Here is a 288,358-nt window from a genome sequence, read left to right as displayed (position 1 = left end):
TTTGTCACCTTTTCAGATTTTTTATTTATGTTTGCAAAATATTGTTGCTCCTTTGAACATTTAAAAATTAAATCACTTGTACACATATTGTAGTGATAAGGGGCTTGGAAGAAAGGCCCATTGTTCTTGACACAAATAAATTAAATGTATTTCTGGGCACTGCACTTCAGGAAGGACATGGGTAGCATTGAGAGGGTCCAAAGGAGGGCCACTCGCATGGTCAAGGGGCAGCATGGCAGGTGTGGTAATAAATTTAATTGGGCTTCTAACTACTTGACTAAGAAAACAGACAGAGACCTGAAGTGCTGATACTGCTTATTTCAGTTGCATGTTCTGAGATAAGGAATCCTGCATGCCTTGTTTTGTCTTGATATATTACCCTGTGTTTCCCTTTTCTTTAGGTAAACTGTCTGTGTGTCTGCATGTGATTTACTTTTGTTTCATTTCTCCAAGGTCGTATTTTTTCCTCTTTCTCTGTCTTAAGTATAAATACGCTTGTAAACTTACAGAGTTCAAGAAATCCTTTGAAACAGACAAGTGGATGATTCCCCTTGCTGTATGGAATTCTCCCTGTGATCACAGTATATCCCTAAATAAAGAAAAGCTGGCTCTGTCAGTTCTGATTTAACCACAATGCAAAATTTGATTTCTTCCACAATTTGGTGCCATGACTCGGATAGAGATGCCCAGAGTGATCAGTTGGGACACAGACATCTCTTCACTGAAGCCCTGGTGCCAAACCAAGGTAAGAGACCTTTTGAAATCTCTACTGGGGCTTTTCAGTGAGATGCTGTCTCTGTGTCTTCCTGATTCACTGCTTCAGGCTCACCCTATCTGAACTTTTTTCTGCCAGAACTGTCAGATCCACTGTGTAAGTAGTAACTGTGAGTAGAAAGAGTTAAGGTTAAAGACTGTGTTGCTGTTGTCAGTGAAAGTATTTCCCTGTGTGAATTGAGTTAAGTTCTGTAAAGACCTATGAGGTCTCTCTGAGGTCAGGAGTGGAAACTCTGTGCAGCCACCCTGAAGACAACAGATTTGTTCTGTGTGCTCTTCGAAAGCAAGGGTGCAAGGTGGAAACTCTTAGCGTGTGAATGTTTTCCACGATAAGTGTTGACCAAGGCTGAGACTAAAGAGATGCTCTTGAACCTCATGCCTCAATGCAGAAATTCCCTTTTGTGAATTGAGAGTATGAATTGAGAAATATGAGCCACTGACCAGGTCTGAGACTAAGGTTGGGTTCAGCTGCCCCAAGGCAGTCTGGAAGGGCAGTTTTGAATGCAAAGAGGCCCAACTGGAACCTTGTGACCCAGTGGACAGGTTTACCCTTTCCCCACCCTCATAAATGAGCTGTGTCTAACCATAACTGCATTGTGTGCCATTATTGCCGTGGAGTTTTGTCTTTGGACGTTAGCCACAGCATCTCTGTGCTGCTAGCTAATCTCACAATCTGACCGGACACCCTGAATAAGCCATTCCTGTATGAAAGACCTGTGTGAATTGAGTTTAAAGATATGGGGAGCAGAGAGTCTAAAGACATACCATCTTCGCCAAAAGGGGCTCAAGCATTGTACATGTACACACACTATGGCCATAAAAGTTGTAAGTTTCTAGACAAATGGAATTGGTATACCAGAGATGATTTTAGCCGGGAGTTTCCCCTGGAAAGAACATTTAATTTAAGTAAAATCATTTATCTCCACAGAGCCCTTGAGTTAAGAGGTAGTAATATATCACAGACTTAGTGGGACACATTTTTTGATTGGTATGAAGAGCTTTCAAAAGATGTCAAGAATCTCAAGTTTGGAGTCTTAAGGACTCCCAAGAGAAACTGAAATCTCAGATAAAGGAATTAAAACAGAAAAGTGTGCCAAAAGGGCCCCCCCATCAACAGTACCATCAGTGCCAAAACAACTTTATCCACAATCCAGAATAAATCTGCAGAAGATATAATTGATTTTCTTAATGTGCCACCCCCATATCAGTCCCAGGCACAATCTGAACCTGAAGAAGTCCAAAGTAACCAAATAGACTTCCAGCAGGATTAGCCCACCTCACCAGAAAACTATCACTCAACAACTGTCACCTGCCCCTGGGGCATGCCCACATCCAACAGATGGCATCTGCCTCCTGAAATCTCAACCCCCTCCTCTTGTTTAAGGTCTGGTACCCAGTATGGTCCAGCCCCTTCTTTAAAATCTAAAAAGGTTCAGCTTATGCCTTTACACCAGCTTCCAGGGCAAGGTACAAATGGGGAAACTACAATCACAGTCCATGCCCCCTGGACCCCAGGAGATCTTCCAAACCTTATTAAACAATTTCCCAACATCAGGGAGGAACCCCAGAAATTTAGAAATGAATTGAAAACTGTAATCCATTGTTATGATCCAACATGAGCAAATTTGAACCAATTAATAAGAAGTGTCCTGCCCTCTGAGGTCCGCAACCACCTCATCGCACAGGCTACTTGGCCTCTTCAAGACCCTGGAATTGAAAATCCCTTAGAAGATGCCCAAAAATGCCTCCTTGAGGCTGTGCTTAAAATTTGCCCCAAGAAAACTGACTGGGCCAAAATACATAACTGTAAACAAAATAAAGGAGAAACCCCAGCAGACTATATGGACTGCTTAAAACTAGTATTTGAAAGACATTCTGGTATTGAAAATGCAGCTGAAACTGCCCCAGAAGCAGTTGCTTCCACTTTTGTCCACAGACTTCTTTCTAAAGTCCAGAAACAGTTGTGCACAATTGCTGTAGGTTGGCAGACTAAGCCACTTGCAGAACTAGTCACCATTGCAAATCATTGTACAACCTACCAGGAAAAGAAAAAGGAATCCATGGAAACTAAGCTAATGTCATTACAATTACAGACTTTAGGCATGGCGGAAGCCAAGATTTCCATCGAGGACAGTTCACAGGCAGGGAACATGGTCATGGAATGGGACGAGGAGGATTTCAGTCCCAAAATAATGACAGTTGTCATTATTAGGGCCAACCAGGACACTGGAAGGCTCAATGACCTCACCGGCCAGGCCAGCTGGGGATGACTTTTGACCCACCACTGCCTCCTGTCACTCAATCCTCTGTCCTGAAACAGGGAGCCTCCTGTTAAGCCAGCCTGAGGAATAGTAACATCATCACAGCCCTGCTTCTCCCATTTAATCAAGATGATCCCTTTGTTTCCTGCGTGATAAATGGCATCTCTACAAAATGTTTCATAAACACCAGTGCAAGCCACTCTACTCTTCAAGCTGAAGAATTTTCCACAACTCCCCTCTCCTCTGCTGTTGTAAATGCTGTAGGAATTTCAAATCAAATAGTTCCTCATCCTGTCTCCCAACTATTACATGTTTCTCTTGGTCCTGTTTCTGATCAACATGCCTTTTTCCTTAGTCCTTGTTCTCCTGTTAATTTGTTAGGCAGATTTGCATAAAAGCTGTCCCTCCATTTCTCTGATCCCAACATGCTAATGATGTAGGACAAATCCATACTTCCCAGCCTGTAAAAATTAGATTAAACCCAGCTAAGCCTTTACCCAAAGTTGCTCAATACCCTTTATGTCCAGAAGCCAAAGAAGGGATATGTCCTGTTATAACTGCCCTTTTAAAGCAAGGCTTCATTGTCCCAGCTAAGAGTCCTTGTAATATGCCTATTCTTCCTGTAAAAAAACCTCGAAAGAATACCTATCGCTTTGTACAAGACCACTGTGCGGTAAATTCTTCAGTGTTACCTACTTTCCCTGTTGTACCGAATCCATCTACTATCTTTTCCTGTATTCCTCCTAATGCTTGCTATTTTACTGTAGTTGACTTGTGTTCTGCATTTTTCTCTATTCCTATACACCCTAATAGCCAGTTTTTCTTTGCATTTACCTATCAAGGACTTTAGCATACCTGGACACAATTGCCCCAGGTCTGTACTGAATCCCCTTCTCTTTTATCTCAAATTCTTAAGAAAGATCTAGATGACATAATATTTAAAGAAAATTCTGTGTTTGTGCAATATTATTTGCTCCTGGCATCTACCTCCCTTGAGGCCTGTAAAAACAAAGAAGGCAGCACATCCCCCACCTTAGAGACCATTTGTCAATTTACCATTAGATTTTATTCAACTACAGAAATGTTGTTCTTATGAATATGTTCTTGTTATTGTATGTACGTTTTCTGGGTGGGTAGAAGCCTACCCATGTGCAAAAGCTGGCATTATCACTGTAAGCAAAAAGTTGCTCAGAGACTTTATTCCAAGGTTTAGTATTCCTTTATCCCTAAACTCTGATAAAGAAATTCATTTTACTGGACAGATAATGAAAGAAGTCTTCTAAGTCCTGCAGATCCAACAGAACTTTCATTGCCCATACCATCCACAGGCCTTGGGCCAAGTGGAATGCCAAAATGGCATTCTGAAAAATAACTGGCCAACATATGTGCTGAGACTCACCTAAAATGGCCAGCTGCACTTCCCATAGCTCTTATGAATATGAGATCCACTGCCAACTGAAAGAGTGAGCTTAGCCCACATGAAATTCTAATAGGAAGACCCATGAGGCTCCCTGCCTCGCCACCTGTTGCCTCCCACTTTTGTGATATACATTCACTTGACGATACCATTCTGGACAATTGTAAGGTACTAATGAAGTGTATTAAGGCTTTTCATTCACAGGTACAGGCAGCTCTCCCCAAAATGCCATTCTATCCTGCCTGGTTACTGGGTCCATACAAAAGTCCATTAACAAAGTCATTGCTGGAACCTTGCTGGAAAGACCCATTCCAGGTACTCCTGACCACCAACACTGCAATAAAGTGTCAAGGACTGCAGACATGGATTCACACTTCACACAGTAACAAAACATCAGCCCCATTAGACCCAGAGTCTCCTCCATATCAATTTTGTAATCAGCCTCCACAAACTGGTAGTGAGCCTAGCCCCTGCCAGCAGGACAGTTCAAGACCAGTAGTGAGCCAAGCATCTACTGGCAAAGAGGATTTGCCACTACAGAGCAAAGAGTGCCCCAACAACACCACTATGCCCTTCGGGAAAGGAAAAAAGCTTCTATCTAGTTCCTGTTTCCCGAGGTGGAGTTCATTAGTCGTGATTTGGGTAGTTCTCAGTATTTCTTTTTTGATCATCTTATATGAATTTGACTAATCAATTATGAAAAACTCTGTAAACCAAACTACACTTCTGCACTGACAAAGAAGATCATTTCATGAAAATGTGTTCTTGTCTTTGGTTAATCAAATTAGGAAAGATTTAAATGTCTCTTATTGTTGGAGATGTAGTCATGTCCCTATCTATTCTACTGGAGTGATACCCATGATACCAGTACCCTTGAATGCAACTCAGATGTTAGCTCCTTACTATTCAGATTTTCATGGAAATGAAACCTGGCAGAATGTAAGTTGCAACCAGTCTGACTATGCACGATTAACACATTCCACACCTGGAAAGTTCTGTTGGACCTGTAATGGATCTCCTGTTGCAGTAGGAATCAGTAAGTGCAAGGTAGAATTTAAGATAAATGGTGCTTGGTTTTCTAATGGCTCTTGAATACCTAACTACTCCTCTGCAGGTCAATTTTCAGGCTATTATTCACAATGGATGATGTCCCCATGCTGTAATACAGGTAGATTTACTGCATTAGCTGGTCACTATTTTGTGTGTGAAGATAAGGCCTATAAAAATCTTCCCTCTGGTTGGAAAGGAACGTGCTATGTCCTGCCTTTACTATTAGATCTCACTTACCTAAAGGAAGAATTCACAATGTTCGCGAAATTACAGAAAATCAAAGGTTTTGGGGTATAATGTTCCCCAGCTATGATGCAGGCTTAGCTATGTCTGAAATAAAGAAAGTTGCAGAATCTCTAGAAAAGATTGCTAATGCCACTGCATTTTATTGGTAAAATAAATACAGACATGAAAAAAATAAGGCAAATGACATTGCAAAACTGACTTGCATTAGATTATATACTAGCCAGCAAAGGAGGAGTCTGTGCTTTAATAGGTAAAGAATGTTGTACTTATATTCCTGATAATTCAGAAGAAATTCAGGATTTAAGTAAACATATTCAAAAAGAAGCAGCTAAATTGCATGAGTCAGATAGTTGGAATTTGAGTTTTTGGTTTAGCTCTATTTTCAGTTCCTTAGGCTCTACCACCATTTATAGTTTGTTGATATTGTTTCTTGTTTTTATTGGAGTTTGCCTAGTGTTTATAATAATACAATGTTGCTTAAGTTGTGCTGTCAAACAAATGCGGACTAGCCCATCAACCAGAAATGAAGTATATAATTTGTATGTTGAAATAGCAGCAAGTAAAGAGAAAGAAAAACTAGAAGTTGAAAAGCTAATGGCTATAAATATCTAACTTGTTAGAAAAAAAAAAGAGGAGGGAATGTGGTAATAAATTTAATCGGGCTCCTAACTACTTGACTAAGAAAACAGACAGAAACCAGAAGTGCTGATACTGGTTATTTCAGTTACATGTTCTGAGGTAAGGAATCCTGCATGCCTTGTTTTGTCTTGATATATTACCCTGTGTTTCCCTTTTCTTTAGGTAAACTGTCTGTGTATGATTTACTTTTGTTTTGTTTCTCCAAGGTCGCATTTTTTTCTCTTTCTCTGTCTTAAGTATAACTATGCTTGTGAACTTATAGAGTTCGAGAAATCCTTTGAAACAGACAAGTGGATGATTCCCCTTGCTGTATGGAATTCTCCCTGTGATCACAGTATATCCCTAAATAAAGAAAAGCTGGCTCTGTCAGTTCTGATTCAACCACAATGCAAAATTTGATTTCTTCCACACAAGCCATATGATTATATATTTGAATATTGGATAGTACAACATGTCAGTAAGTAAACATAATGCTAGACAATTGGGTAGAATCCATAAACTCTGTTTAAACCATGCTTCATAGTATCATAGTGCTTAAGAGAGGCTAAAGGGCCTGAACCTGTTCAGTCTCCACAAGAGAAGGCTGAGAGGGGATCTGGTGTCCATTTACAAACTCACCAGAGGGGACCAACAGCAATTGGCTCTGTTTCCTCGGGCACCACCCAGTGTTACTAGGAATAATGGCCACAAATTGTTAGAGAGGAGGTTCAGGCTGGACATCAGGAGGCATTACTTTACAGTTAGGGCTGCTAGGCTCTGGAATGGACTCCCAAGGGAGGTGGTACTCTCTCCTACCTTGGGGGTCTTCAAGAGGAGGCTGGACAGATATTTGGCTGGGTTGATATGACCCTGGAACCTATTCCTGCCCACGGCAGCAGGTTGGACCTGATGATCTGTTTAGGTCCCTTCTGACCCTAAGCACTATGATACTATGAAGCATGGTTTAAACAGAGTTTATGGATTCTAACCCAATTGTCTAGCATTATGTTTGCTTACTGACATGTTGTACTATCCAATATTCAAATACATAAAAATTAAAAAATTATATGCTGACCTAAGTTTGCCTGTGGCGTTTTTAAGGTGATAAGCAACTACCATCCTCTCACAAACAGTTAATCAGTTTATGTTGCAGTGTGAAGTATTATGCCATGGAAAGTGATGAGAAACACAAGTAGCAGACAGAATGAAAAAACTCCTTGTCTTTAAATGGAACATCTAGTCAGTTAGTGAGGGAGTGTGAAAGAGTGAAATGTTCTCTGTGATAAGTTGGGCTTACCAATGGAGAGAACGGGTCATTCTCTGACAAGGAACAGGCTATTATCTGGGCCCACCAGCAGAGCAGAAAAGATTATTGTTGGAGCGTTTCCAGATGAGACACATGCCTCTTGCATCATCTCAAAGCAGATGTATCCAGGTATCCAAAAAAAAAAATCCCGCAGAAAAAAAGCAAGGCAAGGCAAAGTGCAGACAACCCAGAAGTGGGTACTCCAGAGAGAGACTCTGGTATCTGGCCAGAGCATCTCTGTGGTGCTTCTGCTCCTTCAGCACGTGGGGCACTCTCCCTTAGTGTGCTGGGGCAAGGTTGCGGAATGACTGGGACCCAGGAGCTGTCCCAGGTAAGTTAGAAGGGCATGGGGGTGGAGGGGCTTATGGGTATGAGGAGTAGCAGGAGGAAGTGGGGGGGATGTAAGGTTTGTGGGGGGCCTACCACATACCTGCCCCACCACCTGCCCCCTCTCATACTGGTGGCAACAGCCAGTGGGGCCATGGCCTGGCTGACATAGGCTTTGGACATGTTGAATGGACCCAATCCCGCCTGTCCCACTAGTGCACAGCTTTGGACAGGACAAAGGAAGCCATGCACCAGTGGGCCAGGCTGGGTCCATTCAGCACAGAGCCCACGTCAGGCAGTGATGTGTTGCCACAGGCTGTGCTTGCAGCCAGGACATGGACCCATTGGCTGCTGTCACCAGTGCCGCAGGGTGCAGGTAAGGGGGCAGGCATGTGGCGGCCCCTGCTCAAGCTCCCCCACAAACCCCACATCTCCCCACACACCTGGTGCTGGCAGCAGCAGCCAGCCAGGCCATGCCCATTGCAGCACTGCCTCACCCGTAATCTGTGCATGGAGAATGGGCCCGACCCAGCCCAGCCCAGCCTACCCCACTAGCCCTCCTTTGGATAGGACCAGGATGGCTCCTGCTACCACCCACAGCTCCTGTCTAAAGGTGCATGCTAGCGGGTGGGCCAGGCCAAGCCAGGTCATTTCGGGCCAGGCCTATTTTCCATGAGGGTCAGGCAGTGATGCATGGTTGCAGAGCTGTACCTGCAAGCAGGCCATGGCCCTCCTAGCCGGCTGGCTGCTGCTGCCAGTGCTGGGGGCTGTGAGCTGCTGGGGGCGGGGGGGAGGGGACAGGTGTGTGGTGGTTCCCCTTAAACCTCACATCTCCCCTACACCCTCCAACAACCCATATCCCCTCAACCCTTCCTGCAAACCTCACATCCCCCCACACCTACCCATATACCCCACGCCCATGCACATCCATCTACACATTGCACATCCCCCACACACCCCACATCCCCATCACACATCCAGTGTACCCAGCTGCCAAACAGGGTAGGAGCTGTGGCTGCAGGGGCCACTATCCCCAAATCCTGGTTAATGAAGAGGTTAGGGGGAGGTCTAATTTTTCTATGATAAGAAAGCCAAAAGCAAACAAAGCATATATATATTTAGAATGTATTTTATTATGATGATAGAGACCCTGGTAGGCTTTCAAATTGGTTTACAATTGTAAATATATCAATAATACATTGCCCAGCTAATCTCTCTCTCTCAGGGTTTTTTGTTTTAATTGTGGAAGAACATGGATTTGGGGGTAAATTAAAGAGTGAATTTGCGATATTTTTATCAGAGAATTTGCAGTTTTTAAATAGGGAACATCAGTATTCCTGCTAGTGAGGCAAGTGTCAGGACCCAGTCAGAGAATCAGGCTCAGGGCTAGAACCCAGAACCCAAATGGAGGGCAAATGGGGTGGCTGACCTCCTGGCCATTTGGGGCAGGAGGACATGCTTTGACAGTTCAAAGCAGGCCACTACACTGAGAACAAGTTCTTTTGCAATGCACCAGCTGCCCAGGTGTGCGGGGGCACACATGGCAGCAGTGCTGCACAAAGACCAATGGTGAAGCCATGGCCCACTGGCAGCTGGTGCAATTGTCTCTGCTACAGTGCCCATGCCACAGCCCAGGTGGCTCTGCAGTCCCTGTCCAGGTCTGGTAGGTGTTCAGACATGGGGCTACAGGTCCAAGAGGGCAGATGCTATTGCAGGTGGCAGCAGGTCACAGCCAGGCAGCAGCCCCAACTGCCAGACTGCTGCAGTGGGTAGAGGGTACAGGGTCGACTGTAGGTCAAGGCTACTGCAGCAGTCCAGCTGGCACAGATGGCTAGTGTCCCCATATGTCAACTGGATGGGCCTCTGAAGCTCCTGAGAGCAAGTAGCCCTGAGCTGCCCACCAGGGCAGGTTCTTATACTGCTGGGGCACAGCACACTTATCCTCCTGAAGATTCAGGAGGAGCTGGGCAAGGTCAGTTTGTCCCAAATGGCACAACTTGCCCCACACCAAAGTGCAAGTTCAGGCATGTGTGCTGAGGCAAAAATCTCTGGCACAGATTTGTGCCACTCCTATTTCCACTGCTGCAAGCCCACATGCCTGTATGTATGAATGTGCCTTTGGAGCTTACTGGCTGAAAAGGACTGATCTGTGGTAGAGTGATAATAGAGATGACTCCTCTGAAAAAGATGTGGCCTGAAAATAGAGAGAACAGGAATGTCTCCATTGAGAGTCACAAAGCCTGGGTAGACAGAAACTAGAGTTGGAAAGTCTGGCAGCTGAAAAGGGAAAAACATTTAGGAGTATCCAAAGAGAAAAAGTCCCAACAATAGAAGCCTAACAATAATCCTCAGATTGCATGAGGGATATACCATAGAAAGCTGAGACTGAGAAATGGAAAATGAAGCAAGGACATGGGACCCATGAGTGACAAGAGAGAGAGAAAGTTTGAGAGCCGAGAAGTAACTAGGAACAAAGATCTAAAAATGAAACATCATCCAAGAGCACTGCCAAACTTTTCAGCTAAGAAACCAGTTGTTGTTAAAACATCTTTGTATGTTTTGAAGGTACAGGATGTAATCTATTTTGTGCAAAGCATCTTTCTTTAATGTTATTTGTGTCCATTACATCTTGCAAAGTGCTCAGCACTGTCTCTTGCATGGAAAAAAACATTTCCTTTGAGACCTTTCCATATGATGATTTGCTGTGACATCTTTTCATGTAAGTGGGTTCACATCAGTTGCCTATACGGAAACTATTTTGAGCAGCATTTTGAATGAAGACAAAGTAATTGCTTTCTATATTGGGGATAAAGCCAGTTGAAGTTAATGGAAAGTTTCCCACTGACTGCCATGGTCTTTGAATATCATACCACTGGTGTCAGAGAGAGACTGCACAGAAGACAGGAAGAAGGTGAAACACTGAGACAGGAAGTTTGCACTAAACAACCTGAGCAAGAATGGAACAGTAATGAATTATTCTCCCCAGATCATTAGCTCTCAACTGTTTTGAATTTTAAACTGAAAACAGGCTGTTTTTACTTGTCAGCTTCTCTGTCCCAAATTTCTTTTCCTGTTGCCATTATTTATATCAACAATTCTGTTAAGAAGATTTCCAAGTACAGTCTGTAGGGAAGACCCAAGTACAAGTTCTATTTTTCTCATCTATTCTGAGTGTATTCCACTTGGCAACATTAATTTTATGCATTCATATTTTTATATGATGGGCAATATTTCAAAGTTGCTTCTATTTAACTTCTCATCGTATACAACTGAGCTCTTTTCATGTGAAGTGGGATTTATACCAAAACAAAAAAGGTATTAATAATTTTTTCTGTAACCTGTTTCTGTGCAATCTAATTGTATTTAGGTTGGGTTTACTGATCAGGAAAATGCTTATGCTCATACTTAATACCATTGCTTGCAATGGGAATACTGAGGTGTCTAAAGTTGAGAGCATGTGTTTGCAAAAAATTTGGGCATACTAAAAATCTGACTGAAACAGGCAGCTTTATACTCTTCTACCAGAAGCACCTTAGGCAAACTTTTCTGGAGAGTAGGGGGATAGTAGGCAGAGGAAGGAGCAGTACCAAGAGTGGGAAGAGGAAGTGGAAGAGAAAGGGGAAAGGGAAGGGCCACTGAGTACTAGAGAGGAGAAGGTGGCAAGAGCAGAGGGGAAAGTAGGGGTGGAAGTCTGACCTGCTCTGAGGATCCATAAAAGTCCCTGGCTGCTGCAGTATGGTCTGCCTACCTCAATTGTTGCTACTAGAGCAGCAGTTTGGTATCCCTACACTCATGTACTACTGCAACAGCTGGTACTGTTGCTCAAATGTATATGCCCCAGTGGTTCTGCTATTCTGGAGCTTTTACTAAGTTGATGCCTGGGGTCGGTGCTTTGCATGTCAACCCCACATTACACTACTGTCCTTTATAAAATATATTAAATGTCATCAAACCAGAAGAATCCCTTACTGAGTTTCACTAAACCAAAAACTTCTCTTCATTCATATTTGTCTCTCATAAATAGCAGAGCCAAATATGTCAAGGCAATTTTCAAGTCATCCTGTGCTGCCTTACAGTATCATCAATATGTATATACCTATTAGACTTTTAAGTTCTCCAGGTTTTTCCTTGGGGAAATTCATATCCTTTAATTTGGAATGACTGGAACTACCAGCATTTAGATTTGTGTGTCATGCTTATAAAATGCAGGTTAAATCATCACTTACAGAATATAATTACCACACATACGTATATTTAAATCCATCATTTATTTTACTGGCAATTTGCATAAAAATACTTATTTATATAGAAATGTATATTAAAAGATTTTTCTTTGCCCTTCTCCTTTACTGAACATCATAACTACAATTACCGTATACTAATGGGAATTGTATACTGATGAAGTTGCCCTAAATTTAATGATTTGACTCTCAAGCATCACATTATTTTGTTTAACTGCACTTGATCACAAGGCATATTTCACTTTTCCCATGCCATAAATGGGCTTAGTCCTGCCAAGTACTGAGTATTTTCATATGCCATTAAAGACAAAGTTTCCCCAGGGGCATTAAGTATACTTTACAAAAGCGCATCCTACGGTTTCAAGAGTGTATACAAAATAGCGCTATGAATTCTTTTATCTGAAAAACATTTGGTACTCTTGACCAAAACTATATATTTGAGAGCTCAGGAGTGATATTTTGGGCCACTAATTCTACAGTTTAGAGCTAGATCCACAAAACAGCTTAGATATGGTGACACTGAGCATCACTAAAACCAGATTTTAGATACTTGGTTCCCAGAATATTGTTCATACCAATGTTGTTAAGTTCCCTATTGATGCATAGGGTCAGGTCAGTGCCTAAGACTAGGATTCGCAACAGTCTTAGGCACCCACTGAGGAGGAGAATGCCTACGATAAAGATGAGAGGATTGTATTTGATATCCTGCCTCTTTCCCATATACACATCACTAAGAGACACCAGGATTCAAAGTGACAAATCCATCATGGACTTAATTCATTTGGGCATAAACAACTAGCTGACTTGTTTCTTTTAAAACACAGATGTGTTTTAGGTACCAGTCAAGATGATAGAGCGTTGTAAGAGACCGTGGCTTTCATCCTCAGAGGGCAGAGGTCAAGCCCACTTCTTCCATTTATATTACCTCATTATAGGCAATAGGCAGGTCTAGGAGAGGTGTACCCCTATAATCCTGCTGAAATTGACACTGTGGAAAAATATTTCAAAGTTCACGGAAGCAGAGAGAGATGAGAGTAAGACTATTATAGCTTGGAGATTAGGACAGTCTCCATAGTTGAGGCTCCTTGCATTGCTTCTGCATTTTGTATTAAATGATCATTGGATAAAATATATAAATAGTGCTGGGCAAGTATGCCCTAGGCAGCAACTCACTACCTCTCATTTTTTTGAATGAATATATCCATGCTTGCTGTATTTTGTGCTGAACTCAATGCAGTAAGTATGTAAAGGTCCATTCAGAGCAAACCTCCCAGTTCAGGCCAGTAAGGGGACTTCAGTATAGGGATGCCTAGCCTGTGAATTCCAAATAGATGAAAGAGAGGTGCCAGAATATCCAGCTCAGCCAATATGATGGATCATCTGGGCATGTACTACATTAACTTTATGGAGTGAAAATTTTAGCATTTATGACCTTTCAGATACATGAAGGTTAGGAAAGGGTTTCATAGATTACAGTCTGGGAATTTGGCACAGTCCACCAACTTGACACTAGGTGCTTGAAAGTTTTACAGGAGGTGGAATTCAGTGCATCAAACCTGCCCTGGACTTAGGCAGGCATAGACATTAATTGCATGCTATAGTAGAAACTAATTGATCCAATAAGGGGTAAAGGGAATTTACTACAAGGTGCTGTACTAAGGTATTAAAAAGAGAGTCCCTGCTCAAAGAATTTACACTTAATTAATGACAGATGGCAACAGATAGATAAAATAAATAGCAAAGAGATATGGGAAAGGGAGAATGCTAAAAAGTAGCAGAAAGTATGCTTTTGCATAAACTAGTTGTGTACACAACGCAGTACTGTATACTTGTACATCAATGTACAAACCTGATTTATAAAGTAATTAAAAGTGGGGCTGGAGGCACTTCCTACTGTCATGGTTACTTGGCACTACCCATTTCTAATACCCATTTTTCTTTTGCTAAAATTGTTGCTGAACTTTAACCATTTAGGCTGAAATTTCCCTGATGTTCATAGCCTTGAACTAATTACATTTTTTGTTTTGTTTCAGTTTCTAATTTCAGCTGAAACCATTCAATCATTTCTAGGTTAGAGGAAAATATGTCATTTGTCAATATTAAAAAGTTTTGGTGACCTTTTAAAAAAAATACTCAACAAGAAGAGCAACTTAATATTTGACAGGGTTGTGACCTTTGTGTCAGAAGATGCTTTTTGACTTGCTTGTGAAAATTTTCCTAGATCTGACCAAACTTTTGAAAAACTTCAGTTTGCACATGTCCAGTAGAGATTTTTTATAACTGAGCTCCAAAATTCATAAAAGATTCACTCTACACTGGGCATGCTCCAGGCCAGGGCCTGGGGAAGGAGGGGAACTTTCCCTGTTCATGCAGTTGAGTTCAATCATGGGAAGTGAGAGCAGGGTGTCTGCACATTCATTAATGTGCCATAGTTACTGCACACTAAGTTTAGTACTTGTATAATCAAGTACTAAATCAATGCTAAGTACCTGGTGCTATTGCATATTAGTACCAGTACATACCTTTTTAGTGATACTACCATGCAGTAGCTTTATTGTATTAGCACTATTTTTGATGTGACACGCCACTGCACATTTAGCATCTTATGTAGATACACCCACTGACTCCCTGTGAGGTTCAAGTAGCATGGATAAACAATCTGCCCTAGTTGGTTATAGCTAGATCTTTGATGAACTTACGAAGAGAGAGGAATGAAACTGGGGATGAGCAAACAACTGGAGAATACCAGTGCCTATGGAAAAACTAGAACAGTAGTCATCAATCGGTGGATCTCAATCCACTGGTAGCTCTCAAAGCCTCTTGTGGTAGATCTCAGGGCCTCTTGGAGTCAATCTGAGGCTGGGGAAGGGGGCTGAGTGCTTGCATGCATGCATGTACCCCAGCCCAGTAAGTCAGTCCATGGGGGAGGGAAGGGGTGGGAGCTAGATCAAGGCCCCTGTGGGAAGGGATAGTGCTGCAGAGGTAAGTTGAGTGGGGCCCTGGCCAGGTAGGACTTACCTGCTGGGGAGGTGTGCTCCCAAATAATTTTTTCTACCTGCTGGGTGGGGGAGTGGAGGGTGGTGGCAGAGCATGGGTTGCTTTTAAATGTCAAAGGTGATCTCCTACTTAAAGAGATTGGAGACCACTGAACTAGAACTAGGGGTTGGCTGGAACAGATTGATCTCAGAGACTGAATTTTGAGCATAAGGAGGGCCCCAGCTCCAACAGACCCCTCAGCGGAAAAAGAATCTTGCCTGATCCCAAGCAGTGCCACACACAGGTATGAGCCGCATTGCTGCCCTGTCATCTCTGCCTGCCTGGTGCATCATACTGCCTTCCCATCTCTCCACCTGCCTCCTTCCCTCTGTCCCATTTACCAATCACATTTAGCATAGCCCTTAGAAGCCTATGGAAGGTCTTGAACCCATGGCTTTGAGGAGCCAGTGCCACTGCCCTGTGCTGCAAGGAGAATGGGGCTGGTTTCCCCCCATTTTGGGAAGACCCCAGGTGAGGCAGCATCAACCAGCATCACCCCCACTTGCCCGCCCAGCTGCATACAGCCAGAATATTTTAGTGCAGTCAGAGCCATCCCTAAGGGTGTGTGAGGCCAGGGCATGGGGGTGGTGACTGCCTGCAGAAGTCAGCAGCAGTGTCAGTGACAGGGGCCATCCTTGGAGGTTTTTAAGACCCAGCTTGACAAAGCCCTGGCTGGAATGATCTAGTTTGGGATAGTCCTGGTTTGATCAGGAGATTGGATGAGATGACATCCTGAGGTCCTTTCCAACACTTATTATCTATGATTCTATAATTCTGTGATTCTTAGATGTTGTTGGCAGGGTTTCACACCACCACCTGAGCCAGGCTGAGTGCTCCAAGCTCCTCAGGGCCCTGCTGCAGCCTCCTGAAGGTATTGCCAGGCAGTGCTTATCATGTAGTTCAGTCGTGTCTCTGCCTACTTGGCCTCGGTCCCTTTAATCTGGTGAGGCCTTCTAGCATAGACCTGGCTCCAAGACACTAGCTCAGCTCAGTCTGTTCTGACCACCAGGCCCTGGCCCCTGTCTGCTGCCCCTCACTGGTACTGGGCTCTTTAGACTTTGTGTAGCTGTGTCCCTCTGGCACTGGGCCCCCTGTCCCTTGTGTCTGCTGCACCCCCCCTGGTGCTATGTGGTTGTGCCCCTCAGGTGCCAGACTCCCTGGCCCTATGTGGCTGTGCCCCTCAGGCATGGAGCTCTCAGGACATGGTCCAGTTGCACCCCTCTGGGCACTAATAAGGGCTCCACCTACCCTAATAGCCTCCTTCCATACCACTGTTTTTAAAACTACAACAAACATGCTAAGCCCCATGGCTAATAAAAAGGAGAAACACAATAATAGAGGCAGCATGCCTGAATACCCTGTGTCTCTTCCTCACACAGTCACTTTTTTCTTGTGCTCCAGCCTGCAGGGCTGGTTTCCAGTTTCCTGGGGGATTCAGGGGCCCACACTCTGCCACAGCCTGGGCTGGCTGTCTTCTGGATAGCTCAGCCCAGGGCTTACATAGCTCTGGCCCAAGCTCTAACACAATCATGTGACAGTCCCCACACAGTCAGCTGACCAGCCTACAGGGCTACCATTTAATCCCTGCTCTGCTGGCAGCCTGCACTCTGAAGACTCTGGCCTTAAAGGGGCTGCCTTGCTTTCTAGTAACAGGGCTAGGGTTCCCTGTTAAACCTGACCATTGAAGAAAATTGAAGAAATAGTCCTGGATTGGCAGGAACCTGCCACCATATACCTGGTTCCTGACCAACTCCATTGCACAGGTGATTTCTGGCTCAAACCTCACCAAAGTCAGGAACAGAGAGCATTAGCCACTGCCCAGAGGCCAGGGCTTAAGGAGAGAGTGGTCAGGGGAGGCTTTCACATAAGGAGAGATGGGGACTTTCTGAGCAAGGAAACAGGGACAGAGAACACTGGGAAGGAAACGGGAGGGGGCTAAGGAGATAGACATGAGGGGGAATACACATAGGAAATTTTTTTTTACCTTTTCAGTCAAATATTGTGCTAAAAAATTTTTAGAAATAAGCAACCAGTTGATTTTAATAACTTACTAGGAATCAGTAGATCTAGGGGGGAGAGTAGTTTATCAGACATCTATCTGATGCAAATTTTCCTTCTTCTAAAACAGGGCTGTCCAACTGACATCCTGTGGGCCACATACAGCCTGTGAGGGATTAATATGACATCCCCTGGGCTCCCATTCAGCTGCCACTGCCCCATCACTCTGCCTGTAGCAGCAGCTGGAGTTCTTGGGGTGCCTGCTCCCTTCTCCAGATTCTGTTGCAAGCCCCACCAAAGGGGTAAGGGCAGGGAAGCATGGCTTGCATATCAAATGCTGGGGGAGCTGGTGGCCTGGGGCACCCATATGGTATGGTCCAGTGGGAGAGCCTGCAGGCAGGAGCTGAAGGTGAGCTGGGGCACCTGCAAATGTGGCAGGCACTCTAGGGGCCTGTGACCCTGTGACAGGTGTAACTTGCGGGAGACTTTCTGTTGGTGGCTCTGCCTTCCTGTCTTGGGCTAACTTCCTACTTACTTTCCTGCCATGCCTTGATCTTAATTGGTTGAGTGATGTAATTAGCGGGAGGCTGTCCACTTGATGTGCCCGGTGTCTGTGGCTCCTTTTCCTCCCTTACACCACAGCCCAAGCCTCACAGATGGTACTTGACATGGTTTGCCCTATGCCTTGGCCCTCTTCTTTACTCTTGGGGCTTCTCACCGCCCTCCTTCTCACTCCAGGGCTCCTCACTGCCCCCTCTCACTCCGGGGCTCCTCACTGCCCCCTCTTGATCCAGGGCTGGGGCCAATGCGCCCCAAGCAACACTGCGCCTTCTCCGGTGCCAGGAACACCACACTACCGTGGAGCCCCTATGAGGTCTCCTCCAACCCCTAATAGCCTCACCCGGTCCTCTGGTCAAAACCGTAAACACAAAAACACGAAGCCCCTAGGCTATAGCATAAAAATAAACCACCCGGTCAAAACCAATGTTGACTAGCTCCACAGTAAAGCATCACTCTCTACACATGTGGCACTATTAGACCAAAGTAAACTAATTAACTTTGCTGTAGGACGGTACTGCCTGACACAAATACCATCGTATGGTGGAGTTATTTACTCTGCCACAGTGCACATGCAGATGGTGAAAAGGGCTGGTTGGGTCAGGAGGGTGCCACAATGCAGGGGCTGCCTGTTGGCTAGACTTGCACTATAGCATCCTCATGTCCCAGCCATCAGCTCCACAGCATGGTGAGCCAGGTCAGAGCAGTTTGGGCTTGCAGGCTGACCCCTGGGCATTCTGCCAGCCAGAGATGCACCATCCTACCTCAACGTGCTGTGGTCCCAGATGCACGTGTAAACATTACACCTGGAAGCAATAAACTGTGGTGTGAATTGTGCCATAGTTTATTCAGCCACTCTAATTTAACATGTAGATACACCCACAGACATGCCTTTTGACAACTAACCATTTTTCCCCAGACCTGTTTACATTTCAGTGGTTACCTCAATAGAAATTGTTCTGGTAAGGAGTTATACAAATACTTAAAAAAGAAATCAAGCCCCACAAGTAATCTTAGACATTTTTGAAGAAATGTACTTGGATGTACCTCATCTGTATTTGTTTTCAAGGACTAGGCTAGGAAATGAGTTTACAGGCATAAATATTTAGAGCATATAAAATTTTAAATACTACTTTAAGAATATCTATGGAATGTAAATTCCCAATTCATAATTCACATTGGAAATCTAAGACCTATGCTCATCCAAGCAGAAAATAATAATAATAATAATGATGAAATATTATGTAGCATGTATTACCAATTCAAATAGCACAAATTTTGAAAAATGAATATTTGCAATAATCTTCTTACAGACAATCTTCACAGCAAAAATTAATCAAAGAAATAATTTAGTGAATAATTAATACACAGATAAAATATCAGTCCATATACAATCCATGTGGACAACTCATAAACAGAAAGAGAAAAAAAATTTCACAAATAAATGTTTTGTTATGAATTATTCACCTACCTCCATTTCTGCATAATAAAAAGGACATATTTTTCTCTCAGTTACACTGATGTAAATTTTAAATAACTCCACTGACTATCTATTCCAACCTACAAATATTTCTAGATAAATATTTCTGGGGTACCTGGGATCGAACCTTGTCAATACTTATTTGGACTGACAGGGTCTAGAGTCATATTCTGACTTCACTTTCCAACTAAGACTCTGAAACTGTTTTACACATATAAATAAAATAGGAAATTATTCATATATTCATATGTCCTAAGGCTAAATGAGACCATTAGATCACCTAGTTTGACCTCTTATATTACATAGACCAAGAATTCTCCAATTATTCCTGTATTAAGCCCAATGATTTGAGCTTGAGTAGTGTATTTTATCTCATTAAAAATATGAGGAAAAATGGAAAAAGAAGAGAGAGCAAGAGCCAGACTGAAATTGATCTTGTAGTTACCTCTGCTTAGCTGTTGCACAGTCTAAAATTTAGGCAACCAGAAGTATGGAATCAACAGTGGTAGGCACCTTGGGTCCCCAGATAGGAAGATGTAGGTGCCTCCAAAAGGCAATACAGATTGACTAGTCTCTGAAAAAGGAGGGGCAACCATAGCCAATAGGAACCTTGGTCAAGGAGGATGATCCAAATTGACAGTGTTAGGCCTCCTTTTTTGGCAATGGAGACAGCTGCTGTCCTACAGCAATCCTGAGCACCAAGATGCTAAGTAGAAGCATGTGCAGATCCAGGATTTACAGAAAAGGGGTGTGGCACACTGTGCCTCAAACCATGGAAGATTGGGGTGAGGTGTGGCTGGAGCCCCAGGGCTCAGCAGGGGACAATGGGAAGCCAGGAAGGGAGTAGGTTCACAAAGGACAGGGGAACCCATCTTTTGCCTCCCATCCTGCAATTGACACCACTATCACTAGATGATTTGGGTGGGAGAAGGGGGCAGTAGAACTGCACTTGCCCTGCTCTGGCAGGGGGCTGTGAAGAGGGCTATGTGGGATCCAAAGCTTGGCAGGGGACAGCTACAGCAGCACATAGTTTCATCCTTCCAATGCCTGCTTCCTGCCCACTCCCCTCCCCCCCCACCATTCCCTGCTGGCTAGGAGCAGATGCTGGAAGGAAGAACCTGAATGCTGCTGCCACTGTCCCCATTTGAGCTATGTTCACTACACAGCTGCAATGCAAGGCTATGCAATGCAAGGCCGAAGTGGGTTAGGAGCAGCTCTGGGGCTCCCTCCATGCCAGCATCAGCCAGGGACAGTTATCTAGGTGAACTGTTTTGGACATAGTTTGGTGATGTTTGCCAGACAAGGCTGGTGAAGAAACAGGAATCATTGGAAAGGGGTAAAGAAAGACAAAGCAGAGCTCTGGGAGTGAAGAGGAAGTTGAAATGTATTCAATGTAGTAGCTCACCATGACTTTAAAAAGAGATTCTGGGCTGAGGGAGACTGAGCACAATGGGTACTACCATATATCTTACTCAGATGGGCTGTACTAACTTATCCTTGTGATAGTTTCACATCAGTATGTTTGCTGTATATGGATCACGTGTTTTACAGTTATGCTGTGTTGGCTGCATTTCACCTTCATAGCTGGTTACCATTACTGAACATATGCAGCTTTTGCCAGCAGTTTAATGACAGATAACGTATTTAATTAGGTTTCCTTGTATGTGTTTATAAGATGAGAGGCTTATTTCCCCTATCTTGAGGTGTGGGGAGTGTGGAGGGAAATGTCATTGTGTATTTCAGTAAATACTATAACTATTTGTGTGTGTAAATACATACACTGATCGAAAAATACAACCTCAGTGGCCATATTTAGTTTCAAATCATCACAGTCACCCCTATAATAAATTCATTCATGGTACAATCACCAGAAAATGTTCTAGGAATTCTTTTTATTGCCTCACAAAAAAGGAAAAGCAGAGCAGATGTTGTGATGGTAATGTAGTACTCCATAAGCCTATGCATTTTATGTAAATTCCTGCACACTCCATTGCTTGACTCAGACAAGTTCACAACTTGTGAATGATGTAATGCAATAATGTACTAACCTTGAATGGATATGAATATTTAGAGAATACTCATATTGTAAGTGAAGGGTATTTAAAGACACAACATGCAGTGCTAAAAAGGTTTATGTTGTGAAAGCATTCATACATTAACAACATTTCAGTTACAGTACAGCTACCATATGAATAGCAAGGTTATAACAGGATAGATTTTCTAGAATACTGGCAAAAGAGAAATTCAAGTCTTACCTAGGGGACAGATGAAACAAACAAGTTCAATATCTGTGACTTTCTAATAATCTCCATTTTTGCATCTGAAAAGATGGCCATGAATCTTTCCTGCACTGAATTAAATGAGCAAAATTGAAATCATGTTTGCACACTTTCAGCTCTGAAAGAAGTTCAAAACTGGGTTGTCCCATATAAATCCTCTCCTTGTTTTTGCTCATTGCTGGAACTAAATTAAATATATTTTCTGTTTTCAGAAGTCTAAAATATGTTATTTATCAGTTTGACATTTAAATATATTTTGAATGGAATTCAGACAGAAAAATCATTTGTCTGTTTCTATCAGATTTATGATTTCTATATAACCAGTCTGAAATGCACACCCCATCTGTACTGCTTTTACATAAATTACCCTTCTGTGTCATTTGTCAAGTATTTTCTCTATGTGGGAATGATTAGCTCATTTACACATCATGGGGGTGGGACTCTAACAGCTAGCAAATCAATCTGATACCAAATGATGTCCAATGTCCTGTGATGTTAAGAAGATAGCTTACTATCTATCTACATAATCACTTAAAAAAAGAACCATTTCTGAAGCAGAAGACATTGGGGCACTATTAGGACAGGGATTACTTGATATTTTAAAGAATCTATGTCTGATAGCCCCAGTGCACTAAGTTGCTAAATACTTATTAATAAGCTTTTGAAATATTGGCTACTTTTAGAAATTCCTGTTATCATCACAATGAAAAGCTACACATTTTGCATGTCAACACATTCATTAATGCACCATGCTTACTACACATTCAGTTTAGTTCCTGTAATAGCAGGTACTACCTAAATATGGAGTAACTGGTGCTACTGCGCAGTAGCACCAAGGCATAGTTTTGTTGTGATTGTAATGAGCGGTAGACTAATTCTACTGCTTATTAGTGTGTTAGCATGGCTTTTTGCCATGATGCATGGTAGAATTAGTCTACTGCACATTTAGCACCCCATATTTACTCTGGCATAGGATAGTACTTGTTTCTGATAGGACTATCCTACACTGGAGTAATTAGTCTACTGTGCCTCAACTGTGGTGCACATGTAAATGGTGACACTTTACTGTGAAGCCAATTAGTCTGGTGACACTTTACTCTCCAGTAAAGTGCACGTGTAGATGTGTTCACTGAGCAGTGATAGATTTTGAAGAAGCTAAGTGTTTAGTATTAATATTTTACAGTAAAATTTCATCCTCCTGAGGTAGACAAGATTCTTTGGGTAGATCGGATTTACCCAAAGAACGTTGTCTGCCTATGTCGTTAAACCAACATGGCTACAACTGATCCTCCTGAAGCAGCAATAATTCAGCCAGTATTCTCCTGCTTTCTTTATATTCAGAGACAACTTTGAAAATGACCTTAGAAAAAAAAAATCAGTGAGACTACTGCAGGAGGATGACCTTATAGTAACCTATTCTATGAGCCAAGAAGGCCAACAGCATACTGGAATGCATTGGTAGGAGTGTTGCCAAAAGATCAAGGGAAGTGATTGTTCCCCTCTATTCAGCAATAGTGAGGCCACATCTGGAGTGCTACCTCCAGTTTTGAGCCCCAACTACAGAAAGGATGTGGCCAGTTTAGAGATAGTCCAGTTGAGGGCAACAGAAATGGTTATGGGGCTTGGGTACATGACTTCCGAGGAAAGGCTTAGGAAACCGGGCTTTATTTAGTCTGCAGGAGAGAAGACTGAAGGGGGATCTTTTACTTTAACTTTAACTACCTGAAGGGAAGTTCCAAAGAGGATGGAACTAGACTGTTCTCAGTGGTGGCAGATGACAGAACAAGGAGCAGTGGTCTCATGTTGCAGCAAGGGAATTTTAGGTTGGATATTAGAAAAAACTGCCTCACTAGGAAGGTAGTAAAACAGTAGAAAGGGTTACCCAGACAAGTTGTGGAATCTCTATCTTTGGAGGTTTTTAAGACCCAGCTAGATAAAGCTTTTGGCTGGGATGATCTAGTTGGGGATGGTCCTGCTTGAGCAGGGGGTTGGACTAAATGACCTCCTGAGGTCCTTTCCAACTCTCTATGACTATGATTCTTGAATCCCTTAGCTTAGACATTTTCCTTCAAATAATCTTGTGTATTCCACACCAACACATTAACTTTGATTGTTTTAGAATTTTGACTTCAAGTTCAGTATTCTCTCTCTCTAGTTTGACATGACTTGTGTTGATAATACTGGTGATGATAATAGCTGAGTTTCAAAGAGATATAGGTAAAGTAGCAGTTCATTTAAACTAACATTATATTAGAAAACATTTAGTGTTATCTGAACTGACTGATTCCTATTGGTTTTAATAGAATAAATTATTTTCCACAAAGTTATAGTGGTTGAGTTTTCCATTGATTTCCTTATCAATCTTTAATTCCAACCTTCATGATATCTAGTTTGTGAAAATGGGATAAAAACTTAAAACATGCCAGCAAACCAGTTCTGATAGTCTGATAGCAGACCGAGATGTTTGTGCTAATTCTTATTTGGGGGCAAACAGTCTTTAAGAAGTTCAGATAAATCCTGCACCTCTAGCTCCAGAATGCCCCTGAGCTTTCTCCAAAAATATAGGAAGTGATGGGAATAGCTTTGCTTAGAAACAAATATCTCCAGTACAGTACAATATGGATCTCTTCAATATTGTGAACAAACAGTTTTCTTACAGGCAGACCAGAACATCTAAATATGTTCTTCCATGTGTTATGCGGGTCATCTCCCCGTTATCTATTTCCAAATCTCTGTCTATTACAGTATTGTTACACATTACACTTAGCATATGTTAACTGCATTTACACTGCTAATGTCTGAGGATTCAAGCAGTGAAGTTCATGCTACGTGCCATTCTAGTCTAGTAAAGTTAGGACTTTTCTGGACAGATTGTATTACCTGACTTCAGTCTCAGCCCTGGTTTCAGCCCAGTGGATCACACTGCAGCCAGTTTAAGAGGTACAACACCCTACATTTTGATCATAGCCAGCATTAATGTGTGACCATATTGAAAATATTCTAAAGTATTTTAATACTTATTGGGTATGTATGCATACACATGCATTGATGTGCTTTCACTATGTCACGGGGCGGGACCCCAGAGCGGCCGTGATCTCCCTTGGCACCCCTACCATGCCAAGTTGCCTGTTTAGCACCCTCTTTCTCACCCACCACGACTTTGCTGTTTCTATAAGATTAATGGGAAGCTGCCTTACTTGGCCCCTTGGACCCAGTGCTCTTACTCTTCCGGTCCCAGCTCTGTACTAGATGAATTTTGGTGCCGCAACCCTATCGGCGTCGCATGCCTCCAACCTCCCCTGTAGCACACCCCAAGCCTCGCAGATGTGCCGGACGTTCTCGTGTCTATACTTGTCTCGGTGACCCCTCCCGGGTCATCTCACTCTTATGTTCACCCCCACTTCGGGGCCTCTCAATGTGTACGCGCCCTCTCCAGGGCTCCTCATGTACAGGCAGCACCCCACTGGGGCCTGTCTCCCCGCACTCACGCACTCTTACCCACACTGGGGTTTTGTCGCCCATGCTTCCCGCTGTCTCTTGTGCCCACACACTCTCGCCCATACTGGGGCCTCATCTCCCGCTCCTCCTGCAGTCAGGCTGCCCGCACTGGGGCTTCGTCTCCCATGCTACCCGCAGTCATTTACCCGCACTGGGTTTTTCGTCTCCCACGCTTCCCGCGGTCTCTTGTGCTACCACACTAGTGCCCATACTGGGGCCTCGTCTCCCGCGCTTACTGCGGTTGGGGCTCAGGTGGCCTGTGGCTGTGCCTGGCCCCCTAACCCTTCTTCTGGGTCTTATGCCCTGCATGGGCTATACTCCTGATGTCACCCCTCTGGGCTGGGGTCGGGACACCCCACCAGCTCTGCCCGATGTTCCCCCACTGGGCTGGGGTCAGGACACCCCACCAGCTCCGCCCAATGTCACCCCTCTGGGCTGGGGTCAGGACACCCCACAACGCAGCACCACCCTACAGCGCACAACCTGCTGTGCCCTTCTTGGCACCAGATTGCTGTGCCCTCCCACCAGGAACCCCCACACTACTGGGGCGCTCCCGTGAGGCCTCCTCCTTCCCCTACAGCCTCACCCGGTCCTTCGGTGTTACACGAATAATGAAACAACCAACCTAAAATGACCAACCCACTGGCTATAACACAAAATAAGCCGCCCGGCTATAACACAAACTGCATGCCACCCTGGCTACTCTCCACACCTCCCAGTCAGGGTTCTCTCTCCCCCATGCCTTCATACAGATGCTCAGATGGTAAGGCTGCTCAGCTCTGCTCTGCTCAGCTCAGCTCGGCCTGGCTCTGCTCTGTAGCCGAGCTCCTACTTCTCCGGCTGCCAGAAGGGAACTGGCTCTGGCCTCAGCCTGGTCGCTTATAAAGGCCAGGCCCTGCCCCCTTCTAGCTAGCTGACCAACATTAGTTGCCCCGGCAACCCTCACCTGCTCTGCCCTGTTGATTGGCAGCTGTCCTTGTTACTATTACTAGTAGTGAGCACCCTAGTGCTCTGCTACACAACTTCCCCGTGAAGTTCTTAACCTTCATCAGGAGTGGGGCATGCAAGTGCCCTGTGACACTCCTCCCCCCTCCAGTTACAACTCACCAGGGCCGGTCTTCCCTTTTTCTAGGTGTGGTATCCATTGGGGTACTTTTCTTGTCCTTGGGTGTTCGCCAGCTCGCGTACTGGAGGCGGAGGTTTTTAGGCGCCTCCAACTCGCCTTTTTCCCCCAAGGCGCATCACGTGGGATTTTTTGGGATATACTCGCCACAGGTAGTCCCCCCACGTTAGCCAAACTTGGTACCCTGCCTTCTTTGCTGGCTAGGCTTCTGTCCTCCCTCCGATGTTTCCATTCTTTCTCCACCCTCCTGGGTCCTTCCTTCCCGGTATCTTGTCGGGTTCTCGCTCTTCCCTTTTTTCCCTGGAGGTCTTGGAGCTTGCCCCAGATCTCCCATTGGCAATTCAGCCCCTTCCGGGCATCCTCTTCACTCCAAAACTCTACTCTCCCTTGACCAGTGGATCTCCTTCCAGGCCCTTCATAAATTTCCACATAGGCCACCCTTCCTATTCTGGCCTCGAGGATCCTCCATCTGATGTTTCTGGCCAGGCCATTCATATACAGCTGAGGTCTTTTCTTAGCCTCCGTTCTTTCCTTAACTACCTGCTGTTTCCTCCTTCTCTCTGGACCTTCAGCTTTATCTTTTTTCTTAGGCTGAAATATGCCCCTATTCACGGAGCCTACTTCGGCCTTTTGCTGTCTTGGCTTAGGGACTTTCACTGCCTTCCCTTCCTCCATCAAGTCAGGTTCCCTCTGAGGGGAAATGCGTATGTCTGTCCCAGTTGTTTCTAACGGCTCTGGCCTATGTATGACTCCTTCTACCTTACTCTGCCGTAAGGATAGCTCCCTTAATTGACATCTTAACTGGTCCATCTCTTGTGACCAGTGGCGAGATCACCATGCCCATCTCAGGTCCCAGTATTTCTGAGCCTCCAACAGAGCTTCCCTCTTTAAGGCCGCCCATTTCTCCTTTATAGAGCTCTCTTCGTTCGGACTTTTCCCTAGCTTTTTTGGGCCCACTCCCTCTTTAGGGCTTTCGGGGTTCCCCGCAATGGGGAGTACCTCCCTCCTTAGGCTTTGTATTAATTTGGGCCCGGTATCCTCAATGAGTGCCTCTGCCCATTTTAACAGCTCTATGAGTACCTCTCTCTCGTTGAACTCGGTCGCACCAGCTTTCACCTCTCTGGCTAATCGCTGTTCAAGATCTTCCAGCTTTCCTTTTAGCGAGACCATGATCTCCTGGGCCTGCAACTCATGCTCCATTACGGCTGTCTCTTTCAGTGCCTCAGCTTCCCTGAACTCCTGCACTTCTAAGTTCAGCTGGGTATTTAACTCCTGCAGCCCCTGTATCTTTTTCTCTAGAGCCTGCCTCTCCCACTGTATCTGTTCTTTTTCTGTGGCCAAGTCTGCTTCTCTTGCCTGGCCATCCTTTACTATAACCTCACCCGACTGAACCTGCTTACCGAGTTGATCTCTTTCTATCTCCAGGTCCTGCACCCAAGATCTTAGCCTCTCATTCTCCCTCTTCTCTTTCTCTAATTCTCCTTCTCACTCCTGGTATTGATAGCGCAACTTTTCATAATTCTTTATACAATTCTTTACTGTTTCCCTGTCGCGCACGATAATTTTACTATTTTTTTCAGCTAAGACGTGGCCCTCGCTCAACTCTTCCTGTAATTGATTGACCCTCTGTTCCATTTCCAAACACCTCTCCTGCCATCCCTCTCGGTCCTTCTGCAGACTGTCTATTTGGTCCCCCTGGCTGTGGATTTCTTCTTGTAAGACACCTATTAGGTTTTTGGCTACCTCTAGTTTTTGTTGCACCTCCCGCTGTTCTCTTGCCTGAGTAACATCACCCTCAGGCGCCCGTGCCATCTAAGCCGTCGCTTCCACCTGCATTTTCTGTAGCCTTTTTCCCTCTCCTTACTTTTCTGAGCTTCCTGAGCCAGTAGCCTTTCTATTTCTCGCGTCTTTTCTGCTTCTGCCGCCATGAGGCACTTAATTTCTTTGGTTGCCCCTTCTTTCTTACTTAACAATGTCTGCCACTCTAACATCGCTACCTTAGCCTCGGCCCTCTCTTTCTGGGCCTCTGCTAGAGCCAGGTCGCATTCTAAATCGAGCAACCTTTTCTTTCATCTCCTCAATTTCTAACTGTCTGGCAAAATTTTCTGGCCCCTGGCCATCCGTCATTACTCTTTGTGCCATACCTGTCCTGACTTTATCTTCCCTACGTCAGACCTCAGTCTTACATTCAGTCTTCCCAACAATGGGTATCTTCTAGCAGCCTCCCCCTAGTGAGCTGTAAAAAATCTTTTCTAATAATGCCCGTCTTTCTCCTCACCCTGGGTTCATTCTTCCCTTCTAAGGGACACGGGTTCTTCCCCGCACACGGCCAGCGTTCCCAGCCAATGCATCACTTTGTCACGGGGTGGGACCCCGGACTGGCCGTGATCTCCCTTGGCATTCCTATTGTGCCAAGTTGCCTGTTTAGCACCCTTTTCTCTCCCACCATGACTTTGCTGTTTCTATAAGATTAATGGGAAGCTGCCTTACTTGGCCCCTTGGACTCAGTGCTCTTACTCTTCCAGTCCCAGCACTGTACCAGATGAATTTTGGTGCCCCAAACCTATGGGCGTCATGTGCCTCCAACCTCCCCTGTAGCACACCCCAAGCCTCGCAGATGTGCTGGACGTTCTCGTGTCTATACTTGTCTCAGCGACCCCTCCTGGGTCGTCTCACTCTTATGCTCACCTCCACTTTGGGACCTCTCAATGTGTACGTGTCCTCTCCGGAGCCTCTCAATAAACTTGCCCCCTTCCGGGGCTCCTCAATAAGCTCGCCCCCTTCCAGGGCTTCTCTTGTACAGGCAGCACCCCACTGGGGCCTGTCTCCCCGCACTCACGCGCTCTTACCCACACCCGGGTTTCGTCGACCACGCTTCCTGCTGTCTCTTGAGGCCCCAGTATGGGCGAGATTGTGTGGGCACATCACCCGCTCCTCCTGCGGTCGGGCTGCCCGCACTGGGGCTTCGTCTCCCACGCTTCGCGCAGTCGGGCTGCCCGCACTGGGGCTTCGTCTCCCACGCTTCGTGCAGTCGGGCTGCCCGCACTGGGGCTTCGTCTCCCACGCTTCGCGCAGTCGGGCTGCCCGCACTGGGGCTTCGTCTCCCACGCTTCGCGCAGTCGGGCTGCCCGCACTGGGGCTTCGTCTCCCACGCTTCGCGCAGTCGGGCTGCCCGCACTGGGGCTTCGTCTCCCACGCTTCGCGCAGTCGGGCTGCCCGCACTGGGGCTTCGTCTCCCACGCTTCCCACGGTCTCTTGTGTTCCCACACTAGCGCCCATACTGGGGCCTCGTCTCCCGCGCTTACTGCGGTCGGGGCTCAGGTGGTCTGTGGCTGTGTCTGGCCCCCTGACCCTTCTTCTGGGTCCTATGCCCTGTGTGGGCTCTACTCCCAATGTCGCCCCACTGGGCTGGGGTCGGGACACCCCACCAGCTCTGCCCGACGTCACCCCACTGGGCTGGGGTCGGGACACCCCACCAGCTCCGCCCGATGTCGCCCCACTGGGCTGGGGTCGGGACACCCCACAACGCAGTGCCACCCTACAGTGCACAACCTGCTGTGCCCTTCTTGGCACCAGATTGCTGTGCCCTCCCAGGGCACCAGGAACCCCCATACTACTGGGGCGCTCCCCTGAGGCCTCCTCCTTCCCCTACAGCCTCACCCGGTCCTCTGGTGTTACACGAATAATGAAACAACCAACATAAAGCCATGACCCCACCGGCTATAACGCAAAATAAGCTGCCCGGCTATAACATAAACTGCGCACCACCCTGGCTATTCTCCACACCTCCCAGTCAGGGTTCTCTCTCCCCCATGCCTTCATACAGATGCTCAGATGGTAAGGTTGCTCTGCTCTGCTCTGCTCTGCTCTGCTCTGCTCTGCTCTGCTCTGCTCTGCTCTGCTCTGCTCTGCTCTAGAGCTCCTACTCCTCCAGCTGCCAGAGGGGAACTGTCTCTTGCCTCAGCCTGGTCGCTTATAAAGGCCAGGCCCTGCCCCCTTCTAGCCAGCTGACCAACATTAGTTGCCCTGGCAACCCTCACCTGTGCTGCCCTGTTGATTGGCAGCTGTCCTTATTACTATTACTAGTAGCGAGCACCCTAGTGCTCTGCTACACACTACTACACATGAAGTTTAGTACCTCTGGGCATCTATACATATACATTTTCCTGCTGCGGTGCAGTGGAGATCCAACGTATCAGAGCAGACTCTGTGTCACTAGCAGTTGTATAAGCAGCAAAATGCATGTCAGTGCACAGAAAATGGTGTTGGTCTGCTTTTCAACTAAAATATGTAGAAGGTGTTTTAGTTCAAAAGCGCACCACCACTGTTTTCTCCACGCTGACGCACATTTTGCCACTTATATAACTGCAAGTGATGCAGTGCCAGGCACTTTCATGTGTAAAAATGCCCCTTAATATAAGGTACTACAGAAATTTACATTAGGCTGCCCTAATGCACAAAAGCGCATGCCTTTTTAGTGATTGTAATGCACAGTAAACTGTTTCTACTGTGCATTAGCATACTAGCACTGTTTTTAATGTGACACTTTAATGAGCAGTAAAGTAGGCCACTGTGCATTAAAGTGGACATGTGGAAGAGCCCACTACTATCTAAATATAGCATATGTTAAATGCAATGTGTAACAATACTCTTACTTTCATAACTGATATTGAAGTAGTTGTAGAAACTTGACAATTGTCACTGCATGGCACATTTACAGTTAAGGATAATTAAATATTTCCCTGGAAAGCCATTATATTATAATGGAGACTCCTTCCCCTCTGCTAAGCCTACTAAGATATGACAGCTCTTTTGAACAACTTCAAATGCTTAACAATATTTTTCTTGTATCCTTTCCACTCCACTTACAAAATCTGGATGAAAACAATGCATTTTTAGTCTTGCTAAAATTATACCAACAAATACGTAGCATTTTCCATTGCTTTGTTAGCATATGTGGTTTCTCCTAATAGAAGACAACATGATTTTTCTGTTTATTACAGCTCTGGTCCCATTTTTATTTTCTAAGTGTCTGAAAAAAATACATCAAATTTTCAAATATATCAAAATTTGATTAAACTTTTAAATTATGTCCAATTTTGCACTTCCAAGTTCAAGATCAGAGTTGGAAGTAGAAGTGGCAGAATTCCATAAAAAGAAGCTTCTCTCAGACTATTTGCAGTCTACTTAGAAGCAAAAATGAAACAGATCCAAAGAATTCTAGTCTCATGAACCAAATTTTTGTATCAATCTGATAAATTTCAATCTTTAGGGTGTCTTGCAGATATATCCACAAAAATTTGATAGATGTTTAGGGTAAGGAAAATGTTCTCATGAATAATCCAGCTCTCTACATTATTTAGAATATCTTTCAATATTATTCCCTTTAGCGTTTCACCTCATCAATTCTTAATTATTTCTAGTCAAAGTACCTCCCTTGGAAATCTGTCCCAATGCTTAAAGGCTCTAAATATTATTTTTTCTTAGTGTTTAGTCCCTCTCCCATTTTTTTCATTTTTCCTTTCAGCCATTACTTCTTTTTTTAAACATTTTTTGATAACAAAAATAATCTTCTCTGTTGATTTTTGTCCTAGAGGCATTTGTCTAATATCATGTTCACCCTCCACCCTTTTAATCTAATTTTTCTAGGCTATATAAATTAATCTCCTTCACATTTTCAGCTAAATTCAGTACTTGAATCATTTGGCAGATCCTTTTTGAGTGGGTTGGGCAAGACAACTATAAAAGCTAATCTGTAAAGTATGTTTTTCATTATTATTGTTGTTGTACCTGAGAATCAGATCATTATTTGCTAGGAAATGGGCAAACAAGTTTAGAGACCTTAAATTTAGAGACCAGTGCTCATTCTTGCCCCTGGAAGGGGGACAGACTCAGTGATCTGTCTAGGTCCCTTCTGACTCATTGCTTCTATGAATTTATTTACAAATCATTTTAATTGTTGTCTTTTTAATTAGTACTCTCTAGTTTTTATATAGAGAGATGTTAGTGCTAATGGCCAAATTACATTCTTCAGTTCCAACTAAAATGACTAGCAGCTGTCACTAAGCTTCTGAAGATAGACTTAACTAAAACTGAGATGACAGACTTTCCATTTTATATTATGTTCCACGTTCAAGATTCTGGATATGCTGAAGTGCTGAGGTCCTGGGGGGGGGGGGGGGGAGGGGGGAGCCAGGTGTCCAAGGAAAGTGGTCGCTCCTTAAGGAGACAATCCTCCAAGCCCAAAGGAAGGTAATTCCAACCAGGATCAAAGGGAGCAGGAGAGCACACAAGGCTCCATGGCTCACCAAAAGCATCTGGGAATGTCTCCTTGCTAAAAAGGAGACTTACACCCAATGGAAAGAAGGGGTCATCACCAGGGAGGACTCTTCTGCAGTTGCTCGGGGATGTAGGGGGGTAGTTAGGAAGGCCAAGGCAGAGTTGGAACTGAGACTAGCTTCCCAGATAAAGGACAATAAGAAGGCCTTTTTTTAAATACATAGCGGGTAAAAAAGAAGGTCCCGGGTAATGTGGGGCCCTTGCAGGATGCGTTGGGAAATTTGGTCGTCACACCTGACGGCAAAGCTAACATGTTTAACAATTTCTTTGCCTCCGTCTTCCTAAGTAGGGACCAGAACAGCCACCTCCCTGCTGGGCCTCCCTCGGGCCCCAGGGGAAGCACACCTGGGCCAAGGGTTAGTGAGGAACTAGTTAGGGAGCTTCTGGGGGGACTGGACATATTCAAGTCAACCGGTCCGGATGATCTCCACCCTAGAGTTCTAAAGGAATTGGCTGAGGTTATTGCAGGACCCCTGGCATGGCTTTATGAGCACTCGTGGTGCTCTGGTGAGGTACCGGAGGACTGGAAGAGGGCCAATGTGGTTCCCATCTTCAAAAAAGGGAGGAAGGAGGACCCAGGAAACTATAGGCCAGTTAGTCTTACCTTGATCCTAGGCAAGTTGTTCGAGAAAATTATTCTGGCACACATCCATGAGGGGCCAGCAGGGGACTGCATGCTTAGGGGCAACCAATACGGGTTCATCAGTGGCAGGTCCTGTCAGATCAACCTGGTGGCCTTTTATGATCAGATCACCAGATCATTAGATGCAGGGCTAGCAGTGGATATAGTCTTCTTCAACTTCCGGAAGGCTTTTGACACTGTCTCTCACCCCATTCTCATTAAGAAACTGGGGGGCTGTGGTGTAGACACCCACACAGTCAAATGGGTCGTCAACTGGCTGGAGGGCCGCACCCAGAGGGTGGTAGTGGATGGGTCCTTCTCAGCCTGGAAGGATGTGGGCAGTGGGGTTCCACAGGGCTTGGTCCTCAGGCCCGCACTGTTCAACATCTTCATCAGCAACTTGGATGAGGGGGTAAAAAGCACCTTGTTCAAATTTGCTGATGACACTAAGATATGGGGGGATGTGGGCACACTAGAAGGAAGCAAAAGGCTGCAATCAGACCTAGACAGGTTACAAGGGTGGGCGGATGAGAATAGGATGGGTTTCAACACAGACAAGTGCAAAGTGATGCACCTGGGGAGGCACAACCGGCACCATACCTACAATTTGGGGATCTCCCCTCCTGTCAGCACAGAGGCAGAAAAGGATCTTGGAGTCATAATTGACTCCAAGATGAACATGGGACAGCAGTGTGGGGAGGCAGTTAGGAAGGCCAACCAACTGCACCTTGTCATGCATCCACAGATGCATCTCAAGCAGGTCCAAGGAGGTGATCCTCCCCCTCTATGCGGCACTGGTCAGGCCGCAGCTGGAGTACTGTGTCCAGTTCTGGGCACCACACTTCAAGAAGGATGTGGACAGCATGGAGAGGTCCAAAGGAGGGCCACTCGCACGATCAGGGGACAGCAGGGCAGGCCCTATGAGGAGAGGCTACAGGACCTGAACGTGTTCAGCCTCCAAAAGAGAAGGCTGAGGGGGGATCTCGTGGCCTGTTATAAACTAGTCAGGGGAGATCAGCAGGCACTGGGGGAGTTACTGTTCCCCCAAGCACCGCCAGGAGTGACCAGGAATAACAGTCACAAGCTGGCAGAGGGTAGGTTTAGGTTAGATATCAGGAGGCGCTACTTCACAGTCAGGGCGGCTAGGGTCTGGAACCAGCTTCCAAGAGAAGTGGTGCAGGCTCCTACCCTGGGGGTGTTTAAGAGGAGGTTAGATGAACATCTTGCTAGGGTCGTTTGACCCCAGTACTCTTTCCTGCCATGGCAGGGGGTCAGACTAGATGATCTGCTCAGGTCCCTTCCAACCCTAGAAACTATGAAACTAAGATGCATGAAGCTACACTTTTCTGAATCAGGGATTCTTGATTGTAGGGCAGTTTACAGTGCTAATTACTGTTTGTTGAAGATATAATGTAGGAAAGGGGTGTGTGTGTGTGTGTAAAAAGAGAAACAGAGAGAGAAGAATGAAGTTGAAAATATGTGGAAAAAGAAGTAGTCATCCTGAAGTTTCTGTTCTTCATTAAATATGAAAGATAAGGTACTTTTAAAATCTTTTGCATTTTCTGGTATTAGTTTGCTGAATGGATTATGGTTTTGTGTTTCTTTCATTTTCAGCTTTAGCCTGGGCAGGCCTACATGAGACACTACATCACCTTAGTGATGAGCTACCATGATGTAACTTGTCACTACAGTGTCAGTGGGAATGAACCATGACACCAATGCTACTGTACAGCAGGGTTGGAAAGGACCACTGCACCGCTACTATGCAGTACATTTAGTACTAAATGACTGCACAGTAACAACTGAGTAGTCAGGACACATGTAGGTGCTCCCACCCACTGTTTTCTTTTGAACTAGGAATTTTTCTTTAAAGTCTCAACTCAGCCTGAAACTAGTGATACCCTGAGTGACAGTGCCATGAGTAGTTTAAAAGTCATTTTAGCTTGACTTATAAAGAATAAAAACTATTTAGGTTAACTACAGTAAGATGAACTGTCTTTTAAAATAAAGTGGGATACATAGGTCTAATAACAATTATTTAACAAGATACATGTGAAATGTTTTGTGCCATCATACCTTGATGTAGTAGAGATTTTACTTATGGCATCTTGGTTTTTTTCTACCCATGCATAAGCAGTAGCATTGTTGGCTAGTAGACAGGAAGATCACCTAGAGACTGATGGTTTCATAATCATAGGAAAAAACTCATGCAATTGAAAGAGGAATGAGCAAAATGGGAAGTATTAGATTCAAAGGATAGTCTATCCAAACTATACATATGATATTAGTGAGCACTGTCATTTCGGATGCTGTATGAATTACATAAATACCAAGGAATTTCAATTTGTTCTTTAATTGACATCTTAGCATATTCATTTTCCTTATTTAACTACATAACCAACAATTTAAAATCTCCCAGACCATCTCCCCCCACACTTTCTAACTATAGCAATTGCTCAGAAGAAACTGAAGCACTGCAAAAGTATTGAATGTATATGAGTTGTTCCATAGAAATCATAGAAAAAAATAGTGCTGTAAGGTATCTCAGGTATTCATCAAGTCTAATCCCTTGCTCAAGGCTGGGATCATCCTTGTCAAAACCATTTAATCTAAATGTTTGAAAAACTTGGTTTTAAAAACTTACAGGGAGACTCCATAATCTAAGTGATACGTTTAAATGTTTAACACCTTCATTGTTAGAAAGTTCTTCCAAATAGTTCTTCCTAAATTTCTCTTATTGCAATTTAAAACGATTATTGCTTGTACTATCTGTTGCAGCCAGAGATAATATACTACCACCATTGCCTTTGTAATTCACCATTCAGGTTTTTCCAAGACTGTTATCAAATCCCTCTCCTCTACTTTCTTCCTCCTTCCAGTCTTATCTTCTCTAGACAAATACAAAGTCTTACAACATTTTATTGTAAATCAAGTTTCTAGACTTCTGATATTTTTTGTTGCTTTCTGCTGGACTCTTTCTGGTTTGCCCACTTCAGTTGCTCTCAACCTTTTTTTAGACTCAAGGCACTCCTCAGTAGATTCAAGGCACCTCTCAGAAAATGCTGTCTCTTAGTTTTTTGGCTACAGAAGAATAGTAAAGAAATTCTTCTGTTGCAAAGAGCTCTCAGAAAGACCACAACAGGTCAGAATGTTTTTAACAATATGGATTGCCATTTGAATTTTCTGTTTTGATCTTGTGAATCATGTTTGCACATCTAACAGGGATAACATTTCATGGCACCCCATGGCATCCTTGCAAGGACCTCCAGGCATCCCAGGATGCCATGGCACACTGGTTGAGAATCATGAGTCTATATCTTTCTGGAAGTTCAATGCCTAAAACTCAACAGAGTACTTCAGGTGAAGCCTTACCAGCACTGAATGGAGTGAACAAATCACTCTCCTTACCACAACTCAATATGCTATTGGCAACAAGACCATATTGCTGATTTTTTTTTTCAACAAGAAAATGCTGTTGACTCATATTCAGCTTGTGGTCCTCTGTAACCCCCAGGTCTTTTTCTGCAGTGGTATAGCCTAGAGAGCCATTTTCCAATCTGTACTTGTACATGTGATTATGCCATCCTAAATGCAGGACTTTGCACTTGTCCTTTTTGAATTTCATTTTTATTTTTGGACAATTTTACCAATCAGTTATGGTCATTCTCATCCTGCGCTCCAGTGGCAGACACTCCATATAGCTTGGTGTCATTATTTGACAACAATATATTCAAGCCTATTTTCTAAATCATTAATGAAGACAGTAAATAGTACTGGATCAAGACAGACCACTCAATACACCCCCCCCATTAGGCATCAAACCATTAATGACTACTCTGAGTGCATGGTAATCACATCTGTTGTATGTCTACCTTATAGTTATTTCATAGAGCTTATATGTCCTTAGTTTACAAATGAGAATGTCTTGGGACACAGTTTGAAAGCTTTGCTAAAGTCACATCTATAAAGTATTCCAGTCATGGGAATAATCTCATCAGGTCTCAGTTCTCCCAATTATATCATATTTCTGGCTGCAACTATACATGCACTTTACTGCAGAGTAGACTAATTAACTGTGGAGTAAAGTTTCATTATCTACATGTGCAATGGTATTATGCCTTGGTAAACTAATGTGTACCACCATAAGATGGTACTGTTGGAGACTGTACTGTCTTATGGCAGTATGATTAACTGCAACTAAATGCAGGTGTAGACACTGACAATTGGCGTAAATTGCACCTGGTCAGCTCAACCAGCAGGTGGCCAGACTCCTACCTGCTACCTAGCCACATGGCTTCATGTTTTCAGCACCCTTATGCCCCAGTCAGACCCTCCTTTTCCCAATGCCACACCTGGAGCCCAGGGAAGAGCAGAGCAATAGTGGCCCTGGTGTAGAGTGCTTTGCCCCAGCTCAAATTGCTGCTGTCCCAGGATTATGTCTAGATGCTGTGCCCAGGAATAGTTTACTCTGCATCAAACTGCTCTGGAGTTTATTGCTTCAAATTCATTGCACATGTAGCTGCACCCTCTGTGACGGTACAATGGTAAAAGGATTTTCAAATTTCCTGCTTATTCCCCATGCTTCTTGCATTAACATATAGAATCTTTAGTTTAATAACCAATTTCTCCTCTGAGAGTACAGTTATAGAACACAGTTTTGGAAGTACTAAAGCATGGTGCAGTATGGGTGGTGTGGCCGTGCACCTTTGTGTGCCTGCCACTTCAAGGGCTGGAGGCAGATAGCCAGCAGGTGCTTGATTAAGGCAACCATTTTCAAACATTGGCAAGACAGGCAGAGGCAGCAGTGGGCAGCCTGTCATCATGGCAGTAACATCATCTGGCAGAGCTACTACTCCTGGAACATCTTGGCGGTAAGGGCAGGAGCTATAGGGAGGTTTGGAGGCCCCTGGTCCTGGGCATGACCTGAAACAGCACCCTGCAGAGAAAGGGGGATCTGGCAGGACTTTCTTTTATGGGACAGCCCCCAGGAAATACCACACCAATTACCTAACCCTGTCCCCCACTATCTGGTGGGCGATTGTGGACAGTGAATTGTAAGAGTAGTGTAGGCCAAGCACACTAACAAGAGACACCTGAGCCCAGCAGGGACAAAGGGTGCCAGAGGCCCCAAAGGGTGTAGAGTTGTTTTAAAGAGTTATCATGAGGGTCCACGCAAAGTAGGGTGCAAAAAGGGGCACTTGAAGGACTCTGTGTGCTGGGTGCAGAGTAGGGCCACTGAGAGAGGCTTGAAGGGCTGCACCAGGGGGAGTACTGAATAGGGCAGCAAGGGCAGCCTAAAGGACAGTACATGGGCCAGCCCCCACAAGCAAAGATAGAATTAAATTGCCAGTGAGGGGCTTGGGACAGAGTCAGCCCTGCATTTGGCATAAGATCAGGCCATATAGAGTAGATGAACTCAAAGGATCTGAAGGGCTGCATGTGTCCTGCCAGAATGCAAGTAGCAAAGCCTGATGACCCCAAGGAGGTCACTCAGTGGAGCAAGACAGTAGAGAGTGTCCCAGTGATAGGTGGTATGCTAGAGGCCCCTGCAAGAGGGGGGCAGATTGAGTCTGAGCATGCAAGAGGTCCAGTGGCAAATTGAGTTTGCCCTGGGCTGAAGCTGGGGAGCAATAATAATCTGGATGCCATTTTTGAGGCCTGGGCCACAGTGTAGGGAGGTTTGGAGCCATGGAAAAGAGCCCCCTGGAATTGGCATAGCAAATGGGAAGCCTCCCACTTAATAGATTATGAAAACATTCAAGTTGTGGCAGGCGAGTCAGGGCAGACTGCCCTATGCAGGTGGGTGGGCTAACTTTTGATTGAGCCCCAGGAAGGCCCCTTATCACAGGGGGCTATTGTACTATGTGCACAGCATACAGTTAGTTTTTGCTGCTACTGCAATGTAGCTTCATGCTATAACCATACAGTGTGCCACTATGGCAATTTGGCTGGTGATCATGTATAGATCCACATGATCACTGCAGTGCTGTAGTGTACCGTGCAGCAACATATCACTTTGCTACATTGCTGTAGGGCAACATGTAGATACACCCATTGAATCCAATTTAAAGATCTCTTCACTAGATTAGCAAACATGTGAAGATGTTCTTCCTCTGTTTTGTCAGGTATGCTTTATTTCTGCTTAATTGTCCTTCTGCTTGGACCACACCCCATGGTTCGTGAAGCCACTGCCCTGGAAGTGATAGCATTTGGACAGCCATATGTTGATCACGAGGATGCATTTGTTTCTAGTTGGGCTGGAAGGATCAATAAGAACACAAGCTGAGGCTCTGTCCCCTTCACCCTACTGCCCAGAGCCTTTTAGTAATTTTTGCACTACTTTGAATCTGACAGAATCATTCATACCCACAAGGTGAGCAACATAAGTTTGTATTCAGAGGGCTAGATAAGTCTTACTGACCTTTCTGAAGCATCTCAAATGCAGGATCCTGGCAGGCAGAAGTCCCCTTGGGGTGGCGGGGGAGGGGGAAGACTTAGCTGGCAGATGGAATGTGGGTATTCCTTGCTGAAAGGAGCTATCAACCATTGTCACCTTTCACTTTCTCTTAGTGACAGAAGTCTCAATCCTCCCAGTCAGCGGGGTGAATGGCTTGGCTTTTTTCACCAAAGGAGTAAGTTTCTTCTACAGCTTCCCCCTCTCAAACTTTCAGGTCTTCCTTGCTCTCCAATGCTTTCTCTGCCTGTTCCACAATTCTTCATAGATCATGTCAATGAAATCCCTGTATTTACAGATGTTTCTAAGTCTAACCACCTTCTCCTATGGCTTCCTTAGGTAGTTCCTGAGGGAATTCATCAAGAGGCATTTCCCACACTTGAAGCACTACCCATCTGTCTGTTTGACAAGGACATACTAGTGATATTATGCACAAAGCCAGACCAGGATGAAGTCGGTGCCCCCTCCTCTCTAGCCTCCCCACCCCCTCCGCCAATTTCCCTTAGTCAAAGCCTGCAAAGGAATAGGCAAAGGAAGAGCTGCAAGGAATGGTGGCTTCTGTTTTCTGATGATATCTTCCAGCCATTTCACTAATTTTTCTTCTGGTATTCCTATAAAATTCTTGTCCTACTGGGGCTTAGCAACAGAGTAAAGTGTTATAAGTGTTAAAACACAGATGGGGAAAACTCCTTCTGTAAACTCCTACCTCCTCATCTTGTTCACATTTGCTACCAGCTGTTAGGCTCAGCAAATGAGAGCAGCTTACTGTTCACTGCCCCAAACAACCCTACAAAATGTCAATTGAACTAAATCCAGAAATGAACACAAAGCCCAAACCAAATTGGGCCCACTACTCATCAGCATTTACAAACCCTTTTCCAAAGAAACAAAGGATTCCTCTTCTTTTCTCAAGCAGGAACCCCTCCAGTCACAATCCTGTTAGCTGGCCTGTTGCATGGCTCTTGGTGCTACTACTTTGTATTCTTTAGCATTTGGAATATTGAAAGCCTGCAAAACAGGGAGAATAATCTAGTTGCCCAAAACTTTTGCTGTCTTGCCAATTTAGATGGTAAATTCTTTGACACGGAGATATTCTCTTACTAATATATTTAGCAAGATTAGCTTAAATGGCCAATTATCAAAGTTAGAGCTATAGCAATACAAATCATAATAATATACAATTTAAAATTGACCTCTAATTTCTTTCATTTTAGTGGTTGTCATTCATTTTAGTTACAGAGATGCCCATGTTCCACACTAGTTTGGAACCCCTTCATTTTTATTGCTGAAAGATTTTTCCATTAGTAATAAATATTGCAGAGGTTATGAAACTGAAGTAATTGTTATTTATACTAAGTTAATGAATGTCACTATACTGTAAATGTCCTGAATTAATAATTTATTTATATCCTACATTTTGTATCTTTATCACACAAGACAGTTTGTGAGTTATAATATGGAATGGAGGTGTTTTCAATGACAGCAAGGACTATTATCTTTATTTCCAACTGAAAAGGAAAAATACAATCTCATTGTGATGTTAGATACAGTGTTTCAGTATTTCCATGTGTAAAACAAATATAGTAAAAAAGGAAACACATTTTTAATTCTAGAATTTTAATTTCATTATTTATCAAGGTTTTGAACATCACCTTTTCCTAGATTTACAAATCTATCTAAACAGTACATTATAATGAAGTTCTGCTCTTGACAACCTGTAAGGGTATCTTTTGTACATATACCCATGCAGATGTCTCAGAAAACACTGTGGTCCCAGGGTGAAACCATTAGAGATTAATAGAATACTGTGCAAGAACTTGCTGTGCCACAAAAGCAAATTTTCAGTCTCTCTCTCTGTACCAGATAGTCCCCTTAAAATTCTCCTGCCACGACTTAGATGGAAAGGAAGGAACCACACAGGTACAGTCCTGGGAGATAAAGCTGATGTTAATTTCTGCAATTTAGCAGTCTGGCTCTTCGCAAAGTTCCACTGTCCTCAGAACCTGTCCTTATTACATTAGATGTTTCAGCACTGATCTCATTAGCTCTTCTCTAGGGAGTTGTAATCTCTATGCTGCCTTGCTTAATGTCCCAGCAGCCGGTCTCTTGCCACTGACCTCTTGCCCCATTCTTCACCGCACAGGTCTCAAATATACAGTCACACAATCTCCCCACCCTTCTCCTTCAGGAAGGGACTCTCTCCGGCCAGTGCCACAAACTCACGTCTTTCAATCAATCTTTCTTATTTGGGTGTCAGGAATGAAAACCTGCCCTCATCAGACTTGAACCCACCAGTTCAGATGTGGCAACTCCCTCTTTGTCCCCACACTTCAGGTAGGTCCATCTGCAGAATGCTCTTCTGCCAATCCCTAGTCAGTCACATGCCACAGCCACACTTCTGTGCTCCCATGACCTTGCCCTCCCATCCCAGAGGACAGCCAACTGTTCCATCGGCTCATAACTTCCCACTGATCAGAGATTCTGGTTTTCCACGATTTAAAAAAAAACAAAACAAAAACAAAAAACCTCCAAATTCTCTGTTAACGCCCCCCCCGCAAATCCATGATTAAAAATTAAAGCCTCCCCCAGGCTCCACAGCCCCCCACACAGGCACACACATCAGAAGGTAAGTGTGTGGGGGGGGAAGGGAAGGGGCTGGGTTGGGACCAGATCAAAAAGGGTGGTGTGGTTCTCTGTGCCCACTCTGGCTAGGGGGGTGAGAGCAGTGGTTCCCCTCTGTAGGCCGAACATGGGCGGCTGAATGGGGGGCACTGGGGAAGATAGGGCTCACACACGATGGCTGCCACTGCACCGCTGCTGTTGCACCCTGCACTGCCTTCCTACAGCTGGGCACACAGCTCCATGGGCAAGCTCTGTGACCATGGTTCCTCAGCCATGGTGTGGGTTGTTGTTAGCTGTGTGCAAGCTGGCTGGTGGGAAGTGGGGAGGGCTCACATGTGGTAGCTGCCACCACACCACCACTGTCACTACCGTGCCCCATCCCACTTCTCTGTGGAGCGATGCCCATGGAAGGCAGCACAGGGCGCAGCAGTGGCCACTATGTGCAAGCCCCCCATCCACAGGCAAGCAGCACAGCAGTGACAGCAGCTAATGTTTATCAGGGGTGACCACCAGTACCTGGGGGAACGTTTGTTCACCAGAGAGTCCCAAGGGATGACGAGGTTGAATGGTTATAAACTACTGCAAGACCGTTTCAGGCTGGACATAAGGAAGAATTTTCTACTGTCTGAGCCCCCATGGTCTGCAATAGCCTGTCATCAGAGGTGGTTCAAGCACCTACATTGAACACCTTCAAGAGTAAATTGGATGCTTATCTTGCTGGGATCCTATGACCCCAGCTGACTTCCTGCCCTTTGGGTGGGGGACTGTAATCAATGATTTTCCAAGGTCCCTTCCAGCCCTTATGTCTATGAAATGGAAACATATTACTACTGCCATTGGTGCTATGTGTGCTGACTCAGCCATGCTTGCGGGGAAGTCTAGAGTCAAGGTATATATAGGAATAGGATGGGGGAGGTCCTACTGACTCCTATACAATCCTGGATATAGATAATTACCAATTGCTTAACGAAACATTTGTCATACAATGCTTATTCAACACCAAGAATTATCACCAAAAAATAATTTCTTTTACAAGAAAACTGTCCAGAAAAAAAATGCGTAGTTAAGTTTAGAAAGCCAGGACTAGACAATGCACTGGTAGTTACAGCATTTCCTTGACCTGACCTGCTTTACCCCTTAAAGGTTCTCTCTTCTGCCATGACTTGATGTTACAGGAAAGCTGCCACACAAGGCAGGTACAGGTTTTGGGGTAGGTCCTTGTCTGAACCTCAGGCCATTCCAGGCCTCAGCTCACTACTAATCTGGCTGGGTCCTGCAATCCAGGGTCTCCTGAACCAGGACCCTAGGTTCTCAGACCTCAAGTCCAGCTCAGCCCTCTGGGGGCTCTGAGCCACTCACTCCTTAGGTACAACCCCTTTGCAGGCACAGGCTTTACACTCCTCCCCAGTCTTAGCTGCCAGCTACCCAGTCCTCTGACACAACGTAGTCCTACTTTTTAAAACATATTCAGGCTACTGCATGCATGCAACACTCCAGGACTCCAACCCCTAGAAGTGCTGTTAACTTGATGCCTCTGCTGCACCCCAGTGGCCTCCAAACCACCCCTTACAGCTATCTCAGGTCCTTTGGTCCAAATGTTAAACAAAACTATCAGTATCCACTCCCAAACATAAGGCTTGCCAAAAATAAGCTCCCCTGTTGGGGTTAATCCTTAACCCAGGGCAGCACAAATGAAAGGTTCAAAGTACTTCTCTTGCATCACAGGATCTCTTCTGCCCTTCTGGAGCAAACAGTCCTTTCCTCCAAACAGTCTGGCTCCTCCATAGATCTCTGCCTCCAGCAGATCCTAAGGCTAGACTGCCTCTTCTAGGCTAAGCCCTGGGCTTTTGAGCCTCTCCCTGGGTCACCTGACTTTCTACTTCCATCCCAGGCCTGCCAATCACTACCTACATCTGTGGCAAGCAGCCATCCTACTTAGGTTCCTTTTTACAATCAAGTTTGTTCAACAGGGCTGGGATCACCAGCAGGCCCTAAGCTCCCTCCCTTTTTTCAGTAAGGGGGCAGGGGCCCCGTTATACTAACCACCCAGCTACCAAATAGCCAGAAGTTAGATCTGTCAATATCTCCTGGATTCAGCTGGAGATACTGGGTTGAACTCACAGCTCCAATGAAGATTTTACAGAGTTCCAGCAGGAGTGACTAAGACACATACCTGAGAATAGAAAATAGACTGATCGCTAGAGTGCTCAAAAATGAGAGCAAGACCTTCATCTTCCAGTTTTTATGTCAGGCTTTATCTTCCATTTTTTTATGACAGAAGCCTGACTACCAGGCTGTTGGATGTTTTTAGTCTATGTCTTTTTTGTTTTTTCCTGGGTAAATTTTGTAGATACTCCTGCAAAAGTTGTCCTGTAAACTACACATCTGAATGTGCAAACATCTTACAAGTCTCTGAGAAATTCCAAGGAAGGAAGGAATCAAACTCACTGGAGTTGTATGTTACCTGCTGTGGTCAAAGTTTCCACTGACCTGAGGTTCTAGCAACGGGAAACTTCTAGAACAATGGAGGCTGTGACAGATGTGAGCCAATCTGTTGTTTCCAATTGCAATGTGCATTTCCTACATGTGATTCTGAGTAAGCAATAATGACTTCCCCAGACACATACAACACCAACTGTTAATTATGAGAGTGTTCTAACACACTGCAGAGTTACCATCTGTCCTGGGTCTATTGTCTGCACTCATCTTCCACAAAATGCACCCAAGGCAATGAAGTAGCTATCAAAAACAGGACTAAGTACTATACTATCATCAAGTAAATTGTCTCTGATATAATTCTATAATCACAGACCTACTTGCATGGATCCTACATTCCCTGGTGTCATATAGCCTACATTCTCAGGAAACCCAGTCTATCTGAGGACTTTGAGAACAAATATTAGGGTGGGAGTTACTGCTCAACAAATCCAGATTAGGCTGCATGGTTTCTTTCTGGATATGCTCATGCTGTGATTTTTTTCATCTCCCAGTGGACAGAGCCTATCCCTTGAAGCATGTATATCTACTTATGTTGAAAATCTCTCAAATGCCTAAGGACAATATCAGAATACTGTGTAGTATACCACAAAATCTACAGAACCATAAAGTCAGATACCTGGAAAGACTGGAAGTTTCAATATTTGGTAACTCACAGGCTTATATTGTAATATTTGACTTTTTTGGCTAAAGAAAGGGAGAAAATGATTGGAAAGGAAAGCTACACATATCTGTATCTTTGAACACATGCAGTAGGTGGGGGTGGGGAGCAATTCTGCTCTACTTACGTAGGAATGGAGAAACAAATACCATGATACAAAACGGGCTCAGTGTTATTGATGGAATTTGATAGGAAGTTTTTATTGTGGGAAAGTCTCCTGGCAGATCAGATCTGCCCACCTTCTAAAAGCGCAGCCAGTCAGAACATGGAGTGAGGGGACAATTTATAAGTACATTGATAAAGTCAGCCTTATGAATGGCTTATCAGCTCAATATCTGTTGTGAGGCTTGGGGCCAAAAACCATACCCAAGTAGATATATATGAATACTTTGCATTCAGATACCCTGGTGGACCAAGCATTATCTTGAGGTAGAGCTGAAAGGGATCATAGGAAAGCAAAGTTGGAAGGGAAACCATTAAGTTATCTAGTCCAGCCTGGTGCTCAAGGCAGGATCAGCCCTGACTAAACCATCCCAGAAAAGTATCTGTCTAACCTGCTCTTGAAAACTTCTAAGGATGGTGATTCTACAATTTTTCTAGGTAGCCCATTCCAATGCTTAACCACTCTCCTACTCAGAAAGTTTCTCCTAATCTTCAACCTAAATTTGGCAGTTTGAGGCCATTGCGTCTAGTCCTGTTCCCTAAAGCCTCAGAGAAAAGCCCTTCTTCATCTTCTCTGTAATCACCCTTCAGGTATTTGAAGACTTAGCAAATCCTCCCTTTACTCTTCTCCAGACTAAATAACCCTAGTTCTTTCACCCTTTCCTCATCAGTCTTCCCTCCTAGGCCTCTAATTATTTTTGTATTTTCTAACTATCTAAATACTTCTTTAAGTGCAGGGCCTAAAACTAGACACAGTACTAGGCCTCACCCATTCTAAGTAATGCAGAAGAATCACTTATCTTGATTTGCAAGTGACACTCCTGATACAACCCAGGATGCTGTTGGCTTTTTTTTTTTGTAATAAGAGTACACTGTAGACTCATATTCAGCTTATGTAACCTCAGATCCTTCTCTGCAGTACTAGCCAGTCATTCCCCAGCCTGTATTTATGCATGCAAGTATTCCATCCCAAGAGCAGAACTTTGCATTTATCTTTATTACCTCTCATCTGATTGATTGTGGACCATTTCTCCAGCTTATTCAGATTGTTCTGGATCCTAGTCCTACTCTCCAGACTATCTACAACATCACCCGACTTGGTGTCATCCTCCAATTTGCTAAGTGTGCACTGGATCCCATTGTCTAAATCATTAATATAGATATTAAGCGATACTAGATCCAGGACACACTCCTGGGGAATCCCACTTGATATCTTCTCCTAACCGGGCACTGAGCCACTGATCGCTTCACGGTGACAGGATGCTACAACCAGTTATGTATCCACTTTATAGTACTTTCATCTAGTCTGTATTTCCTTAGCTTGTTAATGAGAATGTTGTGAGAGACATTGTCAAGTCTTCTTAAAGTCAAGGTATATCACATCTACTGCTTTCCCCACAATCCAGTGAATCTCTCATCTTATCACAGAAGGAAATCATGTTGGTCAGGCATGACTTGCTCTTGGTGAATTAATGATCACCTTGTTCTTTTCTAAGCAGGTCCAGGCCCCAGGGATGAGCTTGACATGCCCTGGTGGCCAAATGATCCTACCTCATTCTGGTTCCTTGGGGTGCCTTCCCTTTTCTACCTTACCTGGCACATGTTGATGTATCTTATAGTACTTAGGGAGGCTGCCTCAGTCCCTCCACTGGCTGTTGTTTCATGTGCCTGACTGGCACCAGTCTCACTGCTCTAGCTCCAAATCATTGACCCTCTGCCTTAAGGGTGACAATCACGGCCTCCATTCTCTCCTGTAGCTGAACCCATGCCTTGCCAGTGTTATTTGGTATCACCTCAGAGGGCCTTCCCTGTCTCTGCCTCACTCTGGAGCTGTGTCTCTGCCCCCCTCTGGGGCTCTGCTGGGGCTTCCACTACCCTTTAGTCCTGACCCAAACCACTAGCACAAAACTCTAACACAGGAATAAGCCTTCAGGGCATAACTCAAACTCCTAACTGGGTCTATCACAACCACTAGCTCCTTGGCTGTATCACAAAGCACCCGACTGCCTTGGGTCACACTCCCCTGCAAGTCAGAAATATTCTACTTGCATTACTCTTAAGGTAGACTGTGTGCCAGCAGGAGCTCCTCTGCATCTGTCCTGCCCAGCCTCCAGGGTCAGACTGCCCTGATCTGGCTCAGGCCCAAGGCTTATATGTTCCTTAAGCCCTGCCCCTCTTCGTGTCAGTTGACTGTCCAGTCTAGGCTGTCTGGTCTCCTGTTGCATTTCTTTCACATTGGGATAGCTTGGTCCTGGACAACTTTTAAAGTGGCCTGGTTAAAGTACTGACAGCTCTCCTGCACAACTTTTCTTGTGCAGTTCTCTGAGTTTCTTAAGGTCTGCTTTTCTGAAGTCCAGTGTCCTTGATCTACTGGTCTCCTTCCTTCTTCTCTTTAAGATCTCAAATACTTATTATTCATGGTCTCTAACACTTGCTATTTCATGGTTACTGTTACCCAAGTTACCTTGCATCTTCAGGTTCTCAAGAAAATCTTCATTGTTAGTGAGCAGTGGGCACGTCTAAATGAGAGGATACTGAGCAGTGGTTACTGTGCAGTAACACTAGTGAATGCCTTTTAAGTGATGCCACTGCCCAGTAGCCTAATAATATCATGCAGCAGCATAGTGCTATTGGTGGTGTGCCATGCCACTGCACATTATTATTCAAGTACTGTGCAGTCAGTGTCTCATGTAGACATCCCCCCTAAGTCAAAAATATGGGATGAATTAAAACTTTTACCATTTCCACAGCCTATGGAATTTGTAGGCAGTTCCTAACTAACTGTTTTTATAAAGATTCTGTTTTTGTAAAGCAAGAAAGGGGCAGAGCTGAATGAAATGATGACATCTGTCCCGATACAGCTATAGATATATACACATAAATATATCCCTGACTTCTTTAGGCTTATAGAAATAAGCTAATATCCTTTAATAAGATCCTTATAGACAGTATGATAGGCAGCCTATAGATTAAAAAGCCAAAAAGAAATATTTATTATCTTTCTTCATCCTAATATTAACACTTGGATATGGGCTTTAGATTTCAGTTTCACAGCACCTGAACTAAATTATCTCTTAACCCAATGACTGAAATGTTCTTCACTGCTCCTCAGAGACCCTAGATTCTTTGCTTATATCTGAAGAATATGGACAGGTCTTAGAGGCTGCCACACTTCTCAGACTCTGAAGAAAAGAAGTGACACACACTACGTATTGTCAGTGACAGGTTTACCTTTTGGGGTGGCCCAGTCTTTACTAGACAACTTTACCATGAGCAGTCACCAGCTGCTAATGCAACAAGGCCCTGTCTCCATGGTAATGTATGGTTTGTACTGTCCCAACACCTCCTCTGGATACCACCCCCGTTGTATTTGCTAAAGTATGTGGATGTAAACATTATTCTTAAACCTTATATTTGAACATATCTGAAAGAAAGGGGGAAAATCTGCATACAGAATTGTCACCCCTTTTAGGAGTTATTCATAGTATTCTTTTTATTATGATTCACTATTAAGTTTAATATCCTTTACAATATTTTTGGTGCACTTTAAATTATTGTTTTTACTAATGAACCATATGATTCTTCTCTCTGAAACTGGAACCATTATCAGGATGTTTACATACAACAGCACCCAAGGTATAATTCTGTGTAATTATAGATTTCATAGATTTCATAGACATTAGGGCTGGAAGGGACCTCGGAAGATCGAGTCCAGCCCCCCCGCCCAGGGCAGGAAGTCAGCTGGAGTCATAGGATCCCAGAAGGATAAGCATCCAATTTGCTCTTGAAGGTGTTCAATGTAGGTGCTTGAACCACCTCTGTTGGCAGACGGTTCCAGACCTTGGGGGCTCAGACAGTAAAAACATTTTTCCTTATGTCCAGCCTGAAACGGTCTTGTAGTAATTTATGACCGTTCGACCTCGTCATCCCTTGGGACGCTATGGTGAACAAACGTTCCCCAAGATCCTGTTGGTCACCCCGATAAACTTATAGGTGACCATCAGATCACCCCTGAGCCTGCGCTTTTCCAGACTAAAGAGCCCCATGGCTCTCAGCCTGTCGTTGTAAGATGTGTTTTCCTGACCTCTGATCATGCGCCTGGCTCTTCTCTGGACTCTCTCAAGATTCTCCACATCCTTTTTGAATTGTGGAGCCCAAAACTGGACACAGTACTCCAGCTGCGGCCTCACCAAGGCCGAGTACAAGGGGAGAATGACGTCCTGGGATTTGCTTGAGAAGTATCTATGGATGCAAGCCAGTGTTTTGATTACTTTAGTAGCTGCAGCATCGCATTGCAGGCTCATGTTCATCTTGTGGTCAATGATGACCCCCAAGTCTCTTTCTTCTGTAGTGCTAGCCAGCATAGTACTGCCAGGCCTATAAGGATGCTGCAGGTTTTTCTTCCCACGCTGGAGAACCTTGCATTTTTCGGTGTTCAACACCATCAGGTTATCATCTGCCCATTTGCTGAGCTTGTCCAGTCTGGATCACCCGCCTATCTTCTGGCGTGGATGCTTTGCCCCAAAGTTTCGTGTCATTGGCAAACTAGGCCAGTCCACTCCTGACTCCAATGTCCACATCATTAATGAAGATGTTGAACAATATGGGTCCAAGGACAGAGCCTTGGGGGACCCCACTGGTCACAGACACCATGATGAGTGACTTCCATCTATTCTTACCCTCCGGGTTTGACCGCAGAGCCAATTTTCCCACCAGTGGATCGTGGTGGACCAAAGGCCACAATTGGCCAGTTTCACCAAGAGGTGAATATGAGATACCAGATTGAAGGATTTTCTGAAGTCAAGATATATGACATCAATCTCTTTTCCCTTGACCAGTTGGTCAGCTGGTCGTAGAAGGAAATGAGATTGGTCAAGCAAGACCTACCCGCCACAAACCTGTGCTGGCTATCCCTCAGGATGTTGGCATCGCCCAGTCCATTAAGGATGGCCTCTTTAATAAACTTTTCTAAGAACTTCCCCAGGATAGAAGTCAGGCTGATAGGCCTATAGTTAGCCGGATCCACTTTCCTCCCTTTCTTGAAGATCGGCACCGCATTGGCCTTCTTCCAGTCTTCAGGCACTACACCAGACCACCAGGAGTTTTCAAGGATCCGTGCCAGAGGCTGGGCTATGATGCTCGCCAGCTCCTTGGGGTGTAAATTGTCAGGGCCGGTTGACTTGAAGGTATCCAACTTCTAAGATGTTCCTTCATGAGGTCAGCATTTATGGAGGGCAGGGGATCTCCCTCACCCAGACCTCCCTGTACTGTAGCGGGCATGGGCATCCCATGGGACTGATGAAAGACTGATGCAAAGTACCCATTTAATAGGTTGGCATTTTCCTGGGCATCAGTTGTCACTTCCCCCATCTGGTTCAGCAGGGGTCCAATGTTGCCCTTGCTTTTCCTCCGGCTCCCCACATATCTGAAAATGGACTTTTTATTGTCCTTGATGCTCAAAGTTAGTTGGAGTTCACTTGCAGCTTTGGCTTTCCTGGTTTGCTCCCTGCAGGACTAGACCAGTGAAGAATAATCCTCCTTGGAGGTGAATCCCATCCTCCATCCTGTGTAGGTCTTTCTTGGTAGCCTCAGGAGGTCTGCTAGGTCCCTGGAGAGCCAGGGGGGCTGTTGTGTTCTCTTGCTGCCTTTCCTCCGAGATGGAATAGACTTAGCTTGTGCATTGAGGATCTCTCCCTTGAGGAGCAACCACTCTTCTTGAACTCCCCTCTCCCTGTGGTCATGGTCCCTTAGGGCCTCACCGACCAACCTCCTGAGCTTGTTAAAGTCATCTTTTCTGAAGTGTAGGACTTCTGTGTTGCTGACTGACTTGCCAGCTTTACAGTGGATGGTGAAGTTGATCAGCTCATGGTCGCTGTCACCCAGCTTCTCATTGATCACTAGGTCACCAATTAGGTGATCCCCAGTAGCCAGTACCAGGTCGAGCAGCTCTTTGCCTCTCGTTGGCCCATAGACTTTTTGAGTCAGGTAGAGGTCATCCACACACGAGAGGAAGCTTTGCGACGGCTCAGTTTTTACTGAGTGATCCTCCCATGAGAAGTCTGCGTAATTGACTGGGACCTTCTCTGCAATGTCCCAGATGCGGGCCTCTGGGAAGCAGCAGACTTCCCAGACTAAGGGGTCAGGGCAGCAGATTTCCCCCTCAGTCCCCCTCAGGATGGAGTCTCCCACAACAAACACCTTATGTTTTCTCTTGGGGAGACCAGGGGCAGTAGCTGCAGTTGAACCTGTGTGCCTGAGGAAGTTGGCAACTCAGCAGGCTCTGCTGGAACAGCAAGAGGTGCGTACCTGTTGCTAAGCTTTGGGTGGGCAGGGGCCTTGATGCAGCGGGCCTTAGGGCCCTTGACAACCTTGGTCCATGCCCCTGACTGGACAGAGCAGGAGGTCCCGGAGTCCTCCTCTGTCTTGGAGGGAGACTGTGGTCTACCCTCCAGCTCCCGGGCAGTTGGAGTCGATCTCCTGCTCACAGTCCCTGATGGCACACAGTCTCTGGACTGTGGCCTGGAGCTCCTCCAGCTGGCATGCCAGAGACCCTAAAAGGGAGCAGACCCCACAAGGGGAGGTGGCCATGTTCCTGGGCTCCAGAGCCTGAAAAAGCGACAGGCAACCCCCGCAGCCAGGAGCCAGGGGCTCTGTCTGCGTGGATCCCGGAACCATGGGCTCCATCTGGGTGGCCGTCTCTGAGGTGCTGGGGGGGCACAGAGCCCAAGGGGACCCTCAGGGTGCATTGTGTGCCCCTCCGTGTCATGCCTCTGGTAGGCTGGCTACAGCTAGGAATATCTACCCTGGGAGGTTCGCAGGCAGGGTCTCAGGCCCTCCCATGCACCCTCCTGCACGAACTCCATGCTAACCCATGTGCCTGCAGACAAGCGCGCCTGTTTGCACAGCCTGTTCACACAGCTCTGGTTGCATGGCTCCCTGGGGGGCTGGGTGAAGTAGGGGTCTGGGTGGGGCTTGACCCGGCCCAGCTCCACTCAGCCACCTCCTCCCATTCACTCATAGTTTCATAGTTTCTAGGGTCAGAAGGGACCTGAGTAGATCATCTAGTCCGACCCACTGCCATGGCAGGAAAGAGTACTGGGGTCAAACGACCCCAGCAAGGTGTTCGTCTAACCTCCTCTTGAAAACCCCCAGGGTAGGAGCCTCCACCACTTCTCTTGGAAGTTGGTTCCGGATCCTAGCTGCCCTGACTGTGAAGTAGTGCCTCCTGATATCAAGCTTAAATCTACCCTTCGCCAGCTTGTGACCATTATTCCTGGTCACTCCTGGTAGTGCTCGGGGGAACAGGGACTCCCCCAATGCCTGCTGATCCCTCCTGACTAGTTTATAACAGGCCACTAAATCCCCCCTCAGCCTTCTCTTTTAGAGGCTGAACAGGTTCAGGTACCGCAGCCTCTCTTCACAGGGCCTGCCCTGCTGCCCCCTGATCATGTGAGTGGCCCTCTTCTGGACCCTCTCCATGCTGTCCACCTCCCTCTTGAAGTGCGGCACCCAGAACTGGATGCAGTACTCCAACTGCAGCCTGACCAGTGCCACATAGAGGGGGAGGATCACCTCTTTGGACCTGCTCAAGATGCATCTCTGGCTGCATGATAAGGTACGGTTGGCCTTCCTGACTGCCTCCCCACACTGCCGGCCCATGTTCATCTTGGAGTCAGTGATGACTCCAAGATCCTTTTCCACCTCTGTGCTGACAAGAGGGGAGTTCCCCAACCTGTAGGTATGGTGCCAGTTCTTCCTCCCCAGGTGCATCGCTTTGCACTTTTCGGTGTTGAATCCCATCCTATTCTCATCCGCCCACCCTTGTAACCTGTCTAGGTCCGACTGTAGCCTGTTGCTTCCTTCTAGTGTGCCCACATCCCCCCACACCTTAGTGTCATCAGCAAATTTGAACAGGGTGCTTTTTACCCCCTCGTCCAAATCACTGATGTAGATGTTGAACAGTGCGGGCCCGAGGACAGAGCCCTGCAGAACCCCACTGCCTGCGTCCTTCCAGGTTGAGTAGGACCCATCCACTACCACCCTCTGGGTGCAGCCCTCCACCCAGTTGGTGACCCATTTGACTGTGTGGGGGTGAACACCACAGTCCCCCAGTTTCTTCATTAGAAAGGGGTGAGAGACCATGTTGAAAGCTTTCCAAAAGTCCAGGAAGACTATGTCCACTGCTACACCTGCATCTAATGATCTGGTGATCTGATCGTAAAAGGCCACCAGGTTGGTCTGACAGGACCTGCCACTGATGAACCCATGTTGGTTGCCCCTAAGCATGCAGTCTTCTGCAGGCCTCTTGTGGATGTGTGCCAGAATAGTTTTCTCAAACAGCTTGCCTAGGATCAAGGTAAGACTAACTGGCCTATAGTTTCCCAGGTCCTCCTTTTTCCCCTTTTTGAAGATGGGAACCATGTTGGCCCTCTTCCAGTCCTCCGGCACCACACCAGAGCACCATGAGTGCTTGTAAAGCCATGCCAGGGGTCCTGCAATGACCTTGGCCAATTCCTTTAGAACTCTAGGGTGGAGATCGTCCGGACCGGCTGACTTGAATACGTCCCGTCCCTCCAGAAGTTTCTTAACTAGTTCCTCACTAACCCTTTGCCCAGGTATGCCTCCCCTGGGGCCCGAGGGGGACCCAGCAGGCAGGTGACTGTTCGGGTCCCTACTTAGGAAGACGGAGGCAAAGAAATCGTTAAACATGTTATCTTTGCCGTATGGTGTGACAACCAAATTCCCCACAATACCTGGAACCTTCTTTTTACCCCCTATGTATTTGAAGAAGGACTTCTTATTATCCTTAATCCAGGAAGCTAGCCCTAATTCCATCTCTGCCTTGGCCTTCCTGGCTGCCCTCCTACATCTCCGAGCAACTGCAGTATAATTATCCCTGGTGATGTTCTCTTCTTTCCAATGGGTGTACGCCTCCCTTTGAGCAAAGAGACATTCCCAGATGGTTTTGGTGAGCCATGGAAGCTTGTGTGCCCTCCTGCTCCCTTTGATCCTCATTGGGATTACCCTCCTTTGGGCTTGGAGGATCATCTTCTTAGGGAGTGACCACTCTCCCTGGAGACCTGGCTCCCCTCCCCTCTGGGACCTCAGCGCTTCCCCAACTATCCTTCTTAACTCATTGAAGTTTGCTAACCCCCTCCCACAATGGGCCCCACTTGCCTCCAGCTGTGCTGAGGGTCGGCAGGGGGCTCCACAGCTGCTGGGGGGTCTTCGGGGGGCTTTGGGGGAGTGGAAGCACAGCAGGCTTTCACCCGCACATCTTTCACTGCTCCGGAGCCTAACTGGGGCTTTTTTTCTTTCTGTTGGTGGGCCCTTTTAAACTGCATGCATGCGCAGTGGGCCCACCATCAAGGAAACTGCTCTCGGGCAAGGGGGGGCCCTGCCTGGGATTTGGGAGACCCTGCCCTACTGGAGAGGGACTGGTGAGTACCCTCCCTACCTCTCTCCCTCCCTGGGGGCTGGGTCAAGTAGGGGCCTGGGTGGGGCTTGACCCAGCCCCGGCTCCACTCAGCTGCCTCCTCCCAATCAGGGGTTAACCCCCTCCCACCACAGGCCCTGCTTGCCTCCGGCTGTGCTAGGGCTCAGGGGGGGTGCTCCGCAGCTGCTGGTGGGTCTTTGGAGGGCTTTGGGGGAGTGGGGGTGCAGCAGGCTTTCACCTACATGTCTCTCGCTGCTCCGGAGCCTAACTGGGGCTTTTTTTCTTTTGGTTGGCAGGCCCTTTTAAACTGCGCATGTACACAGTGGGCCCGCCATTGGGGAAGCTGCTCTGGGGCAAGGGGGCGCCCTGCCTGGGATTTGGGGGGCCCTCCCCTACTGGAGGGGTACTGTGAGTACCCCCCCCCCACTTCTCTCCCTCCCTGGGGGGCTGGGCCAAGTAAGAGCCTGGGTGGGGATTGGCCCAGCTCAGCTCCATTCAGCCACCTTCTCCCACTCACTCAGGGGTTAACCCCCTCCCACCACGGGGCCCGCTTGCCTTCGGCTATGCTGGAGGTTGGCAGGGGGTCCTCGGCTGCTTATTTCTCATAAGCCCTGAAAAGGCACAAAAGTTGATCTGAAACAGAGAAAGGATGAAAGTTTAATAATTATATATCATATTCCCTCATTATATTATACAAGTGTGGTGGCAAAGACCACACATGTATACCCAAAACCCCAAGAGCACCATTGGGCCCTGAGAGGAAGGGTCAGGGAACCACACAGGATCTGCAGGAATTACTGGTGAGGGAGAAAGAGCCCAGATTGGCATAGAGTGTGCCACTGCAGCACCACTTTTTGAGCATGCTGTTGGTCCAGCTGGGTGGCATATGGCTGATGACATCAGCCCCATGTGCCACTGCAGGAGATTTAAAAGGCACAGGTGGTGTCAAAGAGGAGGGGGAAGCAACCCAGAAGTGGACAAAGAAAGCCTGAGTGCAGAGGAATGCAGAGGGGTGTCACAGCCATGGGGCACCCAAGTAGGGATAAGCAGGGCCTCTAGCTTAAATCCTCCCCCTCCCCCTGCCCCTTTTAGCTTCCTCTTGAAGGGGAACTCAGGAAAGGAGCTAGCTTGCTGTGGGGCTAGCTCCAGTTTGTTTCTAGGGGGAGAATCCTTTTGTCATTGTTTTTTCTCTTCTTTTCTTAATGGATCTTGATTTTGTTGAGGCTCATTAGGTCAAGTTGGAAGGGGCCCTCTCCAGGAGGGGAGGGCCCAGAGCCTTTAACTCAGACATAACGACTGAGAGCAAGCAGCAGAAGACCATGCCATGCACACCCATGCCACAACCTGAGATGGCCCCCATAGGATTATACGTCAGAGCTACAGTCAGTGGAAGGTGAATAGAGCCAGAGAGTTGGAGCAGTAGCTGTGGACCACAAAACATCATCATCAATGGTTGGTGAGTGGACAGGATATAGGGGAGGAAGAACCTCAATTCAGCCACAGCCATACCATGAGTACCCATACAGGGGCCCATCACACACAACACTAAACCCCTTCTTTTCAAGGTATCACTGAGACGTGGCAAGAAAGTTGGGGAAGGGCCCTGCACAGGGCACTCACAATATTATTTACCAGTGAAGTCAAGGCATGACAAGCAAAAAAAGGTATACAACATTGTGCCTGATGTATGGCTCCATGAAGTACATACATGGTTAACCTCCCAAGCATCTAATGAAGTGGATGTAGATCTGTCAGACACAAGAGCTGTTGGGATCTTATATGTTCAGTTGCTTTGAATGATTTTAGTTTTGTGATGGATCTTAAAAGAATCTCATTGTACTCAATCTTTTCATATTTGCAGCAGCAATATATTTTAAATGTCATTCTTTTCCCCATTAAATATGGTTGGTGAACCTCCTTCGGCGGGCTTTAAACTAGGCTCGTCGGGGGAGGGGGAAGATGAGGGCGGAGGAGACGATGAACTACCAGGCCCAGCAACAGCCAGCGAGCCCAGACCAATGGTCAAAAGGGAGAAACAGGTAAGCGATGGGGGACGGGGCATTGCTGAGACTAGGTGGTCAGTGGGCACAACCGTTGGAGGCCTCAAATGCCTCTACACGAATGCTCGAAGTATGGGGAAGAAGCAGGAGGAACTCGCCCTCCTCCTAGCTGTCACCAGCCCTGACATAGTAGGGATCACAGAAACGTGGTGGGACTCATCGCATGACTGGGCGGTGAGTGTCAAGGGCTATAGGCTATACAGGAGGGACAGGATAGGAAGGAAAGGTGGAGGAGTAGCACTCTACATCAAGGAGGAATATACTTCCTTGTTAATTAGCAAGGGGGCAGAGGGGGGGCACTCTGAGGTGCTCTGGGTTAGAGTAAAAGGCAGTCCAGGGGAGAGAGACTTAACGGTGGGAGTCTACTATAGACCTCCCAACCAGGGAGAAGAACTCGACCAGGAATTCTTAGGTCAGCTCACAGAGGCAGTGAGGGCTAAGGATGTGGTCATCATGGGGGACCTGAACTTCCCAGACATCTGCTGGGAGGAGCAGTCAGCCAAGTCTGATCGCTCACGTCGGTTCTTAGCCAGAGTGCAGGACCTCCATCTAACCCAGGAGGTGCACAGTCCCACCAGGGGAGACGCCTTGTTGGACCTGGTGCTGGCCACGGGTGATGACCTGGTGAGGGGGCTGCGGGTGATGGGCCACCTGGGAGACAGTGATCATCGCTTGCTGGAATTCACCATCCAGCGTAAGGTGGCAAAGGGCTGCAGCAAGGCAACAGCCCTAGACTTTAGGGGGGCTGACTTCAACAAGCTAAGGAGGATCGTTGGGGAAGCGCTGAGGACCCAGAGGGGAAGGGAATCAGATGTCGAAGGTGAGTGGTTGCTCCTTAAGGAGACGATCCTCCATGCCCAAAGGGAGGTAATCCCAACAAGGGTCAAAGGGAGCAGGAGGGCACATAAACCCCCATGGCTCACTAAGAGCATCCGGGAATGCCTCCTTGCTAAAAGGGAGGCATATACCCAATGGAGAGATGGGGTCATCACCAAGAAGGACTATGTTACAGTCGCCCGAGGATGTAGGGGGGCAGTCAGGAGGGCCAAGGCAGAGTTGGAGATAGGATTAGCTTCCCGGATTAAGGACAATAAGAAGTCCTTCTTCAAATACATAGGGGGTAAAAAGAGGGTCCCGGGTAATGTGGGGCCCCTGCAGGACACGATGGGCAACTTAGTCATCACGCCAGATGACAAAGCTAACATATTTAACGATTTCTTTGCCTCTGTCTTCCTAAGTAGGGACCAGTTCAGCCACCTCCCTGCTGGGCCCCCCTCGGGCCCCGAGAGAGACACGCCTGGGCCAGGGGTTAGCAAGGAGTTAGTTAGGGTACTTCTGGAGAGGCTGGACGTGTTCAAGTCCGCTGGTCCGGACGATCTTCACCCTAGGGTTCTACAGGAACTGGCCGAGGTCATTGCGGGACCCCTGGCGCGGCTCTATGAGCACTCGTGGTGCTCTGGTGAGGTGCCGGAGGACTGGAAGAGGGCCAATGTGGTCCCTATCTTCAAAAAGGGAAAAAAAGAGGACCCGGGAAATTACAGGCCAGTTAGTCTTACCTCAATCCTGGGTAAGCTCTTTGAAAAAATTATCCTGGCACACATCCAGGAGGGCCTTGCGGGGGAATGCATGCTCAGGGGCAACCAACATGGGTTCATCAGTGGCAGGTCTTGTCAGACCAACCTGGTGGCCTTTTACGATCAGGTCACCAAATCATTAGACGCAGGGGTTGCCGTGGATGTAGTCTTTTTGGACTTCCGGAAGGCTTTCGACACTGTCTCTCACCCTGTCCTCATCAAAAAGCTGGGAGACTGTGGTGTCGATGCCCACACGGTCAAATGGGTCGCCAACTGGTTGGAGGGCCGCACCCAGAGGGTGGTAGTGGATGGGTTCTTCTCGACCTGGAAGGACGTGGGCAGTGGGGTTCCGCAGGGCTCGGTCCTCGGGCCCGCACTGTTCAACACCTTCATCAGTGACTTGGATGAGGGGGTAGAAAGCACCCTGTTCAAGTTTGCTGATGACACTAAGATGTGGGGGGATGTGGGTGCACTAGAAGGGTGCAATAGGCTACAAACTGACCTGGACAGGTTGCAACGGTGGGCGGATAAGAATAGGATGGGGTTTAACACTGATAAGTGCAAGGTGCTGCACATGGGGAGGAAGAACCGGCACCACACTTACAGGTTGGGGAACTCCCCTCTTGCCAGCACGGAGACGGAAAAGGATCTTGGAGTCGTCATTGACTCCACGATGAACATGGGCCGGCAGTGTGGGGAGGCAGTCAAGAAGGCCAACCGTACCCTGTCATGCATCCACAGATGCATCTCGAGCAGGTCCAGGGAGGTGATCCTCCCCCTCTATGCGGCACTGGTCAGGCCGCAGCTGGAGTACTGCGTCCAGTTCTGGGCGCCACACTTCAAGAGGGACGTGGACAATATGGAAAGAGTTCAGAGGAGGGCCACTCGTATGATCAGGGGTCAGCAGGGCAGGCCTTATGAGGAGAGGCTACGGGACCTGAACCTGTTTAGCCTCCACAAGAGAAGGTTAAGGGGGGACCTTGTGGCCTGCTACAAACTGGTCAGGGGGGATCAGCAGGTATTGGGGGAGTCCCTGTTCCCCCGTGCGCTGCCAGGAGTGACCAGGAATAATGGTCACAAACTGGTGGAGGGTAAGTTTAGATTAGATATTAGGAGACGCTACTTCACAGTCAGGGCGGCTAGGGCCTGGAACCAGCTTCCAGGGGAAGTGGTGCAGGCTCCTAGCCTGGGGATTTTTAAAAGGAAGTTAGATGAGCACCTTGCCGGGGTCATCTGACCCCGGTGCTCTTTCCTGCTAAGGCAGGGGGTCGGACTAGATGATCTACCTAGGTCCCTTCCGACTCTAGCTACTATGAAACTATGAAACTATGAACTTTTAAAATTATTTAAAATCACACTAGTATATTATTTGCCATTCAAATTATTTAAAATTATGTAAAACTGTTATTTAAAATTATTAATTAGTATTTAACTATTCATTTTATTATTTAATTATTAATTATTATTTAATTATTTAAAATTATTATTTAACTTTTTAAAAATTATTTAAAAATTCAAATTATGAATACAATTCAAATTATGAATACAAATTCAAATTCAAATTATGAATACAAGTACTGAAAACAAAGATCAAAAAGAAAATCTGGGTTGTTTCTGTTTCTTCCCCCTACTAACTTCCCCCAAGACCATTTTTGCAGACAAATTAACCTTGAAAAACATTACTTCCAAGTTTATTTTCTGGCTCATATAAATATAGCAAATTGTCAATTTGAATGGCTATTGATGACTTCAGGCTTTACCTTAAACTAAGAAGAAGGTATAAGAGACTCCATTGCTCTCATAGACCAAAGAAAAAGACTACAGGCATTTGGATTTCCTCTTATACATCACTTGTCATTGCACATTATCTCCCAGTAACAGCTGGTGACAGAGACATTGAGCCTCTAGGAAAGTTCTCTTTTCTCTCTTCCATCTGTTTCAGTCCATTTACCTCACAGATAAAACACTGTTTTGGTTGGTCTGTTCACAACATCTTATCCAGATCATAATTTAAATCCCTTCTGTTGGGGAAACAGATCGTGGTTTGGGGGGTTTTGTTGTTTTTGTTATTGCTATTATTTCCTTAAAAACAGCTGAAAATAATGGTTCCTGCAGTACTGCTGTTCCTTGTTACAGAGATATTTGGCCTACCATTCTTGTAGAAAACAAAATTTGGGAAACACACTGTTCTTCCTTTTTATCATGCTTTGTGCTAAATAAAGAGGTTTGTCTAGCTGCACAATTTCTTTGTTATTCTTATTGTTAAATTACTGCTTTCCATACAAGCATTCTTTTTAATTGCATTCCAAGCCAAACTTTTTACACAGCATCAGCAAAATGAAGCATCTGGGGTTTTTAATCTTCTAATGGTAGCCTCAGATAATATTATAGGGAAATATCCCTAAAATTTTTATGGTAAATAAATATTTCACACTACCTTTTTCCTTTGATCTTTCCTGAACCTTTTAAAATCAGTAACTTAGCTGTTGGCACCTATAACCTAGAATTTTCTTACGTCAGTACTGGTTAGGCCTCCTCCTTCTGTTTAGTTTCCACAATTTTGAACACTTCTAAAGAACTTAAATATCTCTTTCTTTTTTAGGACAGTTTCTGGAAGGACTGTGCTGCTTCTCTGTAAACTTATTACTGGAAACAGTAGGCTTACTTTGTTAATGTTAGCATAAAAATCAATACTATTATTGATGTTGTTGAGCTCCTGAGAGTTTTTAAGAAAGTACATTTATTTGGTGAATTGTATACTGTATTCCCTGGTGAACTCTTGTGAACTGCTGAGTTGAGTTTATCTAAAGTTAGTGCTGTGATTTGGGGATTGCTTCTCTTCTGTTTTTCATTTCTCATCTTTTTCCATTTCATAGCTCACTTCTATGCACTGAATAACCTTTTGACTGGCAAACTTTTACTGAAATAAAGGGAAATTCCTAGGGTAAGTACAGACAGTCAAAAAAAACAAAGGCTGAATTGATTCAGTCTTTGCAGATTAGCCTAAGCTTCAAAGATTGAACAAATAAGCAAATAATCAGACATTCACTTTTGATTCAGGAAATGCAGCTACGTGCCTGCAGTGGCTCAAGCCAAAAGCTAAGAGGCACTACAGAATGGCTGTCTGGTATGTAGCCAGCATGGGCTGCGTGTTCGCACCCTCTTCCTGCTGCTCCTGAGGCCTTTGTAATCCACAGTCACAGTATCAAGACTCTGCAGGGTTGCTCATCACTTCCTCTTCCTGCTTCCAGGTGCCTCTGGAATTTGTAGTCCACAGTCACAGCCAGCAGTAAGTTTAGCAGGGTAGGGCAGCTGTGGGCTCAGGGGAAGGTGAGTTTAACCTCCTTCCCAGGCCTTAGACCCCCAGCTAGGTTTTGCTGGCAGGTGGGGGTAGTGAATCAGTTAGTAAGGCAGCCCCCATGGCTACAGCTAAGAAGCAGAGAGGTGGGGCCAGCCCTGGTCTGGGACAGAAATTTCATAAACCAGTTTGGCCTAAATCAGTTGTCTGATAGCACATTCAACCCAGTTTATCTTAAAGCAGTTTCAGCCATTTTGAAACTGGTTTACGTGCACTGAAGTTCTGTTTTGTTACAGGTTTAAACCAGTTTCTGATCACTTACACTGGTTTATGTGTAACTTCTGTCCTTAGCCCAACTGTTACTTACACTTAATAGGTAAGTTTATTACATGTAATATTAATGTAACATGGATAAAATTGAAGAGTATTTATAAGCCAGGTTTCTAGGTTCAGTTACTTTTGTTCTAGCCTAGAAAAAATGTGGATTTCTTGTAAGTGGAAAATATTTCTCCCAAACCTTCTCAGTTTACAAATCACTGAATTATTTTAGACTGGTCAAAAAGCCCATAGATCAATGGTTAGTAGTTGCTCCTGCTGCTGTTAAAAAGTGAAATATATCCTTTAGATTTCATTAGGATGAGGGCTGGAACTGGTATAGGAAATATTCAGGCCCAATGGTCAATTGTCCCAGAAACTTGGAACAAAAATTTATGTGTTAAAACCATTTTGCCAAGAAAGGTAACTGCTAGTTGCTATTACAATATCAACAGTAAGCTTTACATTTCACAATTCAAATAATGAACATCATATATAAATATCCTTGAATAAAAATAAGTCATTATTTGTATCATCAGGAATGAACAGATTATAGATGTCAGAAATACAAAGGTTTTGCCTCAAACTGCATTTATTTAAAATGTTGTTTTCTGGGGATGCCTCATGAGATGCATCACATTTTTGTTAGCATTCTAGTGGAATCATAGTCACACAGTACTTCTCGCATATTTCAATGCAATACAAAACTTGTAATGCAGGATGCTCAATTTAAGATACTAGACAGCAACATTTGCAGGCACATTTTTCAATTCGTTGTAATCTGACAAGGACTTCTAAGCTAATGGATGAAACATTGCTTAAAACTAAACAATTTGGGTGTTTGATACCATGGTTCAGGCTGCTTATTTCACCTGATGGAGTGTATAATGTGAATATGTACAGTAGACCCCGACAAAAAACACCACTAAAGTTGATGGAAAGCTTTCTGTTTACGTCACCGGGTTTTGGATCAGGCCCTTAGTCATTCTCTAGTCTCTTTACATTTAATGAGCAAAAGGAATATTTTAAATTGCCATCGGAAGTTTTTAACAGCCTGAAGAATATAGTTTTAATTTTGTGTTATACATGGCAAACAGGCACTGCAAACAGAGAAGTTTTGGAGGACGGAATTGTGGATCATGTGCATGGAGATGAAGGGACTCAATGAGCTGCGTATTTGGCCCATATGTGTGTCTCAATATAACTATGGTATTGGGCTCCCTACCAGGCAAGGTCTGTCTGTCTTAGTCTTCAAGGAGTGGATAACGCAAATTCTTGTGTCTTTGATCAGGCTCAGTGTTTGATGTCTGAGGAATTAATTTTGCGGTGTATGTTAAGAGCTAAGTAACAGGGCTTAGTATATATGTCAGTTGCCAGGTGAATTCCTGAGCAGATGAACTGGGGAGTTTTGGAAAGAGCTTGAAAGATAGAAAGTGGTTCCTTGTGTTCGGGGATAGCTCTATACCTGAAGCGAATAGATGTTATGAACTAGCTTGGATGTTCTGTGTTTTTTGTTTTTGCCAAAAAACATAACAGTGTAAGCTGGTGGACATTTTAGAGAAGGAGATACAAAGTTTAGAAGGCAAAATTCAACACTTGGCAACATCCAAGGCCTATTGCAACAAGATTCTGAAACTGTTGCCAGAGGTGTCATAAATAAAGGATTGACAATAATGGAATTAGAGAGAATAGACAATGAAAAAAACGCAATTCCTGACAGAGAAGGATAAGAGAAGCAGAAGACATTAAAAGCAGCTAAAAGTATTGCATCATAACAGATACTTAATCAGTTCATTACTGTGGATCCAGTCTCTGAACGATTTGCATGACTGGTATGAAAATAAACGTTTTACCCTTTGAAGCACCGGGCCACATTCCAAGAGATATGGTATGTACAAACAAGTTGGCTTATATATTGCAGGTGTATATGTGTGTGGCACAAGGCAAATCTTCTTTACTGGACACTTCCTCAAGCAGCCAGGTATCAAATTGGCAGTGCAAGGGAAGCAGACTAAGGCAGCAAATGTGTCTAAGAAGGCAAAACTGAAAACCACCTTATGCTGGAGAAACTGAATACACATGGCAAAGAATGCAAAAAAAAAAAAAATCAGTTGCTTACTGAAATGCTAGGAGTCTAGGTAATAAGCAAGAGGAGTTGAAAATATTCATTGATGAGAGACAGTCAGTATTGCAGGATGATTCACATTTGTAGAATGTTAAAACCTCTCTTTGCATCCTTGTTGGGAAGTATAAAATATATAAAAGTATACAGAAGAAATTTTAAAAGGCCATTACTTTTTTTTTTTAAACCAGATATGGGAAAAATACAGCCTTTGGGGTTCATAGATTCATAGATGCTAGGGTCAGAAGGGACCCAACAGATCATCGAGTCTGACCCCCTGCCTAGGCAGGAAAAAGTGCTGGGGTCAGATGATCCCAGCCAGATGCCTATCCAGCCTTGTCTTAAAGACCCCCAAGGTAAGGGAGAGTACCACCTCCCTTGGAAGCCCATTCCAAATTTTGGCCACCCTTACTGTCAAGAAGTTTTTTTCTGATATCTAGCCTAAATCTGCTCTCTGTCAGTTTGTAACCATTGTTCCTTGTTACCACAAGAGGCACCCTGGTGAACAGAGCATCCTTTGCTGCGTTCCCCTAATGAATTTGTAGGCAACCACAAGATCATCTCTCAGCCTTCTCTTGTGGAGGCTCAAGAGGTCCAGATCCCTCAGTCTCTCCTCATAGGGCTTGTCCTGTAAGCCCCAAACCATACAAGTGGCTCTGGACTCTCTCAAGTCTAACAACATCCTTCTTGATGTACAGTGCCCAAAACTGGAAGCAGTACTCCAACTGCAGTCTGACCAATGCTGCATAAAGGGGAAGTATCACCTCTTTGGTTGTATTTGTCATGCATCTTCTGATGCATGATAAAGTGTGGTTAGCTTTGTCATCACCCTGATGACTCATATTCATCTTGGAGTCCACTATGACTCTGAGATCCCTTTCCGCTTCTGTGCTGCTGAGAGGGCCACTTACCAGCCAGTACGTGTGCTGGATATTTTTGTGCCCTAGGTTCAGCACTCTGCATTTGTCCTTGTACTGTATCCTATTGTGTACTGCCCACTTTTCTAACCTGTCTGGGTCTGTCTGCAATTGTTCCCTACCCTCCAGAGTGTGCACTTCATCCCACAATTTAGTATCATCTACAAACTTGAACTGAGTACACTTCACACCCACATTCAAGTCACTGATGAAGATACTGAAGAGTACAGGTCCAAGGAGCAAACCTTGAGGGATCCCACTACCCACATCCTTACAGGCTGGTAGTAGACTGTTTGGTATCACTCTCTGGCTGCGACCACTAAGCCAATTTGCCACCCACCGGACTGTGTAAACATCTGTGTCACAGCCTCTTTATTTATGAGAATGGGATGAGATACTGTATTGAAGGCCTTGCTAAAACCCAAGAAAATGACATCCACCTCTACTCCTGCATTTAATCATTTTGTGACCCTGTCATAAAACAAAACCAGATTGGTCAGGCATGATCTGCCGGCTACAAATCCATGCTGGTTGCCCTGTTCCATTATTTTTCCTGATGGACTCCCACAGATATGATCCTTCATAATTTTTTCAAAGACCTTTCAAAGGATGGAGGTGAGACTGACTGGCCTATAATTACTCACATCCTCCTCCCCCCCTTCTTGCAAATAGGGACCACGTTGGCCCTTTTCCAGTCCTCTGGGACCTGACTAGAGCACCACGGGCGCTCAAACAGCCATACCAGTGGTTCTGCTATGACACCAGCTAATTCCTTCAGTACTCTGGGATGAAGCTCATCTGGGTCTGCTGACTTAAACACATCCAGTCCATCCAGGTGACTCTGCACCAAGTCAGCATCGACAGTTGGTGGGCTGGTGTCCATCTGATGCCCATCTAAGAACCCATTAGGAGACTTATCTTGATCTCTGTTCAAGAGCACTGTGAGAGAGAGGAGGAGCCACCAGGCTCCAAAGCTCCCAAGCTAAGCAAAGGCTCAGCAGCCCCAGGTCCACAGCCAGCCCGGGACAGGAAAGCTGGAGGAGCGCAGAACTGAAAAGAGGAAGAGGAGGAGCCAGCCGGCACACACTGCAGGGAACGCTGAAAGCGATGTGGAGTAAGAGACTCTGGCAGAGAGTAAAAACCCCAGCAGGGGTTTAGAGCCAAGTCTACCGGCCCCTGGGGGGGGGGGGAACTGTTTGTTTACGTGCAGGGAGCTGGCAGAGCGGGCAGTGAGAATGGTACCATAATAACCCTAATAGAGGGGCACAATTGACTTTTGTGGTACCGTAATGCATGTAATAGTGGCACAAGCCAATAAGATGGACTCAAGGTGCTAAAAGAAATAGTGGCGATCGCCACAAGAGGCTCTCAGAAAGAGAGAGAGCCAACAAAGAGGGAATGACCACACAAAGGTCAATTTTGGTTGCGATCGTGTCTGCAAACAGCAGGAGTAGTGACACAGGCCAGGAGAGCCTTCTCTGTTTTCTTGTTGGTCTTTTGTTGGTTGTTTGATTGGAACAGAGGACACCTGGCAGGACCAACTGGCTGGCCAGAACCTGGTGGAATGGGAGAGGGTGTAGGGGTGGTGCCCTCAGGAACGCGGGACCCTGCGGGACGTCGGTGAGGCTACTAATTGGACTACACGTGCAGGTACATGAACCAACTCTGTTAACATCTAGTCATGCCAGGAAAAACATGGGCATGTAAATCATTAATTAGAACCTATAACACCCTAGTCGGGTGGCAGACAGCACCCTACAGGTCTATGAGGGACGGCAATACCTAACAAACACCAAGGCAAAAAACTCATTGAATAGCTCAGCCTTGTCCTCCTGTCTGTCACTAATTGCTCCTTCTTGTTCAGTAGTGGTCCTGTTCTGCTCTGTGCCTTCCTTTTACTCCCTACCTACCTAGGGAGTTAGATCCAGCCTGCCAAGAGATTCTGTCTGACCTGCAGCAGGTCCCTAAGCTCTGCCCAACCCAGGTATGGGGCCTGGGCTGTGGTGCTTTTGGCCTATCCCACCACCCCCAGGTGCATGGTGGGGCACATGTGGTATGGCAGCCAGACTCTGCTTCCTGGCAGCCACCACAGTGGAGGTTCCTTCTGGCTGCTGCTGCTAATGTCTCTGCTTCCACCAGACCCAGCTCCATTCCCCAGGTACCCAGCATGTCTGCCCCACACCCACCACTAGGATGGAATGGGTGGGCAGGGTTTGCATGGCAGGCAGGGCCTCCTCAGGCTGGTTGATGGGATGGAGCCACGGGCAAGCAGGTTGCTGGATGGGTGGGCAGGGGCCAGGTCCAGGGCCAGAATCACAGCACAGGGCTGAGGCCTGAGGCAGAATTGAGATCCACTTCCTGCACATTCCTGCTGTGTGGGGAACAGATTGTGGCTCTGCCCCAGGCCATGGCCCTGTGCTATCACTTCTCCATGATCCTAGTCCCAGCCTCAGTCTGCCCATCCCACTCCTGGACATTGCTCCCCACTTGCCTGTGGCCCTATCCCATCTGTCCCTGCCCCTAGAGGTCCCAGACAGACTGTCTGGTGTCCACCCACCCACTCAGTCTGGTATCCCTGGCAGACGAGCCTGGGCCAGATAGGATCAATTTCCTCCCCACCCTTACTGCACCAGGTCAAGTCAGCCCTCCCCTCCCACCATGTTGGACCAGGTCACCCTCACCCCCTCCCAGCCTGCAACAGCTCATTAAAATTCCTAAAGTGGCCCTCCAGCCAAAATAATTGCCTACCCCTGTTTTAAATCTATTGATATCCCAGAATCTGAGGTTCAAGTTAACCATAGAAGTATTACATACTTGCCTAATGGGCAGTTGGATTTAGGTCCAAGTCACTGCCTTTAATGACACCTTGAAATAACTACGGTGTTGAAATGGCCCCTTCCTTTCCCAACTGCCCATTTGTCACAGCAAAACTTGAATGCCAGGGTGTACTCAGGGAGACTTATATTTTGTTGGGAAAATGCAGGGGAATCAACATTTTGTATACATAGACGCAATGCACAGATGCGTACACTGATCCAGCTAGTTTATGTTCCTATCTGCTTGCTCAAGCACAGAAGAGTATTTGAAAGGAAGGAACTGCAATGCTGAAATAAATTTTAGCAACACATCCAAAGCAGCATTCAGAGAAAAAAGAGATGTATTTCCCAATACGTTTGTGCGTGCATGTGCTCGCGCGTGCATGTGTGCACAAACTGCTTCATATGACACTTTTTATGCTTCCAAAACTGCCAGAAGGTGATTTTAAATGGCTAAGGAAAAATATTTATGCTTCTAAAAAAGATTAGCAATGGCTTTACTATACTTAAAATAAGCTGGCATTAAGAAACATTATAGTCTCTTAACAGAAAGGCTAAGAACGGAAAACAACTTAAAAAAAAACAATGTACATGTAAATCAAAACAAGGAAATGTGTTCTCAATCCTAAATTTCTATAAACAGACTACACACAATTGGGTGTCCTTTTGTTTGTGCCACCAGTGAGACTAAAAGTTGAATGGTTGTTATAATAGTAATACATAGATTTGTTCTGTCACTCCCAATCCAACTACCACAGGGCACTTTTAGCGGTTGGGAAGGGAGAAGGGGGGAGCTTTAATTAGAGCAGCTCCTAGAGGTCATTCAACAAACTTTAGTTAAAGCACCCCTGCTGCCATTTTAAATGTAGGGATCCTAATACATGAGACACGGAAGCTGGTTGGATCATGGCTATTACTACACTCCAGCAGACTTGATTAATCTTGATTAAACTTAAGTCTGCTCCAATGTGCTGTAATTACACTGCGTCGGAGCAGCCACACAGCATGTCTACAGGTACCACAAAGAGTATGTCCAGGCTTGTTTGTCATATCTACAACTCCCTTGACTGTGTGGCATGCTTTTCAGAAAAGTGGTGTCCTATATGCAGGTGCAATTATGCTTATACCATTTGCTTTGAAATTAAACTGAAAAAAGGAAATCTGAATACTTGAGGTACTAATTACATGATTGCAAGCACAAATTAGATTCTTAGAGGCACAAGTACTGAAATTTTTGCCCAGGGTTCATTCTGTAAGAAAGCAAAGTAAGTGTAAATGTTGCAAGCAATTTGCACTTATAAAACTGTAGGCTGGAATCCAGCTATTTATAAACTTATTTCTAAAGACATAACGTAAATGTATTCTGCTTGCCTTTAAATACTTGGACGAGAAGTACAGGGAGTTCTGTGTAGCATAGAATCTGCAAAGTCTGGAGCAATCTAGAGTGGCACTCTGAGAACATGTCTATACTTCAGTTGCAAACATATCTGACAGATTTAAACTAGGTGGAGATAAGCTGCTGAGAGTATCTGACCAGGCTAGACAGGTGGTTCTCTCTAAAAACTCCCCTGGTACTTACCCTTAGAAATATCTTTGTAAATATTTAAATCTTCAATCAAAATGCTAGAAAAAGACTGTTTAGAGCACTCAGGGTTTGTAAAACCTTTTACAAGATAAGTATTATGTAAGTAAATATTATGCTAATAATTGATTGAACATGTGGCCAGTTCACAATTGAAGACATTGATTAATTGGTCACTCACGTGTTAAGCGTAACATGTGACAGAGACCTAAGGGTGCCTGTACACATGCAGGATGCCTGCTGTGATGTGTTCTAATTAGAACATGTCAGAGCAGATTTGATTGAGTTTGCTATAGTTTGCTAATTAGAACATGCCAGCAGTCTTGCTGCCATGTATATTCAGCATCCCCACATTTCAAAATGGCAGCAGGGGAGCTTTAACTAAAACTCATCAAATGAGCTTTAGTTAAATCACCCCCATCGCTATTTTGAAGCATGGGAGGCTGTATATGCGATACCTGCAGTTGCTTTAATTAGAGTGGCTCTCGAGAGCTACCCTAATTAAAATGTTCCCTTCCCCCTCCCCAACCCTAAAGTACATGTATAGAGCCGGTATGGTGCTAAAATCAATCCAAAATACCTCAACTCAAGTATCCATAAAACTCATCAGTCATCAGAATCAGGATATCCCCCTCCAGTGAATAGCTCCTTCCTCTTTCAGTGTTAGTACAGGCTATAGTAGCAGGTCCCCTCTTGCTTGATTTCTGCTATGACTCTTGCATTACTGGCTGCACAATGGTCCTGTTTCAATAGGAAGGATGAGTGTGTTTCTGCCCAAAATGGTTCTACAGGTTTGGTAGTTAAGCCACTCTCCCAGGAAGTAGAAGAGGTAATCTTGACTGCCTTCATACAGAGGAAGACCTGTAGCCCAGATCTCCCAGTTTTGGGGAGAATGCACTAACCACTAGATCATTAAACAAAAAGGTAGGAACCACCATCATCTTCTCTTCCAATTGTGTTTTTGAGTGACTGTCAATATGCTGTGCTTTGTACTGAACTCAGTGGTTTCACTGAGGACATAAAGTGAATTGGGGCCTCCATGGGGACCCAAGGTACTCATCTGCATAAAATCTGAATTGCAACAGAGCTTAGGCAAGAATTCACAAATAGGAGAGTATCAAATGAAAATGGAAATTAAGGCAATGGTTAGCTGTGCATCTTGGAGTTGGACAAAGCATTCATAAGAGGTAAAATCAGTGAGATAGGTAGAGAGGAGCGCTCTGAAGATAAAGAATGAAAAGTTGGATTTGATGTAGTAAGTGGCTGGGAAGCCAGTTAAAAGATTTGATGTGGATGGTGTGAAACTCAGTGAGGACAAAGAGATGACTTTAGTAGTAAAAGCATGAGGAATGAGGGACCTTACCACTACTTTGGCAGTGCTGTAACAAGGTGGGGGGGGGTGTTGACCACCCCAGGTGCTGAAGCAAAGGGGTGCCAACAACAAGTGCTGCCCAGCTGGGCCGGAGCATGGGATGGAGCCGTGAGTGGCTAGTTTTGGGGGGGCACGGGGCAGAGGGAAGCTTTCTCCGCTGCCTGCACTCCTGGGCAAGCATGGGGGGCATATGCCCCTGGATGTATGTGCAGGGCAAGGGTGGGCTGCCACTGCAGCCTTTGTCCCAGGCACCAAACTTCATGGGTACAGCACTGCTTGATGGTGTGGCTAGAACTAACTAAAACACAGATTAAAGGAAAATCCAGGAGGAAGCAAACATTACACCAAGTGTACAAGCCTGTTGGGATATTGAAAAAGTTTTGCTCCTCAGATGGCCTGCATCTTCTGCTATGGCTAATGCACAAAGGCTTTTTTTTTTTTTCCTTTTTTACTGCCAGTGGTTATGACAGATGCTCAGTATTCCAGAGCACTTCCTTTTTATGACATGCTTGCAACCTCAAAGGTGCAATATTTCAGCTTGATGGTTCCCTAAGTAGAGATATAAGGAACAGAAAGAAAAACATACTTCTCCTCTGTTAAAATAATCAAAACAACATTTTACTAATATCTTACACATATTACAAAAATGAAACCCCAATTGTTTAATAAAAAACTGTTATAGCAAATCTGCATTTCATGAAATATAGAAGCCTCATAGTCTAAAATGAGTATCATTAATATTGTTATAGATTTTCTTTCCATTAATTATATACTAGTAAAATATCTCTTTAGAAAAAGGAATATTTGCAAAGCAAAAACCATTAAATCATTGAAAAAAAATATTTAAATAGGGTTTTTATCATTATGTGAAATATTTTTATTGCCTGTAAGAAACAACTTTGTGTTTTGGTCATTTACAAAGGAAATGAACATGTTCACTTTATTCAACCAAAGAAAACTTATAATTGAATTGACCTACAGTACCAGAAATGCATATAGCATTACAATTTAAATTGTATCAAAAGATTAGCCGAATAGCAAAACAATGAATAGCTATTCTTAGACACTTAAATTCAAGATTTCTTTAGAAGAGTTTCCTTGGACAAGATAAAAATACCTACTTTCCTACTTTTAAAATAAAATGTCTTTATGTTCTTTTGAAATCCACATATTACTGGATACCATTGACTTCCTTCCAGAACGGGTTTCATCCAGCCTCTAAAATGATTTCATGACTTGCTGTTTGTATGAAATTAAATTTATCCATGTCAGAAACCTCATACCAAGGAAGATTGGGTCTCAAGCCTCTCTCACCCTATGTACTCCTGGGTCTACCTGAGTAAAATTCTAAATGTATGAGGAAATTCGAAGTGAGCAGCAATGTTATCAGATTTAATGGGTATTGAAGACCATAAAATATGGTGAATAAAAATAACTAAGATAAACAGTGAAGACCCAAAATAAGTTAATTGAAAAAGGGAGGAATGTAATTTGGGATGGACTGAGTTGGAACATGAACTGGCATCTTGGCAGAAAATCACAGAGAAGTTTTTATTGAGAGTTTACAAGGGAAAGCATTGATGGGAATTGAATGGAGTAAACAGAACTGAGCTGGGATTCAGTCAGGTAGGATACTGAAGACTACAGATTAGGAATTGGGTCACTGCAGAGAATTTGGGGAAAATTTTTGAGGTTTCAAATATTATTTCCGGTCTTTTTGTGAAGAAACTAAGAACTGTCCATGTATTCCCTAAAAAATGTGAGAGATAATTGCTCTAGAATTGCAATGAGCTATTGATTAGCATATTCATCAAGTCTCTGATGTAAGGGAATTGAACCTGGGTCTTCTCTCTTACAAGTGATTGTTTTAACCATCACACTCAATTTTGACCAGAAATTCAGTCCTACACCTAAGATACCCTCCCACTGAAATTGATGTTTTTTGCCAACAGTTTTTTAATACTAATGAATCAGTATTTTCGGGGGGGAGGGCGGGGGGTGGATAAGGGGGAAGGGAATATATAAAATTTCCAGCTCTACTGAGATCATAGGCAGAGTAATTGATTAGTCGGATGCTGGGATGACCAGGAATTTCAATCCTCCAGTGGAAATATGCCTTGATAAGGCCAGGATTGTAAAGATAACTAGACTGAAAAGAATGAAATGGGGGTAGGAAAGAAGATGGCAGTAATTTATCCCAACTGACTGAAATCAGAAATAATAGCAGGATTCAATATACAAGTCAGTTGTCATTTTATTATGCAGAAAATAGCTTATTTTACTCATACTTAAAAAATATTCCAGTATCATTAAAGGATTAAGGGGAGGGAAACATAGCTTGAATGCACAGTTTACAATTGACACTTCATTTCAGAATCAATGTCACAGAAACTGAAAACTGTACCATACAACTCTGGGTAACTGGAAAGAGAAATGCCTAAGGAGCTTAGGAGTTCATTAACACAGATCTCATTTATTCTTTGTATATATCTGTTGAGAAAGACAATAAGCTTTGGTTACCAAGAAGCAAAGGGGAGGACAAAAGATGCATACAAAGAGTAGAATATTCATTGAACAGTCACAGACATTAGGATTATGATATACCTAATAATTTTATCTATGAGACAATAACACCAAGAACAAATAATCAACAGATCACTATGCAAGGTTCAGAGGAGCTAGTGTATGGGTAGCAGAGAAAGCATTTTGTGTCAGCAAGAAATTCCTCTTTTCAACAAAAAAATGGACTTCTGGATCACAGCTACACTATCACTATGAAGCAAGTTGTGACCTGAATACCTTAGAAATGTGTTATACTCTGGCTAAGGACAGGTATTCAGTTCCAGTACTACAGATTTCTGGGGAATTTGCAGTGATGGAAAACTGGTAAGTGGAGGGAGCACAGAGTATTCCAGCCCCCTGGATGGAGTGCTGTAGAAATTTACTAACAAGATCAACTACAAAGCAGACTCAGTATTTCACGAACACAGCCTGATAAGACTCTGGAATGACTAAACCTTAGTCGCCTTAAAGTCTGAAGCAATCAAGGATTAGTTAGAGTTTCAAAAACAAGCACGTAGCCAAAAACCAGTTTAAACCAATTAAAGGTCTCTCAAACTGACCTGATATCTTGTTTTCTTTCACAGTGGAAAATTCCCACCTGCGCACGCATCTTGTCTGTAAACTATAAAATGCCTCTAACAGTTTTATTCGGGGCCTCTGAGTTCACTCAGGGTGCCCAGCATGCTGAATAAATTTTGAGACAGACAGCGACTCTGTGTCTTTGGGAATAGCTCCGCAGGGGGTCACGAGCTCCTCAACAGTGCAACATGGTTCCCTTATGAGCAAGCTTTCCAGCCAAGGTGAAATAGGGAGCTGTCAGCTCTACCCAGCTGATGCCATGTGATGCAGAGGAGAGGCAGCCCAGGCTGCTTGCCAGAGAGCATGCTCCCTGCCCCTGTTCCTACCCCTACCCAATCTGAGGACAAACTGGAGCTGAGCTTGCAGCCCTGGATGCTGCCCTGGGATCAGGACTGGGGGCATGCTCTCCACCCCTAGCCCCTACAAGACAACCAACTATTCTTAAGCAGGTGTAGAAATGAGAAGAGTGGCCACAACCCTTGCAGAAATACCAGCTTTTCTCAATATTTCTGCAGGGTAGATGACAGCTTTTGTTACTGCCCCTTGGCTGGCAGGAACCACAAGAGCAACTTCAGCTCCTACAGTACTGTTCCTGGGGACCCCATGGTCTCAACAAAGTAGCCCTTCCCCATGTTCTAGCAGTATCAGTTGGGGTTCTCACCAGCGTTGTGAGACATAGGCAAAGGTTCATACTTTACCAGTTTCTGCAGCATGGGGGATACCTCAGCTATGCAGCCAGAGCACTGGGCAGGGGACAGCTGCACTGGCCGGCTGATCAGCAGGACTGGGTAGGGAACAGCCCCCGGATCAATGACAGAACTCAGGAGGAAGAAGCAGTGGGTGCCCTGAGAGCTCATTGTTTAAAGAGGTGGGGAAAAAAAGCAGGGGATTGTGCTTTTGAGGGTCCTAGGGACCCTGTAACAAGCAGGCTGAGTTTGCTCAGGGAGGGTTGAGAACTAGAAAGCAAACTAACTGTTAGTGAACAGAGAGACTTGTAGCCAGCTGCCAGTAGTAAGAGGACAGGGGCAGACATCTAGGCTGCTCAGGGACAAAAAACTGTAAACAGCTCCATTAAATAGCAGTAAGGGAAAGCAAGCTGGTCATTAGGCCCAGAATGGAGATCCTTGTGTGTGCTGTAGAGTAACCTGACTGGAAAGGACAGGGCTTAGGAGGCACATAAAACCAGTGACTGAGACCAGGCAGCCAGTCTGGCAGGGGTAAGAGCTCCTAAGCAGGAAGGCTACAGCAGAGGCACCAAATGGCTGATAATCTGAGCTATCCCAGGGACTGGAAGCTGGCATCTTGGAGGGAGATATGGCCCAGTATAGGGAAGGAGTTTTGTTGTGGAGCCAGTGACTTGGTGTTTATGTGCAAACCCAGAATGAGGATAGTTTTAGTTATAGTCAGTAGCCTTGTATTTTTATTTGAGGTTTAAACTAATGGACCAGAAGTGACTACAAGAGGAGATGAGAAGACCACAGTGGGGTGCCTGATGGTTGCATTGCAGTTAATCCATAGCAGGGTGCCAAGGGCACACCAGTGTTCCCTTTGGCTTAGGAGACAGAGCATGCTTATGCAAAAGGGTGGAGTAAAAGCCTTGAGAGGGGCTGAATCCCAGCCCAAGGAAGGTGAGGCCAGGGTCAGGGGCCCAGAGCCTGAGAGGTGCAAGACCAGGGTGGAAGCTTATAGGCCAAGACCTAGTACAGTGGGCCTAGGCTACATAAGCCCAGCTAGATGAAAGGGGTGGAAGGTGGAGAGGCTGAGGTCCCCAAAATGGTGTGAAGTCTTGACACTGTACTGGGGCAAGCTGCCTACTTGACCGATTAGCCAATAACATCTGTGAGGTATGGGTGTGATTGTAGGAGCAAAAGGAGGCCATAAACCTCCCATAAAGCAGAAGGTGCCTTGGGAGCAAGGGGGCTCACTTGGTGTGAGAGATACATCTGCGTGCAGTGAGGTTTTGGAAGGGCCCACTGACCAAACATAGACAGCGGCTTACTCAGGGACCCTAGGACAGCCTAGCTTTTCACATTCAAGTATTCCAACAAAGGCATGGCAGAAGAGGGAAGGGGAAGGGTAACATAGGACCCAGAGCCAGGCAGGGGCTGCACAGCCACCTGGCAGTGTCACGGCCAGCCCTGGAGCCCTGGTTTATTACAGACCCCTGGGATGCATCTATACAAGACTCTTAATAAGCAGTAGCCAAATAACTCTGCGCAGTAGTGTGCCAGGCAAAAATCAGGCTAATATGCTACTGTACAGTAATATTAGGCTACTGTGCAGTAAGCATCAGTGAAAAAAATGTGCGCTGGCACTACTTTGCAATAACTGTAGTTACTATTCATTAATTAGTACTTCTTTAAGCAAGTACTAAAGTAAATGTGCAGTAACTACTGCACATTAATGGACGTGTAGATCAACCTCTTCTGTAGTATTTTGCTCTCCATTGAAGTTGCTCTTTGAACAGACTAAATTTGTATTGGAATCACTACCTTTTCACCTCCCCATACTGTTTGAAAAGAATGTTTCCCAATACAAATATAATGTCCATCCACAGGCTCTGATTCCATGCTCTTATGCATAAGAATTCAATGTAATTCAAAGAAACTACATAGAGATACTGTATTACAAATATAACGTATTTTTAAAGTAGCTATACCTCTAAATAATTAGGCTGATAGTGCTATGGCAAGCCCTTCTTCCCTTTTACTGATGTTAAAAGGAGTCCAAGTGGTGGTAAAGCTCACTTAAAGTGACTACATAGTCCATAGTTAAGGATCAAACAAGTTATTCAAACCCTTCCAGCATCACTAGGTTGCATGGATTCCTTTCAATGAGTGAGTTATAAGGAGGTCTTCATATTTTAGAAAAGAGAAGAGGAGAATAAGAGGGATTTACTGAGGTAAACATAATTTTGAAGAGAATGCCAATGATACACTAGACCCAACAAAGTTATTTTCATTAATGTCAGCTACAAGAATTAAGAGGCATCAACTGATGACAAAAACCTCTAGGCAATAGCAATTTACATTCAGAGATTAAATGAACAAGGAGCGCAATAGGAGCACATAATATAGAGACAGTTCAAAAGGAGATCAGCAAGTTTGAGAAAAACTGGAACTGCTATGTTAATGGAGAAAAGAAACTGAGGTGGCATCCCTAAAATAGACTGAGATGGCATCCAGAAAATAGTTTATATTTCTGAGCATTTCATATATATCAGTGAATAAGCTCCACTGGCTCTTGAAGCTAGATACCTTTATCATTATGAAGAGGAAAGACAAACCATATGTTTATTAGAAGAACATCAGCACCATGGTATGAAATATTTTTAGAAGGAACTTGTTGATGGATGATTCACCAACTAATTCTGAAATACCAAATCTTATAATAAAAGTCAAGGGGAGAATCACTTATCCTCCTACTTTTGGAAACAAGATCGCCTACAGAAGTTATTACTGAAGGAAGCTTTACCAAAAATGTGCTTAGTAGATTAGAGAAGATAGAGAGTGATGGCTAGATGGAGAGATGGTAATATCACTACCGCTAGTAAACTGAAATTAGAGATTAGGTTTCTGGGTGTGGTTTAGGACAAGAATTCAAAAGACAACAAAATAAATATTAAGTCCCTCTTAATATGAAAGCCCCTCTAAGGGGTCCTGGACCCTCACCCCATGCATCCCAATACTTTCCACAGGGATCCCGATGAGCTGCAGCCAGAAGAAATTGCGGGCTTTGGCTCCACGATTCTGGCACTACCTGCAGCTGCAGATTGGTGAGGGACATGGACAGAGCCTCTGAGAACCACAGACTGCTCAAATAGCTGCTGGAAAAACAGCTGCAGAGTGGGCGGAGGGAGAAGAGGACACTGACCAGGACATGCTGAGGAAGATCACTCAGCTAAAGGCAAGAAAGGGGGAGCAGAGGGGTCCAGCACAGCAGGGAGGAAACCTTAGCCAGGCGAGACAAGCATCTCCCAGGAACGACACGACAGCCTCTCCAGGGAATTGAGGTAGAGTGGTAGGAGGCACCAGCAGGGAATGGTTACCCCCCACAAGGGGCACGGCAGGGAGGCACAAGCAACCTGGCATGGGAACCATGCACCCCACCGGTCTGGAGAAGACAGGGAATGACTCCAGGTCAGCCAGGGGCCCAAGGTGGCCAAACTGAGGAGGCAGACCAGGGTGGGGCATGGAATGATGGCCCACCTCATAGTCACCAGAGGCGCAGGGACGAGTGAGTCTCTCATCCTTTCCTTCAGTTTTCTTTATTTCTTTGGAGCTATAAAGGGGCACTGGGAGATGGAATCCCAGGGGTACTTCGGCAGAGGCCTGGATGTCGGTTTCAGTTGAATTTGTCAAAAGCCTTAGCTAGCCCGAAGGCAGGGCAGGCTTACATGCTCCAGCTGGCCTGAAGTCAAGGAACCGGCTGCAGGGAAGGGTGAGCTGACTGGGAAGGCCTGACCTATTCTGAAGCAGGCAAGCTGGGTGAAAAGAAAAAATCATCCAGGGGAAGACCTGCAGATTGTAGTGTTCATCTGGGCCATAGAAGTGGTATAGGTGGGATAAAGGGGAAGTTTGGAGCCCCACAAAAAAAGAACAGGGATTGAGACTTCTTCATCCTTGGGGGAAACCTGAAGGCAACTGCCTCCATAACAAAGAATATCAAAGACATGGCAGGAGAGTAGGAGCAGCACCCATACCACCTAGGTGGCACCCGAGCCTAAGTTTCACCCTGACATCGCTTGGAGCAAAGTGCCCTGCAAGAAGAGGTAGAAGCCTTACAACACCTACCAGCAAGAAGTCCCAACTTCCACTATCAGAGAGAGCTGTGCCTTTTAACATCTCCCTTGTAGCTACTGGAATAGCACCAATGTAAATCCCTAGTTGAAGTCATTACACTAGTGTAAAAGTGACTCTGCACAGTTTAAAACTGGGATAAGCACGTTGTCTTTTACATAAGTGCATCTTTGTTTCTTCAACATATCTACACATTCCAATATAAATCTCCAATCAGTCTTTTTCTGAAAGTATGTGTGTGTTTTCATATCAATAAGTGTGTTTATGTTTCTTTCACTGTTAAGTGATACAGGTAACATGCACATTCATTAGCAGTTATAAATTAGCAGTTATTAGCAGTTATAAATGGAAAGACTTTGCATTACTGTCATTCAAAAGGCACAGCCCTATATGATATTCCTTGACTTTAGCAAGGCTTTTGATATGGTTTCCCACAACATTCTTGCAAGCAAGCTAAGGAAGTATTGGTTGGATAAGTGGATAGAAAACTGGCTTGATCATCAAGCTCAGGGGGTAGTAGTTAATGACTCAATGTCTAGTTGGCAGCTGGTATCAGGTGGAGTGCCCTAGTGTTCGGTCCTGAGGCCGATTTTGTTCAGTATCTTCATCAACAACCTGGAAGATGGGATGGAGTGCCTCAGCAAGTTTGTGGATGACACCAAGCTGGGGGGAGTAGTGGATACACTAGACAGCAGAGCTAGCATTCAGAGAGACCTCAACAAATTGGAGGTTTGAGCCAGAAAAAATCTCATGAGGTTTAATAAGGAGAAGTGCAAAGTCTTGCACTTAGGACAGAACAATCCTGTACACCACTACAGGATGGGAACTGACTGTCTAAGCAGCAGCTCTACAGAAAAGGACCTGGGGGTTACAGTTGGCAATAAGATGAATAGGAGCCACAAGTGTGCCCTTGTTGCAAAGAAGGCTAATGGCATAGTGGGATGCATTAGTTGCCAACAGATCAAGGGAAGTGATTCTTCCCCTCTATTTGGCACTGGTGAAGCCACATCTGGAGTAATGTGTCTAGTTTTGAGCCCTCCACTACAGAAAGGATGTAGACAAATTGGAGAAAGTCCAGTGGAGGGTAACAAAAATGGTTAGATCATGGGACTGAGGCACATGATATCTGAGGAGAGACTGAGGCAATTGGGCTTAATAGTCTGGAGAAGAGAAGACTGAGGGAGGATTTAATATCAACCTGAAAGGTGGATCCAAAGAGGATGCAGCTAGATTATTTTCAGTGGTGGCAGGTCACAGAACAAGGAGCAATGGTCTCAAGTGGCAGCAAGGGAAGTTTAGTTTAGATATTAGGAAAAACTTTCTCACCAGGAGCGTAGTAACTGCAAAAATTACTCAGAATGGTGGTGGAATCTCCATCCCTGGAGGTTTTCAAGACCCAGCTAGACAGTGTCTTGGGTGGGATGCTCTAGTTGGGAATGGTCCTGCTTTAAGTAGGGGATTCAACTACATGACCTCCTGAGGTTCCTTCCAACTGCAATTTTCTATGACTCTTTGATTCTATGACAGATCCCGGAACTGACATGGAGCCTGATTTTCTGTTTTCAGTAGAAATTCATATGAATATGAAGTGTTAACTCACACAAATTCTGTTTCAGCTTTTATAACTTAATCTTTATAATGCCCCCAAATGTAGGTATTTTTAACAATTTTTTCTCACCAAGAATATAACCTTTAGGACATTTTCAAACTGTTTGTGGTAAATTTCAAAACACAAAGGCATTTTGCTTTGATTAATTTTGAATTGAAACCTGTACTTTCCTTTTTACCACTAAGTGCAATAAATTAAATAATGCAGATTAGAAGTATCCCAAATTTATATTTACCTCTTTTTCTGCTTCAAAACGTTTCAAAAATTCTCAAGGGAAAATCAAATTCTATAAGTTTGCTGTGCAATAAATATTCTAAAATTTGTTAAAGGTACATATTGGGGGAAACACTAGGCTTGTAAATTTGAATGGATATTTTATGCTATTTATTCATATGTGTAAAAGGGAGTTTCCACTCAGTTCTAGCTCAGTTTACAGGTTGAGAAACTGGTAAGATTAGGGGTAACATTAATATGTCAATATCCTGATGTAAAGAAGTAATACACATTTTCATGCCCTATGAGCATATCCACAGACAGATACAGGAATTTGAAAACGGGTACAGATGGTACAATGAATCATCACATAAGGCAAGACATATTTTTCTCCATTTAAAAAGAAACTCAGCTAAAGCTTTACTAATAAATTAGGAACCTAGGGCTATATTACTTAATTCAAGATTGAAGCAAAAAAATTGTTTATTGGAATATGTATTATTTTGCTATATCATATATTAAGTAGTAAAAATATACAATAAACTAGGCAAACAAAAAATTAAAAAACTGTTTTACTAATGCTGTAGCCATTAGAGTTAAATGTACATCTCTTTTTCAGATTCATAAAACAAAATCTAGCCTTCCTGAGCATTTTGACAGTGCATCTAATGCTTTACTGAAAGTTATTTCCACATCTGAGGAAATGTTTTTAGTTTAAGTTAAAAAAAATCTGCAGGGCTGTGAAATAGGAAATGCATTTCCAGAAGTGGCTGACAGACAATAGAATTGCAGAAGAAAGGATAGCTTGATTAGTGGAACATCATGATCATTTAAAAGAAGAGAGCATCATTAATGCCCGTGGAATGAAGAGCTTAGAAGGAATCAGATTATAATTAGCCATTAAGTCAGTTGACTCCCTTACTGCTGCCTGAATAGAAATGTTGCTATCATTGCCAAGCAGTTGGTTTTAAACTTTGAGTGGATCAGTGTCACAGTTGGGAGTATCTCGAGGGACATGGTGGGAATGTGGGGGCTCTGAGAGGCAGCCCCAGTGGCAGGTGAGGACAGAGTGCATGGCCAGCAGAGACATCCATTACCAGGTACTTACCTACAGGGCTAGTGTTGGTGTGGACAGTGGAACCTCGGCGGCAGCAGAGCTTCAGTTCATGACCTCGTGCCAGCTGAGAATTGGGCAGCACTCTGTGGATGACATCATAAGAGCATGCCTCATGCTGGCTGGGATGGGAAGCTCAGGAGGCACAGGCAATGAGGGATGGAGTCTGGCTGCAGCAAAACCCCAGCAGGGGCAAAGTGAGTGGTGAGAGACCTGCTCAGGAGACTGGAGGCTTGGATGAGCTTCCAGCCTTCAGGCCTTTGACTCTGCAGTGAAGCAGGAAGAGCTTACCTCAGAAAAGGTCCAGAAGATGTCTGTGCCGCAGGTGGAGCACTGAGCATTGTGGCATCTGCTGAAGCTTTGAGATGACAAGAGTGAGTTGTCTGGGGGAGTCTACACCCCAGGGTTTACTTATGTGGAGAGTTTATCCTTTTTGAGTTGAGCTTTTCTTTTGAGTGTGGGGCAGATCCGTTTGGCCCACCTGTCAGAGGCCCCAGGACAAACAGCATGGAATTGTGGCCATAATAGAGGCCCAGGACTGTTGTTTTATGTTAAAAGGGAACCCTACTGCTTGTTAATTGGGAGTTTGTATTGTACCAGGGTGAGTGTTAATGAATATGCTGATTGGGGATGCTTATTGACCAGAGGGATCACAGGGAAGTCATGCAGCCTGCTGGCTCAGCCCAGCAGGGTTAATTCGCAGTTGGCTGAAATTTACTGCTCAGACTATCATGTCCCAACAACCCTTCCATGCTCAGGACAAATAATTGTGGACCTTATTAAGATCTGGTTGGTGTATGGACAGGGTGTTAAAGGGAGGACGAGCCTTGAGGACCACCAACACAACCACTCCTAGGGGATGACCTGAATGACCAAGGACACTACTTCTTTCTTATAAGATCAAGGTGTGGCGAGTAGGAGGGTGTTCCCTATGAGCAGGAAGTGCTAAGGGACAGACTATCCAGCCCCAAGAGCTGATGTTTGAAAGGTTGGGGCACATGTTCTAGATGACAGGCCTGATTTGGGCCCCTCCACTCACAGCAGGAATTAAATGAAGGCATAACACTACCACTGCATTCCATCTGAATCCAGCACTAAGCATGTCTACAAAGCACAAAATTGCCATCCAAAGATACTGGTCTAGCCAAGATACCAGAAACTCTATTACTGAGTTAGTATAGTGCAGCTCTAAGGAAGATACCATAGTTCCAAACTGGCCAGTAGCACTGAGTGGACATAGATTTCATAGACATTAGGGTTGGAAGGGACCTCATGAGATAATTGGGTCCAGCCCCCTGCCCCAGGGGCAGGAAGTCAGCTGGGGTCAGATCACCCCAGTAAGATAAGCATCCAAATGTTTCTGAAAGGTATCCAGAGTAGGTACTTGCACCACTTCTGTAGGGAGTCCAATCCAGACTTCTTTCTTGGACAGAAAGAAGTTTTTCCTTAGAATCAGTCTAAAATGGTCTTCCAGCAGTTTGGGACCATTAGACCTTGTCTTCCCTTGGGGTGCCCCGGTGAATAGATGTTCTCCCAGTTCCTGATCCACACCCTTTATGTATTTATAGGCTGCCAGCAAGTCACCCCTGAGCCTTCACTTCTCCAGGCTGAAGAGTCCCGTGCCTCTCAGCCTTTCCTCTTAAGACCTGTTCTCTTGACCTCTAATCATATGCTTGGCTTTCCTCTGGACTCTCTCAAGCTTCTCCACATCCTTCCTAAAGTGTAGGGACCAGAACTGGATGCAGCACGCCAGCTGCAGCCTCACCAAGGGTGAGCAAAGTGAGAAAATGATTTCTTGGGTCTTACTTGAGATGCATCAGTAGGTGAAAGCACGAGTTTTATTTGCTTTGCCAGCCACATTGGTAGCTCATGTTCATCTTGTGGTCAGTCATGACCCCCAAGTCTCTTTTGGTCTTTGTGCTAGTGAGTGTAGCACTGCTGATCCTAAAAGTATAATGGGTGGAGCACCTTGCATTTCTCTATGTTGAATGTCATCAGGTTTTGATCCGCCCATCTTGTGAGCCTATCCAGGTCAGCCTGAATTGCCAGCCTATCCTCTAGCATGACTTTTCTTCCTCATAATTTGGTGTCATTTGCAAACTTAGCCAGTCTGCTTCTGACACCCAAATCCAAATCATTTATTAATATATTAAAGTACCAAGTAGTTTTCTCTTTAAAACATTTTTTATTATTATGTATGTATTTATTTATTAAATTTACATGCCATCCTTCCCAAAATTGCTTAAGGGTGATAACAATAAAAGTAAAAAAACCCCAATGTTAAAGTAAAAACCAACTCTTCCAATTCTGAGAAAGGAAAAAACAACAAATTACTAATTTTAAAAGCAACCCACCCCATCCAACACACTTCTGCTCCCCGATTCTGACAAAGGAGAGTGACCTCCTGCTCAGCCTATACTTGCTTTCCCATCCATATTCACTACCACTGTAAAAGAAAAAAAAAATCCCCCTTTATTTCTTCCCATCTCTATTAACTACCAGTCCCCTGCTTCCCATGCAGAGGAGGTCCCTTACCTCCTTCCTGTCCCTTTCAGGCTGTAACCTCTTCTCACAAAGGGGGGTGCCCCTAAATCATTTGTTAAAAACATCCCGCATCTGTTCCCACAAAAGGTTTAGCTGCAGCCCCTTTTAAAGCTGAAAGCTGTCTGGGGTCTTTCCTCTCCTACTTGCTAGCCATCCATTTTGCCAGCCTCTCATCCTTTCGTCTAGTCCAGGTTGAGGTCCCAGAAGTAGGGTCAGCCATGTTCTTAGCAGCCCCTGCCTTCCTCATAGCTGCTCTGCTCAATAGTGGGGGAGATGGAGGGACTGGAATACCAAATGGAGGGCTGAATAGTAAAAATGAGGATTAGTTGTAAATATAAAAAAACCCACACCCAAAACACTAAACTATTAGAAAATAAATGAAACATCTGAAAAATATATTTGCTAGAAAAAAACTCTATTTTTTCCAATTTCTCTCTTAAAACTTTAAAATCTTATTTTCCCATGAAAATAAACATGGGAAAATTCAGTCCAAATAAAGGTATTTATATAATTTTTAAATGCTTAAAACCAGGAACTTACAATGATATCAGCATTAATATGTGACATGTCATAAAATGGATGTATAATTATTGTTCTCCTGGTACACTTTAGTTAAAAGTTATTTAATGAGAAAAAAATATGATTCTCTTGCAGAAAAAGAAGACTTTAAACTTTTGATGATAAAAATTATTAAGAAATCTTAATTATTTTATCTTCCGTTATCTAGGAAATCTCAGAAAAAAATGAAGCCAAATTGAAGTCAACTTGCTGAACTTGTTTGTAGCAAGCAGTGAATAGCAAGCAGTCTCACTATCATTTAGTCAAATTTCCTATTTGTGTCAGATAAATGGACTCCTCAAAAACCGCTTCATACAATGGTAAGGATGCTGACACAAGCATGGCAATTCACCCTTTTCACCTCTGAAGTGTCCTATAAAATGAGACACTGCTCTGATAGATAAAATAAGGAGGCCTTTTGAGGATTGGAGAGTACATTTTTCTACATTCTTTCTAAGCTTGCAAAATGTACTCCATTTATCAGGAAGATAGCGGAAATATTTTGAAGAAGACTGAAACTAGAAAATAAAGGGGGAAGCAACAAATTCCATAAAGCGTAGGATCCTACTCTTATTAAAGTCAATAGAAAAAAACCCTCTCAAGTATGTATGGGAGCCTTTAGAACTGAGGAGAATGTTTTGTATGCCTTCCTTGCTGCTTTTGTCCTAGGATCTACTTATCTGGTTGTTGTTGCTGCTCCCCACCTGTGTTCTGCCAGCATATTCTTTGTCCTGGCCTGGATAATTTTGCTTCCTCTGAAGTTTTTCCTATTGGTTTCCCAGACTGTAGTCTCGACTTATTCTTTCCTCCCAAAATGCTTTGTGATTCCATCATCCTTAAGGTCAGTGAGCCTTGTATTCTTTGCTCATTTTCTTCTTTCAAAGAGCAATTCTGAGATTTCTACTTCAGAAAATCAGCTGACTGCAACCATCTCCTTCCCTGATCAGTATGCCAGGGTAAGGTAAAGGATATGTGTCTGAGCACTCCACAGGGTCTTCTGAGGATGCTCTTGGTGTTCTTGAAATATCAGATAGGTTACAGACCTAGTACTTCTCCCTGGCCCAGTCCTGTAAGCACACAGATAAAGAAGACTTAATGGATGCTTTAAATTGTCTTTATGTCAGAAACATCCTGATAATCTCCCTTCACAGGGATGCACAACAAACATGTTACCTGTCATTTGTCCTAAGCAGGGAAACTGAGATGGTACTTACTAGGGCTCCTCCGAATCGATTCGGAGAGATTCGGAGAGATTCAATGATTTGGCAATAGACACAGCTTTATATGTTTTTTCTATGTACCTCGAGGTACCAGGCACAGTTTGTGAATGCTGAGATGGTGAGGCGGATGGAGCGTTCCGTGGGAGTGCAGGGGAGGTGTCTCATGCACTCGGCAGCAGACCCAGAAGTGAACCAGAAGTACTTCTGATCCATCTCTGGGCCTGCTGCAGAGCGTGTGGGGGATCCCACTGTCCAACCTGGCTCGGCAACTAGTGCCTCCTGGGTCTGGGGGGCACCCAGGGTCTCCCCGCAGCCAATCGCTGAACCAGGGAGGGTGTGGGGGGGTCTGCTGCTGAGCATGTGGGTGACCCCCCCACGCTCCTGTGGGGTGTTCCATCTGCCCTACCATCTCAACATTCATGAACCATGCCTGGTACCTTGAGGTATGTAGAAAAAATATAGAAAGCTGTGACTATGGGCCAAATTGCTGATTTTTCCGAATCAAAATTGAGTCTTCAGATTTGGCCGAATCTGATCAGGACAGTGATCCAAATCAGCTAAAAGAATCACTGTCCTCTGAATAGGGCCAAATCCAAATTGAATACTACTCACTTTAAATACTCCTAGTACTTACTAGCTGTTTCTCAAAGGCCCTCTACAGAAGGCTGTAGTGTCATTACCATGCTTTCTGCTACTCCTGGTACATTTCTGCTAGGACTGTGCAAAATTTTGCTGTGTGTTTCATTGCAAAGCTGTTTCAATGTGTTTCAAGCTTGAAACAGCAAAACTGAAATGAAACAAAAGGCTTTGAAACAGTTTTGAAATGAAACAAAGACGCAAAGTTTCAAAACGTTTCAAGTTTCAAAGCCGAGCTTACTTGGCTTTAGCATTGGTCCCTGCCAGCAGCAGCAGCCTGCTGCCATCCCTCGCAGATCCAGTGGCCCATGCACCCCAGGAAGAGACTGGCACAGCCCTGCAGCCCTCCCAGGGGTGCAGGCCCCTGGATCTGGATGCAGCATGACACTGCTGGTGGCAAGTGTCACGAGTTTTGCTTTGAACAGTTTAAGGTGCAGTTTCCCAGAAACCTCTGCACCTATCTCTCTGAAACATGGCAGGATTAATGCCCTCAGAGGGGTTACCATCCCTGCAATTTTCATCAGGATTAGGCAAGAAATGACAAAGCTTTAGGCATTTTCATGATTCTCCATTTTAGCCTATTCGTTGAAACAGTGAAACAGTTTTGATGAAATGAAACGGAACAGTGCTTCAAAACAAAGCAAAGCAATGAAATGAAACACTGCCCCTTCAAAATGGAGAAACAGAATTTGAAATGAAATGGTGCTGTTTTGCACAACCCTAATTTCTACCATTTTATTGGATTTTGCCCTTTACTAAAATATTAATAGCATATTGTTCTGCTGTATCCCCCCTGCTAGTTTGAATTTGCAATGGGAGCTATTTTCTCTTGCCTTTCAGAATTTTTCTTTAGCAACTGTTGCTATTGTCAGCCATCTCTACTCATGAAGTTATGAATTTTTGCTGAACTTTGTAGCTGTTACTGCTATGAGTTATTTACTTGCTTCTTAAAAATATGTAAGATGTGGAAAAGGAGCCTATCTGCTGTTTGCTTGCTTAGGTATTTACTACAATCTCAAAATGACTCCTACTCAGCTGCTGAATACCCCTTTCATAATCTAGATGTGTCTGGAGATGCATGAAAACTTTCCTGTGACTGGTACCCTAACTTGCAGAGAATAACTGTTAACTCCTGAAACAAAAGGCATGAAATAAGTTATAACAGTACTCTAAAAACCTGAAGTAAATGTTTTTACTTTTAGTAGCGAATACAAGACTCAAATACTGAAGTATGTGCACTAAGCAAAAGAGGAAACTGTAAAAAAGAATAAAACCTGACTTACAGCTATTCTTAAGAAGGAAAGTGTTAGTTGAACAGAAAAATGTACCCTGTGCATCGCACCAATGAACACACCAATCCAAAAAAGAAAAAAGCTTTAGATAACCAAGATTTCTCTTCACCTCTCTATGCTACTTTCTCCATAGCTTCTCCCTTAGCAGATGCTCTTTTTCTTACAGATTTGACTGACTCAATAAATTCAGCAATTAGTTGAGGTAATAATAATTCTCTTCTTTCTCTGTAAATTAAGCAAAATGCATTTGAATGTTCCTACTGCTTTAATGAATCAGTTAAGAGCAAAATTGGGAGAAAAAAAAACTTCTCATATTTGGTTTCATTTTTCTACATAAAGACACTTGGATTCAAATTCTTTTTCTATAATATTATAGTAAGCATGACTTGATACGGGTCTAACATTAAGTTTGTACTATGGAAATACCTCAGATTTCCCAGACTGTTCAGCCATTTAAATGCATACTTTATAATGGGTTTGACCTTCCTATTGGAGTCACTCCCAAGACACAACATATTAATGGGCATTTATACACGACACAGGGATTTAATTCTCCCTAAGTTGAAGCAGTGTTTTTTTTAAAACACTGCTTCAGTTTAGGGCAAAGTATTGCCCGTGTTGTGTACACCTGTGTCTGCCTGATCCTTACCTGCCTCTCCAGTGGCAGGGAGGAAAAAGCAAGCTTCTGGTGGGTAGAGCAGTCCCTAAGCTGCAGCAGCGGGTGGGGAGGGCTGATGCTTCCCTCTGTGGCAGCAGCACCCCTCCCCAGGCAGCACCTGCCCACAGGTGCCCAGCTCAGGCAGTCCCAGAGGGCACAGCAACCATAAAGGGAAGCACCGGGCCTCTGTGTAGTGCAAGTAGGCAGGCTCTGGAGGTGGGGGCAGGGAAGATCAATCTTACCATTTTGTTTTTTTTCCTTCTGTGGAGCTTGCCTTCCCAGGCTGCTGCTGGGCTACCTGCAAAGCCCCTGAGCCATACAGAGCCTGGTGCTTCCCTCCATGGCTGTAGGGTAGGGAACTAAAACTCCTTGGAGGTATGCTGGCCAGTGATGGCTCCAACAGTGTAAAAAGCTTTCCTGTCCTGGCCTCATCAGAACAAAAAACTGCCCTGGCAAGTAGCTCAGGGCTACTCACTCTCAGGAGCTTCTAGGGCCCAGCCAATTAGTACCTGGGGGCACTACCCTTTGTGCCAGCCAGATTGCTGAAGCAGCCCTGAGAGTTCCCTGCACCCTCTACCCACTGCAGCAGTCTGGCAGTGGGGGCTGCTGCCTGGCTGTGACCTGCTGTGCACTGCCAGACCCACATGGGGACTGCACAGCCAGTAGAGGCATCTGCCCTTCTGGGCCAGCTGCCAGTGGGCTGTGGCTGCAGAGTTGGCCTTCGTGCAGCACTACTGCCATGTGTGCCCCCATCCGGACATCTGAGTAGCTACCACTTGGAAGATGCTCTGGGTGTGGTGGTCTGCTTTGAACTGTCAAAGCATGTCCTCCTGGCCCCAGTTGGCCAGGAAGTCAGCCACCTCCAGCTGGGTCAGAAGTGTGAGCTCTCAGCAGGCTCCTCTACCTAGGTCCTGCTACTTGCCACCTTAGCAGGAATTCTGGTGTTCCCTATTTGAAAACTGGAAAATCCCTGATAAAAAAATCCCCAAGTCACTCTGTAAAACACACCAAAATCCATGTTCCTCCACAATTAAAACAAAAGATCACTACATATAGAGAGAGAGTGAGATAGAGAGAGACAGAGACAGAGACACCAATCAGTTGTGCAATGTTTTGTTGTTATATCTACAGAGTTAAAGCAATTTGGAAGTCTACCAGTCTCTATCATCATAATAAAATGAATTCTAAATACTTACATATTTTGCTGTTTGCCTTCGGTTTTCTTACCATAGAGCAGTTAGAGCTCCCCCTGGCCCCTTCACTAACCAGGACATGGGGACAGCTGCCTCTGCCACCACAGCACGTGCCAGCAGGTCTCATCTTGTCTGGCAGCTGGGCATGCAGGGGGTGTGCTGGAGGGATGTGGGATTTTCAGAAGTGGGGTGGGAAGAGGGGTGGGGGGATGTGAGAGGCTGTGGAGGGATGTGGGGGGTTGTGGGTGGATTGTGGAGAGACTGTGTGGGGGCTGCTCAGAAGCAGTGGGTCCCCTGTCCCTTGCAGGGCACAGCTCCCTTACACAGCTCATTGACTGCCCCCCACAGGTCTACAGCCCCCACTCCACAGGGGCTACAGCCCTCAACAGTGGCCACAGGGACCCCACAGAGGTTACCACCCTTGCTTGCTCCCTCAGCCTCCCAGATTGCTGCCCCTCTGGCCCCATCCCCCACCAGCTCCTGCAGCCCCCTGATGGCTGTTCTTCCCAGCTCCACCCCCTGCTTGCACCCCCAGGCCCTCTGATGTCTCCCCCACCTGCCCCCTCCCCCAAAAAAACAAAACAAAAGCCCTCACCAGCACTAGTAGTGGTCATCTGGGTCACTGCAGCCTCTTAGTAGAGCCCCCCACACCACACAGCCCCTCCACACTGTGGCTGTCACCCAGGGCCTGGCACCATTCAGCCTGAGCAGCGCCAGCTATCTGACAGTGTGCGGAGCCCTCCCAACCATGGCTGCACCCACACAATGGGCAGCAGAAGTGCAGGTGCTAGGTGGCTGGGGCTGGTCCCTGCTGCCCCCTGCTGCCCTGTGCTGTGTGGCAGGGGCTCTGCCAAGAGGCCCCAGTGACTCCGATGGCAGCTGCTACTTACTGCCAGTGAGTGTGGGATGCTGGCGATGGGCAGGGCAGCAATTGGGAAGTTTGGGGGTGTGGATGGGGGATGGGGCCAGGCAGCACAGTGATCAGGGGAGGGCTCAGGGGACAGACAGGGCTGAGCAGGGCAGCAATCCAGAAGGCTCGGCAGGGCAGGTGGGGGTGGGGCGGAGCAGCAATGTGGGCTTCAGGGGGCAGGCAGGGGATGGGACCAACAGGGGTCCCTCCATGGTCCCTCTCCCCATCTCCAGTCCCCCCTACCCACTGGAGCCGGGGTCCAGCTCCCTGTGGCTAGTACACTGCTTGCCCTGCACAGGTATTTTTTGACCCCTGGATATTTGGAGCACGGGGAAGTTTTTTTGTTCCTGCATGTGCCTCAAAGGGCTTTGAGATGCTGCAGAAGGCACGTTCATGGTCATCTGGACGTGTCCTATGAGTTTTTGTAAAGATCTTTTATAGTCTTCCATGCAGAGGTCTTTTGGGAAAAGAACATTCTTTTTTTAACATTGTCAAATAACTTCACATATTGCTAGTTCTATCATAACTTTGAATTCATCTGTGATATTCAGGGGTAACAAGTCGCCACAACCAAATCACAAATTGAGAGAGTACCGTCTGGCAAATAATTAATACAAGCAGAAAGCAGTATCTCAATTTGGTTCCTTTGCTACAAACTGCGAACACATTCTGGACTGTCGTTGGTCTTAATTTACAGGGATGTTAGATTTAGGACCATGGTGAATTCTTCATTCCTCAAATTACATTAAATTTCTCATACTGAGATTTCATTATATCTTTCCCAATCACTACAACCTTTTTATATTTAAAGTAGCCTAATAAAAATTCACAGATTAAGTTTGTGAGGGGATAGGGGATTAGCTCAACAGATTTGGTAGATGAAGTACGATCTATAAATGTACTGGCAGAGAAAGGCAGTTATCCATGTTAGTCTAAAGTCAGGCAGAAGGCAGTGTAGATTTGTACCTTATAGACTGATGAAATCACATATGTGTAACTAAGCTTTTTGTAAGCAAAGGACTTATCAGATGCAAGATGCAAATCTACCCTGCCTCCTTGTCTATAAATATATTGTCATTGTTAAATATGTTAGTGTTAAACAGTAGCTTGTTAAATTGTAAATTTCAGTAAATTTGTTTAATATGCTGCATAATCCTTTTATATTAGCTCCTGAAACCTTTTATATTGAATGTTACCTTAATTAGTAAATAGTTCCATTGATATCGATATTACTTTCCAGGAACAATGTGCTACTCAATGTGAGTAAAGCTTTCAAAACTTGGCCCTATGGGTATGTGTCCAAATCCAAGTACAATTCTTCCATGAAAAAGTATGTTAAGAGATTATTGTTTTCCCTACTGAAATCCTGACCATGTAAGAATTCACACAGGTGATGAAATATCCAGGCCTAAATTTGTCCCTGAATGGTGCTGAATGCTATTTTGAAGGACCAACTAAATAACAATAATAAAATATTGTTATTTGATTTCATTATAATCCCTGTGATAAATGCATGAAAAACCCTCTGTGGTGAATGTGCCAGGTTTACATTCATATGCTGTGTCCATATGATGCTTTGTTATACACAAAAAGCATGGATTAATTCATGTGACTGCTGTTTGTGCTCTTGTATAATATTACTTAGTGCAAACACACAGAATCTGAGAAGATGGTATCTGAAGGTTATCTCACTACAAGAGAACAAATGTTAGTGCCCCCTACCACTTAATCCACTCATCACAGATACATTTCCTTTACAAAACAGATTTAGTGAAACCATATAATTAATGAAAATCTTGCAGTCTGCTTGCTAGCTCATAATGGTTTAGTAGGCGTGCATGTTTGTTTAAAATGTCCAGTTATCTAGCATGAAGTTGCCCTATATTTATGATTATATCCAACAGGGCAGTTTTCCAGTGCAGTGCCATAACATCTGAAACGCCAAGGACAGATCAGTGGTACAAGGGTGTGAGAATGCATTTGTCCTACAGTATCATTGACAAGGGCATGGTAAAAAATGTGAGAAGGATGTCTCCCTCCCATGCACCTATAGAATCATGGAAAGAGTTAAGGCTGAGACTTGTACTGAAAAGCCAGTGGTGCCAGCAGTAGTCTCCTTGGGGGTACTGTCAGCTGAACTTTAGCAGAACTAGGCCAAGGACTAATGTTGCAGAATCCCTCCAATATATACTACCTTTTTTCAAACATGATAGTGAAAAGCTAAACACATGGTTAATACTATCAGCAATTCAGTGTTGCATGCTGTATGAATCAATCCTGAGTGAATATACTACATGAGCTAAAGTCTGAGTCAATTTAATTTGTCAGTAGACCCTAGACTTTCCATGTTATCAGCACAAGAGAGGCTAGACAAAATGCTTCCCAGGAACTGGACTGCAGTCACTAGGAGACACCAAGTGCCAAAAAGGACTGAGATTTCTTAAATGAGCTTAACAATAATGGATTTAAGTGTTAGAAGAGAAATTTAGGAAGTAGTACCTCCCTTTGAAGATTCTGGATACTGGATGTGGCAAAGGAAAAGTAAAGAAAGCACATTCATTGCCTTTATCTGACTGCAATTGTTATTGTTTATATTTGTGACTCTGAAGTTTGTGAACTGCAATATTTAATGAGGGAAATGTCTCTTGGGGAAAAGTGTTACACAGAAACTGTGGTCTTTTCTGCTGTTCTAGGATTTGTTTCTTGGACCCACAGCTGTGGATCTAGAAAGAAGACGGTCAAATGTTATGCCTTTGAGAACTCTAATTACAGGTTTTGGGGGGTAAATTTACATTCTGTTAGAGTACAGTGAAGAAGTTCTTCTTTGTATTTTAATAGCAGTAACATGATCATGATTCATTCTTCACTGCCCTTTGCCTTGTGCCCTACACATAGACAGGTGAATAAACAGCATACCTTCATTATGGACCACATCATCTTGTCATGTTCTGTGTGACTTACGAGCCACTTAAAGTATGGCTTCAACAGAGTGTGTTGCATGCACTATAAAACAATGTGTAAGGGTTTCTTTGTTGCCACTTAAGACTAAGCAGGCATTTTCAATTTCGAAGGAGTAAGGCAATGAAATCCACAATTAAACACATAAAAAGTGTTCAGAGGTGTCATGTGCTCTCAGCTCTTAAAAAAGAGATGGTTTTATTCAAAATCATTGGCAATAGGCAACATCATTTAGGTTACAAAATAAAGTCAGATGCCTAACTAGGGGGACTGAGGGAGACTGAGGGGGTAATCTGCCACCCCAACCCCTTAGCCCGGGAAGTCTGCTGCTTCCTGGGGGCCTGCAGCTGAGACACTGCGGAGAGGATCCCTAAGATCCTCCAACCCACAGACCACTATCCCATACTCCTTATTCATATGGGCATCAATGACATGGCTCGGAGGACTCCCAGGCGGGTCATGAGGCACTAGAGGGATTTGGGAGTGGGGCTAAAGTGTCTGGGGGCACAGGTGGTGTTCTCTTTGATCCTCCCAGTCTTGGGCTATGGGCTAAGGAGAGAGAGGAGGATCCAGGTAGTTAACCAAAGACTGCGGCGCTGGTATCATAAGGAAGGCTTTGGCTTCCATGACCACAGCCCTCTCTTTGGTGAGAGAGGCAGAGAGCTGCTGGGAAGAGATGGCCTCCACCTCTCTGCACTGGGGAAGAGGCTCTTCTCAGCCAGACTGGCTGACCTGCTCCACCAGGCTTTAAAATAAGCCCACCAGGAGATGGGGGGACTACCGCCACTGCTGACCCACTGAGCAACCCTTGCAAAGGCACTTAAGAAAGCCCACCCCTGCCCAGCCCTGGTACAATCTGTGGGCAAGGCAAGTGCCCCCACGGGGACACTTGCCTGCCTGTACACAAATGCCAGGAGCTTGGGAAATAAGCAGGAGGAGCTCGTCCTCCTACTTAATGCAAATAATTATGACATCATAGGGATAACAGAGACCTGGTGGGACTCCACCCATGACTGATCACCTTCACCATCCACCATAAAGCTGGCAAGTCAGTCAGCAACATGAAAGACCCTGATTTCAGGAAAGCTGACTTTGACAAGCTCAGGATGCTTGCCAGTGAGGCCCTAAGGAACCATGACCACAGGGAGAGGGGAGTTCAAGAAGAGTGGTTGCTCCTCAAGGGAGAGATCCTCAATGCACAAGCTAAGTCTGTTCCATCTCAGAGGAAAGGCAGCAAGAAAGCACAGCAGCTCCCCTGGATCTCCAGGGATCTGGCAGACCTCCTGAGGCTAAAAAGAAAGGCCTACACAGGATGGAGGATGGGATTCACCTCCAAGGAGGATTATTCTGCCCTGGTCTGGTCCTGCAGGGAGCAAACCAGGAAAGCCAAGGCTGCAACTGAACTCCAACTACCTTCGAGTATCAAGGACAATAAACAGTCCTTTTTCAGATATGTGGGGAGCCGGAGGAAAAGCAAGGGCAACATTAGACCCCTGCTGAACCAGATGGAAGAACTGACGCCGAGGAAAATGCCAACCTATTAAATGGGTACTTTGCATCAGTCTTTCATCAGTCCCATGGGACGCTCATGCCCGCTACAGTACAGGGAGGTCTGGGTGAGGGAGATCCCCTGCCTTCCATAAATGCTGACCTCATGAAGGAACACCTTGAGAAGTTGGATACCCTCAAGTCAACCGGCCCTGACAATTTACAACCCAGGGTACTCAAGGAGCTGGCAAGCATCATAGCCCAGCCTCTGCCACGGATCTTTAAAAACTCCTGGAGCTCTATTGTAGTGCCCAAAGACTGGAAGAAGGCCTGTGTGGTGCCTATCTTCAAGAATGGGAGGAAAGTGGATCCGGCTAACTAGAGGCCCATCAGCCTGACTTCTATCCTGGGGAAGATCTTAGAAAAGTTTATTAAAGAGGCCATCCTTAATGAACTGGCTGATGCCAACATCCTAAGGGATAGCCAGCAGAGGTTTGTTGCGGGTAGGTCTTGCTTGACCAATCTCACTTCCTTCTGTGACTAGGTGACCTATCACCTGGACAAGGAAAAAGAGAATGACATCATATATCTTGACTTCAAAAAAGCCTTCATTCCAGTATCCCATGATCGCCTCTTGGTGAAACTGGCCAATTGTGGCCTTGGGTCCACCACGATCCGCTGTCTGGGAAACTGGCTCTGTGGTCAGACCCAGAGGTCAGTAATAGTTTCATAGTTTCTTAGTTTCTAGGGTCGGAAGGGACCTGAGTAGATCATCTAGTCCGACCCCCTGCCATGGCAGGAAAGAGTACTGGGGTCAAACGACCCCAGCAAGGTGTACATCTAGCCTCCTCTTAAAGACCCCCAGGGTAGGAGCCAGCACCACTTTTCTTGGAAGTTGATTCCAGATCCTAGCTGTCCTGACAGTGAAATAGCGTCTCCTGATATCTAGCCTAAATCTACCCTCTGCCAGCTTGTGACCGTTATTCCTGGTCACTCCTGGTAGTGCTCGGGGGAACAGGGACTAATTGATGTAAGTCAATCATCATGGTGTCCTGTGACCAGTGGGGTCCCCCAAGGCTCTGTCCTTGGACCCATATTGTTCAACATCTTCATTAATGATGTGGACATTGGAGTCAGAAGTGGACTGGCTTAGTTCACCGATGACACCAAACTCTGGGGCAAAGCATCCACGCCAGAAGATAGGCGGGTGATCCAAGCTGACCTGGACAGGCTCAGCAAATGGGTGGAAGAGAACCTCATGGTGTTTAACACTGAAAAAATGCAAGGTTCTCCACCCTGGGAAGAAAAACCTGCAGCATCCTAATAGGCTCGGCAGTGCTATGCTAGCTAGCACTACAGAAGGAAGAGGCCTGGGGGTGATCATTGATCACAAGATGAACATGAGCCAGCAATGTGATGCTGTGGCTAGTAAAGTGACCAGAATGCTGGCTTGCATCCATAGACACTTCTCAAGCAAATCCTGGGACATCATTCTCCCCTTGTACTCGGCCTTGGTGAGGCCGCAGCTGGAGTACTGCGTCCAGTTTTGGGCTCCACAATTCAAAAAGGATGTGGAGAAGCTTGAGAAAATCCAGAGAAGAGCCACGTGTGAGATCAGAGGTCAGGAAAACAGACCTTACGACGACAGGCTGAGAGCCATGGGGCTCCTTAGCCTGGAAAAGCATAGGCTTAGGGGTGATCTGATGGACACCTATAAGTTTATCAGGAGTGACCACCAGGATCTGGGGGAACGTTTGTTCACCAGAGCATCCCAAGGGATGACGAGGTCGAATGGTCATAAACTGCTGCAAGATCTTTTCAGGCTGGACATAAGGAAGAATTTCTTTACTGTCCGAGCCCCCAACATCTGGAACAGCCTGCCATCAGAGGTGGCTCAAGCACCTACTTTTAACACCTTCAGAAGTAAATTCGATGCTTATCTTGCTGGGATCCTATGACCCCAGCTGACTTCCTGCCCTTTGGGCAGAGGGCTGGACTCGATGATCTTCCAAGGTTCCTTCCAGCCCTAATGTCTATGAAATCTATGAAATCTAAGTTTAAAACTTCTGGCTTAAGTCCAATACATTCATTTGTGTTCTGCTGTAGTTGAGGTATGCCCAGATACAGACAGGCCTTTACCACTTCCATACACATGAAATATCAATCAACTAATCAATATTTGGCTCTGCTACAGGAGAACATTAAACAATGGTAATGGCTAGCAGTGCATCTAAAGTAATCGACTAGATTTGAATTTTGGCTCCAGTTTGGTATCTAACGTCACATCTCAAGCCTATTACTTTAATAAAAGTGAATCAAATTACATATCTGGGAGACCAAGGGAAGTGGGTTTCTCTCTTCAGAGACAGCCTCAGATGCCAGCTAGGGAAGTACTCCATGTGAGAGAGTGAAAACAAAATAAGAGAGTGACCCTCATTACTTAAAAGATTACATCTCAGTTGCAAATTATGAGGGAAGGGATGTTGTAAAGTGGTCAAGATAGTGTTAACTCAGTTACCCAGAGTATTATGGGACATAAGCATGTTTCACCATTTCCTGTTAAGGTAGCTCTCTCTCTCGGGTTTTTTTTGAGGCAGTGAAATAAAGCATCAAGTTCCCAGTCTACAGGATCGTGAGAAGGCATTTTTTGCTGAGCTACTTACAAACTCTATATTTCCCATTGTAGCAGAGCCCTGGGGTGTGCCTGCTCCTTTAAGGCAGCTAGCAGCCTGCAGGGCTGTTTGCAGGTTGTGCAGGGGGCTATTGAGAAGCTCACCTGACCAAGAGAAGGTACAGACTAGAGCTATATAAGCCCAGAGCCTGAGCTGGTCAGGTAGTCTCTCTCTAGAAGCACAAAGTGAGAAGCTCCTGGCAGCAGGGATCCTAAAGGACTGGACTTTACATAATGAACTCTGTGGACCTGGGAACAGAGGAAGGCTACTTGGGCAGAGGAAGGCAAGGCTTTACAGGCAAATGGCCTTTGTTTTACTTTGAACCCACAGAGGCTCCATGGAAGGACTGAGCTGGGCCAGAAAGCCCACAGGCCCGGGGAAGGGGTGATGTGCAGGACCAGGGGTCTGGAACCCAGGAGGAGACTGTGCACTGGGGGATCCAAAGGCCCAAGGGGACAAGTTTGTGGATAGGCACTATCATAGAGAATACCCATGAAGCTTGAGGTGTGGTGTAGGGGAGGTACAGAGCCAGGCAAGGAGCCCGTAAGGCGACAGATGCCTGGCAGGGGTACAGGCTGCCTGAGAGGGCCTGCTAGACTGGAGGCACAGGAATGTGACTGAGAGGACCCAGAAAGGTCCCAGTGGCTCAGGCTCACACAGATCCCACAGGTAGCCTCTCTTTTATAACCTTCAATAATAGCAAAGTGGGGAGTGGAGCGGGGGAGTGACTGGAAGAGGGATGAAGCTAAGCCTGAGCCACACAGCCATTAGGGGGTGTCATGGCCACCCTGTGGCCATGGACTTGCTATAGCCATTTAATTATGAATGAGTTAGGACACCAAAAGAATGTTCAAAGGTTTAGGGGGGTTTATTATAGCATGGTTCATATGCAAAAAGTATTGCTGTGACCAGGTGCCTTCCAATCTGCTCTAACAAAACAGCTCAAACATTCAGCCAGGTTTGGCTCCAAAGTTTCCTACCTCAGTCTCTCTCTGACATATGCACTCATCTTCTCTCAAGAATACCAATCCCCTTTATTCAGGTGGGATGTAAAGCCAAGTGTACCAATAAATCTACCTCCCATGATGGTTGATTTGGTATTGTTGTACAAAGGCGGTTCATTTCCCTGGAGGCAACGCAGAGATCACAGACACACAGACATTAGTCAGCACAAAAGGATGTATTTGTTTGCAAACAAAGGTCAGAGAGTGGAGCTTTGAAGCTCAAATCACCTTCGGCCCCAAGTGTATTTCCAAGCGGTTTTTTATGCTCCTCTCTCCTGGGCACATGTGCAGACACAGGAATTCTTGCAGCCTACTTCCGTTTCATACAAACATACATGTAGTTACATCATTACATACATCGCATGTATAGTATAATTAGCTATTTGAGTATATGGGGCAGAGAGGTAAATATGCAACAGCTCATTAAGCATGCTCAAAACCACAAGAGTTCAAAAGTTTATACCCCAAGGCCACGCAGTTAAATTCCAGTCTCTGTAATCAGCATGAGAAAGTTTAAGGAGGATGGGGGAGAGGAGCCTTGGGCAGTATTTCTTTCTTATCAGGAGCAAGATGCAAGCTGTGCATTTCTAACAATATTACCCCCTCAAGATGCTTTCTGCTTCCCATTCTTCGCTAGTACTCTTAACATTCGTCTTACTACTTACTAGTTACTTTGGGGACAAAGGAAAAGCCCTCCAAGGCCACGGTCCTCCGACCTCCTGGTGTCCCCCACAGGCCCAGCAGTTGGTGAGATTGAAGGTACCTGCAATTCTTTCCATCATGTCAACATACAAATTTGCTCCTGGGGGAGCAATTGAGGGAAACGGGGATATAGGGTGGCGGCTAGGGCTGCTCAATCCTGCCTCTTTTACTACATAGATAACAACAAGGCATATTAAGACTCTTGCCATATCCTCCCTCTCTTGAGATCAAATACAGCCTAAACTTTTCCTTTGTTACTTTTTTATCTGATTAAGCCATCTCAGGCCCACTTGGAGATTACCAGTAGGTTCACAGCTCCACCTGCTGGCTTCTTGTTCTGAGGATGGCTCAGTCTCTGGAGTGAGCTCGTCCTGGGAGTTGGTGTACTTTGACGCTCGTGGATGTCATTTCACACGGGTATGGTGTATTTAACGGTCATGGCCGGCAATTTTTACAGCGGTGTGGGTTGTTAAAAGTACCTGGAAAGGGCTACTCCACCTCTCAGTCAAAGGTTCCTTCTTCCACCGCTGCACCAAGACCCAGTCTCCCGGGCGGAATTAATGTACCGGAACGTCTAAAGGCAGACATTGAAAGGAGGCTGCATACCTGTGAAGAGAAGACAAGATAGACTGCAAAGCAATAACATACATGTGAAGCTCACTATTACCTAATTCAAAAGTTACATTTTCTCACATCCCAGGAGGTAAGACTCGAGGAGGCTTGCCAAACATAATTTCATATGGGATTAATTTAATGCCCCGTCGGGGAGTGTTTCGAATGCAAGTAAGAGCTAGCGACAATGCCTGAGGCCACTTAAGGTGTGCTTCAATACAGATCTTGGTAAGTAGAGTTTTTAAGGTCCTATTCATGCGTTCCACTTGTCTTGAACTCTGTGGTCTCCATGGTGTGTGTAGTTTCCAAGTGATCTTGAGGGCTTGTGCGACTTTTTGAACTACCTTTCCCACAAAGTGTTGTCCTTGATCCAACTCAATGGATTCGGGCAGAGAATACCGGGGAATGATCTCCTGCAACAGATACTTCACTACTGTAGCCGCAGTGGCAGTTCTGGTGGGCCATGCCTCGACCCAACCGGAGAGCTGGTCTACCATGACAAGTAAAAACCTATGATGTCCGGACCGTGGGAGCTTGGTAAAATCAATCTGCCATGCTTGTCCAGGGTACGCTGCCCAGGGTCTACCTCCCATTGGCACAGGAGGTTTCATTCGAGGGTTTACTTTCTGGCATGTGATGCACCTGGTAGCAATATGCTGAGCTTCTACATATAGCCCTGGGGCTACTGTTTGGCGGATCACTAGATCACCCATAGCCAAGCCTCCCATATGGGTACTTGCATGGAGCTGGTGCAGCACCTCCCGAAGCAATGGCCTGGGTATCATGACTTTCCCTCCTGGTATTATCCACCACCCATGGGAGTTCTTTTCTGTGCGAGCCTCCTGTGCAAATTTATCTTCTTCAGGGGAATACTGCGGGACTAGATCCCAGACGTATGGTCATACTGCATGGGACAAGGCCTGCCTGGATACTTCCTCCACCTCTCCACCAATAAATGCGGCTTCTTTTGCTGCTGCATCAGCCCTTGCATTTCCAAGCTTATGCTTTTCCTCAGCAGCCTTCCCATGGGCCCACACATGAATTACTGCTACCTCTTTAGGCTGGTGGAGTGCATCTAGTAGCTTGATAATCTGGGGGCTGTTAGCAATTTTATTTCCAGAAGCCGTAATGAAACCTCTTTCTTTCCACAATAGTCCGTGTGCATGAACCTTAGAAAAAGCATAGCAAGAATCAGTATATACATTAACCCGCTGGCCTGTCCCCAACTGTAATGCTCGGGTGAGCGCAGTGAGTTCCGCGGCTTGTGCCGACCATGAGCTCGGCAATGACTCCCTCCATACTACCTTATCCAAGGTTACCACTGCACATCCTGTTCGTCTTTTTCCATCGATGACAGAGCTGGAGTTGTCTACGAAGTATTCAGCATCTGGGTTTTCAGTTGGGTCCTCAGCAAGATCAGGCCGCACCTGTGTGGTTTGATTCAGGACCTCAAGGCAGTCATGCGTTGGCTTCCCTGGTTCCGGCAGCAAGGTTGCAGGGTTCAAGGCTGTAGTATGTTTGAAAGTAAGTCCTGGATTAGAGAGCAAAAATATCTCATACCGTGATTGTCTGGAGGGGTTGAGAAACTTTCCTCCCTCAGTCCCTAGAATCTGGGGAACTTCATGTGGGGTGTGTATTTCCATGTCCGCACCCATGACTATCTTCTGGGCTTCTTCGACAACCACTGCTGTGGCTGCCACAGCCCGAAGACAGGCTGGCCACCCGAGCGCAACTGGATCTAGAACCTTTGAGTAATATCCCACGGGTCTCCAAGTTGGGCCTGATGGTTGCGTCAGCACTTCTGATGCAACCCCTCGATGGCTTTTTATTATTTGGGATGGCCAGGGCAGGGGGCTGGGTTAATGCTGCCTGAAGCAGATCAAAGGCGTGCTGCATTTCTTTAGTTCATTTCCATTCAGTGAGACTCTCCTTAGTCAGGGAGTCATACAGTGGTCTAGCCTTTCCACCATAATCTGGTATCTATAGTCGACAGAACCCAGTTAGCCCTAGGAATGCCCGCAGCTCCTTGGGTGACTTAGGTGAGGCTAGACCTTGGATTGCCTGTATGCGGTCCGCACTCAGGGCTCTGACTCTCTTTGAGAGCTTATATCCCAAAAATGTAACTTGAGGCTGACATATTTGGGCTTTTTCTCTAGAGACCTTATATCCTTTTTCCCCTAGAGTGTTTAGCAGTGATCTGGTGCAGAGTTGCAAATTTGGGCTTCCAACCAGCAGGTTATCCACATATTGGAGGAGAGTCACTGCGGGGTGTGATCCCTTCCAGTCCTCCAAGTCCTTCTGAAGGGCAAGTCCAAAAATATGGGGGGCTGCTATGAATCCTTGTGGGAGAACTGTCCACATGAGCTGGGCTTTATGGAAGGTATCTGGATTCTCCCACTCAAAAGAAAACAATTTTTGACTCTTTTGGTGAAGGGGAATGGAGAAGAAAGCATCTTTCAAATCTAGCACTGAGAATATTTCAGCTTCCCCCGGTACTTGTATTAAAATCGTGTGTGGGTTCGGGACTATAGGGTGGTCTGAAAGAACCTTCTTATTTACTGCTCGCAGGTCTTGGACCAGTCTATATGAGACCCCATCTGCCTTTGGCACTCCAAGAATGGGGGTATTATATGGTGAGGACCCTTCCACTAGTCATCTGTACTTCTTGTATTTCTCTATTAACGGCTTGAGTCCAACTCTGGCCGCTCGGCTGAGTGGATACTGCTTTACCCGAACGGGCCCCTCCCCATCCTTGAGTATGGGTTCCATCAGCCCATACCGAAGGGTCTACTCTAGTCATGTATCTTCAGAACTTACTACAGGGCGTCGGTCCTCCAGGAGAGCCATCTGATAGTTCGAGCTCTGCTTGACAGGTAACTGGACCACCATCTGATCGTTTCTGAAAAATATCTCAGCTTGCAGTTTTGTGAGTAGGTCTCGTCCAAGTAACGCAACCGGGCAACTTGGAGAATATACAAAGGAGTGCTCAAGCAAATGGTCCCCCACTTTGGTGAGGAGTGGCTTACAAACGGGGAGTCGGGATTGCATTTCCTCAATCCCTTCCACAAGAACATGCTGTTCACTAGTTCTTGCACAGAGGGGGTTTCTGGAATCATTGAAAATGTATCAACCGAGGCTTCAAAGTCTCTGCCACCAACCCTAATAGTTACCATGGGATCTTCTCAGGCTCCAACCCGAAGGGTAGTGGTCTTAGATCCCTGTCCCCTTCATTCTGTGTTTTCACCCTTTTCCTCTGCCCGCATGAGGTGACCTCTTGGTTCACCCTCTCTTTTCTCCTTCAGCTTTGGGCATTCCCTCTTCCAGTGTCCTTTCTCCTTGCAGTAAGCACAAATGTCTGCTCCCACTCTTCCTCCTTTCCCTTTCTGTATCCCAGCCTTTCCAGGGTTACCTCCAGTTATAGCAGTTGCCAGCACTGCCATCTGTCGCTGAGCCTTTTTATCCTCCTTGCGCTCCTGCGCTTGTTCACGATTCCCATATACCTTATATGCGATTTCCACCAGCTCTGAAATCAGTTTCCCAGGACCTCCCTCAGTTTTCTGTAGCTTCCTACGAATATCAGCAGTGGATTGACCAATAAACATAAGGTTTACCATGCGTTGATTATCTGGGGCTTTTGGATCTATGTCCAAAAACCTGCGGAACGCCTCGTACAGCCTCCCGAGGAAAGCTGAGGGATCCTCTTTTTTTTCCTGTCTTACTTCATATAATTTAGACAGATTAGTAACCCGGGGCACTGCCTTTCCCATTGTTTCCACTATAATTTCCAGATACCGTGCACTCAGCTCTCTTCCTGTTGCAGTATGATTATCCCATCTCGGTTCCTCAACAGGGCAGGTATCATGCAAGGTACTACCGGTAGCTCCCTCTGCTTCTACCCTGGCTGCTGCAATGCGCTCTGCCATGCCCAGTACTAATCTCCTCTCCTCAGGGGTCAGGAGGGTTTGGAGCATCATCTGGACATCAGCCCAGGTGGGTCGATGGGTTTGCCCAATGGATCGAAACAAGTCCCTCATCTTTTCAGGGTCTTCACAAAAAGAGGGGCTCTGATTCTTCTAATTGAATAGATCTGAAGTACTAAATGGGGTGTAGACAAAAGTTGCATCGCCCCCCTCTCCGATAACCTCTAGCATCGGGCAGTTCAGCACCGGCCATGATTCTACAATCTTGCGCAAATTATAGCCCTTATTTCCTGATTCAGATGGGGCACTTGGCTGAGGCACTCGCTCTGAATCATTAGGTATAATTTGATACGCCGGTGGTGGTTTCCCTGAGGGAGGGAGTGGTGGTGCAGAAGGACTGGGTCCCGAGGAGGTGTCTGATTCATCCTCGCTACCCGTCAGGGTGACTGGAGAACGAACCCGATACTTGGCCAATTCAGGATCCCCCCCGCTCCTCATTAGATTTAGGGAGTACAGGCGGTCCTCCTTGGGTCTTTCCTTTAACAAGCATCACATGAGACTTTACTAAGCATTTCTTAATCCAAGGTGGCTGATCTTGGACCACTCCTAACCAACAGTCTATATAAGGGAATTGATTCCAGTGTCCATTCTGCATAACTATTTCATGGATAGCTATCACTTCTTTTACTACAAAGGATCCTTTTGGGGTCCAGTGGACCCTGAATGTTGGCCACTCGAGTTGACAAAACTTAATTAAATCATCCTTTTTCATCTTCACCCCATAATCTGCCTGCTTTGTAAATTTGCTAAAGTTCCGTAAAACACAACTCAAAGGAGTATTTGAGCTTTCTATACGGGAGCTACCCGCACCCATTTTAATGCCCACAAGAGCGCGCCCAACGCGCACCAAATACCAGAAAGCGCTCACTAAAGGATCCGAGCCAGCACCGTCTGCAAAAGTGCATCTGATGCACACCAAATACCGGGCCAAAAGAATCCCCGGAACAAAACCAAATCGAACAAGTCTCTTTGTCCCCGGATCCAGAAACCAAATTGGGCAAGGGGATTCATATACTCACTCAAGTATCCTAGAGATCTTGATCAGAATGCTGGAATGTGTGTCTGGCGTCCTCAGAAACCAAGAATTTTGCACAGGTAGCCTTTAACCTCCCGGGTACCCCGACTCATGTCTCAAACCCCCTGGGCGAGCCCAAAAAGGTGGCTCGGTGCGCACTCCCCGTGGTGGCAGGGATGATCTTGTCACTGGGTTCCGGGGTGGTCCAAGGAGCTCCTGCCTGGCTCACCAAATTGTTGCACAAAGGTGGTTCGTTTCCCTGGAGGCAACGCAGAGATCACAGACACACAGACATTAGTCGGCACAAAAGGATGTATTTGTTTGCAAACAAAGGTCAGAGAGTGGAGCTTTGAAGCTCAAATCACCTTTGGCCCCAAGTGTATTTCCAAGCGGTTTTTTATGCTCCTCTCTCCTGGGCATATGTGCAGACACAGGAATTCTTGCAGCCTACTTCCGTTTCATACAAACATACATGTAGTTACATCATTACATACATCGCATGTATAGTATAATTAGCTATTTGAGTATATGGGGCGGAGAGGTAAATATTCAACAGCTCATTAAGCATGCTCGAAACCACAAGAGTTCAAAAGTTTATACCCCAAGGCCATGCAGTTAAATTCCAGTCTCTGTAATCAGCATAAAAAAGTTTAAGAAGGATGGGGGAGAGGAGCCTTGGACAGTATTTCTTTCTTATCAGGAACAAGATGCAAGCTGTGCATTTCTAACAGTATGATCAGTGCACTGTTTTCAGGCAAAAAAAATCACCATATACATTGGTAAATTATGGCGTAACATAACCAATAATGACTTAATATTGTAGTTTTTTCTCCGGATATATCTGTGCTTTTCAAAAGAGAAAACATAAAGCAAAAATCACACTGGAGAAATAGAATGGGATAAGCAAAAAGAAAAGGCTAAAAAAAAAGGAATAAATACTAGAAATGCTTCAAAATGGCCAAGCCTGTTAGTCCACTTGGACTAACAAGATATTCTCATCCAGGAATATCATGAGATCAATGTGAGTAGCGGGTATGTGAAGCAGTTACTAGATGAAAAAATGGGATTAGATTGTCTCTTTTTATTGCGAAATTTTGGAATTCAGAATTATTTATTTCAGCCAGGTCTAGAAACATAAAAAAGGGAAAATCTGTAGCTGAAATTAATAAAGAGAATCGAAGCCATACAATTGATTTCAAAGATATCAATATCCTCCACGTGCACATCTATCAAGAGATACAGGAAAAAAATAATTCTGTTCTCTATGAATTATTACATTTAGCCTAAAGAAGTACATATTCAGGTTAAAAGTGAAATGTGGTGTATAATAATTTGGGAGAAAACAAGAAGGTCCAGGGTAAAGATGAGGTACTTCTGTTGGATGCTTTTTAAAAAAGAGGCTCTGAAGATATGGCATGACTTAACCCTCATCCATTCTCATGAAACTGAAACCATTGTTATTCTCATGGGGTAACTTGTTACCCCACCCTCATGAACAAAATGGAACCAGTGACAACAGTATAAATGTACCAAAAACCATTTATTAAACATACAGATTGTTTGCAAGAGTATTTATGATGATTTGAACTAAAAATATTATTTAACTAGAACTGTGAACTAAATTTAAACTTTTTTTAGTTTCAAAACGTGAATGAACAATTTGCTAAGTCTGCAGTTCAGTGTTTTCAAAGTAACAATTACTTCCAAAAACATTTTCTAACTGTTTTAACTAAATATTGCATTCCTCACAAAGTAGTAGTGATATACTGTGGTGCACACAAGCAAATCACTTACAATCTTCACATTGTTTCTGGGTTTTGCGGTCATCTGTCCTTGGACAAAAAGCATAACATCCACTCAGGCTTCCAGAAGGTTCTATTGGGGTGTGCTGTGCCAGCCACATCCAGCATATTGAAAAATAGTGTTATTGGCCACCTGTTGATTTTTCCATTTGCAGGTGGTCATATGGACTAAGTGGTCACGGTTCTCCACCCTACCCTTGTTTTTATTGTAGTCATGATTGATGTCTGGCTTTCTATGATCACCACCCACTGACAGGTCATGGTGCATGCTTGACAGCAACAGCACAACTTTGGACTTCTTTGGAAAAACAGGAAACTAGGGTGAGTTCCCCATCAAAAGCAAAAATGGAGGAAAAAGTTTCCCTTTGATTTGCTTGCATTTCATTTGGGATATTGGCCTTGTTTTTCTGAATCGTACCCACATAGATCAAGTCCTTCTGTAGCAGTCTTTCTGCTGGGTCAGTACTTGTGAAGAAATTGTCACCCACAGTATTTCTTCCCATCTTGTACCAGGGATGAACCAGTTTTTCAATGACCTGGGTACCAAGATTACATTGGCATGGAGTTTCTGGTTGCTTTCCCAGGTAGGTGTCCCCAGATAGGCATAATGATATTGCTGCATCACGGCACCACCAAATTTTCAAGCCATATTTGACAGACTTTATGGGCATATACTATCTGAAAGGAATGTATGAAAGTTAAATCTGCTGAACACGTTGGCTAAACACAGTCATTCAAAAAACCTGAGGCAGAATCTATTTAATCTAGGCAGCTTTATTTAAGCTGCATAGATTGAACTGATAACCAGATGAACTGACTGTTGTTCAGTTTCCAATTAGGAAAGGCAGGTGGAGGCCTGTGCTGACCCAAGGCAGTAGGCAGGGGGCTCTACAGCATGTCTTCTAGTCTGTTGGCCATTGCCAGCCCAGTCAAGTCTCCCCACAGGGGTTTAAGAAGCTCACTGTCCAGGTGCTGCCCACCTTCAGGGAGCCACCTCCTCAGAAGGTTTCCCCCAGCCCAAGCAGCCATGGGGATCTGAAGTGAATTCCTCCCTTCCCCCTCTCCCTTCCCAGCTACTGATTGCTTCAGTGGCTGCCACAGGAGGGAGACAAAAGAAGTCCTCTGAACTGGGTGCCTGTCCATGCAGCCCAGCATGGGGACACAGGGGAGCCCCCACCTTGGGGGCTGCCCCCCACCTTAGCCCAGGGCCCCACAGCCCCAGGCAACCCCAAGGAGCTAAGAGGATTTCTTGCGCTCCAGAACCCCAGAGCTGCTTCTCTTAGCCCCTGCCAATCTCAGAGATAGCCCAGGGCAGCTTCTGGGAGCACAGAGAACTTATGCCACTCCCCTGCATTAGTTTTGCTTTAGACTTGGAGCAGCTGAGGCAAAATCAGCTGCAGAGGAGAAGGAGAATTTCCCTCTGCTCCCTGAGGCTGCCCAAGACTGGCAGGGGCTAAGGCAAGTAACTGGGGATGCCCTGGGCTGGGCTGGGCTGGGCTGGGGTGGGGAGAAGTCTCCCAAGGTGGGGGTTCCCCAGTGTCCCATGCTGTGCTGCATGGGCAGCCAACCAGCCCAGAGGACTTCTTTCTTTGTCCTGTGGTAGCTGCTGAAGAAATCAACAGCTGGGAAGTGGGGGGGGGGGGTGCTGAGGGTCAAAAGACCTCACCATAGGGGCTTCCTCTCCCTCCATGTGCTGTGTAGACCCTGGCTAGGGGAGTCTGGTGGTCTTCTCCCTCCCTTCCCCCCAAATCCCCATGGGCTGACAGGTGCAGGCAGGGAGCAGGCTAAGGAACATGAGGAGAGGCAGTCCCTGCTCCACAGGGCTACAAAGCATCCTGGGATGCTGAGGGACTGGGTTAATTTGAACCAGGAAGGGGTCTGGGACAGAAGTTCTATAAACTGGTTTGTCCTAAATCAGTTAAGCCTGGTACAACATCCAACCAGGTTTATCTTAAACTAGTTTTAGCCATTTTGAAAGCAGTTTATGTGCACTGAACTTCTGTTCTGTTACAGATTTAAACCAATGTTGAATCACATAAACCAGTTTATGTCTAACATTTATACCTACCCCTTCAGGTCACGTAAACCTGACCCAGATTAAGATACTATTTCTGTCTAATGAAATGTTAGCAGGAGCTGGAGACATGGTACAAGAAATATGATGCCTGCACTGTCACAGACAGTCCTAAATAGGGAACATGTTTATCCCCACATAATAGTGCTGCATACTGGTTGTTGAAGCTGAAACTGCTAATCAGTACTTGTTGATAGCCAGAAGCTATTTCACCAAATAGAAATAAAAGGCTTTGACAATAGCAGAGGTCAATTCTTCACCAGATTTGTGCAATTCTAGAAATCAAAAAACGTCTCACTACCTCTGTATATTCACCATGTCATGGAAGAGTGGAAAGGTTCTATTGGAATCTGAGGGCTCAGTAGGGTAACTTTGTAGAACAGATCCAAAGATCCCAGGGCAAGTATACCCTATTGCTTGTAATGAACAATAGTTGCGCGGAGCACAAAGTGAACTTTGTTTTATTTTAGACACAAACTAAAGATATCAACAAACTTCTTGTAGGGAGAACTGGAAAGAGGATCAGCCAAATTTGGACCATCTAGAAATTTTACAGCCTCTTTCTGAAAAATCAGTTGACCTTTCCCAGGGATCTTATCATTCGTCAGGGTGCTACATGGGCATATCATGCCAACATGAGATTATAAAAAGGAATTGGTTCTCTCATGAATTTAATCAAAAAATCAATACTGTAAGAGAATTTTTTCACAGCAGTCTTTGGAATGCCTATGATGTTATAAAGTAGGGGGAATTGAAGGGCTTTAGCAGTGTTGCCAGCTTGCTCAATATTATTATGAGTTTCACTATAGTTACTGTCTCTTTGAAAGCCCCAATTCTTAGTCTTTTAGCAATGAGAGAATCTTATCATTCACTGAGGGGAAAGTAAGTATCTAGTTTTTGTGATTATGGAGAAAAGCTTGAAAACATGAGCCTCAACAACTGAAAAATGGACACTAGATAAAAAAGGTCTTTATTCCTATTGTTAGTTTCAGTTTCATGAATTATAATCTAAACTAATGTTTTGGTGAGTGCTAATTCTGATTTTTGAATGCTTGAGTTTTGTACTAATGGCATAAGGAAATGAAATTCAAAGACTCCCCAAAAATGTGTCAGACACTCAAGTTCAAAATGCATAGTCCCTCATGAAAGTGGTTAGATATGTAGTTGGGTAGGATTACTTACATCCTTATTATTTTTAAATATTTCAGTAGGCTTTTGTGTACAAATTATGCCATAACTAGTCCTGATAACCTTGTATGAGTTCTTATAATAACTACACAGTTTTCCCTTTCCTGACCCTTGGTTGGTGTGTTGGACCTACTGGTTATACTGTGAATTCCTTCAAGTAAAAACATTCTTCAGGTATGTGACTGGAGTAATGAAGCCCTGATATTACTGCTGTAGAAATATTACACTGGTGTGCTCTCCCTGCTAACTGTACTAACCATGACCACTTCACTATTTCTTTGTTTTATCCTATCTCTATATCTCTTGCAATACAAAATAAAAAACATACACATAATAATGTTACTATAGACAATACTGCCAGTTTCTACCATGGCAGCAGCCACAGTCCAAGTTCTGGGAATTATTAATTTGGCATATTTTGATTGTAGTAGATCCACTCTCTTATAAATTGCCATATGTCCCCACCACTGTTTGAGAAACCCGTTCATTCTTCATTTTACAGAAATTGAAGGGAAGCTTGTGTTACCTGTCAGCTCCATGTTCTTGGGGAACCCTGACACAGGACACAGACTGTCTGACTCACAAAGAATCCCCTCCCCCACCTAAACAGAAGCTGATTAAGATGCAGTGTGAGACACACCTAAAACCCCCCAGATAAGGGTGACAAAAGTGCAACAACTGCCCTAGGTCTCATTGCATCTGAGGTGGGAACAGATGACCATTCATTTACATGAGAGATGGAGAACAGAAAACCTGAAGCAGAGACTGCAGTGAATTCTGGGATCAGCGAAGCAAGGGAGCACTGCATGATGGGGAAGCTGTGTTCCAAATGCTAATCAACCCCCACACCCAGCTCAGCATTTACCAGACCAGTTCTAATCTGGATTTACAAAGGACTTTCCCCCCCCCACACACACACCTCTAAGCAAAAGTAAGTTTAAGGCATCTCGGGCCATACATTCCCCGGTCCCACTATGGGAGGCCTATGTAAACTTAATTGGCTACAACTCGGTTGCCGGGTTAGGGAATGCTGAGGCAATAGACCGAGTCAGAGGGGGTATGGGCAACATTTGAACAATGGTACAGAGTTCATCACAGCATCCAGCCCGTTGGAGCCCTGTCCACAAATGTTGTCATACTTTTCCCGAAATGACTGGTGGAAGTCCTCTCCACAACAGGTTATAAACACTCCAATAATTGCCTTAAGTCTGTTAAAAGACTATAGTAAGATCTGGAAAAGTCATGCTAAGCTGAGGCTTGTTCACAGCAAGTAAAAATCCAAAACCCTGATGCTGCAATCTATTGTTTCTGAAGACACCAGGAGATATCCCATCAAGTATATCTGCTATCCATAGGAATGTCAAGCTGGCTCCAAGTAGATGTTTCCTGAGTATCAATCAGTTTCCTGAGATGTTCCAACCAGATAACGCCTTGTCAATAGAGAGGACAATTTGATTTACACTACTGAGAATGCTTGAAAAAAGCTGAACTGGGGGATATAAAAACCTGTAAAAGAAGCAGCAGTGTGTGCTGACACCACCCACTTTCTTCTGGAGAGGCTGCAGGAGGCAGATCATCTCCCTTCAAGGATCGTGCTGAGAACTTTGACCTGTCAGCTTTGCAACCCGAGTGTGTTGGACTGGTGAGATCCCAGCTCTCTCTCTCTTTTCTTTTCCCTCTCTCTAAGCATAAATTTCTGAACTTGAACTGTATTAGTTAAGCTTGAGCTAAGTTTCCCCAAATACTTAGTGAAACCAGGGTATACTGTGACTGTTTGTGTTTGTTTTTCCTTTGCATGTCTATTACTACTAGTGTCAATATATATTTCATCTACTTAGCAATAAATAACTTTTATAGTCAAACTGGTGGTAATTGGGTATATTTTGCCTTCTTTACTTCTCTTTCCCCACTTGCTCTGCAGCAACGCCCCTTTTATCTAAGCTAAAGGTCCGTGTGTAGCCCCCAAAAAACTGTGGGGTCTGCTCATCAAGAGGCTAAAAGATTGGCACGTGCTGAGTTTGAAACCCATAAGAGGATCAGCTTGTACAGGCTGATTGACCCAGTTTGGCTCAGACGTGCCCTAATGAACTGAATGCTGGCCCATGAGGGTGTCGTCTGGACACCCAGCCAGATTCAGAGCTATTCTGTTTAACTGTGTGCTTGTGTCTGACTGTAGTTTATTGTTGTTCTGATGAACTGATTCTTGGCATATGAGGGTGTCAGCCTGTCCATGCTGATCAACCCGGCCAGGTCAGGCATGTCACGTTAACCTGTGTGTGTTTGTGTGTATGACTGATTTGGGGACTGGAGGAACCCAGCCCCACTGAACTGAGTCCTGCAAGATAGCTCCACTGGGGGTGAGGGCTTGCAGAAGGGAGAGATACAGCTCCATATAGAAACACAAGTAACACAAGCAGAACATTGATAGAATTACCAAGACCCTAGCCCTAATAAATGAGCACACCCCAAAAGTAGCGGGCAAATCTGGTAACACTTGCATTGACAGCATTCTTCCTTCATGTATAGCATTTGCAGTGTACCCAGTAATACAGTTTTTAGGCACCATAAACAAAATTGAAAACAATCAGTGCCTTCTGTTAGTGAATGTCCTTTTCACTTTTCAAAGCCTGGGTTAGACAACTCAAAAAAGAAGAAACTGGTCTGTTTTTCTGTGTCTTTGAAACCTATTTCACTGATGTAGACTTAACAAAGCCTTGAACTTTTTATGAAAGAGACATGTTATTGGTTAATTATAAATTTAACCTTTAAGTAATTCTACAAAGCATGGCTCTCAGCCAGGGTTCGAATTATGGGGAAGTTTGGGGGGAGGCTGAGCCCCTGCATAAGATATGAGAGCCCCTTTAAGATTTGAAAATCATAACGGGGGGGTCTCTGATTTTATTAGGGAATTGTGATCGACAGCCTAATTTTTTTTTTCGCAGACCCCCTCCTCACCCCAAGGGTCAAAGTATAATTTGAACCCTGCTCTCAGTTACAGAACCTTTTCCCAGCCCTTGAGAAATTCACTCTGGACTCCAGTGTTCTTGTTGTGTGGTTCTTGGAGATAGAAGAACTAATTGAAACACTTCCCTCTGCCATGTTCTCTTCCTTCCCCATGGGGATGAGGCTATGGCTGCTGAGACTGCAAAAATGCCCCAGAAACCTATGGGACATCCCCTAGAAGAGGAAGTACTGTTAGAAGGCAAAACATCCTAGGTCAAGGTGAACAGATCAGCCTATCCCATGAGGAGACTACTGATCCTCAAAGACCTCTCCCATCAACAATAAACAACATCAAAGATATGGTAGGTTAGTGACAGGAGATAAAATAGGATTGGGAAGGAGCCAGCAAGCAAGGTGTACCCCTCTGGGTATTACAGTAATTAAAATACATGTCGTTGGAAGACTTCTCTCATTATAATGACACCAAAATATTACTTTCCCTATAGAAAAAATGCCAGGTGATCTAAGGTATCCTTGGACAACCTGAAGAAATGAACACAATGAATGTCTTTATCAATAAAATATAAAGATGGCTGAGCTTAACCTTCAGGTGCTGTAAAGTACATGTGATGGAGCAACAAAGCTGGCTTTTAAACATTTCTCCTTCCTACCTATGGATACTTTGGGACTGACTGAGTCCTAAGCAAAACTTGAAACATCCTCGGAAATGCTCTAAATTATGAAGGGTCTCCAGGAAAGAGTATCAGAGAGCAGCACACTCCAGAAACACCATTTCCCTGCCCTTCCCCTCCCTCCCCGCCACCCTTTCTGTGCCTCTCTGGGCATTGGGAAGGAATAGTTTTGTACCCTTCCTCCATACAGCAGTAAGCTTCCACCTGTTCCTTTTGGAGAACTCTAAATACCCTCTCACTGGTATGATCAAGCATGGCTCCACTGGGTATGGAAAGGCCCCAACAGGCAGCCCTCCTGTGAAAAATATTAACTGGCACTATTGAATTCAAAATCATTAAAATTCAGGTAATATTGAATGGGAGCATTTATCTTTCAGTTCATTTTCCCCATTCTCAGCAGACACATCTTTATTACTAAACTGAGCAAACTAGAGAACCGTTCCTTCATCATTATCATAAAACACATTCTTTTGTCATTAATTAGACACAACTGAGCAGGAAATAACACAGGGGCTGTAAAACCCAGTGATGTATATTGAGCTTAGGGCAATAACTTTCTCCTTCAATCTGAGGAATCTTTTGATGTAGCTCAGAAAAAAAGATGAACTTTTTGTTTTGTAATAAATACCTCTTTTATTATAACCCTGGTTCTAGCAAAAGGAACAAACCTATCAATTGTGACTACAGAGCAAGTTGGTTGTCAATAATTACCATTTTAGAGGAAGCCTTCCAACATATTAAAAGGTTATGCTAACTGAATTTCCCACACAGTAGACACATCTACACAAAAAATTAATTTGATGCAATAAACTTAAGCGCAGTTCACACTGGAGTTTATTGCTCCTGGATGCAGCATTTACATGTGTACCTGGGACCACAGCATGTTGAGCCAGAGTGAAGCAGCCCTGGCTGGCAGGAGGCCCCAGGAATCAGCCTACCAGCCCCGAGCTGCTCCAACCCAGCTCAGTGTGCTGTGGAAAGGCTGCTGGGTCATGAGGGTTCTACACTGTGGGGCTAGCCAGCGGGCAGCACCGTATGTAGTACCTTCATGCCTGTAGGTGGTGGAAGGCTGGGGCTAATGGAGCTTAGCACCCCAAAATGCAGGTAGGGACAGAAGGGAGCCTGGCTGTGGGAGGGAGTGGGGCTGTGGCAAAGGCCAGCGCTGCGCGGCTGAGGCAGGGACCAGGCTGAAGCCATGAGCTGCTCATCTGGGGGCTGCAGCTCCTGCTGCTACACACACCCCAGGAGGGCAGTGGGGGCATGCGCTCCTGGATCTGCGCACAGGGTGAGAGCAGGCTGCTGCTGTGGGCTGGAGCCAGGACTGTGCTGGGCTTTTTCCAGTGGGGGGCCTGGGCTGGGCTGCACTTGGAGCTGGTGACAGCAGTGATTCTGGTAAGAAAGCTATGTGGGGGGGGACTTCCGCAACCCTAACATTTGCCATAGCTCCCCTAGCTCCCCCCTCCCAGCTCTGCTGCCACTTGCCCCCAAGTGCAGTGTGGCCCACCACCATGCTGGGAAGAGCTTGGTATAGCCCCTCCAGCCCCAGTCTGCAGCAGCAGCGTACCCTCACCCTGAGCACAGATCTGAGTCACACACCAGTCATGCCTTCCTGGGGTGATTGGAGTGATGCGAGCCAGCACTCCCTCCCTGTGCTGGGCACCCCCTGGACAAGCTGCTCATGGCTCCATCCTGCATCCCACTACAGCTGTGCAGGACCTACCCCTGCCCCAGCCCCAGCTTCAGCCCCAGCTCCAGCCCTGGCCACACTCCCTCCCTCACTGCTATGTGGGGGGGGGCAGATTGAGGCTCCAGTGGTGAGGGAGGGATCAGGGCACAGGCAGGGGCAGGGGCTGGGGTGAGTAGGGCACCAGCCAGGCGGTGTGGTGGGACAAGCAGAGGCCTGAGAGGTCACATGCCCCCCTGATCTGTGTATGGGGTGGAGGCAGCTGCCACTACATGCATGCGTGCACTCAGCCCCTCCAAATAATTTTTTTTTCCCTCCTCCTGTGTTCATGCCCCAGCCAACCCTGGTCAGTGTCTATATGTACATTGTGGCAGAGTAAAAAACTCCACTGTAAGATAGTACTTGTGCTGGGCAGTACTATCCTACAACAGAGTTAATTAGTTTACTCCAGCCTAATAACATCACACATGTTGATGGGGATGCTTTACACAGGGTGTGTCTACATGAGATGCTTTACTGCACATTAGATTAATCTAATGTGCAGTAAAGGATCAGCATCACTGTAGTATGTGTCCTGAGGCAGGCACCATGTGCAGCATGCGTCCTGGAGCATCCAGAGCAAATGCTTCATGCAGCATATAACTTGCACCATGCACATGGGGCCAATCCAACACATGCCACATGTGGCTTTTGAGTCAGCTCTAGACCCAGGAGCAGCACCGAGGGTCATATAATGAGGTTCTGTGATGTAGAGGTGTGTGAGCCAACTTTATGTGCGCTTCATGGTAGATGACAAACCAAAATGCTTAACTGCAGGAGCACAGAGCTCCATGTGGCCTAATTTACTTTGTTCCTCAGGCAGTTCATGAGGGTTCTGAAATTAGCTGGGATGGAGTTCTGCAGTACTGCAGCTGACCATATCTAATAGCTAAGCTTATTTAAGACTTGCTCAGGTTTCTATATAGTATACTACAGTATGTGGTATTAACATATCTATAATTGTATAGTAGGTAGCATAACTTTATCTGGGATTTGAAAAGCTCTCAAACAGGAAGATGACAATTATTAACTGATTTTAGCAAAGATTAAGCAGAAGTAAGAAATCTGGCCATTTCTGCTTTCTTGGGAAAACCCAAAGGAATGAACATATTTTACTACGTTGCTCTTTCACTTACGGGTATGTAGTGGGTCTAATTTTCAGCTGATATAATAGTCATAATTCCAGTAAAATCACTGAAGTCAATGGTGATACAACACTTGGGTCAGGGACAGACATTACACGTAAACTGGTTTAAGTGTTCAGAAACTTGTTTAAACCTGTAGTAGAACAGATGTTCAGTGCACATAAACAAGTTTGAAAATGGCTGAAACCAGTTTGAGATAAACCTGGTTGAATGTAGTATCAGACTTAAGTAATTTGGGTCAAGCTGGTTTACGCAATGTCTGTCCCAGACCCCTTGCTGGTTTAAGATAAACTGAATTCCCCCAGCATCCTGGCATGCTCTCTGGGCTAGACAGGGCTCTCAGCTCCACAGTGGGACTGGCTCTTTCCCTCTGCTTCCTAGCTGGAGCTCTGGCAGAGACTGCAGACACAGCAGGGTCTGCTTGTTTTTCCCCCTGCCCTACACCCCGTCCTCACTGCTCACTGCTCAAACAGGAACCCCTCCTCCCCATCTCCCACAGCACAGACCTCAGCCCCATGGATCCTAGGCATGTGGTATGCTAGCTATTGCCAAGAGGTGTCTGTGTATCTCAGATTTCACTGGGACAGGCAGACAGAACAGTAACCACTTAAGGCTTTGTGGAGCTAATCAACAGGTCAGCTGGTAAGCTGTTTAAGTAGAGTTTGAACTAATGGAGAGAGGCTATTGTTTTCCTGATGGGGTGATAAACACTGTTATCAACCCCCTGCTGGCTTGCTTGCCTGTCAGTTTGTTGGAGACAATATAAAGAAGCAAGGAGGGAGATTGAAAAGCTCTGTGTCATCAGCAGATGCATGCACTGCACCCCTGCCCTCCCCGCCTTGCCTCAGCATGTTAGCAGGGGACTGGGGGCTGGCAACACTCCCACCCCTTGAGCAGACAGTAAGGAAAAGCCTGGCATAGTGAGGCAGACCTCCCTAACCAGAGGTTCTGCCAGGGTCTAGCCACACCCCCCCCCCTTTCAGCTCAGTACTGTGCAAGGGAAGGGAGGGTTGCTTTCACACCCCCTGCCCCCAGCTTCTATCCTGAGCCACTGCAGGCATGTGCCTGCATTTTCTCAGTCCAAAGAAAATGCCTGTCTGGTTATAAACCAGTTCAGCCTAGCTAGGTTAGATTAACCTGCAAAGATTGAAAAATTCAGGCTCAGGATTTTTTAATATCTGTCAGCATCTATTCAGCATCTATTTCTGAGATTGTGTGATGTATCTAAGTTTATTTAAAGTTTAAGTTTATAGAAAAGATATAAAACTGCTAAACCAATGAATTTTATGCGTTCAACATGATGCAAATCATAATTCTGGGAAAAGGTTTCTAATTAAAAAGATATTAAGCATCTAACAGCTGATGCAACAATTTAATCAATTAACAAAATATGTCTATTGTATCAGAGTGTACCAACGTTGTGATAGTGATTCCAAGTAACAGAACTAAATAGGTAAATGAAAGCCCCAGAGAATTATATGTTGCTTTTGAACAGATTATTTATTATGAGTTCAAATGAAGAAATAAAGCCCTTGAAGAGAGTTTGCCCCTCCTTTGTTTTATTACACTCCTCATTTGATGCACTTAGTGTATTACAAAAGCAAGCAAAACTGTTCTTGGCAGGAAAATCCCCTTTCTTTTTCTTCAGTTAACTGGATTGCTGTAGGTACAGAACCACTGGGCTGAATCACATTTCCCTTTATATACGTAAACGTCATATCTGTGCTGCATGTAAGGACCCAGTCCCAACTCCCTGACCAAGGGACTTGGGGCCAAGCTCAGCTCTCCACCAGGCCACAGCTCATAGACAAAGATAGTGGCAGGAAAGGGGGCATACTGGGAAAAGGCCTCCTACCCTTTGGCCTGGTTCTCCCAGCGGCTGATTGGTTCCTTGCAACTACATAGGACTTTGTGTCTTGTGGAAGCTGTCTGCACAGCAAGGCTCTTGCTGCTCTAGGAACATTGTGTTGTCTCCTTCATGTATCCTGGTTCCAGATCTGACCACCCATTCCTGACCCTGCCTGGACTTCGGCCTCTGCCTCACAACTCAGACGGTTTGGAACTTCCCTTTCCCAGGTACCTGATGTGGCTTGATTCCTGATAGTGCCTTGCCTACCATTTCAGGTTTGATTTGGACTCTGACTTTGTGGCTTCAACCCGGCTATCCCTTGGACCTCTGGCTATGGGCTCATGTTAGCCACTAGGCAGATCACCCACAATTCAGTGTATGCCACTGTAACTGCAGTTTTTGGCATTTACATTCAGCCTGGGATTCTGTTTTGCAATGCAGTGAAACAGAATTTAGTGGAAGATGCTCAAAAAATAAAATAATAGCTTAACAGTGCTGGTTAAAGAATCTCAAGCAGTGTATTCAGAGGAATTCTTGTAGATTTTTTGGAGCCTAGAGCATTAATGACATTCAGCAGAAGTCATGGGTTCTTGTTTCTGTGTTTGTTTGTTTGTTTGTTTGTTTGTTTGTTTTATTGGAGGGGTGGGAGTTGGGGTTGGGGGTTTTTTTCCATTTGATCTTTAACCACTTTCTTGGTGTATGATTCTGTCAAAGGTGTCATAGCACAAACACTTCTAGGATAAAGCATGCCTTTGCCAATGATTAGGTTAAGTTCTGATGAGGCCTTTTTAAAGATCATTTTGTTCTATGTTCTCTGGTCCCATGGAAAAAAAATCTTCGATTATAATCCATTCTCCTTCCACCTCAAAATTAGGTGAAGTAAATATCTTGACATATTTAATGTGCTGGGGTTTTTATCCTGACCAGGTTTCAGCTTTGAACAGACTCCTGTCTTTACAGATTTCTGTGTTTAAAATGTTTCAATCAGTACTTTATGAAAATCTATTTCAATGTATAGGTTATTGTTTGGTTTGCTTTGAGGTTTTTTGGTTATTCAATTCATAATTATTTATAGGGATGTGATTGGTCACCCAAGTAACAGGGTATTTTCATTCTCCCTTGACTAGAGGAATGAAATGTTGGAGACATGGACATGACTGTTACTACCTGTATATATTCTGTCATACAAATATTCATGGGAAAATAAATACAAGGCATCACAATTAAGAATGAAACAAAGCAATAGAATTTATTTGAATTATTTTTTTATTTTTTTTTTAGTATTTACTTGGATCTAGATTCAAACAATAAGAAGAACTAAGATCTGATAATATATCCTACCTTGCAAAATAGCTTACTGGTGAATAAATCCTTCAAGTGATTAAGTGACAGAAAAGAGAATATTGCCTAACCTGGAAAATTCCTGGCATGCTATAAATTTCCAAAACAAATTACCTCTTTATCCAAATATAATGCTACCTAATTCAAATAAAATAGAGACCTGTAACTCCACTGTATTAGGCAAAGTGCTTAATCTTTTATTATCTTTTTGGTGTTTTTCCTAAATTGTCACCCCCTGTATGGTTCCACTTGATTGGCAGCTCCATTTTCCAGAACATTTCTGACTCCTGCAAGGTGCATATTAACACCACACTTCTTTCTTCTCTGTAATGAATGTGTTCTTCCGATTCCAATGGGAGTCTTTTCTTTTGAAGTATAACAAAATTAGGAACTACAGCATAGCTAAAAAAGATATTCCAAAAGAATTTATACTAATTAATGAATCTCATTTCATAGTTTCAGTTGGCTAGCATACATTCCAATGCTCACTGAGAGGAGGAGGTGAATTAATTATATACAACTAAAATAAATTACAGGCTAGCTCAAGCATTTAAAGCCCCAGGAATGGAATGAACATATTTAAAAAAATCATGCAGTTAACTTCAGTTCATACCTGGAAGCGACAATCTTCTGCTGTTTTCAATAGAAAATTAATTACTGAGAATTATCCAAAAATATTTAGCCAAGATGACATAGTTTCTTGATTGCCACAAAAACTTATTTTCACATTTTGCAATGATGATTATGGATATTTTCTATGAGCAGAAATATTTCTTTTCACTGCACTCTGCATACTTCAACAATATATTTTTAAAGGTTTTGCTATCTCAAACAAAATTTAGAATGCAAGACAGGAAACTATATAAAAACTTTTTTTTTTAATAGTCCAAAGGAAAAGTGAATTTTTTCTACACATACAAAATAGGTAAATGAGAAAGTAGTCATGTTTCACTTATTTGATGTCTGTGTTTACAAAATAATAATTTCAGGGTGCCTAATGCAAGATTTCTCAAAGTAAGATCTTAGCTGCTCCAGAAATGTTACCAGATTTGCCCGCTACTTTGGGGTGTGCTCATTTATTAGGGCTAGGGTCTTGGTAATTCTATTAATGTGCTGCTTTTGTTACTTGTGTTTCTATTATGGAGCTGTATCTCTCCCTTCTGCAAGCCCTCACCCCCAGTGGAGCTATCTTGCAGGACTCAGTTCAGTGGGGCTGGGTTCCTCCAGTCCCCAAATCAGTCATACACACAAACACACACAGATTAACGTGACACGCCTGACCTGGCTGAGTTGATCAGCATGGACAGGCTGACACCCTCATATGCCAAGAATCAGTTCATCAGAGCAACAATAACCACAGTCAGACACAAGCACACAGTTAAACAGAATAGCTCTGAATCTGGCTGGGTGTCCAGACGACACCCTCATGGGCCAGCATTCAGTTCATTAGGGCACGTCTGAGCCAAACTGGGTCAATCAGCCTGTACAAGCTGATCCCCTTATATGTTTCGAACTCAGAACGTCCCAATCTTTTAGTGTCTTGATGAGCAGACCCCACAGTATTTCTAGGCTTCACAGGGATCTTTAGCTTAGGTAAGACGGGCATTGCTACAGAGCAAGTGGGGAAAGAGAAGTAAAGACGGCAAAATATACCCGGTTACCACCAGTTTGACTATAAAAGTTATTTATTGCTAAGTAGATGAAATATATATTGACACTAGTAGTAATAGACATGCAAAGGAAAAACAAACACAAACAGTCACAGTATTTGGGGAACTTAGCTCAAGCTTAACTAATACAGTTCAAGTTCAGAAATTTATGCTTAGAGAGAGGGAAAAGAAAAGAGAGAGAGAGCTGGGATCTCACCAGTCCAACGCACTCGGGTTGCAGAGCTGACAGGTCAAGGTTCTCAGCACGATGCTTGAAGGGAGATGATCTGCCTCCTGCAGCCTCTCCAGAAGAAAGCGAGTGGTATCAGCACCCACTGCTGCTTCTTTTACAGATTTTTATACCCTCAGTTCAGTTTCTTTCAAGCATTCTCAATATTGTAAATCAAATTGCCTTTTCTATTGACAAGGGGTTATCTGGGTGGAACATCTCAGGAACTTGATTGATACTCAGGAAACATCTACTTGGAGCCAGCTTGATAGCAGATATACTTGATGGGATCTCTCTTGGTGTCTTCAGAAACAATAGATTGCAGCATCAGGGTTTTTGGATTTTTACTTGCTGTGAACAAGCCTCAGCTTAGCATGACTTTTCCAGATCTTACTTTAGTCTTTTAACAGACTTAAGGCACTTATTGGAGTGTTCATAACCTGTTGTGGAGAGGACTTCCACCAGTCATCTCGGGAAAAGTATGACAACACTTGTGATCAGGGCTCCAACGGGCTGGACGCTGTGATGAACCCTGTACCATTGTTCAAATGTTGCCCATACCCCCTCTGACTCGGTCTATTGCCTCAGCATTCCCTAACCTGGCACCCGAGTTGTAGCCAATTAAGTTTACATGGGCCTCCCATAGTGGGACCGGGGAATGTACGGCCCGAGATGCCTAATAAACTTACTTTTGCTTAGAGGTGTGGGGGGGGAAGGAAAAGTCCTTTGTAAATCCAGATTAGAACTGGTCTGATAAATGCTGAGCTGGGTGTGGGGGTTGATTAGCATTTGGAGTACAGATTTCCCATCATACAGTGCTCCCCTGCTTCGCTGATCCCAGAATTCACTGCAGGCTCTGCTTCAGGTTTTCTGTTCTCCATCTCTCATGTAAATGAATGGTCATCTGTTCCCATCTCAGATGCAAATGAGACGTAGGGCACTTGTTACACTTTTGTCACCCTTATCTGGAAGGTTTTAGGTGTGTCTCACACTCCATCTTAATCAGTTTCTGTTTGAGGGGGGATGGCGATTCTTTGTGAGTCAGACAGTCTGTGTCCTGTGTCAGGATTCCCCAAGAACATGGAGCTGACAGGTAACAGAAATGCTATTTGGTTTTTTCACAGGATGCCCTATGCCTGATGCAGTTTTAACAAAGAACCTTTTTGATGCTTTATTTGTATTTTGTTTGTGTACAGATTGGTAAAACATTGTGCAGGCATTGAGGATTTATGTTAAAAAAGAAAGCAAGTCAAACATACCTAAGGTGTCCATGTAATAGAAGGTGCTACTTATGGCCAGATAGGGCACATCCCCACAAGAGTGTATGTGCAGCTTGCTGTATTGCACATGTAGGCATTTGCCATGCTGCTAATTTTCAACCCAGTAGGTTTTTTGGCATTGGGAGATCCTGCACCAGGAAAAAGCAGCTCCATTGGTGCCAGGGTACAGAGACTCAAAGAAACCCTCTGGCTCTACTCATTTGGGGAGGGCCTCCGAGGTACTCAGTCAGGGCTTCATGGACCTGTACTCCCTGCTGGTTGGTGGTGCTGGTACTCCCAGCATCAGTGTGGAGTTTACTGTCCCTGCCAGCACCTGAGGAGACCGAAAATGTACTCCACAGTCATGCAGCACCTGTCCAGGCAGTAGTTGAAGTGCTTCTGTGTCAGGCTTCATGAGTCAGGGCAGGAGGGGTAAGCAAGGACCTAAATGATAAGGAGTAAGTCATTAATGCCACTGCAGACTAAACTGGAGACCCCAGGAATGTAGTGCCTATTTTCCATCACTGGGGGAGTTGCAGAAGATGAGGGCATTGTGGGTGCTGCCCTCCCAGCTGGCAAAGATGTGTGTGGAGCAGCCTTAGTGGTCAACAGTGCCTTACACTACAGAACAAAGGAGAAGATGTGTTCCCTCCTCCGCACCAATGGATCTCCTGGTCCTGTATTCCACATGGAGCCACCCACAGCCCTGGCTGCCTGGATGCCTTTCTTCCCACAATGTGTACACGCTGAGATGCAGGGAAGTGTGGCACAAGGAAAAGATGTGCCTCACTTTACAATGTTTCCATTGCTAAATTCCTTCTTTTTATTAAAGAAAACCTATATGAACATTGCCCATTTCAGAACTTGGTCCCTCTTCCCATCAATGCAAACCAGCAAACCTTTGGAGGGAGGTGGGGGCTAGGGTTGAGGGTGCAGAAGGGTGGGTTGTGACAGAAGAGGAATAACCTGGAGGGGTGGTTCAGATTGGGGTCAGGGGGAATGCCACAGGGGCAGAACCCAACACAGAAACTTGGAGGGAAGTGGAGGGGTGGGGAAGGTGTCTTTAAATCTAGCACACTAATTCCCAGTCTCAGGAGTGAAAAACAGACTTCTCCATGTAAGAGCTGACAGTTGGGTGTTCCTGGATGCACTGTTTACCTATGAGGGCTGCAGGGCTAGGGAGGGAGGCAACTGTGTGGCAGAAGGAATAGCCTCAGCAGGGCCATGGCACTCCTTCATGGCACCTCCACCCCCTGTCTCCCCATCCCTGGGTTCCAGACTTTCTCTGTGGGGACCTCCATGACCCTTGGCCATGCCTGAGGCCCATGTCATACAATGAGACTGAGAATGGGGGCAGGGGCTTCCCATCCCAGCTATGGCAGGGGTGCTTCCCTGTAGTGGGACCCAGGCCAATGGGTTGTGGGGAGTGGAAGAGCTCCCCACTAAGCTCCCCATGTGGTGGTTAGACAAGCTGGGACACACAGGTTCTGATGCCAACCACCATCCCAGCAACAGCCTACCATGGATTGGTCTGGGGATGAGGGTGGTGCCTGGGATGGCCCTGGCCTCAAGCCCCACATACCCCAGTCCTGCTGCCTTTGCCCACTGCTGCCTGCCAGAGTGAGTGCCACCACAGTTCCATTTCCTGGACTATATGGGTCACCTGGTCCACTGTCCACCTCCTCCTGTCTGGGATCTTCCTTCACCTGCCACTCATTTTCCTCCCAGTCAGGGTGCAGTGGGGACCATTTCCTCCCACCTGGCATCCAGGGGTCCCTTCTGTGGGACCCCCATTTCTCTCACCCTCAAAAGACTTCACCTCTGTTTTCTTGTCCAGGGACCGGGACTTCCCCACCGTGATGCAGGACGGACTCAAGGGGAACACCTCCAGACCTCAGGTTGGGGAGGACCAGGTTAGAGAGCTTCTGGAGGGGCTGGACATGTTCAAATCAGCGGGTCCAGATGCTCTCCACCCCAAGGTGTTGAGGGAGCTAGCAGGGGTTATTGCAGGACCCTTGGCACAGCTTTACAAGTGCTTGTGGTGCTCAGGCTTGGTGCCAGCTGATTGGAAGATAGCCATCGTGGTCCCCATCTTTAAAAAAGGGAGGAGGGAGGACCCAGGCAACTATAGGCCCGTCAGTCTTACCTCAATCCTAAGGAAATTCTTTGAGAAGATCATCATGGAGCACATCTGCTGTGGGCCAGCCTCAGAGATGATGCTCAAGGGCAACCAGCATGGTTTCATTAGGGGCAGGTCATGTCAAAACAACCTGATTGCCTTTTACGATCAGGTCACAAAAGCATTGGATGCAGGTGTTGCTGTGGATGTAGTCTTTCTGGACTTCAGCAAGGCCTTTGACACCATCTCCCACCCCATCCTCATTAAAAAATTGGGTGACTGTGGCATTGATGCCTACACAGTCAGATGGATTACAGATTGGCTGAAGGGTCGCACTCAGAGGGTGGTGGTGGATGGGTCATATTCGACCTGGGGAGAAGTGGGCAGCAGAGTCCCCCAGGGCTCGGTTCTTGGGCCCGCGCTGTTCAATCTCTTTATCAGTGATTTGGACAATGGGGTGAAAAACACCCTGTTTAAATTCGATGATGATACCAAAATTTGGGGTGAGGTGAGCACGCTAGTAGGGAGGGAAATACTGCAGCAAGACTTGGATAGGTTGGTGGGCTAGCAAAAACAGGATGCGCTTCAATACTGACAAGTGCAGGGTGCTGCACTTGGGCAGTAGTAACCAGCAGCAGACTTGTAACATGGGAAATGCACTTCTTGAAAGCATGGAAGCAGAAAGGTATCTTCGAGTCATTATTGACTCCAAGATGAACATGAGCCGACAATGCGAGGTCATGGTTGGCAGAGCTAACCACACCTTGTCATGCTTTCACAGGTGCATCTCTACTAGGGCCAAGGAGGTGATCCTCCCCCTCTATGGAACACTGGTCAGGCCACAGCTGGAGTACTGTGGCCAGTTCTGTGCGCCCCACTTCAGGAGGGATGTGGACAACATTGAGAGGGTACAGAGGAGGGCCACCTGAATGATCCGGGGACAGCAGGGCAGACCCTACAATGAGAGACTGTGGGACTTGAACCTGTTCAGCCGTCACAAGAGAATGTTGAGGGGGGACCTGGTGACAGGCTATAAACTCACTAGGGGGGACCAGAAGGGTTTGGGAGAGACCTTGTTTCCCCTAGCACCCTCCTGGCATAACAAGGAATAACAGCCACAAGTTGTTGGAGAGTAGGTTTAGATTAGACATCCATAAGAACTACTTAACAGTTAGGGCAGCTAGGAGATGGAACCAACTTCCAAGGGAAGTGGTGCTGGCTCCTACCCTGCGGGTCTTTAAAAGGAGGCTTGATGCCTACCTAGCTGGGATCATATGAGCCCAGTTTTTTCTCCTGCCCAGGTGGGGGGTCAGACTTGAAGATCTACAAGGTCCCTTCCGACCCTACTTCTATGATTCTATGATGGCACCCTGGAGCAGCGCATGACATGCAGTTGGGGGCTGGGCAGAAGCTTCTTTTGCCACCCCTGGCCTGAGGGCTATGGTATCTGTGTGTGGGAAGCAGCACTGATACAAGGAAGTGGTGTTGTAGTGGCAGCAAAGCAATCCGGGACCCTATCTATAAATTCTTTCTCCTGGGACTCTGCCAGCTCCACCAAGGCAAGGGTTGCCACTTCAAAATCAGGTAGCCATCTCAAACCCCCATTTCTGAACCTTGGCAGCCTAGGTGTAGGCATCCTCCAGCCTGAGGATACCTGATGGTGTTTAACACCGAAAACTGCAAGGTTCTCCACCTTGGGAAGAAAAACCTGCAGCATCCTTATAGCCTTGGCAGTGCTACGCTGGCTAGCACTATGGAAAAAAGAAACTTGGGGGTCATCATTCACCACAAGATGAACATGAGCCTGCAATGCAATGCTGCGGCTACTAAAGCAACCAAAAGGCTGGCTGCATCCATAGATGCTTCTCAAGCAAATCCCGGGACGTCATTCTCCCCTTGTACTCAGCTTTGCTAAGGCCACAGCTGGAGTACTGCGTCCAGTTTTGGGCTCCACAATTCAAAAAGGATGTGGAGAAGCTTGAGAGAGTCCAGAGAAGAGCCACGTGCATGATCAGAGGCCAGGAAAACAGACCTTACGACGACACGCTGAGAGCCATGAGGCTCTTTAGCCTGGAAAAGCACAGGCTCAGGGGTGATCTGATGGCCACCTATAAGTTTATCAGGGGTGACCACCAGGATCTGGGGGAACGTTTGTTCACCAGAGCGCCCCAAGGGATGACGAGGTCGAACGGTCACAAACCACTACAAGACCGTTTCAGGCTGGACATAAGGAAGAATTTTTTTACTGTCCAAGCCCCCAAGGTCTGGAAGAACCTACCATCGGAGGTGGTTCAAGCACCTACATTGAACACCTTCAAGAGCAAATTGGATGCTTGTCTTGCTGGGATCCTATGACCCCAGCTGACTTCCTGCCCTTTGGGCAGGGGGCTGGACTCGATGATCTTCCAAGGTCCCTTCCAGCCCTAATGTCTATGAAATCTATGTGGAGTCTCTTCTTATGCTGCTCCCTCAGCTCCTAATTCCAGGAGTCAGTCGTACATGCCCAGCACTCAGAGGCAGTGACCAAGGCCTGCAGCATCTCCCCCTTGGTTCTCTGATGCCTCCTCTGGACATCCCTTATGCACTCTGCAGCTGTGGACCAACCTGGCCTTGAGCTACTATTGTTTTCTCTATGGACCGTCCTCCTTCAGGTGATGTCTCTGCAGTTTGACAGTGAAAACATAATGCCTTTGTGCAAAGTATGACTTTTGCTGATAAAATGAGGTCTAAGTGTAAGCATCTGGAACCATCCCAACACTGAGTTGGGCACTCATGCTGAGACAGAAAGGTAGCTATGGTAAGTCTCCTGTCTTCCCCTAAGTCCAGGAACCATGCCACTGCTCCCCATCCTTGGGGTTCTTACTCTGCTGCAGGTGGGCAGTAGGCCCTGCAACACTGCTGGGATGCTATGCTGGAGAAGGAGGGGCTGGGAAGGAACTGCACTGGGTGTCTGTAGGACATCCTGTGAAAGATGTCCAATACCTAGAGGAGGGTGCAGAAGGAAAGCCCAGGTTGCTGTTCAACATGAGAGTCTGGCTTGCATGGTACTTGTGGTTCTACTGCAATGAGCTGACATCCATGAACAAGTTTTATGATTACCCCCACTATTGATGTGATGCTGAACCCTTTGTGACCTGACCACCCTGGCAGCCTAAGTTCTGTTGTGCACTGCTCCATCCCCATTCTTCTGCTTTGAATACCCCTGGAGTAGGTGGAGGTGGTGGAAGTTGCTTTGTTTTCAGGGGTTGGGTTGGGGGGTGCACTGTCCAAGACCAGGATGCAGTGATTGTGGGAGGGGGTAGGGGTTGCTTTTGAGGGGTTGGTACAATGACTGCCTGTGCTGCAAGACTCAGAGTTGCCTTGATCCACCAGACTTTCCCCTAGGATAAGATTGAAGGCTCTACAGCAAAACTGTATATAATACATTATCTGAGGCATCACCACTGCTGAGCAAAGTAGAATTGCCTCCAGTATCTTGCATACAACAATCCAGTTGATATATCCTAGAATAAAACTTGCTATTTTGAAAATTGCCACAGAATTAAATTTCTGACTGGCATGCATTTGTGAATACTAAAGCCCCCAGACCCTTTTTCACAGTATTGCTGACTCAACAGTTATTTCCTATCTTGCAATTTGTGCATTTGATTTCTCCTTTCTAAGTGTAGTATTTTGTGCTTAGTTCTCAATACATTTTATCTTGTCGATTTTAGACCATATTTCCAATTTACCAAAACATTTTGGATTCTAATCCTGTCCTTCAAAGTGTTTGGGACTCCCATCTAACTTCATATGGTCCACAATTTTTTAAAAAGTAAACACTATTTCTTTATTCATTTGTTATTAATGGAAATATTGAACTGAATCTAGAACATACTTTTGTGTAATATGAAAATAACTTCCCAGTATGACAGCCAACCATTGACAACTGTTTTTTAAAGAGTACCCTTATTAGTTCTGGATTGTAATTCCCCCTGAAACTCCCATGTCAGACTGTCTTTAAAAAAAACATTTGACACAAAGTATAAAATACTTATTACTTCAGAGGCAAAACAAACAGGGTGGGCACCCTGGGCAAACCCTGCAGGAGGGCAGGGACAGGAGTTGTGGGATGGAGACATGGACACTTACAAAATGATTGTTTAAAAATTAGTTCCTTTGTATGCATGCATACATGCACACACTCACAGAACCCAGGCATCCAAGAGACGTACATACACTTGGCAGGTGCAGAGTGCACTGGATGGCTGTGTGCAGTATGGCTGGTTGGTGGCTCCTAGCCATGAGGGCACGTGCCATGATGAGCCGCTTCTGCATCAGGTCCAGGTGGATGGCCATGATGTCCTGCAGCTTCCAACAAGACTCACGCAGGGTGACCCGCAGCACCTGCTGCAGCTCCTGGTTTTTGTTTTTATGTCTAATCAAGCTCTTCCATCTTGTGATTTAGACTGCTAGTTCTTTGGGGAAGACACTGGTCACTTAAACAATCAAGCCTGGATCATTCATATCGAGGTGATTCACCATTGGTTGCTTAAATAAGGATGATCCAATCAGCTGTTTGCTGCTTTTACTTGAACTGGGGCTGCTTCTCTCATTGGTGGTCCCACACAGCTGATAAAAAACCCTTTTTACACTGTATACACCTAGATACTTAGCAAATGCTCATCTTCATAGGGAGGTCAGTACTATCTTTCAGTACAATCTTTCATACTACTTGGGTTCTACTGTGCAATGGGGGACCCAAGCTGGTGGTTACCATTAGACAAGTCTGAACCTACTCTCTAACAGATAACGACCATAAGTTGTTAGAGAGTAGGTTCAGACTAGATATTAGAAGGCGCTACTTCACAGTCAGGGTGGCTAGCATCCGGAACCAACTTGTAAGGGAAGTGGTGCTGGCTCCTGCCTTGGGGGTCTTTAAGAGGAGGCTTGACGGTTACCTAGCTGGGGTCATTTGAGCCCAGTTTTCTCTCTTGCCCAGGTCAGGGAGTTGGACTAGAAGATCTGCAAGATCCCTTCCAACCCTACCAATTATGAATCTGTGATACTGCCCTGTACGTTCATATAAAAAAGAATGTCTTTAAAGAAAAGTTCATGAAATCTGTACAAAATTAGAGAAGGAATCAGTTTAAATGTGCTGCTGATTAACGCCCTTGAATATATATATCTTATACCGGATGGGAAAATGAGCAAACGATTAACACTTGTCAGAAAAAGTAGAAGGTGCTGACACAATAAGCTGAGATTTATATGAAAAGGATTCTTTTTCTCTTCTTCAGGGTATTAGAGTACTTCCTCCATTCCCTTAGTCTGCATTTGTTAACTCTGAAATTGCTCTGAAGACTAGAAAGATTTTGAAAACACTGACAACTTTGCAAAGAAAAAAGTAAATTGACATTTTATCTCCTACCCAGCTGCTTTCAGGAGGTGAATGCACAGACTGGATAGCTTTTATGCACTGTAAAAACTTGCATAATTTAAAACTTTGGGCTACACATTTCAAATTGACTTGACCCTTGCCCCTCCCTAGGCATACGCACATGCACAAACACTGTCTTTACAGCCTTCTCCAAATAACTATCTTCTCTAATTTATTCATACTTGTCTTTTACAGTGGCTAAAAAAGCATTTTAATTAATGTTTCAGTCAGAAACCTCACTCAATTTGTGCTTAAGAATTGTGGTTATGCACGACTAAGTGTAGAATTCAAGAGCGTTCTTTGAAACCTCAAGCTTCTGGGCATAACTGAGCTGTAGGAGTCAGAAAGCACACTTCCACCTTTGTAATTGAGAGAAAAATTGGCAGCATGTAATTGTCCTACCCAGTCTTATCTTATGATTTGAAGCTACATGTGTTAATGTTTGCAAGATCAGGTCTATAAAGAGATTCTTGCTTTCAGCTGGAGGCAGAAGCCTGCTTCTATTCCTCATAGCAGATTTTTTTTTCACTTCTGTAGCTGGCCAGAATTCCCCAGGCATGTGCAGAGTTCCTAGCTGTGATAATCAGATGGATCACTGCACTACATGCTCTACACCTGCCTAAAGCACCTAAAACACCTACAGCATAAAGGATGGGAGGAGGCAGGAGGGGAGGACATATCTCCTTCATTAATTCTCAGCTATTGCATGGTACTATGAGGAGCTTTCTGGGATAAAAGCCCATAGGCTGTTTTTATCGTGGGGCAAACATTGGCATAGAGCTTCCTGTAGAAACAGGAAGCTATTATCAGTTCGTCATGCCTTATCCCTCTTGGCTAAGCAGATTTTGGCACTGGAGGGAATCTAGTCTAGTGATTCAATGGCATTATGATCTGTTCCAGAGTGGCCTGTCTTAAATTGAACTGGAATCTTTTTTTTTTTAACTGAAAGAAGAGAAAACATTCAGGAAAAGCCACAAAGATTAAGCATTTTTAATATTGTTCCAAGGAAAGTAACCAGGGAATCAACAGAAAAATCCATGTAACAGCATAAGATCTGTATCATCATGGGTGTCTTTCTCAAGTTGAGAGCATTGCAAATGTGATGGTTTCATTCACCAGGGGTCAAACATTTTTTAAAGCCTTTATTAAATTAATTAATTTTGAGGTAAATACCCAAGTATGTACCTTTTTTTCTTTCTAATATCAACTTAACTTTCAGTCAAAACTGGAAAAAAAAAACAAGGCTATTAATTAACTCCACTTTAAACTTAATCGATACAAGTAAAATGAATAGTAAAATGACTTTGCAGGCACAGAAGCATTCATGTGGAAAGCAGATGGCTGCTCTTGAACCAGTTCTGATGAGCAGAGATGTTAAAGAAACAGAACTGATTCTCTCTCCAAGACAGAATCTGACTTTCTAAAATTACTTTATCAGACTGAAATCCTGTCTTATTAATTTATTACTAATTTATTTTAAAAAATAAATATTTGAGCATAAAACTATTCTGTAGCAATTACTTTATGTTTTCCAGATGCCATGTCTGGCTGACAAGAAGGAAGCATCATTTTCCACACTGTAGTTGATGGCTACTTTAGAAACCTAAATAATTATTATAAAACCTACTTTTTATGTTACTGTTCACAGCTGAAAGAATATACCAGTTAAGTGAATGGGAAAATTGCCTCATTTAAGGAAACAGGAATCAACAAGATGCAGTTTAGAATTTTTTTTAAAAAATAGAGCTAAAATGTAAGTTCCTCAATTTAAAAAAAACACATTGCTTTTTGCCAGCAAAATTGTTTTCTGTCAAAAACATAGATTTATAAGAAGTGGAGAAAATGGTCATTAATACTTATTAGACTGGAAAACAAATGGTGGCTCCTAGGCTGGAAGGTTCTGGGAAGCCTCCCAATAGAAGTAGCAAGGACAAGAAACCTGGCTGGCTTTCATATGAAGCATGATATCACTTCATGTATAGGATTTGAATTTCTCTCCCTGCTTTGAAAAAAGTTTTCAAGTTATTAAAATAGCCCATTTCAATATTTTAAAAAATTCTGGTTTTCTGTTTTAAATGACTTCATTTAAAAATCTAGGTTAGCTGACAGGAAAAATATTTACAAAGATTGCAACTAAAATCAAATACTCCAATGTGATCAAAATATTCCAATGACCTGGACAGAATGGTTTTTAGATTTAGTTTGTTAGCATTGTTAAGATTTTTGTTACAACTTGGAGCCTACTCTGATAAACGAGATAGGAAGTCTGCATGGAAAAAGGTATAGTGGTGAGCCTAGATGGCAAAGTGGAGAAGGCCAGAGCACCAAAAGCAGGAAACCCAACAGAGTGAAGCAGAGGACTAGGTAAATGGGATTACATAGTGTTGACTATTGCAGGGTGTGCAGAGGGAAAAGGGATCGGGGAACGGAGAGCAGGACCATGCTGGGCAAGTGGTGCTTCTCAAGTAGCTGGTTTTTGAAGCTGAGAGGAGGCAGAGGCACAGCAGGGGCATGGCTTGCTAAGAATGGAGGAAAAAAAGCGGCAGTTAAGGAGAGAAGGAGCCGTGGAGCAGAAACTGGGGCGGAGGGGTCCCAGGAGGCAGCTCTGGTGAAAAGAGAGGGACTCAACCAGAAAGAGAACCTGGGAGTCTCTGAAGAAGGAAGACAGTTGACGAGGCGAGGGAAGTGGCAAAGCTGTGAAAAAAACCCCAAATGAACTGATAAGCAAAGGAGAACAACAGCAGATTCCCAACGGGACAAATTCAGGTCAAGTTCATTTTTGTTTTTTTCTGTTTTATTTCCCTGGTATCATTTGGGGATCCTGATCAGGACAGTTGGTGTTTTGGGAGCCAAAAAGAGAAAGAGAGAAAAGAAATAAGAGACTGAATGAAGTTTCTTTGTAGTTTAATGAACAAAAGACAAAAACAGTTAAAATCATTGAAGTTACCTATGTTCATGCATGTTGTTCTACTTTAAATAAACCTAACAGTGTCCTGGAAAATTGAAAAAATAAAAACAATTTTAAAAGAGTATTTTGGTTTACAATAAAGCAAATTGATCAACCACATAAAGAAACAAGTGGATTCTTTATAGTGGTAAAGTATCTGGGGGTTTGTCTGGAAGAGCAGGAAGCAAGACATCAATCAACAAGAAAAAGGTTCTATCTGTATTGCTGGAGTCATTCTGCATTGTAACACCTCCCGATGGATAACTTCAAATAAGGTCAAAACATGGTGTGCAAGAGTCAGTTTTAAAACGTGAAAGTACTCCAGTTGGGCTTCCCGAGGTAAGAAGAAACAAAGGGAACACCCCCCCACACACACATAGGGGTCAGAAGAGGAAGTCTCATATTGGAGAAGTGGCTGGGCCTAGGGAATTGCAAGTGCTGACCAGCACCTGCAAGTAGCCTATGGGTTGAAATCACATGATAAATTTGGGGCCTGATGTATTCTCACATACTGGGTGCATCTACACATGCAATTAATGTGACACAATAAATTCTGGAGCCATTTAAGCCAGAGGAAACTGTTCCCAAGTGCAAAGTCTGCATGTGCACCCAATGTGTGGATACCTTTAAGAGTGTTATATATAAGTTGTTACATTGACCCAGGGATTGCAGGAGGGAACAGCAGAACTGTAGGTGAGGCACTGCTCTCTGGATAAACAAACTTTATCATTCTGTAAGCTTAACTCCTTGGTCTTCTGAAAACAACATATGATTCCAGGACTGGGGTGTGAAGGCAAAAAATGCAGCATCTCAGAATTCCAGAGGAGTTAAAGCTGTCCAGCAATGCAGCAGAAAACTGGAAGAAATGTAAGTAGAGCTTTGCTATATATATGATGGCCAGTGGAGCTACAGAAAAGGAAGATTCACTCAAGGTAGGGATTTTTATAAAAGCTCTTTCACTTTATAATAGGCCAGAACGATCAGAAGTGGAACAGAAAAGCTGTGGCACAATAATAAAAAGAGCTTGAGGAATATTGTATACCCAAACAAAATAAAACCTTTGAACAGTATATTTGCCACATAAGACAGCAAAAAGAATGTGAAACAATAGAGGAGTTTGTCAAGACCTCAGGCTCCTGAGCCAGACATGCAACTTTGGAGACTTAAAAAAGTCTATGATCAGAGACCAAGTAGTATTGAGTATAAGAAATACAAGCCTTAGGAAAAGACAGCTAGAGAATCCTGAGCTTAATTTGGAAAAGGCAGTTAAAATGTGCCAAGTGGCCAAGATAAGAAATGCCAGGCTGCAGAAGCTGGAGGAAAAAACAAAACAAACTGATCTAGACAGGGTATACGAAGCTTTGGTAGCTGATTTGATTCAAAGGAGATTTTTCCCAATTCAGTGGCCAAATCTCTGAATCTGACTCAAATCAGGAAACCCATTAAAAGGACTGAATCAAATTGGAAGCCTCCAAATCAATTCAGAGAGATTCAGAGAGATTTGGAGATTTGGAAGGCTTGCAGCAAACAGAAACTGAGAAGATGGAGGGGGACAGGGTGATCTTCTATATATGGAAAAGGCTGAGAGGGGGACAAAGACAGCTCTGATATTGACATCTATAGCTTGCCAGTGACTGTGATCTTTCTCCGAGTCCCCTTCCAATCACAGTGCTCTGGGGGAGGGATGTAGAAACAACATATAAAGCTATGTTTGAAGTGATCTGTGCCTTTTGTGAGCTGTGTCCCTCTTGGAGCAGCAGCATCTAAAAGGCTCTGTCTATCTAGTCTCTTGCTAGCTAGTCTCTTCTTCTAAGTTGTATCCAATCCTTTCCTAGTTACCCTTGCCTATAGTTCCTATTGTTATCCCTATACATTCCTTTCAACTTATTCTTCCCCCAAAATCCTCTCATTTGTTCTTGTTAGTCTGTCTTTATTCTTTCCCCCCACAAAAAGAAAACTATGTTTTCCCTAACAGTGTGTCATCACTGTGCAGGAAGGCACAACGTATATTACACATGCACACACCTTTTGCAGCACACTAAAAATTATGAAGTGTGCTTGAAAAGCAGGTGCCAGGTCTTCTGGCAGGGAAGGGAAAGGGGACAGAGGGAGAGCTGCAAGTTCCCCACACCCCAAACATAGATGCACTCTCTTTCCCAGCTGCAATGAGTCTTTTGCTGCTAGTGCGAGCAAGAAGGTGGAAGCAGTGCCTGCAACTGCACCACCACCACTAAACAGCAACAGCATGACATTCTCCACCCCAATTTCAGCTCCCCTGTGAGCCTTCCAGTGCCAGAGGAGAAGCTGTATATGGAAGCAGAGGAGTTTAGGGCCATAATGAAGGCAATTCTGGGGAAGAAGGGGGAATCTGAGTTTGTGCTCCACAACCCTCAATGTTCCCCTAGAGGCAGGTCTCCTTCTCTGGAAGAAACTTTGGAGGAGGTTGTAAGGGGCAGGTGACTCAGCACCTGTTGTGCCTCTTTCTGGTGAGGAGGGGGATAAGGCAAGATCCCCACTCTCAACCCAGAAGCAGGTAGGTAATGTAGTGTGGGGTCATTTTGAGTTGGCAGATGATCCCAGGTATGCTACTTGCCAGCAGTGCTGAAGGCAGATCAGCTGGGGAAAGGACATGAAACACCTCACCACCATGGCAATGCTACTGCATCTCGGGAGGCAGCACCCCTTTGCCCTTGTTCCTCCTCAGCCTGGCACGAGTGGGATCATGCCCAAAAAGAAGTCCACCTCTCACTCCAAAACTCCTGTCCCCAATAAGCAGAGGCAGGCCACCCTGGACCAGTGGGGGAAAGGTGAAGACAAAGGGGGGCACATTCCATAGGTGAGCAAGGTTACCCAGAGTACTAGGGAGATGCTTGCTCTGGATGGCCAGCCCCTCTCCCTAGTTGAGCAGTCAGGGCTCAGGCAGCTCATGGCACTCGTGGCCCCATTGTACCAAGTGCCTGCATGCACCACCTTTAGCAGGATGGTAGTGCCTTCTCTGTATGAGGCATGCAGGGAGTACTTGAGGGAGGAGCTTTGCAAGGCAGGTCTGCAAGTAGCCTTGGACTTCACCTCTGACATCTGGAAGAGCCAGGGTGGAGATCATGCCTACCTCTCCCTCACAGGGCACTGGTGTGATCAGTTAGGGCATCAGTGAGCTCTCCTTCAAGCCAAGGTGATGAATGAGTCCCACATGGCAAGGGAGATCATGGTGGCCATGAACCGCATGCTGCAGGGGTAGCTCATTGGGCAGGCTGAGCTCACCCATGGGTTCATGGTCACCGACCTGCAGCCAGGTGTGGCAGGATTTGCTGTGTGGCACACAAGTTCCACCTCATAGTCAGGGATGACTTGGAGGGGGAAAGGGCTCCCAGTGATGGCACCATCACTACCAGCTAGCTCATTTCAAAATTCAGGAAGGTGGTGGGCTACTTCCACTGAAGCATTAAGGGGGGCAAAATGCTGTGGGACAAACAGGCAAAACTGAGCATCCCACAGCACAAAATCATTCAGGATGTGGAGACTCAGTGGAACTCCACATACCTGATGCCAGAAGGGCTGGTTGAGCAACAGAAGGCCATCCATGAGATAGTTTTTTGTTAAGGGGAGCACTGATCCCAATGTCCCTGAGGAAGGCTGAGTGGGATACCATCTCTCAGATCTTGGTGGTCCTCAAGCTGTTCCACAAGGCTGCCAAAAGCCTCAATGCTTGCAATGCCCTTTTTAGCCAGGTGATCCCCATAGTGACGGAGCTTGAGAATGAAACGGAGAAGTTCCAGGGGATCGATTTTCCTAGCAGGGGCAAATCATTTGCACCAGAGGCACAGGCAGTGGTGAAGCAGCTGAAGGAGGGCATCAAAAAAACGGCCAGATCCATTGCAGTCTAGTATGGTACACATGCTGCTGGACATATGCGACCCAAGGGTGAAGGGGAGTGTCTACAGGAGCAAAACCTCGATCACTGGACGGAGGTGCTGGTGAAGCAAGTCAGGGAGGCAGAAGGGCAGAGGCAGGGAGATGTGGAAGAGGGGGATACACTTTCCCATGCCAGCACTCTAACCATGAGCCAATCTCCTCCACCACAGCTGCTGTCAATGTGGGCCAAGGGCATGACTTCAATATTGGGGTCCAGAGGCACCAGACCCCACCGTCAAGCAGGTAGCACAGAGGCCTCAGTGGCTACCTATTTCACCGAGAATGTGAAGCCGATGCAGTGTGGCCCTTAGCCTATTGGGCAACCTGCTGCCAAATGTGGTAGAATCTGGCCATGGTTGCCTGGGAGCGCCTGTCCTGTCCACTGACCGGTGTTCCAAGCTAGAGGGTTTTCAGCATTGCTGGTGATGTAGTGACACCCCACCGCACCTCCTTGGATCCTGGGTTGGTGCAGCAGCTGGTGTTCCTGAAGATGATCCTCCCACTGCTGGGGTTCCCCAAGCTCCAAATGCAGAGGGAGGGAGTGCCACCCTCCTCACTCGGCACCTATTTGCTTTTTTTATTTGCTTTCAGAACCTTGAGGTGCACTTTCACAGAAACCCCTGCCTGAAACCTGGCAGGCCTCATACCCACACATGGAGCTACCATCCCTGCTGTTTTCATCCCACTCTGCTTTAACACACACAAATGATATGAGTTTTGCTTTCAACAGTTTGAGGTGCACTTTCACAGAAACTCCTGCACCACCCTGCCTGAAACCTGGCAGGCCTCATGCCTTCATAAGGGGCTACCATCCCTGCTGTTTTCATCATTAACACGCACAAGTGATACTTCACAGAAAGGTGCAAAAAAATTTTGAAGGTCTTGATGGAACTATGGTTTATATTGATGATATATTAGTTTAAGAAAATACTATGGAACAACATAACTTGAGGCTAAGAAAGGTACTAGAAAGAGCTCACAGAGCAGACTTGAAAGTGAACAAACAAAAATACAAATTCAGGGTCAAAGAAATAAGATATCTGAGAGAAAAGCTCTCTGAGAAAAGGGTGCATATTGATCGGGCAAAGGTTAAAGCCATTACCAACATGACACCCCCTACAGATAAGGAGGGAGTGCAAAAATTACTAGGAATAATCAATTTTGTGGGGAAATATTTACCTAACTTAGCAGAGTAGACCTGTGAAAGAGTAAACAGTGATGCGGTGTAAAGAGCCGGAGAACACCGCTTCCGGAGCTATTTACCATATTAGGATAGAAGCTCTGGGAAAAGAAAAGAGAGAGGAGACAGGAGTCTCAGAAAGAAAAAAGAAAGAAAGAGCGTCTGAAGGAAAAAATGAGGGAGAAAGAAGATCTCCAGAAAATAAGCCACTTACCTCAGGATTTTTCTCGATGCTGGAGACAGCACAGCTCAGAGAAAGAGGGGCAGATCCCTGAAGAGGCACAGGAGACGCGGCTGGCAGCCGTGCTGAAAAGTAAACAAACAAAAAAGAAGAGTGAATTGACTCACTCCCACAAGCTTAGAGAAAACATCTGACTGCTGACCACAAGGATTCAAGGCTTCAGACATGCACCAGATGAAAGGTATACGTTCAGGATAGCAAAAGTAAAGAGAGAGAAACAACAAGGCTTGAAGAGAAAATCCTGCTCTTAAAAAAAAAGAAAAGAAAAGAAAAAAGAAATAAACAGACGAACCAGAGTTAAAGGGACTTTGTTTACTAACACCAAGTTCAGTCCAACCAAACTGATAAAAGGTTAAATAAAAACAATATGTAGATAGAATTACAAAGTTGATGTAATTGTTATAAAAAGGTTCATTTCTGTTTAAAGATAACGAAAGTTTGTATAGTGTTATAAAGAATAAAGATAAAGATAAGTGTTAATCTGCATCTGATTGTGAGTATATATATCAGCGAGTGTGTGTGAATAATCGAATTAAGTTTTCCTCTATAATACCAGGACTCCTAATAGAGACACCCAAAGAGCAAAATAAAACAACAAATATATATAACAATGCTCCCGACAAGTGACATCATAAAGCAGAACAGATTATAATAACATCCAAGACATGGCAAGTGGGAAAGTCGGGGTACTTACAGCTCTTTGGGAGATTATAAAAGGATACAGAGAGGCATCGTAAGGTCCACCATCACAAGACCAAACACCTTAGATCACTCCTACAGCAGAATATTCAGTAGATAAGGGACTATGAACATGAAGCTGAATTTAAAAACTTGAAGGAAAAAATAATGAAAGCCCCAGTACTAAAATACTATGACCCTAAAAGATCCATTCAGTTGTTAAACAATGCTTCTAAAGAAGGAATTGGAGAAGCTTTGTTTCAACAACATGGGGATAGCTGGCGACCAGTGGCCTATGTATCTAGGGGACAGAGTGTCCGTATATGAACAAACTGAGAAAGAAAGTTTAGCTCTGGTATATGGCTGTAAGAAATTTCATATATTCATCTACGGGAAGCCTGTGATAGCTAAAACTTATCATAAACCTTTGGTAACCATAGCAGAGAGAGGGTTATGGTAGCCAGATTACACAGACTTTTATTTCAACTGCCAATGTATGATCTAGACATACAGTACACACTAGGAAAACATCTCCTTATTGCAGACACATTGTCCAGAGCAACGGAAAATGACAGAATTCTGGATTCAGACAGAGTATTTGTTAATCTAATTAAAAGAGTGATTCCTGTCACAGATCAAATGTGGGCACTGACTGCAGAAGCTACTGCTCAAGACACCACATTGAAAAAAGTGATAGCTATTTGTGTTGGTTGGCCTGGAAAACATAGACCTAGCCCCACTCTCAGTTCAAGGAAGAGCTGTCAGTACTGGATAGCATTTTGTTCAAAAGCTCATGACTTGTTCCGCAAGTGCTAAAGAAAGACATGTTAAAAAGAATACATGAGGGGCATCCAGGTACTGAAAAATGCAAAAGGGGTGCTTTATATTGACCCAACAGAAATAATGACTTAAAAGATGCTGTAAAGGCTTGTACAAACATGCATAAAGTACAGATCAGCACAAAGAAACAGGCCCATGATGGTCATGGAGGAGCCCATAGTTCAATTTATCCATGCACACAAGAAAAAATTATGTATTAGTGTATTATGATTTTCATGAGCCTGAAACTGTACTGCTCGAGAGCACAACAGCAAACCATGTTATAACTCTCATCATATTGACTTTTGCTAGACATGGGATTCCACAAATTGTAAGAACAGACAATGGACCTCAATTCAACTGTCATGAGTTTAAAGAATTTTCACACAAAACGGATTCTATCACAACACTCCAAGTCCTAAATACCCACAATCCAATGGTCTGGTGGAAAATGGAGTGCACATAATGAAGAAACTGTTGAAAAATCATTCACACACTGATGATTATTTGTCACTCTTAAATTACAGAGCAACATGGATTGTCCCCAGCAGAAGTGCTGTTTAACAGGACAGTCAAAACCATGCTGCCAAATGTTGTGGATGATGCTCATCAGAATGAAAGGCAAGACATGAAAACAGTTTTAAAAATTGAAAAATTCAAACAAAAATGGTACTATGACAGGGGTTCCCTGGAGATACCACAACTGTAGAACAAAGATGTGGTGCTTATTTCAGATGGATGAGTGTGGAAACAAAAAGCACTAGTTTCCCATCAAGTAGCCTCCATATCCTATAAAGTAGTCACACCAGAAGGGCAGGTGTTAAAAAGGAACAGACAACACTTGCAGCTTGTAAAAAGGGAGAAAAGAAGCAGCATTGTGAGATCCACCAAAGGAAACAGAGCTGACATCAAAGCAACAAGAAATGATCAAGGAGATTGAAAATGACACAAAAGTAGAGACATCTGAACAAGGAAACCAAACAAGAACTGAACCACTGAGGATTGAGAGTGAAGAGAAACTGAAAAGATCACTTACAGTGTGTGTAGACGAAACGGGGGCCCTACATTGAAGCAGTGGGTTTTTAAAAACTCCGCTTCAATCTAGGGCCAATTAAACCCCTGTGTCATGCACACACCTGATTTACCTGCCTCTCCAGCAGCATGGAGGGAAGGGCAAGCTGTCGGTGGGCAGAGTGGTTCCTGGGCTGTGGTGGGGGTGGATGCTGGTGCTTCCCCCTGTGGCAGTGGCTGCCCCTCCCCCAGGTGACACCCACCCACAGGCACCTGGCTTGGGTGATCCTGTGGGGCACTGTATCTGTGGAGGGAAGCACCAGGCACCTGCACAGCTCAGGCAGGCAGGCAGGCTACAGGGTGAAAAAAAAGGGGAAAAAGATCAGGCTCACTGCTTTTCTTGGGCAGAACCTGCCTTCCCAGTATGCTGCCTAGCTGCCTGCAGGGCTTCCTGCAGAGCTACATGGAGCCTGGTGCTTCGCTCTGTGGCTATAGGGGCAGCAAACTAAAACTCCTGCTTGGAGTTTTAGTTTGCTGCACCCCAAGTCATTATGCCGCTGAATTTGCTACAGCAGCTGAAATTAATGTGCAATATGCCACCAAGGCATGCAAACACCAACACCATTAAAGCGGTGCAAAAGCATTTAGCCTGCTTTAGAGTGTTGTGCACACACGCCCTTCATTTCGTCGACACACAGCCTTAGAGATAAAGAGTCAACACAAAGACTAATAGAAACCTGTTTAAATGTGAATTAAACTTCCAATGTTAATATCGCATGGGGATATGTACACATAAAGGGAGAAGATTCATAGATTCACAGATGTTAGGGGCTGGAAGGAACCTCATGATGTGTGGATATCTTTAAGAGTGTTATGTATAAGTTGTTACATTTGCTAGGGGGTTGCAGGAGGGAACAGCAGAACTATAGGCAAGGTCTGACACCCTTGGGAGACAATAGGAGCTGGTCCTGGCTTCTCTTCCCAGGGTTCCACCATCCCCATCCCCTGCCCTCACCACACCTGATGTTCTGGGCATTGATACTTGCCTCTGAGGCCAATATTCCTGCCTTAGTCTGAAGGACTCTCAACTAAAGTCTTTGTTTTAGTAGCCACATTCCCCATTCTTCCCCACACAGGTCCCAAATCAGCCAGCCTTTACTTCAGGTCCCTTGTTTCCCTCCTAGAACTGGGATTTTCTCCTTTCCACCCACCTTCTTAAGGAGTAATTTTGTCTATGCGTTTTCTTCTCGTGGGTCCCCAGAGTGGTTCTCTTCACCCTCCAGTACTCATTTCCCTAGCTGGCTTGCCTCCTCAGTCCTCCTGCCAATCCTCTCCCTGGATCAAATCCTTCCTTGGTTCCTACCAGGTAAGCTAGGAGACTGGAGTTCTTCCTCTGACTCCAGAGTTGGTCCTTCCTCCTGATCTGTTCCTGGCTCTCCTCTGCTTCTCTTCGCTGCCCCTGCACTTTTTCTCCCCTCTTCTGGATGCCTCCTCGGCATCCCTTAAATCCTCCTTTCCCCAGCTGGGACCACCATGACAGCCTCCCATTCGTTGCCCCTCTGACCCTGCTGTTTCTTCTTTCCCTCTCCAGCACAGCTCTTTCTTTTCCTTTGATTGTGCCATTCTCCTTCTTCCTGGGTTTTAAACCCAGCAGTTGGGTTTGCTGCTGCAGCCGTTGACCTTCCACGGTCCCGGCTGGAGCCTCTGATCTCTCAGAGTATGGCACTTTCTTGTCCAGTCTTGCCACATGTTCCCTTGCTTCTCGGGGTAAGTTTGTTCTTTTCGTTTCCCTCATTCGCCCCATGGCAGGGTGTTTCAAGCACCCCATCACACTTTGCTAAAGGATCTCAGTCAATGACACGTCTTATTTTATTTCCTTCTGGCTCGGATCACCTTTTTGAGAAGTGGGATGTATATATTTGAAACCCTCAGTATGAGAAAGGTCTAGAACCTTTTTAAGCATCATCTAGATCTGTTTCCTAGACAAATGCTTCTTGCCACAAGGCTATCTGAGCAAAAGGTGGTCACTGGCACCGCTGTTCTCTAGTGGGCTGTACTTGTGCCCTCAGAATCATGCTGGGCATGTTCTGCCCACAGGCAAGAAGTCATGCCTTCAAACAGACTTTATGCCCCTGTTAGACTGATTTGGATCACAACATTACTTAGGTGGGAATGAGCTGTCTTGATGATGATCTGGTCACCTTCTGAGCATATTCAGGAACCAAAAGGAAACTGTGGAGAGAGGGAGGGAGGAAGAGAGAGCCTCCTGGTATTCATAGTAAGGTGCCTAAGTCACAGAAGTAGGAGAGATTTAAGGCTTACCCTTTTCAGTAGTTCCTATTGGCAATCTCAGGTGGTTTCTCATTCAAAATACTTACTTTCATTGCTCTCATTCTTAAATCACTATCTCTTCCCACATATTGTATAGGGAGCCCTTTCTCTTATGTTGTGATTCCATTAGACAACGAAAAATTGTCGTAAGGTAGCCACACATTTTTGCTTTGTAGCAAAACATCATTCCCTTTTACAAATCTACCTGCTGTTGTCATTCTGTGGTAGAATCCATGCCTGCCACGTGGGAGACCAGGGTTTGATTTCACAGAGTTGCAAATAACTACAACCATTGAGGCACCAGATGTCTGGACTCGGTTTGGCCTTTGGATTCTGTCTCAATGGTCTAAGGAGAAGATGGAAGATCTAGGCAGCCTTTCCTCCTGCATAGGTATGCACATTGAATGTCTGGGTGACCTTTTATGCATACATGATAATCCAGAAGGATTGATGGTTGCCTACTTGTTCCTAGGTCATTACAGAAGTAAAAAGCACAGTGCTGGGAATTTAAGTAATCAGGTTATGCCAGAATACAGAAATTCTGGCCATCTCATTGTGCGATACACATGGTTATATTTAATAACTATTGATTTACTTAGAGGAGCGCTGCCTTTAGGCATCCAATAATTTAAAACAATATACTCAGGCCTAGAGCTTAGTGCATCTATTAAACGCCTAAGTGGTACTTTGGCATCTAACTACAATCCAGTTCCACCAAGCCCAAAAAAACTGAAAAGCTGTTAAAGCATCTGTTTTTATACCATGCTGTTCTCTTACCTTTAGGAAGTAACAAGGAGGAGGAGAACTCATCCCCTTTTGCATTAATGTTTTTTTTCAGGAACTGAAGCAGTACAGAATATGATTATACTTAAATGTCTAAGTGCTACTTAGATATTTTATGATGGAATAGGAAACGCCTGATGTTTTGGAAAACATGAATTAGAGCTGAATGAATTATAGATTTGTTTTTCGTTTAATTGAGAAACTGAAAAAAATCTTCCAGGGGAGAACTGGTTGGGCTTGAACTAAAAAAAATTGTTCCATTTCATAATTAGTCTTATTGTACAAGCAATGAAGTTCAGCTTCGTCTGAAGTATCAGTGTAGTGCATTTCCACACGTGTGTCGGTTTTGCTGAGTCTGCACTCACTAAATCATTCATTCTATCTCTTTAGGGGGCTGAATTCCCTATTTTATTATTTTTTTAACAGTCTAGACCAGTTCTTTTGGAACATTATTCTTCATTCAGGGGTTTCTGTCAGGGGGCTATTTCTGGCATTTCTGTACCTACTGGCAATTCATTTGTATTCAGTATAAGAAAATACTCACATTGTATGTAAAGTAAGACCAATTTGAAAAAAAATGCATGTTCGTTAATTAAATAAGTTATGTGGAGTCATTGTAGCATTTCCTCTTTTTATGAACCACCTCTGTGAATGCACTATGCAATCATAATGCTTAATTACCCTGACTATATAATTTCAATATAATGAACTTCTGTACATTTAGAATAGTTTAATGCAGTATGTAATTTTACTTTTACTAACAGGAGCATTTTGATGTGTTGAGAGAGGGTTTAGAGGGATATAAAACAGCAATAAAAAGAGCTAAAGTCATCTGTTCTGAATTAAAATGACATTAAATAATCCAATTAAAAACTATAGAAAAATACTCTGTCCTATAAGTCAGATAGTAAAGAATTCTCACCTGGCAAGTCTTATGCCTATGATTAGCCTGTAAAAAAATTGACTAATGTCTTTGAAGCCAGATTGATTGATTGCTCAGACCACACTTTAAAATACTCATCATTAAGAGACGTTGTTTTCTCTTAAACCTCATGGATTTTCCTCTTATAACCATAATTCATAAAAGCCTTTCCCATTTACCCATGCAGCCATGGCGGGGGGGCAGGGGGAGTCCCATAAAGAGTAATAAAACAAAGTTTAAAAATTAATATTCCTTGTGGGAAAAATTCAACCAACCCTCCTACCCCCAAATTCTAACACTTCATTAGTTACTGCAAGTTAATGAAAAACCAATAAAGTCACAGGGCTGAATCTACAATTTATTATATGTTAAGTTTCCTATAGCTAAAGCTTCAACTGTTTGTTACTCTAGTTAGATGCTCACAAAGCATTTAAAAGATGTGGGTGAAACTGATCTGCTACATAATTGCCATAACCCAAGAACACTTACCAGGTCTGTAGCTTGATACACACCATGACACCTCATCTGAGAAACAGTTATATAAGTGTGCATTGTACAGCACAGATGGACAATGCAGATCTGAACTGATATATCCAAATCGAATTTAATAGAATTCTTGTGATTATAAAGAATTAAACTCTGATTTTTTAAGGGAGGAATGGAGGTGTTGAGCTTTTACAGTTTACAAAAGATTCTATTTTTACCAAATTACTCTAGCATTCATATGAATTGGGTTCAACATGGCCAAACCATCATTTTTTCTATTGAAAGAATAAGAAGCATCAGCTGAACACTGTCATTTGATACTACGAAAAGATAGCAAAAGGGTTGGAAGACCTCCCTGGAACAATAAGGGAGGTCATGGACCTCCTGAAAAAAAAAATGAAGCCTATAAGAGAAGGAAGCTGAGAATTACCAACAAGGAGGAGTACATAGGAATGTCCCACACCTATAGGGAGTGAATTAGAAAAACAAAGGCAGAAACCAAATACAAACTGGCAGGAGAAATCAAAGATAATAAAAAGTCCTTCTTTAGATACATAGGAAGCAGGGAAAAAATAAGGGAAATGTAGGACCCCTGCTGAATGTAATGGGACAGCTGACAACCAACACTCAGGAGAAAACTGGGCTCCTAAATGAATGCTTCACACTGGTGTTCCACGAGACCAAGGGTATTAACTTGCCTGACAGGACGCAGGATGGACTAGGTGATCACCCATCAGCAAAGATCTTATGAGGGAATACCTGGAGAGTCTGGCTATCTACAAGTCAGCAGGACCAGATGAACTACACCCAAAAGGACTGAAAGAACTGGCTAACATTGCACGACCAATGAAAAAGCTATTTGAGAACTCATGGTACTCAGGTAAGGTCCCAAATGACTGGGAGAGGCCCAATATGGTGCCTATCTTCAAGGAAGAAAGGAAGGAGGACCCGGGGGATTATAAGCCAGTCTGACCTCAATCCCTGGAAAAATGCTGCAAAAATGTATAAAAGAATCCATCAATGATAGGCTATCAGAAGCCAATATTCTAAAAGACAGCCAACATACCTCTGTTGCTGGCAGGTCATGCCTGACCAAGCTCATCTCCTTGTACAATCAGGTAACTCGCCAACTGGATAAGGTACAATGTCCTCATTGTTAAATTGAAAAACTGCAGCCTCAACAAATTAATGTTTTGGTGGCTGGGAAACTGGCTTCAAGGTAGGACCCAGAGAGAGTTAATAGATGGAACTAAGTCAACATGATGAAAGGAGACCAGTGGTGCCCCTCAAGGCTCAGTACTCGGACCAGTGCTTTTCAACATTTTCATCAACAATTTGGATATGGGTGTGGAAAATGTACTGGAAAAGTTCACGGATGACACCAAGTTATGGGGGAGTGTGGTTATGCTGGAAGACAGGCTAAGGATACAGACTGAACTGGACAGGCTTGTAAAGTGGGTGGATCTAAACCTGATGGTCTTTAACACTGAGAAATGTAAAGTGCTCCATCTGAGGAGAAATAATCCACAAGATATTTACAGGCTCAGTGGTGCTACATTAGCCAGCACCACAACTGAAAGAGACCTGGGCATCATGATCAACCACAAAATGAACATGAGCCACCAATGCAATGTTATAGCTGGAAAATGATCAACATTCTGGTATGCATCAACTAATGCATCACTAGCAAGACTAAGAATGTCATCCTTCCACTCAATTCAGCACTAGTGAGGCCACAGCTGGAGTACTATATTCAGTTCTGGGCACCGGACTTCAAGAGGTGTGTAGAGAAGCTGGAAAGAGTCCAAAGGAGGACCATACAAATGATTAGAGGTCTGGAGAACAGACCGTATGAGCAGAGACTGAAGGACATGGGACTGTTCAGCCTGGAAAAGAAAGACTCAGAGGGGACTTGGTGACAGCCTTTAAGTATATAAGTGGCAAACATCAGGGGCTAGGAGAACATCTGCTCACCACAGCACTCTAGGGGAAGACTAGGAATAATGGTCATAACCTGATAGATCACTTCAGATTAGACGTAAGGAAAAACTTCTTTACAGTTTGTTTGTCCAGAGTCTGGAACAGACTTCCCCCAGAAGTGGTACCATCACCTTCCCTGGAGATCTTCAAAAGATGACTGGACTCATACCTCACTGCAGCCATCTAACCTAAGTATTCTTTCTTGCCTTAGAGCAGGGGGAGTTGACCTAATGATTCTGTGAAGTCCCTTCGAGCCCCTAACTTCTGTGAATCTATGCAGAATTGCTATGAGTAGAACAGGCTAAATCTTAGGTATGAAGTCTCTAGGCAACAGCTGCAAGGCAAGTGGAAGAATGGATGCCTCAAAGAGGCATTGGAATTAGGCTTTGGAACTACATGCTGAACTATTTTCTGTAGCAGGAGGTAGCAGGGAGCAATATTCTGTTGCAGAACTCCCACCTCTACCCATTTCAATGAAAAGAGGGTTTGTCTCCTTGCAGTGATAGCTGATGCCAAAGTCTGACTTCTAGAGATCTGAATAATGTTGAGCTCTGTCCCCACAGTGGCATAAATGACTTCCTTGCACTATAGCATCATTAGGTCTTCCCACAGCCACAACTCCTTTTGAGAAAATGGTTTCACAAAACAGACAATAATTATGGGGGGAGATATCCAATACTTCAGTCCACCAATCTATTCTAGCATTAGTCCTAAACCATGAAGCACTTTCCACTGTACATGGCATGTGTTGCTAGAACATAGAGCCTCTTCCTATATTGACAGAGGAGAGACTTATGTGTGGAAGGTCCAGGAATCTAAGGCTGCAAACAGATGTTGCCTTTGTGCCACCATAAAAAATGTTATGGGAGCACAGAAGTGAAAGCAATTTGTTGTGCCACAAATGCCCAAATCTATCGTTGTGACCAAAGGTATAAATTTGTGTTGCTATTTTGCAGGAGATATCTGTTTGCTTTAAGGTGGGACTGTGGGTAGCCTGGAGCTGCCTGCACTCTCCAGCCACCCCAGTCAGGTTTCCCCATTTTCAGAAATGCACCTGGTGATTCTGACCAATTTATAAAGGTACACCTCTACAAATAGGGGAACCTGGAGGTTTTGTATTTGCAGAGGCATGCCCCAATGGGTGTCCCACAGGATCAGGCCCTTGAAGCTGTAGGAGCAGCAGAGACCTGATCCTGTGAGATAATGGGCAATGTCTGTTTTTCCCAATGAAACAGATCAACTCTGCGAGGATACTTCCTGGCAGAGCTGATCTGCTTTATTTGGCAACATATGTTTCTAGCTCTAGAGAGCCAACCCAAGCTAAGAAGAAAAATTAATGGGTAAAATGGAAAACCTACCTCAATTAAACATGGTGATACATTTTTCTAAAGTTTAGAAGGGGTTTTTTTAATTAAAATTCAGACCATATTGATTCTGACAGACATTTGAAAAGGATATTAGTATGCTATGCCAGTGTTTTTACCTTGACACTATTATGTTGTGAAATGTAAAATGAAGGCATTATAATGGAAGTCAATAGGGAAAGTGATCATTTTTATATGGTTTTGTGAAAGCTCCATTGCCTCCCTTTTGTTTTCATTCAGTCACTGGCTGGGATCCTTGAAAAATTTGAGACATTGAGAATATATATGTAACCCTAGCCAAGGTGCTAACCATGGCCACATCCGGATTCAAAGTCCTGGGGTGTCAAATAGCCTCAGTCAACCTCTAGCCCTTAAGGCTGGGGCCACCTTTCTGTGGAGTGCTCTCTTGTGGTTTCCCCACACACTGGAGTACATACAATCTTACTATTTACACAGTTTTGTAACCTGGGTGGTACTCCAAGAGGTACCCCCTCTCCAATTGAAGGGATCAAAGCAGGTGCACAAGCATTGTGGGAGGTGTAGGGACTCTCCTCCCCCTATAGAGCAGAGCCAGACCACCAATGGGGACTTAACCATATACCTTTTAATACTGGGAACATAACAGGCATAAATCAGAGGGTATCGTGGACACTACAATGCCGCAAGGGGGCAGGATTCAACAAAGGGTAGACACTTACAATCATTGACAAAGAACAGGGTTAACAAAATATAAAACACAAACAGCAGAACAAACAATACGGGTTGGTGAAATATAAGAAGGCACAAAATGACAAGGAAACATAGGGCCTGGGTGTAGAACACAGTGGCCCCCTTCCACTGCAAGACTTGCTTCTTGTTACCTCATTCACCTCAGCTGGGACTTGAACCCAATTTCCCATGTGGTAGGCAGGAACACTGCCACACAGCCACCAGTGCTCTAACCTAATAGGGGCTGTGACCTTCCTGGAGCCCTGGCCTCATGTTGAGCAGCCTGGCTTCTGATTGGAGGAGCTGGAAGCAGAGCTGAGAACCTCTCAGGTCACTGCTCAGATCCTTGCTGGAGTCGGGGAAGCCTCTCCTGCTGGCTACAGTCTCTCGTAGGGGATCCTGGAGCCCAGTGGGGACCCGCTCCTGCCGGCTACACACCATGCTGCTGAGGGTCCCACAGCTGCCTGCAGGTCCTGCTCTTTCAGGCTTTTCCAGGGCACTGCTCCTGCCCCGCTGGCTCAGCTCTTGCCAGCTCTGTGAAGCTCCTTCCTTGTTGTCCCTCACTGGTCTCTCCTGAGTCAGCCCACACTGCCCCTTTTATACCCCTCCAGGTGACCCAAGGGGCCAATCAGGACACAGGGGGGTGAGTCTCTGGGGCCTGATTGGTGCAGAAAGGGAATCCCAAGTCCTCCAATCATCTTTTGCCCTTTCAAAACCCCTGCACTAGGTCACTACCAGCTAGCCCATCACAGTTTATTATTAACAAAACAGTCAACATATGAATGAGGTTAATATCAAAACAGGATATCAATAATCTAATTGTCAAAGCCATGGTATCAATGAACTAAGAACACTTTACACCACTTGAATAAAGAACATCCTCAGTACAACTCCCCAGCTTAACCTTGAGACTCAAGTGAATTTCAGCAGGAGCACACAAGGTTAACAAAACTTGACCATTAACAATATAGTATCATTGCTGGTGTAGCACCACTTGCTTCAGAAAGAAGGTGCTGTTCTGCCCTCTGCTAGAGCCTGCATGGGGAAGAGCTTTCCTCTGCTCCAGCTGTCTGTTTCATCTGCAAAAGAAACACACACTGTCCCCCCTCCCCAAAAGCACCTTTCCCCAATTCCCAAATGCATCCCCTTGTGCTGGTACCTGAAACAACACTTGGTTTATCACCTACACAGCCCCAGGCTGTTTTCTCAGCTAACTCTCCCCAAAGCCTTCCCAAACTGACATCCTGCCCTCCTGGGCACATCTCCCTTATGATCTTTTTCCTGTCCAAGAGTCCCTCTGCCTCACAGAGAGAAAAGGATACCAAGTCTGTCTTCTCCCCATCACTAATTGCAGCTTTTATTTATAGTCACAGCCACTGCTGGCTGCAGCGCAGTTCTTGTCTGAGCTTCTGTGCTCTGGGGCCCCCTCTCTCCTCTCTGAGCCTGGCTGTGTCCTGGGGCTGAGCTCCCTCCCCTTGTCTGCCTCAGGAACCAATCAAAAACATGCGTATGCTTTTGCAAAACAACTGTGGCTCCAAACTTCCCTGTTCTGCCTTTACAGGGATCTTTAGCCCTGTTGCAAGTCCAGCAGCTGTTACATATATTTTTTTTAAATCTATTTTTAATCTGCTAATTAATTTTGCATTTACAGATTTGACCTGTCAATGAAGGTGATCATTATCTTTTAGGACTGTAAGGGACTTTCTCTACAGGCACTGCAGCTGTGAAATGTTAATGCTTATACAGAAAATCATTTTGTGTCTGACGTTGAAAAAAGCATTAAGTGCAATAATATAGATATAAACATAAACCAGTCTGCCAGCGAAGGTGGTTCAAGCGCCTACATTGAACACCTTCAAGAGTAAATTGGATGCTTATCTTGCTGGGATCCTATGACCCCAGCTGACTTCCTGCCCTTTGGGCAGGGGGCTGGACTCGATGATCTCCCGAGGTCCCTTCCAGCCCTAATGTCTATGAAATCTCTCTCAAAGGTAAGATTCTGTATTATGCCTCTGAGGGATACAGAACAGACCTTCCAGAAGTGTTGGGACTCAAAATATACATTTACATCCTTTGGATAATGAATTGCATCAGAACAAGAACAACCCTTGGCATAATTTAGGCAGCTTTGGCCCTCTAAGCCATAGGAACCACATTTCAAGCTGCCCAGAACCTCCACAATTTCCAGCCTTGTCGTGGCCAGGCACTTTCATGTCCAGATCTGCCCCTGGCATGTTCCTGAGCTAAAACTATGAAGAGTTATCAGGAGAAAACTGCAGTTTAAAGCAATCAGTTTTTTCTTCTGGCAGAAATAGTGCATTTAAAACACTATTCTGGGACCTTAACATAATGCAAAGATACTAAAAATGTCTCAGCCTTTCTGGTTGCCATTTTTTTGTAGAAACCCATTCCTTTCTTCCAGTTTCCTTTATTTCAGTTAGCATGGTTTTGCATTAACTCAGGATATATTTTCCACTGATTTATGCTGATGGCTCATTCTAAGCCAAAACGTACCTACTAATTCATTTCCCTTGTCACGCAGATATGGTTTCCCAATAAACACAGGAAGAAATTTGAGATGTTTCATGTTTTTTTCAGGAAAAGGAAATATCTGGTCAAAAAAATCCCATTAAGTAGAATTGCAGCATTGGGCAGTTAGGCCCAAAAGTGTATGCGTGTGAAATGAAATGTTAAATATTTTTATACTGTAAGTAACATAAATGAAAATTTTGAAAGTTCTCTTAAAACATGTGATTCAATACACTCAGAGCCTGCCAAACACTTTTTGAAATTAGCAGAAACATAATCTGTTTTAAAGAGTTCAGACAAGGCCATCGCTATATATAACCTCAAAGCACTAAGTAGTAAAGATAAGTGCTCTTATTCCACATTACCAGAAATTACTAAACTGCTTCCTGTTTAGCAGAGTCGTTTTGACAGATCTTCCTCCAAACATCTCTCATGTCATAAAAACATTGTAGTATTTTGCCTTAATAGCCCAATATTTTACTGTATGGCTGTAAGCTGAGACATTTGCTTCATTGCTGTATTATAGTCGATGCTTCTTTAAATGAGGGTTTTTCTTTTCAGCCCAGCTAGAAAGCCAGGCCCTTGTCAGTTTCAAATGTCCTCTCATTACATTGAAATTCATTTCTTCCCCTCCGTCAGTCAGTGTTTATTCCCAATTATCTAACCATTTAACTGATGCCACTTACTTGCCAGGCCCCTCTCTAAATCTCTGTCTGGGCAGTCTTGGTGGACTAGCTTTTGACTTGTGTAGAAACCAAGGAGCAGTGGAATATAAATCTTGGGTAGGAAGGAGGGAGGGTAGTTTAAGTCGGGTGTTTTTAGGCAAATAGCAGATTTGCTGAAAATTGCAGTTTGGGAAGACTGAAATCTTTTAGAAATTCAGGTTGAAATAATGGAATATATTCCCACCCCTGCTTTTTTGAAAAAAAGAAACCATTTAAAATTTTCAATATGGCACTTCTGTTTCAAGACTAACCTTAATTTTTAAAAAAAAGGTAAGAAAGAGCAAAAACAAAACCCAAAAGGAGCCATCAGAGGTTTGACTTCTTTGACCACAGGATGTTGTTCCAAGAAGACAGAATGCGAGTTACCTAGTGAGACAAGCTTTAAACTAGGTTCACCAGGGGATGGAGACCAAAGCTTGAGGTACCTGGAGAAGAGGGTGACCTGGAAGAAGCACTAGAAAGAAGGGGAAATTGGGGAGGCTTTTTCATTTTTCTTGAAAAAGTAGGGCAATCCGTTAGTTACCCCAGATGCCTGCATATGAATGCACAGAGCCTGGGAAACAATCAGGAAGAACTGGAAGTCCTTGCATAGTCACAGAGCTATGATGTGATTGGAATAACAGAAACTTGGTGGGATAGCTGTCATGACTGGGGCACTCTCATGGATGGGCATAAGCTGTTCAGCAAGGACAGGCAGAGGAGAAAAGGTGGAAGAGTTGCTCTTTAAGTAAAAGACCTGTATGATTGCTCAGAGGTACAGTAGGAAACAAGAGATAGGGCTGTTGAAAATCTCTGGGTTAGGGTCAGAGGAGAGAGTAACAATGGGGATGGCATGGTGGGTATCTGCTACAGGCCACCAGATCAGGAGAATGAGATGTCTTTCAAACAGGGAGTGCGAGTTTCCCAATCATAGGCCCTGGTTCTCGTAGGGGACTTCAGTCACCCTGACATCTGCTGGGAAGGAAATAGTAGTACACAGGCAACCCAGGAAGATTTTGGAGAGTGTTGGGGACAACATTCTGGTCCAAATGTCAGAAAAGCCAACTTGGGGCTGTGTTCTTGACCTGCTGCTCACAAACAGGGAAGAATTGGTGGGGAGTTTAGAAGTGGATGGCAAGTTTGGCATGAGATGACTGAGTTCAGGATCCTGAGGAAAGGAAGTAAAGAGAGCAACAGAGTTAGGACCCTGAACTTCAGAAAAGCAGACTTTGACTCCCTTAGAGAACAGATGGGCAAGAGGATCTCCAGGGAGGCCAGTCTGAGGGGAAAGGGAGTCCAGAAAAGCTGATTATACTTTAACGAAATGTTATTGAGGGCACAGGAATGAGCCATCCCAATGAGTAGGAAGACTAACAAGTATGGTAGAAGACCAGCTGGACTTGGCAAGAAACTCTTTAGTAAGCTAAAACACAAAGAGGAAGTTTACAAGAAGTGGAAACTTGGGCAAACTGCTAGGAAGGAGTATAAGAGTATTGTTCAGGCATGCAGGGAAGAAATCAGGAAGGCAAAAATACAATTGGAGTTGCACATAGCCAGGCACATAGCAAGGGTAATAAGGGTTTCTACTAGGCCTGTGCGAAGTGGCTAGTATTTGCTTTGGATTCAGATTTGGCCGATTCAGGGGACAGTGATTTGATTCAGTGATTCGAATCACTTCCCTGAATCTGATTTGGAGATTTGTCTGCTGCCAAATCAGCCAAATCTCCAAATTGGATAGTGTTTGTCATTCGTGGTAGGAACCATTCAGGCAGCCCACACTGATAAAGGCCCACAGCTAGGGGGCCCCTGTGGATGCTTTCCAGCCTGCTCAGTGGCCTCCCTGGACTACTGGAAATTGCCAAGAGAAACTGAATACACAAGGCAGCCCTGAGATGCTGGCCACTACCAGAGACTATGTCTCCCAGAAACCTTCTGCACAAAATAACCTCTCCCTCCCAGTGTGCCCAGAGGCTTCCAAAAGAGACCCAGAGTGAGTGCCCTCTCTTGTTAATTGCATGCTCACTGGTTTCTAGTTTCGCACCCTGCCATGGCTCCATGCCCCTGTCACAAAAGCCTGTGGACCCAGGTACTGCACCCCCTCCTTCTTCATACCCTGAATGCATTTTGCCACAGTCTAAGGGACATTTTGCGGGCATGTCCGTGACCTCAAGACCATCTACCAGTCTTTAGGGGCCAACAATACTGGTGGGAGCATATCATCCTGTGCACAAGGGAAGACAAAAACTGGCTGAAGAACTTCTCCATATACCAGGCCATCATAAATCTCATCTCCCAACTGTCCCACAACATTAACTAGGAGGGCATTGGTATAAGGCTACCCCTGACTACAGAGAAATGCATCACCTTTATCACATAGAAGCCCACCACCCACAACAGCCTCCACTTCATGACCAATCAGTTCAGAATGGGCAAGTCCACAGCTGGAGTTGAGGTTAAGGTGGTATGCTGTGTCATCCAAAATATGACAGCAAACTGTGTCAGCTGTATTGATAACCCAAATAAGGTCATCCCTGGCTTCCACCAGCTATCAGGCCATGACCTTGAACCTCAACCTGGCCAGCGTGGCCACTCAGCTAAGATTTGTATCCTACACCTGATCACCAAAGCAGGCCTGAAGCCTTCAGCTGGACTTCACCTAATAATGACCCTCCACTTCCCTCATATAACCCCCTGAAATGGAACAAGAAGTGTCCAGATAACAGGGGTCTACCTGACCCACAAATTCTCCTGCCAGCTTGCTCCTAGATGTCACTTCCTAACTTTTCTTCTGGCTTCCTGGTTCAGCTTGTTTTATAACCCCATTCTCTGTCTACTCCTCCAATGCTCAGTGTGTTGTTGGAATCTACTCTTTGATTTAACCTCTCAACCCCCTGACCTGGTTTCTCCTTCAGGTTCTTCTCTCCTCTCTTGACCCTCATCAGTGCCTCCATCCCCAGGTGACCCCAGACCCAGTTGCCCATATCCTGGTGTGACACCAGTTCAGCTTCCCCAACTGCATGGGGCCATCACTGGCACACACATCCCCATCCTCTGCCTGCCCCAAGCTCAAGGGCTTCTTTGCCTTAGAACAGGGTGTTGTCAACCACTGTGGCTGCTTCACCCATATGTTCACCAGGGTCTTCCACAACTTCACCCTTCCCCAGTTGTTGGAGAATGGACAGTATGCTCTTGAGGCCTAAGCATGAAGGTACGGAGAGCCGATTTCCCATTGCTCATCACTTGGGACCCAACCTAACACCTTCTTCCCTGGCTCATGAAGCCCTACATGAGGCACCTGGACTATGAAGGTGCACTTTTACCACTGCCTCAGCAGATATTGTACAGCCAATGAGCCTTCAGCCATCTCGACATATACAGGAGATGTGTCTGAGCATACACCTCAACATGGCTGAGGAGTACTTGCTATGCTTCATCCTCTCCTCAAGTATCATCCACAACATCTGCAAGATCACTAGCAAAGTCTTCTGCAAGGCCTGGAAGGAGATGGCACAGCAGGCAGAGGACATTTCACACACAGCAGGCAGAGCACGCAGGGACAAACCAAGATGCCTTCATCAGGGCATCAGTGCTCAGGAATCACCAACAAGCAGGGAGTCATAATAAATGAAGTTGTGGAAGATGAAATCCTGGCATGCTCATTATAGTCAAATAACATGGTTAGTTCACATATATAATTCCCTTAGCTTTTTATTAATAACTTTATATTAAAAGTTTCATTTTCATAAAACCAAAGTATCACAGACAAAGGATGGCTTTGTGGTCATATGATTGTAAACCAAAAAAAAAAAAAGAATTCTATCCCTGGATTTGATGACCATCATAATCTTAGTTAAATCAGATAAACTCCCACTTCTGAGCTGTAAATTAGGGATAATGCTTCCCTACTTCAGTTTTAAAGGTTAATGCATCAATTTTTCTGACTTCTTGGGAAAGTGTTCTCATAAGCACCCCTGAATTACATAAAAGTAAATAAGTGTACAGCTTGTTACACTTATATAATAACTTAAAAGCAGCATTCATGTTATTCTATTACACCAATATACAGTACGTTCATATTAAGCATCAATCTAAAACAGTGTCATAGCAACTAAATATGGTGGCTGGGACAAAGGCCACAGTGGCAGCCCACCCTTGCCCTGTGCACAGATCCATGGGGCACATGCCCCCCCTTGCTTGCCTGGGAGTATATGCAGTGGCAGGAGTCTCCCTTCCTCTGTCCCTGTGCCCTCCCCACCCCCAAATGAGCTGCTCACAGCTCCATCCCACGCCCCACCCCACCAGGGAAGCACCTGTTGGCACCCCTTCTCTTCAGTGCCCAGGGCAGTCCCCAAACTTGTCCCTTCCCCTGCTTGCTGCAGCACTGATCTAAAATTAAATTTAATCAGGGTGTCATGCATGTCTGAGATATATAATAAAATATCAATGAAAACATTTTTATCCTATATGAAAGAAAACCTTTTTTTAGTAAAATGAACTGACTTTGCAGCAGAAGTATACATTCAAGTACTCTAGGCTTCTGCTGGGGAGTAAGTGCTGAGAGTGTGCTTCAGTCTAGTGCCAAAAAAATAAAACAGACATGAAAGGTGTCTGTTTCACTGTCAATCAGTGGCCATTCACACAAATGGCACCAATCTTGTTTGGAGCTTCTGTTTTGTCCATCATCTTAATTTCTTTTCAATTCCACTTGACACTTGGAGTATCTTATACCCTAAAGCTGCTACATCCATTTAATTTTAAATTTTCAGATGAAATAGGGAAAGCGAGGCTATAAGAGATAATGCCTTTAACATTACCTCTCCCTGTCCATTTACATTCAAAGCAAGCTGAACATATTGCTATCTGATACAGTTTCCTTTTCATATTGTGCACAGTTTTAAGTATTTATAGATTTTGACATTCTGCACTTCAAGCATTAATTTTATAGTTTCATTCCTATGAAAATATGGAAAATTATCATATTTTGGTGGTATTGTGGTTTTGTTGTTTCTCCATCCCCACCTCCCTTTTTGTTCATTCAAATTTCTTAAGTTTATTTCAGGATTTTGGCAAACTTTTACAATTTGGAATCTTACATGAGCCTCTGCTTTGTAAATTCTATGAAGGCTAAGTTTAAATCTGCTTTGGGACTCAGGGAAGGAAAGTTCAAAAGGAAAATTGCCCACTGGCTTGACTTCTAGTCAGCTTTTCAGAGCTTTTTATTCTAAGGTTAAATCTACTGTATAACTTCAAATTAATCTTATATGCTTGTAAAAATCTACTTTTGAGCCAAAATACTCTGTTCTTTTAATTATGATTTATTTGTCACAATAATTCACATGTCTACATTTCCAGTCTTTGGCTATATCTATCTGTCTAATCCTGCATCTTGGCATGTCTCTCTGATATCCCTTTGTCAATGTTGAACTATAAAGACTATTTTAATGTTCATTTCCATCACTGTGCTCTCCCTACAATTTCAAAAAAATTCAGAACTTAGTAAATATCAGGTAGAATGTTCGGTGAATTTGAAAAACCTTCTAAATGTATCAGAGAAAATGAGTTGTAAAAATGAATAAGGAAATGTTAAGAAACATTGTATTATGAACTGGAATATGCGTGCGCTCAAAGTTGCATGGTTTTCATGGAAGCTCAATAGAAATGTATTCTCTCATTACTAATTAGTATAATGCAAAGATGGCTGGGGAAAACAAACTATTTCACTGCATTACATACTGTACATCTCAGAGATGGATTAATTATTAATATCTGTCATTTTCCGGTAGGCACCAAAACTTGAACAGAAGCTTATCTAAATGATATAAAAATCTTTTGCATTAAAATTTATCAATAACTGAATGGTTCAGCAGAAACAAAATACAGGCTCAGACAGCAAAATATTTCTTCAAGGGATAATATTAATAAGTAGTAATCATAATCAAGGGAGGGAAATGCAAAAGAACATAACCCCTCCAGCCTGTTTCAGACCATTCCTCTGAACTTTGATATACAGTCCTGCCTTTCTCTTAGATCTTCATTTAATTGCCCTTATTGTGCACAATTGTGCTAGGGACAAAGAAGCTAAGAAGTTACTTTCTTCTTCTGCTGAAGATTTTGATGTGTCTGGCTGCAGACATCACTTTTTTTCCAAGACAAACCGTTTTATCCCAGAACCAAGTGCAATGTCCATGTCTCTTGCCCTGGAATAAATTTTTACAAAGTTTCCCAGAAAAATAGTAACAAAGTGCATCTCTACAGTTAACCCAGGATGAATCATTGGATCAATGACAGAAAAACAGCACTTCATTCAGCCATGCACTAAACTCTGATTAGAAGAGTGGTGTGTGTGCATGCCAATTGTGGGACATTTTTGTTTTGGGATAAAGACAGACAACTTATCCAAGAACAAATGCAATGTCTGTTCCTAGCACCAAATTGTTCAACTTTCCTAAGCCTGGTGTAACTCTTACATAGAGCACTGAAGTACTGTCTGTAAGGAACATGCTGTTCCGAAGTGTTTGGGGGTTGGGAGGGTTCCCAACCAGCCTTCTGCCTGCTGTCAAGCTTAATGTTCAGGATGTGTGGGTTTTCTACAACCAGCTTTCTGGAGTTCAGGTGTAACACAGAAAGAATGACTTGAATTTGTGTTCAGTGGCAAAAGCTAAAATAGGTTTACTGTCTTTTAGGACAGCAGCTATTGGGTCTGCATAGTAATCAGCCTGGCTTAGCAAAACTACCCAGACAATGATAAGCAATGCATCACATGGACAGATGGCCCCTAAGTTGCTACAAAAGGACAAGGTTTGTGTTGGCACTGGATTTACAACCAGTCCCAATACCTTGTTCTGGGTGAGCACAACCTTTCTGAATAAGACCAAACACAATCCCTTCTGTTTGATAATAGGCAAATTTTATTGACACAGTGATAGCAGATAAGACTAATGTAAGCAAAATGACTACACAGTCCCATTTATTTACCAGCCCTAGGGTTTCACAAGGATACAGTATGTCTGGCCAGTATGCAAGCACCACCTCATGGTCCTTGCTTGAATCAGAACATCAGCAGATTGGAAATTTGGGGTCAATGCCTAATTGCTGCCCTGGAGATTTCTCCTTATTCATTCTTTTTTTCCCTGATGACTCTTCATTTCCTGGTACCATTGATTGGTCTTCCTGTGATTGTCATGCTGTCCATATCCTGCCCTGTCAGCCTAATCCCTTGTTTCTTTAAACACATCAGATACATACATCTTAATCTGGTCATTCCTGGTCTCTTAATCTGGTCATTCCACCAAAATAGGGGATCCCAGGGTTCACAGTTGGTCATTGTGACCTGATGCTAATTTTGCATTTTCCTATCTTGTTATGTGTTTTCAGGGAACACAGTGGTTGTTTTGCTACTGCATGTTTTCAGTTTCCCAGGATGCATGTGCCTGTCTGCTAACTTCAGACACTTGGATGCTAAAATACTGAGAATGAGAATCTTCACCTCAAACTTTAGAAACCAATTAACTCTTGCCATTTCCCTGGACTATTGTTCTAATGCAATATTTACTCTTCCTACAAGCCAACTTCTAAAAGCAAATTTCTAAGTAACATTCTCTAGCCAACAGCTTGCAACCTCTGTATTTATAGCCTAGATGTCCCAAATCTATGCCAACTCTTATCTCTCTCTCTGTCCAGATAACCCTCTTCACTTGTCTCTTGGCCAAGTCCAGGCACCTGCAGCTCATTCCTTGCCAACTGCAGCTACCCCTTCCAAGTCTGGGCATCTAGAGTTCAGTCCCTGATGAGTTTGGAATTTTCTAGCTCACTCTCCACTAAATTTGAGTATCTTCAACTTACCCCTGCTAAGAACAGCTTGCTTGTTGTTATCTCTATTAGAGAGTTCTAACTTTTCATTTCCCAACTTGTTCAGCTACTGTTTCTTATTTTGAATTTGCATTTTCACTCACTGCATCTTTTCTCAGGTCATCGAGCATTCAATGAAGCCTGTTACTCCCAAGGTGCTTTGTTGTATCTTACCTTAACTATAGTTTAGCATAACTGTGGCCTAGAATAACTGAAACTCCTACAGAGCATAAAGATGCTGTATATGAATCTGTCATTACTATGCCCTGGGGCTACCAAATATTCTTCATTAAAACAAAGATGAAAACCTCTCTTTTTATTCCTATGTATTGTACTTGTCTGTTGAAATACAGCAACTCCTGATTTCTCAACCTCAGCAATTACATTCCATTTTTATAATTCGGGAGGCAAGGATTTCTTCAGGTGATATCTTTTATTGCACCAACTATGTGGGTCCAGCTGCTTACACCTTAAGAAATCCTTGCCCCCCAAATTATAGAAATAGAATATAATATCTTCAGGTTAAGAAATCAAGAGCTGCTGACTTTCAACAGATCAAGACAATGTAATTGGTCCAATAAAAAATATCACTCTAAAAAATCCTGGCCTCCCACATGATTTGTGGACCATCATGGCTACAACATCACTCTTATTTTCCTACCAGCAGTCAGTTGCCTTCCAAAGCCTGCTTCTTTTTAATACAAAATAGCTCCATGGTAAACAGAATACTGCATCCATGTAGTACATGTTGGGATATTGAGAAATTTTTGGAAAATGAAAAAGGATAACAATTCATCTGTTAACTGAAGATCTCTAACCTAAAATACATTGGCTGTGGTTTTCTATTTTTTCAAAACAAACAGAATTGTTGCTCAGAATAATGTTTATAGGGGAATATTGCCTATTTTTATCAATCTATACTTTTCCATTATGATCGTTTACTAAGTAGAATAGTAGCAAAATAGGGAAAGAGAAAAACCACACCCAGCTGGCACACACCACTGTTTTTGTTGAGTAGGTTTTGAAAAAAAACTTGAAGTGTGTATGTGCATGTATGAAAGTTAAGGTCTCTTTTAAGTATTAAACAGCTTCTGTAAAGTAACAGTAACATCTCCTAGAAATAGATGAAGACAATTTATGAGATTTTTCTCCATGTTCCCTGTGTCTCCCAGCAATGTATTTCTTTTTCTAATGATATATTCTAAATGAGTGGTCTCCACCCCTTGATTCATGGGTACATGTTGCCTGCAAGATGCTTGGATATTGCTTCCAGCCACAGGAAATTAAAAAGTTTTAAGACTGAGGTGACAGGAAGAGCTAAGTATGGTGTTGCCCACAGCACATTTTTTGCTTAGTATAGTTGCCTGTGAGCCAGAATAGGCTGGTGACCACCTTACTAAATTATATCACTACTTATGCATCCTTAAATGTTGTGCCCTAGTCTTATTTTATCTAAAACCAGATGGTGCATTTTCTTACAGAAATTGTTCATTCTGTGGCAGTGGTGTTACTTCAACTTCATTTCCTCTTCTCTGTCCCCATCACAAAGCAAGCCCCCTCCCCACACCAAAAAAAAAAAAAAACCCACAAGAACTAGAGCAGAAAACTGATTTATTTTAATCTGTTTTTAGAGTATTAGTATTGCAGAGCAATCTTCATTTCTTGCTATACCTGTAGTATTAGTCTGTATTATTATATTTTTGCGATACCTGTGTGTTATTACAGGTACTAAACTTAATGTGAGATTATTATAGCACAATAATGAATATGTAGATGTACCCAATATGCCTCAAAGCCATGCTGAAGTGTACCCAGTTTATTCTGATTTTAGAAAATAAGTGTTCTCTGGCCTAGCTAGTACTTGGATGAGAGACCACCTGGGAATCCCAGGTACATTACTCCCAAATCAAGGAGTTATGACTGACTCGCTGGTAAATATTAAACCACAGAAACCAAATGTGTAGGAGGAGTTCATTCTATCCTGCTGAACTAACAGAAAAGAAGATAAAAACAAAAATCCAAAACTTTATGACACAGGAACTGAAAACAGAACTTTAAAGACGAGTGCATTCTACAGGGACCATAAAACACCACTAATATTTATTCCATGTTATGTACAAGCAATAGGTATCCTGGACTCTTGAAAGTTTGAATGAAAAGGTAAATATTACTGTATACCTATCTTTGATGGTGAAACCAATGAAGGAAATTGCAGACCAAAGGTGAAGACCTAGTAATAGACCATAGTAAAAGGTCTTTGATTGAAAATACCCAGTCTGCAACCACAGGATAGCAGCATTACCTATTATTATTATGATTATTATTATTATTATTATTATTATTATTATTACAAGTATCCTTACTGGATGTTTTTCTTGAAACTCCAGCTGCTTATATTGTATATTCTAATAAGAATCTTGGTTTACATTGTTTTTAAATGATGTGTCTAGTGTATAGTCTCAGAGAAAAACTTCAACTTATGAAGTTTTTAAACTTCAGTATATAAAACTGACAATTTATGATCTTAAACTCCAAAATCAAAAGTAGATAAGAACCCAAGATTTATTTGGGGCCCAGTTCTTGAATTCTGTGGTTGGCAAAGAAACTTGTAGAAAAAATCATCATTTTACAATAAATCATTGCCATAACCACAGCTAGTGGTTGTTTTGGATTCATGAATTCTTAACTAGTCAAATGTAGTTTACAGACATTTTTAATTATTATGCTTATATGCAAAGCCGAAATGATCTATTGCCCACATACTTTTCCTTACACCTATTTCCAGCTTATATGGCACAGGGAATTCTACACCTTTGGGAAATTTTTGCAGTGGAATTTTTTGTGAGAAGTTTGTAATTTATATAAGGAAAGTACAGGACTTAGGTATTTTATTATATCTTTAACTCCAGTTAGAACCTGCTGAGACTACTCAACAGCTCACAAAATTAGACCTTTCTAAAAGAGTACTAAGACATCTGGAAAATACTTCCTTGTGCACCAGGATTTTTGTATTACATTCCTTTTTATTGACAGACCTATTACTGTTAAATACTAATTCATTGAAAGACAGAATCACAGATTCCAGGGTTTTAAGTCTGCCTCAGACATGCTGGCCAGGACTTTTAAAAGTGAGTATAGTACTGATTTGAGTTCCTGGACTTTTTGATTATCCAACCTGAAATTCTTTTAACAGGGATTGAGGGCAGGTTTTTAGCACTTTCCAAATGTCAGACATTTGTAAGATATGAGGATAGATATCACATGAATATAAAACTTGTGTTTGCTACATAGTGCTATAAGCAGTTACTATCATTTGCTGCAATGGTCATCAAATTAGATTTTTCAAAGCTGTCTGGGGGGTTTAGAGATATATCTATTCAACCATAGTTACTTTGCCTCCAACTATTATTCAGCTGTGTATAAGTTCTTACTCAAGAGATTTCATTACTGTCAGAGTCCCATTCTATGAGAAGACTGCCAAGGAACCAGCAACAAACTACATCTGTGATATGGCAGAAGTGCTGAGAAAGCAGTCCAGCGGCTATCATGGGAGTGATATGCATATGTTTGTAGTACCATGAGGATGACAAAACTCTTCTAAAGTGCTGCATTACCAAATGTAGGAACACTGGAGTTTCACTGTGTGCTATTTCAAAGTCATGCTGTAAAGAGACAAGTCAGTCCATTAAAGAACTGAATCTGTGTTACTAAGATTTAAGCGATTTAATGCAAATTATTAAAGTTACCCTCTTGCAACCACAAGCTTTGAAAGAGGACAGAATTAGTATTTCCAGCAAGTCTTGTAGTTTAGGTAATATAGGTCATTATTTAGAACTAAAATTTCACAGTTTAACTCCAGCAGGGACTGGTACCTCACAAAGCTGAAAGCTTTGATTTAATGCTTTGTATGTTGAAAATAGGTTGTGATTTCATTTCATAAAACTGTCTTTCTGTTTCAGATCTAATTTTCAAGCAGCTTCTAGGTGCAGACTGTTTTGCTCTATTAACACTAGATTTTTGTGTACAGCTCCTTCAATATTAGAGCCATGCCAGATGATCAGAATTCATGCTGCGAACATGCACATACAACAGTGGCAGAACTTCATTCCTCATTCTCCTAATCTAAGGAAAAACACTGGATGTTTCTACATAGAAATTATATGGAAATAAAAATAACACCATATGTAGTTGTAGTAACGTAATTCAAGCAGTGACATATTTTAATAATTCTTGAAATATCACTGCAGTTTGAGAGCAGGCCCTTTTCAGATTAAATACATTTGTTGACCTCTCCACTTCTGTGCTGTGAAGAGTACTATATAAGAATTCATTTGGCACTGAACTTCATACATACTAACCCATGGAGATAATATAAATTACATATGACATTACATATCTCCTTATTACTTATTATTTTACAAAGTAAAATTTAGAGATTATATATGAATATTGAAATGTCCTTAATCTAGTTTTATTATATGCTCTGAAACCAGACAGGAGACCAGAATCAGAGATGAACATCAGGTAGTTTAAGATGGTGTAATTTAGCTATTTTTCTGTCCCTATTAGTTAATATTTTACCTCAGCATGGATTAAAAGGGTCAATCTAAGGTGTGTTTTTCTTTTAGCCAGGTAAACATTACACTTCTATTGGTATAAGTGGTATAAACTGTTTGGAAACCAGTCTAAACCCATAAAAATACAGAAGTTCAGTGCACATAGGTTGCTGCTAGACATTAACAAAAAAATGTATGTTTTACTGGAAAAGGAAGCATGTTAGTTCAACCCAGCTCTGCAGCATCTGTATAGACCAGGTGCTTCAGTGGGGCTTTTTTGACACTTTTATCTAATAGCTGACTCAATCTTCTGCTCTCCCCAGAGTTGGGAAAGCTGTTGGGCATAATTTGCTCTTGACATGGGCATACATGTAGATGTGTGTGAATAAAATTCAGGTGCATTAATTATACATGTAGGTGTGCCTATAGTATCTCACAGACGGATCTAGGATTTTGAAAAGAAGGGTGTATTACATAGTGCATCATCACTTATAACACAACACACACTTTTCTTGAAACTAGAAGCTTACCAACATGCTATGGGCCTAAGGCTATATTATTCAGTTCAAGATTGAAGCAAAACAAATATAGCTTATTAGAATGTGCATTCATTTGCTATATCATATATTACACAAAATCACAGCAAACTAGGCAAAAATAATCAAAAGACATGGTTTCCTTAATCCTATTGTGATTACATTTAAATGTACCACTGGTTCAGATTCATAAAACAAAATCTAACCTTCTTGAGTGTCTTGACAGTGCATCCAAAGCTGTAATGGAAGTCATTTCCACACTTGACTTTGTTGTTCACCTGATTTCATATTTCCACATAAGGATTCATATTTGTAGCTATGGTTAAAAATAATCTGCAGAGCTATGAAATAGGAAATACATTAAGAGAAGCTGCCCCTGGTGTTTCATCAAGTAACTTATTTTGAATGTTTTGACCCCATCTTTTTCCTTCTGCCTTGTAATGTGCAAACAAGCAAGAAGCTGATCACCTTGGAACAATCCAGGGACTAATTAAGCCTGTGCTTAACTTTAAGGCTGTAAGAAGCCTGGCTGGTGTTATGCCACTATCCACAAAATAAACATTGAATTAGTATTTGGCTGGATGAGATCCTGAGTGTTCAGTACTCTGAACATATGGAAAACATTCTTATAAACTTCAAACACACTGTACTTAGAAATGCTGGAGATAAATCATCTGATAGTATATTAACTGCTGTCCACATGAGAGTCAATATCACATCTTGCATGAATTGTAATGCATTTTAGCTTTGTCCAGAACATTGTATGTCTCTAGTAATAATGACCTTTTTAATATCACTGAAGTTCATGTTCAGTAGTATGTAAATAGTTATTTCCATAGTCACCCTAACAAATTCTGCTGTCTATACATTCATGTTGTAAAAAAAATAGTAGAAGTAATCTTTCAACTAAAAGCGGAAAAGTGGTTTATAAAAACTCCCTTTTAGAATGTAGACTCTTTTTCAGTTACATTTATTTGCAGTGACTCCAGTAAAATATGGGGTACTATGTATTTATGCATTATATACAACTAAATAATAAATACATTTCAAATTCTAATGCTGAAATTTATTCAGATAACTTCTCTGCTATTTTTAATGCTCTCAATTCAACTAATAAAACATGTTTTCAAACTGGATTGAAATGCTAATGCATGTCAGAGCAGTCGATCTTGTGAATTTACCAGGGAGTAGCTGATCCTTTCAACTCCTACTTATGCCTTATCATAAAGGGAGTGAAAGAAAAAGTTTAAGGTCTTATGTATACTCCAATTTTTAATATGAGAGTTTTAAAAATGTTTTTCAGATAAGTAGCCTGTAACACAACCACGGAAACCAATAAGAGTTTTCCTTGTGAATTCTAGGAGCTTTTAGATTAAGAATTTAACAAATTAAATTCAGCCAAGTTTGACTTCAGAGAAGTTACATAATATGTCAATTTGGCCCTGTCTACTTCATTCACAGAAGAATTATTTAACACACCATTTTTGCTAAATAGCAATCAATAGTCTTGCTGCACACAATACAATGAAGTGAGTTCTGGACCATTCCATTCATAGAAGGGGCAGCTTAATCTGAACATTAGGAAATAGATTTTGTCTAATTTTAGGCAATACACACACACACACACACACACACACACATATTAAATATGAAAGTCGAACATGAGCTTAACTACCACTGGATGAGGTTTTGTTCCATTTTGGAGGCTGGGAGTAAGTATATATATACCATATTTACCCAAATTCAAGATGACTTTGAATTTAAGACAACCCCTAAATAAATAGATTCTATATATGGAAAATGTTTTATATAGATTCTATATATGGAAAATGGAAAATGTTTTTTGGAATATATAAGGAAAATTTGGGTGTTGTTTTAAGTTTTTATCAATGATTTTATGTAGAAAGCTCACCGGCCAAATTCTGAATAGTAAGATGGCTAATTATTTGCTGTCCTCCCTATCAGAGCTAGGTATTATTAAAGGTCTGCTTGCCTTTTTATTTTATTCCCTTCTCTCCTTATTCATGGAATTCAGGCTAAATTATTCTATTTCAAAAAATAAATTTTAAAGAAGAAAAAGTATCAGGGTCTATTTGTAGCTTAATAGGGTCTTCCTACAAAAAAGGAGTTTGACTTTGAATAATCAGTAACCAAAATCTTACAAATCTCTTACAAACCAGAAATTCTTTATAATAATCTATAAGTAATAATTTGTATTGTATAGCCAGCAGTTGGGCTTATTAATAATAGTTAATCTTATTCTACACCAAACACTAAGTTAAGAGAATTACTTAGTCCACAAAGTCATGAAGTTAGAAGTTAGGAAATATCAAAAAAATAAGGGTGCCTGGGGAGCCATAATTCAACCTATTTGTCTTTAATTACATGATCACAAGATATACTTTCCACATTGCCCTTGCCTCATTTAGTGCATAGGATCAGCTGCTCATTCAGATAAATGTATCTGTTACTTGTAGAACTTCTGCTTTATATGTTGCAGAATTGAGAAAGTATGTTCTGAAACAAGGCTTGAGAGGAGTTTGCTGGAAGAGAGAGGACAATTTATTAGTTAGGGCAGTTGAATGCTGCCCTGGAGAACGGGATTGTGAATTGTTTCCTTTTCTCTGCCACAGTTACATAATGATACCAGTAATACTGGAGTGACATGGTAGCTATGATGGTTCTTGCAAGCAAGGATTTTTGCAAATGATACTTTTAACTGAACCTACTGCACGGTTAGGATAGACTTAGGACAAGCATTAGAATGCAGTGCATTCTTCTTCAGTTCTGAGGTTGGACCTGCATGCATTTGAAAGCTTGTCCAAATCCATGAATTTTGCATGCCCCTGGCAGCTGGGGTGGGGCACAGTGAGCTCTGGCAGGTGGCAGTGGTGCTGATGGCAGCAGGAGCATGACAGCAGTAAGTGTGGAACTGCTGCAGGCAGCCATGGCACTGTTGGGAGGGGAGAGCTGCAAATGCCAACCAGTAGTCGGCAAACACCTGCAGACCTGCCGGTGGCAGCTAGTGGAAATCGCAGACTGCCTGCAGATGCTGCCAGCAGTGTTGCAGCAGGGGTGGCAAGTGGCTTCCACCCACAGGCGCTGCTGGCAGTGCCAGCAGAGCCTTTCATAGCAGGTGTACCACAACATTCAGGGGATGCATGTGCACCTGCATGCACCCTCTACATGTCTCCAATGTCTAAATCTATCCCAACCATGCAGATGGTCTACTTAAAGATATTGTTCACAAAAATCATCACCTCTTACAAACTGTTATCAGGTAAATCACTTCAAACAAACTTTTTTTAAGCAGCTAACTGCTGTTCATTTTCTGAGTCCCTGACTCAACATTCAACTGTCTCATTTATAGTGAGCCCTCCCATCTGTGAATAAAATTTATAATTTTATAATTATATAAAATAATAATTTTATAATTATATAAAATAATTATAAATATAATTATAATTTTATAATTTATAGTGAATAGTGAGCCCTCCCATCTGTGAATAAAATCAATGGCAGTAGTGCTTTGAACCAGTGACGACACATAGGGGGTGCACAGGGGTGCACGTTTACCCCCTGAGAGAGCTGGTGCACCTCCTCACAGTAGCATTCCCCACTCAGGCAGTGGGCAGGGGGGACAGGTGGGAGTGCTGTTGCCCCCCTGAGAGCACCGGCTGGCAAGTGGGGGCACCAGGAGAAGTGCCATTGGCACTTCTGGGCACACCGCTGGCACTTCCAGGCAGCGTTCCCTCTTAGAGCTAGCTTAGAGAGAGCACTGCTTCCAAGTCAATGTGCATTACCGGCCATGGGGGGATCCCCCCAGTCACTGACTGGCTGCTGTAGGGGCAAGTGCCCCACCTGACTCAGGAGGCACCAGTTGTCCATGCTTTGAGCAGAGATAAAGATTGAAGGAGAACCCTGTGGAGACCATGGACTTATCGTAACACAACTGTGACCTTTTTTCTTCCTATTCCTTGTCCCAGTCTTATTGTCCAGTCTCAATTTTCCCAATGTGCCTCAATTCCTTCTGTTTTATTTCCCTTCTCCAAACATCTTCCCTTTGGCCCACTGATTCCCAGTTGTTTTGCCCTGATGGTCCTAGTGTTTCCCCAGCCCACATTCAGTATCAGGCTCCCTACTCCCAATTCACTGCTTCCCTGTTTCTGCTATCCTTATTTCTCTCTTAAGTTCCCACACTTGGTCTTCCTGCCTAGGCAGTTCCAACTGGTTCCCTTCAGGCCCCCTATCACAGCAAACTCCCCTTTATACAGCCTGAGTACCAGTAAGGAGGGAGTCACTGGGACCACAGTAGAGAGAAATTGTCTACAGCTGTTATGTGGGGAAGAGTGTCTTCCCATCTGCAGCTCTCAATTACAAGGTGCAAGTTCAGTTATCTTGTGGGAATGACATAAATCCAATTAAGTCTGCAGAAATGAAGCTTGCCCAATCTTGTCTGCACTTTGAGCTGCAAAAGGTGAGAACCCATGCTCAGTAAGTTTGGGATCTTTGAGATATAGCTATTAAACTTCAGATACTCTCTCATGAGCTTATGTAAAGTATAGCTTTTTCAAAAGTTTATAACCAGGCCAAATTTGAAAGGGTATTGTTGAGCATAGGAAAGGCATATCTGCAACCCAAATGCCAAGCCCCTGCCAGTGTTTAGATCATTACTCCAAAAGTCTGGGGAGATAGATTTATCCAAATGCTACCAGAATGTTTATCAAGGTTAAACATTGTAAAATTTATTTCCCCTAACCTCATCCTCAGGAATAGCCAAACTATTTTGGCTGAAAAAGTAAAAAGAGAGGCAGACACTGGGCATGGAAAATTTCAAATCCACGTTATAAAAGTTTACTTAAGTTATAAATGACTAAAAATAGGGGGTTCAAATAATAATAATAATAACATTGGCAATAGAAATATTGTGATCTTGAACATGACAAAACATACTTTGTAAGTCATAAATCAGTCATTTCTGATCATCATTGTCTTGTACCACTTAGGTAAGCTGCTAAAATTGCTCATAAAGAGTGTACTGGTAAACGTCAGTCATTCTGTCATTTTTATCATAAAGATAGAAGCTAAATGTTTTACAAGTCCCTTGACTTCTGTCCACTCACCATTAATAAGCAGATTTCAACTCCAACAGCTGGTATTCTTCATTCCCTGTGGTCCGTTTAGAGAGAGAAATTGATTAACCTTGATGAAGCCCAGCATGCATTGTCTTTATATGAAATAATAAATTAATGAGTTTCATTTATTCAATGAATGCTGGATATTGCTTCAGCTGGGTCCTTAGTTGCACCGTTGACTCATTTTTGGAGTTGCTGCCAGCTATATATTGATACCTTGTGAAATGTGTTTAATAACAATTTATACACTCTGGTGAGTCCAGAAAATGTAGAAACAAAACCGTTTGAGAACTGGCACTATCTCTAACTTAATTACCTTAAAAATTTCCACTTTGTACAAAAGCCGTTCAGTCACATTCTTTTGACACTTTCATATTAATACATGCTATTTTTATCAGTGTTAGGCTGATCTTTTTTTTTTAAGTTCTAGTACCTCCAACATGGTTTTTCCTTACCATGCTGATTTTGATTCTGCTGTGAAATTATGAAAAGATTGATTTAGACCAACAAGGCAAGTCAGAAAATTATATTCAGCAGCCCATCTGAGGTCTAATTTAGAGCTGTCAGTTGAAATTTAAGTTGAAGCCATATAAAAGAATTCAGATTACATTCACATACTGGCAAATACCAACACATGCATTGCACTGACACTTATAAGGCAATTGGTTCAAAAGATTCAGAGTACTGGTAGATATATTACTAAAATAAATATATTCTGTAAATTGAAGAAGTAATCCTTAGAAACTTAGTGTTTACCTATTTCATTGGGAGTTTTTCTGAGGAAAATCTTAATTTAAACTGAAAAAAATGAAGTAAGGATATCAAAATTTAAATCATGGTACATCATGGTTGTAGGCCTCCATGTGTAATATGATGATAAAATCATAAAAAAATAAGGTTGGAAGAGACCTCAGGAGTCCACATCCCCTGCTCAAAGCAAGACCATCCCCAACTATAGCATCCCAGTCAAGGCCTTGTCTATCTGGGTCTTAAAAATCTCCAAGGATAGAGATTTCACAGCCTTCCTAGGTAAACTGTTCCAGTGCTTTACTGCCTTCCTCATGAAATAAGTTTTGCGTAATATCTAACCTAATCTTCCCTTTCTGCTACTTGCGACCATTAGTCCTTGTTCTGTCATCTGCCACCACTGAAAACAGTAGAGTTCCATCCTCTTTGTAACCAACCTTTAGGTATGTTAAACTCTGACTCCATGCGGCACCCAGTGACTAGGAAGATGACGATCCAATTACTCATGGATCCAGTTGCTCAGGGAGCAAGCAAGGAGCAAACACCAGCACACATTGCTCAACAACAGCTTTATTCAGAATAGAAACAGCTTCGGACTAGCAACCAAAGAAACTGAGGAGCCACAGTGAACATTAGTTTTTTTCCATATTTATCTACCTGTGTTCATGCTCATTATCATTTACTCCACCTTGGTCCCTCCTTTGTTCCATATTCTCTCCTATCTCAAGCTCTGCCTCTGTTTACTGTTTACTTCATTATCATGGAATTGCCTACGTGTTTCATTCATTTACATGTCTTTTTGCTAAGTGTACACACTCAAGACAGTGAACCCAGCTTCCTCCGGTCACTTGCTGTTTCTTGCTGACTCCTTCTTCAGCTCCAAGGTCTTACTTCTGTTTTATCGCCTGATGATAGCTGGTGGGCTGCATCTTGTTCTCCATACACAATGAATTATATATCCTGCACACTGTCACATTGTTAGGAAACTGCTTGCCTAAGCATTTTGCAATGTTACTTATAATATATCATTCTACCTTGTGGTTAGCAGCTTCACTAGGCCACAGGCTAAAGCCTCGTATTCAGCTGCAAATTTAATGCTTCCCAAGATCCAAATATGGTCACCCTAAGAAGGTAGTTGAAGGCTGCTGTTAAATCCCCACTAACTCATGTCTTCTCCAGACTAAATAAATCCAGTTCCCATAGCTTCTCCTCAAGTCATGTTCCACAGTAAGCATTTTCTAACCATTTTCTTTGCCATCTGCTGGACTCTCTCCAGTTTGCCCACATCCTTTCTGCACTGGGGTGCTAGAAACTGAACAAAGTACTCCAGATGTGACTTTACTAGTGCAGAATAGGGGGGAAGAATCACTTCCCTTAATCTGGTGGCAATGCCCCTACTAATGCAGCCCAGTATGCTGTTAGCTTTCTTTGCAACAAGGGCACACTATTGGCTCTTATTCAGCTTATTGTCCACTGTTCATCTTCAGCATTCCTACAACTTTAGTTATTCCTGAAAGGGCTGTTTCTTACAGGATCTGAATACCCTTAACTCTCAATATCAGTGGCAGTTTAGAATACTCATCACCTGGACATATTGTGACATTATACTTAAAGACAATTGCATATGTCAAACACTACTAAAGACCCTGCATACACAGTCACAGCATACATTTTCAGGTAGATGCACATTTTCAGGTAGATTTTTTATGAATGTTTTAAGCATACATTTTTTAAAAAGCCGCCCAAGTGGTTTCATAGATTTATATTTGATTATAAATTCTTTACTAAGCTTCAGAGGTACATGATGACGTGACAAACAAGAATGCAAAAGTCAAATACTGCATAAATATCATGTTCTGTTCAAGACGCTAAATCATTTTCTAGAAAAAATGTATGAGTTCCTTCTGGGATTAACCTGCTATCACTATTCAAACAACTGTATGCAGCCATCATTCTCATGCCTCTCTAGTACAGCAGATCAGAACTTGTATATGTTCTTTTTTCCCCTTACTAAATTCTTCAAAAATTAAGGAAAAAATTCTGAAATAATATTAGAGACTGCCATCTTCTAAGAAACAGAAAATAAGCATGTCAGTTTTCTCTTGATTTTAGCAAAGAGTAGAATTTACTTTATTATGGTTTTTTTACCTCTCGTGCCCTCAAGGAAGCACATAATACAGATGGAAAGCTGTACTATACATTTCTTTTTACTGTAAAAGCACTAGAAGCAATGTTTCCATTCATCAGAGCAAGGAGTCAAAGTCAGGAATGTGATTTCTATCTGTGCTGCAGACTGAGGATGGCTTGTTTTATTCCTTCAAATAAAACAAGCATTTTATTTTAAGGAATTTTTTTAGGTTTAGCTATTTACTTCTCATAATAAAACATACACACATGAAAAGAGAGAGAATAGCTTATAATCAAATGTTTAGAGTGTTCACTCAAGACCTGGGGAACTCCAGTTGAGGTCACTGCACTGAATTAAACAATGCAAAAACTGGGACCCGGAAACTTTTGCTATCCTGGGTTCTCTCTGGTTTTGACTAGAGATGTTGTCCTGAATTTCAAAGAAACTAATGGTATTTTGGTTAAAACTGATGAGTATCCACAAAAAAAAATGCTTGAATCAACTGTCATTTTTAGCACACAAACAAATTTTTGAGAAAATTCCAACCAACTCTACTATTATTGGCCAAGCAGATAATATATTAAATCAGAGCTAGATCAGTCACTTTAGACTTCAGTACTCCAAAGAATATAGGTGTCTTGCCTAAGAAGGCTGATCCAAATATGTTGGATCATGCATCTCTTGTTTCCTGCACAGTAAATGAGGCAGTTGCCTTCAAAAGGCAATCCAGAGGCATCTAGGAGCTGAGCAGGGAGGTATATGGAACTACCCAATAGAAAACATTAAACATAGGGATGTATCTGAACTCTTATTTACACGGGAGTTTTGGTTCCTGACTCAGGACTAGTCTCGGTGACTCTGCCCAGCCAGGAATCAGATGGCCTAGTCCTCCTCTGAGGACAGGTGGTTTATAATGGGGATTATCTTCACTTTATATCTAATGACTTTGGGTCTCAAAACTGCTCTTAGACTTTCAGACTATATCACTTTCCAAGCCACATTTTCTCACCAACAGTTCAGATTAACTAGATTCTGCTTTTCTCGAACATGGATCCAGACTCCATCATGCAAACATTAATGATCTCTCAGATTAACCAGCATCACAAGTTTATCTTGGATTAACTGTGTGAAACCCACTCAAACTGCACTGATTTCAGAGAATATCATAAAAATATTTTATTTGTCTTTAAAAATAAGGTTAGATTTTAGAAGTTAAATTTTAAAAGAACATTAAAATATATAAATATTTTAAAGTAAAGGATAGAAAACATAAACTAAGGTAAAACATAAACTAAGGTTGACTATATATCCATAACTGTACCCTTTACATGTTTGCATTGCAAAACCACTTTTAATAACATGATTACATATGTTTTCTGCATGGTCCCTCTATGAATATGTTTCATACGGGCATTTCTATTTACCCCAAGCTTCCAGGAAACTGAGTGTTATAATCTTCCTGGTACCTTAACTTAAATGTTTCTTTCTTTTTTTTGAAAGACAGTTTATCCTTCATAAACTTCATAATTGTAAGGTTGGACAGATGTAGAATAAATGAGGCAAAGATATGTAGTGACTTAAAGAAAATTCTTGTGGATCTGTGCTTATTCTGTTCTGAATCATCTTTGAAACTACTGTGTATAAGTCCACTGAAAGATATTTACACCAAGAGGTGGACTTGCACCCTCAGTACACAGGTTGGATGCTGTACAATGACGAAGTGATGACCTCTCACACTATATATAAAATATGTATGTACTATAAAAAAGAGTGTGTGTAAGAATGTATGTACATATATAAATAAATAAAATCATATATACTTCATTCATTGTGCATTGATTCCAATAGGCAACCTGGTGAGATTGTGTTAAAGCAAGGTCCAGGCAAGCTGCTGTGGGTTGCTTGCTGTTAGATGAAACTGGCCGTGGTGGCCACAGGCTAGCTGCGGCTGAGCCTGGGTGCTGGCAGGCCTGGCAGGTGCTTGCAGCACCCTGCAGGGCAGGATGGCACAGCCCTAGCAGCTGCACAGCACTGCATTGCCAGGGAGTGACACAGGGATGTGGGCAGGCTGTGTCAGCTGCCCTATAGCCTGTGCAGGGGGACACAGCAGCCAAGTCTGGCCACAGGCTGCCTGCACATGCCCCAGCTTTTAAGAGCCTGGGGCTGGGACTGGCATAGAGTCAACTCAGCCCTGGGACAGGAGAGGCTCCCAGCCCTGGGGCCCTGGGGCTAAGCATCTACATATGCATTACTGCCCAGTAACTACTCATAAGCAAATGTGCTACTTGCATTTGCAATGCATTTTCAGGTAACACATTTACTTGCAAGTAGAGCGGTTTGCTGCTCAGCAAGCAAGTGCACATGTAAGCACATACACTCACTGCTTAGTAAACTGCTCTACCGCACAGTAAAGCATCTCATATAGATGTGCCCACTGTGTCTTAATCTTCGTAAAACTGTCTTGTCATGTGACTGCCTTGAAGAAAACTAAACCTTTATGATGACCTCTACAGATACCACAAACTAAACAGAACTGTCCCAGATCCATTTTGATGAAATATCACCTAAAAAAATAAGAACTATTAAAAAATATTGATTATGATTCAGTAAAGCACTCTGTAGTTGAATTAATGCCCCCAGCACAGTGTTACAGGGCATTGTGGTCAAAGTACAACTTTTGAATGCAAGTTAAAACTTTATGATCATGATTGCTGTTCACTGTTAAATATCTTGTAGTATTTTTTTCAAATTCACTGGGTACATCTACACAAGATGTTTACAGCAGAGCAGACTAATTTGCTTTGCAGTAAATACTGCGTGTCTACACATGCGCCCCTATTAGGCTGGAGTAAACTAATTAATTCCATAGCAGGGTAGTGCGTGCAAATACAAATACTATTCTGCTGCAGAGTTTTTTACTCTACAGCAGCACACGTGTAGACACTGCCCCAACTGGCTGAAGCATGAGGGTGCTTCAGTGCTACCTGCCAGCAAGCCCTGCACTAAAGCACCCTTGTGCTCCAGCCAGGTTCTCCACAGTATAGTGAGCCAGGGGTGCAGCTCAACATTCTGCAGTATCATGCACATGTGTAAACATGGCACCTGGCAGTGATAAGCTCCAGGGCAGTAACCCCAGAGTTTATTGCATCACATGAATATGCACGTGTAGATGTGTCCACTGTGTACTACCCAAATTCAAATTTATATGTATACATTCTGCTTCACTCTGTCTATTTGCAGTTTAGGTCAGATTTTCATGCTCCTTGCCTCCTAACTTAATCTGTTGTATGGTGTTGCTATGCAGACATAGAATTGTTAAGGTTCACTCACAGGTGCAGGCTGGCAGCTTAGGGTCTTTCAGGCTTCCAAACAAGATGCTTCTGGTAATGACTTTCTATATTCTAGTTTCCTTAATAGGAGGAAATGTCCTCAAACTAGACAATGATGTAGCATATCATTAAATATAGTAAGCTTGGACCCAAGGGATTTTGTCCCATAGCTTAAGAGACTGAAAAAGAGCAGCTGGAGGCTACTGAAATTTGAATTGTAGAAGAGAGCTGTATCTGATTTGCAATCCAGGGACTTTGAAAGAAAGCACAAAGCTGCTTCTCAAAAAAGGAAGCTGCAGAAAATTCTCTGGAGAAGAAAAACCAGCCAGGAGAAATCTTTCTGAACTCCCTGGAAGCTTAGGATACATTTCCAGGCAGCTAGGCCTACATACAATATTTCTTTCTGTTTACCTCTAATTACTACATTAGCCAAAGCATAGGATCATGGATGGTACATTGGGTCAATATTTCAACATGTTTTTGAATCCTTAAAAAATGAAAGCCTCTAGAAGGAAGAGGATTTACTTTTTATTTTCTGATAAGACTTTGGCCAGATTTAGGTGCTCAGATTTTCAAGCAAAGGTATCCATGTAAGCACATAGATTTATACTAGGACTGAAACCAGACCTTTGGCTGCAGTGGTGTGTAAAGTCATCCCCAAGTGTTTATATATTGTCTTGAAATTGTAAGGCTTTGTGTAATCTTATTTAACTGTATCTATTGCAGGGATTTTCAAAGTGCCCATCACCTTGATTCCCTGGGTGCTGATGATATGCTGAATAGGATAAATATTGGAAGGTATAATTCAGGTACAGTATGATGGAATTGAGGTGGAAGTTTGCATAAGGAAGGCAACTTGAGAACTGTCTGTTTAAAAATAGGTGTAAAAATCAATGGGTAGTATTCTCTTTGCCTACGTGAAGTTTCAGTATTAAGCTTCAGTGCTGATATGGCAGAAAATTATCATCTGCTCAGAGCCAACCTAAGCCAGAGTACAGGGCTCGGACTCAACTCCCTATTGCCTTCTTGCCTGACCTCAATGAAGGCCTATAAGATTTATTCCATGCAGCCCAATATATCTTGATAGGGACAGGGGTTCAGAGAACATGCTGACCTCTATGCCAGTCAATTAAATACATTATGGAAAAATAATATAACAGTCCTTTGACTCCAGTGGACTGATATCTCATGCATACCTTACTGACAAATGTCTGTAGAAAATTAACTGTCTACCATGGTGTTGTATGACTGTAAGCAGCCACCAATATTGTGAAGGCAGACTTGGTCAGTATTTTACCTGTGGAGTTTCTGGTCACATCAAGTTCCCTCCATTTGGATGGCCTATAGATGCTCTGTCAGGGTACATTCCATGATGCTATACCTCTAACAAGTTTATTATAAAAGAAGACACCGCGAGCTTTAGTTCTTAGTAACAAAGGCTTTGCAAGAGTTACCGTCCATGAACAAGTCAAGAAAATAGCATCTGTAACTAGCCAGTACACAGCTCTAGCAGATTTATTTGCAGTTGTGGTATGAGCAAGACATAATCCCTAATATAAATACAAAGTATTGAGGGTTCTAAGGCCCTTTTTCTATACTGATCAAAACATTTTCATGTTTACAGCAGATACATCTGAGTTATCGCGAATTACTAAAACACTTTAGGTGACATCATTGACTTCCTAATACTAATTAGTGTAATATGCCCACCAGCTCATTCTGATCTTTGTTTTGGTGTTCTATACTAGTCTTATCGATTCTTCTCTGTCATCCATACAAGGTGCCTATAAAGAATAACAAGCTACTTTCTGAGTACTTCATAAAAGCCATGTATGGTAAACATAGTTTCATGTTCATTAAACCTAATTCAGTTCAAGCTGTTACCAAGGACTATGTGTGATTTTTACATACATTTCAAAAAAGGGAGGAAAGAGGACCCAGGAAACTATAGGCCTGTTAGTCTTACCTCAGTCCTGGGGAAGCTCTTTGAGAAAATTATCCAGGAGCACATCTGCAAGGGACCAGCAGGGGAGATTATGCTCAGGGGCAACCAACATGGTTTCATTAGAGGCAGGTCCTGTCAGACCAACCTGGTGGCCTTCTATGGCCAAGTCACAAAAGCCTTGGATGCTGGTGTCGCAGTGGACATAGTCTTTCTGGACTTTAGGAAAGCCTTTGACACTGTCTCTCACCCCAGCCTCATTAAAAAATTAGGCAACTGTGGTGCCAACACCTGCACAGTCAGATGGGTCTCAAATTAGCTGGACAGCTGCACCCAGAGAGTGGTAGTGGATGGGTCATTTTCCACCTGGAGGGATGTGGGCAGTGGGGTTCCCCAGGGCTCAGTCCTTGGGCCCGCACTGTTCAAGATCTTCATTGGCGACTTGGACAAGGGAGTGAAAAGCACCTTGTTCAAATTCACAGATGACACTAAGTTGTGGGGAGAAGTGAGCATGCTAAAAGAGAGGGACAGGCTACAACTAGATCTGGACAGGTTACAGAGATGGGCAGATGAGAATAGGATGGGTTTCTATACAGACAAGTGCAAGCTATTGCACCTGGGGAGGAAGAACCAGGAGCATACCTACAGGCTGGGGAACTCCCTTCTTGTCAGTACAGAGGCAGGAAAGGATTTTGGAATCAATATTGATTCCAAGATGAACATGGCCTGCCAATGTGGGGACATGGTCAGGAAGGCTAACCGCACCTTGTCAGGCATCCACAGATGCATCACGAGCTGGTCCAGGGAAATGATTCTCCCCCTCTGTGTAACATTGGTCAGGCCACAGTTGAAGTACTGCATCCAGTTCTGGGCGCCACACTTCAAGAGGGATATGGACAACATGGAGAGGATCCAGAGGACAGCCACTCACATGATGAGGGGGGCAGCAGGGCAGGCCCTATGAGGAGAGGCTATGGGACCTGAACCTGTTCAGCTTCCACAAGAGAAGGCTGAGGGGGGATCTGGTGGCCACCCATGAACTTGCCAAGGGAGACCAGCAAGCAATGGGAGAGTCCTTGTTCCCCCGAGCACTACCGGGAGTAACAAGGAATAACAGCCATAAATTGACTGAGAGTAGATTCAAGCTAGACATCAGGAGGCAGTATTTCACAGGCAGGGTGGCTAGGATCTGGAACCAACTTCCAAGGGAAGTGGTGCTCGCTCCTACCCTGGGGTTCTTCAAAAGGAGGCTAGCCAGGGTTGTTTGACCCCAGCATCCTTTCCTGCCCATGGCAGGGGGTCAGACTTGATGATCTGCTTAGGTCCCTTCTGATCCTACCAACTATGAAACTATGAATTGATTAAGGGTTGTATGAATTCATACTCCAGCCAGGCCTCCAGGTATCAGTGTAGCCCAGTCGTTTTCTTTTTAAGTACTCTGCTTGGTGTCCATGTCAATTGGTCACAGGTAGAATCTGCTGAGGACTGTGCAAAGAAGCTTGCAGTACAGCTGAGAGGAAAGATGAATTATTTCTCTCTTGGGTAAAAAAGGGAGGCAATTTTACCAACATTTCCCTTCCTCTGTTTTCAGCAAATATCTAGAACACAGAAACCTTGTGTTAAAATCATCTTGGATGGCCTGAAATATGATGCTCCTTCATTTTTCAAAATACTAGTTTCTAATGGAACATAGAGAATCACTCTAATAAAGGGATAATCAACTAATGCTGTAAAGTAGATATCATAGACTTTACATTCAGCAAAGAAGAAAAAAGGGCATAACTGGGATGTTTCTGCCCTAGTCTCAGCTACAGTTTTGTGCTAGTTGTATTAGTTTGCCTGTCAGGCCAGGCCTCTCTTGGTCTGCTATTTGGTGTCATGTAAACCTGTACAGTCTGTTCCATGGTTGAGTTGTCAGAAACTAAACCTGAGCCCCCACCTGGTCTAGCCTGGGTGAGGGGTGTGTGGACACCCAGCAGTACTAAAACAGTCAAAGGGTGGATGAGCTCCCTATGATCCAACAACCATCCATACCTGGAGAGGAGTTGGGTGCCACCAGGTCACTCTGTCTGAAGAATCACCAATGATGAAAAACAACTCAACTAACCTAGGATGATTTTTATAGCATTTAAGGTGCCCCAATGGTTGCAGTGGCCTCAGGACTGACTTGATTTGCCTTGAGTTGGATTAGTTTGGACTCCTGCTAGTTTCAGAGGAAATAAGTTAGAATACATCTTAATAAAGTTGCACTCTAACCTCTTTTAAAATCCTTTAAAGCTTAAAGGTTCTTGGCAGCATACTTATTCACAGGAGCTAAGAAGGTGTAGGTTCACGTAGGGTGTCATCTTGCTTGGTCTGCATTTAGGTTTTGTTGGGTTGGAGTGTTTGGTTTTTGGTTGGGGTGGATTTTGAGGAAGTGAGTATCATTTTATATCAAAATAAGAAGTAAGGAAACAGAATTAGAGACCGAGAAAAAGATTAAACTTAGCTTTAGTACATGGTTCACTTGTATCCAAGGGTATTGTGAAGGAGCTGATTAAATGTTAATTTTACAATTAAGCTTTCACATAATAGTGTCAGAATGGGTCATTGGCTCAAGCAAATAAAACTGAGTGCCAAGGAACTGCTGAAGAGCCAAACTTTCACTTTAAAAAATCAAACAAGTCTTAAACACCATTCCTTGTCTAGACAGGCTAAAATCTAACCAGATCTTGGAAGCACAGGAAGTCTGATTCTGGAAGTCTGAATGAGATTTCAAGAGACCCCCAGTGTGACCCAGTGCATCTAGTCAGGATCAGATTAAACTATCACTGAGGCTTCTGGCAGACATTAACATAGTCATATGATTGAAGTCTAAGGAATGTTATGCCCCATTCCCAAAGTCCTACAACCTGCCCTGTATTTCATAGACATTATAGATTTCATAGACATTACGGCTGGAAGGGACCTCGCAAGATCATCAGGTCTAGCCCCTTGCCCAAGGGGCAGGAAGCCTTCTGGGATCAAATGATCCCAGCAAAATAAGCATCCAAGTGTGTCTTAAGGGCATCCAATGTAAGTGCTATTTCCACTTCTGGGAGGAGGTTATTCCAGACTCTGGGGACTCGGATGGTAAAGAAGTTTTTTCCTATGTCCAGCCTAAATGGTCTTCCTGAGTTTGTGACTGTTAGATCTTGTCTTCCTTTGGGGTGCCCTGGTGAACAGATGTTCTCCGAGTTCCTGATGCACACCACTTATATACTTATAGGCTTCCACCAAGTCTCTCCTGAGCCTATGGTTTTCCAGGCTGAAGAGTCCCATGCCTCTCAGCCTTCCCTCATAATACCTGTTCTTTTGTCCTCTGATCATGCGTCTGACTATCCTCTGGACTTTCTCAAGCTGCTCCACATCCTTCCTAAAGTGCAGAGCCCAGAACTAAATGCAGTACTCTATCTGCAGCCTCACCAAGGCTGAGTACAGCCGGAGAATGATACCCTGGGTCTTGCTTGAGAAGCATTGATAGATGTAAGCCAGGGTTTTGTTTGCTTTGCCAGCTGCAGCATTACACTGGTGGCTCATGTACCTCTTGTGGTAAGTCATGACCCCCAAGTCAGGTGTTGATCCATCCACCTTGCAAGCCTGTCCAGGTCAGCCTGAATTGCCAGCCTATCCTCTAGTGTGACCACAGTTCCCCATAGTTTGGTGTCATCAGCAAATTTAGCCAGTCCACTTCTGATACCTGAGTCCAGATCATTTATAAATATGTTAAAGAGTACAGGTCCATGTATGGAGCCCTGGGGGATGCCACTGGTCACCTTGCGCTATGCTGACACTATTCCATCGACTATCACTCTCTGGGCCCAACCATGGAGCCAGTCTTCAAGGCACTGAACTGAGACATCCTGTAGAAAAACACGGATTTTCCTTTTTAGAGGAGAAAAATGCCAGTGAGCAAGGAAGCTGTGGCAGGGACTGGTTGGCATGAAGTACAGTGGGAGCTGCTGCTGCTGGCACTGTGCATCTTGCTGGGCATTGGTGATGCATCAGAGGGGCCCCAGGGACACTCACCCCTGCCTCCAGGTTTAATATTCATATATTTTATTTATAGAAAGTGACAAAGGGAGAGCACATGGAGGTAAAAGGGGGGGAAAAATCCAGGTCTGCAGGGCAGGGAGCACCACGCACTGTACACACTCACAGACACCAGAACCTTTAAATTGTGCCTCTCCCACTATCAACAGTCACCAGTCACCTATGTTGCTAGGTAAGTGTGGTGCCCCCTTCCTCATCCTGGCAAGCTCCTGATCTCTGAGCTAGTCCTGGGGGCAGGGATGTGGAGCTGTGGCTTGAGAATGAGGAGCACTGGTATATCAGGGCTGTTCAGCACCACAAAGCAATACAGCAAACAGCTGCAACTGGACCCACATCCTGGTGAACGAACAGGGCAAGGGAAGCTCTGATTTTCCATGATAAAAAACCAAATTTGGGGATTTTTTATCATAGAATTTTGTATTTTTTATCAGCGAGTTTTGGATTTTTGTCACAGAGAAAACCAGGATCCCTGCTGATAATGCATCTGTTGCAGTGCACTCAGGTGCCCTGCGCCTGAGACCTGAGACTGCTCTGGGGAGACACCTAGTGGCAGAAAGGGGGAGGCTCAGCTGCCAGTCACCAGGGCTGCACAGGTGCTGGTTGCCGGGGCAACTGGTAAAAGCAGCTGACCAGGAAGGGGCAAGGCTTATCCCTTCTTAAGTCCAGGTAGGAGGTCAAGAGGGCAGTCCCTCTCCAGCAGCTGTGGGAGTAGGGACTCAGCTCAGACAGACAGAGGGGAGGACTCTGGCAGTGAGAGCATCCCCCGGTCACTGCTGAGGTTGGGGAGCCCTCCTTCCCCCCTGCTCCCTCACTCTCTAGTAGGGAGTAGATTTTTGTTTGACTGAACAGTCTAGTTTTTTATGTTGTAGCCCAGGGGCTTTATGTTTTAGGTTTACTGTTTTGACCAGAGGACCGGGTGAGGCTATTAGGGGCGGAGGAGGCCTCATAGGAGCTTCACGGTAGTGTGGGGTCTCCTGGCACTGGAGAGGATGCAGCTTTGTTTGGGGGTGCATTGGCCCCAGCCCTAGAGCTAGGGGGCGGCAAGAAGCCCCAAGAGAGAAGGGGGTGGCGAGAAGCCCCAAGAGAGAAGGGGACAGCGAGGAGCCCTGAGAGAGAAGGGGGCAGTGAGGAGCCCCAAGAGAGAAAGGGGCAGCGAGGAGCCCCAGAGCGAGAGAGAGGGAGCAGCAAGGAACCCCAAGAGAGAAGGGGGCAGTGAGGAGCCCCAGGAGTAAAGAGGAGGGCCTGAACATAACAAGGCCCAGGTCAAACCATGTCAACTCCATCTGTGAGGCTTGGGCTGCGGTGTAGGGGAGGAAAAGGAGCCACAGGTAGCGCCCCCTGTCACCGGGGTGCGGAAAAATGGGCAGCTTCCTGCTGATTACAAGCATCTTCTAATCAAGTAAGATCAAGGCGTGGCAGTAGAGTAAGCAGGCGGTTGGCCCATTACAGGAGGGCAGAGCCACTCCCAGAAAGGCTCCGATATTGATACTCCTGTCACAGCATCCCAGAATGAGGTATGACTTTTTTGCTAACCCCTCACATTGCTGGCTTACTGACATTCTTGACTTCAGCTAATGAACTACAACATGCTCCAGATCCTATTCTGTTGTACTGTTGCCTTAACAGATGTTCCTCATTTTGTGTTTATGCAATTTTTAATACTGACTCCACTCTTCAAAATGTTTGTAACCCCTCCAAACCTTGGTGGCACCAAGAGTTCTTGGTGTCGCTTGGAATAAGTATAATCTCCATTCCATTGTCTAAACATGAGAACTGGTTAAATATTTGCTAGATTGCTAAATATTACAATTAGCAATTTAGAATTGCTAAATTGCTATATATTTTCTAGGGGGGTAGGATTTAAAAATGTTCTTTTTTTTGTTCAGATTTGTAACTGAAATATAATGGAATTTCCCAGAGAAAACAAAGATTGAATTTTTCAAGTGTTTAAAAAATCTTGTTTACCATTATTTGCATTTTCAGTAATTTTGTTTTAAAATGTTATTACAGAAATGGAAAGGTCAATTTTCTTTGAAAAATGTCAACTAGCTAACAATGTAACTTGAGGGAACAGGTGGAAAGGGACATGAACTTTAGTTGCATATAAAGAGGGATGGGTGCCAGAATGGGAGCACCCAGGGAGCCCACAGCACCAACTCAGCAACAGCCCTTGTGCAGGGAGCTTGCACTGAAGTGTCAGCAGCCTCTGTCACCAACCCAACTGCGGTAGTGTGAAAGGAACTTGTTTCCCCATTTCCCCAATGCTTCCTCCTACCCAGTCCATCCAACGCACCAAAATTTCAGGTTACCCCTCTGCAGCCAGCGTTGTATAACATTCAGATTTAGTTCAACACATCCAATATAACTTTTATCTACTATGGCTCCATTTGGTTTTATTACTTTAAACAATCTCCAGCCCCTGAAATGTTTACAGATCATCACCTGTGAGTCAATAAAAACTAATATATATTAGAAAATAGATTATCTATAAATATAGAAAATAAAACTTAACATATTCATTAGCATCTATCTTAGATGCTAGAAACAAGATGCCTCATGTTGCTCAGATTCATTACTTGCAGTAACAAGCTATAAAGAAAATGATTCTTCATTTAAATACACAAAAATTGAAGGATTGTTTCTCATGTGTAAACAACCAAAACGCTAAGTCCTGGCACTTCATTTCTGAGACGAGAGTATTTTGAAATGGGAATAAAGTTCTCTCAAGTGAGAGAAAAATAATTTCCCATTTTCTGTTATGCATATGCACAGGCTTTCTTTAACAAATATGTGTAACGGTGGTACTGTCTTTATCCTAGACTGAGCTTCAGGCTTTCAGGAACATTGAAGTAAAACACCAACTGTAAGAGTTAGAAAAGCATGGGTACACTATGCAGGTAATTTATGGGAGATTCAGAGTGCCTGAAACTAGAAAAACTCAGAGGTATTAGATGGTTTCATTCCCCAATGCCTTTTGTTCACTGAGCCCACAGACATCTGAGAAAAATAAAGGTGGAAATACAAAAATAGGGAATCCAGAAAAAAAATTATCAAATACAACTTTCTGGATTTTAAAATTATATTAACCACTTCAGAACAAATGGTATGTGGAAATCATAGCTCTATGCAGTGCTGTGTATTGGGAATTCTGTACTTTCATAAGCTGCCACTGTCAAAATCTCGACAAGGTTCCAACCCCCCCCACCTTCTCTCTTTCTCTCATGCAAATATATGCATACATACACATGTACACAGGGCTAGTCCTAGCCAAAGGGCATGTCTACACAGGTCTCTATGGTTACTGTGCCATCATTTAGTACTTACTTTTGGAAGCACTAAATGACAGCACAGTAACAGCCGGTCCTGCACCATACGTACAGCATGTGATTATTTTTAGCAGCTACTTTGCTGTAGCAGTGCGCTGTACTGCAGAAGCACATCACTATGGCGAAGTAGCTGCTGCTGATGTGTAGGCACCTGCGGATGCTACGTCACCGTAGTGCATTGCTGCAGTGCCATAATGTCACATGTAGACAGAATCATAAAGTGTCTGAGAGGCTGCAGCAGTACAATAAGGTTGCTGTAATTTTTTATTTAATAAGAAGTCTGATGTCACTTGACAGATGCTCAGTCACAGAAATTGGTAATTAGTGAGAGATAAAACCAGGGAATTAACTACAGCTTCCATCAACTGTAGAACCCCAGCAGCAAAACAAACTGTACCCTTTTTCTCCCCCTCCAAGGCAGAAGGTAGTATGCGCCCAGTCCATTGGTGAACCTGCAGAAATGGACTGTTCTACATAGTTACAGGAGAGATGCAATTCATACATTCCTATGTGAAATGGTTGAATCAAGACCACTGCATTAAGTCAGAAAATAAAGTTTGCACTTTACATAGTCCAACAATTTTAAATTCTTATTTCTACCAAGCACGTTCTAATCCTAATCTAGGAGCTAGAAACACTAGCTGTACTTTCATACAAACCTTAATTTGTTTTGCTCACCTCCAATTATTATGTGATGTTCCTATCAAAAGAAAGTCCCTCCTCTTGGATTTGAGTACCAGGCTGGTGGGAGGTGGGGCAGAGGCAGGTGGCAGCTGTTGCCCTCACTTGGGCTTGTGGTCAGAGTTCAAGTTAGAGCCTCTATCCTCCACTTCCTTCCCTCCACCTCCCCTCTCACCCCCAGTTTACTGTCAGTCATGGCTCTGACTTTGGTTCCTGCTCTGCCCCTCTACTTTGCCATGCAGTGGCAGCTGTGGTTGCAGCACCAGCACCAACTAAGGCTTTTGTTGTGACCTGGTCCTACAGCCAGAACTACAGCTGTAGCTGTAGTTGCCACTGATGTTGCCTGGCTGGGTGGGGGCCAGAGCCACTATATGCATTATGCACTATGTTAGAGCCAGAGCCACAGCCGGAGCTAGAGCTGTGACTGAAGTAAGTGGATGTGGGGTGGGGTGGGAGCGGTGGGTGGGTAGCAGATGTGGCCAAGAAGAGGTTGAAGGTGAATGGTGAGCTGGTGATATGGTTAGCAGGCACCACAGCAGGGGGTGGTAAGTGGTGGAGGCAGATGCAGGTGGACTTAGTCGTAGGGCAAGCAGGTGTGAGGGGCAGGTATTGGTGGAGCAAGTGGTGGGGCAGGTACTGGGGGAATGCAGGCACTGAGGGGGGACAGGTGGTGAGGAGCCACATGGGAGGGCTAGGTGGCAGGGGACAAGCTGTAGAGGGCCAGGTTCAGGCCACTTGACTCCCCTATTGCCTGCTCCTCCCACCCCACCCCCACGTGCACTGTTGCTTGCCTCCCTGCCACTGCTTTCCCTACTGCAGTGGAGTGGGAGGAGGTACAAATTCAAGATGATCAGCCAATACATAGGTCCTAGACATGGAAAATTGTAACCAATTTATACATTTATACATTTTATACTTTGAATTTAAGATGAACTCCCAATAATTAGATTCTAGCCTTGAAAATGTTTAAATTTGTTATAATTTTCCATGTCTAGAATCTAATTATTGGGAGTTTATCTTAAATCCAAAGTTGTTTTGGATTTTGGTAAATACAGTATTTGTTTTAGTTACACTGTTTGTATAGGTGATATAATATCATATAATATTACATGCCAAAACATTTGGAGACAGAGGCCACATCCGGATGAGCAGGGGTATGCATTTGCAGTGGCATAACTTGCCTTGGTGCGCATCCCTGCACATGTGCTTAAATGAAGGAACAAATTTTCCTGTGATGGGCAAACTGTCCTTGCCCAGCTCCTCCTGGCTCTTCAGCCAGGGCGAGCTGGATCCTGGGGCCAGCACCTGTGCTGGCCCCATAGTTTTACTGGTGGCCTGGTGGCATGCTCAAGCAGCAGGGGCACAACTCGGGCAGCATGGAGGCCTGACCAAGAACCAGAGCAATGATCTCAAAAGCCGAGCTTCTGTTTGTGGCAGTGCATGCATGATTTGCACTCCTATTGTTTTGTGGGTGGGGAGGGGGTTACTAACAGGAAATCCTAGTAAAAAAAAATTGTCAACACATATTTTAACATTCACTGCATGCAGTTTGTGGTGCCACAAACTATACATTCCTGCTCATCTGGACGTGGCCAGATTATCTTGTTTATTCCTACTTATGTTACAAGTACAGGTTATATCTGTGTTGGAGAGAAAATTAAGACAGAAGTAAAAAATACAAGTTTATGGAGATAGGTGGAGTCTAGTAGAAATTCAGTGTAACAATAAAACAACATTGTACAGTGATTTTGCTCCTGTCATCATATTTTCAAGACAGCAATTTTACACATTGAGAGAAAGCCATTTAAGAACTTTGTAAGACTTTTATCCATCTCAATAAAATATGCCTTTTGATTCTCTGCTGCTGATCTGTGAAATCAGTAATAATGACAGCATTACGACAAAGGCAATAATGAAATGTAAGTTATTGATATGAAACTCTCTATAGAGAAGTCTTAAATAAAGCACCCTATAAAAACCACCAATAGTAACTGCAGCTAAGCAGTTGTGAGGGGACAGTTATTAGTTAAACATGTTATACCCTAGTCCTTTTTTTTTGAAGGAATACTCAGAGAGATGGAATTTCCAGTGTTTATAACAGTAGCAATAGGATTTCCACACATATGTTTAAGTCTGTTGCTGAGCAGTTGGAGAAAATAAAGATTAACCTTCAAGTCCAAGAGGACAAGCACATATTTTGAAGCATTTAGAACTATACGCTGATGTGGTTGTGGATAAATATGACTTCTGTGTATAGAGTAAATAGAATGGACTATTTGGTAAGTCTCCATGTTACTAATTTTTTCTCATGGCATTGAACTGAGTAACTTCAAAGCACAAGAATTTCTTCTGCCCATTAAAGAAGTAACAGTTCAATACAGTATTTTTCTCTACTTCCCTAGTTAAGTCAAATAATACAGAAAAACCTATAATCATAAAAAGAGTAGCTATTCATAGTCCCATCTGCATTTTTTTCTTTTAACAATAAAAGAATATTTTTCTTAAACCTCAAATACAAATCAATCAGCAGCACAGAGAATTATAGATGTCAGCTAACTAATATTTGCTTATGTAATTCACTAATAAAAGAGCCCAGGTAAGAAGGTGGTGGGAAATGAAAGCTCAGGAAGCAAAAGTCTAATACTATACCATTTTGCCTTAAGAATTTTAGCTTTATCTCCGTTACCATGGTGAATTTTGCATAGGGAATTCAAGAGTTTTGAAAGGCTATAGAATGCAGTCAGTTATTACTTGTATTCCTACCTGCAACCCAGTTTTCAAAATCCCAAACAGTGTGTTTTATAAGTGGAAGTCAGGACTGGAGAACTTATCATGATGCATTCTAGTTTGGAAACATCAATAAAACTAAGCAGGGAAAAATACTAAATGACTAGTATTGAAAGCAGCTCAAAGGGAAGGGTTAGTGCGGCTACAGCCTGTAACAGGTGAACTGCCTCTTAGGGCCTTGTTACATGTTGCACTTTGAGCTGCTCAGATGTTGATTACTGTTAGGGTGTTGTTACACATTAATTTTAGGTGGCTGCTGGAGCTCTTAACCCCTGGATTGTCCACACATTAACACCTGAAATTAATTTTAAGCACGCTTTAGGTGGCTTAAAGTTATGCCACTCCAAGCCAGGTTTATGGTTGATCTGTTACCCAGCTCGTGTTCCATTAATGTGTGCTGCTTCCCTTAAATGAGTCACCCAAGTTGCAGTCCTCCAGCATCCTAGGATTCAGTGTCCCCTCCCCCTCTCCCCTCTTCTGTGTGGAGAAACCTTCTACCCCCTGGATGTGACCTTCCAACCCATTGGTGAAACCTCGTGCAAACAGCCTGAAGAGCATTTGCCAGCTAGCCAGGTCACAGGGTACAGGTGAGTCAGGCAGTAGAGTTTAGAGAGGTGGGGGGAAGCAAGGTAGAGGGATGGATTGGATACCCATGATCTAGGGCTTCCTTCCAGCTTCATGTTCCCATCCCCCAACTCATCATTCACATACCTTCATCTACAGCAGGGATAAAAGCCTGCCCTGGCTCATCAGCTCTGTAGTTGCAATTCACAGCTGTGCAGGTGGGGGACATTCAGAGAATTTTTTTAGCCTTAAGATGGTACTGCTCCAAGCCTAAGCTAACACTAACACTGATCAACATTTGAACAGTTCAAAGTGCAACATGTAACAAGGCTAGCTTAAGTTATCCATAGCTTGAGTTCGGGACAGTCACACCTTAAGTCTAAAAATCTTCTCTGACTGTCCCTTACCTGCACAGCCATGACTTGTCACAGGAGGGCTGGCAAGCAAGGCCCTGAGTAGGAGCTATAGTTGTGAGTTACCACTACAAGGCTGGTGAGCCAGAACAGGCTTCTATCACTACTCTAGGTGGGTGAGCATGAGAGATGGGGTGGTGAGTGGCCTGGAACATGAAGCTGGAGATGGAGAGCTAATAGGATCATGGTTATAGGCAGAGGGACAAAAAATTATTTGGAGGGGCTGAGCATGCGTGCATGCACACACACACCCCACACCCTCCACCCCAGCAGGTAAGTCTGTGGGGGGAGGGGAAATGGTCATGAGAGGGGAGGTGCAGATTGAGGCCCCAGCAGTGAGGGAGGGAGCAAAGCATGTACAGGAACAGGGGCTGGGGTGAGTGGGGCCATCTGGCCCTGCTAGGGCCCCACTCACCCCAACCCCTGCTCCTGCTTGTGCCCCACTCCCTCCTTTATCACTGGGGCTTCAATCTGCCCTCCTTGCATGGGGGTGAGGGAGGGAGTGGGGCTGGGGCAGGTGCTGCACAGCCGGGGTGGGGTGTGGAATGGAGCTAAAGCTCATCAACGGAGCAGTGGAGGTGTGGGAGGGTGGCTCCCACAGCTACACACACCCCAGGAGGGCATGAGGGGCATATGCCCCAGATCTGGTGCAGGGTAGGGTAGGATGCTACTGTGGACTTGGACTGGGGCTGCAACAGGCCCGCCCCAATGTGGGGATTGGGCCGCACTGTGCTTGGAGCAAGCAGTAGTGGCACTGGGAGGTGATTGGGGGGACTATGGTAAATTTGGGGTAGCTGCAGCCCCCCCATAGCTCCCCTCCCAGCATCACCGCCACCCACCCCAAGTGCAGCCCAGCCCAACCCCTCTGGGAAGAGCCTAGTGCAGCCCTGACCCCAGCCCGCAGTGACAGCCCACCCACCCCACCTCACCTCACACAGATCTGGGGCCACATACCCCCCATGCCTCCTGGCATGCACTCAATGGCAGAAGCCATGCCCCCTGGACAAGCCACTCATGGCTCCATCCTGTGCCCCAACCCAGCTGTGCAGTGCAATGCTTGCCCCAGCCCCAGCCTCACTCCCTCCCTCACCGCTGCACGCATTTCCCTGCCCACTCCAACTGCAGCTTCTGGAAGCCTGTGTTTGGGCTGTCTTGCAGCCCCGCATTTGGGGTCTAAGGCCCATTAACTCCCTGCTTCCAACACCTATGATCATGGTGGGTAATGAAATGGGAGGTGGAAAGTAAATGTGAGTGGGGGAAGGGTGGTAAAATGAAGTAAGTCAGCCACTGAAGAATAAAATTTAAAAAAAAGAAATAAAGTATATTAAAGAAAGTTGCATGTTTTAATATATTGGGATTTGGGATTGGAGTATGCGTGGTGTTGCTGGCTCTTCCTCTGGTGGCTAGGAGGTGGAGGTGGTGAGCTTAGGCACTTTAGGGGGACTTACTGCCCCTGTTCCAGGAAGCAGAAAGTCCCCCCTACTGGTATGGCCCAGATCAGGTCAGCTCATGGGGACCTGATCTGGGCCATACCTTGTTCCTTTCCACCAGATCCCACTTCTGGACTCATTCATGCTTTGTGACCTCGCTAGCTGGCATGTGTTCTTCAGGATGATCAACATACAGGCTGCTAGAATTAGATGAAAGTCAGTGAATGGAATAGAAACTTCTTGGATATCAGGTTAGCAGTGATCTAGTTTTATGATAACAGTATTTTTCTGCCCTTCTTCATTAGCCTTGTCATCTCATTATTTGTTCTTCATATCACAGGCCCTCCTTTTGACCTCTGCCTTGGCTTGCTGGAGATTCAATTTCTTTTGCTCGGAGTTGGTGTAATTTTGCCAAACACAAAAGGCCTTGCACTTGCAATTTATCAACTCTTGGATCTCCCAGTCATCCTCTTCAAACCAGTCTTGATGTTTCCTGGTGGAAAATCATAGTGTCTCTTCACAGGCACTGATGACAGTGGACTTGAGGGAAAATGCCTGTGTGTAGCCTCTTTTATCATGTACAAGCTACTGCACATCAGCTTCCACACAGCTCTTGACAAACAGGACCTTCACTCAAAGGCAAGGAGACGAAGACAACTGGGGGTCATATTCCACTGCAGCCTTCATCCACCTTTACAGCTGTTGAGATCCTAACATCTTCTTCTGCCTGCTCCACCTTGAGGACTTGTCAACCCATGGCTGGGGGCTGGGCAGACTTTTTCTAAAGGTGAACTGTACTTGCTATATCATAGCACCATCAAAGGATATATGTGGCTTTTCAGGAGGGAAAGCATCACAATCTGCAGTCCTTACCACATCCTGGTGGTGCTGCCACTGCTTGGTTCACAACTGCTTATTCATCAGAGTTACTCCTGCTTATTTCACAGCTATCCTTCCCTGAAGGTCATTCCACTACCCGCCACCTGTGGACACACTAGGTAGCAGTACAGCTCTGGCCCACAGTAGTCATCAATATAAATGGCTTATTGCAGGATGAAGGGAAAGCAGCACTGAACTAATGCAACATAACATGCACATAGTCAAAACAACAGTCTTTTATTTTTGCCATATTGGTCATGATTCTGAACAGCCATCTTTAATTATAATCTTTCATCTATGCAAGTTCCTCAGAACTTTTTAATATGGAATTCTGTGTTTAAATTATTTTTAGAAAAATATTTGAGGAGGAGAAACCAGATGTAAAGTATCCCTAAACATGTTTAGGAATGGAACTTTTTGAGGTTGAAATCTCATGTTTTGTGCTCTTTCTTTTAAGCTAAAAAGAATAGAGTGACTCTAAAGAAAGGAAAGACCAAACACAAATGTGAATCCTTCAGGATGTAGATAAAACCAAGGGGCACCTATACACACGCTCTAATGCAATGTAATTAGAGCGCATCAGGCAGACTCAATTAATTGAGTCTGCTGGAACATGTTAATTACCATGCTGCAGCAGAATCTAGCATCTTGTGTATCAATCTCCCTGTGCTGAGAAATGGGAGTGCTTTAACTAAGACTCATTTGATGAGCTGTAATGAATGCATTCCTGCTGCCATTTTTCAGCATGGGGACACAGATACAAGAGATGCTCTTGGTGCTCCCCACCTCCCCCCGGAGCACATGTATAAACACCCAAAGAATTGTAAGATGGAACTTTATCAGCCTGTTAAAACAAAAGCTTATCTATTTATTTAGTAAAGCAAATCTATTAAACTAGGTCTTTTCTTTTTTCTGTGAGAGAATCAGTAGAAGGATTTTGCAAAGAGTAGAATTAATTATAAGAATTTCCTTCAGAGTGACTTGTTTTCTTGTGTGTGTTAATAAAATCTTTCCCTGATGAGTCTATTAGGTCAGGTCTTACTTATCTGTAGCAGCATCTGTAAGAATAACAAGATCTGCATGACCTTGATATCTGATATATGCTAAAAAATACATTCACAATCTTACACTTCATATTAGGTCCTTATCATATATATTTCTCTCTTTCTAACCAAATAAGAGTATATTTAGATTGATCTTGATTTTTTTATCTACAAAGTATGAATGATCCCATAAGTGGTACAGAAGGTAATAACCGTAGAATGTAACTGAGGGGCACTGTGGGCTAGTTGGTAAGATATCAATCAATGAATAAAAGATCTGAGTCATATTCCCATATTTTCCAGTTACTTGCATTATGACCTTGGCAAGACATTTAAGGCTAGAATGAACAGCCTTTACTGTACCACAAAATGGAATAACCCTACTGCTCTACTCAGCTTGTAGGGCATGCAGAAGCTCAGCCTGATGTTTGTTGCTGATGTGGGTACTGGAAAAAGAGGTGGGAAATGTGAATAACCCTGACTCAACTGCCTCTATTTGCTCACAAGAATGTTGGACAGGTGCTTTGTCTAGAGTAAGCTATTCTAGTAAAAGGAGTAAAGGACTTTCTTTTCCTCATAGCAATGGGAGAACAAGGGTAGGATCATTTCTTCTTAAGTCACAATTTGGTCTTTGATATGTTCTTGAGCTAATGTAGCTATGTGTAGTTTCTAACTCAGGGCAGACTATAAAGTTACAGTCCAGCTCTTAATAATTATGTTTCTGTTTTTCCAAGCTATTAAATGGAATAGCTATAATTGTTCTTTTTCATTAAGTCCATTAAGATCTTCCAAGGGTAAATACGGCAGATGCATTAAATGATAATAATTGAAGTTGGCTCTAGATCTCTTTAATCATACTGAGGGATGCTTTGAAATTAATCATGGTCTCGCACCTGAATCGCTGACATTTTGGTGAAATGCTTACAAAAAAATGGACAGTGCTAAACATGGGCAAATAATTTCTTGCAAGGACTGATTATTTCCAGGCTGTCACATATGTCTCATTTTTACCATATGTCTCATTTTTACCAGGCCTGTTCCACTTTCAGAGAGATAAGACTACAGCCTGTCTATGATCAGGACTTGTTTTGAAAGCTTAGACACAGAATTAAAAGTTAGTGGATGTGTCTACACAAGACACCGTAATGCACAGTAGCGTATTCTACTGTGCATTAACATGTCATGACAAAAACCATGCTAATGTACTAATGTACAGCAGAACTAGTCTACTTCATATTAAGTTCACAAAAAAGTTCACTTTCTCTACTAAGCATTAGCATAAGCTAATGCGACTTTATATAGTATCTCATATTAGGGGTAATGAACTTAATGTACAGTAGCAAAGGTGTATTAATGAATGTGTAAACATGCCCAGTGGGTGCATCTACACATGCAATTAATGCAACTAAATATACTCAGTCCCAACATAAACTAATCCCAACATCGCCATCTACATGTGTGTTTAAGCACCATAATTCACTGCACTGCCAGATACCACTTGTATATGATTGGACTATCCTGCAGTGCAGTGAATTCATCTACTGCACCCTAACTGATGCACATGTATAGACAGTGATGCTTTACTGCATAGAAAATTAGCCGGGTGTGCACAAAACCGTCTCATGTAGATGCACCCAATTACAATTTCCTTAATGACTACCCTTCTATACCAAATTAAGCTACAGTTACTCTTCCCAATGATCCTCCATTCCCTCTTCATAGGTTGGATTTTAGTATCACTCAGCTCAAATTACTGATAAAAGAGGGAAGAGACAGGTCTGTACTACAAGTTTTTATTGCTTACACCCCAAAGTACAAGAATACACATGTGTCTCATTGCCTAGCTACCTACACACCATAGCACAACACAGACTGTCACCTATACCAGCTGAGGAGACTAAGGAGAAAGAAGTGTGACATGCAGACTGACAACAAGTCATCTTGAACTTGCTGAAGCCTCCAAATTTCTTTTTAGTGTATACCCAATAATTTATACATTATTTATTTTAATAAACATTTTCTCATTGGCTTTAGTAAAATTACTTTGTTTTGCTGAGACTTTGAGAACTGGACCAAATTAGTTACCCTGTGAAACTTGGGCCCTAAGCACATGTTCCTTTAAAGGCCCATGGGCTCTGATCCCTTCTCCCAGCTGTTGTGCCTTCTGAAATGCCACATATGTATGGCAGGAAGTATGATTTGGGATCAGATTCCAAACATGCTCTTTCTACTTGTCAGGGCAGAAGAAGCCCAGGATCATGAGTTCAGGTTCCCCCTAACCAACAAACTGAATGCTGGGTACGTATGGCCTAGTATAACCTGGGCCTGTCCTGGGGCTAGGGCAAACAATCTGCTTATTGTCAGTACCAGCCCTGGGGTAGCTCCAGCATACTGCATATTCAATTTAAAGTGCCATACAAACCAGCCATAACAGTGTTTCACATTGTACATGGGACACTTTTATGGCTGTTTTGCCCTTTTATGGTACCTTTAATTGGGTGCAAATGTAGCTTCCTTGCCATTTATGCTGCAATTAACATGTTGATAATAGTATAAATATAATATATAGAGGGGCATTTATGTTCCTAGAAGGCAGGATTTTTATCTCTTTCCCTCACCATCTGGGAAAGCTATGTTTGTTTCTTTCCTTTTAATTTGCTGACCAGGCTAGTTGTAACATCTGCAAACTTTCATTCTGAAATGGGCTTTGGGGGCTCTCTGTTTTGGCCACATTTATACAGTTTAGGATAAAATCCTTTCAAAACAATTATTCATACTTAGCCTAATCTAATACTAGTGGGCTTGATTAACAGATTCCTCTTCTACTTTCCCAGACTGTTGCTTATTGCCTATATACATGCCTATTGTTTATTTATTATTGATTATATACAAGCTTATGCACATATTTATAATTTAGACTTATGCTAGGTCTTCAGCCTGCACCTGTCATTGTGCGTTTCAGTTCATGACCATATCTGCAGCCTACATTATTGTTCGACTTTTCCAAGATACCATATCAACTTGTATAACACACACAACTTTTCCCAAAAAATTGTCCATTCAAAATTAGGGTGCATGTTTAAGTGAGAAAGATGGTTTCCATACCAGATTGGAAGTATGGGGAAACTGGAATGACTGCCTGGGATTGTATTCTTCTCAGCCACATGGAGAAGGGACAGCATCTCAACTTCAGCGTTACTCATCCTCTCCTTACTCTCAATCAAAACCTAAAGGTTTAACCTCGTCACAGTCACTGCTTAGCTAAAAGCAGCTGCCAATCCAGCAGCAACTATGATAGAGTTAAACCTCAGGCTTTCAGATGGGCAGTAAGGGAAGGGTGAGTGGCTCTGAAGAGTAGAATTTGCCCTTGCTCCATACAGCCATAATTCAGCCATGACTCTGGAAAAAAAATCTTTTTTCTTCATTCTGCTTTCCCAAAACCAGGTGTATGTCTTATTCGGGGGCATGTGGCATGTGAGAAAATATGATAAATATATATTTTTAATCTTTATATTTAATTATAAGTACAATCCACATTAGTCTGCTGTAACAGTGACTTAGCAGAGCATCCAGGGCAAACACAGAAGCATCCATAACAAAACTGTGCATTATCAAACGTTAGAAACCATTGTCTACTAGGGCTGTGCAAAACAGCACCATTCCACTTTGACTTCCATTTCAATGGAACAGTGTTTTGTTATGAATTTTGTTTCATTTTGAAAGCACTGTCCCATTTCGTTTCGTCGAAACTGTTTCAATGTCATTTTGACATTTTGCCCATAGGCCATAATAAGGAAGCACAAAACTGCCTATAAATTTATCATTTCTAGACTGATTAGGATGAAACCTGAAGGGATGGTAGCCCCCTTTTGAGGGCATGAAGCCTCCCAAGTTTCAAGGAGATAGGTGCAGAGGTTTCAGGGAAACTGCACCTCAAGTTGCTGACAAACAAAACTGTCACTTCCAGGCAACGACAGCCTCCTATCATCCAGCAGGCAGACCCAGGGGCCCACACCCCCGGGAGGGCTGCAGAGATGTGCTGGACTCCTCCCAGGGCCCCTGATCTGCCTGCCAGATGACAGGAGGCTGCTGCTGCTGCCTGGGACCAGCACTGAGCACAGGCCACACCCAGCACGGGGAAGATTGGTGGTGCTGCCGATCCTAGGCAGCCTCCTGTCATCCAACAGGCAGATCAGGGGCCTGCACCCCTGAAAGGCTGTGGGACTCTGCCAGACTCACCCAGTGAAATTTCACACAGCTGTATTGTCTATCCATTTGTGACAGTGTTGCATTATCACACCCACCTGTGACTCGTACTTTAGTGCAATATATAATTTATAAGGATGTAGAGTACATCACACAGTATCATCTACGTAAATCCCACAGGGCCATATCAATGGGCCTTTCATTGGCAGTGGAGGAAAGAAGCAGGCAGGGTACATTTGTACCTGAAAAAATAAATCGAGAGTGCTCAACTCCCACCCTGCCCCACAGAGCTATGGCATCCAGCCTGCAGGACTCCCCATTGGTCAGACAATTTGACAGTGGAGGAGCAGTGGCAATTAAGGCTGCCACTCCTCTCGCACTGCCAAGTTCCCAAGCCTGGCACCACCACATCATCAGGGCTGGGCCATGTCCCCTCTCCTATGTGGAGCCAGGTCAGGGCTGGACCACACACCCTTTCCCCAACATGGCTGGGTCAGGGCTGGACCATGCCTTCTTTCCCCTATGTGGCTGGGTCCAGGCCAGGCTGCCCTCCACCCTGCTTCACAAAGCTAGGTCAGGCCCCACCATACCCCAGATTATACCCACAAGCTGGATCTGGCCTGCAGACAGACTGGGAACTGCCCATCCCGCCCACAGAGTAAAAATGTTGAGCACCACTGGACTAAAATAAGAGATGTATAGGGAAGAAGAAATCAAGGAAGGACTTGGGAAAAAATAATTCCTGCATAACCTTTCAGTTCATTGAGAAATGGCTGTGAAAAACATATGTGTATTTCCAGAGATTGCCACTAAAATATGTGTTGGTTCACTCTCTCTTTCTTTTATGCATCTTCAGCCTTCTCTGTGTCATGTGACTCCCTCCCTCCATTAATTTAAAGTCCTGTGGCCATCTCATACCTTCCTGGTTATGAATGAGGCTTGGGAAAATTAAATGTGTCTGTAATGGGCTTGACTGAGATTTAAATTAGAGATCACTACAGACAGAAATTTAGGGTGAAGATGAAAAGATAGTATATTCTTCCACCATAGCAGTGCATCAACTCTGGGACCTAACATTCTTCCAAGATGATCTTGAACTCTTAGTAATGGTGTTAAAAAGTTTTTTTATTTATTTTTAAAATTAACTTATTCACATCTCTGAAAGTTCTGTTCTTGGATGATATTCAAGAGGAAGATTCTAAAATATAATGAGGCAATTTCCCCAAATATTTTGAAATTTACCTATCCTGCTCTGAAGGTTTGCTTTCTAATGTCTGGAGATTAAATCATACTAAAATAGCTAAGAATACAGGACCCCTGGGATGCTAGCATAAAATAGTTCTTTGCATTTAGGCTCCTTTCTGTTTTACAGATAACAAAGCTAATCGATCACTATCTTAGCATTTTATTACGGAAGAGCAAGTCCCAAGAATTCTTATTTTTATGCTTCACATCACTACTGAGATGAACAAGGATGAAATGCAATGGCTCTTAAAGGAAGTATTTTCTTTTTTTTACACTCACAAAATCTTTTTTGCCATTCATCTTCCGTTAAGAACCTGTTTCGGGGTTGCTGGTTGTAGCCCTGTTGGTCTAAGGACATAGGCAGACAAGGTTATTTCAGTAAATGTGATATTTTTTATTGGACCAACTGAATAGCTGGAAAAATTGTTCTTTACAAGCTTTCAGGCATAAGCACCCTTCTTCAGGCCAGCAGCTGGATAAAGTGGTGTCTTTCCTTGGAGAAAACTATTTCTTGAATGACCCTAAGTTCTTCATAATGACTGATCCAGCAGAATTGTTTCTTTAAAAAAAAAGATTTATTTACCTAGATTTATTAATGTGAACATCCTGTACTTTTTAGAAAAATACTCAAGAGTGGCAACATTTTTGCATGGATTTCAGTTAGCTTTGAATCAAACTCCAGATGAACAGCAAATACATGCTGAATGACATGGTATAGCTTTTATTTTTACAGGAAAAGTTTTGTTGAAATTGAAAAGCACCCTGAATCTCTAAAGGATAAATTTTTAGGGAAAATAATTCTGTTCTATTACCCTCAAGAATATTTGATTTACCTGTCTGCACCACTGGTTAACGTCTTTCAGTCAAAGAAGATAATTCATAATTCTGACATTAACCTCCAAAAAAGGAAAGCCCTGACATCTGTCAGACACATTTAGGCACCTTATATACAAGGGACAGAAATAAAACAGCAGAAATAGGAAAGATCACTGAAAAAGCAATAGGAATTTCATGTAATTTATGGACTTGCTTATGTGTAGTTGTCAGGGCATTCCTTTTGTTAAGATTAATGTCAGAATTATTGAGGTAGAAATATTCATAGATTCACAGATGCTAGGGTTGGAAGGGACTTCAAAGAATCATTGAGTCCAGCCCCCTGCCAGTGACAGGAAAAAGTGCTGCCAGGTGCTGGTGCAGTCTCCTCTTGAAGACCTCCAAGGTCGGGGAGAGCACCACCTCCCTTGGAAGCCCATTCCAGATTCCGGCAACCTGTACTGTGAAGTTCTTTCTGATGTCCAATCTAGATCTACTCTGTCAGCTTGTGGCTGTTGTTTCTGGCTATTCCAAGGGGTGCTCTGGTAAACAGAGTGTCTCCTATTCCCTGCTGACCCCTCTTTTCCCTCCCCGCCCTCCTCCCCCCCTCCTCCCCGCTGGTGAATTTGTATCCCCCCTCAGCCTTTTCTTGAGGAGGCTGAAAAGGTCCAGGTCCCTCAGCCTTTCCTCATAAGGCCTTCCCTGCAGGCCTCTAACCATACGAGTGGCCCTCCTCTGGACCCTCTCAAGGTTGTCCACAGCCTTCTTGAATTGTAGCACCCAGAATTGGATGCAGTACTCTAGCTGCGGCCTGACCAGTGCTGCATAGAGGGGGAGCATCACCTCCCTGGACCTGTTCATGATGCGCCTACTAATGCATGACAAAGTTCAGTTAGCTGTGCTAGTTACTCCATCACATTGATGACTCATTCATCTTGGAGTTGACAATGACTCTGAGATCTCTTTCTGCCACTGTGCTGCTGAGAAGGTCATCCCCCAGCCTATAGGTGTACTGATGATTCTCTCTCCCAAGGTACAGCACCTTGCACTTGTCCTTTTTGAACTGCATCCTATTGTTCTCTTCCCACTTCTTTAACCTGTCCAGGTCCACCTGAATTCGGCTTCTTCCCATCAGTGTGTTTGCTTCGCCCCATAGTTTTGTGTCATCTGCAAATTTGGACAAAGTGCTTTCCATGTCCTCATCCAGGTCGCTGATGAAGATATTGAAAAGCACCAGCCCAAGGGCCAAGCCTTGGGGGACCCCACTGCCCACATCTTTTAAGGTCAATACCGACCAGTCCACCACCACTCTCTCAGTCCAACCCATAAGCCAATTTGCCACCCACATAACTGTGTAGTCACCCATAGCACAGCTATTCAATTTGTTTATAAGAATAGGATAGGATACTGTGTTGCGGGCCTTCTTAAAGTCCAAGTACATGACATGTACCTTGACTCCTGCATCTAAGCATTTAGTGACCTGGTCATAGAAAAAAACAAGGTTAGTCAGGCAGGATTTACCTGCTACGAACCCTTGCTCATTGCCCTTCAGCATTATATTACCCACTGGACTCCTACAAATGTGATCCTTGATAATTTTTTCAAGGGTTTTCCCAATGATAGAAGTGTGAGACTAACCAGTCCATAGTTACTCAGATCCTCCTTGCTCCCCTTCTTGAAAATAGGGACCACATTGGCCCTTTTCCAGTCCTCTGGGACCTCACCTGAGCACCACAAGTGCTCACATAGCCATGCCAGTGGCTCTGCTATGACACTGGCTAATTCTTTCAGCACCTTTGAATGGAGCTCATCCTGTCCCACTAATTTAAACACATCTAGCCCCTCCAAGTGTCTCTTTACAAGGTTGGCGTTGACAGTTGGTGGGCTGGTGCTTCTCCTGCTTCTGTCAGTCAGTAATGCATTTGGGAAATTTGTCTAGATCCGAGTTCAAGAATACAGAGGCAAAAAAACTCATTAAAGAGCTCTGCTTTGTCCATCCTATCTGTCACCAACTGCCCTAGTCTATCCTGTAGGGGTCCTATGCTGCCCTGAGCCTTCTTTTTACTCCCTATCTACCTGAAGAAGGACTTTTTGTTGTTCTTAATTTTTTTCATCAGCCTGCATTCCAACGGTGCTTTGGCCTTTCTAACTGATTCCCTGCAAGCCAAGGAGGTATACTTCTTGGTAGCTACCCCCTGCTTCCACAGCCTAAATGCCCCTCTTTTGCCCTTAGACTTTCCTGGAATTCCCTGTTTAGCCAGGAGGGTTTCTTGGCCCCTTTGCCCCCCTTTTCCACACAGTGGGGTTGCCTTCTGTGCCTGTAGGATCACTCCCTTGAGGAACAACCACCCTTCCTGGACCCCTATTTTGTCAATGTTCCTGAGCTTTAATGCCCCACTAACTAATCTCCTAAGCACAGTGAAGTCAGCCTTTCTGAAGTCTAGCACTTCTGCCCTGCTTGCTAGTTACTTTTCACACCCTTTGCCATATAGTAAATTCAGTCCAGCCCCTATAGTGCCCCCAGGCCCCAGAGGTCCCACCAGGAAATGCCCGCAGACTGGGGGGCAGAGCATTGCCAACCCAGCCAAGGGCCCTGTCTGGGTAGAAGCCTCACAGGGGCTCAAGGGAAGAGGCAGCAGCAGGGCAGGATCCCTGGCTGTGTTCCATGTCACCACCCCCATATTAACCCCCGTCTTCATTCACTCACGTGAAGTCTGTGTCTGAAACTGTTGACTCTTGGAGTTTAGGCCACTCCTGTGCACCCTTCTGCATGAACTCCCATATAAACTCCAGCACACTCCTGAAGACCATGCCTGTTTGGCTGGCCTGTTTGCCTGACCTGTTCACATGGCTCAGGAGCATGGCTCCCACCCAGCTCAGCTATATGGGGACACGAGGGTGAAAAAACCCCTTCCCAATCCCCTACAGCTGGCCCAGTTCCACACTGCCACCCCCCTCACCCTCTCTGACTTACCTGATCGTCACCCCTCATCTGTTGATCAGGCTGCCCTGCATAGATGTAGTTAGGGATCTTCCGGAAGGGCTGGATGTTTTTAAATCTGCCCTGACACCCTCCACTCATGGGTGTTGAGAGAGATGGTGGGGGTCATTGTTGTGCCCTTGGCCCAGCTGTACGAGCAATCATGGTCCATGGGCCAGGTGCCCAGAGATTGGAAACTAGCTAATGTGGTCCCCATTTATAAGAAAGGGAGGAAGGAAGACCCAGGAAACTATAGGCGAATAAGCCTCACATCAGTCTTGCAGAAAATCCTTGAAAAAATTATCAAGGATCACATCTGTGAGGGGCCAGCAGGGGAGACCATGCCCAGGGGAAATCAACATGGGTTCATCAAAAGCAGGTCCTGCCAGACCAACCTGATGGCCTTTTATGACCATTTAACTAAATCCCTGCACGATGGTGTCACCGTGGACATAGTCTTTATGAACTTTAAGAAGGCCTTTGACACTGTCTCTCACCCCATTCTCATTAATAAATTGAGTGACTGTTGTCAGCAAAACCCGAGTTAGCTGCCCAAACAGGAAAGGACAGTCTGGTCCTGCGTCGTGGGCACTAGCCGTGATAATATAAGTCAAGAGACACAGGAGTGCCAGTAGAAAATTTATTTCTTCTGCAGAAGGGTAGACTCCCGCCTTAAGGGCCAAGAGCTACCCCGAGGAATTTTTAACTCCCGTATTTATATGGTTCCTTCTACATATGCTTAGTTGTGCGCGCAATGAGATTAGTCATAACATAATATTTCTGTTAGTTTATAATTATCTCTTGCGATGGGAACCATCACAAGGGCATGTTCCTTTTTCCAGTTGGGTCAAGCCAACCTTGGTGTCTTCCTTTTTCCAGCTGGGTCAAGCCGACTCCGGAATCGTTTTCTTTTCTATATTAGTACTTATGTTTCCTAAAATTATATTTAGTATGAGTTACTCATACATAAGTCAAATTGCTCACTAATCAATTTGTTAGACAGATATAAAAATACTACATGTACTTATTCCTAGGACCTACTCAATTAATCAGGCTAACTCAAATTTTTTTTATATCAACTCCCCACTTTCAGCCCAGGTTGCGGTACGTACCTTGGCTGACGCCTAGGTCTTCGTAAGTACCTTGGCTGAATGGCCTGAGCTCGACATAGACCCCGACATTTAGCATTTTGAGGACGAAAGTCTTTAAAATGCGCCATAAACATGAGCAAGCAATGCATACAATAATTATTACTACTAAAACAGAAAAAAGGGGTGTTAGTATAGAACTAAGCCACCCACTGATTGTCCATCCAAAAGAGTCAGCTAATCTCCCAAGCCAATTATTGCTGGCCAAGGCCACTTTATTAACTTTGGTAGCTATTTGCTTAATTTGCTCTATTTGGTGGTCTAGTGGGATTGAAATATTGGGAATAGTTATACAGCAATATTCTTTAGATAAATTGAGATATTGACATAAGCCTCCTTCATGAATAAGCAGAGCATCTATGGCTATCCTGTTCTGTAGAGTCATTCGGGAGGTGGCCTGTAATTGTTAACTGATTAAACTGAACCCATCAGCAGTGGCATTAGCCAGTATTTCAATTTGTTCTGCTATTTCTGCCAGTACTACCCTAGCTTCTGCAGTTCCTAATCCCCATAGGAATTGCCCCTCAAGTCCCCATGCCAGCTCTTTTTTAATCTGTTCACCACGTGTTAGTTGACTCCAAGCTTCATTGGGAAATCTAGGAATTGATGGGTTGCTCCGTCGATGTCTTTTGCTATGGATCATAGAAGGTGTTTTTCCAGTGTATATTAAAGGTGGACATAAGGTCACCACCCCTAAAGTACATTGTACATTGCTTAAAGTTGCAGGTAACTCGGTGCAGAGTTTACCATCAGTACAGGCCCATAAAAGCGCTGGTGGGGCAGGGGTATTGATGTCACTACAGGAGACAAGTTTTCTGTTTAGCTCAGACCCCTTATACTGTCCTAGAAATAATCCAAAATCGGGAACCTTGTTTCTTATTAAGGTTTCTTGGTCCTCCTCGATTCTCCAATCAAATAGGTCAGAGGACATGTTTAGCCAATGGGCTTCCCCAGTACTATTCCACAAATTTGTTTCGTTAAACTCAAGGCTACTATTATGACATGCCAAGCCTTGCAACTGGGCATGTATGGCTGGGAAATAGAAGTTAAGGAACTGCACCTGTTGAGGACCAGTTATGGTCTTGTTACATTTCCAAGTGGTTTGAGGTCGTGCAAGAGTAACGGGACTAAGGTCAATTTTTTTCCTCCATGGCTCATACGTGTTATTAAAGGTGGATGCTCGTTCGATACACCATGGTGGGCTCAGGATTGTTAAAGGGTCCCAAAGGAGGGCGTGATCCCCTTTGGCCAGTCAGTTTTAACAGCAGCGGCTCTTCCCCAGGGTATGGCGGAAAAGGGAATTGAAAAATTTAAATCAAAACCCCATATTTCTTCAGCAGTGGATCCGTTTGACGCTAAAGGAATGATTGTAACTTGACATTTCTCATTCTCTTCATCAGAATTGCATTGATGCCTACACAGTTGGTTGGGTCAAAAATTGGCTGATGGGGCACATGGAGAGAGTGGTGGTGGACGGATCATGCTTGACCTGGCGGGATGTGAATAGTGGGTATAATAGCTTTGCACACTGTGCTAAGAGCAAGAGTTTTGCATGGTGATTCCATAGTAGGCTGTTGAAGCAGCACGTAGCCTCCTGCTTTGTGAGCGTAACCAAACCATGAATATAGCAGAATGTTGTAAGACAGTGGAATGTGATAAACACCAGGTGTGTTGGTTCATGACTCATCCTCAAATTCCTAGCTTAAGATAACCAAATCCTTAGCTCGAGATAACGTTGTTTACTTCAGACTATACATTCTTAAGTTACTATGGGTTCCTCAACTCTGGCAAGAGTTCCGACTTACGCGGAGCCCCAGTGCAGGCTATTGCATTCCCAGAATCAGAACACTCCGGGGCCTAGGGCCAATGTGAGGTGACCTTCCTCTCTGCTCTATCACCTGCCTTTGTGAGTATCCTTAAATAAAGCTTTGCAAGGATAAAAACAACTGTATGTCCTTTGTTCAAGCATGGGAAATCTTCTGAACCTAGTAGTTCATTCTAAAAAAGTATGGTCCCCCAGGGCTCGGTCCTGGGGCCTATACTGTACAACATCTTCATCAGCAACTTGGACAAGGGGGTGGAAAACACATTGTCCAAGTTTGCCAATGCCACCAAGGTGTGGGGAGAGGTAGGCATGCTTGAAAGGAGAGAGAGGCTGCAATTAGACTTAGATAGACTACAGAAGTGGGCGGATGGTAATAGGATGGGGTTCACTTTAGATAAATGCAGGGTGCTGCACCTGGACAGAAGGAATCCACAGCACACATACAGGCTGGGGAGCTCCCCCCTTGTGAGCACAGACGCAGAAAAGGATCTTGGAGTCATTATTGACTCCAGGATGAACATGAGCCGCCAATGCCAGACCTCAGCCAGCAAAGCCAACTACACCTTGTCGTGCATCCAAAGATGCATTTCAAGCCGGTCCAGAGAGGTGATACTCTTCCTCTACACGACACTGGTCAGGCCACAATTGGAGTACTGTGTCCAGTTCTGGGCACCGCACTTTAAGAAGGATGTGGCCTGCCTTGAGAGGGTTCAGAGGAGGGCCACCCGCTTGTTCGGAGGGCAGGAAGACAGGCCCTATGAGGAGAAGCTGAGGGACCTGAACCTGTTCAGCCTCAGCAAACAGAGGCTTAGGGGGATTTGGTGGCTGCCTACAAACTCATTAGGGGAGATCAGCAGCAAATAGAAAGGGCCCTATTCCCCCCAGCAGCATCTGGGATGCTGAAGAACAATGGCCAGAAGCTGCTGGAAAATAGGTTCAGGTTAGAGATTAGGAGGCAATAATTCACTGTTAGGGTGGCTAGGATCTGGAACCAACTTCCTAGGGAAGTGGTCCTCACTCCTACCTTAGGTAAATTCAAGAAGAGTTTGGACAAAGACCTGCCTGGGGTCATGTGATCCCAGCATGTACTCCGCCCAGTGGTAGGGAGTCAGATTAGATGATCTGTAGCCTATATTCAAGCATGACCACACTTTTCACCCCCTCGTCCAAGTCATTGATCATAGTATCATAGTAGTTTTGGGTCAGAAGGGACCTGAACAGATCATCTACAGATACAGGCAGATCTAGGCAGGCTAACAATTTGGGCGACTTAGAACTAGATTAAGTTCAACATCATGAAATGTAAAGTGCTCCACCTGGAGACAAACAATCCCCTGCACACCACCAGGCTTGGCAATGCCAACCTGACCAGCATTATAAATGAAAGAGACCTGGGGGTAATAATAGAGCACAGCATGAATATGAGCCGGTAATGAGACTTCGTTGCCAGCAGGGCAACTAATACTCTGGCATGCATCAATCGATGCATCTCCAGGAAGACCAAGGAGGTGATTGCTCCACTCTACTTGGCACTGGCAAGACCACAACTGGAGTACTGCATCTAGTTCTGGGTGCCGCACTTTAACAAGAACATGGCACAACTTGAGAGGGTCCAGAGAAGGGCCACTCATATGATTAGAGACTTGCATGGCAAACCATACAAGGAAAGGCTGAAGGACCTGGGACTCTTCAGGCTGAAAAAGAGAAGAATGAGAATAGACTTGGTAGCAGTTTACCACTACATCAGGGAAATACATCAGGGGATCAGTGAACAACTGTTCACTAGGGCAGCCTTGTGGAGAACCAGGAGTAATGGCCACAAACTCCAGGAAGACCATTATAGGCTTAACATTAGGAAAAACTCCTTCACAGTTAGGGTGTCCAGACTGCAGAATAAACTCCCTTCAGAGGTAGTGCAATTGCCTACCCTGGAAATCTTCAAGAGGAGACTGGATAGTCATCTTGTCTATGACCCCAACTGTCTTTCCTGCCTGGTACAGGGGGCTGGACCCGATGATCTTCTGAGGTCCCTTCCAGCCTTACAATCTATGAATCTATGAATCTCAGTGGCAATAAGCTAGGACTGTGGGCTTAAGGAGCTGGACTTAGATTTGGGGGCACCTACAAGCAGCTGACTGGGCACTATAGGGACTAAAGATTTGTTTGGGAACACCTCCAAGGTGTGTGGTGGGAAGAGTATAGAAGTGAATGAACATTCCTGGTGTAAGAAGCTTGCCATAAAGAATCATAGGCCAGGTTCATGTGAGCAGGTGCATGCCTTTACAGCACCACAAATAGTAGCGGCACAAATTTGTGTCACTACTTTGTGCCCCAGTGCTGTTGTGCTTTGCAGCAGGGCACATTGTCTCACTGCTCTATGTGCTGCAGCGGGGGAAGAGGAACTGGCTGGGTCACAGGGTGCCTGAGCAGAGGCTAGTCATCCGCTGCGCTGAGGCACCTCCAGCCAGCCAGGAAGTGGCACGTGGAGATAGGGGAGCCACCTGCGTGTGCTACGAAGCCCCCACACTGAGACATCCTGTGCCCCAGCCAGCCACTCCGTTTCTGGCTGGGGCACAGTGTGCCTCAAGACAATGGAGCAGGCAGCCTTAGGCTGGTTGCTCCCCTGCCTCCATGTGCCTGACCCAGCTGTTGAGCAGCCCGCTCCCCCATCTCGAGGCACACTGTGCCCCAGCCAGCTGCTCCATGACTGGCTGGTGTGCAGTGTGCCTCAGTGCAGAGACTCCACATGCCTCAGCACAGTAGAGCACATTGCAGTGGGAAATCCTGGTAGCAAATTTTGCCCACACTGTGAATGAGCAGCACCAATCGCTGATTAATATGCAACTTGTACAGTTTGTAGCACTGCAAAGAGGTTTGCACCACAAACCACTTGTGCCTGCACATCTGGATCCAGTCATATGGCCCTGATACCATCTCTCACATTGCAAAAAGCCCATGAAAGTTTCTCCCGTACTGGAAAAAATGTGTTATATTTCATAGTGTTTAACATACTACCTATCCTCATTGCTCCTGGCAAACTAAATGACACAAGGAAAAGTGACTTCACAAAGTTGTCTCAGAGTATGTCTGCACTGCAACTCATACTGACATATTGAGTACAGATAGGAAAATGCAGACTAAATACCCAAATGCTTTACTCAGCTTCTCATGTGGATTTTGCAGCCTGTGCTCTGTGCTCCCCTGGCTACATTGCTGGCATTGTCCACCTGGCTAGGCTGAAGCTAGTTCAGTTGCATCTACACAGGCTGTTACTGCAGTGTAGGCAAATCCTACCCATACTGTTCAACATCTTCATTAATGATGTGGACATTGGAGTTAGGAGTGGACTGGCCAAGTTCGCTGATGACACCAAACTTTGGGGCAAAGCATCCACGCCAGAAGATAGGCGGGTGATCCAGGCTGACCTGGACAAGCTCAGCAAATGGGCAGACGAGAACCTGATGGTGTTTAACACCGAAAAATGCAAGGTTCTCCACCTTGGGAGGAAAAACCTGCAGCACCCTTATAGGCTCGGCAGTGCTACGTTGGTTAGCACTACAGAAGAAAGAGACTTGGGGGTCATCATTGACCACAAGATGAACATGAGCCTCCAATGCGATGCTGCAGCTAGTAACGCGACCAAAATGCTGGTGTGCATCCATAGATGCTTCTCGAGCAAATCCCGGGACGTCATTCTCCCCTTGTACTCGGCCTTGGTGAGGCCGCAGCTGGTCCAGTTTTGGGCTCCACAATTCAAAAAGGATGTGGAGAAGCTTGAGAAAGTCCAGAGGAGAGCCATGCGCATGATCAGAGGTCAGGAAAACAGGTCTTACGACGACAGGCTGAGAGCCACGGGACTCTTTAGCCTGGAAAAGCGCAGGCTCAGGGGTGATCTGATGGCCACCTATAAGTTTATCAGGGGTGACCACCAGGATCTGGGGGAACGTTTGTTCACCAGAGCGCCCCAAGGGATGACGAGGTCGAATGGTCACAAACTCCTGCAAGACCGTTTCAGGCTGGACATAAGGAAGAATTTCTTTACTGTCCGAGCCCCCAAGGTCTGGAACAGTCTGCCATTGGAGGTGGTTCAAGCACCTACATTGAACACCTTCAAGAGTAAATTGGATGCTTATCTTGCTGGGATCCTATGACCCTAGCTGACTTCCTGCCCTTTGGGCAGGGGGCTGGACTCGATGCTCTCCCGAGGTCCCTTCCAGCCCTAATGTCTATGAAATCTATGAAATCTATGAAATCCTCTAAGGAAGGCACATCCCCCCAAAGAAGCTTTTTTATGATAGTGATTGTATTTTTTGTGTGGATATTTTCACATTTTGAGGGAAGCTCTGGATGTCCCTCCTGCCATAGAAAATAATCAAGATCTTTGAATAATAGATTGTGCACAGTTTGATTTTATTTGCATCATTTATGATTTTTTCTCATGTTGTTTGATTTCTGTCTAAAATATATGTTTCTCAGGACAAAACACTGGCTTTCCAAACTGATATTGGATTTTATTTCTGACTTGCACAGATTGATAGCTGTATTATTCAACAAAGAATTTATGTGACGCGAAATGCGCTTTATGCGATACAGGCAAACAGTTTCCTAAATGGTGTTCAGCTAAAATTAAGCTGCAGATTTACCAGGTGAGACAGATTAGCCACATTTGGAGGCATGAACCGTGAGCCAGAGTAATCTTAAAATATGACAGATATCTTTTACCTGACTACAGCTTTTGACTGTTGGATAAGCCCTTTCCTATGCTGGTCAAGAATTTTTAAATACATTCCATGGACTTACTGATTGAATATACTTTTGTTAAAGAAAAGACCACCTTCGAAGCCTGTGACATTAGAAGTGGCAATTTAAAGTCATCTTGCTTTGTAAAACTCCAGCAATGATCTGGCCTTTTATCAGAAAGAGATCTTTACTCATTTCTGCTTCCTCACTGTAGTAAGCAAAGTATATTAATTCCACTGTGGTTTAAAAGAAGATGGCACTGGAACTTGTACTTCCAGGAAACATCTTTTCATAGGGAGGAAATAGAAACAATCCTAAAATGAATGATGGAACAGTTGAAATAACAATAGTTAACTTTGATGAAGGGAAGAGGCCACACACAACAGTGCTAGTAGCAGCAGATGTTCAGCCTGGAAACAAGAGGCAACCTTGCCAGTCATATCAGAAGTCCTTAATGCAGTCACATGAATCCAGATGCACTGCTCTGGAGTCCAGTAATTCTCAGCCACTCCTGTGGAATCAGAAGGTGGGCTCAGAAGGTGACCAGATGCTTAATCCCCTTTCTGAGTAGGGGAGGCAAAGGTAATGCAGCAGATCTGGTATAAAAATTAAGCCATTAAACAAGGTTATGAAGGGTATGTACAAGTGCTATATTTAGATCAACATAACCAGGGTTATGTTGATCAAAATGCCCACTCAAAATGAGGTATTTTTAACCCCCTAAACCTCTCCACTAGACCAGACAATCCCTCCCTACAAAGCTACCAACCCTGCCCCCTGTAGACCTATGACCCTCCACCCCAATTCTGCCACAGTTAGGGTGCAGCAAACATTTGTTTGCATGCCAAGGTTAATATTTTAAATTAAATCATTGTCTTACAGGAAAAATACTATGTGAAGCTTCCAAGTGAACTACCCTACTTCAAGTGAACTACCATATGTCCACCTAGGTTAGTGTCGAGGAGCTGCGTGGGCACAGTGAGTCAGGTGAATCTATCAGCCTCTCCCGCAGGGTTCCAAATCTAGCTAAAAGTGCCGGTCAACAAAACACTGTCAACCTGTCCCATTTTTAATCAGAGCTCAATATTATTGAGTAGTCATGAGTATTTTGCTGGGGATGTGACCTACATGCTAGATGAGCATAGAGATAAGAACACAGACAAACTATTTTATCTGTGCAAACAAAGCACTTGTTCCTGTTTACAATGTTCAGATAGCTAAAACAATAGTTTATAGCCTGAACAGAGATACTGTCTAGCAAAGGTTTTGACAATAGTATTTGAACATTTTAGTAATCCTTGCATATCAATATATTCCCCTAGCAGTTCTGCATATGGAAAGCTGAATTAGAAACTGTTACCATTACAAATAAATGGGGTTTCTTTACATTTCATTTCCAAATGTTCTACCATGTGTTTTGACATGGGCCAATGTGAGCACAGGAAAGGAAAATAATCGGAGTGACCTAGATCAAAACCCACCTGCTGCCATTGTTGCTGCTGTCAAGGGCTGAGCCTGGGTCCAGGTGCAACAGGAATTAGGCACCTCATAGACATCATAGGCAGAATTTAGATCAATGGTTCTTAACATTTTTAAACTCAAGCCATTCCTTGGAAAATGTCAGCTCAGCTTTCACTCTTTTTATTTTTTTGACTATGGAAAAACAGTAGAAGAATTCTTATGTTACAGAGAACGTAGCCTGCAATGCATCAAATTGTTTTTGATACATTGTTTTCCTACTTGAAAACTCTGGCCTTATTTTGTAAATTATATGTAAGTTATTCAAAAATTCTTTAAAGCTAACCTACCCCACCTCAAACATGTTTTTCACTAGTGATTCATGTCTCCAACAGTCAACCTCATGATAGTGTATTGATTTCATGAACGAAAAGCATGGATATTTCAGATTACTAGATCACAATCATTGTGAATTTTCTATGTTTTTTGCAAACAAACACTTAATTCTAGGTCTGAAGCTTCAGAAAGAAAAATAAGTCTTGCAACTCAAAAATGTTATCCAAAGCAATATGATTTTAAAACAAAAAAAATTTTATTCTGCAATTCGGCTTGTATGCACTCAGGTGTCTTTCTTTTCTTTTTACATGAATCCAGTTCTTTTCTATATTTCTATTTACAATGTGCACTTTGGTTCTGTAGAGTTAGTATTTTTTTAATGAACACCTGAGTGTCCAGATACAAAGCAGCACCCTAGCATTTTGAAGACCTTTCGAAACATTTGTACCACCCATCTCCTGCTGCACCAGTGAAATAACATAAGCTTATGCTAAAGCAGGGGCTAGAAGAGAATTGAGGTCATAGCAATGAAAAAAATAATATGAAAATACTATTGAATGGTTCTTTAAATGCATTTCTTAATATTCTGGAATTTAGGGTAGAGCTTTGGGATTTTTTTGTTTGGTTGGTTGGTCAGTTGGAGTTTGTGAATATGCCCCAGTTCAGTGGTTAGCAATCTATGCGTTGTGGGCCAGATTCTTCCTGAAGAGCCTTTTTGATCCAGCCCATGGACATAGGGCTTCAGTGGCAGTGGGAAGTGGGGGGCTTTGGCAGCGGTCTCTTTCCCCTCATTGATGCAGGGAAAAGTGGCAGTGACAGGCATGGGGAAAAGCAGCAGTGGTCCCTGTGCCAGTGGCAAGCATCTTCCCCATGCTGGTACAGGAAAAATCACAACAGTGGACATTTTCCCCATGCTGGCACAGAGAAGAGCATCAGAGGCAGGTGTTTCCACCTGCTAGCAGCAGGGCAAAGCAGCATGGAAGCTGGGTCCTAGCACTCACTTGTTCACCAGCCAGCCCACCCCTGACCTGAACAGGGTCAATCTGGCTCACAGGTTTGAAAAGATACTGACCACTTCCCTAGCTAGTTACTTCCCACTCTGTTTTCCTTCCCTAGCATAAAGAATGAATGATATATGGGGAAAAAGCCCCAGAAAGTTCATTAAAACTTATGTTATGTTACGTTATGTTACATTATGTTATGGCACGTTACAGCACGTTACGGCACGTTACATTACAGCACGGCACAGCACGTTACGTTATGTTACGTTACGTTACGTTACGGCACATTACGTTACATTACGTTACGTTACAGCTTGGCAGCAGCAATACCAATAATGAAACAATGTTGGTAACATGAGGTTTCAGTATATTGTCCAGTAAGACAAAATATCTACTCACATTTTCACAGATCTTTTCATTAATTTTATGGGTAGGAAAAAATAATTAAAGTAGAAAAAGGCTCCAGTATAGGGTCTGATTCCTGGGTATTTCAGATTTGAACATGAAATCTACAGGGGTTTGTACATCTAAATTATAAGCACAGTTAAAGCAATTTCACTGACAAATCAGTTGAGTAATCTTTGCTGTGATAGCCCAGGGAAATAGGAAGATACCCAGGAATCATATGCAGTCATGGAAACTGCACTTGTAAATTAGACATAAAGTTGTTTATATATTTCTTTTCAAATAAGGTCTGAAAATGAGACACTATCCAAGTGCCCCTTGTTTTTACAACAGAATACTCTGCTGCAGAATTGTCTTGTGGTCTTCTTTATATTACTGTTCCGGTAACACAAAATACTTGCTCCTGCGCTTGAAGTGTCTAGAAAATATTTAACAGATCTGCACTATGAAGTGGTCTGGCATTCCTTTTTTCAAAATATGAGATTAACATAGTGATGTCCAAGTATCTAATGCTGCAAAAAGATTATACTTGCAAAAGAAAGGATGAGATAATGAAACATAGTCAAAGAGATTTCAGCGCTGAAGCAAAACATCAAGCTATACTTGCCAACAACACTGAGTGCGTTGGATTACAAAGGGACCTATAGATGCTTACAAGGTCCCATATAAATACAAATATTCTCTTTTCAGCCTGTACTCCTCTGTGTAAACCAAGGGTATCTGAGGTTCAGCTAGCAATGCATCAAGAAATGAAGTGGGGTAGGGAAAATGGTAGGAGGAATGGGAGATAGGAGGCTTCTTTTGCATGGATAACACAGTTGTCCTAAATTCAGTCAAGCCAGAGGACTTCATGGTAAGATAAGACTTTTATTCCTCTTTCTTCCTTCTTTAGTTTAGTTTAATATGAGGGAAATCCAAGTAAGGATGTTTAAGAAATGTCAGTGTTATATGAATTGTATTCACATACAGCATGATTTTTCTTGTTCCCCAGGGAAAATCATCTTCTATTTATGCTTTTCTAAGATGCAGTCAGTTTGTCTTCCCCCATATACTTATTTTTTCTAGACCAAGCTAGGAAAGTCTTTTCCAAACAGAAAAGATGTCTGGGAGTATTTGTGGACAGTTTGCTAAAAACATCACTCAGTGCTCAACGGCCATCAAAAAAAACCCCAAATGAAACATTAGGAATTATCAAGAAAAGGAATTGTAAACAAAACATGAAGTATCATCATGTTTGTTTATAAATCAAGTATCCATACCTGGAATATTGTACTCAGTTCTGCTCCCCATCCCTCAAAAAAGGATATAGAAGAACTAGAGAAGGTAGACAGAAAGACAACAGGGATAATTAGTGGTATGGAGGGGCTTCCATATGAGGAGACATTAAAAAGGCCAGGTCTATTCAGTTTAGAAAAGAGACTCTTGAGGGGGGACATGACAAGGGTTTACAAAATACTAAACAGTGAAGAGAAAGTAAATAAGGATTTATTATTTACTCTCTCAAAAAATACATGAACTATGTGTCATGAAATGAAATGAATAGGTAGTGAGTTTAAAACTAACCAAAGGAAGTTATGTTTCACATAGTAGGAGTAGCTACATGTGTGCTTTAATGCACAGTAGCCTATTTTAGTGTGCATTAAAGCATCACATCAAAACTGTGCTAATACGCTAATGTGCAGCAAAAATAGACTACAGCGTTTTAAGCGTCACTGAAAACCATGCATTTTCACAATAGGGTAGCCTAATACAACTTTATCTTGTACCTCACATTAGGGCTAGGGACAGACATTACACATAAACTGTTTTAAGTGATCAGAAACTGGTTTAAACCTGTAACAGATGTTCAGTGCACATAAACCAGTTTGAAAATAGCTGAAATCAGTTTGAGATAAGCCTGGTTGAATGTAGTATCAAACTTAACTGATTTGGCTCAAACCAGTTTATGCAATGTCTGTCCCAGATCCTTTGCTGGTTTAAGTTAAATCAGACTCCCTAGCATACCGGCATGCTCTCTGGGCTGCAGCAAACTGACAGGTGAGCAAGCCAGCCAGGGGTGGCGGGCTGGGAACGGGGTGATAACAGTCAGGTCAAAGATGGTCCTCCCTTGCACCACATACATCTGCTTGGAATAATCGTGTGCACCAGCATAGACTTCGGGTACAGTAAGATGGCTTTTACTACCACTGTGCAGTCTGTGCACAGGAGAGAGACTGGGCGCCAGTTCCTCGTGTTGCGGGGGTTCCCCTTCTTGAGCAGGAGAGTCAGCATGGCCCTTCTACTTGACAGGGTAAGTTCCCTGTTCCCTTTGGATTTGGCCCAGACCACAATGAGATTTGGGCAGAGGATATCCCAAAAAGCACAGTAGAACTCCACAGTCAGCCCACTGATGTTTCGCACTTTAATGGTGAGCATCAGGTGGAGGGCACATGACCCTCCAACCAGTTCCAGCCACCTGCGCTGACCTGCCACACACTCTCCCACAGGACCTGGCAGGCATTGGTGTCAGTCAGATTTGGCAAAAGGAGCGCTGCATAGAAAGCCCTCACTCTTTGTCACAGCTTTCTGGGATATGTAGCGGAGGGTGCCATCATCTGGCAAGAGGCAGGCAATGTACTTCTTTGCACCTCTTCTCTTCCCCAGAGTGTAGAAGAAACAGGAGCCACAGTCCATCTCCTGGAAAAGCTGGAGTCACAAGTGATCTGTTCACTCTTCCTTTCAGCATCCACTCTCTGCCACTATGTGACACCAGATCCTGGGCAAGATGGACCTATGGTCTGGCCCAGTAAATGGCAGCTTTCATGTTCTTAGGTTCCTAGTGCCAGGTGCCAGATTCTATTTCACCTACTCCACACTGTTGAAGAATTCATGAATCTCCTTTAAAACATATTGTCACCTTATCCCTAATAATGAATGCAAAAAAGCTGTGAGAAGGAAGAGACTCCACCTGCTTTTTGTATGACCTCTTTTTCAGGGATTCAAACAGGTTAGAATCTCACTACATCCACTTATGAACCTAATATGTGAACAAGAATCTGGCTCCTAGTTTCTCAGGTGAAAAGGCTAGAAGTAGAAGAGATTGTTCCCTTCAGTTCAGGAATGTAATTGCATGTGTCTTTGAAAAGGAAAAAATAACCTGCAATAACTTCTGACTATAGCAAGGGTCAGCAACATTTTTAAGCCAAGTGCCAAAAAACCCCCACAACTTGGACTTGAAAGATTTTGGCATGCCAGGGGTGGAAGGTGAGGGAGCCATGAGAAGCCTAATCCGTACTGTGTCAGTGCAATCCCAGCCTCTTCCCTGCTATGCTTCCTGAGGTGTATGTGCAACCACTGCCAGCAACAAGCTGGGCAGGGGCTCTGGACCCCAGAGACTCCATGGTGGGAGCAGCCCTAAGGACGGGGAAAGAAAGAGATGCTTAGTGTCCACCATGTCATCAATTTGAAAAGTCCAGTAGGGAACTTGTGGCGACCATGGAGGCACCTCAGAAGCTGCCAGGGCAGCCTGGTTGGCTGGAGGCACCTTCCCCGGGGGTTCCACCATGGCAGTGGCACCTCCTTCAGCATCCACTCCTCATGGGGTGCAGGTCTCTGGGTGTCCATTGCCTCCAGAGCTCCCTGAGGTAGAGTGCTCTCAGGGAGGGGGTGAGCCCCTGCCAGACACCCATAATGGACCAGGCACTACAGCAGGTGGCTGCTGCCTGCCTCCATCCCCCCAGCCATGTTCTGATTTTCTGGAAGTTTCTGGTTTTACTCTGAGGGCACCAGGAGTGTGGCAAGTGGAACTGAGTGGGCAGTGGGGATGGGTGCTACCCATGGGGCATGGTCTGCAAGGGCAGGTAGGGGGAGCACTGCATGAAGCTTCCCTTTTATGAGGGTAGCTGCCAGCAGCTCATGGCTCCTATCGTTCCATGGCAGCAGGGTGGGAACGCACTTCAGCAGCTTCTCACTGTGGGACTCATCCTCATGGTCACCATGGCTGCTAACCCCCCACCTGTTTTGACAGTGCCTGGCCCTTCTCATGGGGCTCCCAGTCACCCGCTCCACTTGCTTCACTTTTCAGCCTGGAAAAAGGTACAGGCAGCTTTGTGGCTTGGCCCCTGGTCCTGGGAGTGACTGGGGGAGAGGGAGCCAGCCCTGTGGCCTTTGCAGTCAGGGGAGTCTGCAGCCCAGCCTGGCCTGGTCCTAGGCCACTCCCTCCACAGCCACACATCTGTCTCCACGCACTGCCAGCAAGGGCTGCTGATGCAGCAGGTCCCTGTTTCTGCTAACGGGGGAGGAGGAAGTGGGATTAGAAATGCCTCCTGGCTGCCTGATTCATCCAGCCTGGGCTCTGGGCAGCTGCTGTTTGCCATGGAGCCCAGGCTGTTCTCAGCAAGCAGCTCTGGCTCTATGCCTGGCACCAGGTGCCCAAAACCCAAAACAGATGAGGCAGGCTAAGCAAAATGGCCTTGCATGCAAGCCGTGGCACATGTACATGGGGTTGCTGACACCTGGACTGTAGAAAGTGGCTTCTGAAGCTGGTTATTATTTATTTTAATTATTATTCGTTATGTTTCATAATAGTACTTTAGCCCTAGTTGTGACCCAGAATCCCATAGGAGGGCAAAATGGCAAATCTGACTTGTGGCTGGACTCCATTTCCTAGCAGCTCCTGCCTCCATCACTCCAGCTAGTTTCCATGGAGACCCCAGGAGTGGCAAGATCATGACAGAGTGGGGTCAGGGCCTGAGTAGCACTGGCAGTGTGTGCAGGGAGCTGCTCCACAGCCAGGGCCAGGGCCAAGACCAGGATCTTGAAGCAGTGACAGCACACGCTGGATCTGGGGCACAGCTGTGATCCACTGACTTCCACAAGAACCCAGCCCTGGTCTTGGTCCTGGTCCTAGCCCTGGCCCTGGCCCTGGCCCTGACCCTGCAGAAGCTTCCCACCCAGCCACGTGCCCTGCCGGTGCTGCTCTGACCAATCTCTGGCCCTGTGCTGTCACCACCCCACCACTTCTGGGGTCCATGGAAACCAACTGAAGTGATGTGGGTAGGGGCTCCTGAGAAATGGAGCCTGATCCAGCCCATGGGCTGGTCTTTGCCCACCCTTGGTCTAAGCAGTGTACACAACAAAATAAGAAAATTAAATGAGATGTATCTAGTGTAGAATACTGTATGGAGAGAAGGAAAGCCAAATGCATAAATATAAAATGGTAGGGAATTAGTTGTCAGTAGCACTGAGAAGGATCTTGGTGTCCCAACTGACATCTCTCTAGGATGCTTTATGAACAGTAAATTATGTATCTATCATGGACTAGAAGATTCCCAAGGTCTCTTTTCTTCCTTTCCTGTGACTTAATGATTCTAACAAAAAAGATTGTCCCTACTAACTATAATACAATTGTAGGCAATGGGTAGATACAGAAAGGTAGGAGAAACAAGAAAATAATTAAAGCATTATAATGAGATGTTACTAAATACTTTGTTTCTTTTAGAATTTACATGCTATAGGAGGAGATAGTGAATCTCTCCTCTTCATCAGTGGGTGCTGCAGAAGGGTCAAAGACCTGATGGAAAACACTTGAGATTTTTCCACCAGGAAATGTCAATTTATAACAAGGTAACCGATATTCAAAAAAAATAATGAGATAACTCATTAAGTGGCCCTCCAGCCCAAATAATTGCCCACCTTTGCTTTAGAGCTTCTGTGAGTTAAAAAAAAGTTGTTTCATCCATCCCGCGAGCTTATATTTCAGTGAATCATAGGGTTCCTGCTTCCTCATGTCCATGAATCTGTTCCAGCTCAAGTACCCCACTTTATGCCTCAGACTGTATGAACCCATAAAAGGTACTGAGAATAGCATGTTAAGCTGACTTTAACAGCTCAAGAGGCTTGTCAATGAGGCCCTAAGGGACCATGACCACAGGGAGAGGCGAGTTCAAGAAAAGTGGTTGCTCCTCAAGAGACCGATTCTCCAGGCACAAGCTAAGTCTATTCCATCTCAGAGGAAAGGCAGCAAGAAAACACAGCAGCCCCTCTGGCTCTCCAGGGACCTAGCAGACCTCCTGAGGCTAAAAAGAAAGGCCTACACAGGATGGAGGATGGGATTCACCTCCAAGGAGGATTATTCTGCACTGGTCCAATCCTGCAGGGAGCATACCAGGAAAGCCAAGGCTGCAACTGAACTCCAACTAGCTTCGAGCATCAAGGACAATAAAAGTCCTTTTTCAGATATGTGGGGAGCCAAAGAAAAAGCAAGGGCAACATTGGACCCCTGCTGAACCAGATGGGGCAACTGACAACTGACACCCAGGAAAAAGCCAGCCTATTAAATGGGCACTTTGCATTGGTCTTTCATCAGTCCCATGGGACGCCCATGCCCGCTACAGTACAGGGAGGGAGATCGCCTGCCCTGCATTAATGCTGACCTCATGAAGGAACACCTTAAGAAGCTGGATATCTTCAAGTACTCCAGCCCTGAAAATCTACACCCTAGGGTACTCAAAGAGCAGGCGAGCGTCATAGCCCAGCCCCTGGCACAGATCTTCAAGAACTCCTGGTGCTCTGGTGAAATGCCCGAAGGCTAGAAGAAGGCCATTGTGGTGCCTATCTTCAAGAAAGGGAGGAAAGTAGATCCGGCTACTTTCCATCAGCCTGACTTCTATCCTGGGGAAGATCTTACAAAAGTTTATTAAAGAGGCCATCCTTAATGGAATGGCTGACACCAGCATCCTGAGGGATAGCAAGCACAGGTTTGTTGCAGGTAATTCTTGCTTCACCAATCTCATTTCCTTCTACAACCAGGTGACCTATCACCTGGACAAGGGAGAAGAGATTGATGTCATATATCTTGACTTCAAAAAAGCCTTTAATCTGGTATCCCATGATCACCTCTTGGTGAAACTGGTCATTTGTGGCCTTGGGTCCACCATGATCCACTGGCTGGAAAATTGGCTCCATAGTTGGACCCTGAGAGTAGTAATTGATGGAAGTCACTCATCATGGTGTCCTGTGACCAGGGGGGTCCCCCAAGGCTCTGTCCTTGGACCCATATTGTTCAACATCTTCATTAATGATGTGGACATTGGAGTCAGGAGCAGACTGGCCAAGTTCACCGATGACACCAAACTTTGGGGCAAAGCATCCACGCCAGAAGACAGGTGGGTGATCCAGGTTGACCTGGACAGGCTCAGCAAATGGGCAGATGAGAACCTGATGGTGTTTAACACCAAAAAATGCAAGGTTCTCCACCTTGGAAAAAAAAACCCTGTAGCATCCTTATAGGCTCGGCAGTGCTATGCTGGCTAGCACTATGGAATAAAGAGACTCGGGGGTCATCATTGACCACAAAATGAACATGAGCCTGCAATGTTTGCTGATGACACTAAGATGTGGGGGGATGTGGGTGCACTAGAAGGGTGCAATAGGCTACAAGCTGACCTTGACAGGTTGCGACGGTGGGCAGATGAGAATAGGATGGGGTTTAACACTGATAAGTGCAAGGTGTTGCACATGGGGAGGAAGAACCGGCACCACACTTACAGGTTGGGGAACTCCCCTCTTGCCAGCACGGAGACGGAAAAGGATCTTGGAGTCGTCATTGACTCCACGATGAACATGGGCCGGCAGTGTGGGGAGGCAGTCAAGAAGGCCAACCGTACCCTGTCATGCATCCACAGATGCATCTCGAGCAGGTCCAGGGAGGTGATCCTCCCCCTCTATGCGGCACTGGTCAGGCCGCAGCTGGAGTACTGTGTCCAGTTCTGGGCGCCACACTTCAAGAGGGACGTGGACGATATGGAAAGAGTCCAGAGGAGGGCCACTCGTATGATCAGGGGTCAGCAGGGCAAGCCTTATGAGGAGAGGCTACGGGACCTGAACCTGTTTAGCCTCCACAAGAGAAGGTTAAGGGGGGACCTTGTGGCCTGCTACAAACTGGTCAGGGGGGATCAGCAGGTATTGGGGGAGTCCCTGTTCCCCCGTGCGCTGCCAGGAGTGACCAGGAATAACGGTCACAAGCTGGCGGAGGGTAGGTTTAGATTAGATATTAGGAGGCGCTACTTCACAGTCAGGGCAGCTAGGGCCTGGAACCGGCTTCCAGGGGAAGTGGTGCAGGCTCCTAGCCTAGGGATTTTTAAAAGGAAGTTAGATGAGCACCTTGCCGGGGTCATCTGACCCCGGTGCTCTTTCCTGCCAAGGCAGGGGGTCGGACTAGATGATCTTCCTAGGTCCCTTCCGACTCTAGCTACTATGAAACTATGAAACTATGAATGTGATGCTGCAGCTAGTAAAGTGACCAAAATGCTGGCTCGCATCCATAGATGCTTCTCGAGCAAATCCCGGGACGTCATTCTCTCCTTGTACTCGGCCTTGGTGAGGCCGCAGCTGGAGTACTGCGTCCAGTTTTGGGCTCCACAATTCAAAAAGGATGTGGAAAAGGTTGAGAGAGTCCAGAGAAGAGCCACGCACATGATCAGAGGTCAGGAAAGCAGACCTTACGACGACACGCTGAGAGCCATGGGGCTCTTTAGACTGGAAAAGTGCAGGCTCAGGGGTGATCTGATGGCCACCTATAAGTTTATCAGAGCTGACCACCAGTATCTGGGGGAACATTTGTTCACCAGAGCGCCCCAAGAGATGATGAGGTTGAACAGTCATAAACTACTACAAGACCATTTCAGGCTAAACATAAGGAAGAATTTCTTTACTGTCCGAGCCCCCAACGTCTGGAACAGCTTGCCATCAGAGGTGTTTCAAGCACCTACACTGAACACCTTCAAGAGCAAATTGGATGCTTATCTTGCTGGGATCCTATGACCCCAGCTGACTTTTTGCCCTTTGGGTAGGGGGCTGGACTCGATGATCTCCCGAGGTCCCTTCCAGCCGTAATGTCTATGAAATCTATGAAAGTAATTTAAACCAAACAGAAAGCATGCTGTACTGAAGTCTGTGTTATCAATTGCAATTATGTTTTGTTAAGACACTTCCCTTCAGCCCCAATATCTTGAGTCTCAAACAGAAAAGAAATCAGGTTTATCTTGAGATCCATTTTCACTATCTTCACTTACAGCACCAAAAAAATCTAAGCTAGATTTAATTACTATATTACATATGATATCATGTGGCCTTTTCCTTTTACCTCTTAGCATGTTCTCAGGACGTGTCTCTAAAGAAGTAAGATTGAATAATCTTTGCATTCTGTGCAATAATAAAAATAAAAAGATCATTCTGAGCTTTAGAAATAAAATTCCTAAAAGCAGTCTGGGATGGATAAAGTGCTGTGGAAATGAAGAGGTTCATTTGTTTTTATTGCAAAGTAGGATATTTGATACTCTAATTTTTGCTAATCAGTGAGTGTTAATCAGTACATTTAACAGAAAGAGTTCTTCGTTTCTAATGATTCCCCTCCAATAATATGTATAATTTACCTTGGGATAATTTGCATGAATTCTTACCTGTTTCTGTCAGTAGCATTAGCAATCATACCAAGCTTAGATATACAAAACAATATTTTTTTGCACGTACACCCCTAACAGCCAGCGTTCCTTGCTTAGGCGATGGGCAGGGGGGCAGGCGAGACCACTGGTTGCCCCCCGAGAGTGCTGGCCAGGAGTCGGGGCACTAGGAGAAGCAATCCCCACAGTCCTCTTAGAGCTGATAGTGCTGACCAGGGGTGAGGGAGAGGTTCCCCTGTGGCTGACTGCATCAACCAGAGCCACTTCTGGGCATGCCACTGGCACTTCCAGGTTGGTGCGATCGGCCATGGGAGAACCCCCCAGTCAGTGCAATTGGCCAATCACTGACTGGCTACTGGGGGGGCAAGTGCCCCCCTCCCCCAACTCAGGAGGCACCAGTTGCCCATGCCTCCCAGTGTCACCTTCAGGGTCTCAGTCTGCAGGAGATTGTTTGGTAGGCATAGGTAACCATACCTCTAAACCCCAACTGCCTCACCACAAACCCTTCTCCACATGCCATCCAGGGCCTTCCAGAAGAGCCCCAGAGCAAATGTTCTCCCTTGTTAACTGCACATGGCTCCATGTTCCAGCAAGCATGCTGCCATGGTGTCCCACCATATGTGCTGAAGCCCACAGACGCAAAACCTGAGGCTCATCCTGACTGTTGCTCTGTGTGACTGTCACTGGAGGATACAGGACATCGCCTGGGACCATCTGAACATATGCTGGCAGCCAGTCACAATGAGATGGGGCATCCTGCGCATCAGCCAGAAGCTGGCCATCCTGCATGGGGCCATCTATTACACCCTGTGACTGAGCCATGAACTTCCACCAGACCAATGAGGACATGGCCACCACAGACTCCAGGTATGCTAGGCTGCTAGCACCACCTCCTTTGAGTGCCAGTCCTGGGCCCATGCCACCAGTAGTTTCTGCTGCGTGGGCTCCCCTAAATGCATGAGAGCCATGGATGGCACACACATCCCCATCCTCTGCCTACACCAAAGCACTTGAGCATTCATCAATCATAAGAGCTACTTCTCTGTCATCCTGCAGGGCATCATGGACCATTGGAGCCACTCCATACACATCCTTGCTGGCTGAGAGGGCAGTGTCCATGATGCCTGCATCTTCTGTAACTCCCCACTTCCCCAGCTGATAGAGGAAAGATCCTATGCTCCAGGAGTCCCCAGTTTCATCATCAGCACCATCCTAAACCTTCTCCTCATCACTGGGTCCCAACTTACCCCTCTTGCCCTTGCTTATGGAATCCTAAATAGGCCAGCTGGCCCACTGAAAGAAGCTCTTCCACTAGTGCCTGAGCAGGTGCCACATGACTGTGGAATGTGCCTTTGACTACCTCAAGTCTCTCAGTGTGCACCTCGAGGAGGAGGAGGAGAACCTGCCACACCCCATTATCACCGCATGCTTCTTCTACAATATCTGTGAGATCAGGGGGATGTATTTTGCAAAGCCTGGGTAAAAAAGGTGTGGCTTGGAGACCAGGCATAGCATGCCTAGCAGGCACCAGACAAATAAGATGGAGTGAACACCCCAGTGGTATTTGGAGCACTGGCTCCATAGACTGGTAGGGAGTCCAGGTCCATAAAGCCTTGGCTTACTATCTCCTGGGCCATGAGTGCTCAAAGCTTGGAGAGCTTTGAGTCCCCAAGTGTTCGGGCTCTGGCACCAATCAATGGATCTCTTGCCCCATGCTCCCCTCTGTCCCAGGCAGTGCTGCCCACAATCCTGGCTTCCTGGATATCATCCCCTGCCACTTCCACTCTCCCAAGGTGGGCACACTGGGATATGGGGGAATGCAACATGACAAAAAGACATGGTCCAGATACAGTGTTGCAGTTGCCAAACTTTTTGTGTTTTTAATAAAGAAGACCTGTTGAATGTTGACTGTGTCAGAGCTTGGTCCCTGTTTCCATTGACACAAACCTTTAGAAGGAAGGTAGGGACAGGGGCAGGGGCAGGAGGGGGAATGGGGAATGTCACGGGGAAGAACTCAACACTGAAACTTGTGGGAAAGAAGATTTAGACCTGGTATACTAAGTCCCAGACTTTGAAGTGAAGACCAGGTACTTCCCCGGAAATACTGGGGAAGGTCCCTCAGTCAGGATCTGGTCCTTGCTCACACTGGAAGTAAGGGATCCGGGGGCATGGGACAGCAATGACCATTCTGTTCCGTCCTTTCAACTGATCACTTAACATGCATGTTCTTTTATATCCTGTTCTATGCTAATCTGTTGGCCTTAGAGCCACTCACAATATTACCCTATAGATGTTACCCTATGGGGTTAAAAGTTGTTAGAAATTAGTATAAGTTACTACCTAAGCTTGGGTTTACCCAATAAGCAAATCACACCACATCACTTTAGCATTTTTCCCACCCAAGTCCAACCTACTCAAAATATTTTTTTAAGATATGTTAAATATACCTTGTGGTTAAGTTTGTTAATTTTACTGAACTTTAAGCAAAAATTTATTAAATCAGCTAAGTCTGCAGTTTCATTTTTTAGGTCTGCTTTTTAAAACTTATATCAGTCTTATGACTGGTACAAACAGTTAAATATATAACCTTACGGTTATACTCCAGACAGGCAGGAAGCGTCTGCAAGAAGCAGTTTCATAAGGTTATCTTAGTCAATATTTATGATGTGCCTTTATCAGATACTCTCAAAAAGCAGATTTCTTTTTTGCTATAAATTGCTTATTAACCCTTTTGGTTCTGGCCATCACACCCCTCCAAACCCTTTCATTCATACACACTGTTCTCCCCTTTTAGGGTTCGCCATGGTGGCCTGGGATGGGCTATGACACCAGGGATGGCCTGTAGCATCCACTGTTCCCCAAGGGGCTAGGGGAAGGAGAAGGGGTCTAGTGAATACCTTCTGGAGAAAGGTTTGTACAGAGGAATCTGGACAGGCAGGGCATCATTGAACTGCTACCTCCCCACCCCATTGGCTGTGGGAATGGCTCACCTGCTTCCTCCCATGTCTTCTCAGGGGTTTTGCATTTCTGCCAGTGCCTGGGTCCCCTTCATGGCTGCATGGAGCAGGGTAGAGCCATATTGTCCTGGGCAGTGGGACTTTGTCTGTTGATGCCACAGTCTTCACCAGAACTGGGGGAGAGACCTGGGCATGTGTGCTGTGGGGGGTGCTGCAGCAGTGGTTTCTGCATTGGAAGTTGGAGGAATGGGTGGTGTTCTGCACATCTGGAAGTGGGCTGGTAAGGAGAGGTCAGAGAGGTCACAGGGTTTCCTCCATGCAGGCTCAGCCCCAGCATTCTGGACTCCACCACTGAACCACCAGAGGCAAGCTGCCTGCACCAACCGATGCTCAGGATGTGGAGATGTCTATGTTGGCATCTGGGTGGCAGGGTCTGATCTCTGGATCTGACCTCTCAGATGAGGTGTGCAGATGACAGGATCAGAGTCCAGGGGCTGTGCCTAATTGCAGAGATATGGGGTCCTTGGCTTGGTGTGTAAGTACCAGAGTTGGGGCCCATGTGGCTGTACCCAAATATGGGGGTTCTCAGCTCAGTGTTGGGGTCTGTACATCATGGGGTGCTTCATGACAGGGTGCTGGGGGTCCGGGTGCTCAGCCCAAGGACGCAGATGCTAAGGTCCCAGGACTTGTGCAGGGGACATAGATGTCTCACTTCCCCCCACCTGCCTTGAGCTGGAGGCTGGAGACAGGGCTGGGGAGAGGGGCTGTGCTTGCTCAGAGTTGAAACAACCCAGGAGTGAGGTCTACAAGGCACTCAGCCAAAGTGGCCAAGCATGGGCTGAGTATTAGTGCACCTCCCTGCAAGGGAGGGGTAGGGGACAGCCACAAAGCAGGCTGGGATGCTGAAGGACAGTGGTCTAACTTGAATCAATGGGGAAGAAGTACACAAGTTTGATAAACTGAACTCATATCAATTGAGTGTACCATGGACAAGGTCTATTCTGAGCCACTTGCACCATTTTTAGATCAATCTATGTTCATCAAATTTCTGTTTGGTTATGTGTTTATTTTCATATAGACCAGTCTAAGTGTAATGTCTGTATGTCCCCAGTCTCTGTATAGTGTAGTATTATATACAGATTAAGGTATATGGTCTCTTAATACACTACATATTAAAGAGACACTGGGTGTATCTATACATGCACTTTAATGCACATTAGCCTATTTTAATGCATATTAAAATGTCACAAAACATTGTGAACTTTCTCTAATGTGCATTAAAATAAGCTACTATACCCTTTTCTAGTACCTCACAATGGAAGTACTAAATTTAATGGACATTAGCAAAAGTTCATTAATGAACATGCAGACACTCCCACTGACATCTTAAAATCTTTTCACTTTAAAAGAATAAGTTAAAGGCATTTTGATGTGTTATACCTACCACTGACTCCTTTGATCAATTTTTGTGGTTTTACTATTCCATTTTACTGGTTTTAAAATGTTTTCCTCACAAAGCTTCTCCTGTAACTTAGTGGAAAATACTAACAAGAGATATTGTTATGAGATATTGACTGACAGACCACCTGGGTAGCAGTAAAATTGACAGCACTAGATTGTCTACTAAATTGTGTAAAGTGAACAACCTGAAAAAAGGGACTAGTAATCTTAAAAATTGTCTAGAAAAATAGGAGATAAAAACATTTCAGAGGAAAGTGTGATTGTGATTACCAATGGCATGTACATTCAGCTTCAAAAATAATGCTCCGTTTTCAATTTTTAAAAAAATTAGAGAGATTGCAAAACACACGTATAATACATTAAAAACCATAGAAGGAGGGATATTTTTTTTCTTTCAGAGTAAACAAGCATAACCATTATTTTTGTATAAATGTAATTAAGTTTCTTTAATAGATTTTTGGTGCAAATTTTGAAAGCTTAATTTCTGTGCCCATAGGTTTATTACATTTTTTTCTTCCTGTCTGTGTATGTATGCATATTTCTATTTGTTCTTTGGCTTATAGATTTTCTATCATTTAGTGCAAGATAGTTTTCAAAGAGATATAGTAATCATGGGAGTTGTTCATCAGGGATGTAGAACCTTGGGTGCCTTATCAAACATTAACATACTGTCACCTGAAAAGAATGGATATAATTTAATATGCTGTATTTAAAATCCTTCATATCAGATTCACCCAAAGAACCTTGTCTTCATAAAATGGAATAATTTTAACAACTGTTCTTTATCCTATTGTCCATAAAACAGTTAAATCTTCCTTGTAAACTTCTTTGTATTTATACTTCAGCATACATCAAATGAAATACAGGCAAGCAGTTTATGAACCCTCTGCTGTTTTTTATGCCTCACTCTTTGTGTTGTGCCAAAACGTCATTAAAGCAACATAATGTATGAATTTGTCTCTCTAAGCAATAGCAAATTATGCTATATTCCAGCAAAAGGTCAGAACATTACACAATTTTTCTCAGGGTATCATATCATGGAGGTTAAATGGTCAATCATTAGTGAAATGCAAGGATAATCATATGGTTTAATTTCCTCATTTAGGGCTCTAAAAAACCAGCCTGCAGCTGATTATGGGCCCTATAGATGTTGACTGCAAGCATAATTCAAGAACAGAAATTTAACACATGTCCCTGTTTTTTATAGAACCAAAGTACTTCATTTCTTTAAAACAGACTTCTCTCATTCATCCAGAGTGACTATCATACGCATAGTGTAAAGAAAGTCTTTAAGTGGTTTGGCCTTAGGTTTTGTCTAAAAAAATTATGTTTGTTTTGAAGTCTCAGGTTTTCAGTATTCGTTCCAGTTGGACTGGAAATGCCAGAGGTAGGGCTGTGCAAAATTTTGACGGTGTTTCACTCAAAATGGAATGAGAGCACTTGAAATGTTTCAAAAGTTTCTAAAAAATTTGAGTTTCAAAGCTGAGCTTGCTTCCAGCTAAAGAGAAACTAAGGAGAGGAAGGGGGAAGGACTGCTCTGATATTGATGTGTAGCTGGCCAGTGACTGTGATCCTTTCCGGAAGTCCCTTCTAATCCCAGTGCTCTGGGCGAAGAATGGGAAAACATCATAAAAAGCATTGTTTGAACTCAGCTTTCTCTGTGCCTTGGGGTCAGCCTCCTGAGCTGTGTCTTCCAGCAGCTCAGCAGCGTCAGAGAAAGGCTATCAGTTCCTACTTCATGTTACTAGCAAGTGAGATCCTTCAATACCTTTTCCTTTCCTAATACCCTTTATTATTATATTCATTCCTTTCAGTTTACTCCTCCACCAAAATCCTCTTTTTGTTTTTATTAGTCTATTTTCGTTTCCCCCAGAAAAGAAATCGGTGCTTTCTTCACAGTGTGCATTCCATTCACTGTGCAGGGAAGCACAGTATGTATTGCATATTATAATATAGAATTTCTACAGGAACACATACATACATTTACAGATGTTATTTATTACATAAATACATAAATATATATATAGGATTATCTACATATATGACATAAATAAATATTACATTACAGAAGAACACACAGATTGTTCAGCATACCAAACATACCATGAAACACACTATGAAGCATGCTGGAGAGGCAGCTGGCAAGCCTTCAGGGAGGGGTGGAAGAGTGAGTAGAGGGAGACCTGTAAGTCCTCCCCACACAAATGGAGATGCAGCCTCTTTCCCACAATTAGCATAGTTTCATAGTTAGTAGGGTCAGAAGGGACCTGAGCAGATCATAAAGTGCCACCAGATCCCTTCTGAGCCTTCTCTTGTGGAGGCTGAACAGGTTCAGGTCTCATAGCCTCTCCTCGTAGGGCCTCCCCTGCTGCTCCCTGATCATGTGAGTGGCCCTTCTCTGGACCCTCTCCATGTTGTCCACATCCCTCCTGAAGTGTGGTGCCCAGAACTGGATGCAGTACTCCAACTGCAGCTGGACTAGTGTCACATAGAGGGGGAGGGTCACCTCCTTGGACCTGCTCATGATCCATCTGTGGATGCATGACAAGGTGCATTTAGCCTTCCTGACTGCATCCCCACATTGACAGCATATGTTTATCTTGGAGTCTATAATGACTCCAAGATCCTTTTCTGCCTCTGTGCTGATGAGAAGGGAGTTCCCCAGCCTGTAGGTATGCTGATGGTTCTTTCTCCCTAGGTGCAGTACCCTGCACTTGTCAGAATTGAATCCCATCTTATTCTCATCCGCCCACCCCTGTAACCTGTCCAGATCCAATTGCAGCCTCTCCCTCCCTTCTAGCGTGCTCACTTCTCCCCACATCTTAGTGTCATCTGTGAATTTGAATAAGGTGTTTTTCACCCCCTCATCCAAGTCACTGATGAAGATGTTGAACAGTGTGGGCCCAGGGACTGAGCCCTGCAGAACCCCACTACCCACGTCCCTCCAGGTCGAAAATGGCCCATCCACCACCACTCTCTGATTGTGGCTGTCCAGCCAATTGGCAACCCATCTGACTGTGTAGGCATCAACACCACAATCTCCTAATTTTTTAATGAGAATGGGGTGAGAGACAGTGTCAAAGGCCTTCCTAAAATCCAGGAAGACTACTTCTACCGCAACACCTGCGTCCAAGGATTTTGTGACCTGGTCATAGAAGGTCACCAGGTTGGTCTGGCAGGATCTGCCTCTAATGAACTCATGTTGGTTGCCCTTAAGCATACATTCCCCTGCTTGCCTCTTGCAGATGTGCACCTGAATAAATTTCTCAAAGAGTTTCCCCAGGACCAAGGAAAGACTAACAACCCTATAATTTCCTGGGTCCTCCTTCCTCCCTTCTTTGAAAATGGGGACCACATTGGCTCTTTTCCAGTCCTCTGGCTCCTCACCAGAGCACCACGAGTGCTCATAAAATTGTGCCGGGGTCCTGCAATGACCTCGGCTAATTCCCTCAGCACTCTGGGGTGGAGATCATCAGGATCTGCTGATTCAAACATGTCCAGTCCCTTATCAGGCATAAGGCTTCTGGTTCTACTGGCAGCAAGGAGAGGGGAGCAGTGCCACTGACTGAGTCTGTGTCCCCTCCAAAAGCATTAGCCACACACACCGCCCCCCACCACCATGACAACAAGCAGCAGCACCAGCACTAGCATGACAGTCTCCTCCACCCCCATTTCACTTGCCAACCTGAGCCAGAGGAAGAGCTGGAGCTGGAGCTGGAGCTGGAGCTGGAGCTGGAGCTGGAGCTGGAGCTGCACCAAAGCAGAGGCAGCCCACCCTGGAACAGTGGGGAAAAGGTGGGCCCAGAGGGGGAAACATTCCCATGGTGAACAGGGTCACCCAGAGCATTGGGGAGATGCTTGCTGTGTATGGAAAGCCCTTCTCCTTAGTTGAGTAGCCAGGGTTCAGGCAGCTCATGGCATTCGTGGCCCCGTCATACCAGGTGCCTGCACACATCACCTTTAGCAGGACAGTGGTGCCCTCCCTGTATGAGGCATGCAGGGAGTACTTGAGGAAGGAGCTGTGCATTGCTGATGGATGAGTCCCAAATGGCAACCAAGATCATGGGGACCATGAACCACTTTGTGCAGGAGTGGCTTGTTGGGTAGGGAAAGCTCACCTGCAGGTTCATGGTCACTGACAATGGGGCCAATGTGGTCAAGGCTGTCCATGATGCCAACTTTGTTGGCATCCTCTGTGTAGCACACTAGTTCCATCTGACTGTCAGGGATGCCTTTGAGGGTGACAGGGCTGCTGGTGATAGTGCCAGCATTTCCAGTAAGATCATTTCCAAATGCAGGAAGGTGGCAGGCTACTTCCACCGGAGCATCAAGGTGGGCAAGATGCTGTGGGACAAACTGGCAAAGCTGAACATCCTCTGCCTATGAACTGCATTCATTAACCTCCTAGAGTCAGAAACTCATGGACTCAATATAAATATTGGAATTTTGACACTACAGCCTGCCAGACATCTGACTCCCTGGGTACCTCTCCACTTTTACCTGCTTCATACCCCTTCCCCCCCCCACCCCAGCCTGTCCCTCACCCCATGATGCCTCCATTTTCATTTTCACTGACTGGCTTTCTTGCCTGTATTGCATGCCAGCCTCTAGCTTCTATACTATTCCTTTCATCTAGGAACAGCACACACACCAACTGCAGGTGCTTCTTCAGCCTGATGAAGGGATTTTGAACCCAAAAGCTTGCTAAGATATATTTCTCCAGCAATTCAGTTGCTCTACTAAAAGATATCAGATTGATCCAAAGAACCTTGTCTGCCTTAGACCAACATGGCTACAACCTACACCCCTAGCACCTGTCCCTGGTCAACTGACCAGAAGGATGCAGGGCCCTGGGCACATCTAAGCCCCAGGACTGGGGCTGGCAGGGAGAGTTCTCTGGCAGCTGCTGGAAAAGTAGCTCCTGCAGGTAAGGAAAGAAAGACTCTGTGACAGTTTGGCTGCCTGAGATGCTAGTGCTACTGTGCTGTTTACCTGTTGTTATTTAGAGTGCTGGACAGGGATAAGGCTGTATGTGAGGAGGATGTCTCATTGGGGCACACTACCATGTTGTGTAGAGGTCCTAGCACCAGTGAGGGCATGCCTTAACATACACACAGTCACACACGTTGTGAGTTTTGCTTGTCAGCAGCTTGAAGTGCAGTTTCCCAGAAACCCCTGTACCTAACTCCCTGAAACATGGCAGGCTTTGTGGCCTCAGCAGGGGCTAACATGCATGCTGTTTCAACCTCCCCCCCCCGCCCCCGCTCCTCCCCCCTGGTGCCTTCACAGTTATAATGACACAAGTTTTGCTCTGAACAGTTTGAGGTGCAGTTTTTCCAGAAACCATTGGAATATCTCCTTTAAACTTGATAGGCTTTATGTCCTCTGCAGGGGCTACCCTCCCTACTTTTTTCATTCAAATTAGGAAATAAATGACAAAGTTATAGGCATTTTTGTGATTCCCCATTATAGCCTATGGGTGAATTGTCAAAACTTGTCAAAACAGCGCTGAAACAGCAAAACAGTTTTGACAAAATGAAACAGAACAGTGCTTCAAAACAACAAAATGAAACAGTGTCCCTTCAAAATGGCAAAACAGAAGGTGAAACATAATGATACTGTTTTGCACAGTCCTAGCTAGAGGCATAACAACAAGGCAAGGACAGAGGCCTGGCCATTTGCAAAAGTTGGGCCAGCCTGGGTATCTGGGGCTGGTGACCAGGTTGTCCACCACTGATTACATTATATGAAATGTTTTCCTGAAGTATTTAAGTACTTTGAGCTTGGCCAAGTTAAGTAAAAAAGCAAGATTATGAGGTGTATGAATCTCAAGAAATTTTGTTTCAAGTTTGATCAAATGTTTACATGGTCATAATCTAATTATTTCACAGGACAATAAGACTAAAAGTGCCTTTCCAACTCCTATTATATAGGCAAGCTGGTATCTTACTCCCTTTTACAGACTGATCAAGCTCTATTTTAAAACAAATTTTAGAGTTTTTGCCCCCACTAACCAGCTATCTTTCTTACAGCTTTGATTTTTCAGAAAGAAAAGGAAATGCAGCATATTGAATTCATATAGACTTCAGTAAAGCAATATGATACAGTGCCATGTGTAGAAATTTTAGTGAATCTGAAGAAGATGGGGATTAGTGGGAGGTAAGGAACAGCCCAAAAGGGAAGACAGGAATGGATAGTGTTGGAATGGGAAATATCAGCATAGATTACTAGTAGAAATTCTTATGGATCAGTGTTGGGATCAAGCTTAACGCTTTCATTAATGATACTGGCACAAGAAATACAAAGGTACTGAAAAAATGTGCTAATGAGACAAGGCTATGAAGCTTCATCCATACAGAGGAAAAGTAAGATACACAGAAATAATTGGATGCCATTGAAGATTTCCAATCAGAGTGGAGCAAATAATCAAACACATTTTAAGAAGGACTTGATAAATGTATAAGAGATGTATATGAGGTCGTGGTTGCAATTGCGGGGAACTTGAATCAGTGAGCCAGGAGTCCCTTCCAGTAATCTGTTCCTACTGCAAAGCTGTTCCAGAACCTCATAAGAAAACTTTGTTCTAATTTCCCTCATACATATATTCATGCCTATTTTGTACCCATTTGTCTTTTTGCTAACATTGCCTTTTATTTCCTGGTGTTCTCTTCCCTTGATATATTTGTAGAGAGCAATCATATCCCCTCTCAGCCTTCATTTTGCTACTCTAAACAAACCAAGCTCTTCTATTCTCCATCCTGACCATTCAAATAACTGTTTAGGCAGCTAATTTCAGTTCATCTTTCATGAACTTGGGTGGTTAGAGTTGTACACAGTGTTCCAGATGAGGTCTCCACAGTAAATTTACAATAGCACTGACATTACCCTATCTTGACTAGAAATATCTCATTTATCATATTTACCTTTTTCGCAACGACATCTTATTGGAGGTCCATAGTCATCCTGTGACCAAATTGATCCATATCCTTTTCCTCCAGTGTATACTGAAATGGAGAACACTAAACAACTTGCACACTATAGCAGACCTAGAATTCTGTGGTAGGAATGTGGAAGGTATGTCTGAGGGAGTATTTTTGTATAAGAATCGCTCTGAAAATTGTATCAGCTTTCAGTTGTGATGGTTAATGAGAGGCCACAGCATACCTGGAGCCAAATAAGCTTTCCCCCTCCCACTCCCAAGAAGGTGCCTCAAAGGAGTATTACATTTTAAAAAATAATAGTTTTTCCACTTTAACCACTTCTTTACTCAATTATCTTAAAGTATTTTTCTAAGAAAAGGAAAACCTCCTGAGAAATATGTTATATTTTTAGAGCAGACAATGCTACAGAGAGTCATAAATATGCTCTGTCTGCAAACTCCAATGTTTCTGTTCTGTAAAAAGCTGGAGAAAATCCAAAAGTTATGTAGAGAACACAGGTCAGCACAGCTCAAATGGCAGCCACTAGATCCATAGGGTATTGCTATCTGCCATTTTCTGCTAGGTTATCGCTAACCTTTAATGACCTTGACCCATGACAGGTGGCTGAACTCAAGAAATGGGTATCTGTTTATTGCTAGCATTACCATGTCTTGCATGATTATTGTGTGTCCTTAAACTGCAACTGCATCCAACTGAAACATCTGAAACTACTGAAATGCTTTGGTCTCAAAGAGCACCCAGTCAGAACTGAAGAAGTTGATTCCACAAGCTCTTCCACATTTTCAAATAAGCATATGGTATCAGAGAAAATTGAGGGTACGGACAGGTGGACAGATCTCCACTGTAACTCGTGGCACTTCTCAGAAAGTGCCAAGAGTTGCTGCATCACACCCTCCCTTCTCCCAACCCAACAGACATATGCTGTTGGGTCTGGGAGGCTGGGAGATCCAGTTCCAGTTTGGAGCAGCTGCATGTCTGTAGCTGCTCTCCCCTAGCCCCACCCTGCCCCACTCCCAGCTCCAGTGCTGTCTTCAGAATGGAAGAGGGAGAAGATAGGGGAGGAAGTTCCACCAAGGCTGTTCTGCTCCACTCTCCACCAGCTGTGGCTCCTGCTCCTGTCACGGCATGTGGCTCTGGATGGGTAGGTGGAAGATTTAGCCCCATAGCTTCTGCCCAGCAGAACAGAGCTCTGGCTCGAGCTCTGTCTGCTTTCTGCCCACTTGACACGATGAACAGCCACTGTGGGGGTGGAAAGCAGAGAGAGCTGGAGCCAAAGCTCCATGCAATGGGCAGAAGCTACAGTGGGACAGGGAGGCGGGAATTAAACTCCCTTCCTGGCCAGTTCACTTGAATTACTGTCAGGGATAGCCACATCCCCCCCATCATCACCCCAGCACAGCTTCCCTGCATCCAAGGGTGCACTCTAGTGCACCCCAGCTTCTTGCCTGAGCCACCTTCAGTATGTGCCTGCATTTCCTGAATGTCTATTCACTTGCAAATGGTTCAATCTAGACAGGTTAGACTAACCTGCAAAAGCTGAATCAATTCAGGCTCCAGCTTTCTGAATGTCTGTCTCTAGCCATACAGACTCCTTAATTCTAGTATTTGCTGTATAAAACACTATGCCTCTTTAATACTACTGTACTTAGAATATGAATATGAACCTTGCATTTTCATTACTGTAAGCTTTCATGTTTCCAGCTTTTTTATTCCTAATACTGTTCTATAAGTAGTAAGCAAACTGCATCCCAGAAAAATCAAACATTAGCCTCTTATAAATAACTCTGAAATTCTTATGGATGCTGTATGCCAAGCTTTGAAATCCAGATTTCTAAACTGTCTATGATAAATCTGCATATTATACAGATGAATTTGCAAAAATGTATCTGTTTGCATTCAAGACAGGTATTTGCATGCTCAAAAGAGGTAACAGTGCATATAAACTGGTGCTCCTATTTCCATAAATTAAATCTCTACATTTGAAATGTGGCTCCATGTGTCCAGTCCTATTCCCTCTCTCCCCCATACAGATCATTCCCTTGGATAGGAGTTTCATTTATATTAAATTAATTCAGGATTTAATAGTTTCCACAGTTGATGCAAAATGTGCCATGAAGAATGATTAGGACAGAAAAATGGATTTCAACATCACTAATCATCCCAGGTCTAGTCATTCTCTCATGGGGGTTACATTCAGAGTACAATAATGCTTTCCTAAAACAACATAAAATAGAGGTGCTTAATTTTTTCCCTCTTCTTCAAATAATTATTAGACAGAGTTTGGCTGAGATTTTTTTTTCTTGCTTTAGATTTGGAATGGGTGGGTAAAATTAATGGAAAGTTAGATGTCAGCTTCTCTGAGCATATTATCTTTGGGATAATTATGATAGATGTTTAAGTATGAAAGGATCACTGGCATAGTCTAATTTTAAGAACAGGAAAGCTGGGCTATTAACTGCACAGTTTCAGCTCAGCATTACAGAATGTTTGAAAAGACAAAAGTAGATTTGTATCCTGCTTGGTAGTGAATTGAAAAGCCTACTGGAGCATGGCAAACGTCACTGGGGAGCATCCTCAGTATTAGAAATCCTTAACAGTAGCCTGGAGTGAAAAGGGAAAGAAAAATCATCTAGACTGTGTATAACAATGGTGCCCAATTAGACACTAGGGTAGGCAATCTTTTTAATGTAATGGTAGCAGTGCATTTTGCCATATGATCTTTAAACTTCATAGGCAGAGGGAAAAACATCCATATTCTGACCCATGGCATTGCAACAAGAGGGAGAATTTTACCAATGTATAACATAACCACCTATCTTATGGCTCAATCCTGTAGGATGTAAGTGAATGGGGGAAAAATGGAGGTGAAATCTTTTAAATAAACAAAGAAACAATACATTTTCTTTGCCTAAGTAGAAGAAAATTAACCAAGCAGTACATAACAAATATCCTTGTGATGATCAAATCTACTCTTTTATGAATCATCCGAACCATTACACTGCAGCACTGTAAGCATTATTCACACACTTTGTGCACTTTTAAAGAATTTGTCTGGGTCATGTTGTAACATTCCAGCTTTTCTTATTTGGTTCTAGCACCACAATTTATTAAGTTTGAAAAGCATAGTATTAATGACCACGGTTTTTGTAATCCGTTTGCTTAATTGGCATTGCTAAACCCAATACTTAGTTGTACAGTCAATTTAGGAGCAGTTTGCTGCATATCATGATAACAACAACACAACTTTTAAATAGTCTTTCCTACAAATGAAAGGATACACTCACAGCAAGTCAGGACAAACTCATGACTTTTGTAATGTTCTTCTACAAAGAGACAGGCTTAGATAATTTGTTCTTATCCTGTAAATTTAAGTTACTTGGTTAAAGTGAATTATACATATGATGCAATGCCCCATAAAATGCAAAATGAGAAAATAGCTTAGAGCTACTCAAAAATAAGTATTTTACAAAATTTAGGATTGTACTGACTTTATACCCATATTTGAATCAGTTGCTGGGGAATCACCTATTGCAAGACTTGCAGACTTAAAGCTATCGGTAAAAAAAGCAGATGTGATGCAGTACTTTTAATACTGCCAAACCAATATATAAGTGCTAATAATTTATTCACGCGCTTTGAGCAAAAGACGGAGAAGACCATGCCCACTCCTTATGCATCCAAACCAAGCAGTTAATAGACAGTCTGTGTGGCTCAGAGTGACCTCCTAGTGCCACCCGCTGGTTCTCTGTCTTGGGTACTCACAGAACAAGGGGAGATCAATGGAGTAGATCTTGTTTCCTGGAGACAGTCCCAGGCCTGTCAAGGAGGCAAGATAGGTGTGACCTCAGTCTCTCTCTCTCTCTCTGTCAGTATTCCTCAGGCTTCCAAAGGCTTATGGAAGAGGTGCTAAAAATTAATGCTTGAAAGGGATCTAGAAGTATTCTCTTTTTAATTCATTGTTTATGTTTTAGTTTTAAAACCAGTGTTTTTATTGTCTCTGTTAAACCATGTACAAAAGATGCAAGAGAAACTTAGGATTTTTAGAGGACAATGATGCGATGTTCGTAGGCTGACTCTTATCATTGTCATAAGCAGATGTACGTGTTAGGAATGAGGGACTTGGTGTCACTTTAATAATGCAAGCTAACGGTACAAATGATTCTAGACATTTTAGGCCTTTGCTTCTCCAAATCCCTTCAGAATTTTAATTGCTTTTGAGCCCAGTTATTGTCCTTGGATCAGTGTCTCTCTACCAAAAAATTACCCTGAGATGTCTGAATTGTTTACCCATTTCTACAGTTTTGGCATCTGGCTCACAGTGTGGGAGTGGCTACCATTCCTTAGTGCTTGATAGAATCACTGGCAATGCATTATAGTAGTCTAATAAGAGTGACCTCATTAGTTGTACACATTTAAGATTCTGCTGGCACAGTGCTTAGTTGTGCATTAGTGATGAAATCCAGAAAGCCAGAACAATGACTTAAGATCAGGTTCAGATGGTGCTCTGGTCTTGCTAACCTTTCTGTGTGCAGCTGAACTTATCCTATACACTCAGCTTTATTCAGGGCTAACCTCAGTGCAGTCCTTCTGTTCTCACAGGCTTCCAAAAGCAAAACTCCATCCAGACTTCTCCAGCGTTCAAAAACAACATTGCTATACTCCCTTCAAGTATGTCCTCCTTGGTGTTCAGAAATAGGACCATGGCCCTGCCTCCTCCTGTGGTGATGATTGCCTTTGAAGGCACATGCAAAGACCAGTTCCCCTGAGCATAAGGTTTGCATTGTGAAGGGTTTCAAGGGCACTCCCTCTTCTAAAAGCTTTGCATGCCTGCACAAAGGTCAGTTAAAAATTGGCCAGCAGCATGCAGATAAACTCCGACCAAAGATTTTTTCAGATACTGCTGTCTCATATGTTCTTTACACTAGGGGCCAGCATCCTTTTGTCTGGTGCTGTACCAGCAGACGTTAGTTGAATGGCTAAAAAATGTTTTGAGTTGGCCAGGGGGCTTATTTATCCCACCTGACAGGGAAATACCATCTTTAGCAGAAAGAATAAGATGCTGGAGAGCTAAGCCAAACTATCATAATTATGATATTTCAACTTCAGTGGTGGGTTGTACAAAAATATTACTTGAAATTGCAAGAGATGCTCAGGGGCTTATACACATGAGGTGCTTGTGATGCAGCTAAATCCCAGAGGTCACAATATCCCTGCCTCCTTCCCTCTATTTGCACAGAATTAACACATAGCAAAAATGACCTTGTTTAAATAAAGTGAAGCTTTACTTTAGACCAGGTTTCTCTGCCAGGGTGATGTGGCTTTAAAATCCTTTCAAGGGTGTTGCAGGGTGCCATGCAGCATTAGCTGTGTAGACATAATTCACAAGATCAAACCGGAGATTTCAAATAGAGATCCATAGTGTAAAAAAACCTTCCATCCTGTTGTGATCTTTCTGAGTTCTTTGCCACAGAAAAAAAAAACTGGTGTCTTCTTTATCTGTAGTCAAAAAACAAATGAAAATTAAGAGCAGGCATTTTCTGAGGAATGCCTTGAGTCTAACAAGGGGTGTCTTGAATCTAAAAGGCTAGGGAGAGAAGTTGCACATAAACCAATTTAAGTAATCAGAAAGTGGTTTAAACCTGTAACAGAACAGAAGCTCAGTGCACAAAAACCAGTTTCAAAATGACTGAAATTGGTTTAAGATTAACCTGGTTGAATGTATTATTAGACTTAACTGATTTGGGTCAAATCAGTTCATGAAACTTCTGTCCCAGACCCCTTTCTGATTCAAGTTAAATCAGAGTCCCCTAGCATATCCAGGGATTGGAAAAAAAAACTCACGCTGCTCCCTTGCAGTGTTGAGAACAGCTGAATGTGCAGTATGTTGTGCCACAGACGTGTCTGCAGTCCCACATATCATAGGTGATGCATAGGAGGGGCACGGTGGGGAATGTGCTCCCCCAACAGGGCTGTCCCTACTGTCAATGCCACTGGTGGCATTTGCGGCAGCTCCCGAGCTCTGCCCCCGCCGCTGATACTGTCGGTGGCCTCTGCAGATGCACACCAGCTCCAGCCGTGCCACCAATGCCAGCAATGGCTTCTGCAGATGCTTGCCAGCTCTGCCCCCAACTGCCAATGCCGCCAGTGGCTTCTGTGAGTGCCCTCCCAGACTCAGGAGGTACCAGTCACCCATGCCACATACCATACAGCCATGCTTATCTGGATGTGGCCACAGTGAATAAAATTGATTCTCTTTAGACACATTTTGCAAAAAGGTGATATTTTCAAATACTTTTTTATTTTCAGTTCCCTTGTTGTGGTTTCTTCAAACTTAGTGATCTCCATTAGCATTTCTGTTTATACAGTTTTGTTCATTAATTATATTAATCAAGGGAAATTGGTTTCCTTTTATTTGTAGACAAGACTAGAGACACTGTAGACTGATGTCTTGTTTGAAATTCAGTATATGGAAACGAGAGAGATTTATTTTATGGGATGCCATGCTCATAAGTGATTTCTATTTCTGAAATGCCTTTTTTCAAAGTACAATGAACTCAGTGTCCATTTGAAACCCATTAAGAAGTTTTCATACCCAAAAAAGAGATTTTTAACATGCCAAATCTAATGAAGTTCTTAGACAAGTAGATGGAGCACTAAATTTCTAAGGGCCAAATCTGCTCTTAGTTATGTCTATATAAAAGCAACTTTGTTACTACAGATTTGCACCAGTATGTCTTAGCATGGAATTTAGCCCTAAATAGCTTGTTTGTTCATTCTTTATTCTGGGACTTATTTACCTTTATAGAATTCAGAACTTTTATTAGAGTTTTATGTCAATGTAAAACATTTAATTCATATTCAGTGTGACAGGGGGCAAGCTGGGGGCCGGATCCCATGTTGGCCCGCACACATGTCTCTATGGGGCGAGCCACCATGTCTCATCTGCCATAACTTTGTGGTTCCCATATATGGATGTTAAATGCCCATTACCTGTCCCAATGCCAGGTAATGCAGTTCCAAACCTCCCCTACAACACAGCCCATGCTTTGCAGATGGCAATCAGGTTAATATTACTCCCAGTCTGAAATCAGAGCAAACTGAGTCCAAACTTGGGCTACACACACACACACACACACACACACACACACATTCATACCACCTCCTCTCTCACAGAAGGTTTCTTCCACTCTGCCTCTCTCTCACTGGGGCCTCTGACATACATTCATTACTAGGCCACACTCCACTGCTCTTGCTCCTCTTTGAGTGACCCCTCTCGGGCCATCAGGCTTCGTTACTCCCATACTGGCCTTGCCACACAGTCCTTCAGTTCCCTTGAGTTCTCCTACTCTACATGGTTCAGCCTTATGCCAAAACCCTGGACTAATTCTCCCCAGGCCTCTCACTGGGCACAACTTCTCATGGTGCTGGCCCTTGTGCTGCCTTCAAGTTTACTCCCATTCAGCCCCACTCAGCGCACCCCCGGGCTGTCCTTCAGGCCTACTCTTATTTCAGCCCTACTCAGCCCTCTCACAAGTACAGCCCCTCAGCCCTACTCACACTTCAGCCATACTCTGTGCAGGGCCTCCCAATGCTCTCCACACTACCCACTCTGGGGTCTCCGGGACCTCATATCCCTGCTGGACTTAGGCACCTACATGTGAGCATACCTGGCCCCCACTACTACTCCCCCAGCTGTCTCCAAGGCCCACCCAAAGATAGGGGCTGGGGTTGAGGTGACCTTCTTTGCCTTTCACCAGGGAGGTAACTGGCCTGGCATTTCCTGAGGACTCCTGCACCACCAGGTGCCCCACCAGGCCACCCACTCCTGGCAGGGTGCAGTTTTAAGTCATGCCCAGGACCAAGAGCCTCCTGTTCCTACCTGCAAGATGTTCCATACAGCAGTGCAGCCAGGAGATGTTTCTGCCTGGGCTGCCAGCAGCAGCAAACTGCTACGTTTATATAGGCAGCCAGAGTTCTAAAATGGCCACCGCAATCAAGTACCTGCTGGCTGCTTGACTCAACCCTTAAAGTGGCAGGCACTACAAGTGCACTGCCACATTCAGAATCAAACATAGCACTTGATGGGTGCATCTATACTAACACACGGTGCAGTATGGGCATTACTGTGCGCATGGTACATGGTTAAATTTCACTGCTAAGATGCCATAGGGCCACACTATATCTTGGGAGTGCACTGCTATGGTGATGTAGCTGGCAATAGCATGTAGACATATGTGATCACTACATCACTATAGCACACTGTGTAGTGACATAACACATTGCTATGTTGCTGTAGGGTGATGTGTTGATGCGCCCAATGTATAGAGTATTAGCGAGCAAGAATGTAGTCTTGCCAAAGAGGAATGCCTTGTCACTAAGGCTGGTCAACACATTTTCTTGTGTTTTTTGACCAAAAAATAGGATTTTACTCAAACTGACACTTTCTATGAAAAAAATTCTACATTCTACAGAAACTTTTGACTTTTAATTGATAATCATAAACCCTCAAATTCAAAACATTTTGATTTGGAAATAGTGCCATGGTATTTCTTAGAAGCTATGGTTAAGTGCCTTGTAATACCCATTATCCTCTATGGGCCATGTTCCACATTGTAACTTGCTGTGCCTGTCATGAGCCACTTGTTTTTTTCTAACTGCCTGGGGCTAACTGCAGTCTTGGGGCCTGACAGTTTGTCCTCTGGCACCAGTTACCAAGACCACTGATGTTTCTTTCCTGCCATGTTTTTGATGAAATTTTCATCTTGGGAAATGCTGTTAATCCTGGCTCAGTGGTGTCTTGCTAGCACCACTTGTTAGCACAAGGGCATTGGGGCTCCGCCTCCCCTACTCCCCACCTAGCAGCAACCCATTGTTACTCTGATGTTGCATGGATGCAGTTTTGTTACCAGACGTCACTCTTGACTTGTCCTGTAGGTTCACCGCTGTCTTTTCTCTACTATCCACAGCCGGACTTCCACATCACCTCTCCAGGTAAATGAACTAACTCCTCTGAGTCAGTCCATGGGGGCAGGTCCTCACACAAAGGCTGCCACCAGCCATCTGTCCTAGGATCTCTGTCTTGGGTGCAGCCATCCCTAGGTTGTTGGGGACTTCCTTCTGGTCCCCCTGTCAGAATGAAGCGTGGGGCTTTTAGCTCTGCCCGGCTGCTCCTGCTGGGAAATCGGCGTTGGCACACACTTACAACATGCGTCCACAGTGGTACCGGCTATTTTTCTTCTTCAGGCTCCCTGGTCCCTGTCAGCTGCAGCTCAGGACACCGCAATGCTGCCAGTAACTCCTGTAGCAGGGCGAACCCGCCACCACCAACATACTCCTGTGGCTCAGAGTGCTGCGATGCCACTAACAGGGCCTGTTGTGCAGCAGTCCTCCCATTGCCACCTCATGCCCATGGCTCAGTGTGCCGCGGGGCTACCAACAGGGTCCACAGCACAGCAATCCTGCTGCCACTGCCATGCTTATGCAGCTTGGCATGCCACAGTGCCACCAGCAAGATCTGTGGCAGGGGGCTCCCACTGTTTCTCCCAGGTCCCCACAGCTCAATGACTCCCTTGCCCCTACCACACACATCTGTCATGATGTATCATCACCAGAGACTGCCATTAAGCCTTATAGTGGCTAAAGCAAGAGGTAAGACTAAACATCAGAGTAGATAAAGTCAGAAGCACGCAATATTGCAATGGCAGTTCTAAATTGATTGCTTATGTTTTAAATTGGAATTGTTCAGCAGAGATATTTTAGGTTTTAGCCTTTTTGGTAGGTTGGCTGGCTGGGGTTTCTTTGGCTGAAAATGTTTACTCCCTATGAAGGTCAACATACATTTGGTATGGAAAAAATAAAACATTTTTCACCAACTATATCTGTAATCCACCATTGTTTACTGAGTATACTAGTGGTGTAACTGGTTAGGACTGTAACCAAGGCAGTCTCACCTCCCACCTTGTCCCTGTACTTCCTTTGCAGGGCTATGACTTAGGAGAGATATCACCTCATTTTTTGCCACAGCTATTCATGTCCAGTGACCAAAAAACAACATTTTTTCAGCAAAAAAGTAGAGTGACCTCTTCCCCAGAAGCAGTAAACCCTAGCTGCTGCTTCTGTAGCAGGCACCACCCATTGCCACTCAGAAGAACTACATGTCCCCGCATGTCCTCCATTCTCACACACATTTATGCACCTCTGCTTTCCTGCTGAAGCTGAAAGGTTGCTGGAAGCTGGAAGCTGAGTAGGAGTGAGAGTGGGGTACAAGAGGCTGGGGCATGCCCTGCTCCATTCTAGTATGCTCCTCCTGCCTTAGACAGCATGCAGGGCTCATGTCTCCCTCACCCACCCATCCTTATGCTACTGGAAGGCACATTTTACAGTCAAGCACATGTTAATTTCTGCACGTTACCTTCACTGAGTTCTCAGCAGTGACTTGATCAGATTCAGAAGTTACAAAATCTGACTTGAACCCAACATGGTCACCAACCAAAACAAACTTCTGCCTTCAACAGTTAAGCCAGCTTTAAAATAATTCTTATTGCTGTCATTTTAAACATTACTCACACATTAAAAAAATACCATAAAACTGAAAAAACAATATTTATGTTAATAGATATTGATATTATCAAGTCCTACAATGAACTGAATTATTCTTAGATAGAAAAGGGTACAATATAACATATATATTTAGATAAACTATTGTGCTTATCAAGTTATTAAAGAAACTGACATGTCTAGAGGGCACAAGGAAGTTTGAATAAAATAATTTGAAGCCAGTCAAGTTATATACAGACATTGTGAGAGCAAAATTTTTCAATCATACTGTATTTCTCATTTCTGAGGAGGTAAAAATTAACCTACTGACTTTTCACAGACTTATTATCTACAACTTATTGTGATCTATGATCATTTTCTTATATGAAATAGTAATGGTAGTAGCCCACAGGGGTGTTGTAAAACTTAAGTCATTTGTACAACACTCTGAGATCTGTGGACCAAAAGAGCCATATTATGTTATCACACAACTATATAATTTACTATAAGCCTTACTAATACTGTGCAGTGTATTTTCTTTTAGGGTCACCTATAATCCTTCATTCATCCAGAAGTGTGTGTAAGACAGACAGAGAGAGAGAGAAAGAGAAAGAAAGAGAGAGCTACTCCAGTTCCATAAATCTCAGCTGAAACACATGCCTCTACTTTCTTTAACATACAGCTCTCTCCTCTCTTTCTGAGTCAGCTGTTATAATGCATTATGGAACTAAACTTGTTCTCAACAGAAGCTCATGGATACATTAAGTGGATAAGATAACTTCTCTGTCCTTTCATGGGCTATATAACAATGTAGCTCTGGAGGCACAACAATGATTCAATGAGCTTCAGTGTTTGTAGGGAACTTAGGGTGTAGCTGCTAGATTCTTGCCCACAAAGGATGCATCTGTATGACGTGTCTACTGTGGAGTTGCCTAATTAGCTCCACAGTAAACATCTCAGCATCTATACATGCAGTGCTATTAGGAAGGAGTAAACTAATTAACACCGCTGCAGGTTAGTACTTGTAATTATAAGTACTATCCTATGGCAGAGTTTTTCACTCTGCAGTAATGCACATGTAGACACTGACAGGACCAGCTGGGGCATTAGAGTGAGTGCTGTACACCCTGTCGTGTGTGTGTGTGTGTGTGTGTGTATACATATGTGTGTATGCATGTGTATATGTATTTATGTACGTGCATATATATGTATATATACATTTCTACTTGTATTCAAGCAATGTGATAATATCCTCAGGTAACTTGTTTTTCAAGAATAATCATGTCAGCCAGCCCCTCTTTGGGCAAACCTGGTTGTTGAGCTGCTGTTTGAAATTGAGTAAGTGATGAGATATGACTGATGTGAGCCAATGCACCAGAAAATTTTTTGTTTCAGATATTATACCTGCTCTCAAATATAATCCCAGTCTTTTGTGATTTAGTTACCAAAGGAAAGGCATCAAACACCTGTTCTGTCCGTTCTCCTTCACTGCCAGGACCCATTAATTTGCCAAATGAGTCAGCACATCTCTATTTATTTGTTAATTGACTGATGATACAGGGTTCTAATTGAGATCATAAAATAAAACTCTCAAACTTGATTGGCTACTTAGAGCTCAGAGCACTGACGGATAACCTCACTAATCAGAGCTATCAGTCTCACAAATGTTATAAGCAAAATAATAATAAAAAATCCAGAACATTTTTAAGTGACCAGATCTCTGACCTCAGCTCCAATTCATGGCCTACAGTGCAGACAAAGCAAAATCCATCGTAAGGAAGACATTAAAATAAAAAAGAGTCAAACTAAAAAAAATTCCAATTTAATTTTTAATATGTTAACTCATCTCCAAAAACAACAGATTGATTGTGCTATGGCAATATTTAAAGACTGAGTTGCTAAAAATGGGTAAGAATTGATTTTTCAACTCTTCTACCGACAGATGTAGGTATAATTTTAGGAGAATTTTCTGGAAATAGCTATTCAGCAACAGGCAAGTAATATGAGCTTCAAGCTTCATTAGCCTTTAAACTGGTATAAACAGTTGTTTTAAAGCCCCTTTCTCTCTTGAGGATGACAATAAATTTGATGAATGGTTTTATCTTCCTTCCTGTTAATAGTATATTTTAAAGAACAATTAAAACATGATAACAGTAAAACAGCAGGGCCCCCCAAATCCCGGGCAGGGCCCTCCCGGCCTGAGAAATCAGCTTTCCCCGATGGCAGGCCCACTGCGCATGTGTGCAGTTTAAAAGGGCCCATCAAACAGGGAAAAAAGGCTCAGTTAGGCTCCAGAGTGGTGAGAGACATGCGGGTGAAAGCCCGCTGCGCCCCGCCTCCCCCGAAGCCCCCGAAGCCCCCCAGACACCCCCTCAGCAGCCGCAGAGCCCCCTGCCAACCCCCAGCACAGCCGGAGGTAAACGGGCTTGTGGTGGGAAGGGGTTAACTCCTCAATCCCTGGGAGGAGGCAGCTTCGTGGAGCCGGGCCAAGTCAAGCCCCCACCCAGGCCCCTACTTGGCCCAGCCCCTCCAGGGAGCCACACGACCGGAGCCACGTGAACAGGCTGTGTAAACAGGTGCTCAAGTTAGCGTGGAGTTCACAAAGGAGAGGGCGTGGGAGGGCACGAGACCCTGCCTGCAAACCCCCCAGAGTAGTCAGTCCCAGCTGTAGCCAGCCTACCAGAGGCATGACATGGATGGGCACGCGCCACACCCCTCGGGTCCCCTTGGGCTCTGAGGCCCCCCCATTGGGCACCTCAGAGACGGCCACCCAGATGGAGCCCATGGTTCCAGGCTCCACGCAGACGGAGCCCCTGGCTCCTTTGCTGCGGGGGCTGCCTATCCCTTTTTCAGGCTCTGGGGCCCGGGAGCATGGCCACTTCCCCTTCCAGGGTCTGCTCCCTACTGGGGTCTCTGGCGCACCACCTGGAGGAGCTCCAGGCCACAGTCCAGAGACTGCATGCAATCAGGGACTGTGAGCAGGAGATAGACTCCTACTGCCAGGCCCTTCTCCCCCGGGAGCCGCAGGGGAGAGCACCGTCTCCCTCCACAACTAAGGAGGACTCTGGGACCTCCCACTCTGCCCAGTCGGGGCATGGACCAAGGTGATCAAGGGCCCGAAGGCCTGCCGCACCAAGGCCCCTCCCTTGCCGGAGCTTAGCAACAGGTTTGCACCTCTTGCAGCCCCAGAAGAGTCTGCTCAGTTGCCGGCACCCACAGGCAACCCAGGCTCAACCACAGCTACTGCCCCCACTCTCCCCAAGACAAAGCGAAAGGTGTTTGTTGTGGGAGACCCCATCCTGCGGGGGACTGAGGGGGCAATCTGCCGCCCCAACCCCTTAGCCCAGAAAGTCTGCTGCTTCCTGGGGCCCCACATCCGAGACATTGCGGAGAGGATCCCACAGCTCCTCCGGCCCACAGACCACTGTCCCATGCTCCTTATTCACATGGGCACCAATGACACGGCTCAGAGCACCCCCAGCCAGGTCATGAGGTGCTACAGGGATTTGTGAGCAGGGCTTAGGGGTCTGGGAGCTCAAGTGGTGTTTTCATTGATCCTCCCAGTCTCAGGCTATGGGTTGAGGAGGGAGAGGAGGATCCATGTAGTGAACCAAAGACTGCGGAGCTGGTGTCATTGGGAAGGCTTTGGCTTCCATGACCACAGCCCGCTCTTTGGCAAGAGAGGCAGCGAGCTTCTGGGAAGAGATGGCCTCCACCTCTCCCCCCTGGGGAAGAGGCTCTTCTCAGCCAGGCTGGCTGACCTGCTCCACCGGGCTTTAAACTAAGCCCGTTGGGGGAGGAGGGGACTACTGCCACTGCTGGCCTGCTGAGCAACCCTTGCAAAGCCAACAGACCAAGGCACTTAAGGGAGCCCACCCCTGCCCCAGCCCGGGCACAATCTGTGGGCAAGGCAAGAGCCCCCAAGGGGACACCTGCCTGCCTGTACACTAATGCCAGGAGCCTGGGCAACAAGCAGGAGGAGCTCATCCTCCTGCTCAGTGCAAAGAATTATGACATCTTTGGGATAACGGAGACCTGGTGGGACTCCACCCATGACTGGACCACGGGTATAGAGGGCTATACCCTGTACAGGAGGGATCATGTTGACAAAAGATGCGGGGGTGTAGCTCTCTATGTGAAGGAAAGCTACATGTCCCTGCAAGCTGATGTTGGTGACCAGCATGGACAGCTAGAGACCCTCTGGGTAAAAATTCATGGGGAATACGGCACAGGGGACACAACGGTGGGAGTCCACTACAGACCTCCCACTCAAAGTCCTGAGCTTGACCAGGAGTTCGCCCGGGAACTGACTGAGGCCGCTTGCTCCAGGACCTTGGTTGTCATGGGTGACTTCAATTACCCAGACATCTCATGGGAAGATCACTCAGCAAAATCCGAGAGGTCGCAAAGCTTTCTCTCATGCACGAATCTACCTGACTCAAGAAGTCTATGGTCCAATGAGAGGCAAAGCGCTGCTCGACCTGGTACTGGCTATGGGGGACGACCTAATCGGCGACCTAGTGATCGATGGGAAGCTGGGTGACAGCGACCACGAGCTGATCACCTTCACCATCCGCCGTAAAGCTGGCAAGTCAGTCAGCAACACAGAAGTCCTTGACTTCAGAAAAGACGACTTTGACAAGCTCAAGAGGCTTGTCGGTCAGGCCCTTAGGGACCATGACCCCAGGGAGATGGGAGTTCAAGAAGAGTGGTTGCTTCTCAAGGAAGCAATCCTTAATGCACAAGCTAAATCTATTCCAACATGGAAGAAAGGCAGCAAGAAGGCACAGTAGCCCTCCTGGCTCTCCAGGGACCTAGCGGACCTCCTACAGCTAAAAAGGAAAGCCTACAAAGGATGGAGGATGGGATTCACCTCCAAGGAGGATTATTCTGCACTGGTCCGGTCCTGCAGGGAGCATACCAGGAAAGCCAAGGCTGCAACTGAACTCCAACTAGCTTCAAGCATCAAGGACAACAAAAAGTCCTTTTTCAGATATGTGGGGAGCCGGAGGAAAAGCAAGGGCAATGCTGGACCCCTGCTAAACCAGATGGGTCAACTGGCAACTGACGCCCAGGAAAAAGCCAACCTATTAAATAGGTACTTTGCGTCAGTCTTTCATCAGTCCCATGGGACGCCCATGCCTGCTATGGGACAGGGAGATCCGGGTGATGGGGATCCCCTACCCTCCATAAATGCTGACCTCGTGAAGGAACATCTTGAGAAGCTGGATACCTTCAAGTCAGCCGGCCCTGACAATCTGCACCCCAGGGTACTCAAGGAGCTGGCGAGCGTCATAGCCCAGCCCCTGGCACGGATCTTTGAAAACTCCTGGCGCTCTGGTGTAGTGGAAGAAGGCCAATGTGGTGCCGATCTTCAAGAAAGGGAGGAGAGTGGATCCGGCTAACTACAGGCCCATTAGCCTGACTTCTATCCTGGGAAAGATCTTAGAAAAGTTTATTAAGGAGGCCATCCTTGATGGACTGGCCCAGGCTAACATCCTAAGGGATAGCCAGCACGGGTTTGTTGCGGGTAGGATTGGTCTTGTTTGACCAATCTCATTTCCTTCTACAACCAGGTGACCTATCACCTGGACGAGGGAGAAGAGATTGATGTCATATATCTTGACTTCAAAAAAGCTTTTGATGTGGTATCCCATAACCACCTCTTGGCCAAACTGGCCAGTTGTGGCCTTGGCTCCACCACGATCCGCTGGCTGGGAAATTGGCTCCGTGGTCATATCCAGAGGGTTGTAATCGATGGCAGTCACTCATCATGGTGCCCTGTGACCAGTGGGGTCCCTCAAGGCTCTGTCCTGGGACCCATCCTGTTCAACATCTTCATTAATGATGTGGACATTGGAGTCAGGAGTGGACTGGCCAAGTTCACCGATGACACCAAACTTTGGGGCAAAGCATCCACGCCAGAAGATAGGCGGGTGATCCAGGTTGACCTGGACAAGCTCAGCAAATGGGCAGACAAGAACCTCATGGTGTTTAACACCGAAAAATGCAAGGTTCTCCACCTTGGGAGGAGAAACCTGCAGCATCCTTATAGGCTCGGCAGTGCTACGTTGGATAGCACTACAGAAGAAAGAGATTTGGGGGTCATCATTGACCACAAGATGAACATGAGCCTCCAATGCGATGCTGCGGCTAGTAAAGCGACCAAAACGCTGGCTTGCATCCATAGATGCTTCTCGAGCAAATCCCGGGACGTCATTCTCTCCTTGTACTCGGCCTTGGTGAGGCCGCAGCTGGAGTACTGCATCCAGTTTTGGGCTCCACAATTCAAAAAGGATGTGGAGAAGCTTGAGAGAGTCCAGAGGAGAGCCACGCACATGATCAGAGGTCAGGAAAACAGATCTTACGATAATAGGCTGAGAGACATGGGACTCTTTAGCCTGGAAAAGCGTAGGCTCAGGGGTGATCTGATGGCCACCTATAAGTTTATCGGGGTGACCACCAGGATCTGGGGGAACGTTTTCACCAGAGCGCCCCAAGGGATGACAAGGTCGAACGGTCACAAACTCCTGCAAGACCGCTTCAGGCTGGACATAAGGAAGAATTTCTTTACTGTCCGAGCCCCCAAGGTCTGGAACAGTCTGCCAGCGGAGGTGGTTCAAGCACCTACATTGAACACCTTCAAGAGTAAATTGGATGCTTATCTTGCTGGGATCCTATGACCCCAGCTGACTTCCTGCCCCTTGGGCAGGGGGCTGGACTCGATGATCTCCCGAGGTCCCTTCCAGCCCTTATGTCTATGAAATCTATGAAATTTTAACTTCTAGTGTAAATTACAGTACCTTATGTCAGGCCTTGTTGACTCTTACCTCAATGGTTGCATTGAGTTGAGTGATTAAATATCACTTGACTAAAGAGGAAGTAAGCATGACTATAAATAGGGTTTAAGGCATGCACCTAATAAATAAGACACTTGGGTTCCAAGTCCTACTCTAAGATTTAACACAAAATACATAAATGCTTAATACCTTAAAAGCTGGTGGTCAGGACATTCTTCTAGGGAAGAATACATAGTGATTCTGAATCTCCTCAGCCATAGGGAGAGATTCCAGATCTCTCATACTTAGTTGAGACCTATAAATCATTGAAAAGAAAAGCAACGCTACACTTCTTCATTTATGAATATACGCCAGAGTGTATATGCAAATGTGAATCCTCAGGAGAAGTAGAATCATGAAATTTGGTTCTGGAATTAGGTGCCTTAACTCTCTTCAAGGAATTTAACCAATGCTTCTCAACTTTCTCAGACTGAAGACTTAGAATCAGGATCATAGAACATTAGAGTTGGAAGGGACCTCAGGAGGTCATCTAGTCCAACCCCAACCAGATCATCCCAGCCAAAACTTTATCTAGCCAGGTTCTGAAAACCTCTGAGTTCTGGGGTCTCTCTTTAAACAGAGAGATCCATAGTCAAAATCCTGATTCACCTTTAAGATATCTCCAGAAAAACCAAGGTTTTTGCAACATGCATTCATCTTAGTCTTTAAGATTAAGTCACAAAAAACAGTCAGACAGAAGAGGAGCCCCCACTTTTTCTATTAACATTTTTCAGGGCCTTAATTAGGATGAAATAGTCCTGGAAATATTATTTAGGCCCTTCACCTTAGAGATAAAATAGGATTTGGGCCCTAGTTGTCCCCATGCATATAAGAAGCCTAGTGACCTAACTGAGGTCAGTAGATTCCACTAGCCCAGAAGTGGCCAACCGATAGTATGCATGCCACATGTGTTACAGGTAGCCTCTGTGTGGCATATGGCAGATCCAGGAGGGAGGAGGGAAAACAGAGGCCAATAAGACAGGGAGCAGAAAGCAGGACAGCAGATCAGGCAAGAAGTACTGGGCAGAGATTAGAAAGAAAAATAGCAGAATGTGTAGGGAAGTCAGGATGCAGCCAGTCCCATGTCACTCATCTGGCATGCAGGGCTGGAAGGCTGAGATCCACTGAACTAATGTATTACTAGTGGTATCACACATGTCAAAATGCATTAACAGTAACTGCTAGTCAGAATGGTAGTAAAGCTCTTGTGCCTTTTGTTAGTGTTCTTCCATGTGGGCTAGAATCTAAAGCTGGATTATTGATCTTCTGATACAGGCATAATGAGGAACTAAAATATTGGTATAATATAATTCGCAGTTGCCTGATGGGATAGGAGAAAGTGTGTGTTTTAATCCTGATGCTTGATCCTAGGCATACCACTACATATAGCTGTCTTATATATTTTTATTCATCCTTCTGTTCCCACCTTTTTATGGTGAACATAGGTTGGATTTTATTCATACTCTGTGCAAATGAGTTAGTTCAAGTGTTTGCACCACATGCAACCACTCCAGAATCCCCAAGGCTGATTATCTTTGGGTTCTTCAAATTAGTCTTATGCCTACCTTCCTTAGTGGGGAACAGTATAAAATATGCCTTTTTCTACTTTTAAAATCAGGTTTTAATGTGTCCATTCTCTGTGTAAGGAAGAAAATTTCTTTCAAACATGCTTGCTGAAAACACAAATGAAAATGAATTAGAAATTTCACCTTTCACAGATAATGAAGCCATCAAGAAGTGTAACACTGCATTCAGAAATAGGGGCCCATTATGCAAATGAATCACAGAGGATCTTAATAGATGGGAGTCACTCTGTCTCAGACTCTGTAATTAAAATGTACTGTATATAATTAAAATTAATGTAATTACAACAGTCTCAGCACCACAGTTCAATTATGTCACTCAAATGTTGCCTGTAGACACACCAGAATTACACTTCTTTACATTCCTTTAGTGTAATAAACAGCTAGGACCAAAGAGAATATATATACATTCTTAAAAAAGAAAATGGAGCTATTCCTTCAACTTGAAATGTTTAACTTTGCATAGATCTACATTTTAATGAGTATCAGAAGCACTGGTAAACAAAATCTCTGAGAGACAAAAAGTGCAAGCAATTACTTATTTCAATCTCTAACATAATTAATCATCATTAATGAAGCACTTAACTTAAAAAAATATGGATAGGAAGACTGGCAGGTAGCTCACCTGGGTGGAAGTTCCCTGTTAAAAATCAAGGAGGCAATTAGTTTATAGGACAAACAGGATACAAAATGATCTATTGCCATTTTCAGGCGATTTACTAAAGCTAAATGTTCCAATATACAGATTTCCTTTTGCCACTAAAGAGAAAATGGTGAGTAGATCAAGGGCAGTGTCATACAGTTCCAAATGACAATTCTAAATAATTACAGATTTATGGGAGAAGGCAGCACTTCAAGAAGAAAAACTTGAAGTGCTATTTACAGTTTAAACACTACCTAAAATTTGTTTTATAATGCTTACTTTCTAGCCAAGGATTTGTACTTTTAAAAAACTTCTGAAGCAAGTTAGGGTTTCATGTATTGCAGTTTTCCAAGTCTCTGTGCTTTCCTGTTACACTGTTTAGTTTTATATTACTCTTTTTTATTATTCAAATATCATAACAGCAAATAAGATACTAATTAGATTACCCCAAATCAGCTATTAGATTTAAATAATAATAAGAAAAAAAGTCCAGATATTACTAACTCCAAAAAAATGAGAGCAATTCTGATTCTGGGGAAATAGCTATGATAGTAAGTCTTGGCTTGAGATTTGACTCACTATTCAATTCATTATGCTGGTGTCACTGGCCTCATATTGTTATGTTGAAGTAGTTTAATACATAGCAGTATGATAAAGTCCTGTTCAAAAGTTGTCTGAAAATCATGGAAGGCTGTGAAATGTCTGAGGTCTAGGGGAAATGATGCATAAAAGCCTATTTCAGTCAAGAGAGAGACTCCCACTGGCTTCAGTAGTCCTTAAAACAGGACTCCTGAAATTGGGGGACAGAGCCTTCTGTGATAAAAAGTGGTGTGCAGCTGGGGTAGCAAATATACAGCCTTAGTGCCATATCTGGTGATAAAAAGTGAGGTAGCAGATTTACAACCTGGGGACCATGTCTGGCCTGTGGAGCCATTTCCTCTGGCCCACAGGACTCCTGGTGGACCCATGGCATTAGTGAGCTTGGGGGGGGCAGGGCCTGCTACAGAATTATAGTTTCATAGTTTCATAGTTTCTAGGGTCGGAAGGGACCTGAGCAGATCATCTAGTCGGACCCCCTGCCATGGCAGGAAAGAATACTGGGGTCAAATGACCCCAGCAAGATGTTCATCTAACCTCCTCTTAAACACCCCCAGGGTAGGAGCCTGCACCACTTCTCTGGGAAGCTGGTTCCAGTCCCTAGCCGCCCTGACCATGAAGTAGCAGCCTATCTAACCTAAACCTACCCTCTGCCAGCTTGTGACCATTATTCCTGGTCACTCCTGGCGGTGCTTGGGGGAACAGTGACTTCCCCAATGCCTGCTGATCCCCCCTGACTAGTTTATAACAGGCCACAAGATGCCCCCTCAGCCTTCTCTTGTGGAGGCTGAACAGGTTCAGGTCCCATAGCCTCTCCTCGTAGGGCCTGCCCTGCTGCCCCCTGACCATGCGAGTGGCCCGCCTCTGGACCCTCTCCATGCTGTCGACATCCCTCTTGAAGTGTGGCGCCCAGAACCGGATGCAGTACTCCAACTGCGGCCTGACCAGTGCCGCATAGAGGGGGAGGATCACCTCTTTGGACCTGCTCGAGATGCATCTGTGGATGCATGACAAGGTGCGGTTGGCCTTCCTGACTGCCTCTCCACACTGCTGGCCCATGTTCATCTTGGAGTCAATGATGACCCCAAGATCCTTTTCCGCCTCCATGCTGACAAGAGGGGAGTTCCCCAACCTGTAGGTATGGTGCCGGCTGTTCCTCCTGAGGTGCATCACCTTGCACTTGTCTGTGTTGAAACCCATCCTATTCTCATCCGCCCACCCTTGTAATTAAGGGCTATGGAGTCCAACAGCAGAGGGCAAGCAGCTGCTGTGTCTATACAGCACCACTTGTTCCATTTCCCCTGATGCTACATTTTGTCTCACCATTGTCACTTCTTGCCCTGCCAAGTTTGAGATCCCTAGTGTACACCTAATGTTTCAATGGTACTACACTGATTTATTCCAGTGGAGGATCTGGCCCTAGGTTGATATCACAATAACATTTATACAATGCATTATAGCATCAAAGCCCTTTCGAGACACATAATTAACATGTTTAGTTAATAAGGATTACCTTTCCCCTCCATTGAGGTTGCTAGGTGATATCTCATATCTACAGAGTACATTGCAGAGGTTAAAGAGCTAAGGCTGAACCTGCTGATTGAAAATAAATATTCCAGTATATCAGATACCCCCTTTGTAGAATAAGATAAATTAATTCCTGTGTCAAGTTAAACTTCACAGCACAGCCTGGCTCTTAACACAGCTATCTTGGCTCCTGTTTTGTATCTGTGCCTATCTTAAATTACTTCTTAACATAATCTCCTAAGTATTAATAAAAAGTGCCTATATATGAGACGGGATGCTGCTCCGATGTACCGTAATTACAGCATGTTGGGACAGACTGAATTAATTGAGTCTGCTGGAGCATAATAATTACCAGCCAGCTTCCATGTCTCGTGTATCAGTGTCCTTCCACCTTAAAATGGTGCTGGGATCACATTAACTAAAACTCATTTAATAAGCTTTAGATAAAATATCCCCACCTCCATTTTGAAGCATGGGGACACTGACAAATGAGATGCTCTGGGTGCTTTAATTAGAGCAGCTCTCAGAGCCACTCTAATTAAAGTGCCCGTCTTCTCCCCACTCTCAGAGCACATGTAAAACTGCCCTTTAGACTAGGAAAGAGACTATTTTTGCAGATGTTTAAAGTAATCCTCACAGAAATCCTGCCTAGTGAGTACTGACTGATCTTATTTCTGTTGTACTGCTATATGCATTTTCTTACCTTTCTTTATTTCCCTGCAAAAACAAAACAAAACAAAAAAAAATGAAGCCTGTCCTTAGGCTACCAACCCTGCATCCTGAAGGGTATAAAACTAAAACTCACATTGATAAGTATACTTTCTGTTTTCATAAAATTGATAGAATCCATCAGTAATGAAGACTAGTATCAGATAGGATAAATATGATATACTGAGAAGGAGTCATGACTTTTGTAGAAAGGAAACATGTTTCATCAATCCGCTTGAGCTATTTGAAGGTATAAACAAGCATGTGGACAAAGGGGGCCCAGTTGATATAAGATAGTTAGCTATGGGCAAGGTTCTTCACCGAAGGCTCTTAAAAAAACTAAGCTGTCCTGGGATCAGAGCAGGAGCATAACTAAGGGGGAGACTAGCCATGTGGACCAACTCAGGGGAATACCCAAAAATAGCTGCTGTCACTGCTCTCTTGGACACCACCCCATGTGCCACCACCCAGGGCACAGAACTATCTGGTTATGCCTCTGGATCAGAAAGAAAATACTGGCATGGATTCAAAAAACTGGTTAAAAGATCAACAAAGGAAGAAGGTATGACTAAATGGTCATTTTCCACAATGGAAGAAGGTAAACAGTGGAGGTGAGAGAAGAGCAAGGGTTTGTCCTGGGATATGTGTAGTTCAACAGGCTGAAAAATAACCTGTAAAAGGGAAATAGTGAGGTGTCAAGAGTTTGTATATGATACAAAATTATTACACAGTCGAATCCAAAGCCGTTTATCACAGATACTGCAGCTCACTGGTATGGTATCAGAAATGGAGTGCTTCTAAGTTTGCACTCAATGTACAAAACAATATATTTCTATAAAAAGATGAACATAGACTCTAAAATGTTTGAAAGTGCTGAAAGGGCCATAATAAGAGGAGGATTCAGAAATGTTTTGCAATTATTTTTTACAATTAATGTCCTGTCAAAATTAGGCGGGGGTCAGCAGTTGGAGTTGTTGTTGTTTATCAGCGGTTTTTTGTTGTTTATCTCCCTGTGTGTTTTAAACATGCAAAAACAATAGTTTCTTAAACTTTGGAGAGGGTTCATCATAACCTGAGAGACTGACACACATTTACGTAAGGTGTTCGAGCTCTCTAAATAGACTACTGACAAATTAAATAAAGATTGCCTAGAGGAAATTATATCATCCTGATGCCCTTGATTTTATTCAAGAACTTACAGTGCTTCCAGGGTCCAATTATTTCCACTACTGTACCTTCCAAAGAAGGCTTCAAGTCTAATTCCAGGCCTCTCATCTAACTCCACAGTTAGCAGACTCCTTCAGTTATTTTATTGAGAGAAGCAGCATGATCTACTATACATATGCAAGCCACATTTAATCACTAAAGCCTGTTCTCACCACTAAGGCTGAGCACATAAAGTCTAAGGACTAATCAACATGATGGGATAAATGCCCAGTTCTTTGCCTGCAAAACATCATATTTTGGAGCAAATAGGTTCTAAAACCCCAGTGTTCCTATTTTAATTCAGTTAATGTTAATTAAGAAATGAAAGTAAAAACGAAATTATGATTTCAAAGGGTTGGATTCAGAATTTACAGCAGAGTAAAGTGGCAGCGACAACATCTATGCTTGGAGATGTCAGCAAAACATCAAAATGAAATGTAGTAGGGCAAAGTGAGAGGAAGGATGGGAGGTGGTGGCAGCCACAGGAAGTAGAATAGTGCTCTCTGAGAACTCTGCAGGCAGAATAGTTGGAAGAAAGGCTTCCTATAAATTTACCCTCACCTCAGACTGAGAATGATCAGACTTCTAGAAACATTAGGCCCAGATCCCAAAATGTTCTTCAGTGACATCCTTTGTCTGAATGGATTCACGCCCACATTTACTAGTTCCTTACAGAATGCTCGGATCACCTGGCCATAAGCTGCTCTGAGCTGAGAAGCAGTCTCCCCCATGCTACTTTTAAGAAATGTTCCACAGTACAGAAATTAAAGATTTATTGACATAGAAAAGGGGGTGGGGACACCACAGTCCAACAGAATAGTCTAACCACTAAGCCATGGGTGGCCAACCTGTGGCATGCAGGCCAGAAATGTTGGCAGCCTCTCTGCACAGCACACAGCAGATAGAGGAGGGAGTAGGCAGCACAGTAGGAGATAGGGCAGTGAACAGAAAGTCCAGCAGCAGATCAGGCAGGGTAAAAGGACTGAAGTGGTATTCAGGGAGGACATGGGGCTAATTTGCTGTGGCAGCCACTGCAATGTACTTTAGAATCAATCTCCCTTTCTGATTCCAGTGCTCTTGTCTCTCCAGCAGCCCAGCTTCAGCAAGACCTTTCCCCATCACACACACTGGTGGTTAGGTACTCTCCTAAGAATTGAGCAATGTGGGTTTGAGCCACCTAAATGAAAGAGAGCCTAGAACTGAGATCTTCCCTCGCTGGGTGAGTGCTCTAACCAGTAGACTCTTATAAAAGGGATGGACAGCACCAGCACTACACAAGCCCTGCTCAGTAAGGTGCCTACATTCAAAAAAGGATTCTAGGCCTGGATCCTGAAATCACCAAGGCACCTACTTTGCTATCCTGATTCAGGCATCTAAACTCCACAGGGAAGCAGCAGTTCAGGCACCTCTCAGCTCAGTGTTTCATATTGGCTAGCTCTAAGGCTAAAAGCAAATGTCGTCACTGGAACTGGTGCCTATTTCATTGGCATCCACAGATGTCACCAGAAGCCCTGCCCTGCAGTCTCTGCTGGAACTTTGGAGGCCAAATCCTGAAAGACAATGTCTCTGGGTGCCACCCCCAACTTGGGGTACTTGTCTGCAAGTGGAGAAAGCCCCATGCAGGTCCCTTGCTTCAGACATGCGCTGCAGGATGTGTACCTTACTAGCACACCCATTCTCAGTGTGTGTCTCTCACTGGCACACCCATTTTGGGGGGTGCCTGTATGCACACTTTGGGAATTCCCATGGCACCCAACCAGCAAAAAGACATCCTTCCATTTAAGGCATCTCAAACTATGACTATCTTTGGTCATGGCAACATTTGCGGGCACTTGGAGCATGGCAATGGGCTAGAATGTCTGTTTTCTCCCAACTTGTGCCTCCATAAAAATGTTATTAAATCCAAATCAAAAAATCTTAATTATAAAAATAACTGACAAAGCAATGACTCGCTCATCTCCTGATTTCCTGGTCTATATTAATTTGGCAGTTAGGAGCTAGAAAAAGCATAATGTTTCCTTATAAATTTTGTACAGAAATCACTGAGAGGAAAATAAGGCTGGAATCCCTAATGCCATTTTACAAAGTGATATTTCAAAGTAGAAACATGCTTTAATTAGAATGTTTTAATTAGAAACATGGGAAACACAGATACATTTAAAATGAGAGAAATACATGAACAATTCATGACACAAGTTAGAGTTCTTTTCATTAGTTCCTCATAATGGGAAATATGTCAGAAAAACATCTTTTACTATAAACTGAGACAGACTGAAAAGCATAAAACGAACTTCTCATTTCATTTGGGTGTCTTTTTTGTCTTAGAGAAAAAAGAGAAATAAATAAGAATTACCTTCTGTTATGGGAATGACAAATAGTGTCTTTAGAGCAAAATGTGCCTTTCAAAGGCAGAGTAATTTAATTTAAGTTAAAGGTAGTTAGCTATGGGTAGGCAGCTAACCATTACAAATGCTAAATTTTAACTGCTTTAAAGCACAGGTGTTTTATGGACATTTAGTTCTTTCGTTCAGCAAAACAGTGTCACTAACAGAGGCTGAAAAATGTTGATGGTAAGCACAAAACATTTTTTTCTGTAACACTAATTGTATGTCATTGCAATCTACAAATAGAACTGCATGAACTCCATATAACAGAAGGCCAAGGAGTGAGCCCAGAGGAACACCAACCATTATCATTATGCCTAATGTGTATTTATTTAATTTGTATTGTAGATGCAATGCTTAAGAGCAATACATCACATCCTAAACTCTTTATGAAAATCTATGAACAGGAGGTGGTAGAGTAGGAAAATGCATCTCAAAATATGAACCAATCTGTTGGCAGGATGCAGTCACCGAAATGAATGCTAAGGTTCTGCTTGTCGTTGAAGTGTTGGCATAGTAAAATTATGATAACTGTAAATACATAGTTGTTCATGCAGTGGACTTTTTATACCAAATTAGCCCTGGGCTGATATAATATAATAAAAAGATCCCCTGTAGGCATCTTGCACAAAGCACAGAAGGTCTGGGCATAAATGGGAGCACTGCAGAAAGTGTGCTCAATATGTAGACTGAGGTGCCCGGTTGTGGATGTGGCCATCTCCACTGGCTTGAAGCTTGAATGCACTGAAGCAATGCCATCTGTATGCTCTGTTGAAAGTTTTAGCAAGAGGAGCTACTGAGCAGGCTCCTTTCAGCACCTTTCTAGGCAGTAGCATAGCAGAGAGTGAGTAACCAGGATGCCAGCCTCAGGTCCCAATCTGGGGAGCAGAAGAAGGAATTGGGAAATAGTAGGTTCTGCATTGCCAGCCCTGCCTCCACCAGTGGTAGCAGCAGGTCAACCTTTGATGCTTCCCACTGCTCCACAGCTGCACAGGGCCAGGTCTCTGCCTGAAAGAATTATGACTTTTTCTAATCTCTTTAGGTCAACCATGCACACCAGTCATTACTGCCCAGACATGTAGCATGTGTTTTTGTACAGATGATTGATTTGTATTACTAGTCTATGAAAGAATGAAGGGGTCAGAGCTGTTGTACTAAAACTGGCACCTTGATTTGGACATGAGAAAGCAAAACACATAATCCTTGGTAGGTCCCGGGGCCTTATGCAGGGGCCACCTGTATCATCAGAGAATATCTGTGCAAATTACTTGACAACTTTTGTGGTATGAACCTCAACTGGGCACCAATGGCCACAGGTTCTAGCAACCTGAAGGTAGGAATGAGGGCAATGGCCCTTCTATATACCCACTTTATACAGTCTTTCCCTTGACTCAGTCACCCGGCAGGACATAGAAAAGATGAGGTGACAGCCCTTCAGTACAGAAAACATGCAGACACACCCCTTCATCATGCAATGCCATACTGTAAGCCAATATCCACACAGCCCCACTGGGTTATAAAGATTTCACATCAAATCCTTTTTAATATACCATCTGCCCTGGAACATGCCTTAATTGCAAAAATGTAATTTAAACAAGATGCAAGGTGAAAGGTAAGAAAACTTACTCAGCACCTAGCCAGTTTTGTCAGTATCTCTCTCACATACTGACTTAGAGCCTCCGTACCTCCCCAAACTCAAAACACTCTGCTGCTCCTCCCCAAGTCATGCATGTTTTCTAGCACTCTAGGCTGTCTTTGAGCTCTAGTCTCAGATAAGTGAGAGTAGAGGAGGGGAAGGAGGAGAAGGAAGAGAAAAAAGGGACAGTTCTGTTTTTTCTGGGGGAGCCTTGTTTTAAACATCAGTCCAGGGCATGCCCTCTGAAAACAGGACAAAAATGTTCATTGAAACAAATCAATAGGATGCCTACAATAGGTGTTTAAAAATGGAACTTTCCCAATAAAATGGGATGTATGGTCACCTGGCTTCAATTGGAATTGTACCAATTGTACCAGGTCTGAAAGTGGAATCCATTTCAACTGGGATGTGGCTATGAAGCCACACTGCGACAGATCAGCAGCATTCTCTCCATTCTGAAGTGGCAGATTCTTGAGCTGACAAAATGCAGTAGAGCAATGTCAGTGGGCTATAAGAGCACAGGCCAAAACCAGAGTTTTCTTCATCCTGTGTTGAAGACCTTTCTGCAGATGGAATGATCAGATATGTATTTTGCCAAATAGTGTACTGCACTAGTTTCTATATAAATGGGTCTATACATAAGTATCATTTGGCTGCCATGTATCTCATTCTTACCAACCAAACCACAATCATAGAAATCAGAGATAATTAGGGTTGACAGGGTCCTTACAATGTAATCTAGTCTCCAACCCACTGCTGAAAGCAGAATTATCCCAAATTATATCATCGCAAATAAAGCTTTACCTAGCTGGGTCTTAAAAACCTCCAAGGATGGAAATTCCACATCCTCTCTGGGTAGCCTTTTCCAGTGCTTTACTACCCTTCTAGTGAGAATGTTTTCCCTGATATATAACCTAAATTTCTCTTGCTGCAACTTGAGACCATTGCTCCTTGTTCTGTCATCTGCCACCACTGATAACAGTCTAGCTCCATCGTCTTTGGATCCCCCCTTCTGGTAGTTGCAGGTTGCTATTAAGTGCCCCCTCAGTCTTCTCTTCTCCAGACTAAATAAGCCCAGTTCCCTCAGCTTCTCCTGCTTCTATGCCCTGGAGAGGAGACGGGAGGCCAAGAAGTACATTGCCTGCCTTCTGGCAAGTGACAGCATCCTCCTCACGGATCCAGGTGAGATGCATCAGTGCACACGGGCCTTCTACGAAGAGCTCTTCTCCCTCAATCTGACCGATGCTGAAGCCTATCAGATCCTGTGGGAGGGACTTCTGCAGGTCCTCATGGGTGTCCAGGACTGGCTTGGAGGCTCCTCTCATTTTGGCAGAGTTTTCAGCTGCCCTCTGCCTGATGCCTGGCAACAAGGCACCAGGCATCGACAGGCTAACCACAGCATTCTACTGGGCCTTCTGGGATATCCTCAACCCGGACTTTGCCACAATCTGGGCCAAATCTGAGGGAAGTTAGGAACTCCCCCTGTCATGCCAGAGGGCCATGCTGATCCTCCTGCCAAAGAAGTGGGATTCCCATGACCTGAGGAACTGGTTTCTTGTGTCCCCCTTCCACATGAACTATAAGGTGACAGTGAAGGCCATCTTGCTGTGCCTGCAGCCTGTGCTGATGAAAGGGTCCAGCCTGACTAGACGTACATGCTGCCCAGATGTTCAATCTTCGACAACTTGTACCTGGTTCAGGACCTACTGCAGCTAGAGCTGGTAGGGCCTGTCTTTTGCCCTCCTATCCCTGGACCAGGAGAAGTTGTCTGAAAGAGTGGATCACAGGTACCTCACATTCCACCTTCAGGCCCTGCAGCAACTGCTATACAGTATCAGTAGCCACGCGGCATGAGGCCACCTGGGTGCACCTTTCTCCACCACTTCTGGGGGCTTCAATATGACTGGCAGCTCTTCAGCCTGAGGAGCTTATCCCTGCAAGACCTGCAAGAGCTGCCAGTTTTCTACCAGTACCTCCTCCGGGCCTGGAGGCTGGTCTCTGCCTCCAGGTTCCTTGCGATACTTGCCCAAGGCACTGACCTGCTCTTCAAGCCCTTCCTCTGGAACCCCCAGCTGGAGGTGCCAATGGCAGAGGTGTCTCAGTTGTGACAGAGGTTTATCCTGGCTGGTGTCACCTGTATCAGAGACCTCCTGGACTATGATAGGCAGGAGTGGGTGGACCCCGCTGCCCTGGCCCAGCACATAGGTCCAGCATGACACATGTAACCTGCCATCTGGTCCAGGAGGTTAAGTTTGCCCTACCACTCAATGCCCTTGCCTTTGTTGACCAGGTTCTGCACAATGGCAGTCCTCACCCCCCCCCCCACATGTCCTCCAGCACACCAGTGTTTGTCTTGAGGCCAGCACCTCACCCAGCTTCATGGTGCTCCCCACTCCACTACCTGAGCCAGCTGGAGGACACCAAACCAGTCTGCTTTTCCACCATTCATCACCGCCACCTCTACACACTCGTGCGCTGCATGATCCATTATGCCGCCCTTATGTCCCACTCAGGCAACAAGTGGTGATATCTGCTTGGCAAGGGCATAGTTGGGGCACCTCAGTGGCTGAGCCTGTACTCTACCCTCATCCCACAAGCCACTGAGGACCTCAGCTGGCATCTCCTCCGTGGAGCTATTGCCATGGGTATGTATGTGGCGAGCTTCACAGACACCCCAGTCTCCTGCCTCTTCTGCGGGAAGAGGGAGACCCTGGTGCACATGACAGTCCAGTGCACCAGGATGCAGCTTCTCCATCTTCAGAACTTCATCCTAAGGTTGAACTTCACCGCCCACCTTTTTATTTTTGGGCACCCCATCCACGGCCCCACCAAGTCCCAGGACCTCCTGGTCAACCTCCTGGCCCTGGACAAGTGGACCCTGTACATGATCAGGAAGGAGGCTCTGGCCGGGAAGGTGTCCAGGGACTGTGGGGCTGCTTTCCTGTCACTTGTCCATACATGTTTCCAGGCAGAGCACCAAAACAGTGTCCACCAGTTCCTTGGATGCTGATGAGGACCAGTGGGTACTGCCTGGGGGGCTTTGTTCAGTGTTCCCCTCAGGTGCACTTATTTTCAAATTTTGAACCTTTGACCCACATGATACTCCTATCCTGTTTTTTTCATTAGTTGTCCCAAGAATTTAGTTGTACCACTCACTCATTAGCCCCATATGGGGTTACTAGTTACTCAGGTGGGCCTTAGGTCCCATGATATGAGTGTTACAAATAGACAGGAGCTTCTGGGGTAGCCCCCTTGAAAAGGGGCTACTAGTTAGTTGGGTGGGCCTTAGCCCATGGAAGGTTAATGGATGCATAGACAGAAGTTTCTGGGGCTGACCAAGTGGTATCTGGGGACATTAGCCCCTTGTGCCAGCTGGACTGCTACAGCAGCATCCCAAATCCACTTTTTAAAAATACCCTAACAGGAGCTGCAGCTAACAGGATCCATGCATCCTGGAGCTGTGCCTCCTGGTCTGGTCCAAAGCCAAGCTAGTGAGCCGTGCCAGGCTGGGTCCCACTGTGAGCTTTGTAGAGGGGCTTGAGCAGGGGTCACCACATGCCTGGGAAGGAGGAGGAGCTGAAGCACTGGGGAGAACAGAGGTTTTCTTGCCACTCTCTTATGCTGCTCAAGTGGAGCAGGAGAGTGTGTGTGGATGGATGGCATAGAGGGGAAGTGAAGGACCTCGCTACTCCAATCCCTACCAGGCAAGCAGCTATAGACAGGACAGGGAATCAGCAGTGGACACAGACTCAGAGAGCTGGTAATGCCTGCTCAACTCCCTGTTCTCCCTTCCCTTCCTTGCTGCCAGTGGTGACAGCTGATTCCCTGACCTTTGCAGAGCTGCAAGCCAGGCAGGCAGTGCTGATCTCACCTTTTCCCTAACCCTGCAGGCAGAGGGTCTGGGCTCAGCCATTTGGGAAAGAGCAGGCAGGGGGAAAGCTCCCACATGTGCACACCCAACCCACCCACACCCCACACACCCACTGCGCTCACAGCTCCGTTCAGCATGTACAAAACCAGTGGCAATGCAGTCCTATGAGACCCAGGCCAGCTCTGTTAAGCATGTGTAAAGCCCAGTCTCACAGCACCACATCCTCACTGGCTGTGGCTGCAGCTGGGGCACAGCTGTGCTGCCTGATGCCACCGGCACCATGTGGAGCAGGCATGTTGGCTACAAAGGACCAACTCACAGGATCAGCATAAATTCTAGTTTATTAGACAGGATGTGAAGTTTTAATGAAATTATAAATGTAAATTCTGGGAGGTTATGAAGGGTACTGGCCACCTTAACAGCCTCCTTGTCTTTCTGTCTCAGTTGGTCAGGTGCTGGATGTTACTGCCTTTTATCCCTTTCTGGCAGACTTCTGTGATTCCCCCAGCATCATCCTGGCTGCCCAATCTGGAGGTCACTGTCCCATGTGGGTCTTGAGTAGTGCATGACAGATTTCAGTCAAAGTCACTGGGGGTTCTGCCCAACGGTGTATTTTTGGGAGTCCACCCTTGACTTGAATGACTCAATGGCTGTGTCACTGCAGGTTCCACGTGGCTTGATTAGCTTAAAATGGCTTGTAGAGTACAGTTTTGTAATGGTAAGTTCCTCTGGCTAAGCTATTGTCAATTAACAGACAAGCTCTTGCTTTGTCATTCAGTTATCTACTGATTCATGCACATTCACTCAGGGGACCAGCCCAATACAGCAATACAATTCCAGTGATTACAATTCCAATGTATTCTCATAATAATAATTTTAGTGATACAAGGCATTACTTACTCTAAAGAATACATTCATAAATTTCATAGATTTCTAGGGTCAGAAAGGACCTATTAGATCATCGAGTCTGACCCCCTGCTCTAGGCAGGAAAGAGCACTGAAGTTCAGTAACCCCAGCCAGGTGCTTGTGTAATCTCCTTTTAAACACCTCCAAAGTAGGGGAAAGCACCACCTCCCTTGGAAGCCCATTCCATATTTTGGCAAAAAGAATTTTTTCCTGATGTCCTATCTAAATTATCTCCTTCAGTTTATGGCCATTGTTTCTAGTAACCCCAAGGGGCACTCTGGTAAACATAGTATCCCCTATACCCTGCTGACCCACCCTGATAAGCTTGTAGATGGCCACAAGATCCCCTCTCAGCTTCCTCTTATGGAGGCTGAAGAGATTCAGGTGTCTCAATCTGTCTTCATGGGATCTTAGCTGCAGGCCCTCAACCATATGAGTAGCACTCCTCTGAACCCTTTCCAGGTTATACACATCCCTCTTGAAGTGTGGCGCCCAAAACTGGATGCAGTACTCCAGTGGTGGCCTCACCAATGCCACATAGAGGGGAAGTATCACCTCCCTAGACCTGCTTGTGATGCACCTACTAATGCTAGAAAGAGTATCGTTAGCCGTACTTATTATCTGATCACATTGGCAACTCATGTTCATTTTTGCATCAACTATGACTCTGAGATCCCTTTCCACTGCTGTGCTACTTAGAATGGTACTTCCCAGTCTATAGGTGTATTGATGATTCTTTCTTCCCAGGTGCTCAGTCTGTCCAAATCCACCTGAATTCACTCTCTACTCTCTAATGTGTCTACTATACCCCATAGTTTGGTGCCATCTGCGAATCTGGACAGAGTGCTTTCTACACCCTCATCTAGATGACTGATGAAGATATTGAACAGCACTGGTCCAAGAACAGAGCCTTGAGGGACACCAATGCCACATCTCTCCAGGTAGAAACTGACCAATCCATCACCACTCTCTGGGTGTGCCCCATAAGCCAGTTTTTCACCCACCTGACTATGAAAAAATCCACGCCACAGCTACTTAGTTTATTTATAAGAATTGGGTGTGCCACTGTGTCAAAAGCCTTTTTAAAATCCAAATAAATATCATCTACCTCAACTCCTACATTGGTTAAAAGTTAGAAGGTATAAAACATAAAATACAGAATGCCAGGCCAAAGATGAGACAGATGAAATATAAAAATGCACTGTGAGAAATATATAAAAAGGCAATGTGAGGCAGTGAGGATCAAAGACTACTGGGGACAATAAGTGAGTTAGGTTAGATGAAGTCACATAGATCAATTTAGCATAAACTTTAAACAGATAAGGGACATTTGCTTTGAGAAATAGGTTTTAATCAAAGGGGGAATGTATTCATGAGAATATATTTACAGTCATGTTTTCAATGCACTTTGGCTTTTTTTGTCTCTTCCTGGCTTTGCTTTGAAGTAGATATTTTAGTTCTTTTATTTTCTTTAGTGACACTTAGCTCAATTGATATGTAGGTATAGTTTGTAGTTTTCTCCTACAGAAAGCCACTTCAGCTTTCTGGCTTGCTCCAAGCCTTGCCACACCCATGCAATGAGTGTGCTAGGTCTCTGCCAATACTTAGAAGGAAAAAGAAATGCACAAAAAGGGCAGAGGAGATGCATGCAAGAAGGGACATTACTCAGCTTTTAAAAAACTCAAAAAGGGAATTGGTGCAGATGGAGTGAGGAGGGTGGCACTCAGTCCATCTGCAGATAGAGCTTGGGGAACCCCAGCAGTGGGAGGTTCGCCTTTAGGAACACCAGCTCCTCCACCAAAGTAGGATCCAAGCAGGTGTGGTGGGGTGCCACAACATCCCCAGCAATGCTGAACACTCTCTCACTTGGAACACAGGTCGGTTGACAGGACAGGTGTTGCCAGGCAACCGTGGCCAGATCCTGCCACATCTGGCTGTGGTTTGCCCAGTAGGCCAAGGGGTCACAGTCCAGTAGTTCCACATCCTCAGTGAGATAGGTAGCCACCGAACCCTCAGCGCTACCTGCCCAAGACTGGGGTCTGGTGCATTTGGACCCCAGCATTGAAGCCATACCATGGCCCACATTGGCAATGGCTGGCATGGAGGAGACTGGCTGATGCTGGTGCCAGTGCTGGTGCTGCTGCCGGTGGTGGGAGTGCTGGCACAGGAAAGTGGATCCCCCTCTTCCACATTGCCTTGCCTCTGCACTTTGGCCTCCCTGACTTTGTTGACCAGCACCTGCATCCAGTGATTGAGGGTTTTGGTGCTGCCATTGCACATGCTCCCCTTCACCCTCGGGTCACACATACCTGCCAACATGTGGACCATACTGGACCACAAGGGATCCAGCCATCTCCTGATGTCCTTCTTCAGCCACCTTACCAGTGCCTGCACATCTGGTGACAGCAGCCTGCCCCAGCCAGGAACATTGATCCCCTGGAACTTCTCTATTTGTTCTCCAGTTCAGTCACTAGAAGGATCACCTGGCTGAGGAGGGCATCGCCAATGCTAAGGGTCTTGGTGGCCTCAAGGAAGGGCTTGAGGACCACCAAGATCTGGGAGGTAGTACCCCACTCAGCTCTGTTCAGGGAGCCACTGATCCCAATCTCCCCAAGCAAAGCCATCTCATGGATGGCCTTCTGTTGCTCCACCAGCCTTTCGAGCATCAAGTCTCCACATCCTGCATGATTCTGAGCTGCAGGATGCTCAGCTCTGCCTGATTCTCCCTCAGCATCTTGCCCCCCTTGATGCTGCAGTGGAAGTAGCCCGCCAAGGGGGACCAGCAGGCAATGGGAGAGTCCCTGTTCCCCTGAGCACTACCGGGAGTTACAAGGAATAACAGTGATAAGCTAACTGAGAGTAGGTTCAGGCTAGACATCAGGAGGCACTACTTCACAGTCAGGGTGGCTAGGAGCTGGAACCAACTTCCTAGGGAAGTCGTACTTGCCCCTACCCTGGGGATCTTCAAAAGGAGGCTAGACTATCACCTAGCTGGGGTTGTTTGACCCCAGCATTTTTTCCTGCCGATGGCAGAGGGTTGGACTTGATGATCTGCTCAGGTCCCTTCCAACCCTACCAACTATGAAACTGTTGCCCTGAGGGGTCAGGCCAATGCTCAGGATCTCAATATTGCACTGTTAGGAGGGTGTTGTGTACAATTGCACATGAACACATAAAAATCAATTAAGCACACACTCACTAGGTGCATACACCCCTATTAGGCATACACACTCACACTACCAGCTCAGGCACATACACTATACACCCCAAAAGTTAGACACAGATTACTAATTCATATATCATGCACACAATGCCATATATATATATACACACACACACACTCTCACACTAGCAACTCAGATACACACTCATTCAAAATAACTAGTCTGGGTTCACACACACTACACACACCAAATTTAGACAGAATCAGTTACCAGTTACCAACACCTGCACATTCAATACACATATGTGCATTACTAATTCATATATCACACACACACACACAGTATCTATATTTATATATCTATATATGTGTGTATTCATTAATTTACACACATACCACCCACCTACACATACACACAAGTGAGTTCCTAAATTGGGTATTGTGATATATATATATATGTATGTGCTTGGTGTACTTGGGATACCTGGAGAAAGGTTAAGGTAAGAAAGCAGAAGTGTAGGGGGTTAAAGTTACCAGGACCAGGATTAGAACTGGTAGACTACAGGGGCCCGGGCTGAAGAACTGAGGCTCAGGGTAACTTTAGGTTAATTGATTAAAAGACAACACCCAAAGCTTGCAGAACAGGGAAGTATGCTGGCACAGAGTGTGAGACTGGAGCCAGAGTTACAGGGGAGCTGAAAAGGTAGATGGGGGAGGGGTAAAAATGGGACTAAGGGAAAGCGTGGGTATTAAAGAGGGGCTCTGGGTGTGGGGAGCCAGAGGATGGCTCTGGGGCAGCTAGAGAAGTTGCAGAGAGTGGCAGTAGGTGCTTGAAGCTGGAGAGAACTGCAAAACAGCTAATAGGAGCTGGAAAGCTGTGGGGGGGAGCCTGAAAACAGAGAAAGAGGCAGCAGAAAGTCACAGGGAAAGCAGCAGGGACAACAGGAACCAAGGAGAAGCTGAGAGGTGGCAGAAAAGGGGAGATGGAGATGGGGAAACTAGCAGAGGGGGTGAGAATTGGAGCCGAGAGAGAGAGAATGAGGCTGGAATTTAAGATAGGGAAGGCACTGGGATTCAGTAAAGCATGACCCAACTCGGAGTTGCAAATGACAGTGGTTTTATTGAACAGGGGAGATGGTGACACAATGCCAAATTGGTTACCTTGTGCATGTGCGCGCATGCACACATGCATGCGTGCACACACAATGGCAGCAGGGGTTAGAGAGGCTTGGTGCAGGGGCTGAAGTCCACTGAAGTCCAGGAGGAGAGAGACAGAGAGAGAGAGAAAGTCCAAATTGTAGGAGGAGGTGTGCAGGTAATATCTACCTATCCCAGGCTGGAAGTTGATCCTCGATGGCCAGTTGGGGTCTCCTTCAGCTCGGTGTTGTCCAGAGGGCGTTGCCGACAGGGCCTCTGAGGTGGATAGGTGATGTGAAGCTGGTCTAGTCCAGATGGAAATGGCATTCCCACTGGGTCTCTCCTTACTGCCCCTCTTTATAGGGGCAAACCGTGTGTGACCCTAGTGACAGGAGGCATGCCCAGGCAAGGGTCAGCCCCTGGCATACTGAGCATGTGTGCTCCCTGCAGGGATGTGCAGTTTCAGGTGTCTGTAATGGTGAGAGTTGCTGGTTTTGCAGGGTCTTTCACTTTTCAAATGCTGGTCTTGTCTCTGTTCCTGGGTGAGGTCTGTAGGTTCTGGATGAATCAATGCGAGGTGATGGCCCAGTCATTACAGGCTATTCAGTAGAGGCCTGCTACCATTGTATCTCAATCATACCCAATAATTCTCATTCATCTGGGAACCAATTTACATGGGAGGGGTACAATGAATCATATTGTTGCAACATGGGAGGCTCGGGCAGAGGACAGAAGCTGGAGGCTTGACATATAAAATGGAAACTTGACATTACTTTGGTTCACTTACAAACACAGGCCTAAACTATCCAATATGCATATGAAACAACAAAAATCAATACAAAAATGACAACAATCCAATATACAACAGTAAAAATTAATACAAACCTAATAATTAATAAAACAATGGACATCAAAAACCAAAAGCTTGCCACCAAAAATAAAAATGCTTAAAGCTTATACAATTTTAAGCTCACTTATACTTATCTATAGGGAATAGAGAGGAGAAGGAAAGTCAGAAATGGTTGGGGAAGGGGAGGGAATGCATTTTAAGATAAATAATAAAAATTTTAAAAAAGAGAAAAACTGGGGGTTTTCCTACAAAACTATAAAACCTTCCTGCATTTCAAAATCAGCTGGCTTGTAGCAGTACTGGTGGCAGAGCCGTCACTGGCAGCCCTGTCCCCCTCCAAGGCATCCCTCACTATAAGGTGCAGCCTGTGTGCCACACAGTGGATGCCAACAAAGTTGGACATCCTTCATCATATTGGCCCCATTGTCAGTGACCATGAACTCATGGGTGAGCTCAGCCTACCCAACAAGCCACCCCTGCACCATGCGGTTCATGGCTCCTATGATCTCCTTTGTCGTGGGGGACTCATCCAGCACCTCAGCTTGCAGTAGAGCCCACTGATGGCCTGACTGGTCGCATCAGTGCCCTGTGAGGGAGAGGTAGGCATGATCACCACCGTGGCTGCTCCAGATGTCAGAGTTGAAGTGCAAGGCTACCTGCAGCCCTGCCTCATGCAGCTCCTCCCTCAAGTACTTTCTGCATGCCTCATACAGGGGGGGCACCACTGTCCTGCTAAAGGTGGTACATGCAGGCACTTTGTAAGATGGGGCCAGAAGTGCTATGAACCACCTGAATCCTGGCTGCTCAACTAGGAAGAAGGGCTGGGAACGTGCCTTGGGAACGTGCCCCTCTTTCTGTCACTTTTTCCCCACTGGTCCAGGCTGGCCTGCCTCTGCTTTGTGGGGAAGGAGGCTTTGGAGCGAGCAGGAGACTTCCCTTCTGGCATGCTCACACTGGTGCCAGGCTGAGCAGGAAGAAGGGCAAGGGGTGCTGCCTCCTCAGATGCATCAGCATTGCCATGGTGGAAAAGTGTCTCATCCTTGCCACGGCTCATGTGCCTTCAGCAGTACTGGTAGATGGCAAACCTGGGATTATCTGCCAGCTCAAAATGCTCCCACACTATACTACTCCCCCACTTCTGGGTTGAGGGTAAGGATCATGCCTTATCCCACTCCTCAGCATGCTGAGGCTCAACAGCAGGAGGAGCTGCCTCAGCTGCCTCCACAACCTCAGACTCCTCCGAGGTACTGCTTTCTGGAGACGACCTGGGTCTAGGGGAAATTTGAGGGGTGTGGAGCACAAACTCTGATTCCCCCTCAGTCCCCAGAATTGCTTGAGTCAGCGTGCTCAGCATCCCTGGTTCCAGCTTCAGGTCCTCTGGCAGTGGGAGGCTCACACTGAGAGATGACATTGGGGTGGAGGAGGCAGTGATTCCACTGCTGGTGCCTACTTCAGGACTGAGGGGAGGTGGTACAGGTGCAGGTGCAGGGACATCAGGTGCAGACACTACTCCCATCTCCTTGCTTCCACTGGCAGCACTGATATCATGGCTGCTCGGGAAGAGAATGCGTCTGTGTTTGGCAGGGTAGGGGGGCTTGCAGCTCTAGCTCTCCCCCTACCCTCTCTCCCTCCTCTGCCAGAAGACCTGGCACCTGCCTTTCCAACATGCTTCATATTAATATTTCCTGTGCTGCAAAAGGTCTGTCTGTGTGTGTCACTCCTTTTGTGATGTGTGTTTTATTCCCTTTGTTGTTCGCATGCACTGGACTCTTCTTTGATTGTTTGCTTCAGTGTTAAGTGCTACGTAAAAATTGTGTGCTGTCTGTCTGTCTTCTTCTTCTATGAATATCTCTTTTTTTTTCTTTATATTGTGTGTGTGTGTGCGCGTGCGTGAAATCTGTGTGCCTCCCTGCACAGTGATGGATCACACTGGCAGGGAAAATACAGCTTTCTTTTTTAAAAGTTTGCACACAAAAAAAAAGAGCAAATATAAATTGAAATAAATTAATTGACTAGTACTAAAAGGTGCTAAGCTAAGCTAAATCCTACCCAATCCTTTCTAACAAAGCAGGCAAGTTCAACTACTGAGTAAAGCAACCAGGCTGTCTGCTAGGGTACCTTTCTCATGCAGTTCCTGAGAGGGAACAAGCTTGCAAAAGGCACAGCACATCTCCAAACAGAGGCTTTTATGCTGTTTCAAGGTCCCTCCCCCCAGACACTGTCATTGGAAAAACAGTCAAAGAGAAATTCTTCTCACTGGCCACCTACACATGTCAGTCTTCCCCCACTCCTCCTCCCTCTTCTAACTTTCACTTTCAGCCTCCAAAGCGAAGCATCCACAGCTTTTCTAAACTGCTTTGAAAGCTCCGAACTGCTTCAGACAGGCTGAATGAGCCAGCACTTTGCTCCCGGCAGGCTACTTTGAACTCCAAAGTGCCTGAAGTGGCCCCAGATCCGAAGCATGATCTGAAGCCTCAGACAGCCCTAATCATAATAACCTATGTGAAAGGTTATTACCTTTCAACTCCAGCCTAGGTAAATGGGTCAACTGCATAAGGTCCAATCAATTTCTGCCTGCAGCCCTTGTAACTGAGTCAGCCACACTTCACAAATGAATCAAGACCAGCTGACCCGCACCTCTTCCTTCTGATTGGTTCTGGGGCTGCTTTTAAGGAACTCCTCCAGCACCTGAGCCTTAATGCACAACTTACTAGTCTATAGTCCCAAAACAGCTCCTTCCTAGCAAATTCTCTAGTTTTTCTGATTTCTGACCCTGATTTTGGCTTGCTCCTGGATTTCAGTTTTAAATTTCAATGAAAATCTGTTTCCTGGCAGTTTGGCTCTCTTCTTGGACCTTGCCCTGGGGACTGTCCCTCAGATTTAGTAACTAGGCCTCTGATCCCCAGATCCTGACCTTGGCTTAGTATTTGGTTTCTGATTCTTGCCTCCTGAAATTCCAAGTCCAATCCCTGGCTCTACCCACTAGGCCAAATATCCTGGTCATGACATCATGACATTGTTTGGTGATCTTTCAGAAACAGTGTGCATTTGTAGGACTAAGAAGAACTTCCTGGGTTACTGAGCTTAATGCAAGGCTGTTCCATTTCTTCATATTCTATAATGAGCTATAGCTAAAATTCAATGTAAAATATCAAACATAAAAACCTGTGATAGAGGAGGAAAAGATTTTTAGTGAGTGATTATCTTTTATTGGACCACCTATATAATTGGAAGGGTCACAGACGAGCTTTTGTGTGCCATTTTACTTTCCTCTTTACATGAAACATTTAAAGGGCTTTCTCATGAAAATTTGCTCTCCTTTGATATGGCTTTTCCAAGGACATTGCTTGACAGAACCAGGGACTGCATATATGAGTTAGTATAGTCCATACTTCAGTACTGCTTTCCATTTCATTAACTCCTTTCCCCAGTGTCTAAATCTGGCTGCATCCCTAGAGTGCTACCTAAAGAAAAATGGGGGTAGAGTCACCTGAAAAAAGTCACTTTTTCCCCGCCTCATGTCTTAAATATACAGACCACATACTCCCCTATGTGAAATGATCACAGGAAATATCATGTGAAGGTTTAAATGGTATTCTTCCCATTGGTTGTATTGCAGGGGGAGAGGAAGAGCCTTTTATTTTTTATGGCATACAAGGAAAATAAAGCAGGCACACCTACACAAGTTGTTTACTGTGCAGTAGACTAATTAACTGCACAGTAAATGTCTCAGGATCTACACATGCCTCCCTATTAGGCTGAAGTAAACTAATTTACTCCGCAGCAGTATAGTACTTGTAAATACATATAAATGCAAGTACTATCCTGTTGCAAAGTAAAAAAACCCCTTCAGTACCTCACTTGTAGACATTGCCCTGACTAGCTAGGGCATAAGAGTGCTTCAGTGTGGGTGCTGCTTGCCAGCTAACCTCATACTGAAGCACCATCATGCCTCAGCCAGCCCCTCAGAAGCATGTTGAGCAGGTGGGGAGCAGCCCCAGGCTGCCAGGCTGATCCCTGTCCTGTTAGGGTACTTTCTCACATTTAGCTTTAGTTGCACTTGTTTTAGCGGTTGTCCCTGCCACCTGGGGATGGTTCAGGATTGAGAGTGTGGTCGGGGTAGACAGGTAAGAAAGATGTATTGACTTAACAAACATACAACTATGCATAAATAACAAAACAAGGACAGGCAATAATAATTTGTGTTGGCAACTTATTGGCAGTCCCCTCTGATGCCTAATGTATGACAAGTTTCTCTTCTGCAAAGAAGCTCAGCAAAGTCAGGCATCCCCAATCAGTGCTGTCCGAGAGATACCTGGAAGGACCCTGGTATTCAGTCTTTGGGGTCCTCGAGATTTATGGGCCCACTGAATCCAGGCCAGCAGCCAATCTTAAATCAGGAACTTCTTTTACAGAGCTGCATCTTCCTAGTAAATGATTTCCAGATGTGCCAGCCAATTTATAACTTCTGAGCTATGCTGATAATTTACAGCCATTCAGATTCTCTTTATTTCAACTGTCCTTAGACTGACCAATAGCAGTACAAGTCTTGCATTCTTATGATAAGGTTAATTTTTTACTATGCCACAGGACCTACTATTACTTCTACAAGGCTTTGCTAAATTTACTAGGCTTCATTACTACATACAAGGCCTCACTACATCTTTGACTCTAATTAGGCGGTTAACAATATATAGTTTAATATCTGAACAAATGACAAAAAAAACCTCGTCTAATCTTCATAGAACCTTCAGCAAGCACCTTTATCACACAGACATAATTTTCAGCTGTCACACTGGTGAATTATAGTATTATTTGAACTTTTCTTTTATATCCAACCTTATTTAACCATTGCTTAACTTTTTTATAGCCTCATTATTATTTGAACTTTTCTTTTGTATTTTGTATCTTCACTGTCAGCTATTTGCCTTGAGCTCACCTTCACATTGTGTTTTTCTTTTCTTTTTTATTAATTTAATAAGAGAGCTTATGTTCCAGCATTATTAACATAAGTGTGTGAAATGTAAGCCTTGTTACTGGCTCAAATTAACTGAACTTGTCACTGACTGAATCAGAGGGATGACATGATTGGATATGTTAATGAAAAGTGATGAGGGGACCCATTGGACAGTGCCCAACTGCAGAGCCCTTGGAATTTTCAGAGTTGATGGACAGATCAAATTAGGAGTCTGGGGCAAGCCCAAATTAAGACACCAGTAAAAGACCAAATTAAGATGTATGAATGTGATGGGTTTGTTGAAACAAAGGAATATGCTAACAGGATAAGAACATAAACAGTAGGTGTGTTTCAGTAGTATCAAACAGGCCCTGTTTGATTTGGATTCTGATTTGGCCCCAATCAGGGACAGTGATTTGATCTATTGATTCAGATCACTGTCCCCGATCCAATTCAGCCAATTCTGAATCCGACAATTCAATGCTGATTCGGTGAATCAGTGATTCAGACGCAGGCACAGCTATAGACATTTTTTCTACATATCTTGAGGTAGCAGCACAGCTTGTGATTGCTGTGGTGCTGGAGCAGATGGAGCATCCTACAACAGCAGCATGGGGGGAGGGCCCAGCATGCTCCCCGGTGGACCCAGAAGTGCTTCTGATCCACTTCTGGGTCTGCTGCTGGGCACACTGGGGAGCCCCCCGTGCTGCTGTGGGACACTGTATCTCCCCAGCACCGCAGCATTCAGAGCCCCTGCTACATAGACGTATGTAGAAAAAACATGTATCTATGTCCAAAGTTGGAGGGTTCCAAATTGATTTGGAGAGATTAAAGCATCCTCTGATTTGATTCAGATTTGGAGATTTGGCCACCAAATCAGGCCAAATCTCAACCAAATCTAATGAGGGACCAAAGCTTCACACAGCTCTAATGAACAGTATGATGGTCACAGGGGAATCAATCAACAGTACCCGGAAATGAAGAGTCATCACAGGAGTAAAGTTAAAGAAAAAACGTAAAAGGGGAGGAACAAGGAATTTGGGTGTGTGTCATCATCCAACAATATCTGGACTGAAAAAGAACCCTCAGACAGCCACCTCTACTTTCAGGACCTGATTGGCCACCTTTTCTGTGAAGTGAGGGGACATCTGGGATTGGGTGAGACCATTGAACTGTTTTTCTCTCTCTATGTAGAAACTATTAATGCATTCAATGTATTCATCAAGTTTGATTTGAATTAAGTTAAATGGTGTGAGATGTATTCCATGTTTACTCTGGATTAATTATGCCTTAGCAATCCTTTAGTGCCAAGGGTGTGTAAAAATGTGCCCCTATTAGGCTGGAGTAAACTAATTTACTCCACAGCTGGATAGTACTTGTAAATACAAGTGCTATCCTGCTCTGGAGTAAAAAACTCTGCAGTAGCATATGTATAGACACTGCTGTGACTGGCTGGGGCATGAGGGTGGTTCAGTGTCAGGTCTGCCTGTCAGCTAGTCCCACCCTGAAGCACCCTCATGCCCCACCTATTCCTTCTGCAGCATCTTGAGCTGGTGGGGAGCAGCCCCAGGCTGCCAAGCTTCGCCCCTCCCCCCATTCCAGGCCCTCTGCCAGGTAGGGCTACTCCAACCCAGCAAAATGTGCTGTGCTCCCAGGCACACATTCAAAAAGTAATAAACTCTGGAGTTTATTGCTCCTGGACACAAATGGTGTGCCCAGCAGCAATATACTCCAACGCAATAAACTTTGCATTAATTGCATGTGTAGACACACCCAGTAAATATTTGTCACAATCTGGTAAAATACATCTTATGTTCAACATTTGTATAGTTTCCAAGGTACTAAACACTTCCTTAAAGATGCACTTTTGTCACCATAGATTTATATCACAAAGTATCATTTCTCTTTCAAACATGCAGTATTTCATAGTAGTTATCCTATGGGAGACTTGAGGGACTGTTTAAGGTGCTGTCTTCAGAGTTACATCATAATGCATCATGTTTCTATTATTGTTGGGAATGATTTACCAAGGTATCTACTGGACATAATTCACTTCTGTAGTCATAGAATGAATAGTATGTACTCTGTCCCTGGTATTTATGGAACCAGCTTTGCTGAAGGATCTTTGGCTGCATGCAGCTTGCTATACATTTGTTTAGGGTTTAAGTCATCTTATTATATCTCCTGGGTGTGCTGACCCATGCCTTTTCTGGCTAGCCCTGTGATGCGTAGCATCTGCTAATTCTGGGTGCTTTCAGTGGACTAGGCATGGCAGTCCATGTTCTAATGACTTCCAGTGAATGTAGTTCTCCGTATAATGATCTCCACTCAAAAGTTAATCATTGTAAACAGAAAGATATGTACATTTTAGAGCCAATTAGAGTTGGCATTGCTTTTGACTTCTCTTCTCAGGCTCAGCCCAAGAGGTGATCCGTACATAGAAATAAATCATTGTAGGGAAACATATACTTTTGATCCCTTTATAGTTCCATGGGTACATAAGGCACTTCAGTCTTCAATGCTGTCAATCTAGCATAGCCCAGAAATATTCAATTGACACAAACATGCACACAAATATTTTCTAAATTAGGGGGGAAAAAGAATTATGATTGCAAATAAGAGTTCAGAAAATAAGGATAAATAAAGCTAAGAATCACTGTCCAACAATGCTATATCAGATAAAAGTATTATAATTGTGTCTTACAATGAGATCCTCATCTCCACATCTTCATCAAGTAGCACAAGGTCAGAGGATGGGCACACTGAAGAGCTCTGGGTTACAATACAAGGAAGTTGAGGGAAAAGGGACTTAATGGTGGGGGTCTACTACAGACCACCCAACCAAGGGGAAGAGCTAGACTGGGAATTCTTAAGTCAGATCACAGAGGTAGTTAGGTCAAAAGACGTGGTCATCATGGGTGACCTGAACTTTCCAGACATCTCCTGGGAAAAGCAGTCAGCCAAGTCTGACCGCTCACATAGGTTCCTAGCTGAAATACAGGACCTCCATCTAACCCAGGAGGTGCATAGCCCCACCAGGGGAGATGACTTGTTGGACCTGGTGCTGGCCACAGGCGACAACCTCGTGAGGGGTCTGCGGGTGCTCGACCACCTGGGTGACAGTGATCATTGCCTGCTGGAATTCACCATCCAGCGCAAAGTGGCAGAGGCCTGCAGCAAGGCAGAACCCCTGGACTTCAGGAGGGAGGACTTCAATGAGGTAAGGAGAATAGTCAGGGAGGCACTGAGGTCCCAGAGGGGAGGGGAGCAAGGTGTCCAAGAAGAGTGGTTGCTCCTTAAGGAGACAATCCTCCAAGCCCAAAGGGAGGTAATCCCAACACAGATCAAAGGGGGCAGGAGGGCGCAAAAGCCCCCATGGCTCACCAAAAGCATATAGGAACGTCCCCTAGCTAAAAGGGAGGGTATACTCAATGGAAGGGAGGGGCCATCACCAGGGAGGACTATACCTCGGTTGCTCAGGGCTGCAGGGGGGCTGTCAGGAAGGCCAAGGCAGAGATGGAACTGGGACTAGCTACCCAGATCAAGGACAACAAAAGGTCCTTTTTTAAATATATAGGGGGTAAAAAGAAGGTACTGGGTACTGTGGAGCCTCTGCAAGACACGCTAGGAAATCTGGTCGTCACACCAGGCAACAAAGCTAACTTATTTAACAATTTCTTTGCCTCCATTTTCCTGAGCAGAGACCAGATCAGCCCCCCCTACCAGGATCCCCTCAGGCCCCAGGGGAGGCACACCCAGGCCAAGGATCAGTGAGGATCTAATCAGGGAACTTCTGGAGGGACTGGATGTATTTAAATCAGCTGGTCCTGACAACCTCCACCCCAGAGTGCTGAGGGAATTAGCAAAGGTCATTGCGGGACCCCTGGCATGGCTTTATGAGCACTTATGTTGCTCTGGTGTGGTGCCAGAGGACTGGAAAAGGGCCAATGTGGTTCCCATTTTCAAAAAAAGGAGGAAGGAGGACCCAGGAAACTATAAGCCAGTTAGTCTTACCTCGATCCTAGGTAAGCTTTTTGAGAGAATTATCCTGGTGCATATCCATGAGGGGCCAGCAGGGGAGGTTATGCTTAGGGACAACCAACATGGGTTCATTAGAGGCAAGTCCTGTCAGACTAACCTGGTGGCCTTCTATGACCACAAAATCCTTAGACGCAGGGGTAGCAGTGGACGTAGTCTTTCTGGACTTTAGGAAGGCCTTTAACACTGTCTCTCACCCGATTCTCATTAAAAAACTAGGGGACTGTGACCTTGACACCTACACAGTCAAATGGGTCACTAACTGGCTGGAGGGCCGCACCCAGAGAGTGGTGGTGGATGGGTCGTTTTCGACCTGGAGGGATGTGGGCAGTGGGGTCCCCCAGGATTTGGTCCTTGGACCCGCACTGTTCAACATCTTCATCAGTGACTTGGATGAGGGGGCAAAAAGCACCCTGTTCAAATTTGCTGATAACACTAAGATGTGGGGAGAAGTGGGCATGCTAGAAGGGAAAAATAGGCTGCAATCAGACCTAGACAGGTTCCAGGGTGGGCAGATGAGAACAGGATGGGTTTCAACACTGACAAGTGCAAGGTGCTGCACCTGGGGAGGAAGAACCAGCAGCATCCCTACAGGCTGGGGAACTCCCTTCTCCTGCAGTCAGTGCAGAGGCAGAAAAGGATCTTGGAATCATTATTGGTGCCAAAATGAACATGAGCCAGCAGTGTGGGGAGGCAGTCAAGAAGGCCAACCGTACCCTGTCATGCATCCACAGAGGCATCTCGAGCAGGTCCAGGGAGGTGATCCTCCCCCTCTATGCAGCACTGGTCAGGCCGCAGCTGGAGTACTGCATCCAGTTCTGGGCGCCACACTTCAGGAGAGATGTGGACAACATGGAGAGGGTCCAGAGGAGGCCACTCACATGATCGGGGGCAGCAGGGCAGACCCTACAAGGAGAGGCTACGGGACCTGAACCTGTTCAGCCTCCACAAGAGAAAGCTGAGCGGAGGATCTAGTAGCCATTTACAAACTAGTCATGGGGCACCAGCAAGCACTGGGGGAGTCCCTGTTCCCCGAGCACTACCAAGAGTGACTAGAAATAACGGTCACAAGCTGGCAGAGAGTAGATTCAGACTAGACATCAGGAGGTGCTACTTCACTGTCAGGGCAGCTAGGATCTGGAACCAACTTCCAAGCAAAGTGATGCTGGCTCCTACCCTGGGGGTCTTTAAGAGGAGGCTAGATGAACACCTTGCTGAGGTCATTTGACCCCAGTACTTTTTCCTGCCATGGCAGGGGGTCGGACTTGATGATCTGCTCAGGTCCCTTCTGACCCTACCGACTATGAAACTATGAAATTGATGTATAGCAGAATGAACAAAACCCCAGTATGAATCTGTACTGTCAGCCAAGAAATCATTTCTTTTGTACATAAAAAACAAAATGTTCTTTGGTTTTCTGTACAAATAACAATGCATAACCTAAAAAGAAAGTTATTACAGCCTACTGAGCTATTACTCATTATTTTCCTGTATGGCACCACAGAAAAAATAGAGAATTTATTCCAGTAATGCTTTCTGATTTTTTTTTTTTTTTTTTGTGGGGGCAGGAATAGGGGAATGGGGGATGATTGACTAAACCTGTATTCCAGTCTAAATGGTTGAAAATGAAACTACAAACTAAAAATTAAAAAGAGAACTAATGAGGCACACAATGTATAGATTTCACCTTGCTGTTTTAAAAATCATTAGGTAGGGTAGTCAGAAAATTGTCACGGAATACTTTAATAGAAAATCAGTTTTATATAAGAAAAAATATCCATTTATGGAGTAGGTGTCCTCATTTTCCATGAAGTGTCCAGATATGATTCAGGGAGGACCAAATCTTTCTCAGTAGGTCAAATCCTGGCTGGGGAATTGTAGGGTCACTGATGATACATTTCTACAGCAGATTGGTATTTGCCCAGGCTTCCCTCCATTGTTCTTCAATGCTCTTGTTTTCATCATAAAGCTTCTTAGCATATTTCCAGCAGGGTTTCCTAGATTTGAGCTGTCCAGTGGTGGAGTGGTGATGTCTTGTTGATTGTGTGGTTTGGGTCACCGATGACCTTATGGTATTACCTTATGCATGTGACATCATAGCAGAGCTGTGGGGGAGCAGGGTTCTCTGGGACTGGAAGCCATGGCCATCCATGTATTTTTTAGCATTCCTGATATAATCCACATAGCTGCACTTAACTGAATATCAATAATATTTGTGGCCATGCTTTTGTTCGACTGAGGAGCAATATTCTGCTGCAGAGAAAACAAGTGCTCAAGTGGCCATTAGAAGCATAGTTGCATTTGCTCGCCATGTATTTCCAGCCAGTTTATGCACAACGTTAACTTGTGCTCTCATTTTTTTAGCAACATTCTGTAGATGTTCACAAAAGGTGAGGCTCTGATTGAGAGTTATGCTGAGGTATCTGGGGAATTTCTCATGCTTAACCTCTTCTCCACAGAAAGTGATGGTGAGTTTCTGGTCAGCATGGGCATTGTTTAAATGAAATGATGTGATGACGGTTTTTCTCAGATTTAGGCAAAGTCTCCAACATATGAACCTTCTCATGGTCTTCCCTGTTACATGATAAAGCACAACCAATGTCATCAACTCAATAATCAAACACCTGTAAAGGGCCTTACAGTCAGGATTACAATGCCAAAGACCTTCCAGAAGATGTGTGATAATTTCTGAAGTGACAGAACGTGAGACTGTACCATCCCTGAAATGTATTGGCTGCCTCTATGGATGCATTATGCCACTTCCAAGAATCACAATGTCCAATATAACAAATGAAGGGCACCTTGTAAAATTAAGGTTGCCTTCTGTATTTATTACATATGGATGTATGTATAATATTGTGGCAGGGTGTGATATGAAGAAATCCTTTCCCAACCTTTTTGGATAGCATCCTTCAAGATAATTATAGTGTTGTCCTTATCTTCAGCAGGGCCAGGGTTTCAACCCTTGTACCTCATACTCTGCTGTAAAAGCTCCACATGCAGTACCATACTAATATATACTAGATGATCTTCCTATGTTCTCTTGAGCTCCCCGGTGGGACATTGAGAAAACAATAATAATAAAATTTAAACAGATTAGAAGTTTTATTTCAAGTCAGTGGATCTGAGGGCCATTTTTCATTTCTCAGGAAGTGCTCAGCATCTTTTTTGGAAAGGATCCTCCATCAGTCCCAGTCACTAACAATCTATAGATAACATCAAATTTTTCAGGTATCCCTCACAATCATGTGAATCAGGTTTCTTGGTACCAATCCACTACTAGTTAAGATGTCTTTTATCCCGTAACTTCTTTGGAACACCCACCCTAACTGGTTACATTTAGATACTGTCCTCTCTATAATAGAAAAAGTCAGTTCTCTGTCATCTAATTAAAGGTATCTTTAATCTACCCCCTTGCCTCTACATACCTAACAAAGCCCTGATTAAACAGCTGTACACAAGAGTAAACTTTCCACTTCACTTAATCAAAAATTAAATTCCTCCTGAGGGATGTTTACAGAAGGGAGCTGCTATATGTCTTTGTTAAATAGGTGTTCCTTCCCGGACACAGTTAGACACCACTGAGAATCTGTTTAAATATAAACAAAGATTTGTTAGGAGTCTAAAAATTTCATTCTATTAGGAGTCTACACATCCTTTGAGGAAAGATGAGCATAGAAGTGCCAAGAGGACTTTCAAGTTTAGAGACACGTTGTCTGCATGATAATTGGTACATTTTAAGTAATACTAGTTCTAATTTTAATACTTTTAGGGCCTTATTACACAATAATTTGGGGCAGTTCCAAGGGCTCTTAACATCTGGAGTGTCTTTACTTTAACACCTGAAACTGGTTTTAAACTCTTGTTCTGTAACTCCAGGGCAGGATTATCTCTAATCCATGTTACCCAGCTCATGTTACACTAAGTTATAGCCACAATAAGTCACACCTTAGTGTAAACACCTGACTCACCTCCCCCACCCCTGCTGGCCCAGATCAGGCCTACTGACCCCCCACCCCAGCACCCCAGATCTCTGCTCACTACTCTCCCCCTGCTCTTTCCTGCTCTCCCCCATTTACTTGTGGCTGCCTGCACTATCTGCCCTGTGAGAATGGGCAAGGAAGGGTTAACCTGTCTGCCCAGCTACCACCCTAGCTTACTTGCCACTGTGGCAACACATAGGGATGCATGGGGTGCATGTGCACCACCTGAGGCTGCCAGTGCACCCCCTGACCAGCCACACTCACTGCTTAGGCGATGGATGGGGGGCAGGTGGGAATGCCAGCACCCCCCCTGCAAGTGCCAGCCAATCACTGCAGCCACTCCCAGAAGCAGCCGTAGCCACTCTCGGAAGTGGCTGCAGTGATCAGCCAAAGCGATTAGCTGTCATTAGATTGGCCGCCGGGATGTTTTAAATCCCCTGAAGTACAAGCCCAATATAATGTATTTCTTCGAGGCACAACAGGAGGCAAATTCTAACTCTGAGTCTCTATCTATTCCCTGGACTCCTTTACAGGAAACACAAGTGTATGTTTCCCTTGCTCAGATCTCACACTGTTTTGTGTCCATCAAATCTTGGAAAAGCAAAAATATGAATAATGTGGTCCTAGACAGAACCAGCGTTTCCTCTAAGCTGTGTGGTGTGGGCAGCTGCGCAGGCACGCCTGGCAGCATGGCATGAGCGTGCCTGCATGGCTGCACATGCCATGCAGTTTAGAGAGAACGCTGGTTAGAACTAAAACTCTATTTTTGAAATGACTTTTTCCCCAGATAACAAGCATGCAAATTCAAGTGTAACTGGATAGTTTTAACCTAAATGCTGAATTGAGGACTATTCCGTGTCAGATAAACATACCCATGAAGCAGACGTGTAAGATGTGATTGATCATCTCTGTGAATTAATTGTACAACATAAAGATTTTTATTTATTTTTCTTAAATACAATGCGTGTATAGTATATAGACCATAAAAATACCATTAAACACATTCCTAAACTCACTTTAGAGACAATCAATATCAATTATCAAAGTCTCAGCAGGAAAAAAGAGCTGTGAAATTGTCCATAAAACAAATTTATAAAGTCATCTCAGTACTTTGTATGTACCATCTTATTTTTAAAAATGTGTATATATAATTAGTCCAAAGGAGCTTTGATCTTCATTAACATAATGTGGCCTATTCATTACACCACTGATAACTGTTGTACCTTATTATATTTCCCAGAAATATGAAAGGGATTTAGGTTCCTTTTTAATGAAAATTCTTGTTCTCTAATTTTGTTGTATTGTTAGACTTAATTCTTTGGGGCAGGACCACTGTCTTATATCTGGCTGTCAAGGACCATAAAAAAGTGTGTCTTTAATTTAAATAACAGCTGCATCCAGCTTGATTAGCCCAAGAGTTAAACTTTCAAAATGCATAGGTAGCATTATCTTCACTGGCAAGAATTCTCTATCAGAAAGAATATTGTGGGGGAAGGGTGGACTCTTCATCAAGTTCATTCTGTCATGGGTTTTCCTTTCCATTCACACACACTGGATACAGAGTCTGTTTCCAAACCTGTTAAAAGATTCTTGGTGACACAAGCTCTCCAACTTGTGGAGGTTCTACTCTATCAGTGATTCCTGGGACAGCAGCTAGAAAACCTGCTTTTGAGCTAGAGTTTTCAAACACTCAGGAAAATCTATGCAAATTTTAAAACAGCCTGAAGTGGTTCAACTGGAAAGTGCTGGGAACAGGCCAAGAGAAAGAACAGAGAATTATAAATTATGCAGGATTATGCAGTGGAAGTGACATAAATGTCCTGAGACTGCTATCCAACTAATAGGTAGGAGTAGCAACAATGGAGGCAATGATCTATTCTAGCCTAATGTTCTTATTCCAGATTGTAGGGTGGCTTTTACAACCTTCACCTGCTTGCAGTTCACCTACAGAGAGCCCAGTTATTCAGACTGCATGCGGCTGCAGTTAATTTCACTGTTAACAAGAAGTATATTTCAT

This window comes from Crocodylus siamensis, chromosome 2 (assembly GCF_052110815.1).
Source record: "Crocodylus siamensis isolate JL-2025a chromosome 2, ASM5211081v1, whole genome shotgun sequence".
NCBI lineage: Eukaryota > Metazoa > Chordata > Crocodylia > Crocodylidae > Crocodylus > Crocodylus siamensis.
The sequence above is the reverse complement of the archived record's forward strand: the minus strand, read 5'-3'. Positions refer to the sequence as shown.